At 35.5% G+C, this 288,358-nt stretch overlaps 8 protein-coding genes, 1 long non-coding RNA gene and 1 other non-coding gene across 10 annotated transcripts; 5 read left to right on the forward strand and 5 right to left on the reverse strand.

Annotated features, from left to right (window-relative positions):
- Positions 1 to 7,144: 7,144 nt before the first annotated feature.
- On the forward strand, positions 7,145 to 10,271 carry LOC141667916 (eukaryotic translation initiation factor 6-2). Its single transcript, XM_074474558.1, has 8 exons — positions 7,145 to 7,300; positions 7,440 to 7,488; positions 7,597 to 7,693; positions 7,845 to 7,930; positions 8,024 to 8,068; positions 8,718 to 8,848; positions 9,515 to 9,625; positions 9,736 to 10,271. The coding sequence occupies exons 2-8, from the start codon at positions 7,479 to 7,481 to the stop codon at positions 9,991 to 9,993; spliced, it is 738 nt and encodes a 245-aa protein (XP_074330659.1). The 5' UTR covers positions 7,145 to 7,300; positions 7,440 to 7,478; the 3' UTR covers positions 9,994 to 10,271.
- A 15,879-nt stretch (positions 10,272 to 26,150) lies between these two features.
- Positions 26,151 to 27,404, reverse strand: LOC141664595 (F-box protein At2g23160-like). Its single transcript, XM_074470553.1, has one exon. It carries the CDS (start codon positions 27,402 to 27,404, stop codon positions 26,151 to 26,153), a length of 1,254 nt encoding a protein of 417 aa, XP_074326654.1.
- Positions 27,405 to 29,521: 2,117 nt separating this feature from the next.
- Positions 29,522 to 31,514, forward strand: LOC141664210 (uncharacterized). The gene is made up of 2 exons (XR_012551883.1): positions 29,522 to 29,797; positions 31,089 to 31,514. It is a non-coding gene; the product is annotated as an uncharacterized LOC141664210 (long non-coding RNA).
- Positions 31,515 to 37,721: 6,207 nt separating this feature from the next.
- On the forward strand, positions 37,722 to 38,276 carry LOC141664597 (uncharacterized). Its single transcript, XM_074470554.1, has one exon. It carries the CDS (start codon positions 37,722 to 37,724, stop codon positions 38,274 to 38,276), a length of 555 nt encoding a protein of 184 aa, XP_074326655.1.
- A 12,315-nt stretch (positions 38,277 to 50,591) lies between these two features.
- On the forward strand, positions 50,592 to 53,225 carry LOC141667044 (14-3-3-like protein GF14 iota). Its single transcript, XM_074473364.1, has 7 exons — positions 50,592 to 50,766; positions 51,508 to 51,814; positions 52,081 to 52,168; positions 52,273 to 52,382; positions 52,534 to 52,682; positions 52,798 to 52,862; positions 52,945 to 53,225. The coding sequence occupies exons 1-7, from the start codon at positions 50,694 to 50,696 to the stop codon at positions 52,948 to 52,950; spliced, it is 798 nt and encodes a 265-aa protein (XP_074329465.1). The 5' UTR covers positions 50,592 to 50,693; the 3' UTR covers positions 52,951 to 53,225.
- Positions 53,226 to 70,563: 17,338 nt separating this feature from the next.
- Positions 70,564 to 71,980, forward strand: LOC141664598 (uncharacterized). Its single transcript, XM_074470556.1, has 3 exons — positions 70,564 to 70,752; positions 71,016 to 71,133; positions 71,550 to 71,980. Exons 1-3 carry the CDS (start codon positions 70,564 to 70,566, stop codon positions 71,978 to 71,980), a joined length of 738 nt encoding a protein of 245 aa, XP_074326657.1.
- A 2,971-nt stretch (positions 71,981 to 74,951) lies between these two features.
- Positions 74,952 to 76,656, reverse strand: LOC141664599 (uncharacterized). The gene is made up of 3 exons (XM_074470557.1): positions 76,530 to 76,656; positions 75,737 to 76,144; positions 74,952 to 75,484 (listed from the first exon to the last, which is right to left on the reverse strand). The coding sequence occupies exons 1-3, from the start codon at positions 76,654 to 76,656 to the stop codon at positions 74,952 to 74,954; spliced, it is 1,068 nt and encodes a 355-aa protein (XP_074326658.1).
- Positions 76,657 to 76,746: 90 nt separating this feature from the next.
- LOC141664600 (uncharacterized) lies at positions 76,747 to 77,349 on the reverse strand. Its single transcript, XM_074470558.1, has one exon. The coding sequence runs from the start codon at positions 77,347 to 77,349 to the stop codon at positions 76,747 to 76,749; it is 603 nt and encodes a 200-aa protein (XP_074326659.1).
- A 13,606-nt stretch (positions 77,350 to 90,955) lies between these two features.
- LOC141664601 (uncharacterized) lies at positions 90,956 to 212,531 on the reverse strand. Its single transcript, XM_074470559.1, has 7 exons — positions 212,471 to 212,531; positions 212,300 to 212,381; positions 212,051 to 212,189; positions 211,747 to 211,907; positions 211,424 to 211,544; positions 91,104 to 91,158; positions 90,956 to 91,011 (listed from the first exon to the last, which is right to left on the reverse strand). The coding sequence occupies exons 1-7, from the start codon at positions 212,529 to 212,531 to the stop codon at positions 90,956 to 90,958; spliced, it is 675 nt and encodes a 224-aa protein (XP_074326660.1).
- Positions 101,936 to 102,042, reverse strand: LOC141670148 (small nucleolar RNA R71). Its single transcript, XR_012554391.1, has one exon. It is a non-coding gene; the product is annotated as a small nucleolar RNA R71 (small nucleolar RNA).
- Positions 212,532 to 288,358: the final 75,827 nt, after the last annotated feature.

A 288,358-nucleotide genomic window follows, 5' to 3' on the forward strand; every position in this document is an offset into this window, starting at 1 on the left:
GCCCAAGTTTTATATTGGTGGATTTGTATATTACTTTGATTATTATAGTTCTGATGAGATTAGTTTACTAGAGATTTTTTACATATTGAAGGAACTTGATATTTATGGTGGTTATGCGTAACTCTGGTATAAACTACCTAATGCTATAATGGGTGGGGTTTATTTGAACTAGATAGTGATGAAGAAGTTATGTTGATGTGCTCACTTATGCCTTCCGATAGCTATTTGTGTACAATGAACCACCCATATGTAGCTCACAAGATCCACCTAGACAGCCAACACCTTCACCTAGACAACTAACATATCCACCTAGATAGCCAATTCAAGATGAGTTTGAATTTGAGTTTAGTGATACTCAGTTCCCATGTAACACCCAAGATGAAGAGCAAGTAGATCAAGAAATAAGGGATTTAGAAGGTCTATCAAAGATTTTTCTAATCCTAATGATGAGGACTTTGAGTTTATAGATGAAAAGAGTAGTGAGGAAAGTTGACATTCAGATGAAAGCAACAAGGACAGTGATGATGATGATATGATCTTTGAGAGTCATGTTGATGAGATGGTAAATGAAGACATGGATGGTTCCTCTTGCTCAGATTTCACAGTTTATGTTGATTTAGATGAAGAGAGAATGGTTCCTAACTCAACCGATGATGAGCAAGAGATTAGTTATCCTATTTTCATTGAGAAAATAGACATGATTAGACCTCTGTTTCAACTATGGCTATGCTTTAAGAATTTCAAGCTATTTAGAGATGCGGTTAAAAAGTATGCCATCATTGAAAGAAGGCCAATAACATTGTTTAGGAATTTTGGTAAGAAAGTGCAATATATCTGTCTCAAACCTTGCCCCTGGAAAATATATGCATCTCCTAGGCACAAAGGCGGCAACCAATATCAGATTAAGACTTTAATCAACAAGCATACATGCATGCCTACATTCATGGAGAAGTAGATAAACATCAAGTGGATTGCTAATTATTATGAGAATGAGCTAAGAATGAATCTCACTTGGCCTGTCAAAACATTTCATAAAAAAATTGTTAATGGATTTAAATGTGATGTCAGTAAGCATGCAGCGTACACTGTACATGGCAAAAAAAGAGCATTTATGAGGATCAGTGGCACAAATGAGGAGCAGTACCCAATGGTGTGAAAGTATGCACATGAACTGAAGAAGGTGCATCCACGGAGTATGGTGAAGATTTTGACGGAAAATCCTGATGCCAACACCAATAGAGGTAGGTTTATGAGGTTTTATGTCTGTTTGAGACCAATGAAGAAATCTTTTGTAGAGAATCATAGAAAAATAGTTAGTTTAGATTGCTGCCACCTCAAAGGTCCATATGTTGGACAATTATTAGCAGCTGTGCGTGTGGATGCCAATGATGGCATGTATCCAGTTGTCTGGGTCATTGTGGAGACTGAGAATACATATGCTTGAATTTGGTTTTTGGAGCTGTTCAGTCAAGATGTCAAAATAAGCAATGATAAGGACCAGACTTTTATATCAGCAGACATAATGTATATCTGTAAGCACACATTTGTTACATGTTATTATTGTAACAGCTCGCACTTCCGGACTATTAATTCTAAATCAAAACAAATACAAAACAAATTATTAAACCAAAATTCTATTACAAAGGTGTCTATTACGAAAGCACAGCTAACGAAAGTCCAAAAGTCAATATACTCAAAAACTTAGGTCCTCGAACTCCAATGCTATCCAACTATAAACTTACACCGAACCTGAAAATTGTAAGTAATGAGTTATACATCCCAGTAAGAAAATAATCGATCCAACTAGTAGGCCAAGTAACATGAACACATATAACAAAATACGATAATCTATACGATATGATATACAAAACAAACACTTTCGATACATATTCTTATTCTTATTCGATACACAGAATACTCATAACACATAAACAACAATAATTCAAAACCCATAATTCATGCCACGACCACTACAACCCGGTGATAACGGTCCTAAATTTTCATAAAACTGTCACTACAATCCGGTGACTGCGGTCCTAAGTTCTTATTCGATATTTTCACAAACCATGACACAAATCAGAGATCCAAAATTATCGTCTAGACACCACAGAGATACAATAATACGTATACTTGTAACATATAATACTTTCAAATATATCATCACTTAGCCAATGTTTTGATAATCAAATATATACACATAACACACAATTTCGGAAACACTAGCAAGATCGATCGAAATATTACCATAAAAAGTGGCTAGATCTGAATTAACTCTTTTTGACCATCTAAACGATGTTTTCTTGAAAAACATAAACCATGAAAGTTGTAGAGAACGAAAAGAACTTTCCGAAAAGTCCGGGATCACTGAATTCTGACTTAAGATGAATTTTCTACGAATTTTACAAGACTGCTGATTTATGAGAGAAAAAGGCCTACAAATTTTGATAATAAAAACGAGGAAGATGAATATGATATATTTATAACGATACAAAACCTTATTTCTTAACCTACAAGTTATCCTTATTAGAATCTGATCCAAATTTTAGGCCCATTAATCTAATTCAATTTTAAATCCTAGTCCTTGTCTAATATTAATTCTTTTAGTTCTATTATTCAATTATTAATCTAATTTCTAAAAATTACGGGATATTACAATTATAAATATTGTTAAATCTATACTTATGTATATCCGTCTTTCAGAAATTAATAAATGCACTAGAATTTGTGGTTCCTAATGCTGAACACAAATTATGTGTAATGCATTTTTTTTATAATATGATGAAGGAGTTCAAGGGGAATACACAAAAAGATTTGCTTTTAAGAGCTGCCATGGCAAGCAGTATTTGGGAATTCAAGTTGCATATGGACAAAATGAATGAGGTGCTCAACTACTTTCTTGTATTTATGTTACAACTATTTTAACAATAATGCAATTGAATTTATGATTTTGTGTGATGCATATTTAGGTTTATAGTAAGTGTTATGATTGACTCATGCAAAAACCTGGAGGACAATGGTCTAGGTCTGCCTTTGAAACAACACCTTGCACTGATATGTTTGTAAACAATCAATATCCTTTGTTCCTATGTTCCTTAACAGACCGATAATCACACCTTTGCTTCGAGAATCTAACCCCGGCTCAACCCATTTGAAGAAGTTGCAGCTTTGGGTGACACATGTTAGGAATCGACACCCCGGATTATACTCAGTCCATGACGTTTTCTCCACTGCCCAATTCTTGCAAAAACACTGATGGTTCATTTTTGGGTTTGATTTGATCTGGATTTTGAATTTTTCTGATATGAGTGTGTTCAAGATAGGTTGTCCACACATATATAAACATAATATAGATGTTGCAATATGAACTTACCAATTTTCCCTTCCCTACCGTTAATAGTTCTAACGGCGGTCATGCGGAGCCATTTTCCTGCTTTAAAAAGATTTATTCGGCCATTCAAATGCCGAGTGAAACATTTTGACAACCAGAGTGCAAATTTAAAATAGTGCAAGCCACCAAAGTGCAATTTACTGTACAATTAATATATATTTTAAAGTTCTTATTTTTTATTTAATATTTTAACTTTAATAATTATTTTAATATACATTACATATTTATACAAATATTAATAAATCTAATATTAAATATAACCGAATCTACTATAAATATATATTTTATAATAGATTTATAAGTAATGCTTATTTATTCAGTTTGGTCACATATAAATATATTATTATATTTTAAGTTTATATATACTAGTATATAACTCGTGCAATGCACAGTTGTTTTTATCATTATATATTGTAAAATATAATTTTAATATATTGTTGTTGGTATTCGAACCTTATATCCCTAGTATAATAATTTTACAATGCACCGCGGTTATTTTTATTATTATATATTGTAAATTATAATTTTAATATACTGCTAGTAGGATTCGAACCTTATAATTCTTGTATAATAATTTTTTAAGATTATATCTAATGGTTCTCATTAGTTTGATCTGACACAAATTATTTTTAATATTACATATTTTTTTTGAATTTAATTTGAAGTAAAGATTTTAAGTTATGAAATTTATTTATTTGAAATTTTAATAATATGATTTGATAATATTTATTAATATACACATAGGTTTATAAGTTAGTGATACTACAATTTTAAAAAAATAATGTAATGATTGAAATTTATATTTTTATTGATATTTATAAGTGTTAATAATTAAAAAGTAAATTTTAGATAAGATCAATAGTATACGAATCGTCATTAGTCTGTTAATCGACCAAATCCAACTAATTATATTCATATTTATGTTAGTTTAATATGTTTAAACCCGAATCAATGGTAAAATTTTATGTGTCAATGGCAAAAAAAATTATGTTAGCTTGAGTCCCGTTATATCAATCAAATCCAGCTAATTATACTAACTATTTTGTTTAATTTTATTTTAGGCAAGGGTGATTATTATTTTAATTTAGACCGAATGGATAATATGTATTATTTTGTTTTAGTTTGATGACATAATATCGACTCCACGAATTTCCTTTCAAATTTATATTTTGTTATAATCCGGTCCAATAATATAATATTTTTATCGGGATCGATAATATTTATTATTTTATTTTAGCCTAATTCTTCAAATCCAACTAACCATATATAGTTTTTTTTCTTTTTTATTTAAAATTGGATCAATAGGATAATTTTGTTTAGACCGGTCGGGTGGATTTTATATATTATTATGTTTTAACAAAAACTATTAGACATATTATAATTATGTTATGAATATTTATCTATCTACGAGAGTGTCATATTTTAAATATTATTATTTACGGTGATCAGACCGACTACCCACCAAACTTTCAATGTTTTGTCTTTAATATAATAGTATAAATAGATAGATAGATTAAGTAACTATATTATTAAATATATATTTTATTTTGACTTTTATTTAATTAAATATAAACTAAATTTATTTTAACAGTTAATCTTTCATATATTAATATAAGAATTTGAAAATAATAATAATGAATAACTAACCATTATAGTTAATATTGCTGGAGCACAATCTTTTATAAATTCAATAAAATTTTAAATTAGCATCATTTAGCTAAATATATTTTACTATTATTTTTGAAGATGCTCTTAGTGACTTCTAAGCCCGTAAGTATTTATTGACGAGTTTTACCAATCCAACTTATAAGTCGAATTAAAATTTATAAGTTGATAAGTCGAATGTTAGCAATAACGTCCCTTTTTCTCGACTTATTTTGATTTTTTAGTTTTTTATTAACTTTAGTATTAAAATTTATGTTTTTAAATATTTTTTAATTTAAAATCCACGAATTAAGATAATTGTATTTAAAAATTATTTATTTTACTTCATTTATGTAAAAAAAAAATTGACTTATAAGCAAAATTATCCAAACACTTATTTAACTTATAAGTATATATTTATTTATCACTTTTAAATCATTAGTTTATTTTAAATTATAAGTTATTTATTTTAAAATTTTCCAAACGGGCACGATAAAAACAGATAAATCACTAAGAGTATCTCCAAACCATTAATGTTGTAAAAAAATAAATTATTTGGTGTAACTTTTACACCAAATTTGTGTAAAATTTATACCATCTCCAAACCATCTACACCAAAATTTAAACAAAAAAATCATTCTCATTATTGAAGCATATTCTTTTTCTTTGTAATATACTTGTACTAATTATCTACTAGCAAATAAGTAATCAACTTACAATATTTACAAAGACATATAAAAAACATTTATCATTAATACAAACTCAAATTACACCAGTGATTAATCATTTGAATTTCCATATTCCTGTTATTGCAAGTGAAAGGGGCTTGGCAAAACTTCTTCTCAACGTCCTATTGGTGTAAAGAAAGCAAAATTAAAAGGGAAAACTAATGAAGAAAATTAAGAACTCATTTACACTGTGTTCCAAAAACTTATTTTAGAGAGAAAAAAAAAAGAAATGTAAAAACTAAATTTCTTCAACTTGTTCTTGAACAACTTTTATGAAAGAAAGGAAAAAAAACTGCAGGGAAGAAGTTTTCTTTATTTTTATCTCCAAAATCTTCTTCTCACTTTTGGAAAGATTAGGAGAGAAAAGAAAATTAGTTCTTTTCTATTTTTTTTCTTTTCTATCCTAGATTCGGGAACACAGCGTTAGAGCATTAGAGAAGAAAATCGCGAACTTTTTGAAATTTTCAAGTAAGGTTTCGCTGATAGACAAAAGATATATAAAATTAGATATGAAGGATTTTGGAAAAGAAAATAAACATATGGTTAAAAATTTGAGCTCAATAACAGATCCAATAGAACTGAGTAATAATATGGGAGAAGAAAAATAAAAAAGATAATCAAGATGTTTATGTACCGTTTGAGTCTGGACAATATTTTAATATTAATGTTGTAGATGCAAGTGATTTGGCAGACTACTAGGTTGTTTGATTTTTAATATTTACTCGAGCATTTATTCAGTGATACATGTATAAATGAAACTATAATTTCAATTAATGTATAAAATTTTAATTTTATTATATTTTATCTCATTTCTATATATTCAGGAATTTGTTATTTAAAAGCATGTAGATATGTATGTATGTATGTATGTATCTAAATCATATAATTTTTATCATTCAATAAATATAATAAAATTATAAATGTCAAACAAAGTTCAAATTTTATTAAACTAATAAGTTATTATGCAAAAAAAATTAAATAAAAGAAAAATAACAAAAGAGTATAGAATTATTTGGATACAACATGAATGATTTGCTTTTGTGAAAAATAGAAGGAAAGTATTAAAATTTTGAAAAATTCTAGAATTTTTGGTGTTACACCAAATTTAGTGTCACATTATTTTGGTGTGATTTTTGAAATTGGGTTAGAGAAACTATTTACATTGAAATAATATAAAAATGTATTTTTAGAATTAAGTTGAAAATAGTCTACATAATTTTGTAAAATTTCAACTCAAATATATTTAGAAACAGCTCGATCAGCTTTCATTATTTTCGACCCCACGAAAACATGGTCCCCTGATTTTTGCTTGATCGGCACGTACAAAAAAGTCTTAATCTTAACCCATCGATTTGTGTATATTTAAATAGTCTCGACGTATTGGCACATAAACATACGCCTCTATTTCAAGTACTACCCTTTCCCAAACACGCCCTTATTTTATAAAAGCCCTCCCCTCCTCTCCTTGTTTCTAAAACCCTAATTTTAATCTCTCTCACATCTCTCTCTCTCTCTCGTCCATCTCTTTCTCGCAGCGCAGGTATTTCTCTCGCCCTCTCTTGCTTATATAATTTTGTAATTACGGGTTTCAATTCAACACATGATACATCGCTAATTATTATTGTTAAAATATAAACTCGTGTAATTTGTGTTTTTATTAAGTTTTTTTTATATTACAGGTCTTCGTATCCATTTAATCTCTGATTTATCATATTAAAATGGCGACCAGTAAGTTTCTCGGATTTATTCATGATATTGTGTTTATATTTTAATGGATTTTGAGTATATGAAATGGTTTTAATTATTTTATGATGATGAATGGGTTTGTATTTATAGGACTTCAATTTGAGAATTCATGTGAGATTGGGGTTTTTTCCAAGTTGACCAATGCTTACTGTTTGGTTGCTATTGGAGGTTCCGAAAACTTCTACAGGTTTAATATTTTTGTTTTATTTGACGTATTAGCGTGTTCTGTTTATTAATTAATCGAGTTTCGAGTCTCCATTGTTTTTACAACCTCAAACTGAAGCAGATTTCTTTTGTTTATTTACGATACATGAATGTGTGAATGTTTCATTATGTAGTGTGTTTGAGTCTGAGTTAGCTGGTGTGATTCCGGTTGTTAAAACGTCAATTGGTGGGACTCGAATCATTGGAAGGCTTTGTGCTGGTAAGGGATATGAATGTTATTTTTCGTCTTATATTTAAATATTTCGTCTAGTTTATCTTTTGTGTTTAATTTGCTTGCTTTGTCTTTTTGTAGGTAACAAAAATGGGCTCCTCTTGCCTCACACTACAACTGACCAAGGTAAGGATGTGGCTGTAGACCGGGAGATTTCTTTGTTTTGTCCTGTGCTTGAGGAGTGTGTTTACTATTTAACTTGTTTTGTCCTGTGCTTGAGGAGTGTGTTTAATATTTAATTTTAATTGAGTCACATTCTTATATGCAAAAGAGTTGATCAAGGTAGTTGTTAGAATTTGGTACTTATTAGTTTTAAATAAGTGGATGAAGAGACCAGTGGGCACTGCTAAGACAACTGGTCTTATAATTATTATTAGCTGAATATATTACAGTTGGTAGATTTTAAGAATGAAATATGGAGGTTTTAGGTACAACATTGGTAGTCCTTGCCTAATTTCACATGTGTGATTGGTGGTTCCCTGCTATAAAATGTGAGCGGAAATATTGCGTCATATTTGAATTTACATTTCCTGCCAAAATATTAGAGACCTGTTTTTCAGTAAAATTATTAAAATAATCTTTTCTTGCTTTTGATTTAAAGTAAAAGAACTCTGTAGTGGTATTTTGTAAAATACATTCATCATTTTTTCAGTTGATTTAGTGGCTGACTATGAAATTAATCTTGTTTTTCTAAAATTTTTGTAGGGTTTTGGAATGAAATGATTGCATTTTTATATATTTGTCATGTTACTGATATTTTCCCCCCTTTTTAAAGAACTTCAACATTTGAGGAACAGTCTTCCGGATCAGGTAGTGGTTCAGCGTGTTGATGAGAGGTTGTCAGCCCTAGGAAATTGCATAGCATGCAATGATCATGTTGCACTTACCCACACTGATCTTGACAGGGTAAGCTCGAATGATTTTTTGTTAGATGTGTGATTCTCCTGACATAAATATTAGCATAATTAATAGTAGTTGTAGCTTGATTTGTGCATAAAAATATTCCATGTTATTCTTATGGTTTGGCCGAAACACATTTCTACATCTATATATATATTATACTATATATATATATGTTGGACTTATCTACATGTCTAAGAAGGACACAAGTATGCAGAATGCTGTAGGCGCTCTCCTAGCTGTAGGCTATCTGAAGAAAAACTAGAATTACTTTTAAAAAAATCTCTATTATTTTTCCTTTTAAAAAAAAGATAGGTTCTTGATTGCTTGTGGTCACGTGAGACTCCAGATTTGAATTTATCTTTTGTTGTCTTAGTTCTTGTTGAGGGCCTGAAGGGAAGTTTAAGTATGTTTTAGATCATTAGGTTTGTTTGATAAAGGTAAAAGATAATCCAGCTTGTTTGTAACTGAGGCAGCAAAAGTTGATATCTGATATGGATTCGGTCCATATAGATTTCTGTGTTGTGTTATATATATATATATATATATCCTGTTGGACACTTGGACTGATTGGACGTGATGCAAGATGGACAATAATAATGCTTATAAAACATGGTTTATTTGTAATGAAGAAAATGCTTAGTGTTGTGTGTGTTCTTTTGCATAAACTAGGAAACAGAGGAGTTGATTGCTGATGTCCTTGGCGTAGAAGTTTTCAGGCAGACAATTGCTGGTAACATTCTTGTTGGTAGCTACTGTACCTTCTCAAATAGAGGTGGCCTGGTAAGTAATTTTCTTGGAAAATATGTGCCGAATTTTCTTAACAGTTTTCGGAATTGTAGCTTTTTTTTATCGTACTTATCTGTATTAATCAAGTACTGATCTTGGAACAGGTCCATCCTCATACATCCATTGAAGATCTGGATGAACTTTCTACTCTGCTCCAGGTTCCTTTGGTCGCAGGAACAGTAAACCGCGGTAGTGAAGTGGTAGCAGCTGGTTTGACTGTCAATGACTGGACAGCTTTCTGTGGCTCAGACACCACAGCCACAGAATTGTCAGTAATCGAGAGTGTCTTTAAGCTGCGAGAATCACAGCCTAGCAGCATTGTGGACGAGATGAGGAAGTCTTTGATTGATACCTATGTTTAGACCTTTTGAAGGTGTGCCTCGGTGGTGAATGTACTAATTTACTTGTGTCTTTCGTGATACTTATATTTCTGCATCTGGATCTATTATCTTTGAAATTCGGTAATGAATATGTTTGTGTTGTATAACGTATCATATCAAAATCCAAATGGCCAAGTTTTTTTGTTTTTGTGGCATGCTCCATGGTGTTTGACCCTGTTTAAGATGGATCAAAATTCGGACAGACAGCTATCTTTACATATTTACAAGTGAAATTAATATTCAAGCACCGATTCATTCCATTATTTGTCTTATGTAATGTTATTCACCAGTAGTTTTTGGTTGTGGCAATTGTTACTGCTTAGTTTGTTGTAAAAGCAGGAAATATAACTTTTAACAGCCATATATAAAAGCCAATCATCAGATGGCAATCATATTTGCTTGTTGAAGTGCACACTTCCAGTTTTCGAAGCAAATTGCATTTTGGTAATGGTTTTACTTGCAAGTCCGGCAAACTACCACCAGATCCATTCTTAGATGGTGAAGTATCCAGACTGGGCCGTGAAAGGTTATATATTACGTGATTTACAACTTCCTGAGAACTTTGAAATGTAAGCTTCATTTTTGCAGTCTTGCAGATATGCTCAAGATGTGCCTATAGACCCATACTGTGATGCATTTTGCGTCACTGTTTGAACCTGGACAAGAATTCAAGAATTCTAGAACTAAGATATATATATATATATATATATATATATATCCACAACTATAGTTGGATAGGTACCTCCTACGACCAACAAATCAGGACCGTTGAAGTAAAAAACGGAAGACTGGGATCCGCCACTGCCGCTATGTTTCATTGTAGCAGTCGCAATGAAACATTACGGCAGCGGCCCATAAACTCCATTTCCCTTTTTGCCTTTTTTCTATATTAACTCATTTATCAATACTTTTTTATCTACATAAATATTAATTTAATAAGATATTATTTTAATATTTCTGATTAAAGATTGTATATTAAAAAATACTATAAAATATTTTTATAATATTATTAAATATTATATTTAATATTTAATATTCAATATTTTAAAAGTATTGAAACATTAAAATGAAATTAATATATTCAAATATTTAAATATTAAAATAATAAAGGAAAATATTTTGATATTTAAATATTTTAATTATTCATTATTTTTAATAATAAATGAAAATATTTGAATATTTGAAAATATTAATAATATTAAATATTATATCGAATATCAAATAAACATGAACCTACTACCGCAATACTTCATGACACACGCGGAAACTACCATTATACCCGACCCAACCCAGGAACAAACACAAAACACAGGCGATCGAAAGCGATTTCAGCGAAATCAAACAGCTCGTGATATCTTCTTTAATCAAGCAGCTTTGTTCTCTCTCTCATACATTCTTATATCTCTCTCACCTCTCTCTCTCATACATTCTTGTATCTCTCTCTCTCTCTCTCATACATTCTTGTATATCTCTCACCCCCCTCTCTTCATCAATCATTTGGAAGAAGATTAGAAATAAGCCACTTAGAAATAACCCATTAAGAGGCTTCTAATCTGTACTTGTGGTGATTATCTTCCCATTATTATTTATAATTGTTCTTGTTAATTGTTTTGAGAGTAAACTGAATTGAATTATTAATGGGGTTTGTTAATTTATTCCTATTTGTTATAATTCTTGAAATTTGAATCTGGAAATTGTGATTCTTTTTGGTGTTTTCAATTATAAAATGATGACTTTGAAGGTGGGTTGTCTGTTATTATTTTGATTTAGGTTCAAAATTTTATTTTTTTATGCGGCAATTGTGTAATTGTGTGTATTCAATATATCCAAGATTGATTTTGAACCCTTTTATTGAGCTAATTAATTGTTTTTTTTCTAAGCATATTGAATTTGATGAGAATGTGGATTAAAAGGGGATTTTATAATGTTGAATTATATAAAGCTATCTGTCTTTCGGGTTTGGGTTCTATTGGTTGTTGGGTCCCTTGTGTTCTTGTTGATTACAGATAATTTCCCAATATTTCTTGAAGGTGATATAATTCAGTTTTATTAAATTATGATTTATGGGATTTAGAGTAAAAAGAGCATAACTTGGTAGTGTTAATGGAGGTCTGAGTCGATCTTTCCAGACTCATTTTATGTGTTGTGCGGATATAATTATAGGTTTTGTCTTCATGTGATGGTAGACAATATCTATAATGGTAGAGATTCTCTGAGTACAATTTGTTCAATCCTTCAATACGTTATGCGGTGTTTATTTTGTATGTACCTGGAAGTAAGCTTGGTCAGGTAATTTACTTGGTTGTTCAGTTCAATTAGTTCTAACTTATTAACAGACATATTATATAATATGAGTCCAATCTTGCTAAATGTGTGTGACTGTCTTTTGTGTAATAAGCTCCTTTAACCCTTATAATTTTGATATGTCATCTTAGTTTGTTTAGTAATGATTTGCAAGTGTTGCGGAAATGTTTCATCAATTTATTAATTTTTATATGAAAGCATTAATAACAGTTAATAAAATATGATTGTTAAGGAAAAGATTTATGATCTGAGTCCTTTGATGCAAATATTATTTTTTTAAGATTGCCAGGTGGTTGTTTACTAGGAAAATTCTCTTTTAAGTGCAAACGAAAGTACTATTACTTTGGAGGATGTTTATATGATTCTGGGATTACCGGTTACTGGCCGTCCTCTCACCCACAGCGAGCTTGAGCGCCCGAAGGAGTGGTTCATGAAGAACTGGGAGAATCCGTCTATGTCAGAGCATGAGCGCAGGGAGTTCTATAAGGATGGGCTGCATTTTAACCAGTTGAGGAACCGGTACGGGGCGAGAGCTGATACCAGAGATATGAGTATACAAAGTAGATAGTTTCTCGGGAAACTTGCTACTAATATGCCACGTACAATATGTATGGTTGGTATTAGGCATAACCTTGGAAATGGCATTACTTAAAGCGATGTCTTGATCCGTAATAATGGTAATAGGTGGCTTGTTATCGACCGCTTCCAACCAAGTCCTCAAAACCCATCTATAAGAAGTCTCTTTCTCGTCCCTTACAAGTGCAAATCCAAACAAAATATTTTGGTAGTGGTGATTCACTCCCGTAATTGGAATAAAATGCATGTCATACCTATTAGTCCGATATGTCGAGTCGAAAGTTACCACATCTCCAAAATTCTTGTACGCGTTAAGCGAACGAGGATCAACCCACACCAAACCCTTAACCCGATTCTCCTCATCCACATCCATTCGGTAGAAAAAATTTCCATCACTTTGTTTTTACAAGTCTCGTAACAAAACCAATCCACACTCCGCATCACCGGAATCAAAATCCCGTCTTCGAATGTCACGTATTACATTTCGTACGTCTTGAGCGAAAAAACCAACTTTTTCAATACCACCACACGTCTCACTAAGTAAATTCATTACTTTCGGGGTCTCGATACCCGATTTGTTGAATAACACAATCAAAGATCGGGTAAACATATCTATGTTGCGTGATCTTTGCATGATTGTGCCTTATCCGATGTAACCATAGCATGATTGTGCTCTAGGTTAACCTTGGTTACTTCCCATTTGTTTGAGCTTACTTTGTGAGCAACACACATACGAGCACGACAACAAGTTCGAGAAATGACATCTCGAGGTCGTTTTCCTTTCACCCTATCCAAAACTTCCAAGGGGCTTTGGGCCCAATCTTCCACCCTTTCGACATATATACAAACGTGACGATATACCACCATTTCTTGAATGCCTATGACTACTTCGAATAATTATCTCGAACCCTATACTTCGACCATAACCTCCATAAAAACTTTCCGCTTCATCCAACGAATCAAATATCATACCAACACAAGGAACTACATCATTCATATTTCCAATAAAATTTTCATCATTAATTTTATCATCATCATCGCCATTAAAAGAATTATTACTATCATCTGAATCAGAATCACCGTGAACATCGTGATTCTTCCAACCGAAACCAACATCATCATCACTATTTATTAAAACATGTGTTTTTCCCTTCCCCGGCTCATTAACTTTATCTTCAATACTATCAACATCTGTTACTTCATCATCATTAAAACTTTTACGATAAACCCTCTTTTTTGTGGGGTGGGGGGGTAACATAATTAAAATCGTTATGATCACTAGATGAACTTGAATAATCAAATAAATAAGAAGCCATAAATTTTGAATACTAACCTTGATTTTCAGAAAAAACAAATTTTAGCAGAATGTTAAGCAGTAGTAAAAACAGCAGTATAAGATAAAAAATGCAGACAAATTAAGGTAGGTGTGTGCATTTACTACACAACAACAATGTTTCATTGTGGCCCCCGCAATGAAACATTGCGGCAGTGTATACACACCCCCAAGCCAACAGCTGTAAGTATTTAAAGTTTTAAAAAAATGTACAACACACCCCCGCAATGTTTCATTGCGGTGGATACTTCACCCCACAATGACTCATTGCGTTGGGGTCTTTTTTTTGTTTTTTTCTTTAAAATTAGAAAATTAATTAAAAAAAATATTAAAAAATAGTTTCTAGACTTATTATATTTCATTTAATATGTTAAATTTTAATTTCAAAATATAAATGTTTATAAGAGTAACTTAATTATAATATGCAACTATTTTACATAGTTTTCTGAATATTTGGCACAATAGTTGTGTTAGATGATATTTATTGACATATAAGTTATAAAATATTAATTTCAAATATCCAATTATACGGATGTTAAAATATAATTATTCTAATCATATCAAAAAATTACAATATTTTTTAAATTTCATCCTTTATATTAATAATGGAAAATGTATTTGTTTTTTCTTTAAAATTAGAAAATTTATCCCAAAAAATATTAAAAAATAGTTTCAAGACTTTTTATATTTCATTTAATATGTGAGATTTTAATTTCAAAATTTAAATGTTCACAAGAGTAACTTAATTAAAAAATGTAACTATTTTACTTAATCTTGTGAATATTTGGCACAATAGTTGAGTCATATGATATTTCTTGACATGTAAGTTATAAAATATAAATTTTGACGATCCAACTATACAGATGTTAAAATATAATGATCATAATCATATCAAAAAATTATGATAATAATACATATTAAAGACACCGCTCTTTCACACAACATTAAAATATATAAATAATATTAAAATTTTATTAATATATGTTAGTATTAAATTATTAATATTAATAACTATTTAATAATTTAAATTATTTTTTTCATTTTTTTCAGTAGTTTTCAAATATTTAATATTAATAATAAAATTAAATATAAATATCTTAAGGTGTTAATATTAAATAGTAATTTAAAATTAATTCATACCGACCATATAATAATTCAATATAATACTATAAAATATGAATATTTTAAAATATTAATATTAAATTCTAGTTTGGGATGATATCATATTTTATATCATTATATTGAATTATTATATGATGAGTATGTTTTATTATTAAATTAGTATTTAATATTAAAATCTTAAGATATTCATATTTAATATTATTAAAAATATTTATTATTTAAAAACTATAGGAAAAATAAAATAAAGTAAATGAGCTATATTACAATATTTTAAAATATTACTTTTACTTATATTTTAATGTTAACATATTTTAAAAAATTAATTACTGTTGAATATTAATATTATTTTTATACTTTTAATAAATAATATTAATATTTCTTATTAAAAAATATTAATATTATTTTTGAATAAAGTAATTAAGCTATATATTAATATTGAATATTAATAATTATTACATATTATTAAAAAAATTAAGCGAAATATTAATATTAGCTATTTAAAGCTAAAAGGGGCATTAAAAGCTAAAAAGAGGGACAGTTGAGGCATTAAAATCTGTGGGCCGGCTCAACAATTAAACATTGCGGAGGTCGCAATGTTCCCTGTGCATGGCCACCTGCCGCAATGTTTTATTGCGGTGGTCGAGGCCCGTATTGGAACATTGTGTCCTGCCGCAATGAAACATTGCGGTGGGTTGGCTGCCACTCCCGTCCAACCCACGTTGGCTTTTGATTGGACCTCTCTCTCTCTCTCTCTCTATATATATATATATATATATAGGTGCCCTTCCACAGCCACAGGTGGTTCTAATAACCACCTTCCGCATTGTTATATTGCGGGAATATAGCAGTTTTGCTTCAATGCGGGCTACGCAATGTTACATTGTGGGAGTACTACAACTTTGACTCAATGCGCCTTATACAATGCTTCATTGCTGCAAATAATTTAGTTTTATTTTTAAATAATTGTAAAATAATTGATAATAAATATATAAATAATTTTAATTGATGTATAAATTCCTAATATATTTATTATTTGGTTATTATATTTTTATTTTGTATATATATATTTCTATTAATAAATTCTTTATTGTAATAAACTATTACTTAAAATTCACAAAATTACAGAACAGCCCCCGCTTCCGCAATGACCCATTGCTATTTACGTAATGAGTCATTGCGGCAGACGAGACCCGGGTTTAACCCGTTTCTTCCTGAAATCCCTAATTTCATAATAACAAAAACCTAATTCAGCGGCAGCCGGCGATTTCAGGCGATTTCGAACGATTTCAACATCTACTCAGGCGATTCAGCTACTCAGGTATGATTCTCATCATCTACACACGTATACATACACACAGTTACATACTACCGCAATGACCCATTGCTGCTTCCGCAATGAGCCCTATTGTGTCTGTTTTGGTGTTGATTACTCGATGTTCTTGGCGGAACCGGACGCCTCATGTCCCTTTTCTCCCGATATGTGTGTTGTGCGTGTCTGTGTATTTGTTTGAATTATTTGTTATGATAATTATATATAATTCAGATAATTTTCTGTGATTATAACGAATTGTACAAATTGTTTAAATTATTTGTTGTTGTCTGTATATAATTCGAATTATTTGGATTGCGTTGTTGTGAATTTGGTTGCTAAAATATGATAGGAGCAGAAAAGCCTTATATAGATTAATCTCCCGCCTTGTATATTCTTTGTTTTGGTTTTTAAAAGTTTTAATGGTTAGTAGTAATTTGACTCGTTTGTGCTAATTAATGGTTCGAAATGTACTGGTAATAGTTTGATATAGTAAGTTGAGATATGTTGTTGTGATTAGACAGTGGATGGAATGCTTGTTGATTGATTGATTGGTTGTGGCTAGCTTATAAACGAATGAGTCATGTCAAATTTTCGGTAGGATTTAAAATAGAAAATAACGGTTCGATAAATGTTTCGTATTTAAGTTGGGTATAAGTAACTTCCCGATTATATAGTATTTTTTATTGTGCACTTTGCAGTTACCATGGAGAATGAGTGCGGGACTATTGTTAGATCACTCCTGATGATGCGGGATGATCATATTAGTACTTCCATATGGGCGGGAGGTTTGCGTGATAAGCTGGATGTACGGTAGTACACAGCTAATCATCAGCAGTGGATACTTTCTGATCCTCAGCGTGAGTTGCTGAGGTAATGGGGTTTCTCGGCTTTCATGAACAATCGTTCAGTTCCTCAGAACGATATTCATTTGATAACGGCCTTAGTGTAAAGGTACTAATTTTTAATCAGTTTTCTCATTTATTTGAATCGTCATTGGCAATGTTTGTGATGTTTGTGTATGAATGCAATTGCAGGTGGAGGCCAGAGACTAACACCTTTCACTTTCTATTTGGTGAATTGACCATCACCCTCGAGGATGTATACATGATTATGGGCCTCCCAATTTAAGGGTCGTCCAGTTACTTATAGGGAGCTTGACGCTTCGAAGGCGTATTGGATGAGGGAATGGCAGGATACAAGATTGGATGAGGTGGGGCGTAAAGATATGTATAGGGACGGGGTCAAGTTTTACAAATTAAGGGAACGATATGCGGAGCTACCAGAGGTGGGGCTAGAACAGGATCTAAAGCCTTTTGGGAGTTCTCAATGAATTCCTTCAAACCGGTAGATGATTGCACATATTCATCAAAAAAAGAATTTGTAGACTCGCTTCTTGAAGTTGTAGTCATGCCAGCAGAAAAATGTTGCTTCGTGTAAGCACCAATCCATTGAGTTCTAATAGCATACATGTCATTTAACCAAGCATGATCCTCAAGATCGTACTTCTCGACTAATTGCTCCCATCTACCTTCAAATTCTGTAGGTGTCAACGACTTGTACACACATGCATTAAACTCTATCTTGAACTCCGGATAATTTGTGTACAAATAAGATAACTTCTCGTGAAACTTACTACTTATATGCCATGTACAATATGTATGCTTTGTTTGTGCCATAGGCATGACCTCGGCAATGGCATTTCTCAATGCAATGTCTTGATCAGTAATAATTGTTCGAGGCGGTTTATTGTCGACGGCTTCCAACCATGTCCTCAAAACCCACTTATACGATGCCCCAGTCTCATCCCTTACAAGTGCAAATCCAAATAGTATATTTTGATAATGGTGGTTTACGCCCGTAATAGGTATGAAAGGCATACAATACCTATTCGTCCGGTAAATTGAATCGAACGTAACCACATCACCAAAATTCTTGTACGCGTTCATGGACCGAGGATCAAGCCACACCAAAATTCTCATCATCTATATCCACCCGATAAAAGAAATTACCAAAATTCTATTCTTGTAGTTCTCGTAACAAAAGTAATCCGCACTCCGCATCACCCGAATCAAACACTCAGCGCCGAATATCATGTATGACATTACGTACGTCTTGATTAGAAAAACCAAGATTTTGAACACCCCCTTTGTCTCGCTAAGAAACTTCATTACTTTGCTCGTCTCAATTCCCGATTTGTTAAACAACTCAATCAATGATCGCGTCATAGGATCTATGTTGAGTGATCTTTGAAAAAATTGAACTTTTTCCGGCGACAACAATTTATGATTGTGTTCTAAATCCACCGAACTAATTTGCCATTTTTCCATCTTCACTTTGTGAACGACACACATTCGAGCACCACAATTCGTTCGTGGAATTACCTCCCTAACTCGTTTTCCTTTACCAAAATCCAACGGCGTCGCTCCTACCCTTCCACCTTTTCGACAAATAAATAAACAGTATGATGGTTCATTTGTGTTTGTTCGCTTATGAGTATTCCTAATTATTATCTCGAATCCCTCTTTTCGACCATAATTCCTATAAAACGCTTCCCATCATCCAATGTATCGAAAATCTTGCCGACATAAGGCACAACATCGTTACTATTCTTAAATCCATGATTTTTGTGGCGCCCTCCAAACCCGGGTCAGAAGTTTGGGGTCCACACACACACCTTAATTATAACCTGCTTATAACAATAATAAATATAATAATAATATATGCAATGACCCTACTTACCAACCACCACGGACCGCAACAGGTTAAAGTATGCACACAAGGCAAACACACTAATATATTACAAACCGTTCAAATCCCAACTATTTCAAATTCAAACTGAGTATTAAACATTATTACAAACTTTTACAAACTTAAATTATTCCAAAAGAAGCCTACTAGCTCAGCTTTCTCAACCTGAACCCCTAGCTCTCGCGCTGGACTGAGGATCCTCTTTACCAACTGGTTCCTTTTTAACTGGAAAGAATATAAACAACATCGCACAAATGAGCTAACTAGCTCAGCAAGTCACAATGACAAAACTGAGAATAATGATCATCAGGTGAATATGATTATGATATCAAGTGAACAATGGATTATGATTTAGAATTGGATATTATACTTTTAATTTAAAACCAAGGTTAGGCTGCTGATCAGTCACGCACTAACCCCGAGCAAGGCACACAGCATTGCTCTAACTACTGGATCCAAGGCACACGTTGGCCTAACTTGACCATTATATGGTATGACCACGAATCTGGTCCACAATTTTATAAAAACAATCAAATTCTAACATAATAACAGAGTATGCAATAATAAACAATAACTGAAATCATTAACAACAATAAATGTTTAACAATGAAAGGGTTTCAATCCTTGTAAGGATCAATAAGGCAATTTAAAAGCTTGGATGCTGGGTAATGAAAGAATTGGATAACAAAGGAATCAACGTTTCAAGGTTTCAAGGATTCGATCTTTCAAAGTATAAGATACCATGGGTTGAGTATATAATGGTTCATTTCAGTGTTTGGTATTTAGTTTGTATGTATTTGTAGAGTAGTATCGTAGATTTGTGATTCTTGTTTGGGTATACAATAATCAATGGATTAGAAAGAATATGATTCATGGCTCAAGGACAATAACTGAAATCAGGATTTAGGTTTCTGTGCTTCAAAGCACTTGCAATATCACAGGATTATCAAGTACTACAATATCTCGAGAAAGTTCAGAACACTTGCCTGATATTAGCTTACTACACTGCACTCGTTTCCAATCACAACCGTCTTACTCTTCAACTATCTGTTTCCCTTTCTTACGTCTTACCTCTTCTGCTCACATATCATAAGCATCTATCAATAATTTACTCATGGAATTCTATTCAACACATACTTCTATCTACCCTTCGTTTTACCCAAATCCGATTAACGGATTGAAAGTTATGCAATAATCAAGTAAACACCGAATATATAGATCGATAGTCAATTAACAAGTCACATATAGCACATAATACATCACATAATCAATGATATATTATTTATAAAGAAGTCTCGGGTCATAAATAGGCTTTCTGGTATTTAAAATGATTTTTAAAACATTTTTCTGAATTAAAACGGGTCGTTAGATCAATTTCGGGTTAATAAACAGGGTTCGGTTGGCCCATTCTGGCTCCGAAATAATTTTAGAATAATTATCGAGCCTTGGAAATAATTTAGAATAATATTTTAAAGCTCGAAACTATTTTTCAGAATTTTTAAATCATTTTTAAATAATTAAATCTAATTAAATAACTAATTAAAATCAATTACTAATTAATTAAATCAATTAATCAATTAATTTTCGAATTAATTGACCAATTAATCAATTATAAATTAACTGAAATTAATTAACTAATTAATTTAGATTTATTTGTGAATTAAAAATAATTTTCAGAATTAAAATAATAATTTTTAGAATTTTCAGAATTTAAAAATGAATTTTTATAATAAAAATAAATAGGAAATATGATTTTTACATATTTTATAAACAAGAATCCTAAATTTGCAAAGTCTGGAAATTTCAGGGACCTAACTGCATCGTTTTCAAAAGTTGGGGTACTAAACTGTAATTTTACACCCCGCCGCCGGAAAATAGTCGGGTTCGCCGGAGAACACGATTCCGACCTCCTCACCTTACCACAAGCTCCAGATCACATCTACACAACATCAGGAACACAACCATGCAATCAATTCATCCTAACAATCCCTGAGTTGGCCGGAATTTGGCCGTGAAGTTTTCCAGTTTCCGGCGAACATCGGAAAATTTCAAAACACAACTCCCTTCTCTACAGACCTCGTTGGTTCATGAAACTTATACGACTAGATTGCAAATTTCACAGAGAACACAACCCACTATAACACAACATCAATCTATCACAGAATAAGAAATCCCCAAATTTCAATTAAGAACATTCATACGGGTTATAAACCCTAATTTTGAAATTCGAAAATTAAACCCACTTTTGAGCATGTTATTGAACTCCAAATCAGACGTATGACATATGAAAATCATCAGGAAAACAAGCTCTACAACATGCAATCATCAAATCATACAAACAATCATCCGAACAAAAATTCATATTTTTAATAAAATAAATTCAAAAATAAATAAATTTTTAGAAAAATAACCTTGATTTCTGCAGTGAAACAAAGCTCATAATCTGATAGAACACCTCAAATCCTTCGTTTTGGTTACTCAAGCTTTGAAAACAGAGATCGGTAACGCCTTCGTTTTGCTGTTTGATTCTTAGAACAGTTTATGTAATTAGGGTTTTTCTCTGAAAATTATATAATTAACTATCTGCAAATGATTTTGATACGAAATAAAATACGGAAAAAGGCTATTTATAATTACGGAAAATTAGTATCCCGTTGGATCATTCCCGATATAAAACGGTACGTTTATTTGTAAAAACTGATCCAAACGGTATCGGTTTTCGGGATAATTATCCAAATCAGTACAATTTGTACTGCGGTCTTGGTCTCAGCGCCTGGTTACACGTATTACGAAGTGATAATTGGGATAGTTTAATAAAAAGCTCCCGTTTATCGAAAATACGGGTTTTATTGATTTACCGAAACGAATATTGTATCGAAAATGTTGCGCCGGGACCCGCGCAGGACAAACCGTACGCCGGATCGAAAAAGTCGAAACATGGAATATGCTCGGAATATTACAATTAGGTTAGGAAGGAGTTCTCGAAAGAGTTTCGGGTTCCAAAAACGTAACAACGGTTGACGTCAGTTGGTTCCCGTTTTTATAAAATAGACTTTAATTACCCGGAAAAAGATTTTAGAAATTTCATATGATACTTATAAATCCATAAACCAACATAAAAATAATTAGGAAGATATGACAATTATCTATATTTTATTTTGGACATATAAAAATTTAAATACTCAATTAATATTATTTTTGAATATTCAAGTACAGATAACACTTAACAATTAGCTCACAGAATAGATACTGAACACACATAATAATTATATAATAGCAAAAATAATTACACGATATATCCCGGATATTACAATTTTTTTCTCAACATTTTTCTCATCTTTTACGTCATCAACATTTTCACCGTCAAAATTATCACCACCAACGTTATCATCAACATTATGACCGCCAACATTATCACCACCAACGTTATCATCAACATTATGACCGCCAACATTATCACCACCAACTTTATCAAAATTAACATTATCACCACCAACATTATCAACAGTATGACCACTAACATTATCAACACCAATATTATCACCACCAACATTATTCATATTATCATCACTATCAAGATTTACAATATCTTCATCAACAGATAACTTACGACGAGCTACGGGGTTTCTTCTAAAGGGGGTATAATAATCGTAATTATCATTTTCACTAGAAGAACTACAAGCTTTAAATAAAAAAAAGCCATCAACAATCGAAAACTAACCTTTTGAGATCACCTTTGATGAATCAATAACCAACAAATTTGAAATTGTTGAAAGTAAATTGTAAATTATAAAATGAGTAAGAAGAAAGTAAATGTTGAATCAAACAAACTGTCTCCAACAACAAACTGTCTCCAGCAATGAAACATTCCAGCAATGAAACATTCCAGCAATGAAACATTGCCGGAGTGACCCATTATATATAAACACCAACCAGCTTTTGGAGCCATTAAGGCAGAGTTCCTCCCGCAATCACGCATTGCGGAATCACACTGCAGCAATGAGTCAATGCGGGAGGACTCTGATTAAAAATGAATTTGTAAACGAGTCGAGTTTGGGCAGAGGTTTAGACTCGATTAGTTAACGAGCCGGCTCGGCTCGACTCGATTAAACTCGGCTCGAATTAAGTTCAGAAAAAGTACGTTGGTACTAACAATCAACTTATCAGCTTATAAATTATAAATTCGACTTATAAGTTGGGTCGACAACTATAAGTAAATACGGGCTTAAATGAGATAAGTTACTTATAAGTACTCGACCTAAGAGGCCCTTTAAAATAGCAAAAATGTCATCCAACCTGGCCGTGAATTTGGTTGGATGAAATGGAAGAGGCGCGTACGAGTGCCTATCAGTTTAAGCGATTGCTTTGATTATCAAGCCAAAGAAGAGAAGTGATATAATCGAAATCAAGGCATGTTTAAAGTTACTCTTCTTTTTAGTTTTAAAAATTATTTTAGACTTTATTGTTGTTGGATTCCGGGTTAGTTAGGAGATCAATCAAAAAGTTGTTTTAATTTTTGAGAACGAATTGTCGGATTATGAGTTTTGATTTTGGAGAACCAATTTTCGGATTGTGAATATTTTTTGATGTTATCTTGTATTCAGTGTGTTGGAGTTCCCAGTGGAGCAATTATGAAAAGAATCGATCAAAGATAAAAGTGAAGTTTTCATATTCGGTCTTTCTACTAACTCCCATGAGTTTGGTGCATTTTGATCATGGGAGTTAGTGCTTATTGTGTGTCATTGGACACACATTAGAAAACCGTTTCATATTTAATCTTATTTTGTCTTTACCAATTAAATTACTGTACATTTTGGGAGACAAACCAGTTTTATATCATTCACTTAAGTCTTGCAAAATACAAGTACCAACTTCGGTAGAAATAGAGGTCTTATCAATTTATAAGAAGTCGTATTAGTAGACCGTTTTAATAAAATACAATTGACAATTATTTTATTAATTGACAATTAATAAAATACCAGTTTTCTTGGAAAATATTTGACGAATCTTCTGAACAGTTTTCGTAATTGTAGCCTGTTTTGTTGCAAGTATATGTATAAATTAAATACTGATGTTGGAACAGGTCCATCCTCATACATCTATTGAAGATCCGGATAAACTTTCTACTCTGCTCCAGGTTCATTTGGTTGCAGGAACAGTAAACCGTGGTAGTGTGGTGGTAGCAGCTGGTATGATTGTCAATGACTGGACAGCTTTCTGTGGCTCGGATGTTGTAAATTTCACTAACAAATATAGCAACATAAAGGCAAGTATATATAAAATTTAGCAAGTCCAAGCCAAGACCAGTTAACAAAATAAAGCATGCATGTAAACAAAATTAGTAACTGAAATAACGAAGAGAAAAACGAAGATATACCCGAAACCATAACTTTCAAACGTGTCTGAAAATAATGGTGCACAGATACAAAACACCAAGAAAATACGATCACAGCTAAGTCACCAGGCCTTGCTCGAAGCCCTGGCTGTTCTTGAAGAGAATATTGCCCCTACCTGTTGTGTTTGGGATGCGTGCAATATCTCCACCAGGATAAAACAGCTCGGAGTTTGTGTTAACAACAACAACACAACCTCCACCTCGACTTGCACCTCAGTCGCCGGAAAACTAAACTAACAGCACCTCGAACTTGTGTTTTTGGGAGAGAAATGCAGAGAGGAAGAAGAGAAGAGAATGTTGTGTGGTGTGTCAAATACATTCACTTTAGCCTCTATTTATATCTATTTATAGGAGAGGAAAAGAAACTACTCCATTAATAAAAAAATCAAAACTGATCAGATTTTAAATTTAAATTATTTGTAACAGCTTTTCACTTAACACCCACATTATTATCAGATTTAAATTTTAATTCAATATAATCAGATTATATATTCATGTCCAGGTTTAATGAATTAGACTAAACCTAATTTAATATCGAACCCAGCCCAACAATAATAATAATAATAATAATAATCATCTGGTCACTGATAAATAAATTTGAATTAAAATTAATTCTCAAATAAATAAAATCCTCGCCCAGGTTGCCTCGCGTACACGAGACGCCAAGACATTCGCCCATTGACCCGACCCGGTCGGACCTGGTCCGAGACACACCTTAGTAGTTGTATTCTACACATGTATGTGATACCATATAAATCACACAACCCCCTTTATTTATTTCAATGTGGGACAAACATTATCAAAAAAAAATTCTAAACTTTTCCAAACTACTTTCAACTCTCATTTCATATGAATTTCATTAAGAAAATTCTTAAAACCATACATGAAAATTTAAGTTTAAATATCATTGAAACATTTTCAATCATTAAATTTTAGGATTAACATCAAGGACATAATTAAATTAAGTTTTAAAATCCTAATTTTCTAACATCGGACACCACAGCCCCAGAATTGTCAGTAATCGAGGATGTCTTTAAGCTGCGAGAATCACAGCCTAGCAGCATTGTGGACGAAATGAGGAAGTCTTTGATTGATATCTTTGTTTAAACCTGTCGAGGGTTCGTCGGTGTTGAATGCACTAATCACTTATGTCTTTCGTGATACTTATATTTATGCTTCTGGATCTATTATCTTTGACATTTGGTAATGATTATGTTTGTGTTGTATAACATATCATATCAATATCCAAAAGGCCAAGTTTTTTGTTTGCTTGTGACTGGCATGTGCTCTTGTTTGCCCCCGTTTATGATGAATAAAAATTCAAAATATTACAAATTTTAACATCAAAATTAAGAACACATAATTTTTTCCATGAATTTTACTACTAATTTCTTGAATACACCCGGTTTTGGAGTTGCAGGTACTCCAGCATGCCATCCCTTGTCTCCATCCCTGCCCGGACAATCCAACCGGGAAACTTTCGTAGCACCAGGAATGGAAATCAGGCTCCTTTGAAGACTAAAAGCCCGTCCCACTGGTACATCACACTCTTTTATGCTACATGTCCTCATACTGTAACTCCAATAGTTCTCACTATCTACACCCCAATGATCTTGTTTAAAAAACAGGAAAATTATTTCGTCGTGTTTCCAAAGACCTACGACTCGAGTACTATCAACATAAATGTCGCCAACAATAGTAATGTCAATAGTAAACTCCTTGTTCCATGATTTTTTCTCATAATCCATGACCCATATGTCGAATTTTGTACGAGGAGAGAGATCAAGCATACCCAAATTTCCTTCAATATCTAATATCCTGAAGTACGTGTCAGAGTGTTCGTTGAAACGAAGTTCGGGATGAGGAACTACTTTAAAGGTCTCCTTGCTAACATCAAACGCCAGTATCCGAGCTCGCTCATTCTTTATCTCTGAGTCTGAAGGATCAATCATCCAATGCAAAAACCCATGAACAAATACTGAGTTACAATCAAGAACCTGATCACAATAATAAGCAGGAACACTTGGTACCTCCCTCCAGGATGTCGTCCCTAAAGTATGGACTAGTGTAAATTGACTAGATTCTTGTTTTTTATTGGTACAAACCATTTTGAAAGTCTTGGTTGAACTATCGAAACCTAATCCGATTGCAGTCCAGTATGAAAACCAACAATAGTCCATCTGAACGGGTACTGGAGGCAGAATCGTAAACTGACTTCTTACAGGATTTGAGACCACAATTCTACCTGTGTAGTGTTCTGCAAAGTACAGCAACCCCTTGCAATAACCATAACCACCATTATCACCAAAATTTTGAAACTTTACCATAGGAACTGTTGTTGCATGTATCATCATGGACTCTTCATTGTCATATCCTGCTGCTGCTGCATACAATGAAATTGTTTTTACTGGACTTGAGAAGTCTGAGATTTCCTGCGAAAGTGCGATTTGCTCAACCTCACCACAATCATACTTAATGTGTGCGAAAAACGGATCATCGATAATTTTGCACCATGATTTTGAAACACACCTCGCTTGCAAGAGTGATTTTATAGGTATCATGATGAAAATTTTGTGTACTAAATCCACAGGAATTTCGTCCATTATTGATTTCTTTGGTCTCCTCCTTTATCTACAGTCTCAGATGATAAAAATAATAGTTTCACCGAGGGGCGGCTGTGAGAAAACAAAACAATCATTCTAATCCCCATTTATTCTGATCAATGGTTGTGACGTGTTCAGATTTTTAAAATCAAATTTTATGTGTAATTTGATAATGCTATGTCCAAATATGATTATAAAATCGATTTTGACGGAATCATGTTAAATATTTATCAAATTTTACAATAAAATTAATATTATTACAAGCATGTCTAAAAACTTTATAATATATTATACAACTACATTCATGTATGTATTATATGCACTTATATATAACACACGTGTCATTATTTTTATCATTATATATTATAAATCATAATATTAAAATAAAATTAACATTATTACAAGCATGTCTAAAAACTTAATAATATATTATACAACTACCTTCATTTATATATTGTATGCATATATCTATATGAGTAAAGTTCTATATAAGTTCTATATGTATATATTGCATGCATATATCTATATAAGTTCCTGTCATTGTTTTTATCATTATATATTGTAAATAATAATTTCAAAATTTTGCTGGTGGAATTCGAATCTTACACCTCCTTATAATAATAATTTATATAATTATCTCTAACAGATTTCATTAATTTGATTTGAAATATTTACGGTCACTACAAGAATTCCCAGTTTTACCAACAAAAATTACCAACGAAAAATTATATGTTGGCAATTACTAACGAATTACTAACATATATCAAAATATTAAAAAGCTGACAATATTATAACAGATAGGTAACGGTTCGCCAACAAATGTTTTGCCAACGAAAATATCGGTTGAGATTAATAAGCGTCAAATCACCCGCCCAAATTTACCGACGAAAATACCCACGGATTTGTAATAGATTAGTACTAACTGAGTAGTAAAGAAATAACAACGGTTTACCAAGAAATTACTAACGCTCTACCAACAACACTACTCATTGGTAATTTTGTTGGTAGTTCGTTGTAATTTTAGATCGGTCATACTGATTCTGTTACTAAAATATTACTATTTTAGATCGGTTGAAATCATTTTTGTTACTAATTCATTGGTAAAGTAAAAATATTATTTTTTTAGTTTTCTCCTCCAAAATAATGAAGTGTGGCTTTTTTTCTAATCAAACTAAAATTATATTTAACACAACTAATTTGTTATTAGGAATTTTTTGTAAGCACCCGTGTAAGATTAAATAAGTTTTATAATCCCATTTTTAATATAATTGATTAGTTATTGTTTCTAATTAGTGTTACCTCCTTTTATGATATTTCATTTTTTTAACATATTTTTCATAAATCTAAAAGTATCGATATCAAGATCTGGATATGTTAATAATGACCCAAAATATTCAATATTATTTTTATTCGGTTGGCATTTTAACATTCAACTACTTATTTTGAATATTAATCGAATATTTTTCCTCTAAAATCGAATATTAATATTAATTAAAATAAATAAATAAATAAAAATATAAGTTTTTAGGTAAAAAATTTATGAAATATATTAAAAAAATATATTTAAATCACATTTTATATACATATTATAAAATTAAGTAATTATTTTAAAAATGAATATGCATAAATCTATTATAAATTGGAAATATCACTAATATATATATATATAAGTTTTCACATCCATGCGGTTGGATCGTCGAGATTTTTTTTTTGAAAATTCTAAACAACAATCAAGGATGAAACACGGGTGAGAGGTACCGATCAAATGACTTGTTGATTGTTAAAATGTCAAATCAAATAAATAATTTTTTCTAAGAAACTAGAAATATCTCAATTCAAAAAAATTATTTTTTTTAAAAACAATTAATTTTAAAATATTTATCCAAACACTTTTGACATACAATAAAAAATGAATTATAAAATTAATAACAAAATTTTTTTAGGCGGTTTACCATCCCGCTCATCCCAAAAGCGGAAAGGGTGAAGGACAAATTTAGCCTATTTCTACACAAAATTGACAAAAATAACCAATTTCTGAAAAGTTGGCCAATTTTGGCCGATGGGATACCCAACTGTCAGTGGAGTATTCACTTTATATAAGATACCCAACTGGCAGTGGAGTATCCCATATATGAAATACCCAACTACCAGTGGAGTATCTTATACAAATTGGGATACCCAACTGACAGTGGAGTATTCAATCGGCCAAAATTGGCCACTTTTTTCAGAATGGCTATTTTTGTTAAATTTTTTCAAAAATCGGCTATTTTTGTCATTTTTTCAAGCGGAAATAAGAAAAGTAAAACATAAGGTGATTCTCCCGCTCTCTGTTGTTCCCCCTCTTCTAACCTTTCCCCTCTCTCAAATGAAGGTGATGTTGTTTTCTGACATGGGTAATGTTCTTTCTTTTAAGTTCATTTTTTGGCTTACTCTGTTGTTTAATTTGAAGTTCTTTGATGATTCATGATTTTATTATGGGACTTCATTTGTGATTTAGGTCTTCGATTTTGGTGTTATACTCTTAGAGTCGTTATTCTCTAAAGCTTGAAAGCTCAATTGGTAAGTGAATAAATTCAATTTGATAAGTAGTGAGCTCGATTGTTAAGTGAGCAAATAGTGAGTTCGATTTAATTTTAAATTGGGGGTAGGTTTTGAACCCTAATGCCTAATTTTTTTAATACATCTTATACTTGAATTTTAAAGTGGGTAAGTTTCGTAATAGGATTTTGTGAAGAGGTACTTTTCATCTACACCTTTATCATGTGTATATGATTGTAAACCAACTCAATTGGGATGTAGTGGGATTGAAGGGATGCAAGCTGTAATAGCTAGTGATTCTACACATCTCTTCATTTTGTCTTTGTTGTACTTCTGGACAATGTATGTTTCTTTGTAATTTATTAGCAACGTTGCAACTTGAATGACAGTGTGTGTCCAACTTTGCAAGTACTTGTCAACATATCTGATTTGATATATTGTTTGAAGCTATTACATAATGTCATTGTACTTGAGTGTCACAAATGGCCTTGATTACTAGTCAGTGCGTGCATCTAATTGTTCCAATTATCGAGTAATCTTCGAAACCTCTGGAGATTTTACCCTTAGGCAAAATATGATATGATGCGTGGGTAGACATAATTTATGTATTCTTTATTTTTTTATTGTCATCCAATTATCAACTCAATTTATATAGCACTAGTTTAGAGTTATTAGTAAATAGAGTTTTCGGGGCTTAATCTTGTATTTCTTTAAGTGGACTAGTATCTTTTACTACTGAAATATATTTAGAAATATACAATTCTTGTACTACTGAAAACTAGAAAATAACTAGGCAAACCAGACTATCATGTGTACTTCCCCTTATAGCAGGTTGCGAAAATTTAGTATATAAAGACAATGGCATTAGTTTATAGTTACTAGAAATTATCGTCATTTCTCTCTTCTTCTTTTTCCTAGTAATAGAGGCGTGTTTACCGAGTAGTGGCATTTCTCTCAATAGTCTTAGTTTAACATTGTGATGATTGTTGCTTCTTCCTCTTAATTGTCACGTTGGTTTAGAATTTTCATAATTAGGTAATGGCTAACATCCTTGTTCTTGTTTTTTCGTCTGATAGTTGATATTATTTTTGTATTTTTTTGTATTACTTGTGTTGTTAATAATTTTAAAATTACGTTTTGTTCCAGGGTTTAGTGGTGGTTTTTCTGATGCAACTATCAGACTGTTTAGGAAATTCACTTACACAAACCTCAACAATAATGGAGGTTGACACATAGTTGGAGGGCCTGATATGAAGAATAGGATAAATGGAATTTCTTCATCACAAAGTATCTTCTATTAGTTTAGCCTTACCCTCATTTGTCATTGATTCAGCAAATCTTGTTATGGTTTTATACTAGTTCCAAACTGTTAGGTTTGCTTATTTTGGTTTTGGATATGATACTCATCCTAGTATCTTGAAATATTTTAGTTGGTGGTAGGTTAGGTTTTGCATTCATGTCGAATGAGACTTTGGTGAATATTAAGTTGTTGAATTCTTCTGCTCACCTTCTGCCCATCTTGTATGATGATGGTTTCTTGTTAATGAAAATGCTCTCCATTTTGAATTTGTATTTTCTATTAACAAGCTGCTAATGTTTGGGTATTTTTGGTTAAATAAGTAAATATATATAAAATCATAGATTTACATGCTTATATTCTGTTATTAATATTGATTGTTGGAGTGTTATCAAGAGTGAATTACTAACAAATATTTGGTAGTGTTGCTGATAAGAGCTAATCTGTTGGTAAAGTGTTGCGAGCAATAATTCGTTGACAATTTGTTACTAAATTTAACAATGAAAAATCTGTTAGCATATGGTTGCTAAAATTACCATTGAAATATTCGTTTACCAAGTCGGTTGTATCTTTGTTATTTCAAAAATAAGAACTCTGTTATTAGTCGGATGCTATTCCGTTGTTAAGTTTACAACAGAAAATAATTCGGTTAGGCAGCTACTTCCCAACGACGTTTCCTCCGACGGACCGTTTCAGTGGGCATTCTGTTGGCATGCTGTTATACTAAAGGATTTTCTTTGTATGCCAACGAAAATTTCTGTTGTGAAAACAGGATTTTCTTGTAGTGGGTTGTGGACTGAGTGAACAAACTATTGACTGAGCACACTACCAACGAAATTTTTAATGTTTTGTTAATGTAATTTTAACCATTTTTGATTAGCAAGTATCTGTAATAATTAAGTACTGATATTGGAACAGGTCCATCCTCATACATCCACTGAAGATTTGGATGAACTTTCCACTCTGCTCCAGGTTCCTTTGGTTGCAGGAACAGTACACCGTGGTAGTGAAGTGTAGCAGCTGATTAGACTGTCAATGACTGGACATTGAACAGCTTTCTGTGGCTCGGACACTACAGCAACATAATTCTAAATTGTTATCGTAAGTGTCTTTAAGCTGCGAGAATCCCAGCCTAGCAGCATTGTTGACGAGATGAGGAAGTCTTTAATCGATACCTATGTTTTAACCTTTTGTGTGTGCCTAATAATGCAGGCACGGTGTTGAACGTCTTTCTTTAATCTTGATTTTCTGCCTCTGGAACCGTCATCTTTGAAATTTAGCAATTAATATATTTCTGTTGTATAACATATTATGTCAATATCCAAATGGCCAAGTTTGTTTTTGTGGCATGTTTTTCTGGTGTTTGACTCTGTTTAAGACGGATCAAAGATCTGGACACCTTTTTTACTTCACTTTAAGAGAAATTATTCTTCAAGCACTGATATGGCATCTATTATTTGTCTCAGGTAGTGATATTTACAGGCTAGTTTTTTTTTTTCCAGATAGGGAGGCAATTGTTACTTCTCTAGCTTTGTTATTCAAGCAGGATATTTAACTGTTAACAGCTAAATATAAAATCCAAGTATCAGAGATGTCAATTGATAGTACATAAGACTCCTAGTAGAACTGGGTCCGGGCTCCTGGCACCGTCCACTCCCGCTAACCCTTAGTCCGGCCCAACCCAACACCTAGCAGTCCCACTCCCCCTTAGTCCAGACTAGCTGCTCCCTAGATCCGAATCCTTCAAAGCCCCGACACGTGAGGTGATAGCCTATAATAATTCAGGCCCAATAACAAAGGCCCAGGGCCCAATTACAAGAGCCCAGGGAGCACTCAGCATTGACCTTGAGGAGCCTAGGACACGTGGCAACATCACCACCGTCCAGGTACCCGGGATCCAGAACGTTCCTACGGTCCGGATCAGATAGTACCCTGACGCATTCAGCTTTGACCTTGAGGAGACTAGGACACGTGGCAACATCACCACCGTCCAGGTACCCGGGATCGAGAATACTCCTACGGTCCGGATCTGACAGTACTCTGACGCATCCCAGGCGTCCAGATGCCCTACAGTCCAAAAGGCCAACCCACGGTCCAGATTAAAGGAGATAAACCCCTAAACCCTAGTAGGAGGCCTCTAAAAGGTAGAACAGAAGGAATGTTACAGGGGATAATCTTACATACTCTCTCTCTCACCTATACTTACATGCACACACGTACACCCCATAAATATATTCGCATAATCCCCACTTTGCCCTTCTTCTCCTTAAAAACCCTTTCTCATTCTCACGCCGGAGGTGCCGCGGGGACACCACCCCCCTCCGGTTCTGTTTTGTAGGTTCCCACCCTACAGCTACACCGCACGCCGCCGCCATCCAAAAGGAGTTTGAGTCCGGGTCCGGCTAGGAGATGGCCCCGGGGTGATTTGGGATTATCATTGGCGCTAGAAGGAGGGGGCGAACCTCCGACCTTGTGGTGTTCATATCCGCAGCTCCTCCACCCCCCAGAAGCTTGAAACACCATCTCCCAGTAAGAACGCCACCACCAATCTCTTAGATCTGTTTTTACGAATTTTATCACTTTGAGTTTGTAGCACCATTAAATAACCATGACTACGAGAAAGAGCAAAGCAGCAGTTTCTTCCTCCTTCCTTCCGCCTCCTCCCCAACCCAGGGATGGAGACATGGAAGATCTGGACGAAGGGCTCCCCATAACCCAGACTCCCTCTCAAAATCTCCAACCAGGAGACTAGAGAATAGTTATTGAAATAGCTGCCCACAAACACACAGGGGCCCCCACCAACTCATGGGGAAGCATGACCTCGGAACAGATACAGGCGGCAATGGACTTGTGGAAGGAAAAATAGGACGCCGAACCTGAGACCCGCCCGGGGGATCAGCGAGAGCGGTCCGACGAACGGTCCGAAGAATCTCGGGGATCCGTCTTCGACCGGATTGCGAAAAATTTAAAGAAGCCACCAGAGGATGCCAGAGATGAAATAAAAAGAGCTGCCCTCCGTGAGAGAATCCGGAAAGAAGAGGAGGCTAAAGCCCAGGAATCTATAGAAAGGAGAGTCCGGGAAGAAGAGGCCAAGCTAAAGAGAAAGGCATACCGGATTCATGTTTCTTCAGACTCGGAGCCGGAGAAGGAATCCAAGCAAAAACAAATGGCCCGTGTGCTTCGGGACCTTAAAAGAAAAGTGGAAGGCGACATGGAAGTAGGAGCGGCAACAACCCCGTTCACAAAAAAGCTGGAATCCACCCCCAGGGAATCAGGACTAAAGCACTTCAATTTTGACTCTTTTGATGGACTGGCCGACCCTGAGGAGCATCTGAACTATTTCGAGCAAATATCTAATATTTATGATTATAGCGACCTGAATAGATGCCGATTCTTTGCATCAACGTTGAAGGGGGGCGCTCAGAAATGGTTCAGCCGCATCCCATCCCGGAGTGTGGACTCCTGGAAAGACTTCCGCGAGATATTTTTGAAAAGATTCAGGGCCAACTGGATGAACGAGCTGCAGATGTGTCATCTAGAAATAATCCAGCAAAGAAGCAAGGAGCCCCTCCCGGAATTCATCAAAAGATTCCAGGAAGCAGTCAACCAACTCTCCAACTTGGAGGAAAAGGAGGCAGTGAACATTTTTCGAAGAAACTTGCACCCGATATCTTGTGAAGGCTATGTTAAAGACTTGATTCATAGGGAGCCCCAGAGCCTAGCGTCGGCATACGCATTGGCGTCAAAGTTTATAAAGGAAAATGATTTCCTTAAATCAATAAAGATAAACAGGAGGATACACGATGATGATGAGTCCCCGGAGCGACGCTCGTCGTCTCGAAGAGACAAAAGATACAAGCTTGACAGGCAAGCCAACTACATTCAGCAGTCTCGGGGAACCCCACCCCGGGATGCATACCCCGAATCAAGAAAGAATAAAAGGAAACCCAAGACAAAGAAGGAACCCAAGCCAGAACCGGAGTGGACACCCCTCAACAGGCCCCAGGCCGACATTTTGCGCGAAGTCAAGGGGCAAGCCGTTTTATTATCCGCCAAAACCCTTGCTGGCGCCTCCCGAAAACAGGGCCCAGGACAAGCATTGTGGCTATCACGAGGATCACGGTCATACCACTGAAAACTGTTTCTCCATCAAGATGTTCATAGAAGAGCAAATCAAGAAAGGGAACATGAACCAGTATCTTCAAAGAGGGTCAAATGACAAAGACAGAGCCCCGGGAAGAGGCAAAAACGTGGTAAATGTTGTTTTCGGAGGCACAGCCTCTCCACCCCGGAGCCCGAACCAGGAAAATGACGTGATGATGATCCAAAATCTGGATGACGAGCCGATCTACTTCTCCTACTCTGATTATGAGGGGCTCGATCCGGACCACAACCTGGCATTGGTGGTGACCCTTGATGTCGCAAACAACGAGGTAAAAAGAATTTTAGTTGACAATGGTTCCTCTGCTAATATTGTATTCGAGCACACACTTAACAGGATGGAGCTCGGCCACCTCCGAATGGACCCCTGCCTCGAAGATCCCTTGTACGGATTTGGGAACACAATGATTCCAATCCGGGGCATCATTTACCTCCCCATCATCTTTGGGACCGCACCCCGGCAGGTCTCTCATATGATGAAATTCTATGTGATAAATGCAACCTCCTCATACAACATGATCCTTGGAAGGCCCACTATCACCAAGCTCAGGGCAATCCCCTCAACTAATCACTTAAAACTCAAATTCCCCACCCCGGGAGGCGTTGGAGAATTGAAAGAAGACAGGGAGATGGCAGGGAGATGCTATGGTCAAGCACTTGTCATGGCAGAAACGGAACCGGAAAACCTGAAGAAAATAATGTCCCTACCCAAGGGACAAAGCAGAAAGAAGCATCGAGAGCACCTTAGTAAAAGGGCCCGTTTGGATGTGAATATGGTTGAGGACTCCGGGTATGGCGTAACCAATGCTGATGCCCGGATTCAGAAATTTGTAGAAAGCAAGGAGAAGACAAAGGTAGAACCTGCCCAACAGACAATCGAGGTAGATTTGGAACCCGGGAACCCCACCCGAAAAATCAAAATTGGCAAAGGCCTGGAAACCACATTCCAGAAGGAGCTCATCGACCTACTAAAGGAATACGCGGACGTGTTCGCTTGGTCCCCGGAAGACATGCCGGGGATTGATGAATCTGTGGCCATGCACAACCTGGACGTAGATCCAAAGCAAAAACCAATCAAGCAAAAACGAAGGAACTTTGCCCCGGAGAGACAACAGGCAATCGACCAAGAAGTCGAAAAGTTGTTAAAAGCAGACATAATATGTGAAATTAAGTATCCGGATTGGCTGGAAAACGTTGTGCTGGTCAAGAAACCCAATGGAAAATGGCGAATGTGCGTGGATTATACAAGCCTCAATTCGGCGTGTCCTAAAGACTCTTACCCCCTGCCCAACATTGACCATCTGATAGACGCGACCTCGGGCCATGTAATGCTAAGTTTCATGGACGCCTTCTCGGGATATAACCAGGTCAAGATGAACCCGGCGGACATCGCGAAGACGGTATTCATCACACACCGGGCTGTCTACGCTTTTGTTATGATGCCGTTTGGGTTAATCAACGCCGGGGCTACATACCAAAAAATGATGAATACCATCTTCAAAGATCAGCTGGGCAGGAACATGGAATCTTATGTTGATAATATAATCTCTAAGTCGGTCACAATCCCAGAGCACATCCAGGACCTTAGGGAGTGTTTCGACAACTTGAGGAAGTACAACATGAAGCTGAACCCAGAGAAATGCGCGTTCGGGGTTCCTTCTAGGAAGTTTCTTGGTTTTCTGGTCAGTGAAAGAGGAATAGAAGCCAACCCGGAGAAGATCAAAGCTATAATGGAAATGACAGTCCCCCGGACTCAAAAGGACATCCAAAAGCTTGCAGGATGCCTAGCAGCACTTCAGAGATTAATCCCAAAGTTGGCAGAAAAATGCCTGCCTTTCTTCGAGCTATTAAAAGGAGCCCAGAACAAAAAGCTAATCGACTGGACCCCGGACTGCCAAACAACGTTTGAGGAAGTAAAACAACATCTGATGAACCCGCCTATTTTATCAAAAGCAAAGCCCGGGGAGCCCCTTTATCTCTATATCGCAGCCGGGGAAAGAGCGGTATCGTCCGCACTCATCCGGGAGGAAAATGGGACGCAGGCCCCGGTATACTATGCAAGCCAAGTCCTGAAAGATGCTGAAACCCGGTACCCAAACTTGGAAAAATTCGCACTGGCCCTTGTGCACTCGAGCAGAAAGCTAAGACAATACTTCTAAGGCCGGGAAATCAGGGTAATCACTAATCAACCACTTCACAAAATCATCCACAAGCCAGACGCCTCCTGGAGGTTAGTCAATTGGGCAATCGAGTTGAGCCAGTTCAATATCAAATTTATCCCGAGGACAACCATAAAAGCCCAGGCGTTGGCCGAATTCGTCATGGAATGCACCTTCCCGGAAGCCCCAGAGACGCCTAAAACCCGATCCGAAGGGGAAAAAGAGTCTAACAACCGGGATTCTTGGACATTACATGTTGATGGCTCGGCTACAGCCGAAAGGTCCAGAGCCGGCCTGATCCTCTCCAGCCCGGATGGATTCGCAATCCAACAGGCCATTACCTTCGCCTTCAAAGCAACAAACAACCAGGCTGAATATGAAGCTCTACTCTCCGGACTCAGGTTAGCCAAATCCCTTGGAGTAAGGAATTTAACAATTTATAGTGATTCTCAGATTGTGGTAAGACAAACCAATGGTGAATATGTCACAAAAGATCCAAAATTGGCCCGGTATCAGGAAATGGTTAGAACAATCCTGGAAACCATCCCGAACTCAACCATCTTGCAGATAAACAGAGAAGAAAATGCGAAAGCAGACGAGCTGTCCAAGCTCGTCCAGAATACTTCATATTTAAGCAGCTCGGTTTACTTCGAGGAGCTCGGAGCCCCCAGCACCGATCGGCCCGAAGTATTATGTGTTAGTAGCCCGAAGAACTAGATGACTCCTTACATAGCCTATCTCAAGGATGGCACCCTTCTGAAAGATCAGAACAAAGCCCGGTACCTCAAGTATAAGGCTGCACACTTCTTTTTAGAAAACAATCAGTTATACCAGAGAACTTTCTCTGCACCAACGCTAAAGTGCGTTGATCCGGATGAAGCGGATTATTGTCTCCGGGAGGTTCACGAGGGGATCTGCGGGGATCACCTAGCCGCTAAAGCTCTAGCCTACAAAGTCATCAGGCAAGGCTATTATTGGCCAACAATCCACGCTGATTCAGTCGACTATGTCAACAAATGCAGCAAGTGCCAGAAGTTCAGCAACGTACCAAAACAAGGTTCAAGCCTCCCTGGGTCCGTTCTCTCCCCGATCCCATTTGCTGTCTGGGGAATTGACATCATGGGCCCTTTCCCTCAGGCAAAATGGGACCTTCGTTACGTTCTGGTAGCAATAGATTATATGACTAAGTGGGAGGATGCCAAGGCTATGAGAACCATTAACCAGCAAGACTGCATCAAGTTTGTGGACATGATTGTAATGAGGTTCGGGATCCCGATGGTTTTAATCTCGGACAACGGGCCACAGTTCGTGGGTTCGGATTTTGAAGCCTATCTCAAAGAGCTCGGGATAAGACACAAAAAAGCATTTGTTGCCCATCCACAAGGAAATTGACAGGTTGAGGTCACAAACAGAACCATACTCTGAGGTCTGGAAAAGAGACTGGAAGACTCTAAAAAGAACTGGCCAGATGAACTCCCGAAGGTTTTATGGTCATACAGAACTACCTCCCGGATAGGAACCGGGGAGACTCCATTCAAGCTTGCCTACGGTACCGAAGCCCGGTTACCGGTAGAGACCGGATCCCCTTCACATAGAGTGACCAACTTTGACGAGGTCTCCAACATAGAAGGCCTCAGAACCAACCTCGAACTCCTGGATGAAGTAAGAGATCGGGCCGTAGAAAAAATGGAAAGCTACAAGGAAAAAATAAAGCTTTACTTTGCGAAGAAGGCCAGGATAAGGGAATATGTGGCGGGAGATCTAGTGCTCCGGGACACTGAAGCCTCGGATCCAACTAACCAGGGAAAACTGCAGCCGAACTGGGAATGCCCTTATATAGTCAAGGAAGTGATCCGTCCGGGAACTTACAAGATGAACTACCTCAGCGGAACCGAGGTCCCCAATACCTGGCATGGAACCCGTCTAAGGAAATTCTACCAGTAAGGAAAAGGTGAACACTCTGGGAACACCTCTACATTCATACTATGATATTTTGATGTAAGCATTATCTCCATTCACCACAGAATATAATTTTTGCTTTCAATATGAATGAAAAAACTCTACTTTAAGCGTTACATAGCTTAAATCAATTTCATTACGTTGCTCCTTTATTTGCCATCAAATTTAAATAAACACAGCCCATGTGTACTCAAATTTTTTTTTCTCTATAAAAACTCAGCCTATGAGTATCCATAAAATTTTTATGTTAGAAATTTTACCCCACCCCGGGGTCCGCAAAACCACAGCCCATGTGTACTTTGAAAATTTCTATCAAATGGAAAATTACCCCTACTCGGGGTCCTATAAAAACTCAGCCTATGAGTATCCATAAAATTTTTATAAGTTAGAAATTTTACCCCACCCCAGGGTCCGCAAAAACACAGCCCATGTGTACTTTGAAAATTTCTATCAAATGGAAAATTACCCCTACCCGGGGTCCTATAAAAACTCAGCCTATAAGTATTCATAAAATTTTTATAAGTTAAAAAACTTTACCCCATCAAGGGGTCTGCAAAAACACAGCCCATGTGTGCTTGGGAAAATTCCTAACTATTCCTGAATTCCTAAGTCAGAAGTCCTAATATGCAAATCAATATGAAGGAAACGAAGCACAATCACATTAAACTACCCCGGGGAAACACACCCCGGGGGGCAAATCGAAAGCATTCAGATTACAAAAAAGTTAAAAATAAAGCCAAAAGGCTCAGTTCGGAATGGCTTGATCTTAAAACAAGAAAATAGAAATTACACGCCAAAACATGGCAAAGTCTTCAAGCTTCGACGACAGGATCGGCGGGAGGAGAAGGAGGCTGCTCCAGATCACCCTCTGGTACGGGAGGCTGTTCAGCAAGTGGCGATCCGGGGAAGGAATGAACATTGCTAGAGGTTCCGGCACCAGACTCCCTTGCCTGGATGGCTTCTTTCTCCTGCTCTAGCCGAGTCTCCTCCTCAATGTACTTCTCCAAGAAAACATCGATTGTACCCTGAAGCTCTTCAACAAGGTACTTGGAAGCGACATTCCAGCAGATCTGGATCTTCTCCAGGGCTTTGTCGTTCAGTTCTTCAAAGTATGCAGGAGTGCCCCGGAACCCGGCCAGAACCTCCTCGGGAGTGGGCCGGGCGGCAAGATCATCCTTCAGCTTCTGATTTTCAGCCCTCATCTCCCGGACAGAAGCCTCAGCCCGATCTGCCTCTCCCGGATCTCGTCCAAAAGCTTCTTATGAGCAGCAGCCTCCCTTGCACTCGCCTCCTTCAACTCCTGTATCTCCCGGGATAGCCGCTCGGATTCAGTCTTGTAGACCTCGGCAGCATCAGCCTTCGCCTGAAGGCTCCGGGTTATACAAACCAGTCCAGCAACCCGGGAGTTAGCCTGAAAACATTATAAATCACGATTAGGTAACACAAATACAAAAACACAAGAAGAAGGCAAGAAAAAGGCTTACAGCAGTGATATCCTCCTGAAGCCCGACCAGGAAGTCATCGAGAGGCTACTTCCTGTACTTCTTCCTCTCCTCCGTGCTAGCATAGTTCTCAAACAGCTCCCTCCGGCGAGTCTCCGAGGTGAAACTAGCAAGCAGGGCTTTCAAAGTTTCCGGAGTATCCGGGGCCAGGTTAACAGCAGCCTTCTTCGAAACTGGGCCCTCGGATACATCATCACCCTTGTCCCCGGAACCCGCGGGAGCACTCTTCCTCTTTCGGGGTGCCGGAACCCTTATCACATCCCCTTGCTACACGTCCTCAGCCCGGGGCTCGTTGATCACGATCGTTGTCCTCCCCCGACGAGACGGCGTCGCCTTCCAGGCCGCATCATCACCCTCACCAACCTTCTTCTTCCCGGCGTCCAAGCTCGTCATCCCCCCAATCCTTCGCAGTTTGGCTGAGAGATCCTTAAGTTGGGCAGACATATTCGGGGGATAAGGAATTAGCTTCGGAATACCTGAAAAGGAAACAACAAAATATCAGTCCCGGATACAAACAATCAATAAAAGCTAAAGCAACAAAATAATACCAAGGCAAATGACTTACATCCGGCATCATGCATGTTTTCATTGCTAGTAAAATAATCCCGGGTCCACTGCGTCCCAAGTGCCCCACAGAAGGCATAAACCATCGCGAGAGCTGCTTGCCCGAGCCGCTGGACCGGAAACCTATCTGTTTTAATTTCAAGTTTATGGAGCGGCATGAACTCCAAATCCCCACCCCGGACAAAAATGAACTCCCTGTGTCATCCCTTAAGCGACGTCAACATGCTAACCGGGAGAACCATCTTATCAGAAGGATACCCACAATCCTTTATCCTAAACATGAACTCATAAATCCGCGGAGCGGTGGATCGCTTAATTTTGAAAATATGATGGAAAAGTTTGAAGGTGGGGAGGTAATTTTTGGCATGACAGCAAGCTAAAAACCAGCTTATCCATTTCACCGAATTCGGGGCTAGCTGTGTGAAAGGAATCCCGTAAACATCCCGGCATAGGGATTTGGTGAACTGATGCAATCCGAGGCGCATGCCCCGGAGATGCTCTAATGGAATACCGACCCATCCCCCCTCCGGTCTGTGATATACCCTTTCATGCTCCTCGGGCCATCTCCACTGGTATGTATCATCAAGGTTAAAGGCGATTCTAAGGGCGCCATCTACCTCAGCGTCCGTATATTTCTCCTGGACCTCTTTATGAACCGCCCCACACTCATACATGGTCCCCGGGGCGGTGAAGAACTTCCTATTCATGTCATCTTCATCATAAGGCTCCCTGCCTCCCAAACCATCCGGGCCCCCATATGCCTCGGATAAATCTCTGTAATAAAAGCCCAGGGGCTTAGGGTTCACTCTGCACTGGACGAAGTATTCATCTACGTCCTCCCATGATCCATCCGGATTCGATAAGGTACCCCCGGGACCTAACACTAGGGTCTGAGCTAAGACTTGTTGGGGGGGGGTCAATCCGGGGAGGCATCTCTGTAGAGCTACTAGAAGAAGAAGATGAAGGGTAGAAGGAGTTGAGCTCGCCTAAAACTCTAGGCCTTTCGGGATATCGACTCCTAAGGGTAGCAGTACGTTTAAAATGGGTACCCGGCATAAACTACATGTATTTATATAAACGAACCCCGGGGTCAATGCCAAACCCGAACCCAACAACAACAAAAACAAAACAAAAACAGAAGAGTTTAGAAACAGATCATGTGCAAACCCAAACCCAAAAACAAAATCTGCAACATATAAATACACATACAACCAAAAATATACACCAAGAATACACCCCAGGCCCCTCCAACTTTTTACACTACAAAAAACCCACTTATTCGCATACACAACTACTAAAATCCATGTTATTTACACAAATCAAACACAAAACCATTGAAGGAGACATGCAAATCTACACGATTACAAAGATTCAAGGCCCAAACAATAAGGCAGGCGTGGAACTCGAACAAGAAATACAAAGTAGCGAAGCAAAAACTCGCACAAAAAGATTACATGCATTGCAAAAACACAAGGAAACAAATGAAAGAAGGAAACAAAAGAATCGAGACACTTACAAAATGGGCAGGAGAAAGAAATGGGGCTTTAACAGCAAATGCTCCAAAAAAATCTCTGTAAATGCTCTCTTGTCTCTCTCTGCAGAAGTATTTGCGTAAAGGAAAATAAAATGGGTGAGAGTGGTATTTATAGAAGGTAAAAGAGGCAGGTGAAAGGTTTTGAAGTAAAAATTAACCCCCAGGACACGTGGCGGAACCCAATTGGTCCCAAAAAATAACTGCACAGCAGTTATTACATGAACTGTCACGTAATCATTACGTGGGCGCGTCTTTTTAGGCGAAAAAGGGGGAAAATAAATAACTGGCAAACTCAAAAAGATACGAATAAAACGTATCTATCTTTGACCCCGGCTGGAATCCCAACAGTCGTCTGACACCCCGGATTTGCATCGTCGACTTTCCAGAGTCCGGTCAAATCAAATGTCAGGAGTGTACTTGCCCACCAAATTGTGCCCAAAATTCAAATTCAAAATCAAATGACTAATCAAGTCAACCCCGGAGTCTCATCCCCATTTGATCCCGGGGTTAGAGGGCAACAAATCAAAAAAAAACCCCAAAACTTTTTGTAAGTGCTTCAAGGAATCCCACCTTGAACTGAAGTCAAATGACTAGCCAAGTCAACCCCGGAGTCACATCCCCATTTAACCCCGGGGTTAGGAGGCAACAAATCAAATAACCCCCAAAATTTTTCAAAGGCGTCGCGACACAATGGTAATTACTCTACTCCCCCATCCGGGTAAACCCGCATAAGGGAGTGGGGGGCAAATGATAGCCTATAATAATTCAGGCCCAATAACATAGGCCCAGGACCCAATTACAAGATCCCAGGGAGTACTCAGCATTGACCTTGGGGAGCCAGGACACGTGGAAACATCACCACCGTCCAGGTACCCGGGATCCAGAACGTTTCTACGGTCCGGATCAGATAGTACCCTGACACATTCAACTTTGACCTTGAGGAGACTAGGACACGTGGCAACATCACCACCGTCCAGGTACTCGGGATCCAGAATACTCCTACGGTCCGGATCTGACAGTACTCTGACGCATCCCAGACGTTCAGATGCCCTACAGTCCAAAAGGCAAACCCACGGTCCAGATTAAAGGAGATAAACCCCTAAACCCTAGTAGGAGGCCTATAAAAGGTAGAACAGAAGGAAGGTTACAAGGGACAATCTTACATACTCTCTCTCTCACCTATACTTACATGCACACACGTACACCCCATAAATATATTCGCATAATCCCCACTTTGCCCTTCTTCTCCTTAAAAACCCTTTCTCATTCTCACGCCGGAGGTGCCGCGGGGACACCACCCCCCTCCGGTTCTGTTTTGTAGGTTCCCACCCTACAGCTACACCGCACGCCGCCGCCGTCTCCGTCCAAAAGGAGTTTGAGTCCGGGTCCGGTCAGGAGAAGGCCCCGGGGTGATTTGGGATTATCATGAGGCACATGACCAAACGCGAAATAGGGACAGCTGCCGTTAATCAATCATGGGAATAATCATGACACGTGTCAGAGGATCCTTAGAACATTCCTCAACCATTCCCATCTAGACACGTGTAAGACATCCACCCCGCCAGGTGTCCTCCACTCCCAAAACCAACGGCTGCGATTCAAAGGCACCAACCCATAACCCTACCCTTGGGTTATAAATAGCCCAAGAGGAAGAGATTTTGGGGTTAATCACTCTTATACACTCATATACACATACATCCACTTAGCATTCCTATCTATCTTTATCTTCCCAAAAGCGAGTTCTTACTCTCACACCGGACGCGCTGCGGGACGCAAACCCCCTCCCGGTGTTGTTTTGCAGAAACCCCACAACAGCTACACCACAACCACTACGAGAATCCAGGCACGGCGTCGAAGGAGCAGCCCCGCACACCGGAGTTATCATCAATCATATTTGCTTGTTGGACTATATATATCCTGGTTGTGCTTTTTCTGTTTTCATAGATTTCCTATCTCTAACCTATCTTGCAACTTGTGGCTTCGATAAACTGGTTGTAATGATGTTTAAAACGATGTTCATGTTGAAATTGAACTTGGAGCTGTGCTTTTTGGATGTCTTAGTGACTTCTAGACAGCTCAAGGTAATACAAAAACTCTGGTCGTTGCAATTTGGGGTCTTGGTACTTAGAGTTCCACAATTGAACTTGGAGTTGTCTTTTTGGATGTCTTTGTGGAATTTTGAACAAGGTGTGCCACAATGTCTGCAATGCTCATGTTTGTCACCACATATTCTCCATGATCCCACATTACCACGGACTTGAAGCAACAGAGGCCATCAAACCTGTATTGGGTGATTATTATCACTTATCAGTATGATGGAACTCCAGTTCTGAAGGCAACGTACTGAGAGATGAAGGAATGCTTTTACGTCGAGAAAGATGAAGGTGAGACCAAAGGAGTCTGCTGGTTTAGAGAGGATATTCAGTTTAGTTTGATGTGTAAGAAACTACCAACAATTTAATTCTTTCACTTGTTAGTGCATTGCCTTTCTTTTTTTCCTTTTTTTACTTGCTAATAACTTTAGATTGTTAAAAAGTGATGTTGTACAGTAAGATAAAGAGTTCAAATCAATTTCTGAATGCTACATAGATCTTTCAGAGATTTAATAACCTAAGTAATTTTTTTAAGATATGAAAGAAAATATTTTTTTGATCATTCTCTATTGTACTAGAGTAGAAGAGGAAGTATAAGTGACTGTAAAATAGTTTCTATATCATTTTGTTTCCATTTATAAGTCAGAAATTCAGATCTCTCAGACTGTTACAGCTTACTTCTGTAGCAAAAGGAGAGAAGTTCATTATATGAATCTTGTATGCTACAATGACCCATAATTAGCTCGGTTACAAACGCAAGCAGGAAATATAATTGCTAGAGCATCTCCAACCACATAAATTATAGCATTATGCTATTTTAGCACAAGATATAACAATTGGAATGATAAATTTTAATTTTTGTTCTATAATATAGGTATAGAACAAGATATAACACACCATTAGACTTTGCCCTAACCTATCTTAAAACATGTGACTTCTATAAACCGGATATAATGATGTTGATGACGATGTCAGCGTTAAAATTGAACTTGAAGTTGTGTGTTTTTTGGCTGTCTTAGTGACTTCTAGACTGATCAAGGTTAATATAAAAAGCTTTGGTCGTTGCAATTTGGGGTCTTGGTACTGAGAGTACAGATGGATTTCAGCTAACAAAAGGAACAATGTACTGAGCACATTTATCTAAGCAGATGTGTTTCAAAGGTCGGTATAAAGCCTTTAAGATACCACATGTCAAGAGAATGGCTCTTTCTGCTGTTCTATATTCAATTATCTTTAGGGACAAGGATGTTCTTAGGAGAAGCAATTGAAACACATAGTCAGACTTAAAATCTAGATAAACAGTGTTCATTCCATACTTTCAGGCTTCAGCGACAAAGAGTATGAGTTGGGGAAAAAGGAAATCAATAAAAAATCAACCAACACAAGATTTTGATTTTAAGGTATAATCTACCTATACAATCCGACTAAGAAGCTCCCATAGCGCCAGGGATGGAAATCAGGCTCCCCTTGAGGCTAAAAACTTTTGCATTATAACTCTGGTCTTTACACTCTTTTATTTTACCTGTTCTCCTACTGTAACTCCAATGCTTCACAAAATTTGGATCATAAGCTTGATCATAAAATTTAAACAATATTTCGTCATGTTTCCAAAGGCCTATAACTCCAGTAATATCAACATGAATCTTGCCGACAACAGTAATGTCAATAGTATACTCTTTACTCCATGATTTTTTCTCATAATCCATAACCCATAAATCAAATTTTGTTTTAGAAGAGAGATCAAGCATACCCAAATTTGCTTTAATATCTAATAACCTAAAGTACCTGTCAGAGTGTTTCTTGAAATTAAGTTCGGGATGAGGAACTACTTTAAATGTCTCATTGCCAACATCAAACGCCAGTATCCACCCTCGACCATTTTTTGTCTTAGAAGGATCCATCATCCAATGCAAAAACCCATGAACAAAGACAGACTTATAATCAAGATTTGTACTACAATAAAATGCAGGAACACTAGGTACTTCTCTCCAGGATGTAGTCCCTAAGGTATGGACTAGTGTAAATTGACTACATTTTGGGATTTTATTGGTACAAACCATTTTGAAAGTCTTGGTTGAACTATCGAAACCTAATCCGATTGCAGTCCAGAATGACAACCAACAATAGTACATCTGAACGGGTACGGGAGGCAGAATCGTAAACTGACTTCTAAGAGGATTTGAGACCATAATTCTACCTGTTTGGTCTTCTGCAAAAAACAGCAACCCGTTACAAGAACCATAAATACTACCAGCTACAAACTTCACCATTGGAACAACTGCTACACGTATCATCCTATCTTCTTCATCTTCGAATGCAGATTCTGTTAAATACAATGAGTATGTGGTCGGCCATGCATTGTCTGAAGTTCTCATAAGCAGTGTTTTTTTCTCAACCTCACCACAATCATACTGCATGTGAGCGAAAAACGGATCATCGATGATATTGCACCATGATTTCGAAACACACCTCGCTCTCAGAAGTGATTTTATAGGTATCCTGATGAAGATTTTGTAGATTAAATCCAAAGGAATTTCATCCATCATTATTATTTTATTTTTTTGTTCTCCTCTGCTCATAAGTGCTCAGATGAGATGAGAAGAAAACAAAATACGTCAGGAGGGGGCGGCTCTGAGAAAAGAACAGGGGTTTTAGTAAATTATATGCTCAAATAGTACTGGTTAGGGCTGCAATGGCTACCAAAGGGACCAACCCAACCCTTTTTTAACCCCACAAATCCGACCCAACGTAAATGATAACTAGAATTGGGAAAATTACCTAAAATATTTATTTTTTTAAACTTATTTTTAAAAATACATATTCAAAGTTATTTTCAATTTTTTTTAAAGTTTCATATTCAAAAATACTGTTTCAATTTGTGCAACTTATTATACAATTTCATACTGTTTGCAACTTCTGAAACATCTGTTAAGTAACTTTATTTCAAATTTTGAAACAGTTGATTTTAAGGTTACATTTGTTGCGTTTCAAATTTGCAACAAAATCAAGTTTAAAATCAATTTTAAAAAAAATAAAATAAAAGTTACATAACAGGTTGCAGATATTGCAAATCGTATTTTTAAAAATGAAACTTAAAAAATTGTATTTTTTAAAATAAGTTTAAAAATTATAGTATTTTCGAAATACTTTGTAAAAAATACCGTATTTTTTAAAATATCTTGGAGAATTACCTAAAATACCTATGTTTTTAAATTTATTTTCAAAATATTGTCATTTTCAAAGTTACTTTAAAAAATATAATTTTTTAATTATTCTTTTTAAAAATACGGTTTGCAATCTCTGCAACCTGTTATGCAATTTAATTTCAAATTTTGCAAATACTGATTTTAAGTTTGTATTAGTTGCGTTTCAAATTTGCAACTGAATCAACCTTAAATCAATTTTGAAAAAAAATAAAATAAAAGTGGCATAACATGTTGCAGAATATGCATACCTTATTTTTGAAAATTAAACTAAAATAATTGTATTTTTGAAAATAAGTTTTAAAATGACGGTATTTTTGAAATATTTTAAAAAAAATATTGTATTTAAAAAACATTTTAGAATATTCTATATTTTGTGATTTAAATTAAAAATAAATATGTATCCTTGCTTAAATAGAATAATAATAATTTTTTCATGATTTAAATCAAAAATAAGTAGTTACTTTGAATAGAATACTAAATGTAAAATTTGTATTTATCTTTTCTGTTCGACATCTATATAATTTTAGTTATATAACACTTTTTAAATCATCATTGAATTAATAATTATTTTTTGAATTTCGCATGACATGCAAAATTGTCAAAATATTATTTATAAAACTTAATAGGCGAAACAAAAAATATGAACTACTTATTATTTTTATGTAAGATTTATCTATTATAATTAAAAACATCGTTATATTATTAAGATTAATATATTTTTAAATAATAAAAAATATCATGAGAGATAAGTATAAAAAATAAAAAATAAAAATCGGAGCATTATACTAAGCTAGTAGCTAAGAAAACGAACAATCTAGTCCCACTATATCAAATTAATGGATATGATTTTATGTTCAACTCGATCTATATATTAAAATATAACTAAAATTTTGAAGATTTTTCTCCGCAAATATGCATAAAAAGTCGAGTGGGCTTCTGATATTAAAATATCAAGTGTATTTAAAATCAGACTGGGTCAAATCAGATTTTTGTTCGGATTTTGGTATTTATATATTAATACTAGTTTATATGTTGTGAGTTGACTCTTACAGTTTAGACACCCAAATAAATTATATCTTCGGTTGTAAATGAGTAGTTTAGATAACAAAAAATTTTCCCTTATAATATATTCTTATTTACTAACCTTAAAAATATAATATTAGTCCAGACATTTTAAAAAATTGGTTCCGTGCTTTTATTTGGGTCAAACTAAACTTTTATCTTAAACTTTTTAAATAAGCGTTTTATTCAATTATTCAGATTTGAGATTGACCGAATTTTTAAGAAAAAAAAGGAGTCTATTAAAAGTCCGCGGGTCAAATCAGGTCGGCTTTTTATCTAGATTGAATTTTTTTCCGAATTTGATCGGTTCGGATTTGGAATTTCAAAATTTTTGAACATTTTGGGTAATATATATATTTCGTTTTGTTACTTAAACAGTTTGTAATATAGCTGAGTTTAAACGAAGTCTTATCATGGACAAAATAGTGTCGGGATTTTAAGTGTGTGTTTGAGACGAATGCGAAAAGTGTGGTTATCCTAGATAAAGCAGTGACGAGATTTTTTAAGTGTGTGTTTGAGACGGATGCAAAAAGCTTGGTGAATACGTTAAATGATAGTGGTGGTTGTTCTTATTTTCATTTGATTGTGGAAGATTGTGAAGGGTTGGTGAAACACTTTAAGGAAGTGTTAGTTATATATGTGCCAAGATCTGCTAATACTGTTGCTCATTTGTTTGCAAAGGCCACATATTCTATGTGGGCTGTCAGGAATGGTGTTCTACTGCTCTTGAGTTTATTGCTTGTAATATTAATTTTGAAAGCTTTTAAGTAATGCAAGTACAATTATTTCAAAAATAAATAAATTAAAAAGAGGTCCATCATCCATGGCCTGGTTTGGACCTATTAAATTGTGCCTCATGACACTTGAAATATAATACGAGAATCAATATAGTTTACTAACTTTTGGATGTTCTTGCATGAAGTTTTAATAATAAGTGAACAGAGATCACGATTTGCACGGTAATACTGGCGAAAGAAAGCATGGAGATCCAACCGTACAGATCGGGTCATCCTTAAGTTGCTCAATTCAAGCTAGTATAATTATACTAATATAGTATATCATTCTAATGGCATTAATCAAATCTTCCATCCATTTCTCACGCATTTTCTTCTTATTCCATCATTCATTTTTTCCTTCTTATTCTTCTTCTTGATTTTATCTACATTGTTTTTTTACTTTTTCAATTTTTCCCAGTTCCATAATCATTTCGAAAAATGTCGTCTGACAAAGATAGAGATACTCAGGTTTACATGGCTAAGCTTTCTGAACAAGCTGAACGGTATGAAGGTAATTTGTTCTTCTCCCCTCTGCATGTGTGTGTGAATCAATGTCGTATTTATGCAGGGGCCTACGGAGACACGTGATAGTGATTTTGATGTATACAGTGGCCCCATATAAAACAACTCTAAATCCGCTATTATGTGAATGTGTGCATAAATTTATGTCCTCTTTGTTGTTTAACATCCTCCTGTGCGAGGTGTGTGCCTGAAGACTGTGATAATATTCTTAAGCAACTTAGCCGGAAATTTAATCTTAAGCATCATTCCTTAAGATTGTTTATTATCTGTTGATTTTATTTTGTTCTTTATTGGAAATGCTTGATTCACTTTGATCTGGTTGTTGAAGTGCATTCTCAGACTGTTCCTCCCTAACAACAATTTGGTCGTATCAAATCTGTCATTGATAATTAAGTTTCATTTTCTGCTTGTTCCCGTTAGTATGGGTATTAGATGTAGATATTTATGATTAATCTTATTCATTGGATTAGGCATTGATTGGTTAATGGTTGAATACAGTATTTTAGATGATTAAAAACTTGACACGCTTAAAAGCTTTTACTTTGATAATTAATATGAGAAGCAGATTTTGCTTAGTGCTCCTTAAAGAGCTTTACTCTTAAAATTAGCCTGTAGGTAAATTACTATAAACTTGTAGATAAGTAGTGCCCTTTCTGGCTGTAAGTGTAGTTTGGTGATGTTACTAAAGTAGATTTTCATTACAAATATAAGAAAATCTTGTTCTTTATAGAAATGGTGGAGTGTATGAAGAAAGTTGCAAAGCTTGATGTTGAGCTCACTGTTGAGGAGAGAAACTTGCTTTCAGTTGGGTACAAAAATGTAATTGGTGCCCGAAGAGCTTCTTGGCGCATAATGTCATCCATTGAGCAGAAGGAAGAGTCCAAGGGAAACGAGCAAAATGTTAAACTGATTAAGGGATACCGCCAGAAGGTAGAGGATGAACTCTCCAACATTTGCAACGACATTCTTTCTATCATTGACAAGAATCTGATTCCCTCTTCTGCCTCTGGAGAAGCTACTGTGTTTTACTACAAGATGTAAGTCATGTTATGGTTAAGGTATAAATACTTAACAGTCGTTTGAGTGCTAGTTTGTGGAAGTCTTGCTGCTTGTCATGTTAAGTTAAGTTTTTGTTTAGATGACACTATGGTTTACTGTCACTCAAAAATATACTGCCTCCATTAAAGGTTGCCAAATCAAGTCCAAGACCAACTGTCTTTGTCTATAAGAAAGGACAAATTATTATTGTTTCATGTCTTCTGTACACTACCGATATCTTGCTTCTTGGGTGATATCAATACAGGAAAGGCGACTACTACCGATATCTTGCTGAGTTCAAGACTGACCAGGAAAAGAAAGAATGCTCTGAAAATTCGATGAAAGGCTATGAGGCATGTTTATTTTTATTGATCCAAGACATGGTTTAATGATTAATTAACATACCTATGCATCACTCTTTACAATGTTTTGATATTTTCTTATGTCATTTGATTAGGCTGCTTCCGAAACTGCCAATAAAGAACTCCCTTCAACCCACCCAATCCGTCTAGGGCTTGCTTTAAATTTTTCTGTCTTCTACTACGAGATAATGAATTCCCCTGAAAGGTTTTATTTTCATTTAAAATCTCTCTCTCTCTCTCTCTCTCTCTCTCTCTCTCTCTCTCTCCCCCCCCTCCCTCCCTCTCTCTCTCCCAGCTCCCTCTCTCCCTCTCTCTCTCCCTCTAATAAATTTAGTTTTACTGTTTGCTGATGTTAGGGCTTGCCATCTAGCTAAACAAGCTTTTGATGAGGCAATTGCAGAGCTCGACACCTTGAGTGAAGAATCCTACAAGGACAGCACTTTAATTATGCAACTTTTAAGAGACAATCTCACTTTGTGGACCTCTGATTTGCCAGAGGATGGAGGTAATATATTTCGCAAAATCTCTGTCTGTGTGTGTGACTTATAGATATGTTTTCTTACATGCACGACATCCGTTTTTACAAGGGAAGCTAATGTTGCAACATATACTAAATGCAGGTGATGACAGCAATGTCAAAGGAGAAGAATCTAAATCCGAATCTAAACCTGCAGAAACTACAGAGGTAAACATCTCACTATTTTCCCCGATCATGAGCATAACAAGCCCTGCCATTTGTTTCAATTGCTAACACTTTTTATCTGCAGACTTGATGCAAGAACCTCCACAGCCGCACTCCAACCATATAGTACTTGGGAAAGTGTCCGTCTCAAAGGGAATGAATGATATTCTATTGGCATCTTGCAATGAAATCAATATTCCGGGTCACATATCAGTTCAGATTTAGATTATTCAGTTTCTCTCAATTTGCTTATGCTGTTGATTCTGCTTTATAATTATATATCACTGCTTCATAGCCCACTTCATGTTCTACCAGTCATTTGAGATATTATTATGTCTCAGCTCTATTTGTAATGACATTTCTCTTGTATTTGTTGGGAAAGTATCAACAATAGTATATAACTACTATACTAACACAATGAGACAGTTATATAATCAATAACAAGAACAAGACAATAGTACCAATAATGAAAACAAAACACGAAGGTCGTAAATAAAATATAATCAGCAACTGTAAAAGAAAATTAAGAAGGGAAAGAAAGCTTAGCGTAATGAAGCTTTCAATCACAGCTGAGTCACCAATCCCTCGAGAGGAAGAGGCTGTTCTTGAAGAGTTTATTGCCCTCACTTACTGTGTTCAGAGACTGCAATAACCCTCCCAGGATAAAACAGCAACAGCACACCGGTTCACAGCAACTCGATGTACAAACCTATGCTCATCTGTATAAGTTTGGAGGAGAGAAAAAGAGGAAGAAGATGATAGCTAGGGTTTTTACGTATGTATATTTCAACGTCAATCAACCTCTCTATTCCACAATGTTTTGTTCAGTATATATATTACATCCCAAAACATAACTGAATATATTACATTAATTAAAATAAATATTCTGACTTAAATTCCATTTAATGAATATTTCCAGAAACGTAACAGTCGGCATGAGGATTTAGCCCATCAGGATTTAGCCCATCAGGATTTACACTTAGCATCAATGGATAATGCACTCAGCAATTCCATCAATGGATAATCCATTTTGTGCATCAATGGATAATCCACATTGTACATCAACGGATAATCCACATTGTGCATCAACGGATAATCCACATTGTGCATCAACGGATAATCCACATTGTGCATCAACAGATAATCCAAATTGTACTTCAACGGATAATCAAAATTGAACTTCAACGGATAATCCACATTGAGCATCAACGGATAATTCAAATTGAACTTCAACGGATAATCCACACTGTTCATCAACGGATACAATATTCACATTAAAACAATATAATAAGTCAGTAAATATTTTAATTAAACATTTCAAGCTACTAACTTAAACTCAATTTCTTTATGGATTACACTAAGAAAATGACTTAGATCCAAACATGAAAGTTTAAGTCCTCATAACAAGGAACTACTTCCAACAATTAGTTTTAGGAAATTACATCAAGAACATGTCTAAAACATGCCTCAAACTTTCCATTTTCTAACAATCCCCCACAAATCCATACAGAATTGCATATCAGATTTTATCATGACTTGCTTTTCAGAGTCGGTACCCTCCCGGGTTTGAACCCTCCTAAGTCCTCTAATTCGATGGCTACCGGATATAGATGGAATCTTTCACCTTGAATCTTTATCCGTGAAGTGTAACCACACTCCAAAGACGACGACAAGTCAAAGACTATGGTCAGATCTACGGCTTAGAGACATTATGGTCTTGTCTCGATCCTGTTAGTCGAATGCTTCAAGGAATAACCCTTTCCTCTAATTGCGACCACACTATTGCATTCGCTTAGCTGGGCATCTCCAAAGATGTACTACTAACATCTCGTCTTTCGACTTGACCCCATTCAGAGTTTACAAATTCTGACACAGTATTTGGTCCATCAGAATTTATTAAATCCTGATCCAAAACTGTTACAATCAGAGTTTGTTTAAAACTCTTGATAACTAGCAGTCTAAGTACCTCTAAAGGTTTACAGGGGATAGACTTAGATACATAAGTATCTAAATGTATATGGTAGAGATACTACCAATTCATCCTTACAGCTTGTTATTACCACATTGAATACACTTCGAGGGATCTCCTCTCAGGTGTATTGGGTTCCCGCTGTTGATGAATTATGATGGGTTATCAGTCCCATCCCCAACCTAGACTTAAGGACTATAGCATGCTCAAGCCCTTTAGTCAGCGGATCAGCTATATTATTCTGAGTTCCTATGAACTCTATAGCAATAATCCTATCAGACACAAGACCCCTTATAGACTTAAGCCTAACTTGGATGTGTCTCTTTGTTTTAGCATTATACTTAACACTTCTGACTTTGTCGATAGTTGTACGGCTATCACAATGAACAGAAATGGCAGGAAGCGGCTTGCTTACTACAGGTAACATGCTCATGAGTCCATGTAACCATTCAGCCTCCGTCCCCGTGGCATCAAGTGCACACAACTCAGCCTCAAAAGTAGACCGAGTAATCAAAGTCTGTCTAGAAGACTTCCAGGACACTGCTCCACCCGCAAAGGTAAACACATATCCAGTCACTCCATTGGACCCAGATTTCTTAGCTATCCAACTTGCATCACTGTACCCCTCGAGTACCCCCGGAAATCTCCGGTAATGCAAACCAAGAGTAATTGTTCCCTTGAGATATCTAAGAACTCTATCCAGTGCCTCCCAATGAGTCTTGTTTGGACAGCTTGTATATCTAGCTAACTTAGATACAGTTGAAGAAATATCTGGTCTAGTCACATTAGCAAGATATTGCAAACTCCCAATAATCTGAGAATACCTTAACTGAGACACAGGAATACCTGAACTATTCTTGATAAGGCCAACTTTAGGATCGAATGGAGTACAAGCGATTCTACAATTTGAATAACCATACTTCCCAAGTATAGATTTCTCTATATAATGAGATTGTGTCAAGGTTATTCCATCGGTTGATCGAGTCAACTTGATCCCAAGAATCACACTAGCTTCACCCATATCCTTCATCTCAAAATGCCTTTTTAAGAAACTCTTTGTCTCGTTAATAATCTCAATATTGGTTCCAAACAACAAAATATCATCCACATATAGGCACACAATCACACATTCATTTCCTCTAACCTTATAGTAGACGCACTTGTCACTTTCATTAACTAAAAACTCAAAGCTCAAAACAGTTTCATCAAACTTCTTGTGCCAGTCTATAGGAGCTTGTTTTAGGCCATAAATGGATTTGACTAACTTACATACTTTCCTCTCGTTACCAGAAGCAACAAATCCCTCAGGCTGATCCATATAAATCTCTTCTTCAAGGTCACCATGAAGAAAAGCTGTCTTTACATCCATCTGATGGATGATAAGACCATGTACGGAAGCCAATGCAATAAGCAATCTGATTGTTGTCATTCTAGCAACAGGAGAGTATGTATCAAAATAGTCAATTCCTTCTCTTTGCCTAAAACCCTTAGCAACTAGCCTAGCCTTGTACTTATCTATTGAACCATCAGGGTTTAACTTCCTCTTGAAAATCCACTTACATCCTATAGTAGAACACCCAGGAGGGAGATCGACTAACTCCCATGTTCCATTAGAAACAATAGAGTCCATCTCACTTTTCACAGCGCCTTTCCAGTGCCTTGACTCCGAAGAATCCATGGCCTGACGGAAAGTTAAAGATTCGTCCTCGACATTGTAAGTGATGTAATCACTTCCAAAGTCCTTGACTAGCCTTGCACGCTTACTCCTTCTAGGTTCCTCTACTTCGTTAGGAGTAGAGCTACTACTAGGTACCGCCTCCACATTCGTCATCTTTTCCACATGATCGGGAATGGAACTCGATGTGCGAGTGGGATCATCATCAGAAGTATCTTGTGGTATACCAGTCTTCATAGGGAACACATCCTCAAAGAATGTTGCATCACGAAACTCAACGATCGTATTCGCCACAATACCATCTATGTCAGATTTTAAAACCAAAAATCTCATAGCAATTGTGGTTTCAAGATAGCCCAGAAAGACACAATCAACAGTTTTCGGTCCTAGTTTCTTTCTCTTGTGTTCAGGGACAAGCACCTTGGCAAGGCACCCCCACACACGAAGATAACTCAAACTAGTTTTACGCTTTCTCCATAATTTATAAGGAGTCTTATCCATGTGTTTCAGAGGGACTCTGTTCAGAATATGGCTAGCCGTATTCAGAGCCTCTCCCCACATGTACTTAGGCAACCCCGAATTAATCAGCATACTGTTAATCATATCTTTAAAAGTTTCGTTCTTTCGCTCTGCCACCCCATTAGACTCAGGTGTGTATGGAGGAGTCACCTCATGAACTATACCATTGCTTGCGCAAAATTCATTAAATGAGGTACTCGTATACTCACCACCTCTATCTGACCTCAACCTTTTAAGTACTTTGCCAGTTTGTGTTTCAGCTTCATTTTTAAACATAATGAATTTATCTAGTGCTTCATCTTTATGTTTAAGCAAATAAACATAACAATATCTACTACAATCATCTATAAAGGTAATGAAATATCTACAATGATCCTTAGTCAACACACCACCAAATTCACATATGTCTGTGTGTACTAAATTTAACAAGTCAGAATCCCTAACAATATTATGAAATGGTTTCCTTGTTAATTTAGCAGTCACACATACTTGACATTTAGTTTTCTTATCAATGGCATGCTTTGGAATCAACTCTAAATTCATCATATTCTTTAGAGCACCAAAATTTAAATGACCAAGTCGTAAGTGCCACAAATCAGATGATTCTACACAATTAACAGAAGGTGCAACACTATCATTAATAAAACTGCCCAAAACAGGCTCCAAATTTATTAAAAATAAACCGTCAGACAAGTAACCCTTGCCATAAAAAGAACCAGTATGTGTAATAACTACTTTATTACATTTGAGAGAAAGTTCAAAGCCATTTTTAACTAAAATGCTTTCACTAATAATATTTCTACGAATAGAGGGAACATGATGCACTCTAGTGAGAGATAGAATCCTCCCAGAAGCAAACTTCAGGTCCACGTTTCCTATTCCAAGCACTTGAGCAGCACTAGCATTCCCCATCGTCACTGTCACTCCATGAGTCTGTTGATAAGATACAAATAGAGTAATATCAGCACAAATATGCACATTAGCTCCAGTATCAATCAACCATTCATTAGAAAGATAAGTGGAAAGTAGTTCAGGGTTGTAGTTAACATACCCGTCGTTGGCTTCAGAGGCAACAACCTCACCAACAACCATGTTAGCCACAGGCCCACTAGTAGTTGCAAGTCCAAGCACAGTGTTTGCTTGAGCTACCACTCCAGCTTTCTTTGCTTTCTTCACAGGACAGTCTTTACTCCAATGACCAGCCTGTCCACAAGACCAACAAGGTTTGTTTGTCTTTGGTTTCTTAGCCTTGTTCTTGTCATTTTTCGTTTTAGTGTTATCCTTCTTACCGACAGATTTCCTTTTCTGCCCAACAGTCACTACGTTCGCCTTCGAACTACTCCCATGTTCAACAGGCATCACATGTCCTTGTTTGGACTTGTGTTGTTCCTGCACAGAGATGTCAAGCATAAGGTTTGTCCATGTGATCTCTCCTTTCTGTCTTTTCAGGGAGAGAGCAAACTCCTCCCAAGACTTAGGGAGTTTTTCAATCACAGCCATCACCTTAAACTTCTCAGGTAAGTCCATTCCAGACTCACCCAAAGCATGCACCAACATCTCAAACTCATGTACTTGCTCAGTCATGGACCTGGTATCCACCAGCTTGAACTCAAGAAACCTCGCCACAGAATACTTCTCAAGACCTTGAGAATCAGTATTATGGATTTGGTCCAGCTTTTCCCACAACTGCTTAGCACTATAAGCATCCGATGAATAAACATCAAACAGAGTGTTCGCTAAAGCAGCCAGAATGGCAGCCCTAGCCACCCCATCCTTCTCAGCCCATAGCGCATAAACAGTCATAGATTCAGGCTTTTCTTGATCCACAACAGGAGGATCATACTGTACCACCGGCCATAGACCCTTAACAGTTAACCAGAGCTTCATCTTTTTCTGCCAGCGAGAAAAAGAAGCCTCCCCACTGAATTTATCCGGCATGCCCGATAAATCAATAGGTTGTGGAAATCTGTACTTGGTCCAATCTATGGTGGACGCAGTAACTCCAGAACCAGAACCAACAATAACAGGAGTCTGACCAACAGGAGTATCGGTTTCGTTAACCATCTCGTTAAATAGCTATATAACAAATAAACTCTTCAAGATTGTTGGGAAAGTATCAACAATAGTATATAACTACTATACTAACACAATGAGACAGTTATATAATCAATAACAAGAACAAGGCAATAGTACCAATAATGAAAACAAAACACGAAGGTCGTAAATAAAATATAATCAGCAACTGTAAAAGAAAATTAAGAAGGGAAAGAAAGCTTAGCGTAATGAAGCTTTCAATCACAGCTGAGTCACCAATCCCTCGAGAGGAAGAGGCTGTTCTTGAAGAGTTTATTGCCCTCACTTACTGTGTTCAGAGACTGCAATAACCCTCCCAGGATAAAACAGCAACAGCACACCGGTTCACAGCAACTCGATGTACAAACAGCGACCAGACCTCAGTTGCCAAAAAACCTATGCTCATCTGTATAAGTTTGGAGGAGAGAAAAAGAGGAAGAAGATGATAGCTAGGGTTTTTACGTATGTATATTTCAACGTCAATCAACCTCTCTATTCCACAATGTTTTGTTCAGTATATATATTACATCCCAAAACATAACTGAATATATTACATTAATTAAAATAAATATTCTGACTTAAATTCCATTTAATGAATATTTCCAGAAACGTAACAGTCGGCATCAGGATTTAGCCCATCAGGATTTACACTTAGCATCAATGGATAATGCACTCAGCAATTCCATCAATGGATAATCCATTTTGTGCATCAATGGATAATCCACATTGTACATCAACGGATAATCCACATTGTGCATCAACGGATAATCCACATTGTGCATCAACGGATAATCCACATTGTGCATCAACGGATAATCCAAATTGTACTTCAACGGATAATCAAAATTGAACTTCAACGGATAATCCACATTGAGCATCAACGGATAATCCAAATTGAACTTCAACGGATAATCTACACTGTTCATCAACGGATACAATATTCACATTAAAACAATATAATAAGTCAGTAAATATTTTAATTAAACAATTCAAGCTACTAACTTAAACTCAATTTCTTTATGGATTACACTAAGAAAATGACTTAGATCCAAACATGAAAGTTTAAGTCCTCATAACAAGGAACTACTTCCAACAATTAGTTTTAGGAAATTACATCAAGAACATGTCTAAAACATGCCTCAAACTTTTCATTTTCTAACAGTATTTACATTTGGCATGTGGTTTAAAATGATCATGACCTTCTACTCTGTTGAATTGGAGCTGCTACGTTTCCTTATGGAGATGGTATAGTTGTATCTTATGTTATGTTATGTACGGTTACTTTTAAAAGAGTCGAATCAGAGGAGGAAGTTAAGCACTTGCTGCAAAACAGAGCTCTGTAATAAACTACAACTGCGAAATTCCATTGACTTAATTCAAAACATACACAAACATAAGAAAATAAATATATACATGGAATGCCTTCTCACTGTCTATTTTACTCTATATCCAGAAACTATAGTAGCAAAGATGAATTGCCTGAGAAAATGTGAGATACTGCAATAACGGTTGCAAAAGTTAAATTAAACTAGGTTTTGACATGACCGCGATGTATGCAAAGATAAATAAGACATCATGTTTCTTCTCTGCTTTGCTTCTATATCGCGAACCTTGATAGAAGTCAAGGTTCTTCCTTAACAAAGAAACTATGTGGAAGGCAGAAATCTGTGTCTTGGTTCAGCATTTCAATCTCCTCATCGTCCGGCTGCTGCAATCAGATAAAGAATGAGATTAATATTTTTTGCCTTCAATCAATATTCAGAGGTAAAACTATCAGATGCACATTTTTCCTTAGTGCCGATTAGCTAACAATCAGCATTCTAAACACTTAAATGCTGTTTGTCACAGAGACCTCAATACTTAAAAACATCTTAGACATCTGTCACATGAAACAAACTGCATTATCAGGATGAGAATGGGGAGTGGAAAAATACAGAAGATGAAGTTCAGGGAATTATCAGTCGCTACTTTGATGATATCTTCAGTACTAGAACAACAGGTGAGAGCATGTCAGATAGAATTAAATTTGCTCGGATCTCGGAGGAACAAGGTAATGAACTCGTACTGCCTGTAACCGAAGAGGAGGTAAAGGAGGCTGTTTTTGCTATGCATCCAGATAAATCACCTGAATAGATGGATTCAATCCGACATTTTTTCAAACATACTGGAATATTGTGGGAGCAGATGTAATTAGCTTTTGTCAACGGTTCTTTATCACAGGAGACTTACCAGAAGATGTAAACCGTACGCTAGTCTGTCTTATTCCGAAGGTGAAACAACCAAAGCGAATGGCTGAGCTGAGACCAATTTCTCTCTGCAATGTGATGATGCGTATCATATCAAAAATTATGGCGAATAGGTTAAAACCTTGTCTGCATTCGATTGTATCTGAGAAGCAAAGCGCGTTTATTGAAGGGAGACTGCTCACGGATAATGCCCTGATTGCTTTTGAAATTAACAGTAATGTTAAGAGGAAAACGCAAGGTCGGGATGGCGTAGCTGGACTTAAGGTTGATGTCTCTAAAGCGTATGGCAGAATAGAGTGGAATTACCTTGAACATATGCTTCACAGATTTGGATTTCCTTAATTATGGATTGATAGAGTTATGTCATGTGTTAGGACTGTGGCATATAGTTTTGTTCGTGATGGCAATGTGTTTGGTAACGTGAAACCACAGAGAGGGCTCCGGCAGGGAGACCCTATTTCGCCATATCTATATATTTTATGTGCTGAGGGTTTAAGCGGGATTATTCGGAAATATGAAGAAACTGGACTGCTACATGGTTGTAAGATAGCAAGGGGGGCACCGAGTATATCCCACTTACTTTTTGTCGATGATTGCTACTTATTTTTCAAAGCAACGCAATCTGAAGCTAACTAACATTATGAAGTGCATCCTGCAAAAATATGAGAAGTTATCAGGGCAAGTGATAAATTACGACAAGTCGGAGGTGATTTTTAGTCCAAATACTCGCACCGAGGATAGAGTGTTGATATGTGAATGCTTGGGAGTTAAACAGACAGTGAAGCCAGGGAAATACCTGGGGATGCCCATGTGTGTGGGGAGAAACAAGACAGAGGTGTTCGGTTTTTTGAAAGATAGAGTCCAAGCTAAATTGCAGGGATGGGGAAATAAGGATTTGTCAAAACAAGGAAAAGTAACGCTGCTCAAAACGGCAACACGAGTTATCCCTAGTTTTTGGATGAACTTATTTTTAATTCCAGTAAACATGTGCGAGGAATTGGAACAAAAGATGAATGCATTTCTTTGGAGGCGTGGTTCGACAGGTAAAGGAGTGAAATGGGTGGCGTGGAAAAAATTGTGTAGACCTAAAGAGTGTGGAGGCCTGGGAGTTCGAGATTTAAGGAACTTTAATTTAGCTATGCTCGCTAAACAAGGATGGAGGTTTCTTAATGAAACTAATCCATTGGTATCTGCATTTATGAAGGCGAAATACTACCCTCAGACAGATTTGTTAAATGCAGAAGCGGGTGCAAATGCAAGTTATATTTGGCGTAGTATTATGGCCTCTTTAAGGGCTGTTAAAGCAGGGACAAGAAGGAAGATAGGTAACGGGATAGACACGAACGTATGGGAGATGCCCTGGATACCACGGTTAGAGGATGAGTACTTAACATCAGCAATGCAAAATTACCTAGGTCATATCACTGTGAATAATTTGATGGTTACCGGAGAAAAGAGATGGGACCTTGCAGTGATAAAGGATATAATTGACAGCCGTGATGTTGAAGAAATTAAGCATATTCCCCTCCTTTTATCAGATATAAGAGGTTCATGGTTTTGGGTTTTGGACGAAAAAGGGGACTTCACTGTAAAGAGCTGCTATAGATGGTTACAAGGTGAGATTGTGGATGAGGATAAGTCGTTCTGGAAACGTTTATGGTCGTTGAAGATCCTGGGAAAATTAAGCAATTTTATTTGGCGTGTGTGTAAGGGGTGCTTACCTACGGCCTATGCATTGACACAAAAACAAGTAAATATAGATATTCGATGTCCTTGGTGCCATAGTGGTGTTAAAACTGATACCCATGTGCTTTTCTTATGTGATTTTGCAAAGACAGTATGGATGACTACAGGTCTGCAAACTTATGTTCAGGCCTCAGAGTAGGATACAACAATTAGAGCGATTGGAACCACTATCCAGATACCAAAGATTCTTTCTGTTTCCCTGCACACATCAGAATCAAATCAAGTTGATTTTGGTACCCAAGTTTCCTTGGGTCCTGCCTTGTTAGCTTTCTTCTTTGGTTTCTTAGGTTTGATCTCATCTGACTTGGGAATTTCTGATTCATCATTAGTCATCTGAGTTGAACCTTTGAAACCGGTCATTAAAACAGAATTATCATGCACATTTTGATTAACAGGAAAAGGCATGCTATTTGCAAACATGTTATTCCAGTAAGTCATGCTACATGGCATTTGAGGCATACTAAATGCAACATAATAAGGATTAGGTGCAAATGACATATTAGCAAATAGTGTATTCATATTCTGAGTAGACATATGATTCAATGACATGGTAGGCATAGCAGTCATGTTGGGAAAAGAGGGAGGTGCAGACATGGGAGTAGGCATGACAAGTTTGCAATTAACAGATAAGTGATTAGCACTACCACACTTGACACGGATTTTTCTTGGTGCATATTTATCAGGTGTGTAGTTGTTATGTTTGTTGATTCCTACTTTCCCATTTATATTGTTTTTCTTTTTAGCTTCTGTTTTAACCTCAATCTTTTCTAATCTGTCATTCAATTGCTTGATAGAAAGATGACCAACATTAACTTTCTTTTCCTTCCTGACTTGACTTGATTCTCCTGGAATAAAGTTCTTAGAAACTGAGCCATATTTTTCATTTAACTTGGCTAGCTTAGCTTTGCTAACTGGTTTACTCACAGCCGACGGATGTGGCTCCTTGTCACTCGACGAATAATCCTACTGATTATCCGATGGATGATTTTCATCATCCGTCGAGTCCACATCTGTCAGCAATCCTTCAACCAAATTGGACTCAAGCTTCTCTTTACTCTTCTTCCAGGCTGCATCACAAAAAGACTCAATACCTTGAACTTGAGTGATTTGAGCATGGACATCTCTGGAAGATTTCCATGCTTTAATCACTTCCTGTTCTCGTTCAAGCTGCTTCTTTAAAATCTCTTCTTTCTTCAAGGATTCAGTTAATTCATCCTTAGTAATCTTACACTCAATTCTCATTTTTTCAAATTCAATAAACTGAGACTCTAGCACATTATTCCTCTCACTTAAAAATAAATTATTTTCTTTAATTTTAGCATTTTCCTTAGTGAGGGACTTAAATGTAACACGCAAGTGATATAATTCTGTGGACATGTCATTTATGGCATCATTACACTCAGCTTTAGATAAATGTGCTAGGTTAGTGGTGATTACCCGATTACTTAAAGAACTTGTTTCTGTTTCATCAGACTTGGCCATCAGGGCTAGATTGACATAGTTTGTTTCTTCATTTTCATCCAAGCCATCTGCAGCCCAGTCATTCTCCTGTGTGATGAAAGCCTTTTCCTTTTGTTTGAGCAACTCAAAGTATTTCTGTTTATAATCAACAGGCTCAAACTTCTTCTTGTTAGAATCAGACTTTCTACATTCACTTACAGAATGCCCTGCCAAGCCACATTTGAAATATTTGAATTTGGATTTATCCACCATGTTTCTACTTGGCTTGGATGCTCCAAAATTCTTTTTGAATTTGAGCTTGGGAAATCTTCTAGATAGGAATACTAGATGTTCATCAATATCATCCATGTCATCTTGGCTCAAGTGATCTTCATTTTCAGCTACCAGCCTTTTACCCTTGCTTTCACAGACCTTTGATGTAGACTCAACAGCTTCTACCTTCATCTATTTCTCCTTCTCTAACTCAGCAACCAGTGCTATGGACCCTCCTTTCTTCCTTCCTTTCTCCATCCTCTCATCTTACTCTATTTCAAGCTCATAAGTTTTTAGGATGCCATACAGTCTCTCCAAGGTGAACTCCTTGTAATCCTGAGAATTTCTCAATGAGACTGTCATTGGCTTCCACTATTTAGGAAGAGATCTAAGGAACTTGAAGTTAGAGTCTTTTGTTTGATAGACTCTTCCATGCAACTTCAGAGCATTTAGTAGCTTTTGAAATCTACTAAAAATATCAGTGAGAGACCCACTTTCTTCACAGTGGAAATGCTCATATTACTGAATCAGTAGCTGCATCTTGTTCTCCCTTACTTGCTCAGTACCATCACAAATAATCTGGATTGTGTCCCAAACTTCTTTGGCTATTTTGCAGTTAATGATGTTATCGAACATATCACCATCAACTCTATTGAACAATATATTCATGACCTTCTTATCTTTCCTGACTTGCTCAATATCAGGGTCTGACCATTCATGCCTTGGTTTTGGAACAGATGGCTCATTGCTAGTTGCAGCTCTTATTGGTACATGAGGACCTCTCTCTATGCAATCCACTTAGGCCTCATCTTGGGAAAGAAGATGTAGGTGCATCTTCATCTTCCAGTGGTGATAATTATCTTTGTCCAGAAATGGAATTTTAACTCCAACATCCTTCTTGTTCATCTTGCTATTTGTTGTGATCTTTAAACTCTTTGTACTTCAAGAGCTTGCTCTGATACTAATTGTTATTCCCTAACAATACAACAAGAATTACAGAAGGGGGGGTTGAATGTAATTCGGGCTACTTTTTCAAGATTTTAAAAACTGTTCTAACTGAATATATATAAGTGTTTGATTTGCAAAGTGCGGAATGAAAGAATTATATAAATCAAAACATAAAGTAATAAAAACACAAGCTTTTAAAACTTTCTGGTCGATTTGAATGTATCCACCAGATATATATATATATATATATATATATATATATATATATATATATATCGGTTTGAGAACTCTGTGTAGCTCAAATTGGCTCACAACTTCTTTACAAGTAGAACAAATAAACTACAGAGAAATTATTTACAAGTACAACTTTCTCTCTCTCTCTCTCTCTCTCTCTCTCTCTCTCTCTCTCTCTGTCTCTGTCTCTCTCTCTCTCTCTCTCTCTCTCTCTCTCTCTCTCTCTCTCTCTCTTTCTTTCAAAATGTGTTTGCTTAGTTGTTGAATGTTCTACTAGCTACACTTGGTTTATATATCACCAAGTTTATATGGCAATAAGACAAGATAATAAAACAAACATATCTAGTCTAACTTCATGCTACTTCACTACTCTATTCCAGCATCTTTGAATATCTTCACAATTTGCATGGAAATGGTAATGCTTCTTTGTTCTCAAATTCCTGCTTAACAGGTTGCCACATTCCTTTTACAAACACACAACGCATGTGACTGTGTTGTCACTGTCAACAGATATTTGAATTTGATCATCCGTCGGGTACATGTTTGTCATCCGTCGGGTAGCTTTGTTAATCATCCGTCGGGTAACTTTGTTGTTCATCCGTCGGGTAGCTATTTGTCATTTGACTCCATTTCACTTATACAGAATTAAAAAGACATCTCATATTTACAATTAATCAACCTATTCTGCATATCCACTAGTAGTCAACATGACTCAAATACTCCTACAGAATCTACAAAAAATTGCTTGCAGAAATGTGCTACAATACTTATTATTACATAAGCTACTCACCCGGTGGATGTCAATTTGTCATCCGTCGGGACTATATTAACTCATCCGTCAAGACTATAATTGAACATCCGTCGAGTGCTACAAAGTTCACTAAGTTAAATCTACTAAGGTGTTTTGTTTAATTTATTATCAAGTTCACAACATATTCCTAACAAGGCCCATTGGGCCGGATTTTGACCGGGCCTTAAAAAGCCCGGGCTTTGACCGGGTCGGACTTTTCGGGCTTTGAATTTGATTGGGCCGGGCTTTTCGAAAATGTCAGAGCCCGTTTGGGCCCTCGAGACGGGCCTAACCGGGCTTTTTTCTGGCCGGATCGGGTCGGGATTTTTTCTAATTTAAATCGGATCGAGTTTTATTAGAGATTCCAAAGACTACATGTGTTAGCAACTATATCATCGTAAAAATGTATAAGTTTGTATGGAATATTTTATAAAAAACATTACTTCGTTGAAAATATTTAAGTTCGGCAAAAAATGAACATGTTTATAAAATAATATGTTTTATCAATGTTATCCAAATATATTTAATGTACTTACTATGTATTCTTTCATTATTTCACCAAAAAATTATATAAATAATATTATTAATCATGAATATGTAATATATATATGTGTGTTTAAAGTATTATTTATATTTATAGTAAATGCAAATTCATAAATATATAAGAAAATATATTAGAATAATCGTATTTTAACCATCCTTTTTCAGGCTTTTAATCGGGTCAGGCCGGGCCAAGTCCGGGCTTTTAACCGGGCCGGGCCGGGCTTTGCCTAAAAATATAGGGCCCGTTGAGGCCCTAAGCCCGGATCGGGCCGGGCTTAACCGGGCTTTGACCGGATGGTGCCGGGCTAGATTTTCGGGCCCGGACGTTTTGTGCATCTCTACCCTCCTCTTCATCTATCCTGTATTCTTTATTAACCCCCTTCATTTTTTGAAGAAGCTTCGTCATTTATGTTTTCGTGGAAATAGTCAAAATGGTCCATTTTTGGCAGTTAAGTGTAGGGCTGCACAGAATTCCGGTCTGGACCTGTAACCCGGACCGGACCGGGTCTACCGGTCCAAGACCCAGATCGGACCGAACATACCCGGTCCGGTCCCCGGTCCTTATAATTGAAAAAATCCGGTCTTCGGTCCGGTCCGGTCCAAGACCTGAAAAAATCCGGTTCAAACCTGAATGGACCTAAATTCATATATATAATTATTTATCTTTACTTTATGGCTTATAAGATCATATATAAATATTAAACATTCACCCATATCATATTTTAATGATCCAAATTAATAGATAATAAATTAATATAATGAAATAAATCGATACTACAGTTTAAATTAATACTTTCGTACTTCATGTGATAAAACATTGATATTCATAAACTTAAAAATTAATATTTACTTTTAAAATAATAAGATATGCACTTATTTTTTAAAATTTTATTGACGTACCAAGTAACAAACTTTTTAATCTTTATAAATTTGAAAGAAAAATTAAAATAAAATTACATAAATAAATTTCTTTTATATAAATATTAATTAAATCGGTCCAAATCGGTCCGGTTCCGGTCCAAACCGGGATTTTTCGGTCCGGTCCGGTCCGGTCCAAAGACCGTATAAAGCCGTTCCGGTCCTCGGTCCTTAATTTTAAAAAATTTCGGTCTTCGGTTCGGTCCGGTCCGGTTTTTAACCTTTATGCAGCCCTCGTTAAGTGAAGTTGCACTAGGCTATATCCTGTAGTTTTTGATACAGAGTTCAATAAGGTTGTGTTTCTGGGCCGGGAAAAACCAATTACAAACATGAGTTTAAGACTTGAGCATTAAAAATTGGGTTTTTTTTTGTAATATGTCCCATTTTAGAAAATGTTTTACAAATATGTCCTACTTTTAATGGTAATTATAAATATATTCTAAAATTTATTTTTTTCAATTTAAATGTAATCATAGTTAATTTTAATCCTACACATCTTTAATGGACTTTATTATCCCTACCTTTTAAATAAAAATATCAAAAACTAAAACACAAAAATATATTATACTGGTCAAACATGTAGTAGCACCGAGAATTAGAAATAATCTGCTTTATCATGTATAGTGTTGTGTTAGCAAAAGGTGCAATAGACATGGAAACCTTTGTTGCTACAAGAGAATTTCCGATACTCCAATCCCTTAGCTAAAAATTTATGTGCCATATCATAATTATAATTATAAAAATTATTTAAAAATAATGTGTCCTTCAATGATGCAAATTTATTAGCTGAAATTTTAGATAATGCAGTAATATGCCACATGAAGTTTTAATATTTTAATAATATGCCCTCCAATGGTGTAAATTTTAATATTTGTTGAATCTCTGAAGACCTGTAATAATATGACAAATTATTTGATTATCATATTAAAATAAAATATTTTATTTATAACAAACAAAAATAATAATTATATACTATTTTTAAAATATAGTCAATCATTATAGTACAATATTTTTAAAGTTCAGTAAAATTTTAATTTTAAATAATCAATATTTTAATTATTTAAAACTATTGAAAATGCTCTATCACGGAATAAACAAATTTGACACGCGCAGTGTACATGCCACTATCTCATAAAAGCATGTGCAGCGCAAGCTCAACTGGATGACTTGGCGGTGAGAGAGAGTAAGTCAGGCTTTCTATATGCATTGGAGTAAAGCAATAAAGTTGGTCAAGCCTAGCAAGTTGGGCTTGGCCAACTCTGATCAGCTGAGTTATTTTTTTATTTTTTAATTATATTTTATCTCTCCTCCCTTTACCTGTGTTGCATGTGATGCTTGTATATAACGTTAATATTAACGTTATGAACCTGAAAAAGTAGTAAACCGTTGTAAATTTCATTAACGGTTATAATTTTGCCACTATAAATATGTAAATTTCATGTGTATTTTTTTTACACTTATAATCTATATCAAAAAAATTCTAACCTGAAAAAATGAATCCCCATCAAAATTCACCTTCAAATCTTTAAAATACAAATCCGAATTCTCAATCCTCGAATACCCAATTTCTGTATCCATTTCCGAATTCTTATTTTCCGTTTGCCCAAAATACAAATATCAATAATTCTCAATTTTCTAGTTCACAAAATTCGTATTATAATCCACAAGCGCCAAATTTTCAATTTCCATTTCCTAACCCTTTTTTCTTCTATACTCAAAAATTCACAATTTGCGTATGGTTCAAATTTTCAAACAACACCTCCACATTTCGGAAACCAACAAACACCTACCACTAACCAAAATTCTCCGCACTCACACAGTTCTTTTATTGATGCTACAAATGTTATTGATCTAAATGATGATGTTAATGAATTCGACGACACGCGAAAAAATATAACTCAGTGGAGTGGGAATGAAGATCAACTATTAATTAGCGCATGGTTGAATGTGTCAACTGATCCTGTGATCGGGGCATATCAAAAAGGAAAAAGGAGAAGTATGTTGGGATCGAATTCAAAAGTATTGTGAAGAGAGTAATCCCGGGCTTATCAAAAGAGGGGTTGTGGCTATAAAAAAATGGCAACGAATAAATGAAGGAGCTCAAATATTTGGAGCATATTGTGATCAAGCTGTCCGAAAAATGGGAAGTGGTACAAATCTTGAGAACATAATTTCGGAAGCTCATGCGTTCCATAAAACTAAGTACAAAAAGAAGTCCAATTTTGAACTACATTATAATGAGCTAAACAGACAACCCAAGTGGAGAACTTCTTCAACAAATAGTGGAAGTGCAAAGAGAATTAAGTGATTCTGGAAATTATTAATCATCGATGAATGAAACACCGATAGATGAGAATGTTGTTGAATCTCCGGTTCGTCCCAAAGATACAAAAGCTGCGAAGAGAAAGGGAAAAGGAAAGGCAAAATCAAGTGCTGCTGAAGAGTATGAAAAGATAAAAGTGGATACATGCATGAGATTGGATTTAATGGTGTATTTTAATGATCTAAAGCAAAAGGAGGTAAAAACAAAATAGAAAGAGATAGATATGCAGCTTCTTATGCTTGATACTAGTATAATGAATGAGGCTCAACGAGAGATTCATGCCAAAATGATCGAGGAAGTCAAATTGAGACGAATGTAGGTCATGAACGTTTAGAGAGAGATTATTTTGCTCAAAATCCAGCTTACCCTTTGGAGACATTCTGAAGAAGATTTCGAATGGGAAGACACGTGTTCCTTCGAATTGTGGATGCTCTTTCAAATTTTGATCCATATTTTCAGCAGATGAGTGATGCGTTGGGAAGAAAGGGTCTATCACCTTTACAAAAATGCACGGCAGCCATACGTATGCTAGCATATGAAATTGGAGTAGATGTAGTTGATGATTATGTGCGTATTGGTACGTCCAGTGCAATTGAATGTTAAAAAAATTTTGTTACCAATGTTATTTTAATTTTTGAGGCTGAATATTTTCGAAAACCAAACTCAAGAGATGTACAACATCTCCTAAAGGATATGATGGGTAGTATTGACTGCATGCATTGGCAATGGAAAAATTGTCCCAAGGCATGGAATGGGATGTTCATGAGTGGTCATAAAAGAGTTCCAACAATATTACTTGAAGTTGTTGCCTCATCAGACCTATAGATATGGCATGCATTTTTCGATGTTGCTGGATCTAATAACGACATAAATGTGTTATATTGGTCACCGATATTTGATGATGTACTAGAAGGTCGTGCTCTGAGGTAAATTACAATTTGAATGGTAACAATTATAACATGGGGTACTATCTAGCAGATTGAATCTATCCAGAATGGCCTACATTCGTGAAAACAATTCCACGCCCGCAAGGTGAGAAGAGAAAATTGTTCTCCAAATATCAAGAAAGCCGACGAAAAGATGTAGAAAGAGCATTCGGCGTGTTGCAGTCTCGATTTGCAATATTATGTGGTCCAGCAAGATTTTGGGATAGAGCAGATCTCGCTAAAATAATGAGAGCATGTATTATATTACATAATATGATTGTTGAAGATGAACGAGACACATATGCCACTCCCTTTGGTCCTTTACCATCTTACGATGATGCTACAAATGGCTTACCACCTCCAAATTTAGGCGAAGAAAAGTTAGCTTCTTATGAAACATATATTCAGAGAAATATCCAAATTCTTGACAGACAGAAACATCATCAACTACAATCCGACATGGTCGAGCATATCTCAAGTATTCATAATAGTGGCTAATTTATTTAAAATGTAATGTTTTAAGTTAAATTGTATTTGTAATGTTTTTCTTTTTTTTTTTTACAAAAAAACATTCTTGCATTATATTAAATCAAAGGTTACTACATCCGATAAGAAGCTGGGAACATACTCCCACTCCTGCAAGCCTGACATAGAATGAGATGCCCTTGCCAACACGTGAGCAACTTCATTCGCACACCTATGCACAAAATGCACTAGCATACTATCAAAATGCTTTAATAAATCAACACATTCACTCACAATAGAATGAAAATAAGACCTCCCTGACGATCCATTACACGCCTCCGCTAATAGCTTTGAATCCGTCTAAAAAATGCACCGTGTAAACCCCTGAGTTTTGACCTAAGATAATACTTCCTTTAATCCCAGTGCTTATGCTTCTCTGGGTGACCAAGATCCTAAAATATGTTTGCACATAGCTCGTAGGAAACCACCTATATCATCCCTGATTACTCCTCCAATACCAATAACCTCTAAACTACCAAATATAGCTACATCGATATTGACTTTCACCCAGCCTCCTTGTGGTTTCTGCCATTTTCTTACACTCCCATTTACCGCTGCTATACCTCTGGATTCCTCCTGTGTTGCCTTCCATTCTGCTAACAGCCTTAATGTTGCACTCTTTAGCCCAAAAACTGTCACTGCAATCTTATTCCACACCCATTTATTTCATCGATTCCATATGCCCCAGCATGTTATTGCTAATAATACACATTGTTCATGTGTGCCACTTCCAAAAAGACGTTTAAACATGTGAAAGATTGATTCTCCTGGTATCACTTGAACAAAGTGCATCATCTGAATTGCTTCCCAAACCTGTCGAGCAAAACTACAACAAAAAAGAACATGGATTGTGTCTTCATCACCCTCATGATACCAACTGCATTTACAATCTATATTCACTCTATTTTCCCTCAAGGCTATAGCAGTTGGTAAGCATGATCTACATATCTTCCATAACAAAACTTTAACTTTCCCAGGGACCATTAAGCTCCATACCTTCTTCCAAAATGATGCATCTGAAGTATCACATTCCTCCACTAAACGGCGATAATAGCTCTTCACAGTAAACATACCCTTCCCATCAAACAACCACATCCATGAATCTTGTTTATCCGAATTTGACAGATGGAGTTTATTAATCATCCTGATATCTCTATCATTAAAGATATCTGCTAGAATTTCCTCGTCCCATCTTCTATCATTCATTGTCATCAGTCTTGCCACCCTTATATTTTCAAGTTCTTGGAATATAGTTGTTGTCACATAACCATTTTCCACATTTAGAAGCCATGGATCCTTCCACACAAACGTATCCTCTCCTGTACCAATATTTCTTCGACAACCTTGTCTTAACACCTCCTGTCTAACAATAATACTTCACCACATATAACTTGGGTTGTCACCAATCCGTGCCCTCAAAAAATCCGTATTCGGGTAATACCGAGCCTTCACAATCTTTGTAACCAAAGGATTCATCTCATTCATTAACCGCCAACCTTGCTTGCCTAGCATCGCAATATTAAACTTTTGAAGGTCCTTAAAACCCAAACCTCCCCCTTCTTTCACCATACAAAGCCTGTCCCATGCCATCCAACATACTCCCGTTCTATTACTTCCACTCTCCCACCAAAACCCGTTCATATGACGTTGGATTTTAGTACATACCTCTGCTGGTATAAGCAACAAATTCATCCAGAAATTGGGTATTGGTTACGCCCCTGATTTCAACAGCACACACTTGCCTGCTTTCGATAATGTTTTACTCCCCCACCCTCTCAACTTCATACAAATTCTATCATTTAAAAAATTAAACACTTCATTCTTTCTTCTTCCCACTCCCATTGGTAAACCCAAATATTATCCTGGACTACTTATTTCATCAATCTCCAACATACCACAAATAAGTTCTCGAGTCTGTGTAGGTGTATTCGGACTAAATGTAATGGCAGATTTATTAAAGTTGACAACCTGACCAGATAACACCTTATACCTCTTTATAATGTTCTTCATAATCTATCATTTAAAAAATTAAACACTTCATTCTTTCTTCTTCCCACTCCCATTGGTAAACCCAAATATTATCCTGGACTACTTATTTCATCAATCTCCAATATACCACAAATAAGTTCTCGAGTCTGTGTAGGTGTATTCGGACTAAATGTAATGGCAGATTTATTAAAGTTGACAACCTGACCAGATAACACCTTATACCTCTTTATAATGTTCTTCATAATCCTTGCTTCTGCCTCACTCGCCCTGAAGAAAAGGTAACAATCATCGGCAAAAAGTAGGTGCGAGATGGGTAGTGCCCCCTAGCAACACTACAACCATGAATCAACCCTACCTTTTCATTTCGTTTAATAATTGCACTTAAGGCCTCAGCACACAGAATATATAAATAGGGAGAAATAGGGCCTCCTTACCGTATCCCCCTTTGAGGCCTCACATTACCAAAAATCTGCCCTTGCTGAGTAAAGCTATACATCACAGATTTAACACATTTCATAATTCTGCTAATCCAGGTGTCGTTAAATCCATATTTTATCATCATCCCTTCAATGAAATCCCATTCCAGCCTGTCATATGCCTTTGATACATCAATTTTCAATCTGGCTACACCATTGCTTCCCTGAGTTCTACGTTTAATATAGTGGTTCACTTCAAATACAATAAGAGCATTGTATGTTAATAATCTCCCCTCAATGAATGCGCTCTGATTTGGCGATATTAACATTGGAAGACAATTCTTCAATCTATTAGCTAGAACCTTTGACAAGATTCTAACCAACACATTACAGAGAGATATTGGTCGTAACTCTGTCATGCATTGAGGCTGTCTCACCTTCGGGATTAAGCAGACCACTGTACAGTTAATATCATCCTCCAAAAAACCAGTTTCAAAAAAATTCCTGCAAAACTCTACCACATCATGTTGTACTATGCTTCAGTAGGCCTGGTAAAATGTTGGGTTCAACCCGTCGTAGCCCGGTGCCTTATCTGCGTGCATCGAAAACACAGTTGTTTTAACTTCTTCACTGGAAATAGGCTGCATCAACTTCTCGTTTTGCTCATCCGTAACACGCTGCAACTCCTCTCTGTCTAATAACTGACCTGAAACTCTTGTCGAGGCAAAAAACTCCGAGAAATACTCCACAATAACACTCTGTATCCCTTGTACACTTTCAACCCATTCACCGTTTTTATCTCGCAATTTAGATATATGATTATTCCTTTTTCTACCCGAGGCATAATTATGGAGAAACCGAGTATTATGATCTCCCTCCCGTAGCCAAAACTGCTTAGACCTTTGTTTCCAGTAAATCTCTTGACGTTCTAGTAATTTCAAAAACTCATCTCTGGCTTCATTATATTTCTGCACCCCATATTCATCCCTCCTTGATCGCAACTTTCTCATCATCCAGCTACAGTTTTTAATCTTATTCTTCAACTCCTTAACCTTTCCTCCTCTCCATTCATCTAATTTCAAATAGCAGTATTCAATTTTATTTAATATACCTTCAACACCCCTCACATTTCAGCTGTCCTTAATTATATTTAGGCACTCAGTATCCTTAATCCACATATTTTCAAATCTAAACCTCCTAGCTTTAGGTAAGTAAATCTGAGACATCAAATTAAGGACTAAGGGATAGTGATATGAAGTAGATACCTCTAACACGTGAATTTATGTATTTGGAAATAGTTGACGCCAGCTTTGATTCGCAAAACCCCTGTCCAGCCTTTCTTGAATCCATCCCGGAGTCCCTTGAGATTTCTCCCACGTAAAAGAACCCCCAGTAAAACCAAGATCTTCCAAGCCACACTCTGCAATCACTTCACCAAAACCTATCAAGAAATTATTTGGATGTGGACGACCTCCTTCTTTTTCGAAACTAAACAACATGTCATTGAAATCTCCTACAATACACCATGGTAGCTGTGACTTTGATGCCAACTCCCGTAATATGTTCCACGATTTTTGTCGTGTAGTTCTCTCCGGACAACCATAAAAGCCGGTGTAGCGCCATCGACCGATCTGCTCACATTCAACTTCAAAATTAATATAATTAGAACAGCTGCCTTTGATTTCAACAACTCCCTCATTTCTCCACATTAGAGCTAAACCTCCCCCATAACCTCGAGGTTCCACAACAAACGAACCAGCAAAGTGAATAGTCCTACACAGGTTCTCTATTTTTTTTCTTTTTTATTGAAATTTCTGATAAAAAACTAAACTGGGCTTATGTTTTTGGATGATTTCTCTTAGAAATCGGACTGCTCGTGGATTGCCCATTCCACGACAGTTCCACCCTAACATACTCATGGCGCTCAGCGGGCCTGGTGTCCAGAGCCTGCAATTTTCCCGTTTTTTGGATCCACCACTTCATTATTTTATTTTCTTATTCCCAGCCCATCTGTATGCTTTCTTATTCCAAGCCCATCTGTTTGCATATGTACTAGCCCATTATCCTCTATTAACATTTTCTTATCTGTATGCCGCCTTTTTGGGTCAATAACAAACTTCCCCCCAAATCTTTATTGTTGTTCAAATTTTCCCCGCCCATATCCTTTAGCTCCTGATTTTTTGCTGTGACTGTAATCATATCACTATCACCAAGATTTTTGAAAACTGATTCCTTCTCTCTCATTACCGTCTTCCCCACCCCATTTCCGGCCACCGTAGATGTTGAATTCTCCTCTGTTGTTTCCCAACTACTTCTCTTATTACCATTCCTTAGTCATCTTGATCCAATAGCGGTCTTACTGTTTTTTCCCGGTGCTCGCAACCATGTACCATATGCCCGTACTAGTTCCTTCCCTGGGTTTGCATATACGATATCACAATCTCTCTTTGAATGTCCTAGCTTTCCACAGACAAAACAAAATGTGCACAACCTTTCATATTTAAAATTTACCCAAATCCATTCACCTCCTTCCCGTTTAATTTTCATGCGCCGTTTCAAAGATTTACTCACGTCTATTCTTACTCTGATGCGATAAAACTGTTTCCACAACCCATTAATATTTATCGGATCAGATTTAAGATATTTACCAATATAATTCCCAATACTATGAAGGATGGATTCTGATACAAACCCCTTAGGGAGATCATACACCTGCACCCATATGTCTGCTTCATTGAGTAGTATTTCTTGCAGATTATCCCCATCTTTTACTTGTATGCATATCAGCATCCCCTGCTCAAACGACCACGGTCCACCTTCAAGTACTTTCTGCACATCCAATGAATGGTAAAACACAAAAGAATAGTGCATACCTCCTATATCATGAATCTCTACTCCTTCTTTTGGCCTCCATATTGATGCTAACACATTTTGCATTGCATTGAAGTTAATATTTTTCTCCGTAAAAAATCTCCCAACCAAAACAAATGATTATTTGTTTTGTTCGATTGTATCATTTCCAACAATTACTCCGATTTCTTCCTCATCCTCGATTGTCAGATTTGCATATAGTTTATCTAATGATTGATTGATGTGCTCCATAATAACTGATAACAAAACTAAGGTTTTTGATCCAATAATGAAAACTTGTTATAAAAACAAGAGAGATACTCTCATCTAGGGAGAGAAAGAAAAACTCTCATTAGGGAGAATGAAACTAACTACTTATGCATAACCATACCTAATAATACTATTATCTCTTGTCATCTCAGGTTCTAGTTCAGGTTCTAGTTCAGTAGATGTTACAACACATACATACAAACAAACTAACTAATCATGAATAAGATAGATCTTAAGTACTTAGATAGTAGTGAAAGCTTGATTATGTTTTTCTTTAAAAATATGTTTTATAATGTTTTAAATTCACTTGTTCTTGTAATGTTTTTTCTTTTAAAATATGTAATGTATTTTTAATTATTAATCCTGTTTTATTTTTAATTTCAATTATATTTAAAATTTTAAGTTCTTAATTATTTAAACCATTTATTAAAAATAAAGAGACAAATATTTATCATATTAATAATTAAATATAACATTTAATATGCTTAATAAATAAAAGGAAATCTAATGTAACATCAAATATAATTAGAATGTGACATGGCTCCTGTTTTAGTTTTTTTTTTTTAAAATGTAAGCATGGCCTAAACAAAACTAAAGTTGGGCTTTGCATTGAAGCATCACGGCCAACTTATTTGTTGAGCCGACTGGTGCTTAGGTGGCACAAAATAATCAGAGTTTTGCAGAAGACTTGGGTCGATCCATTGTACATGCTCTTAGAGCAGCTTCAACGCTGCCCAACTAGTGTCTTGGGACTCACAAAATGGCAAATGGGCTGACAGAAGTGGGAAAATTGCATTGGATGAATATTAAAAAAACCGGGCATGGCCACCCAAGTGACCATGACCACTTCTGTCAATTCCTTTACTTTTTAGTATTTTAATGTATAACTTTATCAATCCATCTCTGCAAATGTAAGCCCTGTCATGTGAACGTTAATATTTGAACGTTAGATACAAAAAGGTAACGTATATCTCCCCCTCCTCCAAATTCTCAAAATCCAAACACTCAATTTCCATATCCATATCCAAATTCTTATTTTTCAAATCCATAAAATTTTAATTTTACTGCTCAGAACCCGCATCCATTTTCACATCCTCAAGCTTCTCAATTTCCATTTCCGTATCCTCAAAATTCTCCTTATCCATTTCCATTTCCTCCATTTTTAAATTCACAATTTGAAACCCAACAATCACCTATCAATATCCAAAATTCTCCAGATTCGCAAGTGCCGGCCTTTGGTACAAACTTTGTTGATCTAAATGATGATTACGAGGAAACGGAATATATACATGAAAATACTGGTCACTGGACGTGGGTTGAAGATAAGCTCTTAATAAGTGCATGGTTAAATGTGTCAATTGATCCACTAGTCGGTACTGATCAAAAAGCCGAAACCTTTTGGGACAGAATTAAGCAATATTGTGAAGAGGACAATCCTGGCGTCATCAAAAGAGGAGTTGTGGCTTTGAGAAAAAGGTGGCAACGAATAAATGAAGGTGCTCAGAAATTTTTGTCATGTTATGATGAGGCTCAGCGAATGATTGGGAGTGGTTCAAACTTGGATAACATAATTGAGAAAGCTAATGAACTCCATTTGACCCAATACAAGAAAAAGACGAATTTTGATAATCATTAGCGCGAGATTCGTAGACATCCCAAGTGGAGAATTCCTGCAAAGTTATACATTAAAATACTAAAAAGTAAAGGAATTGAGAGAAGTGGTCATGGTCACTTGGGTGGCTATGCCCGGTTTTTTTAATATTCATCCAATGCAATTTTCCTACTTTTATCAGTCCATTTGCTATTTTGTGAGTCCCAAGATACTAGTTGGGCAGCGTTGAAGCTGCTCTAAGGCCCTTCTTCGCACCGAGAGTTATATTAAATTTTCTGTTATTAAGGTTGTATTAGGTTGGGATTTGAAAGCACCCCAATCAGTGTGTGTTATCACTTATCACCCTCCCCTTCATTGAATAGGCACGGACATGGTCATTTTTGGCCTTTTTATAATAGTTACTCGATTTTATGTGGCTGTATAATGTGGTTTTACTCTTGCTACTTCTAATTTGTTTTTGCTCACCATGTGTCTTTTCTTAGTTGAACAAAAACAGAACTTCAGTTAATATCAGTTGAGAAGCGGTGATGGACTTTTGGACTACTAGAAATACATATTCAATAATCAGATTTATGAGGTAAAAATTGAAGTTTTGAGAGGTAGTATGATTAAACAAAAATCTGCATGTGGTAACTTATAATGTTGGTATAAATAAAATAGTTCTTGAATAGTGATTTCAGAAAAGAAAAACAAATTAGTGTTTATGAAATTATAAATGACAACACCAGAAAGAGAAAAAGCATTTGTTAATTTGTAAATAACAATATTATATTATCTTCATGATTTGTACACTTTTATAAATCTAGAAAGTTTCAATGTTATAAAACTTCACTTTTCATTCTTCAAAATGTGTAAAATTATGCATTTTTCGACATTCTTGAAATAATCTTTCTTTGACGTTCCACTTTTACTATAAGTAGATATAAGGCCCGGGGAGAAGAAATCAATCTTTGTGCTGCACTGCTTATACTTTTTATGCCTAACACGAGTGTACAGCTTTGTTACAAATTACAGATGCGACTTGTGCTACCATATGCCGTGTCTAATGCTAATCTCTTTACTTATGTATCATGTATCAATTGATATGGATATTCTAGTAATATTTAATTATATCCTATATATAATTGGAGTATGGTTTGGTCGTCACGGTGAATTACACGTGCTAAAGTGTAGGTTTAATAGGTCTAATAATTTATTAGGTGGTAAAGTTTAGATATAATATATTTATATTTTATTTATTCTCTTATACTATTATAATAGCTAATAATTTGTATAACAAACACAATAAAGAAATTGAACCATAAATACATATTTTTAAATAATATAAAATAATAATAATAAAAGTATTATATTATATTATATATATAATATAAGTAACAATTATTTTAATAAAGATAAATATAAGTAACAATCAAGTTAAAGTAAAATCATTTTTTACAAAAAATTGAAATGTGTTAGTTTGATTTAAAATATTTCTCAATAAATAATTTCATTTTTATCTTATAAAATAAAATACATATTTAGATGATATTTAGGTATACATATTACATGTGTTTTATTTATTTTAAAAAATTTAGATTACATCAATCCTATAAAACATAAAAGTAAGGAAGAAATATAATAATAATAATAATAATAATAATAATAATAATAATAATAATTGCTAAATTGTAGGTCTAATAGGTCTAATAATTTATTAGGTGCTAAAATGTAGATATAATATATTTATATTTCATTTATTCTTTATACTATTATAATAGTTAATAATTTGTATAACAAACACAATAGATAACTAATTAAGAAATTGAACCATAAATACATATTTTTAAATGATATAAAATAATAATAATAAAAGTATTATATATATAATATAAGTAATAATTATCTTAATAAAGATAAATATAAGTAATAAACATAAATCATTTGTTAATCCCGTTAAAGTAAAATCATTTTGTTACAAAATATTGAAATATGTTATTTTGATTTAAAATATTTTTGATTAGATAATTTCTTTTTTATCTTATAAAATAAAATACATATTTAAATGATATTTAGGTATAAATATTACATGTGTTTTATTTATTTTAAAAAATTTAGAGTACATCAATCCTATAAAACATACAAGTAAGGAAGAAATATAATAATAATAATAATAATAATAATAATAATAATAATAATTTTAATAATAAATTTATTAATAATTTTAATAAAAAATTTAATAAAAATAAATTTAAGTACGAATTAAAAAAATATTTGTTAATTGGTTTAAAATCAATCATTTTTTTAAAAATAATTGGAATCGGTAAGTTTGTTTAAAAAAATTTGTAAAGAGATAATTTTAATTTTTCTTATTTAAAATAATAAACACATTTAGATTATATTTACCCATAGATATTACAGGCGGTTTGTTTCATTTTACGGATTTTCTTTTAAAAAATTGAGAGTACGTGAATTTTATAAAATATAAAAAATAGGAAGAAATATAATAATAATAATCATAAAAAACTATTATATTTCAAAATTGGAAAACAAACTAATTAAATAAATTTAAAAGTACTGTCACAAAAAAATGTAAAATATTTTTTTTCAAAGTCATTATTAGAACCGAACAATTATGAAATATTATCACAAACACGGGATGCAAACTCCAATCGATTGTCTATTAAAAAATTTAGAATACATCAATCCTATAAAACATAAAAACGAGGAAGAAATATAATAATAATAATAATAATAATAATAACAATAATAATAAAAATATTACAATTTAAAATTGGAATACAAATCTAATAAAATATATTATAAACTATATGTATTTCATCTATTCTATTATTCCATTATAATACTTAATAATTTGTATAATATACACAATAGTTAATTAATTAAGAAATTAAACTATAATTACACATTCTTAATTTATATAAAGTAATACTAAAAATATTTTATATATAATACAAGTAACAACAATATAATAAAAATAAATTTAAATAAAAATTAATAAATTATTTATTAATTGGGTTAAAGTAGATAATTTTTTTTAAAAAAATGAAATGTAAAGGTTTCATTAAAATATTTTATAAAAAGATAATTTTAATTTTTATCATATAAAATAAGAAACAATTATATTTAGGTATAAATATTACACGCGTTTTGTTCAATTTGTAAAAAAGAAAGTTACGGATTGTCTTTTTAAAAAATTTATAGTACATGAATTTTATAAAACATCAAAATTAGGAAGAATTATTATAATAATCATAAAACTACTATAATTCAAATTGAAAAACAAACTAATAAAATTAATTTAAAAGTACTATCACAAAGATAAAGAAATGTAAAGATTTTTTCAAAATCATTACTAGAACAGAATAATTTTGAAATATTGATAAGATGCAAACACCAACGTTGCAATTTTTGATCAAACTCCATTAAGAAAAGACAATATATAAATAAAAGAAAAATAACTACGTAAACATATTATGTCAACTATAATTATATATTCTTAACTATATAAACCAATATCAAAAGTATTATATATATATATATAATTCAAGAAACAATATGATTTAAAATATTTGATAATAGAAAATTTTTATTTTTATTTTAGAAAATAAAGAACAAAATTAATTTATATTTAAGTATAAGTATTATATGTGTTTTGTTTTGTAACTGTCTTTTAAAAAATTTAGAGCACATGAATCTTATAAAAATCAAGAAAAATTACAGTTTATCTTTTAAAAAGTTTACAGCACATTAATCTTATAAAACATAAAAATTAGGAAGAAATGTAGTAATAATAATAATAAATTATTATAATTCAAAATTGAAATACCAATCTAATAAAATATATTTAAAAGTACGATGACAATTAGGCGTAAAGTATTTTTTTTCAAAATCAATTGGTAGAACCGAAAAATTATAAAAAAAATTTACGAATACCGCAAGATGCAAATCCAAAAAATTTTATGATTCTTGATCAAACTCCACAATATTAAGATATATATATATATATATATATGATTACGTAAAAATATTATATGATATGATTAAAATATACTATTTATAAATTTATAATGTGAAAAAAATCAAATAATGAAGGAAATAAAATAAATTATAATATATATATTATATTTAGGTTACCAATGTCAAATATAAAAATATAATATTTAGCAAAAATAATAATAATATAATAAATAAATATATAAGTACAAAAAGTACATATTTTTGGAAAATACATTATTCATGAAGAAAATAAAATTTATTTAGGAAATAAAATTATCTTATTAAAAATTAGGTAAATAAAGAAATATTAAAAAAAATATCTAAAAAAATAATAATCATCAGATGCACGGGTACAAAACTAGTAAGTATATAATGAGTTGAGTTCTATGGAGTCCACCTTTTTATCGGAGTCCTCGGAGTTGTAAAACGTGTTATTTTGCAAAACATGTTACACAAATAGCATAACTTCAACAATATCATGCAAATCTCATATATTTACGGTACAATATGTATGTTCTGCAATATGTTCTGCAACATGAACATTTATGTTCTGCAAACTAAACATGTTTTGTAGAATATATATTTTTGCAATGTTCTGCTTGTAAAATGTATGCAATCTACAAGATTTTTGATAGAATAGTGATGTTTGTCGAAAAATAATATGTTTTGCAATATTTTAAGCTATATTTTACTTGCAGAACATATATGGACTCCGAGGACTCCAATTAAAGGTGGACTCCATAGAACTTTACTCAGTATATAATATATATATTGGGCTGGGATTAAATGGTAACTCTTATGTTATGTAACTTAACTGTAGTTTTGACATGTGTCACCAAACCTCAAACTTGTTTCACGTATCACTTAAAGCAGTTTTAATCCAAAAATTGTGTGTTTTCTTTATTTTTTTATTCATTGTTTATCTTTTTTCTTTTTATCTATTCTTTCATTTATCCATTAATATTACATTTATAAATTAGAAATTGAATTTGCATAATATTTTTTACACATATTATATTAAAACATTACAAAATTAGGAAATATGCAAAAAAAAACTAGAGAACATATAAAATTTAAATTTGAGAACACATAAAATATAAATTAGGGAATATAAAAAATATAGAACACACAAAATATAAATTTACAGAACACATAAAAAATAAAACATATTATGTGTACTTTTTATGTGTTCTGTAAATATTCAAATTAGTGTACATAAAATATAAATATGAAATATAAAACACAAAGTACCTAATTTTATAAAGAAAACAGGAACAAAATATTGTGAAATATAAAATTTCGAAACACAAAAATTAAAATTAGTGAACACAACATATGTAACATAAGATTAAAATATACAAAACACTATATAAAATATACTGTATCAAAAAATTATAAAAAATAACAAAATAAAAAATTATTTTTCAAATGTATTGAACTGTACACTAGGGAAATAATTAGAATAGTTATACAACACCTAACATTGTCAAATATAATCATAATGTGTTATCTTAAATTTTTATTTTGTTGTGAATTTATTTCTTAACTATTTTCTATCAATATTTTTCTAGAAAATATGATTAGAAAAATTAGATTTAACGTAAAATAAATATATAAAACTCTAGAAAAAATATATATATATAACATGCAAATAAAATCGATTAAAGACCCCGAAATTATTATAGAACATAATATTATTTAAAAAATACAGAACTCTAAAAAAGTTACATTACACAAATTAAAAATATTGAACTTTAAACAAAAAGTTACATTACACAAGATAGTTACAAAATATAGAAAATTTTGGAGCAGAAATTTTTTTTAGTACAACAAAATAATAGACCATTAATAAAAGTATAAAAAAGAAAAGAATATTACATGAAAAACAAAAGAACACTAAAAAGTTAACGTAGGTAAAAAAACACTATAAAAAATATAAAAAAGAAAAGAATATTATATGAAAAATAAAAGAACACTCAAAAGTTAACGTGTAACTAAAAGTATGGAACTATGCATGAAAAGAAAAATACTAATGTATAAACGTAGTTACACGTGACAAACTTGTGTTTATACACGTAACCTATTATAAATAATTACTTAGTTACTGTACTAATTTAGTTACCCAATGTGACCCTATATATATATATTTATATATTAGCCTAAAATTGTTCTATATACGGATTGTCTTAAATATTATATAATTTTTGAATTTAATTTTAAGTGAATATGTTAAGCTCTGAAATTTATTTATTTGAAATTTCAATAATATGATTTGATAATAATTTAAAATATACATGTGTATAATTTAGTGATATTTTAATTTAAAAAAATTACACTAATTAAAATATATAGTTTTATTGATATTTATTGGTGTGTTTATGAAATATAATTATATTTTAATTAAAAGGTAAATTTAGCTCAAATCAATAATATACGAATTATCTTATACTCACCACATCCAATTGATTATATTCAGATTTATTTTAGTTTTAATTTATTTAATTTTAGCGTAGATCAATAATATATATTATTTTGTTTTAGCCTCAAGACCGTTATATCAACCAACTAATTATATTTAGTTTATATAAATTTTATTTTAACTCTGGGTTAATATTATTTGGTTTTAAACCGAATAAATAATATACTTTGTTTTAGCGCGATGACATTGTTTCGATCAACTTATTACGTTTAAAGTTTTAGTTTTATTTTAGGCCGGTTTAGTAAAAAAAAAATTAGTCTGATCAATAGTATTTATAAATTTATTTTAACATGAGGTATAAATCTTGGTTTTAGCCTCATGCCCGTTATATCAACCAAATTCAGCTAATTATATTTAGTTTTTTGTTTAATTTTATTTTAGCTCGGGGTACTTATTATTTTGTGTTAGATCGTGGATAATATATTTAATTTTGTTTTAGTCTGAAGACATTAAATGAGTTAAACGAATTTTATTTCAAATTTTTATTTTGTTTTAACTCGTTAATTATTTTGTTTTAGCCTATTGGCATTATATCCATCAAACGAATTTTCTTTCAAATTTTTATTAGTCTATATTATTTTGTTTTAATCCGAGACTTCAAATCCAATTAAATGTATGTACTTTATTTTTATTTTTTTAATTCAGATTTGAACAATTGTATAATTTTGTTTAGTCCGGCCAGGGTGAATATTATATATTATTTTGTTTGAACCAAGTCATTATGCATATTATAATTTTATTTGTATTTATATAATTCTACTGTAAATATTAATCTATTTATTATTGTTTTATTTTAAATATTAGTATATTTGTGGTGACTACCGACTATCAACCAAACTTTTATTATTTCGCCTTGCCAGGTGAATATTATATACACTAGTACAAAAATGACATTTAGCCACGGTCAAAATAGGTCTTTAGCGTCGGGTTTTCAGCGTGGTATATGCAAGGGACGCTAAAGGTATATTCTTTTTGCGTCGGGTAATTAGGCGACACTAAAAGTTTTTAGCGTCGGTTAGATGACCGACTCAAAATTGCCATTAACTGACGCTCTTGCTTGGACAATTGCGTCGGTCCAATAAAGTGCCGACGCTGGAAGTTGTAATTAAATGCGTCAGTTTATCAAAAAACCGACGCTGAAAGTTAATATTAAAGGCGTCGGTTGTTAAAATTGCCGACGCTATGTGTTTATGTTAAAGGCGTCGGTCGTTGAAAAAGCCGACGCTATATGTTTATGTTATAGGCGTCGGTTGTTCAATAAAACCGACGCCTAAAGTTTTGTAAAAAAATAAATATTCTTTTCGTTTTTATTGATATCCTGAACCTGCTTTTTATAAATACCAGGATTCCCACAAATATAACTGAATAATCAAATTAACTAGGAATCAAATTGAAATTAAAGTAGGATTCAAGCTATCTTTTCATACATACATTGAACAAAAAGTACGATACATTGAATTTTAAATACAATCAAAATATTTTTGATAAAGTAATAAATGACAATGTGTTCCCAAAAAATATTAATGTTCGTTTAGCATCATCGAATTAGCAATATCGACGTTGAAAAATCCAGCATATCATCATTTAACTTGGGAGGTCCAACACTCAAGAATCTCAGTAAAGTCCAGCACCTACATAATATAGTCACACATATAAAATATTAGTTAGTAATATTTTGGTACATAATTAGCAACATATATAAGATTGTATGTCTCATTTTTCTAGATTTGTCTAAAGTTATTATCGTACCTGATTATAGACATTCGATAATAAATTTTTTTGCCCAAAGCTCTCGAATCTCATTGATTTCCTTCTTAGTATATCTTCTTGAACCAAGACCCTTTCAAATGGAAATGATAAAATATTTAGACAAATCTTGAGTTTAGATGTTTGTAAAACAATATCAAATATTTTTTGTCTTACCACTTTCCAGTTCGTGTTAAGATCTTTTTGACAAAGCATGACTATGTCATGCATGTACTTCATAACAAAAAAACCACACTCTGTGCCTCCTTCTTGTTGAGGACACTATACATAAAACACTAAATTTGATTATATATAAATAAATATAACAACAACAAAATTAAAATATGAATTAAACAAGTTATAAACTTGTTATTAAAATTACCTTTACTAGAACTCATACTTGACGATCAATCCATAACCCTTCATCATGATCATTACGAACATAATTTGTATCTACATTATCTTCTCTAACTGCGGTAGGTAGACCAATTGAGAAAGGGGGATTCTCATCAAATTGATCATACTCGTCCTCGTCTTCCACATTATCAATTCCAAGAATGTGTCGCTTACTTTCAAGAATAATTGACCATCTAGAATCAGCGGGGTCTTTAATGTAGAACACTTGTTTAACTTGTGTAGCGAATATAAACGGGTCATCTTCATGTCCAAATCGATTAAAATCTACCAAAGAGAAGCCCGACTCATCTACCCGAACGCCACGCTTGATATCGAACCATTTACATCGAAAGAGAGCAACTTTAAAATCCTTATAGTCAAGCTCCCAAATTTCTTCAATCACGCCATAGTATGACTTCTTTATATCTCGTGATGTGATAGAATTTCCCCTATCAAATTCAGTCGAAGAAGCTTCTACAGACACTCCACTATTCTGCATAATACTCTTGTTGTCTTGACACTGTGTATAGAAAGTGTACCCATTAACATCAAATCCTTGGTAAGATCTCACTGGCATGTCAGGCCCATACGCTAACCATTTTAGCGTACTAGAAACGGTGGTATGACTTTCTGAATATTGAGATATTACTCGATCTTTAAACCATTTAACAAAAGATCGATTGTGTTCATTTGTAACCCACTTGCCACTCTTAGAAGGATGCATTTGTCGAATCTTAACTATGTGTTGTTGTAAGAAAGGGTGGACTTCTGTCATGTGTTGCAATACAAAAAGATGGGCTCTATCAAGCATTTCACCACTCGGACATATCATTTTATGTCCCAATGTACCCTGACCTTCAAGTCTTCCTTCATGCCGAGATCTTGGAATTCCGACTGGATCGGTAGATGTTAAATAATCAGTACAAAATTTAATAGTCTCTTCAACTGAATACCCCTCAACTATGCTACCTTCAGGAAGATGTCGATTTATCACGTATGCTTTTAAGATACACAAGAATCTCTCGAAAGGATACATTTGCCGCAAATATAACGGACCACAAATTTTAATCTCTCTCACAAGATGAACCACTAAATGCACCATTATGTCAAAAAAAGAGTGTAGAAAAGACATTTCAAACTCACAAAGTGTAACAATTATATCAGCTTGCAAAGTATCCAATGTCATGGGATCAATCACCTTACTACATATAGCATTGAAGAAGAAACACAGTTTCGTGATAACCAATCGCACATGCTTCGGTAATATGCCTCGAATTGCAACCAGTAATAGATGTTGCATTAACACGTGACAATCATGTGACTTCATTCCTACCAACTTCAAATCTTTCATTCAGACAATGTTTTTTGGGTTTGAGGAATATCCTGATGGAACTTTCACACTAGATAAACACTCATAAAAGCTGATTTTTTTTCTAGACAGAGTATAACAAGCCGGAGGTAGATATGCACGCTTTCTTGATTGTTGTGGTGCTAATTTTACTCATATACCCATCTCTTGCATGTCTAATCTGGCTTTTATTCCATCATTTGACTTACCGGGTATATTCAACAATGTCCCGACAAGGCTTTCACAGACATTTTTTTCAATATGCATGAAATCCAGACAGTGTCTAACTTGCAAGTGTTCCCAGTATGAAAGATCCCAAAATATAGATTTCTTCTTCCAAATACTATTTGGAGTTGGCTTTTTATACAACTTTCTAAGTACAACACCAATATCTTTAACACGTTCCAAAACCTCACTCCCCGTTAATGGTAAACGAGCCACTCGAGTCTCGACAGTCCCGTCAAAAGACTTTTTCCTCTTACGATACGGGTGATTAAGGGGAAGAAATGTACGATGACCCATATAAACATTCTTTTTACAATTGTTTAAATGAAGTTCAATTGTAGCATCTTCACAAATCGGACACGCTTTAGCTCCTTTGATAGTGTATCCTGAAAGGTTTCCATAACCTGAAAAATCACTTATGGTGCAAAAAATCATGGCACATAAAGTGAAATCTGTTTGGCTGAATGCATCATATACCCTCTCACCTTCATCCCACAATAACTTCAGATCTTCAATAAGTGGCTGAAGATAAATATCGATATTATTTCCGGGTTCTTTAGGACCGGGGATTAGCAATGTCAACATGATGTACTTGCGCTTCATACATAACCAAGGAGACAAGTTATAAATTGTCAGGAGAACCGGCCAAGTGCTATGTTGAGAGCTTAAAGTGCGATACGGATTCATGCCATCTGCACAAAGCCCAAGTCGTAAATTTCTAACTTCTCTGCCAAATTCCGGGAACTTTCCATCAATGGTTCTCCACTGTGGAGAGTCACCAGGGTGTCTGAGCATCCCATCTGATTTTCTTCCTTCCTTATGCCACCTCATAAGCTTTGGGTCAGTGACATTTGTAAAAAGGTGTTTGAATCGCTCCACTACGGGTAAATATCGCAGCACCTTCGCAGGAGGCCTTTTTTTTATCAACACTCGAAGAATAATTTCCCTCCCACTTGTACCTAGATGCTCCGCACTTTGGACAAGTTTGTAGATGTTCATACTCATGGCGAAATAACACACAATCATTTGGACAAGCATGAATCTTCTTTACATTCATACCCATGGGACACAATATCTTCTTCGCCTCATAGGTGGAAATGGGAAGCTCGTTATTCGGAGGGAGTATGTCAGCGAGAAGTTTTAGCATTTCTGTGAAACTCTTGTCACTGCACCCATTATTCACTTTAATCTTGCACAATTTCAAGGTTGTTGATAACCTAGTAAACTGATCATTGCACCCTGGATACAAGAGTTTTTTGGAACCATCAACCAAGCTCTCAAGAATTTTTGGTTGGTGCTTTAGAAAATCTTCAAGATCTTCGATCATCTCCTCGACCCTATCATTTTCCACGTCATCTTCTTTATTTTCAGGCTTACCATCTCCAAAACTTTCATCATTCCTTGTATATGTCTCCTTTGTTCTAGAGTGTATTCCCTCTCCATGCCAAATCCACCTAGTATAATCATCCATGAAACCCCGTCGGAATAAATGGTCACGCACTGTGTCAACAAAGGAAACTTTTTTAAATTATAACAATCGTAACAATGACACATGATCATGTCCCCTTTTGCATGTTTCTCCGCACATTCATTGAAGTGTTTGACGCCACTAATATACTCATGGGTCGCCCGTAATATTTTGTACATCCATGTACGACGATCCATTTTTTAATTCTATACAATAAATGATAGACAAGTCAGTAAATACAAATTACAAAAATAAGGAACTAAAAACTACAAATCAAAGAAATAAACATATATATTACCAAAGACATATTGTAACTCAAAAAATATATTTGGTATATTTTTAGTAATATTAACCTAAAAATAAACATTAAATTTAACTAACAATAAGTAGTTTACTAATATTTATCTCAAATTCCACCTAAAATGAACAATGCCAATCCATTTATCTACATATTTGTTAAGAATACACTTTACTTTTTTTTCTTGTTTTCCTATTTACACATGAACTAGGACTAAATAATATATTAATCATCATCTAACTATTTACGCATTAATTTTTATCCACTCTACACTATTTTTCAACTTGCAGAATATTAATTCTCTACTTAAATAAATATGCAAAACAGAGGAGGTAGAAATCCATGCTGCCAGGTTGCGTCAAACTTATAGTACATCTTCAAAAAAAGAACAAAATTATATAACTACATAATGTAAGGGCGCTAAGTTCAGGTGATTAATAAAAGGGGAAGTAACATTATAACTAACATAGTAATCACTGCTTATTTTATTTGTTAATAATAATAATATGTTCTGTTCTTCCAATGAATTTGATTTTGAAATTTTAAGAAATTTTAAAGTTTGTTAAAGTTTGAGGTTATAAGAAATTTCCTTGATCGGAATTCCAGTTGGAATAGTGCTTGGTTATGTTCTCGCTCAAACAATTGTACTAATGATAATTTTTTACAAGACCGACTGGGAGAAACAGGTAATGTGATTGTCCTTTATTATCCTATAATGTTTCCAGGTGTTGACTGTTAAGTATGCACTAACAACTTTGATATATCGGCAGGTATCGCTTGCTAAACAACGGATAAGCAAGTGGTCTGTAGAATCTGACCAGCAAGCTGAATATGAGCAAACTGCATAAAACTCCAGCTTATAATTATGCATGTACTTTGTCACGCTCAACAGCCTATAAAAACTTGACATTCCTTTAACTTTACTTACTATTCACTTCATTTTTCTAGGCTCTTATGGTTGCCCTGGTGGCCTCTGTGGCCATTGCAGTATAAATATAACCACTTTCATATTGTGAAAATTGTTGCATGAAAATTATACCGGGAAGCATATAGTTAGTCAAAGTTTGGGTAAAATTGAAAATTTTATACCGGGAAGCATATAGTTAGTCAAAGTTTGGGTAAAATTTAAAATTTTAAAACATTACTCGCTGCACATTGTAGAGTCCCGGGAAGCAAATAGTTTGTTAAAGTTTGAGGTTATAAGAAATTTTAAAATGTAAATTTGCCTGGAGTTTGCAGCTACAATGGAGCCTGCTGCTACAATAAACAATATTTATTTGCTGCACGCTGGCTTCTTAGTTGTAAAAGTTAATAAGTATATAATAAATAATATATCAAGTTGCAGTTTAAAACAAGGATTCCAAATGAAATGCATTTGAAACCAGGATTCCAAATGACCCAGGCTAAAGAAGTTCAAAAATAAAAAGGTGGCTTTTTGTTATGCATCAACATCACTCTTAGCTACAAGTTTCAATATCCCAAAGCTGATTGAAGATAAAAATTATAAAGTTTGTCTTGTTCTTAGTATTCATACTTAACTACTGAGATGAAGAAGAATTTAAAATTTTATATATATTTCCGGTTAAGAGAGCAACTGATTCTAAATAACAGAGCAACTCATTTTACTACCAGAAATAAAGCAGTATTAATCATGATCAACACAAAAAGTCACAAGTAATGTTAACACATATCACAAAAAGTAAAAGGAAGATATAATCAATTTAGGCCACACTTGCACTTTAAATTTTATAAACCAACAAATTTATGTATTAAATTAATATCCTTGGTGAACCAAGATTAGCAAACACAGTAAATTTAATCTAATTATGTTATACAAATGCATGGCAATATATTTAGAGAAAATAAGCTGAACTAAAATAATAACAAATCTCAAAATTTATATTGTTAATGAAAATAAATAAATTAAAAAATGAAAATAAAAAATGAGAGGGAGAGAAGAAGGAGAGACAGACCGGGAGAGAGGGAGGAGACTACCGATTACAGTGAAGCAGGGCTAACACAGGAGAAGATACGAATCCAATTAGGTAAATAGGCTGTGAAAATGAACAAAAAAGTAATATGAGCGTGTATATACGTATATATAGGGGAGTGCCAGAGAGGGAGAGTGCGAGAGAGAGGGAGAGTGCGGGAGAGAGAGACCTGAGAAGGAGTGCGGAAGTTTCAAGCTCTTCAATCGGGAACTATCACAGAGAACTGGGGCACGTAAAGATGGGTATCTATCGGAGTAGTGAATACCTGAGTAGAGAACTGGGGCACGTAAAGATGGGTATCTATAGTGGAGCGGAGTGGAGTACTTCTCTTAGTTTGAAATTGAACAGACACAGGACATCCTCACTATTTCACCCTCTTTTTTCCATTTTCATAATTTTTAAAACTTATTTTACTCTTCTTTTAATTATGTTTTTTGTTTGATTATTTTGAGATTAATCATTATTTTTTTCTTCATAAAATTTTTCTAAGTTTGAGTTACATAAAATTCCGTAAATTAAGAAAGTCAATGTTTATATAAAAGTAATACTTGTATCAATTTTAATTGTATTAAATACCCAATCAAAAAAAATTGTATTAAAAAAATATATTTTGTGAAACAAAGTTGATATTAAAAATATAAATATTATAAATTGAAGATGTGTGACATGGAATAGATTTTGAAAAATAAAACTAGAGATTAGTGTTTGAAAATTAATTGAAAAGTTGAAGTAGCCAACTAATTTGAAACAATTTTTTTTTCATAAAAGTGGACATTTATTTTTGAAACGGAGTAAAAAAAATTCAATATTGTGTGAATATCAACAACATAGAAATATTATTACTTTTATTTTATTTAACATTTTGATATAAAAAAACAAAAAAAATATTATTTTTGGAAGTCTTTTAACTTTAGCAAATATATTATCACTCAAATTAAAAAAGATTGTGAGATACATATGATAAATAGATAAATATGTGATTAAAAAATAATTATACAAAAATAAAAAATTTAAAAGAACACCTTCAGTGTCGTGACAGCCCTGGTCCAATTAATTTTTTACTCTAATACTTTTAGCGTCGGTTAAATTAAAGCCCGTAGCATAAAGCAGAAATTTATAGCGTCGACCAACTAGAAGCCCGTAGCACAAATCATACTTTTTAGCATCGGTTGTAAACGGCGACGCCATAAATACTTTTAAGCGACGGTTACTTACAGAACCGACGCTATTAACACTTTTAGCGTCGGTTAAATTAATAACCGACACCAAATGTCGTGCACATATACCTATTTGCGTCGGTCAATCTTGCAACCGACGCAGGAAATATCTTTAGTAGGCGTCGGTTCTTTAAAGAACCGACGCTAAAACTACGTTGCAGAAAGTACTTTTTGTACTAGTGATAGTATTTTGTTTGAACCAAGTTCATTAGATATATTATAATTCTATTTATATTTATATAACTCTACTGTAAATATTAATCTATTAATTATTATTTCATTTTAAATATTACTATAATTACGGTGACCAGACCGACTAACAACCAAACTTTTATTATTTCGTCTTTAATATAATAGTGTGTGTGTGTGTGTGTGTGTGTGTGTATAGGGAGATGGTCAAATAGAAACCAACCTTATTCTAAAAACTAGAAACCAATGACAACCACTAATTTTATAGCTTGAATTAAATCTCCACCACACAAGTTTTATCCAACCTCTTCTCTCTCCTCCCTCCAATTCCAACCGTAACTCCCTCTGTACATCTATACGTAAATACTTTTATATCTGTTTTTAATTTAATATTTTACATTAATTGACAATCTTTTTTTAAAATCCGACTTCACTATATTTTTCTGCATCTCCCGACGATCAATTTACATACCATACTTGTTATATCCTGACGATAAATCACTATTTATACTTAACAGAATCACTAAACCGAAATTACTATAATTTCAAAATTTTCTTAATTTTAGTGATTCTCGTAAGCATAATTAGTGATTTATCGCATTTCTCCTGTACCACACCTTCCTCCCGGTGTCCCATCTTTCTCCCCCGTCATACACCATTAATCTTCTACTATACGTTTTTATCTTTTACACACAAACTACCAGTTTAGAGAATAACATGTGTAATATAGTAATTTTTTATCTTTTCCACTGTCCTCCTTTTTCACTTGTTCATTTTTTGTTTCTTGTTTGGTTCTTACTCTTGAAATTGATCTTGACTTTCTTGTATTTCAATTTCTTCAAATTCCATTTTCTCTTCAACATTCTTGAATAGTGTGTTTTGTCTGTTTACAAAATTTAATAATTAAAGATCTAGAAATTAATATCTAAAATATTGGAACTTAATCTAATAGATGTTAATTTTTTAGGGTTCACTAATTCCTTACATAGGTTTTAAAAATATTTAGCTCTTTCTAATAATAAGAAATTAGTTGATAAACATTTCATCTATTAATTGATAAGCATTCCATCTATTAGTTGATAATTAGTTGATAAACATTCCATCTATTAGTTGATAAACATTCCATCTATTATGTGCTTCATTTGTTACTAACTTTTCTATATTTTCCTTAGAGATTATTCCTTGATCACGATCATCTTCACTATCATCACAAAGCATCTCAACATTGTCAAATTTGAGGCTTTGATGGAAACCTTCATCTTGAAGTCCTTCAATCTTCTTATCATCAAACACAACATGTACAGATTCCATAACAATGTTGGTTCTGAGATTATAGACTCTGTATGCTTTTCCAACTGCATACCCAACGAAAATACCTTCATCTGTTTTGTCATCAAACTTTCCATATTGCTCAGTTTGATTCTTTAGTATATAGCATTTGTAGCCAAAGACATGAAGAAATTAGTTGATAAACATTCAACGCTTGAAGGTGTGCAGTATAGGTCTGTGTATTCGTTTGCATTATGGTCTGTTTTTTTCTACGATTTCTGGGGCGTTTTATTGGTTTCCAGATTTGTGTTGGAGACGCATCATATGTGCAGAAAGGTGGTTCAGGTTTTTAGTTCTCGGGAATTATTTTTTTACTCTGTTTTTTGCTAGTTCTCTTTTGGGAATTTGCAGCTAGCTGGATCTGGTTTTGACTCTTGGATTTAGTCGAGTTCTCATGGAGCTTCTTCAGGTGCTTTTGTTTTAGAAATCTCAAGCTAGTGTGAAAGTCTGGTTGGCTGAATTTTTTTTGGAAGTGATGAAGTTTTTTCTCTTGACAAAGGTAGTGAAGTTGCTGGATGCTTTGGAGTTCTGATGGGTTGGGATTTTTTTGGGTCTTTTGGCTGTTGCTGCATTTTGTTAAAATTGCAGACTAGTGCTTTGGATCTTATTTCTGTTTGGGCCGTTGTTTTTGTATTTGGGCTGGTCTTTCCGCTTTTTGGTCTCTTCGAAACTGGCTGGTGGTGTGAGAATTCTTTCAGTTGGGCTGTTTTCCTAAGCCTGTAGTTTGGTTTGGTTGTTTTTTTGTTTGGACCTCCAAGCGTACTTAATTTGGGATTGTTGGTCGTGAGTTTTGGTTGTTTTTTTCCTTTTCTTTTATTTTGATCCTTTTCTTTTTTCTTTTGGAGATTTGTTCCTTAGAAATTTTAGAAATTAGAGAAGGATCCCCCTTTTTTTGTACATTCTCATCTTTTTAGTTTAATATACGAGGTTTGACCTCATTTATCCAAAAAAAAAGATACATCGACACGATCTTGACAAAAATAAAAGTTTTGGGACACGATATCGATAAATGAATAATTGAAAATAATATAAAAAATATTAATGTTGATACAAATTTTGACATTAAGACATAATACTGTTGTACATGTCGTAGTTGGAGGTAGTAGTGACTGTATAGTTTGTGATGTTTTTATTATTTGTTTATCTGTTAAAAAAATGTTACTATTTTAATATGGGATTATTTAATATGTGATATTTTATTTGTGTTATTTTGCAGGTTTTGACAATGCGAAAAAGTCAAAGAAAATAGATGTATTATTATGGGTGAAGGCGAAAAATACCCATTTTTTTGGTAAAATTCATCAAAATACCCATTTTTAAACACATGGCTGAAAATACCGTTTCACTTACGTATTTCTTAACTGGGTAATGATAATACACAATTCTAAATTGGATATGTTAGAAACTTAAAAAAGATACGTATTTCGGTTTGGGTATTCCTTTTGAGACACCCAAATATCAAATGTGTATCATAAAAAAATATTTTTTAATTTTTTTATACCCATTTGACAAATGCGTATTGAGTATAAAATATGATATCCAGTTGACAAATGCGCACCCTAGTTAGTAAAATCAACCAACCCCCGCCAGAATTGGTATTTTACTTAATTTTCACCAAAAAATTGTTATTTTTAACATTTTTTTCTATTGTTATAACTGTAAAAAAAAGAATTGGCAAACATAACGGTAATTTTAAAGAAAGTTAATGATATGAAAAAATGTAACAAATATGTGCATAAGAAACTTATGCATAAACCTACTAAGAAGATCTGCAATATTTGTGGAACGATGTTCTCTACAACTGTTGATTGTGCTGCTCACAAGGCTGCTAAACATGGCTGCTAGTAAAAGAGAACAGAATGCATGCATGAGTTATGTATAATACTCACAGATACTACTAGTATTATTAACATTCTCTGGTTGTGATTTTATATTAGATATTGAGATGCTGATGATCTCAATATTAACTACACTGTTATCAAGTTTTTGTAATATTGGCCCATTTTCGATTTTATATTATTGCGTGTGTGCTTAGGTTTTATTCCTTCGATTTGCATGTGTACTTTAGACCTTTTATTTTGAGCTTATTTTTTGAGTTCCTTTCATTTTTTAATCATTTTTTATCCTGCTTATACAACTTTTTTCTTATATATACGGCTTCTTTTTTGGAGTTGTACAAATTTTAAATCTCAACTAATTTTTACACTCATTTTACAATCTCGTGCACATTTATTTACAGTATAGGAATAAACGTATATGTTAATTAATGATTAAATAGTCTATTGATATAAAATAGTGTGAAAAAGAAAAGAATAGCTCAATGAGGAAGAAAAGTCTCTTTCAGATAACAATATTCAACCTGACCCTAATGAGGTCTCAGTACAGCCTTTTATGATAAGGCAATGATAAGCCACATAACAAAACAGAATGACAGCTCAGCTGCTACACATAATACTAGAATGATACTAACAGTCCCCTCACACATAGTGACACTCACAGTAAAAAGATTTTATTACTCTACACAGTAACAACTAAATAGAATAAATATTATTAGAAAGGCATATAAAAATATAAGTAAAATCCAAGGCTTTTGAATATCCTTGTTCACCCCCCCTAAGCTGGTGAGACTGAGTAGAATGGTTGGAAGGAAAGGATCTCATCCCAGTTTGTGACAGTGTTGACTAGGAAGCTTCACAGGTAAAATCTTAGTAAGAACATCGGCCACTTGCTCAATTGAGGGAGTGAAAACAGGGATGATTGTGCCAGCTTGAACACGTTCTCTAACATAATGACAATCAAGTTCTACATGTTTAGTTTTTCATTTAAAACTAGGTCTACAGCAATGGCAAGAGCAGCCTTATTGTCACATCTGAGAACAGTGGAAGGTAGATTATGAATACCCAAATCCTTCAAAAAAAGCTGTAACCAAGTTATTTCACAAGTAGTAAGAGCCATGGCCCTATATTTAGCCTCTGTTTAGGACTTAGAGACCACAAGTTGATTTTTTGATTTCCAAGAAATAGAAGAAGATCTGAGAAATATTCAAAAACCTGTTGTAGACCTGCGAGTTATAGGGGAAGAGGCCCAGTCACTATCACCGTATGCTGTCAGTTGTGCAGCAGAATTGGAAGCAAGTAAAATCCCTTTAGATGTAGTGCCAAGGATATATCTAAGTAATCTTTTAGCAGGCTAGGAATGAACAACAGTTGGTGTTTGCATAAACTGTGACAACAGTTGAACTGTAAAGGCTATATCAGGCCTTGTGATGGTCAAATAAATAAGTTTTCCAATTAACCTTTTATACACATTAGGATCAGACAAAATTTCACCTACATCAGTACTGAGTTTGACATGTAAATCCATGGGAATAAGAACTGGTTTTGGTGCAGACAGTCCATATTCTTCGATAATGTCATTTATGTATTTCTTTTGACACGTAAAGATACCAGAAGCATCTCTGTGAACTTCCAGTCCAGTGAAATATGTTAAGGGAACCAAATCTTTCATATGGAAAGAATCAAAGAGAAACTGTTTGTGGGAAGAGATGGAATCAGGGCAATTACCAGAGATCAATAAATCATCAACATAATCCAGAACTAAGGTAATGAAAGAAGTGGTTTGATGTATAAATAAATTCTAGTCAGTTTTGGATTGAATATAGTTCATTTTGATAAGAGTAGAGGACAACTTTCAAACCAATTTCTTGAGGCATGTTTGAGGCCATATAAAGATTTTTTTTTAGTTTACCAACTAAAAGAGGTGTAGAAGAAGAACTTACAACAGAGGTTGTAGCGGTGATTCTACAACCTAAGTGTGTGTATCATGCCGGTAACTTCATTTTAACATCCTCAAAAAGGTCCTCATGCAAAAACTCATTGGACACATCCATCGGGCAAGCGATCCAATTCTCTATGGCAGCAACTGCTAAGAGTGTCCTGACAGTTGTCAACTTAGCAACAGGGGAAAAGGTTTATGAGAAGTCAATGCCATATTTTTTATGACAACCAAGAATGATTAATCATGCTTTGTGTTTATCAACAGATCCATCTAATAAGAAAGAACTTGGTTTGATATATCCATTTTGACCCAATGGCATGACATCAAGGTGACAAAGTTGTAACCTCCCATATATCGTGTTGTGCAAGATATGCCTGTATTATAACAAGACTAAGTCAAATTGACAGCCCTAAGAATTAGTTGTATGATAATCTAAATTTGTATTTTGTATTGTATTACTTGAGTCTGTTGTTGAGTGGCATTTATGACACTTTATTACGCTCTATAAAACTTTGAATTGGTGTATTTGTACTCAAGTTATTGGTGTTTTAATGTATTTTCTAGTATTTTTGCATTTTCAGGCATTCTCCAGGTAATCAGGTGAATTAACATTGTTTTGGTGCTAATTTGGTGTTAGGAAGGTGTTGGAATAAAAGCTCGCGAAGACCAGCTCATTGCAGCAAGAAAAAGAAGAAAGATGATTTTTAGAAGAAGCCCAGTGCGCCTGCGCGCTTGATTTTTGGAAGAAGCCCAGCGCGCCCGCGCTAATCAAGCGCGCGGACGCGCTCTAACTACAGAGAGCCAACGCGCCCGCGCTGATCAAGCGCGCGGCCGCGCCAGGTCGGGTTTCAAGAATCCTGTTTTGAATAGAAGATTGATTTTTGGACTTCTCTGCTGATCAGGGTTGCTATATAATCATAACTCTAAGTCGTTTTTCAGAACTTATCAGAAGGAGACATAACAAAGCTTAAGGAGAAGACGGCAAGAAACCTATAGCACAATTCAACAAAGGCGAAGACGATCTAGTTTATTCTTGTGAATCTTTGTTTTGAGTTGTAATCTTGGATGCTCGTTTCTTGTTTTGTTGAACCTATACTCTTGCGTTAACTTTGTTTTATTTATTCAGTATTAAGACTACGTTTATTATACCATGCTTTCATCGGAACCCACGTTGATGATGAGTCCGATTATGGGCTAATCGTTATCGAGGGGTTCTAACGGATTTATTTATGAATTTCTTTAGTTGATTTGTTTCGATGCCTTAGTGTGTGGTGATTGTATGATAACCTAGTATTGGTTGTGCGTATACATCTTATGAGCGTCGCGAACTTATAAGATAGTGTGTTAATTCTTAATGAAGCGAAAGTGAATTTAAGGATTTAGAACTTGCCATGCTAGCATAGGTTCATGTATTTGTTATGCACGATTCGTGAGTAATTTTAACCATCTTACTTGCCCTATGTAATCAAGATAGATAACTTATGCTTAAACTGTTATGTTGTCAAATTCTATAGACATATAGGGTCTCAATATAATTGGTGCCTATTCAGCTTCTATCTCTTTTGTGGATGTCTGGTAGTATATTATTCGTGCAACAAAAGTTGGCGTTTATCAGTTTCGTGTTATCTGATTAGTGTCATCACCATTACATGCTAAGGTTAAGAACGAAAAGGCTATTGAATGAAGTACTAAATGAAGTTAGAATCCCATGTTTATCATATATATATATATTAATTCAATCATTCTTATTCTCTTAGTTATAATTTTTAGTTTAATTCTTAGTTATAAACAACCTCAAATTGTTATTCATCTTAGCATTGAATAATAACCATATATTGTTGCTTAAGTGCATAAATTATAAAGTTAACCTAAATCAGTCTCTGTGGGAATGAATCTGATTTATATCTTATACTACTTGTGAACACGTATACTTGCGTGTAATTTAGCGCGTGTTTAGCGATTAACAAGTTTTTGGCGCTGCTGCCGGGGACTTGGTGTTAATTTTTAGTTAATGTGTTTTCCATCAGTGGTCGTTAAAGTTCATTGACTCGGAAAGTTAACCTAAACCAGTCTCTGTGGGAATGAATCTGATTTATATCTTATATTACTTGCGAACGCGTATACTTGCGTGTAATTTACTTGCGAGATCTGTGACACTTTCAAGTTCAATAGTGTGACTGAAGATGCTATCAAGTTGCGACTTTTCCCATTCTCTTTGAGGGATAAAGCTAAGTGCTGGTTACATTCTCTACCACCAGGGTCTATCACTACTTGGGAAGATCTTGCTCAAAAGTTTCTCACTAAATTCTTCCCTATGGCGAAGAGTGCTGCAATCAGGAATGCTCTTACTCAGTTTGCTCAGAAAACTGGAGAATCTCTGTGTGAGGCTTGAGATCGATATAAGGAGATGCTAAGGAAGTGCCCACATCATGGCATGCCTGATTGGATGATTATAAATTATTTCTACAATGGATTGGGTGCTACTTCTAGACCCATAATCGATGCAACATCAGGAGGAGCCTTGTGGGCTAAAAGCTACAATGAAGCTTATGAATTGATTGAACTGATGGCTGCTAATGAATACTAAAATCCTTCCCAGAGACTGACTCAGGGAAAAGTAGCAGGAATTCTGGAGTTGGATGCAGCAACTGCTATAGCTGCCCAACTTAAGGCTTTGACGATGAAGGTGGACTCTTTGGCTAATTATGGAGTTAATCAAATCACTAGTGTCTGTGAGCTTTGTGCTGGTGCCCATGAGACTGATCAGTGTGCTATTTCTAGTGAATCAGCTCAGTTCGTGAGTAACTTTCAGCGATTACAACACCCTGTGCCCGCCATCTATCATCCCAACAACCGCAATCATCCTAATTTCAGCTGGAGCAATGCCCAGAATGTGGTTCAACAGCCTTATCAGCAGTACCCAGCAAATCAGTACAACCCCCCTGGTTTTCAGCAACCGCAATATGCACCAAGACAACAACTTCAGCTGCAACAAGCTAATGAAAAAACTGAATTAGAGGAGTTGAAGCTTATGTGCAAAAGCCAAGTTGTTTCTATCAAAACCTTGGAAAATCAAATTGGACAAATTGCCAATGCCTTGCTAAATCGTCAACCTGGTACATTACCTAGTGAAACTGAAGTGCCAGGAAGGAAGGAAGCTAAGGAGCAGGTAAAGGCAATCACTTTGAGGTCTGAAAAGGTTGCGAATCCCGAACAAACTCAAATGTCGACTGAAGAAGCTGGGGCTGAGAAAGAAGTAGAGCAGCAGGAAGTAAAAGTGGAATCAAGGAAGACTACTGTTGAGCACACTCCTCCTGAGGGTAATACAGGGGAGAAACAGATCTATCCTCCACCGCCTTTTCCTAAGCGGCTGCAGAAGAAAAAGCTGGATAAACAATTTGAGAAGTTTCTAGAGGTGTTCAAGAAACTTCATATCAACATACCTTTCGCTGAGGCTCTTGAGCAGATGCCTAGTTACGCAAAGTTTATAAAAGGTAAACTCTCTCGGAAAGTGAAGCTAGATGATTTAGAGATTGTCGCTCTCACGGAGGAATGTAGTGTTGTGCTACAACAGAAGTTGCCTCCGAAGCTTAAAGATCCAGGAAGCTTCACTATTCCGTGTACTATTGGAAAAGTGTCTTTCGACAGATGCTTATGGGACTTCGGAGCTAGCATCAATCTAATGCCTTTGTCAATTTTCAAGCAGTTGGACTTACCTGATCCAAAACCGACTTATATGACTTTGCAGTTGGCCGACCGTTCTATTACATATCCGCGAGGAATTGTGGAGGATGTCTTGGTCAAGGTTGATAAACTCATATTTCCTGCTGATTTCGTAATTCTTGATTTCGAGGATAAGAGGATTCCCGTAATTTTGGGAAGACCTTTCTTGGCAACTGGCCGTACCTTGATAGATGTGCAGAAGGGTGAGCTTACAATGCAAGTGCTGGATCAGGATGTAACTTTTAATGTGTTCAATGTCATGAAGTTCCATACGGAAAATAAGGAGTGCTTAAAGGTAGAATTGGTTGATTATGTGGTTACTTCAGAACTTGATCAATTGCTAAGGTCTGATGCCTAAGGCCTTATTGGGGAATTCAGATAGTGAAGATAATGAAGGGGAAGAGCAATTGCAATATCTGAATGCTTCTCCTTGGAAGAGGAAGATTGATATGCCTTTTGAATCTCTTGGAATAGAAGAATTGAACATGTAAGTCATATGTCATAGGCCTATTTGTATATTCGAGGATTCAACTCAACTCAAATAAGAATATAATAAGTAAATAGTGGATCGACCGTCAGAGAGATCTCGCAAAGTAATATCTGTCAAAGGATTCAGAAACAAGGTTCATCTACAGACTTGAGGAGTTAATTCACTGGAAGAAGTTCAAGAATTTGATCATGCCTCAGTGATATAAATCAAGATCGTGGATTTAATCAAGTGACAGAGATCTCGTCAGGGTATCATTTATTACAAGGATTCAATCAGAATATCAAAGTCAAGACATGAAGAAACGTCACGGAAGTTAGTCACTCATGAACCAGACAGTACATCGAGTGTCAGCATTGAAGTGGCGGAATTGATTCATAAGTCTCAGTGACTTTCAGAAGATTGTCAGAAGAATGGATGTTGCTGGGGGTTAGTATTAATTCTCTATTAATTAATTAAGTCATATAATTTAATTAAGAAAATAAATTATATCTGCAAAGATTAATTTATTGATTAATTGAATTAAATTGATTAATTAATTTAGAATTAATATTAAGGATTTACAAGATTTTAATTGGTTTAAAATCTGCTTAAATTCAACAAGACAATTTATTTGAACTAGTATGACAATCGGTATGACAATTGATAATCATACCGAAAGTCATGCCAATTCATTTAATTGTCTTATTAGAATTTCTGTTTAGATTAAAATCTGTTATTAATTCAGCAAGACAATTTATTTGAACTAATATGACAATCGGTATGACAATCAATAGTCATACCGAAAGTCTTGCTAGCTCATTTTAATTGTCTTGCTAGTTGTAAATTTTGTCATACCGAAAGTCTTGCTGGCCAAAGAGATTGTCATGCCAGTACATGTTTACATTCGGCTGTTTGATAAAAAGAAGCAGAAGTCTATTATTTCACTAGCAATCAAACAGAACACAAACTCAAGAACAAAAGAAAAAGGAGCAGAAAAATATTTCATCTCATCTGCAACTTCAAGATCAATTTCTAGATTGTAAAGTTAAATCCAATCAACTAGAAATACTTATCTTGTTCTTGTGTATCAATCTAGCGGATTAAAATCCCTAGAACTTAATCTCAAATCGCATTTAGCATTTGATCTTTTAATTACAAAAATAGAAAAAGTTCATGTCGAATTTATTCTAGATTTGTAATAATTGATTTGAGATTAATCCCTTGTAACCGATACCGTAGTTGTAACACCTTTCAAGTTTAATAAAAGTTTTATTTAACTTGAATTTTGTTTCACAATTTTATTCCGCATTTTATTCGATTAAACGGTATTGTTTGCATTCAACCCCCCCTTCTACAAACAAATTGGGACCTAACAATTGGTATCAGAGCCTTCTGATTAATGAACAAATCAAGATCCTAGACTTTTGTGATTTTTCAACTCCTTGAATTTTTATTTATTCAAAAATTCATAATGACTTCACATAAAGTTGGAACCGTTAAAATTCCACAATTTGATAAAGAGAATTATATCATGTGGAAGAAGAAGAAGATGCTATTATTTTTACAAGTTGCAAATCCCAAATATTCAAACTTGTTAAATAAGGGTATAAAAACTCCGATGGTTATTGAACCGGAGGTAATAATAGATGGTGTGGTGACTACTGAAGCTAGAACCTATCCAAAAGAGCCTGAAGATTTTACTCCTGCTGAGAAGGAAGAAGCCTCCTTGGATGCCAGCCTTCAATTAATATTAATTGATTCCCTTGATCCCTTGATGAACAGACATGTGATGAACTGTAAAAATTCCAAACACATGTGGGAAACTATTGAGGTGATTAATGAAGGCACAGAGGAAGTTAGGGAGAACAAATTGGAAATCCTAACCTCTGAATATGAACATTTCAAATCAAATCCAGGAGAAGGAATTACTGAAGTGTTTGAGAGGTACAATGCATTGATCAACAACCTGAACATCAATGGAAAGTATTATTCAATCAGGGAGGTCAACAAAAAGTTCCTTTTAACACTGCCAGCTCATCTTGAACATAGAATCACTGCCATTAGAGAAGCTAGAGATCTGAGTGAGATTTCTTTGGACAGGCTCTATGGAGTGTTAAAAACCTATGAGTTGGAGCAGATTCAACAGAAGGAAGTCTACGGGAAGGATAGAATGGTCAGCACATCTACTGCACTTGTAGCTGAAGGTCAACAACAACAACAATCTCAACAGTTAGAAAGAATGGTACAGTTTTCCAAGGGTGAGGAAAATGAGTTAGTAGCAGAATATGATCCTCCTACTACAAATCAATCAAGTGATGATTTTTATTCCTTGGAAGAGCTGGAGCAATTGGAAGATGAATCAATGGCCCAAATTGTCAAGAGATTCTCCCATGTCAGATTCAGGAGGAATCCCAAGCTTAAGTACAAGTCCAACTACAACAAATTCCAGAAAGGTGGATCTTCATCCTCTAACACCAGCAGTGGTGGGTACAAAACAGGGATGGTTGATCGAAGCACCATTAGATGCTATAACTGCAATGAGTTGGGACACTTTGCCACAGAATGTAGGAAGCCAAAGCAAGTAAGAAAGAACTCTGAAAGGGCTTATCTGGCAAAGGGAAGAAGCTGGGATGATACTGACAGTGAAGATGAAGATGAAGGAAATCTTGCTCTTATGGCTATTGATGGAAAAGCTTCATCATCAAGAATAGAGGTAAAACTTTCTGATGCTGAAATGGTTTATCATCTAAGAGGTAACTTAGATTGTGCACGTCGTGATAATGAACTGTTAAGTTTAAAGATCACAGACCTTGAGAAAGAGGTCAATGAATTAAGACTTGTGCATATTAATCAAGACAAATTAAAAGAACAGGTATCTTTTCTAGAGAATAGAGTTGACTCTTATAGAAAACTCGAAACTATTCTCAAAGACAAGATCACCGGTCTTGAGACTAAGGTTAGAGCCCACTTCAATTCTTGTTCGAAGGCTAAAGAGTTCTACAGTAAGCAAGCTGTTAATCAAACATCTGGAATAGGATATGATTACAATGCTGCTATTGGAGAATTAGGCATAAACTCCCCTCCTCATGTCTGTGCTAAAGGGAGGGAAGTACCACATGTGCTTAAGGGTGTTGATGAACCCCTCTATAAAGCATCAATTGCTGAACCATTTGATGCGACCTCTTCTGTTATTCAAGAAGAAATACGTGCTGAGGATCATGCTTATGAGAAGATTGTTTCCAAGTCAAGTGAGTCGAAAGTTTCAGTCAAAGTTGTGAAAGCAACTGAGACTAACTCAGACACACATGAGTTGGATAACAATAATGCCATGTCTACCATGCATAAATTACCTGCTGTTAATCACTCTCATAAAGCATGTGGTGTTGCTAATTGTATGTCTTGTGCTTTTAATATGATGTATGCTTATTTTAATGGTAAGCATGTGTCTAATGATAAGACTACTCCTCGTCAGCATGTGAATAACAAGAAGCATGATAGGTCTAAGACTGCCAGTCCTTCTAAGGCTAGAAAGGAGACATTTGTGCCTAAGCTTAAACAGAAATTTGTTAAGGCTGTTTACAAGGTCAAATGTTCAGTCATTGAGAAAGTTGAGACAATTAAAATTAAAAATGTTGTTTTGCCTGACAAAGGACAGTTCTACAAGTATGTCGGGCCCAACCAAGTTTGGATTCCGAAGAAGGTCTAATCCATTTGTAGTGCAGGGCATTAAACAGGTGTAACCGGTAGTGTGGATTCTTGACAGTGGATCATCAAGACATATGACCGGAGATAGAGCCCTGCTATCAAATGTGGATTGAGAAAGCTGGCCCCTGGTTACCTTTGGAGATAACAGCAAAGGTTTATCTGAGGGATATGGTTGTTTGCAAGCTGGGAATGTTATCATTGTAATTTTGTATATTGTGCTAGGTTATTATCAGGAAGCAGTATCTAACATATAGCACCAGTGACGAGACTTGAGAATATTACGACATATCAGACACCTGCTGCACATTACACTTGGAATTGTACTCTAGTAAGATGTGTACAAGTGTACTCCTGATTGGTGAGTCAAAAGAGGAAGTCAGTGCACCACAGTTCATGGACTTTGCAGTTGCAGATCTATTGGACTATGCAATCTCTTCTTCACAATCTCACTTCAGGTTGGTATGAACTAGTATACTGCTCAAGCAATCGTCAAGGACATGGTATGGCACTCTAACTGCAGTTACAATTTTATATGAATAAGTAGAGTCGTCATATTTATAACTATCTTATCACTAAGCACAATCATATTGTTTTATATGTGCAGTGGTATATTGATTATGCAACATAATAATTAGTATCTAAAGTACTTGACAAGTATCGGTCAATGACATCTTGTTAACATTATGTTGCAGATATTTGTAAGCTTTTGACATGAATGAGAATTACTTAGACTTTACCCTAAGTGATCAATGTTTTATCAAAAACTCATTCATATTGAAAAACAAAATCAAACTTCTTTCTACATTAGTGATTTCTTATTTCATGTAAAATCTTTTGAAATCACTATTGTAAATCATTTTCTCTCTATTACCATATGTTATGTGTTACAGGTTCAGTCTCCAATGACTTTCTTTCATTGACAGTCATGAGGTTGAAAACCCACAACATCTATCCCAGACTGTAAAGACAAACACAAAAACAGAACCAACCAACACTCTCTTACCACTAAATGAAATATGAATGAGCGTGAGGGAGATAGTGCCTTAGTGCACCACATAAGGAAGGTTCTGTAGTCAACCCAGTAGCTCTGTCTCCTAAATAGATGAGTAGTATTTAAACCGAGACAACTGCTAACCCCCATACATCTTCTCAAAAAGATGTAATGGTTGAAAAGGCACAAAAACAGTTACTAGATTCATTCTCTCAACAGGGTGCGTCTATTGAAATTTGCCTGTCGGCCAAGGTATCCTATGTAGTGTCACCACTTCAAACATAAACAATTCTTGATGCACAAGGAGAGGTTACACACACAAAGGATGAGTTGACAGAAACAAGAGTTTCGACCATTTTAAGGTCAGATTCGATTGTTCAAGGTTCGTTAATGGACCAATTGCCTTTATAGGTGTTAGGAGAGGATACTGATCCAAAAGCCATATGTCAGTGGTCAGTGTCTACCTCCCCAGGCTTAAATCCCCTGGATGCATCTGCGGATAGTGGATCTGACATAGGTGCAGATCGGAAACTTGTTGACAATGATTCAGATATTACCTGATGAGTCACAAGGAAATGTCTTCACAGGCATTAGAAGGGAACTGTGATCTTTATACTAAATTCTTTGGATCATTGTTTACCTTCCCAGAATTTAAATCTGGAACCCTAAAAGGGAAACTAGCAACTTGTAAATTATGACTCAGATTCATCTGACGAGTTTAACAAGGATGGGGATTTGTGAACTCCCATTGCACCACCTGTGACCTCCTTAAGGATGGCTAAGGTGATTTTCCTTGCAGGTACAGCTGGATTATGGAGCTATGAGAGAAGAGTGATACACTTGTGAGAATGAGTGTAAACACGAGTGGAGAGAAGAGTGAAACACATGTGAGGTACACTAAAACAGGATCACACACTCACAGTGAGGAAGAAAGAGAAACTACTTGTTATTTCTTTTCCAACCAAGTGAAATATGAGAACTCCTTCAGACGACGGCATACATTCCTTCTTTAAGGGGGAGATAAAAGCTTAAGTAATAGTTTGGAGGATTCCTCAACTAAGGGGGAGAAATAGAAGGGAGGAAGAAAAAGATCATATGTACACTACACCACACCATTGTTGTTTGTAACTACGGATCCTATTGTACGGGAGAGGTGGTAAACACAAGGTGATTTTCTAGTAAGGGAAGAAGCTGTTTTCAAAAGAGGAGTACCATTGGTTTTTATCTGCGGATCCTATTGTACGGGAGAGGTGGTAAACGAAGGTGATCTTCTTTAATCAGTTGATTCTCATAGGGGGAGAAGCAAGAGAGATATGGGCTTCTCAACAGGAAATGTGGTTGTACAAATGAAGATGGAACTACTTGAAGATATGTTCAGTCTAGAAGAACATCTACTTGGAATCTGGAAAATGTTAAATCTAGTCCAGAACTTTTCTACTATTTACTTTGCATTTCTGTTTATATCTTTTTCTTATTTGTTAGTTGAGTTATCCTCTAGGTATTTGTGTGTTATTGTCTAACAAACAAATAGGGGGAGATTATAAGTCATATGTCATAGGCCTATTTGTATATTCGAGGATTCAACTCAACTCAAATAAGAATATAATAAGTAAATAGTGGATCGACCGTCAGAGAGATCTCGCAAAGTAATATCTGTCAAAGGATTCAGAAACAAGGTTCATCTACAGACTTGAGGAGTTAATTCACTGGAAGAAGTTCAAGAATTTGATCATGCCTCAGTGATATAAATCAAGATCGTGGATTTAATCAAGTGACAGAGATCTCGTCAGGGTATCATTTATTACAAGGATTCAATCAGAATATCAAAGTCAAGACATGAAGAAACGTCACGGAAGTTAGTCACTCATGAACCAGACAGTACATCGAGTGTCAGCATTGAAGTGGCGGAATTGATTCATAAGTCTCAGTGACTTTCAGAAGATTGTCAGAAGAATGGATGCTGCTGGGGGTTAGTATTAATTCTCTATTAATTAATTAAGTCATATAATTTAATTAAGAAAATAAATTATATCTGCAAAGATTAATTTATTGATTAATTGAATTAAATTGATTAATTAATTTAGAATTAATATTAAGGATTTACAAGATTTTAATTGGTTTAAAATCTGCTTAAATTCAACAAGACAATTTATTTGAACTAGTATGACAATCGGTATGACAATTGATAATCATACCGAAAGTCATGCCAATTCATTTAATTGTCTTATTAGAATTTCTGTTTAGATTAAAATCTGTTATTAATTCAGCAAGACAATTTATTTGAACTAATATGACAATCGGTATGACAATCAATAGTCATACCGAAAGTCTTGCTAGCTCATTTTAATTGTCTTGCTAGTTGTAAATTTTGTCATACCGAAAGTCTTGCTGGCCAAAGAGATTGTCATGCCAGTACATGTTTACATTCGGCTGTTTGATAAAAAGAAGCAGAAGTCTATTATTTCACTAGCAATCAAACAGAACACAAACTCAAGAACAAAAGAAAAAGGAGCAGAAAAATATTTCATCTCATCTGCAACTTCAAGATCAATTTCTAGATTGTAAAGTTAAATCCAATCAACTAGAAATACTTATCTTGTTCTTGTGTATCAATCTAGCGGATTAAAATCCCTAGAACTTAATCTCAAATCGCATTTAGCATTTGATCTTTTAATTACAAAAATAGAAAAAGTTCATGTCGAATTTATTCTAGATTTGTAATAATTGATTTGAGATTAATCCCTTGTAACCGATACCGTAGTTGTAACACCTTTCAAGTTTAATAAAAGTTTTATTTAACTTGAATTTTGTTTCACAATTTTATTCCGTATTTTATTCGATTAAACGGTATTGTTTGCATTCAACCCCCCCTTCTACAAACAAATTGGGACCTAACAGAACAAATCTCCAGAACGCCTCAAGCCATCTATTGAGGAAGCTCCTACTCTTGAGCTTAAGCCTTTACCTGAACATTTGAGGTATGCGTTTTTAGGTGATGCATCCACTTTGCCATTTATTATTGCATCTGACCTTTCAGGTAGTGACGAGGAGAAGCTTCTGAGGATTCTGAGAGAGTTCAAATCATAAATTGGTTGGACTATAGCAGATATCAAGGGAATCAACCCTTATTATTGTATCCATAAAATTCTTCTAGAGGAAGGTAACAAGCCTATGGTCGAGCAGCAAAGAAGACTTAATCCGATCATGAAGGAAGTAGTGAAGAAGGAAATTCTTAAGTGGCTAGATGCAGGGATCATCTATCCTATTTCTGACAGTTCATGGGTGAGCCCAGTTCAATGTGCCAAAGAAAGGTGGAATTACTGTGGTAGCAAATGAGAAGAATGAGCTTATTCCTACACGAACAGTCACGGGATGGAGAGTTTGTATGGACTACAGAAAGCTGAACAAGGCCACTAGGAAGGATCACTTCCCTTTGCTCTTCATTGACCAGATGTTTGACAGATTGGCTGGTCATGAGTACTACTGTCTTCTGGATGGCTATTCGGGTTACAATCAGATTTGTATCACTCCAGAAGATCAGGAGAAGACTACCTTCACTTGTCCATTTGGTACTTTCGCCTTCAGACGAGTTTCTTTTGGTCTGTGTGGTGCACCAGCCATATTTCAGAGATGTATGATGGCCATCTTTTCTGATATGATTGGCCAGAATGTGGAGCTGTTCTTGGACGACTTCTCTGTATTTGGTGATTCTTTTAATGAATGCTTGCAGAATCTTGGACACGTTTTTAAGAGGTGTGTTGAGACCAATCTGGTTCTCAATTGGGAGAAATGTCACTTTATGGTGCGACAGGGTATTATTCTTGGGCATAAGGTTTCTAGTAAGGGTCTTGAGGTGGACAAAGCCAAGGTGGGGGTCATTGAGAATCTTCCTCCACCTATTTCTATTAAGGGAATTCGCAGTTTTCTTGGGCATGCGAGTTTTTATAGGCGTTTCATCAAGGACTTTTCTAAGATTTCAAAGCCATTGTGCAGTTTGCTAGAGAAAGATATCCCTTTCAAGTTTGATGACAAGTGCCTTGCATCTTTTGAGACATTGAAGAAGAGTTTAATCACGGCACCTGTCATAACTACACCTGATTGGAATGAACCTTTTGAGATGATGTGCGATGCAAGTGACTATGCAGTTGGAGTAGTTCTTGGGCAGAGAAAGAACAATATATTTCATGTGGTCTGCTACGCTAGTAAGACCCTGAATGGTGCTCAACTGAATTATACTACTACGGAGAAAGAACTTTTGGCTATTATCTATGGTTTTGAGAAATTTCGATCTTATCTGCTTGGGACTAAAGTGACAGTTTTCACTGATCACACAGCAATTTGTTATCTCGTCTCAAAGAAGGACTCAAAGCCTAGATTGATTAGATGGGTTCTTTTGCTTCAAGAATTTGAACTAGAGATCAAGGACAGAAAGGGGACTGAAAATCAAGTCGCTGATCATCTCTCGCGTTTAGAGAACCCTAATGCTACTTCATTGGATAAGACATTGATAAATGAGTCTTTTCCCAATGAGCAGCTGTTTGGAGTGCAAGAAGAAGAACCGTGGTTTGCAGACATTATGAACTACCTTGTGAGTAATATCATGCCTCCCGACTTATCATATGCTCAATGGAAGAAGTTTCTACATGAAGTGAAGTGGTATATGTGGGATGAGCCGTTTCTTTTTCAACAAGGAGCTGACCAAATCATCAGGAAATGTATTCCTTACAGCGAAACGGGGGGGGGGGGATCTTGCGAGATTGCCACTCAACGGCTTATGGAGGACATTATGGTGGAGAAAAGACAGCAGTTCGTATTCTTCAAGCAGGTTTCTTTTGGCCGACCATGTTTAAAGATGCTCACCAGTTCGTTTTGAAATGTGATCGATGTCAGCGTGTGGGTAATATGTCTAAGAGGGATGAGATGCCTCTTAATGTGCTTTTCGAGGTTGAGGTCTTCGATGTTTGGGGAATTGACTTCATGGGGCCATTTGTCTCATCTCGTAACAATCAGTACATCCTATTGGCGGTTGATTATGTGTCAAAATGGGTTGAAGTTAAGGCATTTCCAGCGAACGATGCGAAAGTGGTTCTTAATTTTCTTCACAAGCAGATATTCACAAGGTTTGGAACTCCAAGAGTCATAATCAGTGATGAGGGGCCGCATTTTTACAATAGCAAGTTCACTGCTATGATGCAAAGGTATAATGTGAATCATCACATTGCTACGGCTTATCATCCTCAGACGAATGGTCAAGCTGAGGTGTCTAATAGAGAGACCAAGCGCATTTTAGAGAAAGTTGTGTGTCCATTGAATAAAGATTGGTCTTTGAAGCTTGATGAAGCTGTGTGGGCGTATAGAACAGCATATAAGACTCAATTGGGAATGTCGCCATTTCGGTTGGTTTATGGTAAGGGGTGTCATTTGTCAGTGGAACTCAAACATAAGGCGTATTGGGCTTTGAAGAAATTGAATCTTGACTTGGATGCGGCTGGAAAGAAGAGAATGCTTCAATTGAATGAACTCGACGAGTTTCGACTTCAAGCTTATGAGAACAACAAAATGTACAAGGAGAAAGTCAAGAGGTGGCACGATAGGGGTCTAGTGCTCAAATCATTTGTGCCGGGGCAACAAGTTCTTCTGTTCAACTCTCGTCTCCATCTTTTTCCTGGAAAGTTGAAGTCAAGGTGGTCAGGGCCCTTCATAATTAAAACTGTGTTTCCACATGGAGCGGTGGAAATTTTTGAAAGTGACCCGGGCCAAGAATTCAAGGTCAATGGTCAGAGGTTGAAGCATTACTATGGTGACACGACAAACCGCAAGGTGGTTGGTGTCATTTTATTGTCCATTTGAGCTCAAGGTTCTACGTCGAGCTAGTGACGTAAAAGAAGCGCTTCTTGGGAGGCAACCCAAGTTTTTTGTACATTAGTAGGTAGCGGAAGCAAGAAGAAAGAAAAAAAATTAGAAAAAGAAAAAAAATCAGGGTCAACTTCAGTAGCCAAGCACGCCCGCGCTGTTTTTCCAGAAGGTAAGCGCGCCCGCGCTGATCAAGCAAGCGGCCGCGCCAGTTTTCCAGAAGGTGAGCGTGCCCGTGCTGGTCTAGCGCACGGCCGCGCCGGGGTCCCGATTTAAAAAAAAATATAAAACAACAGTTTTTAAGGGAATTTCGGGATTTAAACTATAAAATCAATTTCAAACCGAATTTTACTCTTCCACATCCCAAATTTCCCTCTCCGAATCAAACTCATTATTCCCACTACTATTCCATATCTAATTCTCATCTTCCCACCTATAAATACACACACTTATACACAAACTTCACCACCACTTCACAAATTCTCAAACACAAATCTCTCTCAAACACTTAGTTTTTATTCTCTCTTATTCAATCTCAATGGCATCGAAGAGACAAAGAACGCAAGTAGGCAGCAGCACCACTGATTCTTCATCTTTGGGTGGTGTGAGGCCAAGATTTTCTATTCCTGAGGTGAAGAGGAGTACACGAGGCTTCTCTCGAAGCCTATTGCTAAGGAGCGAGGTTTTCTGCCATCAGTGAAGGATGGTAAGCTGTGGAGATGATTCTTGAGATGGGCTGGGTTCCTTTTTGTGAGGCTCCCGCTGCTGTGCCCATGAGTGTTGTGTGGGAGTTCTATGCCAACGCTATGTAATATCCGGGAAAATTATGTGAAAATTATATGTTAAATAAATAAATATTATATGTTTTATAAATTTAAAGTGATTATTGTCATGATATTAGATGTTATAGCTGTAATGTGTGTTTCTGTGCAGGCCAGAAAATTTTTCGATTGATTCATATATGTTTAAACTGCAATTATATGAATCGATATGCAATTCGGACTTGCATTTATTCGCGTCTCTATTGAGATATTCATTTTATTTTATTTTATGCGTGTTTGAATGTATTTTATGTGTATTCGGATTTTTCTATTAATTTCAGTATCATTTTGTTTTTCAAAAATCAGCGGACCGGGGACCCCAACAGGACGTCAAACCCCACAAAATCCGTGTTTTTATTTTTATAAAATTATTCGTATTTCAAATACCCTTTATTTTTATATTTTCGAATTATTCGCAATTTTTGGGGAATTTTGATATTAATTTTGTATTTTATCGTTTTTAAAATTATTCCCCGTAATTATTATTTTGGGGCTTAATTATTGTAATTTAGGGATAAAAATACCCTTAATTTATTTTAGGATATAATTTCTGTAAAAAAATAAATACCAGCCATTTAGTTATTTATTCATTATTTTTATAAATTTTTCAGAAAAATCATAAAACCAAGAACAGTTTTTGGGGGTGAAAATTTCTGCAGCAACTTCAATCACGATTTTTGATCGATTTAGGGAACCAAATCAGACGTTCTAGTAGTCAAAATCATCCCCTCGACAAGAGCTTTCCATTGATATCAATATTTTGATCTGAGGTATAGTAATTCGAAAAGTCGATTTTTATGTTTTATTCTTGAAAATCGTTTTTGTTTTTGGATGATTCTGGGTTGATTTTGATGTTATCCATAGCTTTAGAATGATATTTAGGATCGATTCATATAGTTGGTTGTGTTGTTTTAGTCTCGAATTGCTATACCCGAGTTCTGGGTTCACCAGATTTTTCATTTGATTTTCCGGTTTATGTTTGTTATTTTTGATTGTTTTGAAGGCTGTAGAAGATTATAGATATCCAGAACTTTAATTTGGTATGTAAAACTCGATTTTTGGTTGAGAAATGGATGAGTTCGAGTTTTCGCCGGAATTACTCGCCGGCTTTAATGGAGCTTGATCGGAACGTTGTGCTGTGTTGTTGGGTTGTGTTTGTTAGTACGGAGTTGTTGCCAGGATATTGTTGAGCGAATTGGACTGAAAAACCGGGTTTAATCCCATTGTTTTGGACCCCAAAACGGTCTCTCCGGAATCGGCAAGAATCGCCGGATTCTGGGCTAAACCCAGTTTCCGGCCGGCGTTCTTGACGACCCGGCTGGGATCCGTTAACCCGGTCAAATTACTCGGTTTCGATCTTTAATTCCCCAAAGTCCTGTTCCTAAACTTGTTTCTGCTTAATTCTTTTCTTTTCAAATCAAAATTCAATTCTATTTTCTAAAAACTATTTCTTTTAATTTTAAGAATCATTTATTTTACTTTCAAAAATCATTTATTTATTATCTTAAATTCTAAAAATTATTTCTTAATTATTTTAAATTTCTAAAATCATTTTCTTTTATTATTTTCAAAAATATAATTTGATTTAATTATTTATAATTTATGTTAGTTAATTATTTATGAGTTTAATTAATTGATTAATCTATTTAATCAATTAATTTTATTTATAAATAGTTAAATAAATATAAATTATTTATAATTAATTCAAATAATTCCTAAAAAAATTATTTTAGGATTTTAAAAATTATATTTTGGTATTTAAAAGTCAATTAATATTATTATTAATTGATTTAATTCTATTTAATTCTTATTTTATTCGTAACAATTAAACCGTTCGTCCGTTTAATACGAAACGAACGCGTACAGACTCGGAAAAATATTACGCTTTCAATAAAAATACTTTTAAGTCCTAATTTCTTTTGTATTGCAAGGACATTTGATTTATGTATCAGTTTGAGTCGGTATTTGATCGGTAAATGTTAATATTGACCTGATTTTAATTCTGAATGCACTGACACATATCTTTTAATGATCTGACTTATGTGTTACATGAAATATGTGATTACGTGTTATACAAATGCCATGATTACGTGCTATGTGATATGCATGCTATCTGTTTACAGTTTTAAAATGTCATGCTTAGTTATAAACGATCGGGTAGATGTCAAGACGTATAGTTACGTCGATTGAGTTGTGTTCTGTCAATTAAGATAGTCCTTTTGTTTATAGAATCGAGTAGCAAGGAGTGCGGTCAAGTGTTAGACGGAGATAGTAGCCAGCAGCTATAAGCAGAGTTATAGTAAGAGGTTATCGAGCATACCAGGCAAGTACCCCTAACTTCACTTATCGTTCAAGTGACGTTTATTTCGAATCATATTATGCAAATACTTATATCTTCACTTATCATTCAAGTGATATTGACTCTGAACTTTATTCTTTTAATTTCCATACTATTCTAAGTTCAGAATAGTTAAATGTTTTATATTTCGCTATAAATTACTCTATACAGTGGAACGTTGAATTGAGATTAGCGAATAACTAATTGTTCTAGTTATTTTGCCATTGATTGTTGAGATAGCTCTGAACCATGAGAAATGGGGAGTTATACAGTTAAGGATGTCCTTTGATTCGGCTCCTTTGATCAAAATATTTTATGGATTGGATGAATGCGTAAGTGACCGGGATGGACGGTCCAGCGGAGGGCTATTTTTATGTGTTATATGAAATATTATGACACAATTTGTGCCACAGGCAGATATATTGCCTTTTTATTTGAGTACTCGTGTTTTGGGGACATGTTTCTACGAATCATGAACCAGTGCTATCACACGGGCTGATCAACATGTGATAGTACGTCCGTCGGAGTTAGATTCCAATCTCAAAATTTATCGTTTATTGTTGATAGCTTGTGAAGCTTTTATTATTGATCAAATATTACTGATTTTATCCTGTTGTTCAGTTATTATAAAAATGTGGTTTATCATTTCAAGCACATTTTATACTGCTTGCTGAGCATTTCTTTCGCTCATACTTGTTTATCAATCTAATCTTTCAGCTAAGCCAGAGCAGGCTTGAGTTCCAGGTTTGAACAGAAGTCGAGTGCTTGTAGATAGTTGGGTGTGTTTTCCAGGTAGACTGTTTTGGGACGCTTGAATAAGTCTAGAGGTTTGTAATAAAATTTGAATAATCTGTAAAACTAATTAGACTTACGGTTTGTAATAACAGTTGGTTTGTATTAGTGCCTGTTTCATGCTATAACATGTGATCGATCCAGTGCATGCAAGGGCTCATATTTATTATATTATTCCGCTGTGATTATTTTATTATAGTTTATTGGCTAGTGACCCCCAAATCTAGACCCCGGGTTTGGAGGGTGTAACAGGTTGGCATCAGAGCTACAGGTTATGGTCACTGAAACAGGCTTAGGATTGTCGTAGGTGAGTCATAGGAAGATCACATAAGATAAGCGCGTGTAGTTTAGCTCTTATAGGGTAAAATTTAGGTTATTGGGTTGGTTTATAGCTAAGTTGTTCAGGTTTCCTATTTTGTGTTTAGCTCTTGGCTTTTGTGCCATTGCAGTGCTATTTTGGTTGGTTTCTGAGAATAGTAAGAAGCATTGAAAGAAGTTGGAAGGTTGTATTGCAACCCTATCCACTGTTTGTTGGTTTACAAGATTTGGATAATTTTTCGTTAATTTTCTTTATGTTAATTTTTCGTTATATATATATATCATATCAACATGCTCCAATATATTGCAAGATTTTATAATAACAATTATGCACTTATCACAAGATAATGCATATACATATATACATCACAACAACAGTTATACGGGTAGAAAACTTGCCTGAGTGTTCCGGGGTAGACTTAAGCTTAGAATGGGTCTGGTAACCAATGAACAACAACATAAGCCGGAATTAAACCACGGTCTCTTAAGAAACTAGACTTTATCCACTTAGACCCTAACGTTCGCTTTTGCGCTTAACGATTTACATAAGTCGCTCGAGTACCCTCGGCTCCACCATTTTTATAAAATAAACCATTAAATGTTTTAAGGCGACTCTTTCGAGAGTACTTTACCAAATGCCTAATCCACCTTACATAATTATTTCGTATTTTGATTAATCATTTAAGGGTCTCAATTATGGTCTCAAAGTTACTCGAGGTTTCGGGGTTCGCTCACGAAACGCCGTTACTTAAAACGGTCGTTTCTCATCGCTCGTAAGTCGGATTTAGGCGAACGACATATCAAAAAGAAGCTCGTAACACGAACTATCTAAACATGGCAAAGTTCAGAATCTTACAGTGAGTTCACGGGTCCTAAAGTTAAGCACAGAAACAGTTAAGGAAATTTGGGCATTATGACGGCTAGAACTTAGCGATTTCCAATATTTTTACCACTCCAAATCAATCCCTTCCAACTACAATCCATCCACAACTTCAAGATTCAAACCTAGGCTACTGATCTTAGCCAAAACAAGCTCAAGATCCTCAATCCAATTCAATATTATACCATCTCCATAATCAACTAATCTACGTAACAATCAAAGTTCAATTCTAGCTTAATCATTCAAACAACTACTCATCCATCCAAACCATCCCAAAATTCAAGCAAACGAACTTAGTACTTAAAGGTCTAGAAGTTTTACACCTTTATTTGTGAGGGGAAAGTTGATAGGAAGCCTTAAAACCTTGATCAGTCCTTATACAAGCTTGGATCTCACAAATAATCAAGAAAACACAAAGTTAGATTTTGAAGTTTCTAAAAGTCCGATTGAAAGAACTGCACAAATAAGGGTCTTACCTTACTTATTTGGAAGAGACTTGTGAATAAGAGTTGTAGAACATCTCAATACCTTTCCAAAGAGCTACAGAACAGAATATTTGAGTAAGTATTGAAGGAGATATGGCAGTTTGAAGTTTCTGCTCTGGTTTTGGCCGCGAGCAAGCTTTCGAGGGGGAGAAAGAGTGAAATGCTTCTTGTTTTGTCCTTTGACTAATTGTGTAGTCAATTACTTGGTTACTTCTCTTTTACTTTAATTAACCATATTTAGAATTTACCATGGTTAAAAACACTTGGCTAATATTCCACCAATTCAAAATATCTACTAGGTCATGCTTAGGTCATCTTGATTATGTCATCCTTTTAACACATGTCTCCTCCTTGTGGTGTGATGACATCACCATCCACTAACCTCTTTGATTAAATCTTAATTACTTGGCTAATGACCGCTTATCTGTTATACGGTTCGCTTAACTCTCGTCCTTGTTCGTCGTTTGAGCGATCATATCCGGGATCTTATTACTTGGATTCCCCTAAACCTTCCTCAATATTTTATATTCCTTTAATGATCCTCTCTTATAATCCTTGAATTTAAATCCTTTTAATCATGTTACCTTATACTCAATTGTTTCGGTATCTGGTGGATTTTCGAGAAAAATCAAAGTGTCCGGATTCGAATTCCAACGACCTTTACATACACTCATTTACTTTATGGAATACTAATACGATCTTAGAATTTCCATAACAGTACTTCTATATAGTGTGGTCTGATAATTTTCCTTAATCAGCATAGTCAGCAAAAGTTACTATTCATCAGGATTTCAAAAATTTCCAAAAATTGGGGTTATTACAGTCTCCCCTCCTTAAAAGGATTCCGTCCCAGAATCAGATAGAAAACAGTTGGGGATACTTTCTTAGCATTGCACTTTCTAACTCTCAAGTCAATTTTCCCGCATTGTGGTTCTACCACCAAACTCTAACTAGTTTGATAACCATGTTCCTAAGCACTTGTTCCTTTTTGATTCATAACCCTCACTGGTTGCTCCACATAGGTTAAGTCTGGTCGCAGGTTTACGTGTTCATATTCCCCTATGTGTCTCGCCTCTGGATCATACTTCCTTAACATTGATACTTGGAACTCATTGTGAACTTATTGCAGGTTCGGGGGTAGGGCTAATTCATTTGATAACCTCCCAATACGTCTTAATATATCCAAGGGTCCAACAAATCGTGGACTTAGCTTTCCTTTCTTTCCGAACCTCATCAATCCTTTCCAAGGGAATACCCTTAACAATACTAGGTTCCCTACTTCATAGTGTTTGTCCTATCGGGCCAAACCGGCATACTTCTATTGTCGATCTTGGGCTACTACCAGCTGTCCTCTGATTAGATCTACTATGTCCTTGGTTATTTGGACCACTTTGGACCTGAGCATCTTGCGCTCTCCAACTTCATCCCAATATGAGGGAGATCGACATCTTTTTTTCTGTACAGGGCCTCGTAAGGCGAAATTCTGAAACTGTCATATCATCTAGCTCTACAGCTTTCGCTTCTCAATACTAATTCTTTTCCATTTTACAATCATTACTATCTTCCGTACAGAATACTATTTGGTCTATACTCTTACTCGCTGGAGTTTTATAGCCTTTTAATAATTGTGCCAACCTTAGTATCATGAACGCATTTCCATTTTGAATACCACCATACTTATACTACTCCTTTTCTAGCTGCTTTTATCTTCCGAAGTTTGATCAATCATATAGAAGTAAAAGAATTTATTGAGAGATCACTATGATCATGAACACTTGTTCTATTGCATAGTTAGTACAGAAGGTGGCCAGCCTTTAGTACTTGACAAGCAATTAAACAACATGTGGTATCCTACTAGGCTTCTATCACACAGATAGATAGCCATTCGGCAATACCTCCCCTTCTGGAAGGGTTGTTCTTCTCAGTTTACACGAAAATGAAAAGAAAAGAAAAGAAAGAATTTAAGAGAATTATATAAAAATATTGCCACAAAACATCTGGCTTGGAGTCTATCTCTGAACTATAGAGGTTTATCACAGGAGAACAAAACATATATATGTATATATCTCAACATCAAGTATTATAGCATCGCAATTCATGTTCCCGAATATTTTACTATTCCGTCCATCGTTCTATGAACCCATGCTCTTGCTCGATCTTATAAACAATCACCGTTGAAACTCCCTCGATAGCGAAGATTGAATCTGGGATTTCATTCTAGACATCATCGTTACTAGAATTCTACACTTGCACTGCAACCTTCCTCATATAATAATATGACTCTCTATTGATAAGAAGGAATAAATATTTAATATGTAGATAATCGACTTAATTAGTCTATCAATGATAACTTATACATCACCACGACCCGATTAGTGGTACTCAATCTTAACATCCATTACAATACAACTCTCACGTTTGTTATCGTCTCGTTATTCAAAGAATCGTTGATGAATTACTATAGTCCACACGGACCTACGGTAGTCATTTGTTTTTCTTGGAATCTTAATAGCTAATCATATGAAGTCCATACCTGTCATATCAAATTCTTCCAAGGAGGTAACATAATCACCATTCATAATTCATGAAGAACACTCCAGATCCTAACGTACATACATGACATGAAGCAGATAAAATTGCAGAAGAGTTTCAATCAAAGCAACGATAGCAGGTTAATACCATTCTTAATCATATGCCTTCAATAGAAGACTTAACTCAAGGGTTTGTTTAGTCCTTTTTGAAACATGGTCCTGGCTTATCTCAAGATAGGACCCTCTAAGATAGATAGCCCGCTCACGGCGATTACATGAATTAAATCTTTACCAAACTACTATTACGGTTGAGGATCGCACAATCATCAGAAGGAATGTCAATCGTTCACACTATAATACAACCTTCACGGCTTTAACCATCATCACCGTATTCCTCTGGCACGAGCGCCTATAATTGCTCTCTTACACTTAGAGTGTTGGCCACCTCATTGGCTTTTCCTGATAGTAATAGTTTCTTATAATCAATGTCTTTTGAACGATTTCCAACTAAATTTTTTTACCTCATTTCCAATCACTGCTGGTGTGAAAATACTCTTCCTTAAGCTTTGGTGAGAAAAAAATATCACCATGTTTCCATAATTTATTGCCTCGGTCTTTAGAGGCTAACATTGCCACGACTGACTCTCTATCATACTTAGGACGTCTCTTATCTTGGGTCCTTCTTGTTTTCACCAATCTCGACCTTCATTGGGTCGATCTATACTTTCTTATGGTTCAACACGTACCCACCTGGCATTATTATAATTACGTCATATTTCCTTTATCAAAATTTCTATTCTTCAGAACTTTGAATATTGCCTTTCTCCTTGTAAAACCTCTAAGGTTATCCTTGAATCGTTCCTCCTGTATTCCCTAGATACAGGGCATATCAAAATACCATTTACTAATACTAGAACCATTGTCTATGTACTTCTGAAAAATTTCTCCACTGATCCTTAAAGGTTGTTGTTACCTTAATCCTTTTCAATTCATATTGTCAAAACTCATATTGTCCCTATTAAGGGTGAAATGCAAACCTTTATGCATTCCCCTAGGGTTCATCTCAAGTTATCGAGGTTTTATCCTTAATTACACCTTTAAAAAGGTACTTGCATCCTTACATGGATAAATCAAGTCATATATCCCTAATAAAGGTATCTTATTCAATCATTCCCACCTCGATAATCTATACCTAATTTCACAATATCATCCTTATTCAAACTGAGGTCAGTCCATATGGCCTCCAAAAGATAACAACGGTTATCCGCTTTTCTTGCATGATTTAGTAATGATAACAGGGATGTTCTGGAAGATATTGGGCGTGTTCAATGTGAACTTCTTATTAATAAATCCTCATTCACAACTATTATTTATCTCAACAGTTTTCTCAATATTGGGATATCTCTTATACCTGGCGTTTCACTTTTGGGTATCACGTCACAGGTGTTACATACACTTCACATTCTTGAAGGTCACTTCCTTCATCCAATTTCATAATTTCTTACTTTTTTTGTCTCCTCAGTCTATCCGCGTCTTATTATTTATCCTTCGAACTATCTCAAGGTTTCCTCAAATCCTCCCAACTTAAAGGGGATAATATATATGTATCACTTATGCTTTCAAACTTCGACTTTACCTCATGGTCAATCACCGTCACCCTGATGATTACCCACTTCTCTTATCTTTATTGCTAGGGTTCCTTAGGATTTCCGCATTCCTAACTCCCTTATCGTTCCTCAACTTTATTTCCTTTATATCCCTTTCCTTTTCAGTCTTCTTATTTTCATTACTATTACAATCCTTTCATAGACCAACGTAGCGTAATTCTTGATTTCAAACATCTTGTCACTCTGGATTCGTGTCCTTTAAACGAACCTTGACAAATTTCACAACCTAGATTCATAATTCATTATACTCTTCCGCCTTTGGTCTGGCTCTAACTTTTATATGCTATCTCTCTATCTTTCTTAGCCTTCCACTAGCGGGTGGCCTCTCTCTTAGGAAGGTAAGTGGCAAAAACAGTCTTTTGCGCTTCATCGATCAAATAAAATCTTAAATGATTCCTCTATTTCCTTTAGCCAAGCTCTTGTCTCGACTGGGTTAGCTTGTTCCTTGGAACTCTGAGAGCTTAGCGACTTAAAGTCCTGAAAGAATTTCCCACCGCATTGTTTCCTCAGGGTGGTGGTTGGGGATAAAAGTATAAGTTTTTTTTAGGTAGGTCCATGAATTTCCCCATAGGAGTACCATCCTGGTTCTCCCTATCTTTCTCGACTTCTGTTTTTTCAGTATGAAATGTTTCATCCTTCTCCCATAATTGGGGTTATCTTATACGTTAAAATCCTTGTTTTCCACTTCATTATATTATGGGTTCCTTCTTTCTTGATGGCGACCTCCCTGACTATCACATTCAGGGTTTGCCCTAAATCTTATTCCTTGAACTATGGATTTCATCTAAGATCCAGTCCTTAAGCTCTTAAACGTTTGGAACCCAAATTCTGTAGGAATACCTCATTATTCCCTTATCATGTTTCTCGGTATTAATCTCTTCTCCATTCATTGACTCTCTGCATTCATTCATCACTTTTTCTTGGCATAATATGATATTTTCCCATAATTCGGGCTGCATTACAATCTCAAACAGCCATTCAGTACCAGCTCCGGTTACCTTCAATTCTATTTCCATTTTCTCGAAATCTTTTATCTACTCTTCCGAAGACATTATCATCTTGAGTCTCTCCTTTCTACCAAGGGCGTCAGCCACCATATTGGCTTTACCTGGATGATAAATAATCTCATAATCATAATCCTTGATTAGCTCAAACCACCTCCTCTGGCACATGTTGAACTCTTTCTGCGTAAAAATATACTTAAGCTCTTGGGGTTTGCGTAAACCTCGTACTTCTCTCCATACAAGTAGTGCCTCCAATCTTTAGGGTAAAACTATTTCCGTGAGCTCAAGATTATGGAGGGGGAATATCGAATTTTATATTCCCTAAATTGTCTTGACGCGTACATGATTACCTTACCGTGTTGCATAAGCACGCACCCTAATTCCTTGTGCGAAACATCATTATAAATCACAAAATCTCCTTTTTCCCTCCGGCAACGCCAACGCAGGGGCCGTCACCGTTCTTTTCTTCAGTTCTTGGAAGATGTTCTCGCATTTCTCTATCCATTCAAACTTCTCACTCTTACGAGTAAGCCGCGTTAAACGGGTTGTGATCTTTGCAAAATTTTGAACGAACCTACGGTAGTAACCGACAATTCCTATCTCTTGTAGTATCCCTGACTACGATCATCAATTGCTCAGCGATCAAATTTTTACTCTTGTCAGGATCCTCCTCGGGATCCTCCTCAGCAACAATCTCTTTTGGGACAACCTCCTCAACGGCTACATCCTCAACATGAGCATTATCCGGTCCCTCGTTAGGACGCTCTATCGGATCCACAATCTGATCTCTAATAAGTAATAAAACATCATCGCGTTGTTGCTCCTCAATCTTAGGGTTCGGAGTCCCGCTACCATGTTAGGTCAAACAACACTGTAGAAGGGGGTTGAATACAGTGTTTATACAATCAAATCGATTTGAACACAAGTATGTAACAAAGATCAAGTATATTCAATAAACTTTGTTATAATATGAACTGTTGTTCTCTCTCAGTGATGAACAAATATCATTAAGAGCTGCTAGGTTACAATGTATAATCTTCTCGATAATGATAACACATATAGTGTAAACCCTAAGTTGTGTTTATATAGTACACAGTTACAAGATATCTTCTAATTAATATGAAATACAATTTTGTCTCCTAAAATATATCAATCAGATATCTTCTACAAGTCTTCTAGTCCTCTAACTCTTTCCATGCATATCTTCTATTATTTTAGTCCAGATCTTATCTCCTGTAAATCAGCCGCATTCCTTATCTGAAGTCTTCCCGCACTTAAGTTCTGATATGTATCTTCTAACACCTTAAGTTCTGATATTAAGTTATGACTTCAGTAAGTCCTGATAAGTCCTGTTGTTAAGTTCTGAAAACTAAACACAAATCATATTAGACATGACATCTCAAATATATCTAACAATCTCCCCCAACTTGTAAATTATGAAAAATATACAAGTTAATAGATTTGATGATGTCAAAAACATTTACGTACAAATGCAATAAGAGTTTAACTAGACAACTAACTACAACTTACAGTCCTTGTAGCTTTTACCAAATCTACTCAGTCAATTTAAATCCAAAGTGATTCTTGACAAAGCTTGATATCAGCTTTTCTTCTTTATTCCTCAGGACTTGAGATAGTGTAGTCTTGACTTGCTTCATCTCTTCATTCCGACTTCCAATCTGGTAGATTACAGTCCTTAAAGCAGAGATATGGTTTCTTTCTAAACCATCACCCAGTCTTATTACCTTTGGATGAGAAGAATCTTCATTGTAGCATAGACATTTCTCTTTCAGTATCACTTCAAGCTTAACAGAATCCTTCTTCATTGGAATATCACTTCCATCATCTTCAACAATGTTAGGAATGAATTCTGTAACCCTTGAACCAAAAATTCTAGCTTTATCTCTTATGGTCTTCATTATGAAATTTGACCATCTCCTGGTAATATCAGACTTTACCTCTAAAAGGTAATGAAAGAATTGAAGTTCTTTCAGTGATTTGTTTAGCACATCTGATTCTAACATTTGATATGTCCTTCCATCTTCAAGAAATAGAATCAGATTTTCTTTGATATTATGCTTGTCATGATCATCCAATACCACTTGAACAAAGATAACCTTATCAAGGTATTTCCGTGTAACATCTTCAAGAGGTTTGTCAGTCAACAAAAATGGATCTCTAGTAGCAACTTCAACTCTTGTCTTGATCTTAGTTTCATCAGAACATAGTCCAGCTCTGTCCTTTGCTTCTCTGGCTTTGAATCCAACAGTCATGAAATCAGATAACAATTGCATTTTCTTTGGATCTGATGGTTTGACATTTTTCCACAGAAGTTTCTTTTTATCAGCTACTTTCATCTTGTCTAAGTCAACTTGAGCTCTGTCAGAGGTTGTCTTGATGACTTTATCAGAACTTGTTGTTTCTTTTGTAGCTTGTTGTTCTTCACTCTGAACAACTTGAGATTTGTCAGAGGTTGTCTTTGATTCTTCAGAAATCTTCCTTCTTTTCAGAGTTTGAACATCTTCATCTTCAGCAAGAGTATTATCAGTAACTTGAACCAGTTTGCACACAGGTTTCATCAGGATTTGAGGAATTTTCATCTCCTGTGGCTTTATTGGTTCATCAACTTTTCCTTTCCCTTTATCTTTGGGATCAATCTGTGATCTTGTCATGGGCTTTGAAGCCTCAACATTTGAATTCTCTTTGATCACAATGCCTTTCTCCTTAGGCCTTGGAGGTTTCTAAGCAACAGAAGCTTTAGACTTTAGATTTGTCTTTTCAGCTTTAAATCTAGCTTCTTCCTCCTTGAGATTTTCCAAATCCATTCCAGGATTATGCTTTAGAAATAGTCTTCTAGCAATTTCCTCATCAAGTGTCTGAATTTTAGGATCTTTGTAGTAGACAGTAATCTACTTTCCCTTTAGCTTCAGAGTTTGCAAGAACTTCTGAGAGTCTTGACTTTCAGCTTGGATCAGAACATCAGAACTTGATATCAGATTTTGATTGTCAGAACTTGCTTTCAGAACTTAAGTTTTAGCAGCTTCAGAACTTGTCTTCTGTGTAGAAGACTTATTAGAGTCAGAAATTTGTTTCTTTGAAGAAACTTTGCTGCTTTGCCATTTACCTTGAACTTGACCTCTACCCATGCTAGGGTTTCCCTGGTCACCAGCTTCATCATCTTTCTTCTTCAATACTTGATTATTAGAGCATTTGGACTTACTAACTTCTCCCCCTTTTTGGCATCATCTGATAGTAGGAGAGAGAGAAGAAGTTCTACTAAAGATTGCATTTCAGTCAATTGAGTTTGCTGAGTAGCCTGATTTTGTAGGACCTCAGTCAATTGGGCCTGTTGCTTCTCCTGAATCTTCTCAATTGCTTTAACTTTTTCAGAAATAGGTCTGATAAGTCTTGACTTGTCTAATTTGAGAGTCATATCTAGCTTTTCAGCTGACTAAAGAAGTTTATCAACTTTGGCATGAGTTTGAGAGTGTAGACCTTGAAGATTTTTAGTAGATAGAGCTGTGACTTTGAGTTGTGTCTTGAAATCATAATTTGTGAACAACTCATCAGCTTTTTCAATATGGTATGTCAGTACTTTGGAGCTTGGAATGAAATCAGTTTCATTCCAATTCTTGGTCCACTCCACACCTCTGTGAGTATCTTCCCAAGGAATAGGAGCAGCTTGCTCAACAAATTTCTCAATAAGTGCCTCCTTGCCAAGAGTAGGAGCTGGAGTATCTACTGAAACACTGTCTCCAGAACTTGAAGAAGACTCATTATCCTCTGATAACACAAGAGTGTGTGAGGCTATAGGAGATTCTGGAACAGCTTCATCTAAATTCTGATCTTGAGGTTCCTGATCAAGAATTGATGTAGATGGTATCTCAGCCTGTAAGATTGGAGAATTAACATGAGATAGCTGAGCTGCTGTTGGAGCTTCCAGATAAAGAACAGTAGGAATAATCAGCTTGTGGATGTCAATTTCAGGACTTAATCCTGAATCTTCAACTGTTACATTTTCATGAATTGGAGAGACAGGAGGTGTGATCACTATCCTGAACAGTGTCTGCAGCCTGAGTAGGAGGTGGCAAAGATTCAATCACAATTGGCTTTGAGATCAGAGATTCCTGATCCCCTTCCTCAGCTTCAGTAGTATCCTCAGATGGAGGCTTAGCCATATGCCTTCCTGCCCTCATTTTCTTTAATTTCCTTGATAGAGAAGGAGTTTCCTTTACAGCATCAGAACTTACAGTTCTCTTTCTCTTCAAATTATTAGAACCCTCAGCTTCAACATTTATCTGATGGGTTGACCCTTCAGCTTCTACTTCTTTCTAAAAAATCACATTTTCAGCTTCCAACTCTGTCTGAAAAGTTTCCTTTTCAGCTTCCATAGTCACAGGTTCTGATGTATGAACCTGTGCTTCTTCATCATCTGACTCATCCCTTAGAATCATCTTCCTTTTCTTTGGTGGAGGTTGAGGAACAGACTTTGCCCTCTTAGGCCTGGAAGATGAAGGTCTGATGGTAGGTGCTGATGGTTGTTGTTGTGAGGATTGAGCTGGTTGAAAGTATGTTCTGATGGTAGGTTGAGTTGGTTGAGGTTGAGAGGTGGTTGGTTGTGTAGTGGTTGGAGGTGCTGATGGAGGTTGGGTTGGTTGGACATCAGGATATTTATTAGTGTATGTGGTTGGGTCAGAGTTTACTAAAAACTGTTTGACTGATTGTGGAATTTGGAGTGGTCTTAGAACAGTTTTCTTATTATCAGTAGATAATAAGTCAGTAAATGCTCTCTTAGAAAGTTTAAATGGTGAAATCAACTTACTTAGTAGTTGGGGTGCATCAGAGTTACAAAAGCTGTAAATAAGTTGACAGAATCTAGCAAAATATACAGTATTTCTATCTTCTGTCATCCTATCCCCTATGAATCCTAGTACAGCAGTAGCATAATCAAAATGAGATTGAGTAATCAGAGCATACCCAATTTCCTAACTTAGAATAGGAATTGCATCAAAGTTTGAACACTTGTTTGCAAAGGTTCTTGTGATGCAGTCAAAAAAGAAACTCCACTCCCTCCTGATGTGGGGTCTCTTTAGTTGTCCAAGCTTTGCCAAAGTCTTTTCATAGCCCAGATTGGCCAATAGCTGTTGAAGAGCTGGCTCCTCAACTGTTGAATAAGTGCAGTTTTCTGGCAAATGTAAAGCCTGTCTAACTGTAGCCAAAGTCACCACATGATCATTCTCCCATGTTATGAAGATAATACTAGGGGACCCATTTGCTCCACCATCATCATACACACCAGTCCTCCAAAATTCCAGCACTTAAGTTCCTGAGAGTGTGTCTGGTTGGGTCAAAGCATAACCTATTTCACTTCGAGACAAAAAGTCTTGGATGAAGTGAAGTTCTGATGGAGCTTCATCCTTGCTAAGAATAGCTGAGTAATTGTTAGGAGCAAACTTAGCTCCATTGAAAATAATGTCTTTTGGTGCCAATTCTGTGAAAAATCAAGTGAGAATAGTGTGTACACAAAGTGTTTGACAAAATGCCTGTGAGAAAATAGAGCTTCAGAGAATATTAGTGGGTGAGAGAAAATAAGAGAGATAAGAGAATAAGAAAAGTAGGTAAAAGATTAGAAAATCTTTTAACTCTCTTATTTATACAACCCACATGATAACAGCTAAATTTGTGAAGCATGGCAGACAATTTACACCTGGCAACATGTGAACAGTCAGTAAATAGTTAAAGTAGTAGTTAGTGGGCACAAGAAATAAGCAGTAATTATTGTGCACATGCAGTTTTTCAAGACACACACGTTTTCCACTAAACAAATGATTATGACTGTTCTTATCTCACTTAAATATATTCTGATAAAATATGACCGTTCAATATTTACCACAAATAAGTCAAGTAAATAAATAATACCACATAAGCATCGGAGTTTCCATTAGGATTTAATATCAGAACTTGATTATTATCATATTTTAACGGTCATCAGAACATGGCTTTTGTACTCCAAAAGTTAATGTCTGTTTCTGTAATTCTCCACACAAATACTGACTTGTTTTCTTCATAGTTTAATCATCAGAACTTGCATCAGAACTTGTCCTCAGAATTTGTGCAAATAATACTAAACTGTTTGTCAAAAATAACTTAATCACCACAGTAATTTTCATCATTCATATGGAGTGAGAGTGTGTGCATTTAGCAAAATATCAGATAAAGATTAAAGTCTGATAAACTTCAGTACATCTAAGAAATAAGGCATAACTAAGAAAAGTGCTTAAAATCTGTCATTAATAATAAAGTCTACTATAGAATAAATTTATGCAAGAATCCACCTCAACTGTTTGTGCTCATTTTATGCATCTTTTGACATTCTTTTTACAGTGGCTTCTCAGTGTAAGTGAGTCACAACTACTATCAGAATTTATGCTATTATCAGAGTATTTCTCCAGTAATCATAGAATGTGAAAAGTCACCAAGAAAAATTTATTTGTTTTTCTAATGCATATTACTTAATACCAGCAATGCACTTGGGTCTTCCCTTTCACATATATTACTCTAGATCTCAAAGGAGTACATGACTTCAATCAATTTTTTTCCTTTATTTTCTTTTCTTCAGATAAGTGAGGCTTATCAGCATGTGGTTCATCCTTAAGATTTACTGACATCAAAATTTGACAGATAAGAAGCAAGAATCTAGTTTGTAACTTAGTAATAAGATACACAAAGTAAATTTGACTAAGCTCAAAATCAGAACTTGCTTGTGTTAATGAATTTCCACATAAATAACTAATTCAAACATGGGATAGCAGTTTGTTAAAGACTACTAAGTCAGCATCTAGCACAGTAATCCTCATTGGATTGAATAGTCACAGAACATTCAAAACACTATTAGAGTATATAGACCCACATCAGATAACAATTAGTATTTAATGTATTACAATTTAAGCACAAATTACATAGAGATAAGACAATCTGTAAACACTGATCATAAAGTCTGATGCATGAGAACAAAAAATAAGCAGATTTTGAGAAAGAACCTGAAACCATTCCAAGTTCATTTACCAGTCTTGTAAAGGTAGCTTCACATAATGGTTTTGTGAAGATATCTGCTAGTTGTTGATCTGTTGGAACAAAATGCATTTCCACTGTACCTTCCATTACATGTTCCCTTATGAAATGGTACCTAATGTTGATGTGCTTTGTCATTGAGTGTTGAACTGGATTATCTGTCATATCAATAGCACTTTGATTATCACAGTAAATGGGTATTTTAGAAAATTCTAACCCATAGTCCAGTAGCTGATTCTTCATCCAAAGAATCTGTGCACAACAGCTTCCTGCAGCAATATATTCTGCTTCTGCAATTGATGTGGAAATTGACTTATGTTTCTTGCTAAACCAAAAAACCAATCTGCCTCCAAGAAATTGGCAGCTTTCACTAGTGCTTTTCCTGTCTATTTTGTATCCTGCAAAATCTGCATCTGAGTAACCTATTAGCTTAAAATCTGATTCCCTAGGATACCACAATCCTAGATCAGTTGTACCCTTGAGGTACTTGAAATTTCTTTTCACAGCTATTAGATGAGGTTCTCTTGGATCAGCCTGAAATCTTGCACAAAGACAGGTAGCATACATGATATCAGGTCTACTTGCAGTTAAATAGAGTAAAGAGCCAATCATACCTCTGTAGTTAGTAATATCTACTGATGATCCAGTGTCTTTATCTAACTTGGTTGCAGCGGCCATGGGAGTGGATGCAGTTGAACAATCTTGCATTCCAAATTTCTTGAGTAAATTTCTGGTGTACTTGGATTGATTTATGAAAGTAACTTCTTCAGTTTGCTTGACTCGAAGTCCTAGAAAATAGCTAAGTTATCCCATCATACTCATTTGATATCTTGACTGCATTAGCTTTGCAAACCTTTCATAGAGTTTGGCATTAGTAGAACCAAATATGATATCATCAACATATATCTGTACCAAAAGTAAGTCCTTTCCATGGTTGAGGTAGAACAATGTTTTATCAATTATGCCTCTGTTAAATCCACTTTCCAAAAGAAATTGAGCTAAAGTCTCATACCATGCTCTTGGAGCTTGCTTAAGGCCATAAAGTGCTTTATCAAGTCTGTAGACATGATTAGGAAATTTTGGATCCACAAATCCTGGAGGTTGTTCAACATATAGTTCTTCCTCCAATTCTCCATTGAGAAAAGCACTTTTCACATCCATTTGAAAGACTTTAAACTTTTTGTGAGCAGCATAAGCCAAAAAGATTCTTATGGCTTCCAATCTAGAAATTGGTGCAAATATTTCATCATAATCAATACCCTCCTGTTGAGAGTAGCCTTTAGCAACCATTATTGCCTTGTTTCTTGTAATTATGCCATCACTGCCAGTTTTGATTCTGAACACCCATTTTGTGCCAACAATTGATCTGTTCTTTGGTCTTTGCACTAGGGTCCAGATTTTATTTCTTTCAAATTCATTTAATAGAGACATTCATTTGATGTTGCAGTTCTATTTCTGACACCTGCTTCAGGATCTCCAATTATCAAGTCAGGTGTATGTGCTTTAGTCCACTTCCTTGCAGATGGAAGTTGATCTCTAGAACTGGATTCTCCCCCATGATCCATGTTGTCTCCATCAGCATTTTCTGATGCTCCCCTGTAGTTATGCTCTCTGAGACTTCAGAATTTGAGTTGGATCCTTCAGGAACTGAAGAATCGGAGTTTCCAGAGTTATCAGAATTTGGCTCATCAGAACTTGATGAATCAGAACTTGAAGAGCCAGTGACCGGTTCTGATGCTTCTTAAGAGTCTTGAGATATGGTAGAATCATTAGCTTGTTCCCCCTGAACAGGTGCATTTTCCCTTGGAGCAGTTACCACGGTTTCAATGACATCAGAATTTAGCCTGTCAGTACTTACAGGATCAGGATTTAGGTCATCAGAATTTGCAGAATCAGAATTTAAATCTTTATTTTCAAATCTCAACTGATCATGATCATTGAAATCTTCAAGTCCAGTAATCTTATTATCATCAAAAGACACATTGATAGATTCCATGATAACCCTTTTTCTTATATTATAGACTCTGAAAGCTTTTGTGGAAAGTGGATATCCAACAAAAATTCCTTCATCAGCTTTTAGATCAAATTTTGACAACTGTTCAGGATGAGTCTTAAGAACAAAACACTTGCATCCAAATACATGAAAATATTTCAGATTTGGCTTCTTTTTCTTCACCATCTCATATGGTGTTTTTCCATGCTTGTTGATCAGTGTAGCATTCTGTGTAAAACAAGCAGTCTGCACAGCTTCAGCCCAAAAGTAGGTTGGTAGTTGTGCTTCATCAAGCATAGTTCTTGCAGCTTCAATGAGAGTCCTGTTCTTCCTTTCTATAACTCCATTTTGCTGTGGAGTTCCAGGGGCAGAAAATTCCTGCTTTATTCCATGCTCTTTGCAGAACTCTTCCATGATTGAATTCTTGAACTCAGTGCCATTATCACTTCTTATGATTTTAACAGAATCTTTGACCAATTTATCCAGCTGTTTGACATGATCAGTTAGAGTAGATGCAATTTCAGTCTTCTTGTGCAAGAAATACACCCAAGTGTATCTTGTGAACTCATCCATTATAACCATAGCATATTTCTTCTTTGCAATGGATATGACATCAGTAAGTGATAAGGCTCAAGAATTGAGGATTCAGTTTTGCTCTTGAATGAAGATTTTCTTTGTTTTACCTTTTGACATGAATCACAAAGGCCATCAGGAGCAAATACTGATTTTGGCAGTCCTCTCACAAGATCTTTCTTTATAAGCTCATTTATGTTGTTGAAGTTTAAATGAGAGAGTTTCTTGTGCCAATTCCAGCTTTCTTTAATTGATGCTCTACTCAACAGACAGAATTTGTTGAAAGTCTGGCTTCATAAATGTTACCATGCCTGTAACCTTTCAGAACCACTTTGCTTGTAGAATTACTTACAACTTCACAGTGTTCTTCAAAGAAATCCACATGATAACCTCTGTCACAGATTTGACTCACACTTAGCAGATTGTGTTTAAGTCCTGAGACAAGAGCTACTGTTTTAATGATGACATTCCCAAGATTGATATTGTCATATCCCAGAGTTTTTCCCATGTTGCCATCTCCATAAGAAACTCCTGGGCCAGCCTTCTTCACAAAGTCTGATAGCAGGGCTTTATTTCCAGTCATATTTCCTGAACATCAACTATCCAGAACTAGGTTATTTTTCCTGTTGCCCTGCAATTACAAAGACCACTATTGATTAGTTTTAAGGACCCAGACTTGCTTGGATCCTTTGGCCTTATTAAGTTTGTTAGCATTTGCAGCGGATTTAATTTCAGAGTTTATGCTAACATGCTGTTTATCAGACTTTATATCAGACTTTGCATCAGAACTTACACTAGAAGGAATAATGTTAACTTTCTTTAAAGAAGGTTTTATTTGATAATAATCATAGTACAAACTATGATATTCCTTACAAGTATAAATGGAATGTCATACACTACCACAATGAAAACAAGGATTTTGTGGTTTAAACCTAACAGACTGACTCTTAACTCCTGATTTAGGAGGTAAAGAGTTTATATCCTTATTTTTCCTGCAAAAAGAAGCAAGATGGTTAGAGTTTCCACAGTTATAACATTTCTTTCTAGGAGCATTAGGAACAGGCATATAATTATTGCTTTTATTCACACCTTCCTTTCCATTCCTATTTTTCCTAACTTCCTTTACCCTGTTCACATTCTTAATCTCTTTCAGCTTATGCTTAAGTTGCTTCCTTGTCATTAAGCCTATGTTAAATTCAGCTGGTTTATCCTATTTTAATTTGTCAGAAGTAGACTTTTCTTTGACTTCTGTTTTAGAATCTATCATCTTTTCAGAATCAGACTTAACAGTTTTTGGTACAAACTTAACAGGATTTACCTTTGGCTTAACAGTCTGTTTAACAACAATTGGCTCAATTTGCACAGTTTCTTTCTCACTTTTATCATCTCCATAACCTAAGCCCTCTTTCCAGTTTCCACTACTTAGTAAATTCTGAGTTGTTCTGCCAGAGTTAGTCCAAGTTCTGATGATCTCTCTTTCCTTTTCTAACTCAGTTTTTAGAGATTCATTCAATTTTAGCACTTCATCTCTAACATAAAAAGCATCATCTCTTTCTTTCTGAGTTTGATGGAACATAACTAACTCTTTTTCTAAATAGTCATTTCTCTTTTTAAAAGCAAGATTTTCAGATGTTAACTTTTCACTTGTTGGAAAACTTCTTGCCCTTTCTGAATTTCCTGTAGGTTATCTTTGTGATACCCTTCACCATAAGAGCACACAGTTGCATCATCTCTGCATCAGCATCCATTTCAGGTAAACTTTCAGTTTCTGAATCATCATCATCAGAATATGATGACTCTGAATCAGACTTTATGATGAAAGCCTTTCATTTCCCCCTTTTTTAGGCAGCCACTTTAGGAGATTCTTCCTCAGCTTTAAGAGCAATTGTCCTTGACTTTCTTCCATGCCTCTTTCTTCTTTGATCCATCTCAAGTTCATAAGTCTTGAGCATACCATAAATTTCATCAAGAGTAGTTTCACTAAGGTCATAGTTGTCTCTTATGGTAGTAGACTTCAAATCCCAATTTTCAGGAAGAGCTAAAAGGAATTTTAGATTTGAATCTTCAAGATCATATTCCTTGTCCACCAGTGACAGATCATTCAATAGTTTGACAAACCTGTCATATAAGTCAGTTAATGACTCATCAGCTTTTGAGTCAAAATGCTCATACTCTTGAGTGAGTATAGTCCTCCTGTTCTTTTTGATTGCATCAGTTCCCTGGCATCTTGTCTCCAAAGCATCCCATATCTCCTTTGCAGTCTTGCAATTAATTACCCTGTTTAACATGACATTATCAATGGCACTATGCAGCAAATGCCTTACCCTTGCATCCTTGGCAATAGATGAGATATCTTCAGCTATGTTCTCACTATTCTCCTTTGGTATGGTCTTTGCTAGTTGATCAGCAACTACAACAGAGAGCTTGGTAGGCTTATGTGGTCCTTCATTAATTCTGTCAAGGTATTCTGGATCTGTAGCTTCCAGAAACATAGCCATCTTCACTTTCCATATGGGATAATCAAATGGTCTTAGTATGGGAACCCTAATTATCTCATATCAACTGTGGGTTTGAGTATTCTGAGTTTCTTGAGTTTTGGTGGGCTTAGTTGGGGTTTGTGTTTCTTCAGACATGATTGTTATTTGGATCTTTACTGTATGTGTGTTAACGGATACGCTCTGATACCACTTGTTAGGTCACACAACACTGTAGAAGGGGGTTGAATACAGTGTTTATATAATCAAATCGATTTGAACACAAGTATGTAACAAAGATCAAGTATATTCAATAAACTTTGTTACAATATGAACTGTTGTTCTCTCTCAGTGATCAACAAATATCACTAAGAGCTGCTAGGTCACAATGTATAATCTTCTCGATAATGATAACACATATAGTGTAAACCCTAAGCTGTGTTTATATAGTACACAGTTACAATATCTTCTAATTGATATGGAATACAATTATGTCTCCTAAAATATATCAATCAGATATCTTCTACAAGTGTTCTAATCCTCTAACTCTTTCCATGCATATCTTCTATTGTTTTAGTCCAGATCTTCTCTCCTGTAAATCAGCCGCATTCCTTATCTGAAGTCTTCCCGCACTTAAGTTCTGATATGTATATTCTGACACCTTAAGTTCTGACTTCAGTAAGTCCTGATTTCAGTAAGTCCTGATAAGTCCTGTTGTTAAGTTCTGAAAACTAAACACAAATCATATTAGACATGACATCTCAAATATATCTAACATACCATATACGATAACGAACTACGCTTCTAACACGATATTCATAAGGTTTCCCGTAAGGGTTTTTAACTGTCAGTACTATGTTAGGTAGTCCGACTATAAACTTGGCAAGAGTTCTTATTATCTTAGTGAACTTATTATTTTAACGTCACATCATCTCTGAGGTTTATAACGCTTAGCTCTAATACCATTTCTGTAACACCCCCAAATCCGGGGTCGGGGATCCGGGTTGTCACGAGTTCCATTTCCCTTAATAACACTTAATCTTAATAAACAACCAACTACTGTGTACTGTGACCCCACAATATACACACACACCACAAGTTATAGTCTCAAAGATGAATATCAAAACTAACACAAGTCATTTTATTCCACAATTATAAACCATTACACCTTAAAAGGGTTTCTGAATAAATTTACATTTTCTTTGTCATTATTACAGTTCATAAATATACATAAGTCTGGTACATCAACAGTTGAAAACCTAGCATATTGGTAGTTCCTACCTCAGCTACAGCGGCATCAACGCCTATAGGAAACTGCGGAATATTTCCTATCCGCTCGCGAATTGGGAGCTTGGTCATGTTCATCTTGTCTAGCTGTTGTTGTGTGATGAAAGAATAAAGCAAGGGTGAGCAACAAGCCCACCGAAATAACATGTATAATAATTAACAATATATGAGCATTTTCATAGTACTCATGGAAGTCTTGGTCAGAAGAAATGAACCAAGTTTGATATCTTAGCGCGACCAAGTCGTAAAATATTCAGTATATATGTATATATACTTTTCAAAATCTTGGAAGTCCTCTTCCAGCATAATGTACACAGAGTTCCAGTTTATAACTGTATAAAAATATCGTTGTAAGGTGATCTCATATATCTAACCTTGTCTTAACATTTTTCTGAAAATCTTTGACATGCATAAGATAATCATTTACTAGATATAATTTGAAAAGATGAAGTTACAAGATACTCCAATATACTTATATCTTTTACGAATACTACTTGAACTACCACCGTTCAAGGTATAATCTGTTTCAAAAGTTCACCACATAGATGAGACTACAAGATAAGACTTGAATAGAATCAATCTTTAAAATATCATTCAAAAGAAATGAAGTTACGAGATACTTCATTAAGTCCCGATATATATATATACACCTATATATATATATCTCATACTTTCCTTGAAAACCTCTATTATGAACAGTATAAACAGAGTTGTAATACCCAATGAATTTGGAAAGAAGAAACTTGGCATAAACCCGATATCTTGCTGATCAGGCAAAGATACCCATTAAGTAACCTTTTCTACTAGTAGATGGATGAATTCCTCGCCGGTCATCACCCTGGCCGCATTAGGACCTCGCGCTAGACCGTTACCCGGCCACTCACGTGTTGATGGACTGTCACCCAGCCTCTTACACCTTGATAGACCGTACCCCGGCATGTCGCTTATGCCGACTCAATTAGATGGACTTACTTCCCGAACGTTGGGCAAGTAATCAAATTGTTTTCTCAAAACAGCAACCTTGTTGCGAATATAAAATACACCACAGAGCCGGATCCCTCAGATTTTTGAGCGAGTATTCAAGTCCCCTTCGAAAGGAAGATCTTAAATTTGAAAATGAGTTTTGGGATCCGCTCTAGCCTTTCAAATCATTTTGAAGACTCGAAAATATTTTTGAAAGCATTTGGAATAAGGATGATTTGATAGAATAAATCAATTCCAAGATAATCAAAGAATATTTAAATATTATGCTATAAATAATATTCAAATAACGAATAGCTTTTATCAAAGCAAATGAAGTAAAATTTTTGAAAATAAATTTATGAAAATATTTAAGGTAAGAATGATTGACGATATCAATCATTTCTCGAATACTTGGCGAATAACGAAACATTATTCTTTAAGAAAATAATGAATATTATTTAATAAAATAAACAGAGTCATAAGTCCTCGAATGAATATTTAAACTGATATTCACTTATAATTTAAAACTATCGAATAAATATTATTCGATTAATAGTTTTTGAAAACTATATATATATATAGTATACTCAGGAACATCGCCTCCTGGTTTAGAAAATTGTTAATCTTTGGGTCGCCTATACTAAGGGTATACGCAAATAATGCATATCTCTAGCATAGGTATTATGCAGTTTATAAACAATTGAATCGATAACAAGATATCAAGATTACGAAACAGGCATGCATATATATAATTATATATATATATATATATCATATCAACATGCTCCAATATATCGCAAGATTTGCTAATAAAAATTATGCACTTATCAAAAGATAATGCATATACATATATACATCACAACAACAGTTATACAGGTAGAAAACTTGTCTGAGTGTTCCGGGGTAGACTTAAGCTTAGAGTGGGTCCGGTAACCTATGAACAACAACATAAGCCGGAATTAAACCACGGTCTCTTAAGAAACTAGACTTTATCCACTTAGACCCTAACGTTCGCTGTTGCACTTAACGATTTACGTAAGTCGCTCGAGTACCCTCGACTCCACCATTTTTATAAAATTAACCATTAAATGTTTTAAGACGACTCTTTCGCGAGTACTTTACCAACTGCCTAATTCACCTTACATAATTGTTTCATGTTTCAATTAATCATTTAAGGGTCTCAATTATGGTCTCAAAGTTACTCGAGGTTTCGGGGTTCGCTCGCGAAACGCCATTACTTAAAACGGTCATTTCTCATCGCTCGTAAGTCGGATTTAGGCGAACGACATATCAAAACGAAGCTCGTAACACGAACTATCTAAACATGGCAAAGTTCAGAATCTTACAGTGAGTTCACGGGTCCTAAAGTTAAGCACAGAAACAGTTAAGGAAATTCGGAAAATATGACGGCTAGAACTTAGCGATTTCCAATATTTTTACCACTCCAAATCAATCCCTTCCAACTACAATCCATCCAAAACTTCAAGATTCAAACCTAGGCTACTGATCTTAGCCAAAACAAGCTCAAGATCCTCAATCCAATTCAATATTATACCATCTCCATAATCAATTAATCTACTTAATAATCAAAGTTCAATTCAAGCTTAATCATTCAAACAACAACTCATCCATCCAAACTGTTAGGTCCCAATTTGTTTGTAGAAGGGGGGGTTGAATGCAAACAATACCGTTTCGTCGAATAAAATGCGGAATAAAATTGTGAAACAAAATTCAAGTTAAATAAAACTTTTATTAAACTTGAAAGGTGTTACAACTACGGTATCGGTTACAAGGGATTAATCTCAAATCAATTATTACAAATTTAGAATAAATTCGACATGAACTTTTTCTATTTTTGTAATTAAAAGATCAAATGCTAAAAGCGATTTGAGATTAAGTTCTAGGGATTTTAATCCGCTAGATAGATACACAAGAACAAGATAAGTATTTCTAGTTGATTGGATTTAACTTTACAATCTAGAAAATTGATCTTGAAGTTGCAGAATAGATGTAATATTTTTCTGCTTCTTTTTCTCTTTTGTTCTTCTGTATGTTGTGTTCTGTTTGATTGATTGATTATTTGAATTGCTGCTTCTGCTTCTATTTAACAATCCAACCGAGAGAAAAAGAACTGGAATGACAATCCTTTTTAGCTTGAAAGACTTTCGGTGAGACAATCTATTAGAGCTAGCAAGACAATTAAAATGAACTAGCAAGACTTTCGGTATGACTATTGATTGTCATACCGATTGTCATATTAGTTCAAATGAAATTGTTTTACTGAATTAATAATTGATTTTAATCTAAATAATAATTCTATCAATACAATCAACTGAATTAGCATGACATTCGGTATGACTATCAATTGTCATACCGATTGTCATACTAGTACAATCAGTTGTCTTTTTTTAGAATTATCACAGATTTTAATCAATTAACATTCTGAAAATCCTCATTTATTAATTCTAAATTAATTAATCAATTTAATTCAATTAATCAATAAATTAATCCTTGCAGATATAATTTATTCTCTTAATTAAATTATATGACTTAATTAATTAATAGAGAATTAATACTATCCCTGAGCAGCATCCATTCTTCTGACAATCTTCTGAAAGTATCTGAGACTTATGAATCAATTCCGTCACTTTAATGCTGACACTCGATGTACTGTCTGGTTCATGAGTGACTAACTTTCGTGACGTTTCTTCATGTCTTGACTTTGTTGTTATGATTGAATCCTTGTAATAAATGATACCTTGACGAGATCTCTGTCACTTGATTAAATCCACGATCTTGATTTATATCACTGAGGCATGATCAAATTCTTGAACTTCTTCCAGTGAATCTTCAAGTCTGCAGATGAACAATGTTCCTTTATTCTTTGACAGATGTTACTTTGTGAGATCTCTCTGATGCTTGATCCACTATTTACTTATTACATTCTTATTTGAGTTGAGTTAAATACTCGAATAAACGAGTAGGCTATGACATATGTCTTGCAATCTCCCCCTATTTGCTTGTTAGACAATAACAGCAAATACCTAGAGGATAACTCAACTAACAAATAAGAAAAAGATATAAACAGTAATGTAAAGTAAATAGCAGAAAAGTTCTGGATTATATTTAACATTTTCCAGATTCCAAATGAAATTTACAAGTGAATACAAGATAGATGTTCCTCTAGCCTGAACATATAACTACATTAGTCTATCTTGATTCATAACGCTCTAATCATATTACATTGAGTTTTGAGCTAATTGACTTTAGTTGTCTTCTCTTCTGACTTCACCTTCTTCTAAATCTTGAAGCAATTCCTTGTCAAAGATACGATCTTTTTCTGAAGTGAAGCTTGCAGGTCTGACTGGTTGAACTCCAACTGTCTTCAACTTATTCTTGAGTTGATTGTACCTTTTAACATTCTTCTCACAATAAGCTTGAATCAAGTCAGCAGCTTGAGTCTTCAACATGGATGAATATCCAGCAGTTCTCAAATGATGTTCCATCCAGACCAGATGCTTAGCTGAGTAGTCTTTAAGAGATTGTACATCTAGCTGACAGATTTGAAGACAATCAGACTTAAAGAATCTCACTTGATGAGGATTGTTGACCACTTGAGGACTAGCCCTGCTGGCAAACTCTTTAAGCCTTTCCCGAAGAACTTCATTCAACTCTGAGCTTCTTTTCACTTTGTTTAAAAGAACCCAAATCTCTGACAACGAACGATTCTCAAATAGATGAAGTGACACCTTGAATGATCCTTCACTCTGACAATATACAAAAATGCTCATCTCATTTAGGGATCTATCAAAAGCAGCTGTGATCCTTGAGACTTCAGTCTTGATAGCATTCATGTACATGTCATTGTTAGGATTTGAGATTTCCAGCTTGTCAAGAAGATGTAAGAACTGCCTATCATTGTTAGTGCATAGCTGAGGCATATCGAGTACTCTCCTAGCTTCATCCCACTTTCCACCAATCTTTAGTCTGACATCTCTTCTCCTTTCTTGAGCTTTAATGTCATGAAGACGTTGCTTTTGAAGAGTTTCTGTTCTTTGTATGTCTTTTCTCCTATCAATGATCTGTGAGACCTTCTTGAGTTCAGCTTCTTTTCTTTGCATCTCTGACTGCTCTTTCTGAAATTCTTTCTCAAACCTAGGATCCACTGTATCTTCTTCTTCCCAATCTTCAAAATCACTTTCTTCTTCAGCTTCAAATAACCCATCTTTATCTTCCTGAACTGGTTCAGTGGGAATGTCAAAAATATCGAAGTCATCCTGTTCTCCACTGTAGTAGGCATCATCAGCCTTTCCTTTATCTCCAGCAGAAGTATCTTTTTCTTTCCCTTTGGAACTACTCCCTTTCTTCTCCCCCTTAGTTGAGGGATCCTCTGCTGACTTTCCTTTGAAACCTCCACCACTTCCAGAGCCTGATCCTCCACCAGACGGTCCTTCAAAATAAGCTCTTTGTTCTTCATTAGGGCAATGAGAATTCTTGATCATGTAATATAAGTGCTTCATGCCTTCATTTAGATGTTCCATGCCCGTCTCTATCTTTAGAAATCTTGAGTTGTCCAGTGAATGATTCATCTCAACGAGGTCTTCAAGAGAAGTCATTCTTGTATGTAGGGAGCAGAAGTTGGATATGTCATCAGCTGATAAATTTGGAGTGTCCTGAATAGAATTGAGCTTTGGTATTACAGTAGTCTTTAAATCTGAGATGTCATTCCTTATGATTGCAAGCTGATTGTCGACAGAGGTGGAAGAAGAAGACCGTTCAACCACTTGTGCTTTGAATGCTTGAGCTTCAGCTTGACTTTTAGCAAGTTCTTCTTTCAGGGCAGCAATCTGAGCTAACAGGTTGACAGTATCAGTGTCTGTGTGTGCTCTCACCTGAAGTTCACTCGTGTTTGGTTCACTCATCTCACGTGCATGTGTTTCTCTCAATATGATTGCTCGTGAGGAGTCTTCCAATTGCTGTTCTTGTGTACCTGCATTAAAAATCACCCTAGCCTCTTCAAGAGAGGTCAGTGGTGGTGCAATGGGAATTCGCGAGTCCCGATCCTCAGTCAATGCTATCAAATCTTTTGGAATAGATGTCTGAATTGCTTCAGGGATAGATTGACCGAGTTGCCCTCCACTTTCTCCAGATAAATCTGCGAGTGGAGAATCCCATAAGGGAGCCAGAGTTGTTGGATCTGGGAGGGGAGAAAATGACTCTATTAAAGATGGCGGAGAGTCAGATTTTCCCTCTGAAGCATGTGACTGCTCTTCTGCCGTAACTATGGCAGGCACTGTAACCGACTCTACGTGCACTCCTCGCTGTGTGTCCTGAGTATTATCTGGGGAAGTGTATGGTTCCATTGTGAGTAATGGAATTGTGCTTGACTCAGTACAAGATGCCATGACCCTATGGCGAATTTCAATAGATGCATCCTGTTGAGAGAATGCCTCTAGTAACTGTTCATTGGCCATTTCAAAGTCCATGTCCTGTTGGGAGGACAAGGATGGGCTTTCAGATGCCTCAGAATAGGTTTTTCTTTTCTTAGGAGGAGGCAGAGCTGAGGGTTCACTCGTATTTGACATTGTACTACTTCCTAGTAATCTTCTGGGTAACATTTTAGACAGTGGGGGAAAGGTTGAGATAGAATGAGACTCTGTGTTTGGCTCTATGACCTGGGATTGAAGCTGTGGTTCTACAACTTCATGGTCAGCCCTATCAACCACTGAGGGTCTGTTAACAGAAGTAGGAAGAGAGTGAGAGTGAGGAGTTACTACCTGTAATGGAAGAGCCTGGGTGGCTTGAACCACTGGAGGTTGAGGTTGCTGTTCATGGCCGGGTAGATTAAAAATAGGTAAGGGAATATAATTGGCCATGAAAGCAGATACAAGTACTGGTACTTGCATAAATTTGAAGGTTGTGTCTTGACGAGTGTAAATCTTTTTGCTAACTGGTGGGGGTTCGGTTACAGCAGAGTTAGCAAAAAGTGCTTTGTGTTCAGGGGTGAGTAGATGATCTGCTATAAGCATAAGAAAACGAGCATAGTAACATGATACCCTACGATTTGTAGAATGATCACGTAAAGCAGAAGTTAGACGTCTCAAGAGAATGGGAAAAAGTAGTTTGCCAAAATTGATCCTTTGATTGAAAACAACCGCAAGACCAATATACTGCAGGGTGGAAGTAATGTTATGCAAATTAGATTTTGTGCAGTTGGCAAACACTTTGGAAAGTGTATCGAAGAATATATCCCATTCAGACACCAAATTTGATTTAGAAAGTTTGGTTAAATTGATCACCCCCTGATAGTGAATGGCATTGAAAAAATTTGTGATATCATTTTCAGAGGGTAAATTACAGAAATTGTCTAGTGGAAAATTTAACGCACGATTGACGACTGTTTCATCAACTACATACTGTGTGTTTGCGATGGTGAATGAAAAAGATTTTGAATCATCGGCCACAGTAGAAGTTGTGCAAATCAGTCTAAGTAGATCGACGTTTAAAATCACATTTGATTTAATAGCAGAGCTAACAATCGAATGATCATTTAAAAATCTAATCCAAGGCTTAAATTTTTCAACATCACATTTTTCCGGATTAAAATAACCAACCTGATTATGCGCGACAATTTGGAAATTGAGAGCCATTTTTTTTTAAAAGAATAATAATAAGACACAAGCTTTTCAGAATTTTAAGAATAATGTTAAGAAAATTCGAATTAATTAAATTAATTTAATAATTCGAATTAAATTAATTATAATCGAAAAATTTAGACAGAAATGTATCTCGTTAAAATTCTTAAATCACTAACACAGTTTTGACAAACCAAAAGACACAAGTAAGAAATTAAAATTAAAATTAAAAGTTCAAATTCAATAACACAAATGGAATTTGAAGGGGCAAACTGATTTTAATTTGTTTTTGCGTTTTTTTTTTTTTTTATAATAATTTTTATTTAAGAAAAATTCAACAGCACTTCTTTATGTATATACTTGTATGTATATATCACAAAGTGATGATTTTGTGTGCTGAGTAAAAACTCGAGCAAGGAAGGAGACAGATTAATGGTTTTTGTTCGAGGAGAGAGAAGAGAGAAAAATTAGGAGTGAAAAACTGTTCAATCAAATTTATTTTTTTTTGAAATGAACTGTTAAGTTGAATTGGTGTAAAACAACACAGCAAAAAGCTTTATATAACAGCTGGTATGACAATCCGGGATTGTCATACCGATTGTCATACCAGGCAAAAAGAAGGAAATGAAATACACGAATAAGTATTAAAATTATAACTGGTATGACAATCTGATAGTCATACCGATTGTCATACCAGGAAAAATAAAATAAAATAGATATATATATAATGTTTATAACTGGTAAGACAATCAATAGTCATACCGATTGTCTTGCCAGTATAAAACTAAACTGAAATAACAATTATATTCGCAAATGACTTTCAGCAAGACAATTTTAATTGTCTTGCCGATTGTCATTCTGGAAATAAAAGGTTTTCACACAGAATTAATATGAAAATAAGTATATATATATATATATAAGTACTGAAATGATTTTCAGCAAGACAATTCAATTGTCTTGCCGATTGTCATTGCAGTAGAAAAAACACTCAAATATGTACAGACTTCTATTTATGTACTGAAACTATATTTCAAAATAGTACAACTGAAATAAACACTTAAAATTTTCACAGAGACAAAGACAATATTTCAGAATTAATTATTTTTATTCCAAAAATAGATTTCTGTTGAATTTTAGCAAATAAAATTCATAGAAAAATATCTTTAGAGGAAATAAAATATTCTGAGATATTTTAAATTAACAAGTAGAGTAAATAACATAGATAAGATAATATATATTACATAGAAATAAGCAAGAAATATGATAAAATGATAAAATAAATTTGCAAATGAATTTTTCATTTATGAAAAATTCATTTGTAAATTCATTCAAGAACAGATTCCAGATATTAATTAAATTAATCACTAAAACTATTAACATGCCCAATTTACCAACTAATCTGGTAAATGTGGATTCGTCAAGTGGTTTAGTGAAAATATCTGCTATTTGTTCTTCTGTTGGAACAAAAAATAGTTCAACAGTACCATTCATGACGTGCTCTCTAATAAAATGATACCTGATGTCAATGTGCTTTGTCCTCGAGTGCTGCACAGGGTTGTTGGTGATGGCTATTGCACTTGTATTGTCACATAAAATAGGAATCTTGTTCAATACAGAGCCATAGTCTCGTAGTTGGTTCCTAATCCACAAGATCTGAGCACAGCAGCTTCCAGCAGCAATATATTCAGCCTCGGCCGTTGAGTTGGAAACTGTTTGCTGTTTCTTGCTGTACCATGAGACTAGCCTGCTTCCTAGAATTGACAACTTCCTGAGGTGCTTTTCCTATCAACAACACTTCCTGCATAATCTGAATCTGTATATCCGACAAGGTTAAAACCAGATTCTTTAGGGTACCAAATACCTAGATTTGGTGTTCCCTTAAGATATCTTAAGATTCGTTTAACAGCAACGAGATGAATATCTCTAGGATCCGCTTGGAACCTTGCACATAAACATGTAGCATACATAATATCTGGTCTACTTGCAGTAAGATAGAGTAACGAGCCAATCATACCTCTGTAGCTTGTGACATCTACCTTAATGGAGTTTTCACATGGTCCAAGCTTGACAGCTGTAGTTGATGGAGTCCTTGCTGATGCAGAATCCTCTAGATTGTATTTTTTGAGGAGTTCCTTGAGATACTTGGATTGACAAATAAATGTTCCATCTAACCTTTGATTTACTTGTAATCCAAGAAAGAACTTCAGCTCTCCCATCATGCTCATTTCAAACTTGCTGTGCATTAACTTAGCAAATCTCTTACAGAGATTATCATTAGTAGACCCAAATATTATATCATCCACATAGACTTGGACTAATATAGTATCATTCTTATGTTTTTTAGAAAAGAGAGTTTTGTCTATGACACCTCTAATAAAGCTATTTTCAATAAGAAATTCAGAGAGAGTGTCATACCATTTTCTTGGTGACTGTTTTAGCCCATAGATAGCCTTGAAAAGAAAGAAGACAAAATCCATATGATCTGGATCTTCAAAACCAGGAGGTTGCTCTACATATACCTCTTCATCCAGCTTTCCATTCAGAAAGGCGCTCTTGACATCCATTTGATAAACTTTAAAGTTTGAAAATGCTGCGAATGCCAGAAATATCCTGATGGCCTCAAGTCTAGCCACTGGAGCATAGGTTTCATCATAATCAATACCTTCAGCTTGAGAATACCCTTTAGCTACCAGTCTTGCCTTGTTTCTTGTAACCACACCATCTTCATCTAGTTTATTCCTGAATACCCACCTTGTACCAACAGCTTTCTTGTGTACAGGCCTAGGTACCAGTTTCCAGACTTGTTGACTTTCAAACTGATTGAGTTCATCTTGCATAGCAATCACCCAATCTGGATCAAGCAGTGCTTCTTCAATTTTCTTAGGTTCCATCTCAGAAAGAAATCCTGAGAACAGACACTCATTTTGAGTAGCACGTCTAGTTCTGACTCCAACATCTGGATCACCAATAATCAACTCAAAAGGGTGAGCTTTATTCCAGACAGTCTGTCTTGGAAGATTTGATCTTGATGATTCGCCTTGAAATTCATTGTGATGTTGTGTCCTACTAGATGATCCTTCAGCATCTCCCCCTGAGTTGTTGCCATGTTGACTTGAAGATTCTCCGTCAGTAGCAGTGGTATCTCCATTGTTTCCAGAGTTTCCATCACTATTACCTTGAGTATTATCAGGATTAACAGGTTCTTCAACAGCAACAACCTCAGGTTCTTGACCATGTTCTGACTCTGAATCTGACGTATCATCAAACTTCAGTTTCTCAGAAGGATCTTCAGTTTGGATACTAGGGAGTTTAGTGTCATCAAATGTAACATTGACACTTTCAGTTACTTTGTGTTGATCAATGATATACACTCTATATGATCTTCTTCCATATCCAACAAAAATACCCTCATATGCCTTTGCCTCGAACTTACCACGACGATCATCTCCATCCTTGAGCACGAAGCATCTGGCACCAAATACATGAAAGTATTTGATAGAAGGTTTCTGTTCATTCAAAATCTCATAAGGAGTTTTCATGAAGTCTTTGTAGATTAGAGTTCGATTCTGAGTATAACATGCAGTATTGACAGCTTCAGCCCAAAAGTACATTGGAAGACCTGATTCATTTAACATCGTTCTTGCAGCTTCAATCAATGTACGATTCTTCCTTTCTACCACTCCATTTTGCTGAGGGGTTCTAGGAGCTGAAAATTGTCTGGTAATCCCTTTGTCTGTACAGAATCCATTTAGAAGTGCATTCTTGAATTCTGTTCCATTATCTGACCTTATTGCTCTAACAGGGACGTTAGAGTCTAACTCAATCATCTTGATATGATCAATCACAACTTGTGGTGTTTCATCCTTAGAGTGAAGAAATAAAACCCACGTATACTTGGAATAGTCATCAACTATCACAAGACAGTAACACTTCTTTGACATAGAAAGGATATTAACTGGACCAAATAAATCCATGTGCAATAATTGCAGAACACCAGTTATGGAAGATGTGTCAGTGCCTTTGTGACTTGCTTTCTTTGACTTTCCTTTCTGGCAAGCCTCACATAGTCCTTCTGGAGAGAATTCCAGCTGAGGCAGACCTCTTACCAATTCTCTTTTGACAAGAGAATTCATTGTCTTGAAATTGAGATGGGAAAGTCTCTTGTGCCATAGCCAACTCTCATTTGACGATGCTTTTGCATAGAAACAATTGACTTCAAGATTGCTTCCAGAGTTCATGTCAGCTACGAACAGATTTACTTTCCGTATTCCCATTAAGGAGGGTTTTTCACTTTTCTTGTGCAGAATCTGACACTTCAGCTTGTCGAATAAAACATTGTAGCCGTTGTCACAGAACTGACTAATGCTAAGCAGATTGTGTTCAAGTCCTTGCACAAGATATACATTTTCAATGATAACATTTCCAGCTTGCAAACAGCCATATCCCTCCGTTAAACCTTTGCTGTTATCTCCAAAGGTAACCACTGGGCCAGCTTTCTCAACCATATTTGATAGCAGGGCTCTATCTCCGGTCATATGTCTTGACGATCCACTGTCAAGAATCCACACTACCGGTTGTACCTGTTTAATGCCCTGCAATACAAATGGATTAGAACTTCTTCGGAACCCAAGCTTGGCTGGGTCCGGCATACTTGTAAAATTGGCCTTTATCAGGCAAAACAACATTCTTAATTTCACTATTCTCAACATTCTCAATGACTGAACATTTGACCTTTAAAACAGCCTTATCAGATTTATGTTTAGGCTTAGGCACAAATGTCTCCTTTCTAGCTTTAGGAGGACTAGCAGTCTTAGACCTATCATGCTTTCTATTATTCACATGCTGATGAGGAGTAGTCTTATCATTAGAAGCATGCTTACCATTAAAATAAGCAAACAACAGATTAAAAGCACAAGACATACAATCAGGAACACCACATGCTTTATGAGAAGGATTAACAATAGGCAACTTATGCATGATAGACATGGCATTTGTGTTATCCAACTCATGTGTGTCTGAGTTAGTCTCAGTTGCTTTCACAACCTTGACTGGAACTTTTGACACACTTGACTTGGAGACAGCTTTCCCATTAGCATTATCTTCAGCACGAATTTCTTCTTGAATAATAAAAGAGGTCTCATCAAATGGTTCAGCAATTGATTCCTTATAGAGGGGTTCATCAACACCCTTAAGCACATGTGGTACTTCCCTGCCTTTAGCACATACATGAGGAGGGAGTTTATGCCTAATTTTCCAATAGCAGCATTGTAATCATAACCTATTCCATGTGTTTGATTAACAGCTTGCTTATTGTAAAACTCTTTGGACTTCGAACAAGAATTAAAGTAAGCTTTAACCTTAGCCTCAAGACCGGTGATCTTGTCTTTGAGAATAGTTTCGAGTTGTCTATAACAGTCAACTCTATTCTCTAGAAAAGATACTTGGTCTTTAAGTTTATCTTGATTAATGTGCACAAGTCTTAATTCATTGACCTCTTTCTCAAGGTCTTTGATTTGTTGATTTAACAATTCATTATCACGACGAGCACAATCTAAGTTACCTCTTAGATGATAAACCATTTCAGCATCAGAAAGTTTTACCTCTTTTCTTGACGATGAGGTGCTTGCATCACTAGCCATGAGAGCAAGATTCCCAACTTCTTCATCTTCACTGTCAGTATCATCCCAGCTTCTTCCCTTTGCCAGGTACGCCCTTTCAGATTTACTCTTCTGATTAGAATCGTAAGAGTTCTTCCTTGCTTGTTTTGGCTTCCTGTATTCTGTGGCAAAGTGTCCCAACTCATTACAGTTGAAGCATCGAATGGTGCTTCGATCAACCATCCCTGTTTTATACCCACCACTGCTGGTGTTAGAGGATGAAGATCCACCTTTCTGGAATCTGTTGTAGTTGGACTTGTACTTGAACTTGGGATTCCTTTTGAATCTGACATTTGAGAATCTCTTGACAATCAGGGCCATTGACTCATCCTCCAATTGCTCCAGTTCTTCCAAGGAATAATAATCATCTCCTGATTGATTTGTAGTAGGAGAATCAAATTCTGCTACTATCACATTATCTTCAACCTTGGAAGACTGTACCATTCTATCTGACTGTTGAGATTGTTGTTGATATAGTGGTTGTTGTTGTTGTTCATCAGCTACCAGAGCAGTAGACGTGCTGACCACTCTTCCTTTCCCGTAAACTTCCTTCTGCTGAATCTGCTCCAACTCATAAGTCTTTAACACACCATATAGCCTTTCCAAAGAAATCTCACTCAGATCTCTTGCTTCTCTTATGGCAGTGATTCTATGTTCGAGATGAGTTGGCAGTGTTAAAAGGAACTTTTTATTGACCTCCCTGATGGAATAGTATTTACCATTAATGTTCAGGTTGTTGATCAATGCATTGTACCTCTCAAACACTTCAGTGATTCCTTCTCCTGGATTGGATTTAAAGTATTCATACTCAGAGGTTAGGATTTCTAGTTTGTTCTCCCTAACTTCCTCTGTGCCTTCATTAATAATCTCAATAGTTTCCCAGATATGTTTAGAATCTTTACAATTCATCACATGTCTGTTCATTAGGGGATTAAGGGAATCTACTAAGATTAATTGAAGGCTAGCATCCAGGGAAGCTTCTTCTATTTCAGCAGGAGAGAAGTCCTCAGGATCCTTCACATAAGTTCTCGCTTTGGTGATCACCACATCATTCTCTATTACCTCTGGTTCAATAACCATAGGAATTTTTGGACCCTTCTTCAACACTTGCAAATATTTGGGATTAGCAACCTGTAAAAACAGTAGCATCTTCTTCTTCCACATCACATAATTTTCTTTATCAAAAAGTGGAATTTTAACGGTTCCAACTTTTTGTGTAGTCATTATGAATTTTTGAGTGAATAAAAATTCAAGAAGTGAAAGAAACACAAAAGTCTAGGATCTTGATTTGTACGTTAATCAGAAGGCTCTGATACCAATTGTTAGGTCCCAATTTGTTTGTAGAAGGGGGGGTTGAATGCAAACAATACCGTTTCGTCGAATAAAATGCGGAATAAAATTGTGAAACAAAATTCAAGTTAAATAAAACTTTTATTAAACTTGAAAGGTGTTACAACTACGGTATCGGTTACAAGGGATTAATCTCAAATCAATTATTACAAATTTAGAATAAATTCGACATGAACTTTTTCTATTTTTGTAATTAAAAGATCAAATGCTAAAAGTGATTTGAGATTAAGTTCTAGGGATTTTAATCCGCTAGATAGATACACAAGAACAAGATAAGTATTTCTAGTTGATTGGATTTAACTTTACAATCTAGAAAATTGATCTTGAAGTTGCAGAATAGATGTAATATTTTTCTACTTCTTTTTTTCTCTTTTGTTCTTCTGTATGTTGTGTTTTGTTTGATTGATTGATATTTTGAATTGCTGCTTCTGCTTCTATTTAACAATCCAACCGAGAGAAAAAGAACTGGAATGACAATCCTTTTTAGCTTGAAAGACTTTCGGTGAGACAATCTATTAGAGCTAGCAAGACAATTAAAATGAACTAGCAAGACTTTCGGTATGACTATTGATTGTCATACCGATTGTCATATTAGTTCAAATGAAATTGTTTTACTGAATTAATAATTGATTTTAATCTAAATAATAATTCTATCAATACAATCAACTGAATTAGCATGACATTCGGTATGACTATCAATTGTCATACCGATTGTCATACTAGTACAATCAGTTGTCTTTTTTAGAATTATCACAGATTTTAATCAATTAACATTCTGAAAATCCTCATTTATTAATTCTAAATTAATTAATCAATTTAATTCAATTAATCAATAAATTAATCCTTGCAGATAGAATTTATTCTCTTAATTAAATTATATGACTTAATTAATTAATAGAGAATTAATACTATCCCTGAGCAGCATCCATTCTTCTGACAATCTTCTGAAAGTCTCTGAGACTTATGAATCAATTCCGTCACTTCAATGCTGACACTCGATGTACTGTCTGGTTCATGAGTGACTAACTTTCGTGACGTTTCTTCATGTCTTGACTTTGTTGTTCTGATTGAATCCTTGTAATAAATGATACCTTGACGAGATCTCTGTCACTTGATTAAATCCACGATCTTGATTTATATCACTGAGGCATGATCAAATTCTTGAACTTCTTCCAGTGAATCTTCAAGTCTGCAGATGAACAATGTTTCTTTATTCTTTGACAGATGTTACTTTGTGAGATCTCTCTGATGATTGATCCACTATTTACTTATTACATTCTTATTTGAGTTGAGTTAAATACTCGAATAAACGAGTAGGCTATGACATATGCCTTTCAGTTAGTAATCCTACGACCAGGAACTATTTAAGTTTAGAGTTATCATCTTTTAGGTCTCACTATTATGATCTCATCATAATCCATAAAAAGCTTTACTCTAAACTATGGTATATCTTATTTAAACACTTAAATAGATAGAGCTCGTAATAAAAACAAAACAAGTCTTTTATTAAAATCAATGAAATCGAAACAGATTACATAAAGAGTTATTCCTAAATCCTAATACATGATTGGACTTAGGATATATTCCTTTCAATCTCCCACATGTACTAAAGCCAATCACTCTGGTATCTAATACCCATCTTGTCTTTATGACGATCAAAGTGACTTCCATAAAGTAGCTTTGTGAGTGGGTCTACTATGTTGTTATGTGTGTCAACTCTAATTCAATACAATATAAGAAATGTTACCGCGCTCCCACTAACCCTTTTGTAGACGCATGGTTCATCTACGTTTTTGATAAAATCAAACTCTTTGATTGTCTCATCAAAACGGATATTCCATCTACGAGAAGCTTGCTTTAAACCACATATGGTTCGCAGTAGCTTACACACTAGGCTTTCATTTCCCTTGGAAAGAAAACCATCTGGCTATATGCCAGATCACATAGTCGTAGTAAGCATCAATCGCAAGCAAAATCTGAACTGATTTTAACAGGGCTACAGGTAAAAGGTTTTATCAAAGTCAATCCATTGCCTTTGTTTGAATCCTTTTCCCACAAGCCTGGCCTTATAGGTCTCCACCTGGCCATCTGCTATAATCTATCTTTTGTATACCGTATACATAGATTCCATTCTGGATTTCATGGCACTATGCCATTTCTCTGAGTCAACACTACTCTTAGCCTCATTATAGGTCACAGGGTCGTCATCATCAATGATCGACAACTCATTGTCATTCTCAATGACAAGGCCATATTACCTCTCAGGTTGGCGAGACACTCTCCCTGATCTATGAATGGGCTGTTCCACAAAAGGTTGTTCAGTCAGAACAGGTGTTTCCACTTGATCCGTAGTAGTTTGTGCTTCTTGAATTTCATCAAGTTCAATTTTGCTCCCACTATTTCCTTCAAGGATAAACTCCTTTTCCAAGAAGGTAGCATGTCTGGAGACAAACACCCGATGATCGGTGTAAAAGTAATACCCTAAAGTCTCTTTAGGATATCCCACAAAACTACATTTTACGGATCGATATTCCAGCTTATCTGTGTCAACTTTCTTGACATAAGCTGGATATCTCCAAATCTTAACGTGTTTAAGACTCGGATTCCTTTCTTTCCATATATCATACAGAGTTTGAGGAACAGATTTGGAAGGCACCTTATTCAGTAAATATGCTGAGGTTTCCAATGCATAACCCCATAGGAATACTGGAAGATTTGCATAGCTCATCATGGACCGAACTATGTCTAACAAAGTTCGATTTCTCCTTTCAGATACTAATCTGGAGGAGTCCACTGGGAGACTATACCATTTACTTTTAGATAATCTAGAAACACTCCATTAAAGTATTCACCACCTCGATCTGATCGAAGAGTTATAATACTATGTTTGGTTGTTTCTCCACTTCATACTTATATTCTTTGAACTTTTCAAAGGCCTCAGACTTGTGTTTCATCAAACACATATCCGAATCTAGATCTATCATCTATGAAAGTAATGAAGTATGATAATCCACCCATGGCTTGCTTAGACATTGGTCCACATACATCTGTGTGTACCATTCCTAGCAAATTTGCAGTGCTCTTTCCATGTCTACTAAATGGAGACTGCAGTGCCACAATGAAGTGAGATTTTCATCATCCCTTTTCTTTTATTAGTTTGTTCAATCTGAAGTAAATTATGTCACATTTATACAGACCATTATTTAAAGTACCACGTCCATAAAGAATATTATCTCTAAGAATAAAACATTCATTATTCTCAATAATAAATGATAATCCAGCCAAGTCTAACATGGGAATAATATTCCTCAGAATCGAGGGAACAAAATAACAATTATTTAAAATAATAGTCTTGCCCGTAGGCATATGTAAATGAAATGATTCTACATCTTCAGCAGCAACTCTTGCTCCATTTCCCATCAGTAGAATCACCTCCTCTTCCTCAAGAGTCCTACTTTTCTTTGGTCCCTGCAACAAATTGCAGATTTGAGAACCACAGGCGGTATCTAATACCCAAGTAGAAATTTGATTTAATGACATATTCACTTCTATCATGAACATACCTGAATCAGAAGCGGTAGTCTCACTACCCTTCTTCTTCAATTCTGCAAGGTAAACCTTGCAGTTCCTCTTCCAGTGCCCCACCTTGTTACAGTGAAAGCAAATAACTTTGCTCTTGGGGTCTTCAGCTTTTGGTGGAACCGGCATTTTCTCACCTACTTTCTTCTTCTTGGAAGAGTTCCTCTTCCTTTTCTTAGGATTGGAACCTTCACCAATTAGAAGAACAGAACTCTTCTTAGGGGGAAAATTCGATTCCGTAGTCTTCAACATGTTGTGGAGTTCAGGCAGGCTGACATCCAACTTATTCATGTGAAATTTCACAACAAACTGCGAGAACGAACTCGGAAGCGATTGCAAGACCAAGTCTTGGCTCAGCTCCCCATCCATGGCAAAACCAAGTTGTCCAAGGCGTTTAATCAAATTGATCATCTTAAGTACATGGTCATTCACAGATGATCCCTCAGACATCCTACAACCGAACAGCTCCTTCGATATCTCATATCGAGCTGTCCTCCCTGCCACATCATACAACTCTTGTAGATGCACGAGGATAGTGTGAGCATCCATATGCTCATGTTGCTTCTGTAGCTCAATGTTCATGGAAGCTAGCATGATGCATTGAGCAACATTTGCATCATCTATCCACTTACGATACACAACATGTTCATCATTATGTGCATCACTAGCAGGTTCAGTAGGCTTAGGTGAGTCAATCATGTATTCCAGCTTCTCAATCCTGAGAACAATTCTCAAGTTTCGAAGCCAGTCAGCATAATTAGGACCAGTCAATTTGTGAGCATCCAGTATGCTCCTGAGTGATAGTGCAGAAGACATAATGTATATTGTAAATCTGTAAATGATAAACACATAACAACACTTAGCAAATATTCAATTTCATTTCAAAACACTATATGAATCGGGTCTTTATTCATAAGTGGCTCCCACTAGTTTATCTAATTTATTCAACCCCCTACGTGAAAAATTAAGCATTCATAATGCTAGTGGGAATAGGGATCCTACATTCCATTACACAACCCTGGCTGTGGCACGAAATGCCATGTAATGTTCAATAGGCAGACAACTCTTGTCAATTACATCTAATGTTATTCCCTAATCAAACTTTAGCCTCTTGAATAATTGAGTCACGGCTGTGGCACGACAAACTCAATATTCTAAGTCAAGTCTAACCCAACATTCCGTACAATTGAATCAGTCCCCAAAAGCCCATGGTTGTGGCACATAACGACCTTTAGATTCTTATTCAATGTACACATCTCTGTGTAATAGACAAGTATTTCTTACTTCGAAATCAAAGCCCTCGGCTGTGGCACGAAATGACAATGATTCAAAAATAAGAACTACTTTTCTATCATGTTGGAAGGCTATGACCGACACAAGCCCGTTGTGTCATTGGCCAATTACTACTTGATATTATTTAAATTTAGAGGGATTATATTATGTTACAATCATAATCATATTATAAAGAATTTCTTCCTTTTAAATTAAATATTTCAAATCAATAATCAATAATCAGATGATTCCCAGATGGGGTGGAGCATTGTCAAGAGGCGTCACTTAATAACCCTTTCTTACAAATAGAAATCTGTTGTTGACAGAATCATCCTTTCTCTCATATCAAAAATTCATATTCAATTACGTGTTTCATAAACACAAGAATCTCATGATTGTATTCATAATATTTTTATTAAGGTTATGAAACAATTTCACTATACTAGGTTGTCTAACAAACGCCTTATGTTCATTTAAGTTCACCTAAATCTATCATCGCATGATAAACTAAGCATATATCACATATATAAACATGAATAAATATCAAGGTAGGCATGTTACATCATCTAGCACATTGGTCTAAGCATTATACATCTCTATGTATCACATGAAGCATTTAAAAGCAATTAAAAACAGTTAAAAACAGCTTTAAAACACTTTCAGAAATATAAAAAGTTCAAAACTTTTATATAAACTAAAATTGATCACTCCATTAGATCCGTCTCGGAAAAACGAATCCAACGGTATATTGCACGCCTAAAACGGAGTTACGAAACTCCCAGAAAATCAATTTTAAAATCAACAGACGGGCTGTAACGCATTACAGGAACGCGTTACAAGACCTGTAACGAATTCCGGTGATGGCGTTACACCCCTTTTAAGCCATTAAAGGGTGTAACGCATTCCGTGAATGCGCCACAGGGTGTAACGCATTCCTGGAATGCGCGACACCCTTATATTTTTTTTTTATTTCTGCAGCCGCCGCCGTTGCCTCGAACTCCGCGCCTGACAGCCTTTCTGCCATGTCTGTCTTCTTGCTATGCTTTTCCGTGCAGCAACAAACAATAGACAAACTTTGCAGATGTACAGATTATAATATATATATACAACATATTATATATATATCTATATTTTATTATGAATTTAATTACAAGAACTACAAAAATTCATAATAAAAAATCTATACATCCTACAATTATGAAAAAAATACCCAGATGATCTACAACACTTGTAGAACCCAGATCAACATTCAAAATTATTCTGAGAAACGATTTCTCATCAGACAAAATTAATCCATAATATAACTTGTAAAAATCATAATTAATTCATACAAGCACATAAAATTCTAAAATTTTTACCACAAATCTATATGCATACAACCTATGCTCTGATACCATTGTTGGATTTTTAACGCAGCGGGGGCAAGGCAAAACACTTTTACACATATAAAATCCAAATAAAAGCATATAAATCGTGAATAAAAATTTGAGGGATCGAATCTAACCTTTTAAAATAATTCGGAGACAACGATCAGAGATCCTTAGCAGTTGCTCCTCAAGTGTGAAGCACTCCACCGGTATCCACCAAGAAAACGATGTTAAGGAGGAGGAAGGAGGTGGAGAGAATTGGGTTTTCCAAACTTTTTGGGTTTTTGGGGTTCTCATGTTAGAATGAAAATAGGGTCTATAATAGTGTATTTATAGGCAAAATTTTCAGCTGAAATTTTCCCATAAATATTATTATTATTATCCCATTTATTATTCTCATTAATAATTAAAACACCTTTTAATTATTAATCCTTTTTCTAAACACTTTAGAAATAATTCTCTCTCTTGATTTAATTTCCAAAAATTAAATCCTTTAATTAATAATATTAAGAACTTTTCTTAATTAATTTATAATCAATTAAATCTCATTTAATCAATTATTAAATTTGCCAATTAATTATTTATTTCACAAATAAATAATTATTAGCCATTATTAATTAATTCCTCCACCATTAAATCATTCTCTTTTTATGGTGTGACCCTGTAGGTTCAATATTAAGCCGGTAGTAGAAATAAATAATAATAAAACTATTTTATCATTATTTATATAAATTCTCTAATTAAATATGATTAATTAATTAATCATATTTATTCTACATCGTGAGGGATACTTCTCAGCATATCGCGACTATCCGGATAATATGAATTCACTGCTTAGAATACCAAGAACCTATTCAGTGAATAGTTACCGTACAATAAACTCCTTCTACCCTACAATGTCCCGATTAAATACAAGGCATGGATCTGGTGTCAAGCCAATCTAATTCAATCACTTGCTTACCATTTACTATTCGTAGTTCTATGCAAATTAGAAACTCCTTTCTAATTTCATTTACTCTGGCCAGAGATTCCTGAACTAGCATAAGTGGATCAGCCTTGAACATTCGCTTCCTTCACTGGAAGGGGTAGATCCTTTATTGATCATACACTATCTTCGTGTACAAATTCCTATACCCAGTAGAGCCCTAATAATTATCCCTGGAGACTAAGAACTAAACCAAAGCATAGTTCAGTGTACACAAGATGACTATGATGACCTCAAGTCTAAGGATACTTGTACAACTATCACTATGTGAACAACTGCTGACACGTGAGTGAACTCCATCAGTTGTTCAGCTGTGCGAGTCATGTTCAGTGAACTTATTTTATAATAAGCACCTACATACTAGCTATAGTGTCACCACACAAATGTCTATGAGAACAGACATCCTTCATAATGAAGCAAGCATAGTATGTACCGATCTTTGCGGATTATTAATTACCAGTTAGTAATCCTACGACCAGGAACTATTTAAGTTTAGAGTTATCATCTTTTAGGTCTCACTATTATGATCTCATCATAATCCATAAAAAGCTTTACTCTAAACTATGGTATATCTTATTTAAACACTTAAATAGATAAAGCCCGTAATAAAAACAAAACAAGTCTTTTATTAAAATCAATGAAATCAAAACAGATTACATAAAGAGTTATTCCTAAATCCTAATACATGATTGGACTTAGGACATATTCCTTTCAGGGTTCAATTGGTTAAAGTCTAGTTTCTTAAGCGACCGGGGTTTAATTCCGACTTATGTTGTTGTTCATAGGTTATCGGACTCACACTAAGCTTAAGTCTATCCGGGAACACACATGCAAGTTTTCTACCCGTTATACTGTTGTTGTGATGTATATATGTATATGCATTTTCTTGTGATAAGTGTATGATTATTATTAGCAAAGTCTTGCAATATATAGGAGCATGTGATATGATATTTATATGCATGCCTGTTTCGTAATCTTGATATCTAATTGTTGATTCAATGCTTATAAGTTGCATAATACCTATGTTAGAGATAAGCAGTAGTTGCGTATACCCTTAGTATAGGGGACCCAAAGGTGAACATTTTCTAAACCGGGAGTCGATGTTCCCGAGTCTAATATATATATATATATATATATATATATAGATATAGTTTTCAAAACTATTAATCGAATAAGGTTTATTCGATAACTTTATTTTAAATAATGAATATTATTAGTTGAATATTCATTCGGGGACGTATGACTCCGCTTATTTATTAAATAATATTCTTTATTTTATTAAAGAGCAATGTTTCGATAATCAAACTTATTTTCGATTATTCAAATAAAGATCGTACTTTCGTATAAGTATATCTTTGGTTATTTATTATTCATTTCAAGTATGAGTTTTAAAACTTCTACTTCAATTATTTTTTTATACAGGTTATCCTTATGGGAATATTAATTAGATAATAATATTCAGATATTTTATAATATATCGGGACTGATTTATTTCATTAAATAAGCATTACTCCAAACATTCTTAAAAATGTTTTCGAGTCTTCAAAATGATTTTAAAAGTTAGGGCGGATCCCAAAACTCATTTTTATATTTAAGATCTTCCTTTCGAAGGGGATTTAAATACTCGCTCAAAACCTGAGGTATTCGGCTCTGTGGTGTATTTTATATTCGTAACAAGGTTGTTGTTTTGATAAAAGAGTTTTTGATTACTTACCCAACACTCGGGAAGTAAAATTCTTGGAACAAGTTAATCCATTAACAGGCACCGCCTGGGAAATATTGGTGAATTTTCCTTTCCAACTAGATACGACTTCTTGGTGGAGCCGTATCAACAAGTTTCTACTTGGGGAAAGGGGGGACGAGCTTTACGTTTCAGAGTCATAGATTTCATCTGAACTAGGAGTGGCGTAAGTGGTCGAGTGGTGCCAGCCCAGCCTTATTTTATTGGCCCAAATGACCTGGAAGTTCCGCTAAGACTGTCCATTCCTTAGGAGTCCAGGGTTCGGTTGACAAGTAAATCCGACTGTTCTCCTCTACATGTAGAAAATGGTGGGGTTGCACTACTGCGACTAATCATCGTAAGTGGTCTTCCTGGCGCGGCAAACTCTCGTAATGAGTTCATCATCCAGTTGGATATTTCTGCAACACTACCCGGAGCATTTCGATCGAAAGGCTACGGATGGGTGATTGCCGAAGCATTGACAGGGTCAAACAGTTATAATGGTGTTTCCATCAAATGAAGTATCTCGTAACTTCATTTCATTCAATTATATTTCAAAGATTGAATCTATTCAAGTCTTATCTTGTAGTCTCATCTATGTGATGAACTTTTGAAATGGATTATACCTTGAACGGTGGTAGTTCAAGTAGTATTTGGAAAAGATATAAGTATATTGGAGTATCTCATAACTTCACCTTTTCAACGTATATCTGGTTAATGATTATCTAATATATGACAAAGATTTTCAGAAAAACGTTGAGACAAGGTTAGATATAGGAGATCACCTTGCAATGATATTTTTATACAGTTATAAAATGGAACTCTGTGTATATTATACATGGCAGAGGATTTCAAAGATTTTGAAAAGTATATATACATATATACTAAATATTTTACGACTTGGTCGCATTAAGAGGCCAAACTTGGTTCAATTCTTCTTGACCAAGACTTTCATGAATGCTATGAGAATGCTCATATATTGTTAATCATTATACATATTATTTTGGTGGGCTTGTTGCTCACCCTTGTTTTCTTCTTTCATCACACAACAACAGATAGACAAGATGAACAGGACCAAGCTCCCAATTCGCGAGCGGATAGGAAACGTTCCCCAGTTTCCTGTCGGCATTGATGCCGTTGTAGGTGAGGTAGTATCTACAAATAGGCTAGGCTTTCTACTTTTGATGTACCAGGCTTATGTATATTTATGAATCGTAATAATGGCAAAGAATATGTAAATTATTCAGAAACCCTTTTTATGGCGAAATGGTTTATAATTGTGGAATAAAATGACTTGTGTTATTTTTGGTATTCATCTCTGAGACTATAACTTATGGTGTGTGTGTGTGTATTGTGGGGTCACAGTACGCAGTAGTTGGTTGACTGTTAAGATTAAGTATTGATAAGGGAAATGGAACTCGTGACAACCCAAATCCCCGACCCCGGATTTGGGGGTGTTACAAAGGTGATTTTCCTTGCAGGTACAGCTGAATTTTGGTGCTATAAGAGGAGTGATACACTTGTGAGAATGAGTGTAAAAACGAGTGGAGAGAAGAGTGAAACACATGTAAGGTACACTAAACAGAATCACACACTCACAGTGAGGAAGAAAGAGAAACTACTTGTTATTTCTCTTCCAACCAAGTGAAATATGAGAACTCCTTCAGACAACGACATACATTCCTTCTCTAAGGGGGGGATAAAAGCTTAAGTAATAGTTTGGAGGATTCCTCAACTAAGGGGAGAAATAGCAGGGAGGAAGAAAAAGGTAAAGCACATGTACACTATACCACACCATTGTTGTTTGTAACTATGGATTCTATTGTTCGAGAGAGGTGGTAAACACAAGGTGATTTCCTAGTGATCAGAAGAAGTGGTTTGGTTCATCACTATTCTTCATAAGGGAAGAAGCTGTTTTCCAAAAGGGGAGTACCATTGGTTTTTATCCGCGGATCCTATTGTACGGGAGATGTGGTAAACGAAGGTGATCTCATTTAAGAAGTTGATTCCCATAGGGGGAGAAGCAAGAGAGATATGTGCTTCTCAACAGGAAATGTGGTTGTACAAAAGAAGCTGCTGATAATTACTTCAAGACTGAGAAGTATTATCTGGCAGAGATTTGAAGAACCAAGGAAATAAAGATGAAACTACTTGAAGATAGGTTCAGTCTAGAGGAACATCTATTTGGAATCTGGAAAATGTTAATTATAATCCAGAACTTTTCTGCTATTTACTTTACATTTCTGTTTACATCTTTTTCTTATTTCTTAGTTGAGTTATCCTCTAGGTATTTGTTGTTATTGTCTAACAAACAAATAGGGGGAGATTGAAAGGCATATGTCATAGCCTATTTGTTTATTCGAGGATTTCACTCAACTCAAATAAGAATGTAACAAGTAAATAGTGGATCTACCGTCAAAGAGATCTCTCAAAGTAACATCTGTCAAAGGATTCAGAAACAAGGTTCATCTACAGACTTGCGGAATTACTTCACTGGAAGAAGTTCAAGAAATTGATCAAGCCTCAGTGATATAAATCAAGATTGTGGATTTAATCAAGTGACAGAGATCTTGTCAGGGTATCTGATAAGTACAGGGATTTAATCTGAAGAAAATCAAGTTATCAAAGTCAAGACATGAAGAAATGTCACGGAAGTTAGTCACTCATGAACCAGACACTATATCGAGTGTCAACATTGAAGTGGTGGAATTGATTCATAATTTTCAGTGATTTTCAGAAGATTTTCAGAAGAGTGGTTGCTGTTGAAGAGTAGTATTAATTCTCTATTAATTAATTAAGTCATATAATTTAATTAAGAAAATAAATTGTATCTGCAAAGATTAATTTATTTATTAAGTGAATTAATTAATTAATTCTGAATTAATATTATGAATTTTCATAATTGATTTTGAATTTATATTCAATATTAATTCAGCATGACAATCAATTGAACTGGTATGACAATCAGATTGTCATACTGATTGTCATGCTAGTTCAGGAGATTGTCATACCGATTGTCATGATTGCTAAAGTGATTGTCATACCGATTGTCATGCTAGTTCAACAGATTGTCATGTCGATTGTCATGCTAGTTCAACAGATTGTCATGCCAGTTCAAGCAATTGTCATACCGATTATCTTGCCAGTTCAGGTGGATTTTGTTGATTGAATTATTAAAGACGAGAGCAGCAGACATTCAATATATAACATTGAATACACTCAACTACTCAAGAACAAAAAAGAACAGAGCCGCACAAAACAGTTCATCTTCAACTGCTGAATTCAAGATCATTAATTTCTAGCTATTAAAGTTAAATCCAAACCACTAGAAATCATTCTCTTGTTCTTGTGTAACTATCTAGCGGATCAAAATCCCTAGAATTTAATCTTAAATTGTTTTTAGCATTTGATCTTTTTATTGCAAAAATTGAAAAAAGTTCATATCGAATTTATTCTAGATTCGTGATAATTTATTTGAGATTAATCCCTTGTAAACGATATCGTTGTTGTAACACCTTTCAAGTTTAATAATAGTTTTATTTAACTTGAATTTTGTTTCACTTTTTTTATTCCGCATTAAATTCGATTAAACGGTATAGTTTGTATTCAACCCCCCCTTCTACAAACATATTGGGACCTAACAATATTCCATATCAATTAGAAGTTATCTTGTAACTGTGTACTATATAAACACAGACATAGGTTTACACTATATGTGTTATCATTATCGAGAAGATCATACATTGTAACCTAGCAGCTCTCGTGATATTTGTTCGTCACTGAGAGAGAACAGTTCCATTGTAACAGAGTTTATTATATTGAATATATCTGTTTACTGTTACTCGTGTTCGAAATCAATTTGATTGTATTAAACACTTTATTCAACCCCCTTCTATAGTGTTGTGTGACCTAACAAAATATATGTTTAAAGTTCCGAAATATACTTCAAAACAGTCCTAAAGGAACACGAACATTATGACGGCTATATGCGTAATGATTTCCGGTTTAACTACGTTAAATAACAACAACCCAGTCCTCAAATCCATAATATTTCTTATAATTCAGTTTATAAACTCTATGTAACTTCATGAATAAAACATAAACTTAAACATAACTAAAATTCAATTTTATAACTCAAGTAAATTGAAGGGTTGATGGTTTTTACCTTTCTTGAATCGTTGAACATAATAACAAGAGTTTGGAATCCTTAAGGGAGCCTTGATCTACGATTATTATCCTTAATCTTGCAAAAGAAATAAAAAACAAATTAGTAAATTTTCGGAGTTACTATTCACCCTTAACTTCAAACATTTTTCTAAATTTAGAAATTCCATGTATGATCTTGAAATTTGGAAAGTAATTTATTCATAATATAAAGGATATGTGATAAAAATATGGTGATTTATGAATGAGTAGAATTTGAGTTTTGAATATGTCTTTCCTTGGTGTTCCTGAATGGCTAAATGGAAGAAAATGGAAAGGGAGAAACTTTTCTTTCTTGTAAATCATTTGTGTGATAAAGTGGATGTGTATAAGTGTTTGTATATAGATATATGATCATATTCTTGGCTTATTTGTAAGTCTTGCTTGTGTGTTTTTTATAAGTTACCCTTTGCACTATTCAAGTACTATACATGTCCTATTCCCCTAACTAGTGTAGTTTGGTTTTGTAATTCCCATTTGGCTTTCTTATTGCCTTGGTTAGCTTCTAATGTTCTAGTTGCATGGTGTGCATGGATGTACTACTGTCCAACCTTTCCAACATACTCTTAATATAATTCTCATGGTCATTATATAATTCTTATAATTCTCATGGTCGTTATATAATTCTCGTATCCCTTGATATCTCGTAGAAAATGGCCTGTTAAAATATCAGTTTTCTACGAAAACTAATGACTTTTACATGCACTCATTTATAACGTAAAAATGTAATATTAACTCCAAATTTTAATTTAAATACTCGTATATATTGTGGTCATATAATTTTTTATTAAACCGCTATATTACTATTCATGAAGGTCTTTTATCGATGTCAAAAATTCGGGTTTTTACCGTCTTCCCCCTTAAAATAACTTTTTCCCGGAATCAGTTTAGAAATAGAAGATGATACTTTTCTCGCATGACAGCCTCAAATCCTCACATTGACTCTTCAGTGTTTGATCTCTTCCCAAATTTTCTCTCGTTCGACAACTATGCTTTAGAGCACTTATTCCTTTAGATCCATGATTTCTGCACATTGCTCCATACACGTTAAGTTCAGTTACAATTTCATCTGCTTATATTAAATCATATGTATGGAGTCGATATTGTAATTCCTTAACATAGACACGTGGTACACATTATAAACTTGTTGGTAGTTCGAGGGTTGTGCTAACTCATAAACCAGTTTTCCTATTCTTTTCCAGATCTTAACTGATCCAATGGCTTTTGGCTCAACTTTTCTTTCTTTCAAAATCTCATCAGTCCCTTTCAGGGTTGTTAGCAATACTAGGTCTCCTACTTCGTACTCTTTGTTCTTATGAATTTGGTCCGCATATTTCTTTTATCTGTCCTGGGATGCCACTAGACCGGTCCATAAAAGGTCTAAGGTTTCTTTGGTCAGTTGACTCAACTCGGGTCCGAGTATCCTTCGCTTACCAACTTCTTTTCACTAGAAAGAACATCACCTTCTTTCGTACAAAGCTTTTTAAGTAGGAATTCCAATATTCGCGTGATAACTATTATTGTCGGTTAATGTCAACCGGCCACTTCATCTTTTGTCGAAATCTATAGCATAGACTATTTGTATATCTTCTATAGTTTGAAGGGTTCATTCACCTTTTAGTTTCCCTTACATGCTCTTACTCGTGTTAAAGATTTAATTCACAATGTTTGTTGAGATGGGTTTATCATCTATTTCGATTGCTATATGTAATAAAAGTCTGGTCGTATTTCTACACGCCCGTCTCTTATCACATGCTTAATGTCAGATTTAACATTTCTCCCTGTAGTCATGTAAGACACATTGTGGTCCCGTTGCCATCTCGAAAGAAGCATCATTCCGTATGCAATTGATCGATATATTTTATAATTTCAAAATTTTCAGCTTCTACTATTTGTCGAACTTCATTAATCCCTTCCAGGATGATATTTATAGTACTATAATACCTTCAAAGTCTTATTAATTATTCTCCCTAGCGCCTTAGACATATTCGCGTTTATTGGGAGCTACTGCTAATGACCTTTATAGGCTGTGTATGATCTTCCTTGCCTTTTATCAGCTCTAGCAATGACATCCTTCATCTTTCCACTTTGTTCTTCGTAAGGGACATCAACTTCTATTTCCCGTATGCTCGCATGGTAAGTGTAACTACGCGAAATTTCTATCGATGATAAGCGATTCTCCCAGTTGTCTTAATCAATGGCATGGTGCTTGACGTATCTTCAACTACTTCGATAGTCCTCTCATTCTACTTGTCGATCTGTAAACTCTAGTAGTACATATGCTCAATCTTTTTTACAAAATACTTTGGGAAATAAACCACTTATGGAATTAAATCTTGGGTTCTTATCTGGCACAATTGTTACGGGTTTCCCTTCCTAGTTCATAACATTTTTGTCGAGTTGAGATCTCTCATTTATATAATACAATTATAAGTGAACTTATATAAGCCATCTACCATAATACAAATAGCACTATGACTCAACTAGGTCCATGGCAATAAATTTTTTAATTCTTAGTTGAAAAACTCTTACGCCCATCCGGGCTCGCTACAGGCTGTTACGACCGGCATTTTGCGTAATATTATTTGTGAACTTTGTATAATATTAGAGCCGAATATAAATATACTTAATGATTGTACATTATGTGAATAAAAAATTCTGCATTATAAATTGCTTTATGTAGAATATGATTTTTCAAAGCAAAAGTTTATTTATTTCCCTTATATTTGATTTTTAAGGAATATTCTAAACCTTGGAAAAATTTTCTTTTAAAAGTTATTTCATTCACTAATTTCAAAAGTGATCTTATAAAGTTTCTAAAAATCCAAGTTATTTTATGGTATAAATTTTATAATTTTTGAACTTGTATTTTATTTTATAAAAATAAATCTTTAAAAATTTATTTGTTATAATTAGCAAATTACATGGAAACCCTTGCATGCAAATCACTCTTCCATTCTATTAAAGGGCAAAGGAGACCTTTCCAACCACACTAACTCACTTGTTGTTAACCAAATTACCACATTAACCTTGCATGCAAAATGGCCTAACTTTAGCTAGAGGGTATTCTTGTACATTCTCATTTCCACTCATTTCTTTTATTCAATTAAAGGTATAAAACCAAAAACAAAATATGAGAAATCATTTCACTCACTCCACACTCCAACTCACCTCTCTTTTTATCTCCTCCCCCTCCCTCTCCTTGCTCTCGGCCGAGAACCCCCTCCCCCACTCCCTTCCATTTTTCCATCTCATTTCTCATCTTCCCTAGTGTAATTCTTCCACCTACATTTATTTTATATACTTCCCAAGAGTTTTGTGATTTGGGAGATGAAGTTTCATGGTTGCATGTGTAGCTTTTGTGTGATCTCCAAAGAAAAACTCTTGATTCTTATGAATTCAAGAGCTCTCTATGAGATACATTTTATATATGTTTTAACTAAGTGTTTTATGGAGAAACCATGCTTTAAAAACCTTTGCATGCTACTGAAATTTCACTATATAATCATGTTTAGCCATGCATGCTAGTTTTAAGATGTTAATATGATGATCAACCATGTTGTGTATGCTACTCTTCTCGAAATCATGTTTTCATGTTTAAAAATCTATAAATTCGAATTATTTGTGCTTGAAATAGATTGTTTCCATGATATATTTCTTAATAAAAGTTAAGAGAAGATTTATTTCATGATTATTAAGGTTGAGTAATAGGTACAAGTCGAATTTATAAGAATTTAAACTCTATGTTTTAGCCGAAATCTTGTTAAGTGTTTTCCATGAGTTTGCATGTTATATTTTTATTTGCATGTTGGTGTTCTAGGGCATGGATGATCTCCACTCCTGTTGAGGCACTATTTTAGGATGTTGATGCACAAGGTTTGCTTTGGTAAAGGTTGGATGTTTGGTTAATAAGTGGGAGTCAAGGTGGAAAGGGATTAGTTAGTGTTTGCATTTTTCCAGATTTGATGCACTAGTTTATGGGGAAGTTTTGAATGAGCATTTGTTGTGCACTTTGAGGCCCAATCCACCAGAAGCTAGCACTAGGATTATATAATAGGTTTTAGGTGTTTTTTGGAGGTTTGTAAGACGTTTGGTTAGGTGCACGAGTGGAATCACAAAATCTGTCCAGCAGGGGACAGTTTTGTTGTAACTTAGAAATAGAAAGTTTTGACCATGTCATAGGTAGGCCCTCATTAGGCCCTGTTGGGCCTTAGTTAGAGGGAGTGTCAGAGGAGTTTTTCCAGCCATAGTTCATAGTATTTGAGTTAGAATAATGTGTCACAAGTTAGTTCAAGTCAGGACCTTTTCTGCCCAGAAAAACAGGGGAACCATGGACTTTAAACTTAGGCCTAGGGAGGCCCAAGCTAGGCCCTTGAGCCACATCAAGTTTGGGAGTTGCCTTATGATCAGAAGAGTCTAGTGTAGAAGTTTTGGAGGTAAAATTGTAGTGTAAGAGTGTCTAATGCACTCAAGAAACCATAGATGTCATTCTGAAATTTACCTTAGTAAGCACCTTCACTTATCACATAGTTTTAGAGCATTTATGAGTGAGGCCTAGGTTGACCACTATAGTTGCAAGATATCATAAAGCCGGTAGAGTGAAAGGCTCAAGTGAGAGTCTATAGGTTTTGGATACTTTAGTAAAGGCATATCGAGTTAGGAGGCCAAAATTTGGAGACTTTGTCTAGTTTAGCGATCAAGTGACTTAAGTTGTGGAACGAGATCATCCAAGCCTAGTGTTGCAATATGGTGTGTGTGTGATATTATTTGGTATTTAAAATATGGTATGTGAGTATATGTGGCTATGTGTACTATTATGTTTATAAGGTGATTATAAATTGCGTGCATATAGGCCTAAGTGCCATTTGTGTTTAATTTCGGGTTGTAAATAGGATGCGTTGGTGAGAATATATTATAATGAGGTTATTATTAATTGTGTAGGATCATGAGACGAGGGTAAACTTGCCATAAAGGTCGAGTAAAGCTTCCTGTTGCTCCTACTTTCCAGTCCAGTCCAGTCCAGCCTTCTCAAGGCAAGTGATTCCACCTACTTTTTAGTTTACACTGCGAATGTGTGATACCTAGTTCTTATATATATGATGCGAGTATCCTGATTTATCTTGTTATACCCGGACCAAGTGATTCTCAAATCTATCTTCGTATTATATAGAAATGCCATGGACCCTCAAGTACTTATTCCAAGTAGATCAAAAATCATACCATGCTAGTATACCAAAGTAATTGGGATGCCATGATAAAATAGAGAATTGTTATAATGCTTGATTGATCCTTTTGATTAACATGCTATTGACTACTGAGAAATCTTGATTTTGCACCCTGATGCTTGATTTAACTCTTGTAAGAACCCCGATAGAAACTTTATCTTGATACCTAAAAGCCAGATATTCTTTAAAGTCGTTCACGATAGTTTGATAACCCTATCCTTACCCTAAAGCTTGACATCCTGATATACCTTGAGCTAATGATCACTTTCTTTATATTTTGACACCTCTATCATACTTGTAACCAGTAATGCTTATCTTCTTGATGTTCTAATACCTATACCTTATCTAAAACCATTGCTTTAAGCCTAGTTTGGAATTACTCTTTCATATTATCTAATAACCCTACTAAATCTCCTTGTCAAAATTCTTGTAAATGGAAACCTTTCAATTACCCTGATAGAGTAAAGTCTAGTGGATCATGGCCCTAAGATTTAGTGAACATAATTCCAGTGTTTCAAGTCAATCTACAATCCCTTGATAAAGATATTTACTGTTTAAGAAATTTTATTATCAATCGGCATCAGTTTTTGAAATGATTAAAATTTGGATTTTCAGTCCTAAAGGGGGATAAATGTTTTCTTTAAATAGTGGATCTGGAATGAGACGCAAGTCCTTTCCACACTGATATTGTAGTCTTAAAAGTTTCCTAGGGATCCCATTAATGTTTTAGAACCCAACGAGGTTCGGGATTACTTCGCGACTGATCACCGGCTGTAATCCGTAGCGTCATAAAATGGTTTTTGATTAAGATATGATTTTGAAAATATTTTAATTCAAGCAAATGATGCCATCACCCAAAAGTTCATCTTTTGTTATTATTAGTTTTATCTTCACATTGTCATTCTTTAATATATATCCCGATTTATGTTTTGTATCGTATTGTTTAGCACTTGTTGAGCATTTGGCTCACTACTTGCTTTAACCCTGATATTACAGCTAGCAGCTATGGTTAGATTCAAGCAGACAGCACGTAAGACTTGTGATGCCGATGTGTATGTCCGAGCTCAGGTAGAATAAGAGATAGTTTTGTGTGAGGACTCGATATTAAAACCAGTTGTAATAGTTAAGTAGTGTTGGGCTGTTCCAAACCCTAAACTCTAAGATCTTGGATTTAGTTATATTTACTTTCTTTTAAATATTGTAATAGTTATATATTATGTATTGTTAAGTTGGGGGTGTGACACAGGCTATATGCGCCCATTTAATTTTCATTGTTCCACTTTCATTTTTGGACATATAGAGTACTTACTCAACCAGTGACATCCTTCTTCATATACGGTCATTAATAATATCCCCATATGTTTCTAAACATCTTCATTTCTTCCTGTTAAAGGTTTTCTTCCTCTCATTATTCTTTCTCAACACAACCTTAGCTTTTCAGTCAATTTTGGTTGAGTCCCATTTCTAATTAGTTCCTTTAGTCATCTTCACATTATCTTATCTTTAACTTTATCCGTTCAATCCTCCTCTTTAGTTGTCCTGAATTTATCATCCTCATTCTATCATTTCATACTTAAATTGTCCGCCACCACATTGGCCTTTCCTTAATAATAACAAATTTTTCAATCATAGTCCTTGATCAATTTTTACTATAGCTTCTACCTCGTGTTTGGTGTAAGTATATGCTTTGGAATAAAAATTTTACAATTTTCCTCATAAGTTAAAGTCTTCATTCCTTTCATTGTGAACCTTTCTGCGGTCATTATAAGTCATGATTAGGACACCTTATGTCACGGTCTTTAAGTCGCTTAGACATATCGTTATAACTTACACAAAGTCCCTTTTTAATCATCACGTATTGCTAATGTCGGGTTGTTACTAATCTTACATTCACTTTACCTGAACCCTATTCCTCAAATTCGTATATGCTTGGTCGTTCCCAAATCTATCAAATACATATCCCAAAATAATTTTATAGAAATGTACCTTCACTAATTACATCATTATATCTCTTATTGTCCTTCTATAATCATTTTAAAGATCCTTTAATTATGTTCTTTACTAATCACGATGCTTCTATTACATAATCATAGTACTAAGTTTTCAATTTCACATTCGAGCGATCATTTCTCAACTATACCTCTCGCCGTTCATAAGACAAGCAGCCTTGAAAGAATGATTTTCAAGATATCAATGTCATTTAAGCAATCTCAATAAGATTTTTGAATCGAATTTTCAAGAAATAATGGGCTCTGAGTATAATAAGCCTCAATACGCAAATGGTATATTAATTGACAGAGCAATGATATAATAAGGATTATTCTCCCATGTCCTTAGAATTTTTTTTATTATTATGATATTATAGATTATATCCCTTGAAGCAATGACTTATAGATAATAATATCACACGAATGATATTTGTAAGATTTTCACTATGGAAGAACACTTTTTATTTTGAATAATGAAAGAAAATCTCGAATTACTTTATCAATAAAAGGTTAACCATTAAGGTCTCAAAATAATGTTGATCCGAAAAAAAGAGTTATATCCCATGATAAATAAATAAGGAAGTATATTGTTGTTCAATTACTTTATGATTTCCAATAAATATTTGTTACATAAATGAACGAAAGAATAGAACATTAAAACAACTGAATATTTCATGCCACTGAATTTGAATTCTCGTTTGAGTGGGCGACCTAGTTAGGTCTCAATTAAATCATTCTTTGAAAATTTCATCATCATATATTCTTGCATGTATAATGCATTATGAAAAAAAGAAAAAAAAATATTAAATTTGAAGTGGAACTAGCGAAACAATAACTAGTCCATCTTAAGAAATATTAAAAACTGACCAAGAAAATGGTCAACTCAGTTGGCTTGGCATATAATAACTGCTAGGACGATTAGCTATATTTTTATCATATCAATTAAAATTCCAACTAGTCAAGACAATTAACTAGTCATTCGTGAGAACATATTCAACTAAGCAGATTTAGTTTGTTCGTATAAGATCTCAACATTGTAGCCACGGTGAAAATTTGTGGCCTCCTGGATAACGAGTTTGAAATAAGGAGTTTAGCCTTAAAAGAGCAAATTTAAACTCCGAATAGAATGTTCTTGGCATCGGAATAACCAATAGGCTCACATCAAATATTTCTTATCAATGAAATAGTACCCCCAAGGGTGTCTCCGTACACATAGTTTATCAGATTCTCAAATAAAATTGAATTTGGAATATCTATATCAATTTGATACCCTTACTATGATTTCAAAGTTCGATATACAACCTCATCTTGAATATAAGAAAAGTGTTCACAGGAAATCTCGGGATATTAGATCATACATGTTCTTAACAATTTGTAAAACAATTTATGAGTTCGACAAATGAGTGAAAGTATGAAAGAAGAATCAAATGGTAATATTTATTAGGAATATTTGTCTATTATCTTAAGAAAAATTTAGTCAGCATTCATTGGATAGTTGTAATAAAGTATAAATAAGTCTAAACCGAACAAGAAGATCATAATCTATGAATGGAAGTTCATGGATCAAACAAAAGACTTTGAATAAGTTCTTATTTAAAAAAAACACCGATTTGTTATTCAACAAGTTCGAAGTAGAAAATTAGAGGGGTTTCCTCACATAAACTAATCAAGGCAATACGAATAATGAACAATTTGGAGGGAGTAGATACCAAAATAAGTCACTGATTATCCTAACTCTCATCATTACCCATCTGAGGATGATCCCATCTCCTCGTCTTCATAATTCCATGTTCCAACTTGCGTGTCTCTCAACATTATTTCAAAGTCATTTGTTAATCCAATTTCACAATTATATATGTTATTCCAGTGCTTCATCTCGAAGATCTTGTTGCACATTATTCCGAAAGTATACGTTAAGCCGATAGGGTCCTATTACACGCATTAGTCACGAATTACAAGTGGCCCGTTCCCCTTGGGAATAGATCAAAGAGATCTCTCAGGGATCTCAATGCAGTCCATAAGTTAAGTGGCATGTATGTGTAAGTGAACATATGTCATCGAATATATAGAGGTCTACAGTATATATATGTAGTCTCTAACAACTTTTCTACCGAGATATTTCATTCTAGAATCACCGGTCTCCTTTTTTAATAGATTCCAAGATCGAACCATCGCTCGTTACACATGCAGTTTAATTGCAGAGATTCCATCAATTATGAATGTCCTCAATTTATAGGTTGACCCATCATGGCCTAACGTATAAAGCACTCTTTATAACAGTACGTAGTATGCTCATGTTACTATAACATTCTTATATTATGTTCAAATCTTTATTAAGGAAAATAAAATTCTCAATGGTACATTTGACATTATCTTTAGTGAATTCGCGGTTCATAGGGTATTCGAATCCTCATGGCAAACCAATGCCTCCAACTATTCCAAGTAACTCATTAACCTCAAATTTGTATTTATAATTAGATTCATGGTTCTCATATATGACACCCTCTAATGGGAAACTTATATATAACTACGAGTAACAAGGTTCGTGTTATCCAAATCAACCTATGGCGATGGTAATACCATTTTTACCTCAAATGCACTGGAGACTCAACTCCGAGTTCAATATCACATCTTTCCCAAATCATATTCAATTCCAAAATACATCCTCCTAATTCTGATGATCTCTAGTGATTCCATCGGCCTTCATATAATACCTTAAGTAAACATCTCAACCCAACTTACTCATAGGTACTACATCCGGTAGTCCAATAACGAACTCTATATGAGCTCTTACGCAAATCTCACATCTAGAAAAAACTCTTAACACTCTCGTCTCTGAGTACTATAACTTAATGCTCTGATACCATTCCTGTAATGCCCCCAGATCCGAGATCAGGAATCTGGGTCATCACGCAATCATCCAATCATCTGAAACCTATATTAACTCAATAATCCAATAAACCACATAATATACCCCAACTCTCACACACACAAGTTATAGCCTTATAAATGATATATAATATGTAATATATGTTATTAAAAATAAAATATACATTCCAGGACCTTACACAACTACTCACAACCTCTACATGAAGTTGTAGTAATTTCTAACAATAACTGAAACCTATCTAAATGCTCTGGCCCACCTGAGACAAAGTTGCAAGTATTTTACAGAAAGCCTGTGTGTTTTCCACGTGTTGTAGTCTGTTAACTTCCTTACCAGGATATTGGTCATCTGTTGTGTTGTGACAATTAAAAGAAAGCATGAGTGAGCAATAACGCTCAGCAATAATATAAAACAATTGAAAGTGACTGTTAAAGTAAAATAATACTTCCATACTTTATCGTATAATAAGAAGATTAAAATCTCGGTTGTATACACCTTTTTCACTTTAAATCAATTCATATAATTATGTATATCAAAATATCTTGCCAAAATTCTCGATAGTATTATATACTCAGGAGAATAGCTTTCTTGATGATATACACCTTCTCATTTTAATTCACATTAGAATTTATATACATCAAAATATATTGCTAATACTCTCGGTATCTAAGCACTTTGCCTGCAGTTACAATATTGCATAAATATTCCAATTGGAGAATTAGGACATTCACTAGAGCCACCGGTATACGATGATCAGTCGTATATCTGAAAATTTGTAACATTTTCTAATAGTAGAAGGACGACATCTTCGTATCCCGCTTATTACCCTGGCCGCATTCGGCTATGTGTCCCATTTTAGGTATACATACACTTCACAAGTTCTTGAGTACACGTAGTACCTTCGCCTGCGGTACTATTGGTAGTCTCCCTAGTACCCGTAGTGCTAGAGTCTACCCCTCCCAATCCTTTTAAAGAATAATATCATATACATGGAACTCGAACTATATCGGAGTTCCCCAAGCGTTTTGCTTGTTAATAGGCACAACTTATCTTATATATGTGTGTGTGTACTTCCGAGAACTTTTTTGGAAGTACTATAAGAAATGTGAGTTGATCATTGTCAATAGATATATATTTTAGGGGGATTTTCTTTTGACACTATAGTCAAAATAATTGGAAATAAGTCAAAATAATACATTCTGAATATTTGAAAGTACTTGAATGATTTTCTCTAAATCAGAAAATATTTTATAACAGGATTTATGATTTTTAAATCATATAAAACCTTTAATAAATATCTAATAATTAATTATAATTATTAAATAATAAATTCTGGAATAAACCATGTTAATGAATATTCAGAATAATATACATTGTTTAGACAATATTTAATAATAAATAAAGTTTACCAAAAATAATATTTTTGGAAAATGTTCAATAAAATAACTTAGTATATTTATCCTCTCATAAGGGATATCAAGTTTGTACTATAATTTAGAATAAGTATATACGAAAGATAATCGCCTCCGAAATACTTCCGGGTTTTTAATAATCAATCGACTCCCGGTCTAAAATATATCATCTGATGCTACTTGCTAGCGTTATCATTATATATCGGTATAATACCTATACTGAATTATTAACTATTGAGTAAGTAATTTATCTGATCTCATAGATATATTAGTATTATTATTTAAAATAAATATATCCAACATATAATCATCTCCGGAATACTTTCGGATTTTCAATAACTTTTACCAACCATCTGTCGATTTAAAGTATATCATAACACGATATTATCTTAGCGTTATTATTTTAAATTAGGTATAATACATATACAAAAAAAATTCAATAATTGTGTAAGACAGTATATCTCAACTTCGTAAAACATTTTAAAGCAATCTCATGCATATATCTCAGTCTTGTAAAAAATTCACAATACAACATTTCTTAAAAAGTTGGGTTTGTAAACTTGTCCGGAGTCCAAGATACATTCTCTGACTTCTTCTCGTTCCGGGGTTTCTAATTAACAAATATCATAATCTTAATCAGTATTCATAATCCCATCAACGACTTATATTTCTAATAAGTAAAATACTTTACAATTTTCGATATTCGACCGAATCGAATTAACTATCAACCCTTGATCATAATGGACGGTCAAAGTGGTCTCTTGAAGTTGACTTTACCGAATGTTACTATTACGCGACTCGCACTTTAACATTTTTTGTGAATCGAAAAATTAATATTTCAATGAGAAACCACCTCAATGATATTCTTAAGTACTTGTAATATTTATCATAAAAGTTTCATTTTGAAAATATGAATTTAAATAGGTGAAATTTTTTTAAAGTTCAGTCAACGACGTAGTTTTACTATTCATACCACTTTCACTAAAACATTGATTTCTCTCAAACCGTTAACTCAATCGACGCACTATTTTCGCATGCACGATGTGGAAAATATTTAGAACAGATTACTTGAAAATGGTTTTTTGGGAAGAGGGGTATGTTGTGGTCATATTTGGTGTTCTCACTTTGCGCGACCTTCGCTCTGACATTTTTATAAACCGAAATTTTAACCTTTTATGCTCAAATTTTACGGAGACCTTCCTTACTGTATATTTCATCTCTTGTCCAAGTTTGATAATTTTTAACAATTGTTAAAGGCCTCGTTTATACCCTCAAAGTCAGTATTTCGATGCAGTTTGGTTTTCTCGACTACGTTCACTAAATCGAACTTTTATGTTGTAAAGTTCTGAAATATGCTTCAAAACAATCTTAAAGGAACACGTACATTATAACGGCTATACGCGTAACGAGTTCTGATTTATCTACGTTAAATAAGAACAACCCAATCCTCAAATCCATAACATTTCTTACAAGTTCAGTTTATAAACTCTATGTAAACTTTACCAACATCAATGCACAACAACTAACTACCAATGAATTATCATTTATAATCCAAACTCCATGAATCAACATAAACTTACACATAACTCAAATTCAATCTTATAACTCATGTAAATCAAAGGGTTGATGGTTTTTATACCTTTCTCGAATCCTTAAACATACTAACAAGAGCTTTTGATCTATGCTTTTTATCCTTAATCTTGCAAAAGAAATCAGGAAACAAATTAGTAAATTTTCAGAGATACCATTCACCCTCAGCTTCAAACATTCTAAAATTGAAATTTTCATGATTGATCTAGAAATTTGGAACGTACCTTATCCATGATATGAAGGAGACGTGGTAAAATTTTGATGATTTATGAATGAGTAGAATATGAGTTTTGAATTTTTATTCCCTTGCTGTTCTTGAATGGCTAAATGGAAGAAAATGAAAAGGGAGAAACTTTTCTTTCTTGTAAATTATTTGTGTGATAAAGTGGATGTGTACATGTGTTTGTATATAGATATAGGATCAGATTTTTGGCTGATTTGTGAGCCTTTCTTATGTGTTTTTTACAATTACCCTTTCCACTATTCAAGTACTATAAATGTATTATTCCCCTAACTAGTGTAGTTTGGTTTTGTACATCCTATTTGGATTTTTAATTTCCTTGGTTAGCTTATAATGTTCTAGTTGCATGGTTTGCATGGATGTACTACTTTCCAACTTGCCAATATATGCTTAATACTTAATTTTATTTCGCAAGTTCGATTGTTTCTCGAACACATTTCACGTCATAAATCCTTTTATAGTCAATTCCTTACTATTTCTTGTACTTGTACTTGGTTGCATTTATGAAATTCTAATTCTTATAATTCTCATGGTCGTTATATAATTCTCGTATCCCTCGAATTCTCGTAGAAAAATGGCCTTTTGAAATATCTATTTTCTATGAAAACTAACGACTTTTACATATACTCATTGGTAACGTGAAAACATAATATCAACTCCAAATCTTAATTTAAATACTCATATATAGTGTGGTCATGGAAGTTTTTATTAAACCATAATATTAATATTCATGAAAGTCTTTTATCGATGTCAAAAATTTAATTTTTTCACGGATCTCGGACAAGATGTTACAATTACCTCATCATTTGATGGGCTACTCCTCCAATTGCTATCCCTTGGGTTGGTTAGCAGTCGGAGGTTACATTATGTTTTAACATAATTATGCAAGTGTAGTTTTATTTATCATCAGAATTTAGGCTTAATTCCTAACAATTGTTAGAATGTGAAAGAAGAAAAGTACATGGTTAATATGTACTTTAGTGTTTGATACTTGTGAAAGCTTGAATAACTTTTACATGATCAATTTTTTATGGTAGGTGCTTAAATTGAAAGTGAGCACTATGTTCTATTGGTTTATCAAGTTTAACCACTTGTTAGCCTATTTCTTTGATTCCCTACCCTTTATCTAAGCTTCGTTACAACCTTTGACAAAGACCTTTTGATTCATGTATGCATCTATACGAAGTAGTTGATATTTGGTGGACAATCAAATATATGGTATCACATGTAAATTGATTGAATTTGAGTGAAACACTTATACCTATATACTTGTGTGAGTTGAGATTCATGTGAGATTTATATCTATAGTGTGCTTGTTGAATGCGACTTTGATGTCTGTTTCATTAAATTTTTGTCTACCAAGACATTGTGTGTATACTTGGATTATTATGTGTTAATTATACTTAAAGTGAGAGTACTGGTACTTTCAGTCACTTTCAAGTTGTTATGTTAATGAGGTTTATTGTGTGTGGAGTACTATGATATGTTTCATGCTTGAGAGACTTGTGATTGAAAATATTTGATTTTGTGGGTATATCTTTTATAAAACCTCACGAGACAAAACTGATCTTACTAGGGCTGCTTCGGGGTTTAACGGCTTGTTGCATATGCTCAATGCAATCGTGTTATCTACAAAAGTGGAGTTAGTTAATAATAGTTTTTTATTTATTTATTTTCCCGAGGACGTACAAAGTACTAAGCATGGGCATGTTTGATATAGTAAATATTTATATATTTTATATAATTTTATTCTTCATATTTGTTATATTTTGCATTGATTTGGATTTTTTTAATTATATTTTAATATTTTCTTTTAGAAAATAAGGAAATCCTAAACTTGGATGGATCGGAGAATAAAAGTTGAATTTGGAGATGTATTACAAGGAAATTCGGATTTGTTAGACTCAATGTGCGCAATTCACTGTTTGGGTCATATCTTGAGTTTTAGAAGTCAGGATTTGACAATTTAACAGCCCACGTGAAGATAACAGAATTATATTTCATATTAAAGTGGTACAAATATCAAGTTAAAGTTGGAGCAGCCCAGAATAACTGTATAAAATTTATGACAGTAATATGCTGTGCACTTGATGATAACTTAAACAAAACACTAAATAGATTTTAGTCAAGTGATTTTGTAGCTTTCAACAGATGATCATTTTAACATCCGTTGAAAGAGTAGCTTATGTAACAATAAGACTAGTAGTACATTTCTGCATACTTAAATGGCTTAGTCAACTAGATGTTTTAGAATGTTTAAGTCATGTTGACTACTAGATTGATATGCAAGATAGGATGGTTAATTATAATTATTAGATGCCTTATAATCTTGTATAAATGAAATAGAGTTAACTTCCAAAGAGAAAGTCTCAACATATGATTCACAAAGCTTCAACGGATGATCAGCATAAGTCTCGACGGATGATCAAACAGAGTTTCAACGGATGATCAATCTGAATTTAACCGGATGATCAGTCTGAGTTTTAACGGATGATCAATCTGAGTTTCAGCGGATGATCAAATTCAAAAGAGCAGTTGATAGTGACTTGACAGTCACATGCGTTGATTGTATGCAAATAGAATGTGGCAGCCTAATTCAGGTTTTAGAGAACAAAGAAGCATTTCCATTTCCATGCTAAGCGGAAGATATTCAAAGATGCTGGAAAGAGAAGTGTAGCAATATGAAATTAGACTAGATACAGTTTGTCTTATTATCTTGTCTTTTTATCATGTAACTTTGTGATATATAAACCAAGGGTAGCAAGTTGAATTGTATCTAAGTTAGTAAGCAATTACAAGAGAAATAGATAAGGCAAAATCTGTAAAGAATTTCTCAGTTCTTGTAGTTCAACTTGTAAGCAGCTGCGTACATTTTGTAACACAGAGTTCTCTACTTAATATAAATATCTCTGGTGGAAAAGTTAAATCCACCAGAAAGTTTTTAAATACTTGTATTTAAATGCTTTGTGATTTGATTTGTATTTTACTTTCATTCCACACTATTGCAAAAGCAAACACAGTTATTTATTTATAGTAGAACTGTTCTTGAAATCTGGAAAGAAGCCAGAATTCCATTCAACCCCCCCTTCTGTAATTCTTGTCTATATTGTTTAGGAATAACAATTAGAATCAGAGCAAGCTCTTGAAGAACAAAGAGTTTAAAATTCACAACAACTGACAAGATGAGCAGAAAAGATGTTGGAGTAAAGATTCCATTAGTGGACAAAGACAACTATCACCATTGAAAGGTGAAGATGCACATGGATCTCCTATCTCAAGATGAAGCATGTGTGGACTGCATTGAGAAAGGTCCACATGTCCCTATAAGAGCTGCTACAGGAAATGAAGCATTTGTCCCAAAGCCTAGAGCAAAATGGTCTGATCCTGATATTGAATAAGTTCATAAGGATAAAAAGGCCATGAATATTTTGTTTAATGGTGTTGATGGTGACATGTTTGACAATATCATAAACTGCAAAACTGCCAAGGATGTCTGGGACACAATTCAAGTTATATGTGATGGAACTGAGCAGGTAAGGGAGAATAAAATGCAACTCTTGATTCAGCAATATGAGCATTTCCATAGTGAAGAAAGTGAGTCACTCACTGACATTTTCAATAGATTTCAAAACTACCGAATGCTCTAAAACTGCATGGAAGGGTCTATCAAACAAAAGACTCAAACTTCAAATTCCTTAGATCTCTGCCAAAGGAATGGAAGCCTATGACAGTCTCACTGAGAAATTCTCAAGATTACAAGGACTTTACCTTGGATAGACTATATGGGATTCTAAAAATCTATGAGCTTGAAATAGAGCAAGATGAGAAGCTGGAGAAAGGAAGAAATAAGGGAGGATCCATTGTATTGGTTGCTGAGCAAGAAAAGGAGAAGGAGACAAAGGTTGATGTTGTTGAATCTGCACCAAACCATAGAGTTTGTGAAGGCAAGGGAAAAGGGCTAGTAGCTGAACATGAAGAGAATCTTAGTCAAGATGACATGGATGACATAGATGAGCATCTTGTTTTTTTATCCAGGAGATTTGCCAAGCTCAAATTCAAGAAGAATTTTGGAGCAGCCAAGTCAAACAGAAACATGGTTGATAAATCTAAATTCAAATGTTTCAAGTGTGGCTTGGCAGGTCATTTTGCTAGTGAATGTAGAAAGTCTGATTCTGGTAAAAAGAAGTTTGAGTCTATTGATTACAAACAGAAATACTTTGAGTTGCTCAAAAAAAAGGAAAGGGCTTTCATCACACAAGAAAATGACTGGGCTGCAGATGGATTAGATGAGGATGAAGATACAAGCTATATCAATCTAGCACCTATGGCCAAATCAGATAAAATATAGGTCAGTTTATCAAGTAATCAGGTAATCACCACAAACCTGTCATATTTATCTAAAGCTAAGTGTAATGATGCCATAAATGACATGTCTACTGAATTATATTGTGTGCAGGGAAACATAAAGAATCTTTGGTATTTGGATAGTGGGTGCTCAAGGCATATGACTGGAGATTCTACCCTGCTCACTGAGTTCAAGAAGAGAGCTGGCCCAGGTATTACTTTTGGAGATGACAGCAAGGGTTATACTGTGGGATATGGCTTGATTTTAAAAGACAATGTCATCATTGAGGAAGTTGCCCTGGTGGATGGACTCAAGCACAATTTGTTGAGTATCGGCCAACTTTATGATAAAGGCAACTCTATAACTTTCAATTCTGAAGCCTGTGTTGTGACCAACAAGAGAAGCAACAAAGTGGTTCTCACTGGAGTGAGAAAAGGAAATGTGTACTTAGCTGATTTCAACTCATCAAATACAGACTCTATCACTTGTCTATTTAGCAAGGCAAGTCAAGATGAAAGTTGGCTATGGCACAAGAAGTTGTCCCACCTTAACTTCAAAATTATGAATGAGCTGGTCAGGAAAGACTTGGTGAGAGGTATTTCTCAAGTGGAATTCTCAAAGGATGGACTGTGTGATGCCTGTCAAAAAGGAAAGCAGATCAAGGCATCATTCACAAAGAAGCTTGATTCAATAATTGAGAACCTCTACAATTACTGCACATTGACTTATTTGGGCCAGTCAACATATTGTCAATTTCAAAGAAAAGATATTGTCTAGTAATTGTGGATGATTTCTCAAAGTTCTCTTGGACATATTTTCTCAAATCCAAAGATGAAGCTAGTAAAATCATCATCAATCATATAAGACAAGTCAACAATCATCCTGATTTCAAAGTAAGAAGAATGAGGAGTGACAATGGAACTGAGTTTAAGAATTCTGTGATGAGATTATTTTGTGAAGAGAATGGGATCGTGCATGAGTTTTCTACAGCAAGGACTCCACAACAAAATGGAGTGGTGGAAAGAAAGAATAGATCTCTTATTAAAGCTGCAAGAACAATTCTTGAAGAGTCAAAGTTACCAACATACTTTTGGGAAGAGGCTGTAAATACTACATGCTATACTCAGAATATTTCTTTGGTTAATCAAGCAAAATGCATGGCACCCTACCAATTGTTCAAGAATAGAAAACCAACATTAAACTTTCTTCATGTCTTTGGCTACAAATACTATATCTTAAGGAATCAAACTGATCAGCATGGAAAGTTTGATGCCAAAGCTAATGAAGGCATTTTTGTTGGATATGCAGTTGGAAAAGCATATAGATTCTACAATCTCATAACCAACATTGTTATGGAATCTGTACATGTTGTGTTTGATGATAAAAAGATTGAAGGACTGCAAGATGAAGATTTCCATGAAAGCCTCACATTTGACAATGTGGAGATAATTAGTGAAGACAGTGATGATGAAAGTGATCAAGAACAAATATCTAAGGACAATGCAGAAAAATCTACAACCAATGAAGCACATAATTCAACATCCGTCAAAAGACCAAGTGCATCATCCGTCGAAAGACAATCTGCATCATCCGTCGAAAGGCAAAGAGCAATATCAGTTGATCCATCAATAGGAGCTGAAAGCTAAGTTAGATCACAATCGGAAAGAACTCTAATTTCAAGTCAAAGGTCTATAAACTCAGGGGGAGTTTCTGATCATCAAAACTCTATCAATCATCAAGATGACAATGAGGCCTCTTCATCTAGAGCTAATATACATCAACAAATAAAATGGACTAGAGATCACCCATTTGAACTAATCATTGGTGATGCGTCCTCAAGAGTGCAAACAAGAAAAGCAACTCAAGAGGAATATCTATATAGCAGCTTTCTATCTCAGGAAGAACCTAAAAAGGTAGAAGAAGCTATGTTGGATCTTGATTGGATTTTAGCTATGCAGGAGGAGCTAAACCAATTTGAAAGGAATAAAGTTTGGAAGCTGGTACCCAAGCCTAAAGGAAAGAATCCTATTGACACCAAGTGGGTATTCAGAAACAAGATGGATGAAAATGGCATAGTTATTAGGAACAAAGCTAGATTGGATGCTAAGCGCTATTGTCAATAAGAAGGAATAGATTTTGATGAAACTTTTGCTCATGTTGCAAGACTTGAAGCCATCAGAATTTTCCTAGCCTACGCAGCTCATGCCAATTTCAAAGTCTATCAAATGGATGTCAAAAGTGCCTTTCTGAATGGAGATTTGGAGGAAGAAGTCTATGTATGTCAGCCTCCTGGTTTTGAAGACCCAAATTTTCCAGAATATGTATACTATCTTTTGAAAGCACTTTATGGATTGAAGCAAGCACCTAGAGCCTGGTATGATACTTTGTCAAAGTTTCTCTTAGAAAATCACTTCACTAGAGGTATTGTTGACAAAACCTTATTCTATAGAAATGTTAATGGCTCTAGTATACTTGTTCAAATTTATGTAGATGATATTATATTTGGCTCTACAGATGAAAAAGTTTGCAAAAAGTTTGCCAAATGATGCAAAGTAATTATGAAATGAGCATGATGGGAGAACTAACTTACTTTCTTGGTTTACAAGTTAAGCAAGTTAACAGAAATCAATCATCCCCTTTCCTTTATACTTTAATTCGAACCAAACATAGCAAATCAAGCAAAATCTTACATACAATCCTTAACTAATCTTCATGATCATTTCAAGTACTTAAATTAGAATTTGACCTTTTTAACTACTATAAACCATTCGGCCATTCTATAAACATCACCCAAAATCAAGTAAATTTTCATACCAAATCCATATAACATATAATCAATCAAACATTCACTTAATCCAACTTAATATTCTCATAAAAATAACCATATCATTCGGATTTTCAAGAACAACCAACATGCATTCAATTTTTGATCTCATACATAGCATGCAAGCATCTTTCCATGGTTTAATCCTAAATTCTAATGAATCCAAGCAAGAACAACACACCAATTTAATTCTTCTTCCTTTATCAATAAAAATTCAAACCAAGGCAACCTATAATCTCATATTTATATTCGAATTTCTCATCCCTAATTCCATTAAACACTCTATTTAACTTATCATTTTCAAACAACCATCAAACAGTCATTTTTATCAACTATAATCAATCCCTTTTTGATAAACCAAAGCCCTCTGCGGCTTTTACATCAAATAAACACATGCATGGTCTAATTTAGCTTTAAATTCATCTAATCATTCAAATCAAATCATAATTCATAGACTTAAACTTCAACAACTCATTCCTATTAAGCAATTATCAACTTAACTTTTAGAAATCAAAACCCTTTTTGAAATTCAAAAAAACCAAGCATGCAAACACCAAAAATTAAGTTTTTTTGTGGAATTAGAGTTCAGTTTTACCATCATATCTCACCACCGGTTCACCGGAGTTCATCACCGGTGGTGGTGGTTTCTCGGTGGTGCCCCATTTGGGGTTTCCAACCTTGAAACCTTTGATTTATGCACACACAAGGCACATGCAAGACTCATTTAGCTTTGAAAATCATTTTTCAATCATAAAATCACCTCCTTAAGCACATATTGGATCATATATACATACGTACACACGCATCAAGCATGAACACACACACACACATTGAGCTTGCATGCAAGTGGAATACACACATGCACACTCTAATACCTAATTATATGTGTTTATCAAGAGATTTTGAGAAGAATTGGTGAGATTTATCAAAGGAACAAGTAGTATACCAAGAGAGAAAAGAGAGCCGAGAGAGAGAGAGAGTAGCCGAGAGAGAGAGAGAAAGAAAGAGAAAAGAGAGAATGGTGTGCACGGGGGAAAAAAGAAAAGGAAGGGGGGAGGATGAGTTTATAAATAATAAGGACAAAGGAAATTTAGTACTTCTCTAATTCCCTTTTTAAATTGATTTTCCGTTCTCTTTTTACTCCCATAAAATATTGGTGGAATAATAAATATATCTCTCTCAGAAAGTTGAAAATTACAGCGATTGATAATTTTATAACGTAGATCTCGAAATTATTTTTCCAACCATTACTCATAATAATATTTTGAGCGTACGGTTGATTTTATATGATTTTCATAAGTTCGCTTTAATAATAACATTTTATCACATAAAAATCAATTTAAAATGCAATGACTTCCAAATAAATCCGTTCATCATTTTTAAAAAGTCTCTAGGACTATTATGAAGATAACAGAACAAATTCCATACTTTTATCTTACTCAGATAATTTTATAAAAATGCGCGAAGGTAAATAAACCTTTATTTAAATCAAATAATTCCCTTAAATCCATAAAAATGTCAACAGATCACGTAATCATGCATACAGACAAGTAAGCACACATAAGAACACATCTCTACTCATGTCTGATCATAGAAATTTATCCTTCTTTAATATTATTCCTTTTTATGCGTTCCGGGTCACGTTCTACCTGACGGCCCGACGCTCAGCGTTTCAATTACGCTTCTCATTATCGTTATCGACCGACACGTCACTAGAACGAAATACTTTACTTAAACATTTCATTTCACATAAAAACACATACTTCACATTTTAAATATCTTAACCCCTTTTTAGGACGGGTTCCGTTCTACCTGACAGCCCGACAACACAGCTTAACTCCTAAGCTGACTCTTTAAATTGGAACGCTTTTATTTACGCTCCTAGACTCTAATATATAGAAAAGATAATTAATCAACACTTAATCACACAATTATAATCACTTCACATAAATCACACTTTATTGACTTAATTACGTCGCAAAATTCTCAATCGTCACAATCTACCCTCCTTAAAAGGATTCTGTCCCCATAATCTAGTCTAAGCAAATAGATGGAGATACTTTTCTTTCATTTCACTCTCTAATTCCCAAGTCGATTCTTCTACTAGTGGATTTCTCCACAACACTCTTACTAGAGGTACAACTTTATTTCTAAGTGTCCTCTCCTTTCGGTCCAAAATTCGAACTGGCTGTTCCACATAAGACAAATCTGGTCGGATTTCCGCTGGTTCCAATTCGATCACATGGCTCGCATCCGCATTATACTTCTTCAGAAGAGATACATGAAATACATTGTGCAGATGTTGCATTTGCGGAGGTAGCGCCAATTCATATGCCACCTTCCCCACTCGTCGCAGTACTTCAAATGGTCCAATATACCTAGGACTCAACTTCCCTTTCTTTCCGAATCGGGTTAAACCCTTCCAAGGAGATATCTTTAACAAGACTTTATCTCCAGATTCCAATTGCACATCTTTTCGTTCTTGATTTTCGTACTTTGCTTGTCGATCTTGAGCTGCAATTAATCTTTTCCGAATCATTTCTACTTTTTCCTTCGTCTGTTAAACCAGCTCTGGGCTAATTAATTTGCGCTCACCAACCTCGTGCCAATATGTTGGGGACCTACATTTTCTTCCATACAACGCTTCATAAGGCGGCATGCCAATACTCGCGTGATAACTGTTGTTGTAGGAAAACTCAATTAACGGCAAATGATCGTCCCAATTTCCTTTGAAATCTATTGCACAGGTTCGCAACATATCTTCAATTTTTTCAATTGTCCTTTCACTTTGTCCGTCTGTCTGCGGATGATATGTCGTACTCATTTTCAGCTTAGTTCCCAAATGATTATGGAATTGTCTCCAAAATCTCGAGTTGAACCTTGGATCTCTATCAGACACGATAGATACAGGAACTCCGTGACGCATCACAATCTTATCCAAATACAATTTGACCAACTTTTACAATGAAAACCTTTCATTTATCGGCAAGAAATGTGTTGACTTTGTCAACCGATCGATTACCACCCAAATCGCATCAAGATTAGACTTGGTTTTAGGTAATCCCACCACGAAATCCATCACAATATGTTCCCATTTCCATTCTGGTATATCCAGGGGCTGAAGCAATCGGTTTGGCCTCTGATGTTCCTCACGTATAACACTTACTTATCCATTCCGCAATTTTCTTTTTCATGTTTGGCCACCAATAACTCTCTTTTAAATCCTGGTACATTTTCGTACTTTCAGGGTGAATTGAAAATCTCGAGTTATGTGCTTCTTGCAAAATCTCATACTTTAGCTCCACAACATTAGGTATCCAAATACGTGAGTTAACACGGTATATTCCTTTTCCATCCTTTTGAGCTTTAATTTCTTCTCCTGTCCACTTATCCTTTTCGCGATTCATCACTTGCTCTTGACAACATCGAATCTTTTCCAATATTTCAGGCTGGAATGACATCGCATATATAGCTTCACCTCCAAATTTTGGAGTCTGCACTTCTATTTTCATCTTTTCAAAATCCTTGATCAATTTTTCCGATGACGTTAGCATATTCAACCTTTCCTTGCGACTTAGAGCGTCTGCTATCACGTTTGCCTTTCCAGGATGATAGTTTATCGCACAATCATAATCTTTGATCAATTTTAACCACCTTCTTTGTCTCATATTCAATTCCTTTTGGGTGAAGATATATTTTAAACTCTTATTATCTGTATAAATCTTGCACTTTTCCCCGTATAAATAATGCCTCCAAATCTTAAGGGCAAACACAATTTCTGCCAATTCCAAATCATGCGTTGGATACTTTTGCTCGTGCGGCTTGAGTTGCCTTGACGCATATGCTATTACCTTCCCGTGCTACATTAACACACATCCAAGTCCTATATATGAAGCATCACTGAATATCACAAATTCCCCTTTTTCATCTGGTAATACCAATACTGGGGCCGTTACCAGCCTCTTCTTTAACTCTTGGAAACTTTCCTCGCACTTTTTCGTCCATACAAACTTCTCGTTCTTTCTTGTCAACTTCGTTAATGGGACAACAATCTTAGAGACATCTTGCACAAACCTCCTGTAGTATCCGGCTAATCCCAGAAAACTTCTGACTTCTGTAGGAGTCTTGGGTCTTTCCCAATTCATTACAGCTTTTATCTTGGCTGGGTCCACTTTGATTCCTTCTTTATTAACTACATGACCAAGAAATTGCACTTCCTTTAGCCAAAATTCACACTTCGAAAACTTAGCGTACAGCTTCTCTTTCCTCAGAGTTTCCAAAGAAATCCTCAAATGCTCCTTATGATCTTCTTCCGTCTTTGAGTAAATCAGTATATCGTTAATAAACACAATAACGAACTTATCCAAATATTGCTTGAACACTCTGTTCATAAGATCCATAAACGCGGCTGGCGCATTCGTCAAACCAAATGCCATTACTAAAAACACATAGTGTCCATATCTCATTCAAAACGCTGTCTTGGGTATGTCTTCCGCTTTAATCTTTAGTTGATGATACCCAGATCTTAAATCAATCTTGGAGAAACATGAAGCTCCTTTTAACTGATCAAACAAGTCATCGATTCACGGTAGAGGGTACTTATTCTTAATCGTCAACTTATTTAATTCGCGATAATCAATGCACAACCTCATACTTCTATCCTTTTTCTTTACAAACAACACCGGTGCGCCCCACGGGGATACACTCGGCCGAATTACTCCTTTATCCAACAATTATTGCAACTGAGCGGCTAATTCTTTCATCTCGACTGGCACCATACGATAGGGAGCTTTCGATACTGGTTCCGTTCCAGGAGCCAAATCAATCGTAAACTCGATCTCTCTATCTGGAGGTAGTCCAGGCAATTCATCAGGAAACACATCCGGAAAATCTCTTACTATTGGAATATCCTCGATCCTTACGGACTCTTGCTCTACATCCATAACATGAGCCAAATAAACTTTTCATCCTTGACGTATTAATCTCCTCGTCTCGATAGCCGTTAAGAATTTCTTTTCTTGCCTCTTTCCTTTGAATATCACTTCCTCACCATCCTTTGTTCTTAACTTCACCTTCTTACTTTTACATTCTATTTGTGCCTCATGGTTTGACAACCAATCCATTCCTAGTATAACTTCAAATTCTCCTAACTTAAAGGAAATTAAGTCAGCAGAAAAGTGCCGACCTTCTATGGCCACATCACAATCGGGACAGACTTTGCTAACAATAACTTTCTCTTGATTTGCTACCTCTATAATCAAATTAGGTTCTAGAGGGTATGCAACACAATTCAACTTATCAAGAATACTTTCAGAGATAAAAGATCTAGTTGCTCCAGAATCCATCAATATTTTTACTTCTACTGAGTTAATAACAAGCATACCTGCTACCACGTCCGCATCTTGCACCGCATCTTTCATTGTCATATTAAAGGTTCTAGCTCTGGATTGAGCTGATGGTGCTGGGAGAGACGACGGTCCAGCAATCCTAAGAACATTGGCCTTCTGAACAGGCTCTTTGCAATTCTTGGCCATATGGCCCACCTTTCCGCACTTGACACAAGCCAAGTCAGGCTTCCTTGCTCCACTTGGGAATTCTGAAGAATAATGCCCTTTCTGGTTGCACTTGAAACATGTCACATCCAACTTATTACACCTTTTCGGGTGTCTCTTTCCACAATTCTTGCATTCTTGAATTTGAGGTCTGTTATCCTTCCCCGGCTGTCCTGCTTTCTGGAAACGGTTCTTCTAAGCTCCATTACCGGGTTTAAACTTCTGAAACTTTTAGTTCTGACCTCCACCATTCTTTCCAAACTTTCCTCTAACTTTGAACTCCCTTTCTCTTGCTCCGAGCTTTCAAATTTCCTTTTTCTTCCTTCATTTTCTCTCCTCGCAGCTTCACGCTCACCTTCCACTATCATTGCCTTCTATACCAAGGCAGCATAATTCTTGATCTCCAACAACGCTACTTGACTCCTAATCCATGGATTAAGTCCTTGTTGGAACCTTTTTGCCTTCTTTTCCTCCGTATTCACATACTCAGGTACGAATCTAGATAACTCCGAGAACTTCACTTCATCCTCCGCTACCGACATATCCTCTTGCCTAAGGTCCAAAAATTTCATCTCCAACTGATCTTGCATATAGCTTGGCAAATACTTCTCCAGAAACATCTCAGTGAACTTCTCCTATGATAAGTCCTTTCCTTCCTACAACGCTTTCGAAGACTCCCACCAGAAACTTGCTTCATCTTTAAGGTAATAACTCGCATACTGAGCTTTCTTGTCGTCCTTAACTTCTGCTAACTCAAAAGCTTTTTTCCATTTCTCTTAACCATGACTGAGCTTTAATCGGGTCTGGCAAACCTAAGAATTTTAGGGGATGAACAGATTAAAAGTGTTTGAAGTTTCCAACTTTAGGGGCCACATGTTGTTGCAAAAGATGAGCAAGTCTGCTCATCATGGTGGTTTCTGGGTTTACTTCTGGGTCTTGGGTTGGAATTTCTTCTTCTTGGTGATCTGGTGAGTTAGCCATTTCCTACAAACCTGATTGAGCAATTATTTAGCAATACGATAGCATGGCATATATAACAACATTTTACTATAAAATCTCTTTTGCGGGTTTTAAGCTTTACCCAATTTTGCACATGCAATCCTATTACTACATAACTATCATATCAGTGTTGTTTTATCATGGCACATGATAGGGTATTACGAATGGTTGTACGGAAACATAATATTTAGAACAGTTTATGAGATGTTTAGGGTGCACAATGGAAAACAAGATAATAGATTTGTTTAAACAAAGGTTACATAAAGAAAAGTCTGGCTATCACAAATTCTGAAATAAGGTACAATAATATAGCAGGGTTAAACAAAGGAAAAACTGGAAAACATCCCCCTATCTACCCCTAACTTCTACCAACCACTACTACAATGATCCGAAATACAACATAACAATTGAAAAAGGGATCCCGGCATCTGACCAAGTATCCCAAAGCCTACTGGCGCTGAAAAACAACAACTACGGGCTCAACCAACAGTCCCGTCTAATCATCCAGAATCTCTCTCAACACAACCAACATCCAGCGAATAATCTTATGCAGCCTCTGGGCCTCAGCATCAGCATCACTAGTGGATGGTCCCTCATCCAATCTCCTCCTGACAACCTGCTCCACCAACTGAATCCTGGCTCTCCACTCCTCCATCACTACTGAAGTCCTCTTCCTAGAGTCTCGAATCAACCTATCCACCAAAAGCTCCCAACTCAAGAATACAGGAGTAAACAAAGTCTCGATCCTGGGCTAACTTGCCACCAACACTGACAGGTACAGTCTTAGGCATCTCAGACTCTGGCTCAGGGGCAGGGGTCTCTGAATCTGGCCTCAAGGGTGAAATCTGCATAGGTATCTTACTACTCTCAAAAGGGTCCTCCTCTGGGTCTGAACTAACATACACAGGCTCTTCTGGAGAGGGTGGAATGGGGTCCACTGGGGTACCGGTCAAACTAATCTCTGAATCTGAGTCACTGCCACTACTGGGATCCTGAGAGAAAACACAAAACAACAACCAAGAAACAATGTTAGGGTTAAATAAAGCCTTCCGGCTAACTCACACCCTAACTCTAGTTTCCACTTCACTATTACACACTTTCCTTAGACTATACCTAATAGTCTAACTCAACTCTATATGAGTCGAACTCTCTCGCGATATACATATATACCCAAAATACCCCTTTTTATTCCTAACTTGTCTCAGGGACTAGATCCTGTAGCTCTGATACCAACTTGTGACGCCCTCAATCTCGAGGTTAGGAAATGAGGACCCACATACCTTTAATCTAATAATTAAATAAGCATAAACCCCGATTAACTACTAACAGGATCAAACATGATAAAATATGAAATAAGATTACAACTACCAATCATAAAATATAACTTACAACCCCAAATTAATATTAAATAAACATAATCGATTCCGACATGGAACCGATAGATAACCCATTGTATCTTTACAATTCTCTAGCTAAGCGCTTGCTTACTCAGAAATACCACTACCTGCTCTGACAACCGGAAGCCCTCAACACGATAGGGACCACCAGGTACGCTTTTATGAGCAGTGCGCCTAAGCCTGGCCATCTTCTTGCTTAAATGCCATGGTTAGATTGAAACAAAACATATGAGTATAAAACTCAGCAAGTAACTATAAAGCAATTCTACGATATGAAATCCACAATACACTTTACCAATCTCAGGGCATTCTACTTTATTTGTTCTAGGTGGCAGATTTCCATCTTTTGGGTTAAGAAATGGTTATGAAGGAAAAATGTGGGGCTTTCAAGGAACAAGGCTCAAAGTAGGGTGAAAGCCGACATTCATCACAAATCATTAAAGGATCAGAACAGATCTTTCAGAAAGGAAAGCAACAATATTTCACTATATGAACCAATTGTATGATCAACAGATTAAGATCAGGGTTCACGAGCTTTAAGCTTCACAATATCACAATCAACTCTTTTCAAAGTGATATAAACCATTTTCATTTTCAAGAATCAATTACTGAACATGATGTTTCAGTTCCATTTTAAATAATCAATATAGAACCCTTGATTGGATCACTTTATCTTTCTATTTCATTATAATACGGGTGATCAGCCCGTACCGACCTCCATCCGGTCTTTAAGGTACCAATCGGCATAATTTCAGCCTTAAATTGGACTAGCCACGGTAGCCTCTTACCATGACTGGACTAGTCCCACTAGCCTCTTACGTCCTAATCCAATCCATCAGGAATTCGTTTGGAAAACCTTGAGTTGGAAAAAGTAGGTTTTTCTAAATTCATTTTATCATTACCAAGAATATGAAATCATTCAGACTCTTTCGAGTCGAAACTCATTCTTAAGTCAAATTTCAAGAAAACAAAGTTAAGGAAGTGATTCAAAGACAAGCAAGGAACAACTCTAAGGATTCTGAATCAGGGATAACAAGGTACTTAAATCAAAAGGATCAATATCTATTAAAAGGATCAATAAGGTGATCAAGAAATAAGGTTTCATTAAAAAGGGTTCGTAAAGGTAATTATAGGGTTCAATACAATTCATGGCTTAACAAATAACTTGAACAGAAAGGACAGGTTACCAAAGGCTTGAATCATTAAGATTATCAATAACAGGTTATCAAGATCAAAAACAGGGTATCTCAAATCATTAACAGTTCCATACTCTACATGGTATGAACAATAACCTCTCTATAACTATTCTCACAAGTAATGAGAGTTACTTGCCTGAATTCGCTTTCCTGAAGGTTGAACTACTGCCACCTAGTATATCCTTTCCTTTCCTAGCCTGAATGCCCTCACGCTCCGAATCTACAATAAAACAAAAATCTTAATCAGTTTCTCAACTCTCGTTCCCGGAACGATTACTCAATACGATAGCTCGATTATACCTTTGACTCGAATATATGAGTATAGCTTATACACATAAGCACATAGCACATCACATGTCATATACTTTACTCTTAACCTTTACACCTTTATATACTCGACAATCGACTTATAAACATCCTTATCTCAACTCGAAGTCAAATCATACTTTATATTAGTACACATAGCTCTTTATACTTGAAATTCTTATACGAATAAACAAACGACAAAACTTACAATAACAACCCTAAAGTCATCTTTAAACCAACACGACAACCATAGTTAACACAAATCAATCATCCCCTTTCCTTTATACTTTAATTCGAACCAAACATAGCAAATCAAGCAAAATATTACATACAATCCTTAACTAATCTTCATGATCATTTCAAGTACTTAAATTAGAATTTGATCTTTCTAACTACTATAAACCATTCGGCCATTCTACAAACATCACCCAAAATCAAGTAAATTTTCATACCAAATCCATATAACATATAATCAATCAAATATTCACTTAATCCAACTTAATATTCTCATAAAAATAACCATATCATTCGGATTTTCAAGAACAACCAACATGCATTCAATTTTTGATCTCATACATAGCATGCAAGCATCTTTCCATGGTTTAATCCTAAATTCTAATGAATCCAAGCAAGAATAACACACCAATTTAATTCTTCTTCCTTTATCAATAAAAATTCGAACCAAGGCAACCTATAATCTCATATTTATATTCGAATTTCTCATCCCTAATTCCATTAAACACTCTATTTAACTTATCATTTTCAAACGACCATCAAACAATCATTTTTATCAACTATAATCAATCCCTTTTTGATAAACCAAAGCCCTATACGGCTTTTACATCAAATAAATACATGCATGCTCTAATTTAGCTTTAAATTCATCTAATCATTCAAATCAAATCATAATTCATAGACTTAAACTTCAACAACTCATTCCTATTAAGAAATTATCAACTTAACTTTTAGAAATCAAAACCCTTTTTGAAATTCAAACAAACCAAGCATTCAAACACCAAAAATCAAGTTTTTGTGGAATTAGAGTTCAGTTTTACCACCATAACTCACCACCGGTTCACCGGAGCTCATCACCGGTGGCGGTGATTTCTCGGTGGTGCCCCATTTCGGGGTTTCCAACCTTAAAACCTCTGATTTATGCACACACAAGGCACATACAAGACTCATTTAGCTTTGAAAATCATTTTTCAATCATAAAATCACCTCCTTAAGCACATATTGGATCATATATACATACGTACACACGCATCAAGTATGAACACACACACACATCGAGCTTGCATGCAAGTGGATATACACACATGCACACTCTAATACCTAATTATATGTGTTTATCAACAGATTTTGAGAAGAATTGGTGAGATTTATCAAAGGAACAAGTAGTATACCAAGAGAGAAAAGAGAGCCGAGAGAGAGAGTGAGAAAGAAAGAGAGAATGGTGTGCACGGGGGAAAAAAGAAAAGGAAGGGGGAGGATGAGTTTATAAATAATAAGGACAAGGGCAATTTAGTACTTCTCTAATTCCCTTTTTAAATTGATTTTCCATTCTCTTTTTACTCCCATAGAATATTGGTGGAATAATAAATATATCTCTCTCAGAAAGTTGAAAAATTATAGCGATTGACAATTTTAAAACTTAGATCTCGAAATTAGCTTTCCAACCATTACTCATAATAAGATTTTGAACGTCCGTTGATTTTATATGATTTTCGCAAGTTCGCTTTAATAATAACAATTTATCACATAAAAATCAATTTAAAATGCAATGACCACCAAATAAATTTGTTCATTATTTTTAAAAAGTCTATAGGACTATTATGAAGATAACAGAACAAATCCCATGCTTTTATCTTACTTAGATAATTTTATAAAAATGCGCGAAGGTTAAATAAACTTTTATTTAAATCAAATAATTCCCTTAAATCCATAAAAATGTCAACAGATCACGTAATCATGCATACAGACAAGTAAGCACACATAAGAACACATCTCTACTCATGTCTGATCGTAGAAATTTATCCTTCTTTAATATTATTTGTGGCGCCCTCCAAACCTGGGTCAGAAGTTTGGGGTCCACACACACACCTTAATTATAACCTGCTTATAACAATAATAAAGATAATAATAATATATGCAATGACCCTACTTACTAACCACCACGGACCGCAACAGGTTAAAGTATGCACACAAGCCAAACACACTAATATATTACAAACCGTTCAAATCCCAACTATTTCAAATTCAACTAAGTATTAAACATTATTACAAACTTTTACAAACTTAAATTATTCCAAAAGAAGCCTACTAGCTCAGCTTTCTAAACCTGAACCCCTAGCTCTCGCCCTGGACTGGGGATCCTCTTTACCAACTGGTTCCTTTTTAACTGGAAAGAATATAAACAACATCGCATAAATGAACTAACTAGCTCAGCAAGTCACAATGACAAAACTGAGAATAATGATCATCAGGTGAATATGGTTATGATATCAAGTGAACAATGGATTATGATTTAGAATTGGATATTATACTTTTAATTTAAAACCAAGGTTAGGCTGCTGATCAGTCACGCACTAACCCCGAGCAAGGCACACAGCATTGCTCTAACTACTGGATCCAAGGCACACATTGGCCTAACTTGACCATTATATAGTCTGACCACGAATCTGGTCCACAATTTTATAAAAACAATCCAATTCTAACATAATAACAGAATATGCAATAATAAACAATAACCGAAATCATTAACAACAATAAATGTTTAACAATGAAAGGGTTTCAATCCTTGTAAGGATCAACAAGGTACTTTCAAAGCTTGAATGCTGGGTAATGAAAGAATTGGATAACAAAGGAAACAATGTTTCAGGGTTTCAAGGATTTGGTCTTTCAAAGCATAAGATATCATGGATTGAGTATATAGTAATCCAGTTCAGTGTCTGGTATTTAGTTTGTATGTATTTGTGGAGTAGTATCGTAGATTTGTGGTTCGTGTTTGGGTTTACAATAATCAATGGCTTAGAAAGAATATGGTTCATAGCTCAAGAATAATAACCGAAATCAGGATTTAGGTTTCCGTGCTTCAAAGCACTTGCAATGTCAACAAAACTATCAAGAATTACAATATCTCGAGAAAGTTCAGAACACTTGCCTGATATTAGCTTACTATCCTGCACTTGCTTTCAATCACAATCGTCTTACTCCTCAACTACCTGTTTCCCTTTCCTACGCCTTGCCTCTTCTGCTCACATATCATAAGCATCTATCAATCATCAACTCACAGGATTCTATTCAACACATACTTCTATCTACCCTTCGTTTTACCCAAATCTGATTAACGGATTGAAATCTATGCAATAACCAAGTAAACACCGAATATATAGACCGATAGTCAAACAACAGGTCACGTATAACACATAATACATCACGTAATCAATGACATATCATCTATAAAAAGTCTCGGGTCATAAATATGCTTTCGGGTATTTAAAATGATTTTGAAATCATTTTTCGGAATTAAAACGGGTCGTTGGATCAATTTCGGGTTAATAAACAGGGTTCGGTTGGCCCATTCTGGCTCCGAAATAATTTTAGAATAATTATCGAGCCTTGGAAATAATTTAGAATAATATTTTAAAGCTCGAAACTATTTTTCAGAATTTTTAAATCATTTTTAAATAATTAAATCTAATTAAATAACTAATTAAAATCAATTAATAATTAATTAAATCAATTAATCAATTAATTTTCGAATTAATTGACTAATTAATCAATTAAAAATTAACTGAAATTAATTAACTAATTAATTCAGATTTATTTGTGAATTAAAAATAATTTTTGGAATTAAAATAATAATTTTTAGAATTTTCAGAAATTAAAAATGAATTTTTATAATAAAAATAAATAGGAAATATGATTTTTAAACATTTTTAAAACAGAAATCCAATTTTTGCAAAGTCTGGAAACTACAGGGACCAAACTGCATCGTTTTCAAAAGTCCAGGGACCAAACTGTAAATTTTACATCCCGTCGCCGGAAAACACAGGGGTGGCCGGAGAACACGATTCCGGCCTCCTCCTTGTCACAAGCTCCAGATCACATCTACAGGTTACCAGGAACACAACCATGCAATCAAAACAACCTAACAATCCCTGAGTTGGCCGGAATTTGGCCGTGAAGTTTTCCAGTTTCCGGCGAACATCGGAAAACTTCAAAACACAACTCCCTTCTCTACAGACCTCGTTGGTTCATGAAACTTATACGACTAGATTGCAAATTTCACAGAGAACACAACCCACTATAACACAACATCAATCTATCACAGAATAAGAAACCCCCAAATTTCAATTAAGAACATTCATACGGGTTATAAACCCTAATTTTGAAATTCGAAAATTAAACTCAAATTTGAACATGTTATTGAACTCCAAATCAGACGTATGACATATGAAAATCATCAGGAAAACAAGCTCTACAACATGCAATCATCAAATCATACAAACAGTCATCCGAACAAAAATTCATATTTTTAATAAAATAAATTCGAAAATAAATAAATTTTTAGAAAAATACCCTTGATTTCTGCAGTGAAATAAAGCTCAGAATCTGATAGAACACCTCAAATCCTTCGTTTTGGTTACTCAAGCTTTAAAAACAGAGATCGGTAACGCCTTCGTTTTGATGTTTGATTCTTAGAACAGTTTATGTAATTAGGGTTTTTCTCTGAAAATTATATAATTAACTATCTGCAAATGATTTTGATACGAAATAAAATACGGTAAAAGGCTATTTATAAATACAGAAAATTTGTATCCCGTTGGATCATTCCGGATATAAAATAGTACGTTTATCTGTAAAAACTGATCCAAACGGTATCGGTTTTCGGGATAATTATCCAAATCATTACAATTTGTACTGCGGTCTTGGTCTCAGCGCCTGGTTACACGTATTACGAAGTGATAATTAGGATAGTTTAATAAAAAGCTCCCGTTTATCGATAATACGGGTTTTATTGATTTACCGAAACGAATATTGTATCGAAAATGTTACGTCGGGACCCGCGCAGGACAAACCGTAAGCCGGATCGAAAAAGTCGAAACATGAAAAATGCTCGGAATATTACAATTAGGTTAGGAAGGAGTTCTCGGAAGAGTTTCAGGTTCCAAAAACGTAACAACGGTTGACGTCGGTTGGTTCCCGTTTTTATAAAATAGATTTTAATTACCCGGAAAAAGATTTTAGAAATTTCATATGATTCTTATAAATCCATAAATTAACATAAAAATAATTAGGAAGATATGACAATTATCTATATTTTATTTTGGACATATAAAAATTAAAATACTCAATTAATATTATTTTTGAATATTCAAGTACAGATAACACTTAACAATTAACTCACAGAATAGATACTGGGCACACATAATAATATCAAAAATAATTACACGATATATCCCGGATTTTACATCCTTCCCCTCTTAAAAGGATTATGTCCTCAGAATCTCCTAAGAAAACAAATAAGAGTATTTTTCTCTCATATCATTTTCTAACTCCCAGGTTGACTCTTCAACCTTTGGGTTTCTCCATAATACTCTTACTAACTTTACCACTTTATTTCTCAATACTTTCTCTCTTGCCTCTAGAATCTCTATCGGACTCTCTACATATGATAAATCTGCCTGAAGCTCTATTGGCTCATATTCTATTACATGCCTGGAGTCTGGATTATATTTCTTGAGCATCGATACACGAAAAACATTGTGAATGTGCTCCATGTGCGGAGGTAACGCCAATTTGTAAGCTACTTTGCCAACGCGCTTTAGGATCTCAAAAGGTCCGACATATCTTGGGCTTAGCTTCCCTTTCTTTCCAAACCTCGTTAGTCCTTTCCGTGGTGATACTTTCAGTAATACTAAGCTTCCTTCTTCAAATTCCATGTCTTTCCTTGATTGGTCTGCATATTTCCTCTGACGATTTTGAGCGGCTATTAATCTTTTCTGGATAAGTTCAACAACTTCCTTTGTCTGCTGTACCAGTTCAGGTCCAAGTATCTTGCGTTCTCCTACTTCGTCCCAATATATGGGAGATCTACATTTGCGTCCATAAAGGGCTTCATAGGGTGGCATTCCAATGCTGGCATGATAACTGTTGTTGTAAGCAAACTCTACCAGAGGTAAATGTTCGTCCCAACTTCCTTTGAAATCAATAGCACAAACACGTAACATATCCTCGATTATCTGGATCGTTCTTTCACTTTGGCCATCCGTTTGGGGGTGATAAGCTGTTCTCATATTCAGTCTTGTTCCCAAACATTCTTGAAAACTCTTCCAGAATCTTGAATTAAACCTTGGATCTCGATCAGATACGATAGACACTGGAACTCCATGACGAACTATAATTTCTTTTAGGTACATATGGACCAACTTGTCGAGCGAAAATCTTTTATTTATAGGCAGAAAATGAGCTGACTTGGTAAGTCTATCCACTATAACCCAAATGGCATCATGATTAGCCCTTGTCCTTGGTAATCCAACTATGAAATCCATGGTAATATGTTCCCACTTCCACTATGGAATCTCTAATGACTGTAGCAATCCGCTTGGTCTTTGATGCTCTGCTTTAACTCTCTGACAGGTATAACATTTGCTAACCCATTCCGCAATTTCCCTCTTCATATCTGGCCACCAATAATTTTTCTTTAAATCTCTGTACATTTTGGTACTCCCTGGATGGATGGAATATCTTGAACAATGTGCTTCTTGTAAAATTTCATTCTTTAACTCCGTCACTGGTGGAATCCAGATTCTAGATGAAAATCTCAAAATGCCTTGATCATCCTTCTGCGTGCATAATTCTTCACCTACCAAACGATTTATATCTTGATCCATTACATCTTTCTGACATTTCTTTATTTTCTTCAACAACTCTGGCTGGAAAGTCATACTGTACACTTTCGCTTCCTCAGGTTCGCAAACTCTAATTTCCAATTCCAATTTCTGAAATTCCTTATATATATCTTCAGGTACTGATAACTCATTTAACTTTTCCTTCCGACTTAATGCGTCTGCCATCACGTTCGCCTTACCGGGATGATAATTAATCGAGCAATCATAATCCTTGATCAATTATAACCATCTCCTTTGCCTCATATTAAGTTCCTTTTGGGTAAATATATATTTCAAACTTTTGTGATCCGTGAAAATCTCACACTTTTCTCCATACAAATAATGTCTCCAAATCTTCAAAGCAAAAACTATAGCTGCTAGCTCCAAGTCATGAGTAGGATACTTTTGTTCGTGTGGTTTCAATTGCCTTGACGCATACACAATCACCTTGTCGTGCTGCATAAGAACACATCCTAATCCTTTGTAGGAAGCATCACTATAAATTACGAAATTCCCTCGATCGTCTGGAAGTGACAAAACAGGTGTTGTGATTAATCTCTGCTTCAATTCCTGAAAACTTTCTTCGCACTTGTCATTCCATATAAACTTTTCATTCTTTCGTATAATCTTTGTTAATGGTGTGGCAATCCTTGAGAAATTCTGAACGAATCGTCGATAATATCCTGCCAATCCCAAGAAACTTCTTACCTCAGTGGGTGTTCTCGGTCTCTCCCAATTCGTAATTGCTTCGATCTTTGCCGGGTCCACTTTGATCCCTTCGTTACTGACTATGTGTCCTAAGAACTGAACTTCTTGTAGCCAAAACTCACACTTCGACAATTTAGCATATAACTTCTTTTTCCTTAAAATCTCCAAAGTTGTCCTTAAATGTCTCGCATGATCCTCCTCCGTCTTTGAATAGATCAAAATATCGTCTATAAATACTATAACGAACTTGTCCAAATATTCCTTGAAAATTATGTTCATCAGGTCCATAAACGCTGCTGGGGCGTTGGTCAATCCAAAAGACATCACTAAAAACTCGTAATATCCATACCTTGTTCTGAAAGCTGTCTTTGGTATATCTTCTAGTTTGATCTTCAGTTGATGATATCCCGATCTTAAATCGATCTTGGAGAAATACTTGGCTCCCTTCAATTGGTCAAACAAATCATCAATTCTGGGTAACGGATACTTATTCTTGATTGTCAACTTGTTGAGCTCCCTATAGTCAATGCACAGTCTCATGCTTCCATCTTTCTTCTTGACAAATAATACCGGGGCTCCCCACGGGGATACGCTGGGTCTGATTACTCCTTTCTCTAACAATTCCTGCAATTGCTTTGCTAGCTCTTTCATCTCAACAGGCGCCATTCTGTACGGGGCTTTGGATACTGGTTCTGTTCCAGGTGCTAAGTCGATCGCAAATTCAATTTCCCTATCTGGAGGAAGTCCTGGCAATTCGTCGGGAAATACGTCTGGAAATTCATTCACTACTGGGATATCTTCAAGTTTTGCTGGCTCCTGACTTTTGTCAATCACGTATGCTACGAAATGCTCGCATCCTTGCCGTAGTAACTTCTTGGCTTGAATCATCGTTAAGAACTTCTTTACTTGTTTCTAACCTTTGAACGTTACTATTCTTTCGTCTGGCATTTTCACCATTACTTTCTTATTTCGACAATCTATCTGAGCATCATGCTTAGATAACCAATCCATCCCTAATATCACATCAAATTCTCCTAACTTAAATGGTATCAAATCTACACAAAACTTACTACCAGAAATCTCAATCTCACAATTTCCACAAACTTGGTTCACAGTTACACGTTCTTGATTTGCTAATTCCACAGTCATTATTTCATTTAAGCACTCAACTGGACAGTTTAATTTACTAACAAAATCTTGTGAAACAAACGATCGAGTTGCTCCCGAGTCTATTAACACTTTGGCACATAAAGAATTCACATTAAGCATACCTGCCACGACATCCGTACCCTGGATAGCATCCTTCACTGACATGTCGAAAACTCTAGCCCTTAAAGTCTCATTTACTGCTGGGGTAGATCCCATAATTCTCAATGCATTACTAACTGGGGCTGGTGTCTTGCAATCCCTGGCCATATGTCCTGGCTTCCCACATTTAAAGCATGTAAATCCAATGACTGGAACTTTCACTGCTGGATTCCGGATAGGTTGATCTTTATTTGCTGGCTCTCTTGCTGGCTGATTTCGGCACTCCCTCGAGTAGTGCCCTTTCTGGTTGCATTTAAAACATACCGCATTCAACTTGTTACAAACTCCTCCATGCTTCTTTCCACATACTTGACAATCTGGAAAAGTTAATCTCAACTGATTCGGCTGATTCACATTAGCTGGACGATTGCCCTGGCCTCCGTCTCCTGCATTTTGTCTCCTGAAATTAAAATTTCTCCCTGGCTGAAACTTGCCCTTCTTAAAATTTGGAAACTTCCCTGTTTGTGACTGACCCTCACTTCCCTCAACTTTTCTTTTCTTGCTTTCCTTTTCTTTCTGGAACATCTCACTCTCTGTCTCTGCGATCATACCTTTCTGTACAACCCCGGCATAGGTATCCAATTCAAAAATAGCTACCTTCCCCCTGATTCATGGCTTCAAGCCTTGCTGGAATCTCTTAGCTTTCTTTCTATCAGTATCAACATACGACGGCACATACCTTGACAATTCCTCAAACTTCCCCTCATAATCTGTTACCGACATATTCCCTTGCTTTAACTCTAAAAACTTCAGCTCCATTTGATCCTGAACAAACTGAGGAAAATACTTTTCTAAAAACAATTCCTTGAACCTTTCCCAACTAATAACATCTGTGCCTTCCAATGTCTTCACCATTCCCACCAATAGGTGGCCTCATTCTTCAAATAGTAACTTGCAAACTCAACCTTCTGTTCCTCTTTCACTTTCACTAAGGCAAATGCCTTTTCTATTTCCTTTAACCAAACATTTGCTTCAATTGGCTCTAACGAACCCTTGAATTCTGGTGGGTTTATTGCCTGAAAAGTTTTGAAAGTTACTTGGGGATTGGTCTGTCTTTGTTGTTGCTGTGCCAGGTGAACTGTTTGTTGGGCCAAGATTTGAAGAATCTGGGCTATTGCTGGGTCCATGGGTCCTGGGTTCACATTCTGGGTTGTATCATCTTGGTTATTATTGTTGTTGGTTTCTTCACTCTGGGTGTTGGTGCGGGTATTTCTTCTAGGAGGCATTTTCTGTAAAGAATCAATCAACTTAATTAGCTTTTGAATTAATCTTTTACATAAAAGAACAGTTTTGCAAAACAGAAATATTTCTTTTTGAAAACAGTTGTGACTAAATAAATTGCATGCTTCTTTACAGAATATAAACAGTTATGGAAAACAGGGCACATGGTATCACAGGGTATACTGGTGCAATAAATAAGGTAAAGTAAAACAGGTGCGATAAAATAAATGACAGTGTTGGAAAGGAAAAAGGTACTGATATATATAGATAAAAAGTTTTAGGGTAGTACAAGCGTAAAGACGCTTCGAAAGTAAAAGCAAAAAGGGTACAACAACCTACTCACTAGTCAGCATCGCTAGTCTATAAATACAACTCAAAAGTCTTCTAATACACACTACACACTACTGTCCATACTACATAATCATAACAACACTACTCAGCATCTTCATCTCAAAATCTCTAACTCAGCTCCAAGGAAACTCTGGTCCTGCCATCCTCTCAAAGTCCTTCATCACCTCAGTAGCCCAGCCCAGCAGTGCATCAGGGCCTCTGCCAGGTAGTGTAGCTCCATGTAACCTAGCCTCAGGAACCCTCCGTGTCACATGAATTTCCTCTCGAAGCTCCCTCACACCACGATTAACATCTGTAGTCCTGATGATATGCTGTAACTCTCTAATCTGAGCCAACAAGGAATCACGCTCCAATAGAAGAGCCTCATACCGGTAATAAGGAACTGGGGGCAATGTAGACTGGAATGGGGCACTCGCTACTGAATGCCCAGTGGAATCTGAATCAGCTGGTGGGGGTCCTCTGACAGGTGGCCTCATGCCTGGAGGTGGAATAGCCTGCAATGGTACGGGCTGCAACACCGGTGGAGGTAGAATAGCCAATGCTGGTGGAATAACAGGACGTGGATCCGATGCTGGTGCTCCAACTAAAGGCTCTGAGTGATCATCTGGTACGGGAATAAAAGAGTCGGCCATCTCTGCTATCTGAAATCATATCGTAATATAAGAATCTCGTACCATAACGCAATTTACACTAATACCTGATATACCGAAACACTCAACCTCTCAACGTTCTATCATCCTATGTCTTACTTCTAATCCTAACCCTCTACCCATTCCCGTTAACCTAGGCTTGTGTCAGTGACTTATAACCTGTAGCTCTGATACCAAACCTGTGGCGCCCTCCAAACCTGGGTCAGAAGTTTGGGGTCCACACACACACCTTAATTATAACCTGCTTATAACAATAATAAAGATAATAATAATATATGCAATGACCCTACTTACCAACCACCACGGACCGCAACAGGTTAAAGTATGCACACAAGCCAAACACACTAATATATTACAAACCGTTCAAATCCCAACTATTTCAAATTCAACTGAGTATTAAACATTATAACAAACTTTTACAAACTTAAATTATTCCAAAAGAAGGCTACTAGCTCAGCTTTCTCAACCTAAACCCCTAGCTCTCGCGCTGGACTGGGGATCCTCTTTACCAACTGGTTCCTTTTTAACTGGAAAGAATATAAACAACATCGCACAAATGAGCTAACTAGCTCAGCAAGTCACAATGACAAAACTGAGAATAATGATCATCAGGTGAATATGGTTATGATATCAAGTGAACAATGGATTATGATTTAGAATTGGATATTATACTTTTAATTTAAAACCAAGGTTAGGCTGCTGATCAGTCACGCACTAACCCCGAGCAAGGCACACAGCATTGCTCTAACTACTGGATCCAAGGCACACATTGGCCTAACTTGACCATTATATAGTCTGACCACGAATCTGGTCCACAATTTTATAAAAACAATCCAATTCTAACATAATAACAGAATATGCAATAATAAACAATAACCGAAATCATTAACAACAATAAATGTTTAACAATGAAAGGGTTTCAATCCTTGTAAGGATCAACAAGGTACTTTCAAAGCTTGAATGCTGGGTAATGAAAGAATTAGATAATAAAGGAAACAATGTTTCAGGGTTTCAAGGATTTGGTCTTTCAAAGCATAAGATATCATGGATTGAGTATATAGTAATCCAGTTCAGTGTCTGGTATTTAGTTTGTATGTATTTGTGGAGTAGTATCGTAGATTTGTGGTTCGTGTTTGGGTATACAATAATCAATGGCTTAGAAAGAATATGGTTCATAGCTCAAGAATAATAACCGAAATCAGGATTTAGGTTTCCGTGCTTCAAAGCACTTGCAATGTCAACAAAACTATCAAGAATTACAATATCTCGAGAAAGTTCAGAACACTTGCCTGATATTAGCTTACTATCCTGCACTTGCTTTCAATCACAATCGTCTTACTCCTCAACTACCTGTTTCCCTTTCCTACGCCTTGCCTCTTCTGCTCACATATCATAAGCATCTATCAATCATCAACTCACAGGATTATATTCAACACATACTTCTATCTACCCTTCATTTTACCCAAATCTGATTAACGGATTGAAATCTATACAATAACCAAGTAAACACCGAATATATAGACCGATAGTCAAACAATAGGTCACGTATAACACATAATACATCACGTAATCAATGAAATATCATCTATAAAGAAGTCTCGGGTCATAAATATGCTTTCGGTTATTTAAAATGATTTTTAAAACATTTTTCGGAATTAAAACGGGTCGTTGGATCAATTTCGGGTTAATAAACAGGGTTCGGTTGGCCCATTCTGGCTCCGAAATAATTTTAGAATAATTATCGAGCCTTGGAAATAATTTAGAATAATATTTTAAAGCTCGAAACTATTTTTCAGAATTTTTAAATCATTTTTAAATAATTAAATCTAATTAAATAACTAATTAAAATCAATTAATAATTAATTAAATCAATTAATCAATTAATTTTCGAATTAATTGACTAATTAATCAATTAAAAATTAACTAAAATTAATTAACTAATTAATTCAGATTTATTTGTGAATTAAAAATAATTTTCGGAATTAAAATAATAATTTTTAGAATTTTCAGAAATTAAAAACGAATTTTTATAATAAAAATAAATAGGAAATATGATTTTTAAACATTTTTAAAACAGAAATCCAATTTTTGCAAAGTCTGGAAACTACAGGGACCAAACTGCATCGTTTTCAAAAGTCCAGGGACCAAACTGTAAATTTTACATCCCGTCGCCGGAAAACACAGGGGTGGCCGGAGAACACGATTCCGGCCTCCTCACCTTGCCACAAGCTCCAGATCACATCTACAGGTTACCAGGAACACAACCATGCAATCAAAACAACCTAACAATCCCTGAGTTGGCCGGAATTTGGCCGTGAAGTTTTCCAGTTTCCGGCGAACATCGGAAAACTTCAAAACACAACTCCCTTCTCTACAGACCTCGTTGGTTCATGAAACTTATACGACTAGATTGCAAATTTCACAGAGAACACAACCCACTATAACACAACATCAATCTATCACAGAATAAGAAACCCCCAAATTTCAATTAAGAACATTCATACGGGTTATAAACCCTAATTTTGAAATTCGAAAATTAAACTCAAATTTGAACATGTTATTGAACTCCAAATCAGACGTATGCCATATGAAAATCATCAGGAAAACAAGCTCTACAACATGCAATCATCAAATCATACAAACAATCATCCGAACAAAAAATCATATTTTTAATAAAATAAATTCGAAAATAAATAAATTTTTAGAAAAATACCCTTGATTTCTGCAGTGAAATAAAGCTCAGAATCTGATAGAACACCTCAAATCCTTCGTTTTGGTTACTCAAGCTTTAAAAACAGAGATCGGTAACGCCTTCGTTTTGCTGTTTGATTCTTAGAACAATTTATGTAATTAGGGTTTTTCTCTGAAAATTATATAATTAACTATCTGCAAATGATTTTGATACGAAATAAAATACGGTAAAAGGCTATTTATAATTACGGAAAATTTGTATCCCGTTGGATCATTCCGGATATAAAATAGTACGTTTATCTGTAAAAACTGATCCAAACGGTATCGGTTTTCGGGATAATTATCCAAATCAGTACAATTTGTACTGCGGTCTTGGTCTCAGCGCCTGGTGACACGTATTACGAAGTGATAATTGGGATAGTTTAATAAAAAGCTCCCGTTTATCGATAATACGGGTTTTATTGATTTACCGAAACGAATATTGTATCGAAAATGTTGCGCCGGGACCCGCGCAGGACAAACCGTAAGCCGGATCGAAAAAGTCGAAACAAGAAAAATGCTCGGAATATTACAATTTGGTTAGGAAGGAGTTCTCGGAAGAGTTTCGGGTTCCAAAAACGTAACAACGGTTGACGTCGGTTGGTTCCCGTTTTTATAAAATAGATTATAATTACCCGGAAAAAGATTTTAGAAATTTCATATGATTCTTATAAATCCATAAATCAACATAAAAATAATTAGGAAGATATGACAATTATCTATATTTTATTTTGGACATATAAAAATTAAAATACTCAATTAATATTATTTTTGAATATTCAAGTACAGATAACACTTAACAATTAACTCACAGAATAGATACTGGGAACACATAATAATATCAAAAATAATTACACGATATATCCCGGATATTACATTATTCCTTTTTACGCGTTCCGGGTCACGTTCTACATGACGGCCCGACACTCAGTGTTTCAATTACGCTTCTCATTATCATTATCGACCGACAAGTCACTAGGACGAAATCCTTTACTTAAACATTTTATTTCACATAAAAACACATACTTCACATTTTAAATATCTTAACCCCTTTTTAGGACGGGTTCCGTTCTACCTGACGGCCCGACAACACAACTTAACTCCTAAGCTGACTCTTTAAATTGGAACGCTTTTATTTACGCTCCTAGACTCCAATATATAGAAAAGACAATTAATCAACACTTAATCACACAATTATAATCACTTCACATAAATCACACTTTATTGACTTAATTACGTCGTAACATTCTCAGTCGTCACAACTAAAAGGATTAAAGTACTTTACCTTGTATCCTTCCTCCATCAACTTAGTTACTGTTTTGCCCAACAGTCGTTTCACGGAACGATCATATAACATAAAATTAAAAACTCCTGTAGCATCTTCAGCGAGAATAACGATCTTGAACCTGCAAATGGAATATATAAATTCTTGGTGATTATTCAATTTTACAGGTATTATTATATATATATATATGGTAGCTGCAACAAGAATGATTATCACGAAGAAGTTATGAAATTCGAAGGAAAGTATCGATGTGCCAGATACTAGAAGAATTATCCAGTACCACAAAAGAGGTCATCGAGATACAAATTCATTCTCTTGATGACCTCTTTTGTGGTACTGGATAATTCTTCTGGCATCTGGCACATCGATACTTTCCGTCGAATTTCATAACTTCTTCGTGATAATCATTATTGTTGCAGCTACCATACCACCAATTGTCACTCTCTTTAACGAATTTAATCCTGACTTTGCACATGAAACTCGTCTACATATTGCATTGACATGTTTTAATGTATTACATTAACAAAAAAATCAACTTCGTATTATGCGGTATTAATACTCTATAGAATGTAGTATAGTCGAACTTACACATTGATTTGAAATTGGAAGCATATAAATAAATAATACCTTCAGAAAATCAGTAGAAGTTTTCTCACTTAACTCCTTTAGTGTCACTGTTTGATTGACAGGCACCGCCTCTGTAACATATGTTGTAGTTGGAGAAGAAATTGTCTTTTCAGGAGGTACATAACCTTCTTCGCGAAGCCTGATCCAAATATGGACAAATAATTTTAAATTCTTCTAAAAATATTTAACTAATAATTTAATATATAGATGATATATCACAAAAAATGTAGTTGATGAGAATGAGTGCACCTCTGCCTCATAGCAAGAACAAAATCATTATCCAAATTGATGTATATCTTAGAAGCGGGTAGTGTGCTAATTTGAACCGAACCTGTATATACATATAAAACGAAATAATGTTGAGTACACGTTAATCACCTCACAATTTACTACATTAATATTGAATTTTATAAGACTTACTCTTCCAAATCTTAAGCTTTGTACTTGACACTATAACAATTGTAGGCTCCTCCTCCCACATTTAAATCATGCATTAACCTCTTTAATACGTGCATCAGTAGTCATGGCATGATTACCCCCATACAGTGACCTTATGAGAATCTTTGTATATGTACGTTTAAGATTATGAAATGATATAATTCGAACAATAAAAACAAAGTTTCATCCACCGTAATATTAGTCAATGAGAAGTCCAGCATAAACCTTCTGTCGGTAATCCTAAACTTGGAAATATCCTTTAGACCGTACATAGTTTTAATTTTCCATACATGCTCAAAATCCACTAAAACCCCAATCATATCTAAACGTACAAATGACAATATTATATATTGGATTATTAAGTGTATGAAATGAAATAATTTGCGAAAATAATATAAAAAACATAATTTGTTCGACTTATTGATATTATAGTACTTGAAAAACACTCTAATCTGTTGAATACTCAGGAGAATCAGGATTTTTATATGCATTTGCAACACCAAACAAATCGCTCAATTCAGCAAATTCAAACTTGTCCCTGGCTATCATGAAGTCATCTTCAACTCTTTCAACATTAGTTGAGGCTGAGAAATTGATGTGAAATCTAGAGGTCACGGGTCTGAGAGAGCCCAAAGCTTCTTTTGTGTAAAAATTAGAAAAAACAAAGACTCCACCTTCGACTATTTTGTCAACATGTTATTTCCAGTCATCATAAACAAAAACATGAACATGACAATCCTGATCATATAAAAAATGCATAATTTTTTTTGTTTAAATCAGTTAATATGAGTCTAATTTATCATACAATGATACAAAAGAATTTAAAACTTTAGAAGCTTACATCGTCATCCAGTAAAACTAAATTGTATCCTTTCATTGTTTCAGTCCCATTAGTTGCGATCGAAACAAAAGGCCGCAGTCTGGTAACTCTCGCATTTATCTCCAATGGGATTCTAGAAGCGTCAATAGAAGAGAGCTGATCAAATATTCTGGATAGTTATCTGTATAATAAAACACAAACATTAAGTACAATAGCAAGATAGAACAAAAGGACGATAGTGATGTGGTTGATTACCTGTAAGCACTCAATTTGTATGCAGTAGAAACCAATTATGTTCTGCAAATAATAAGCGATAGGCTTTATTGAAAGTGATGGACGAAAAATAAGGAGTAACTATCTCTAAGCATAAAATTTGGAGGGATAATCAGGCCATTATGTTTATAATAAATCATAAGATATGACAAAAAAATATGATTTTTTGTAAAGTTATTGTAATGATATACATGATAGACTTATATCAATCTATAGACGTAAAATTAGGAGGACCACTAACCATATGATCTTTGTATAAAATAAAACGATATAACGTGCTTTACAAAATGAAAAGCAACAATGTTTATATAGTGCAACACTCACTTACTAAAGTACCATTTAAATATGCAACTCATGCATACATGATTGATTGGATCAATAATGCACCGTTCAATTTATAAAAAACCTAATTAAATATGGTAGTTGTATCGATATCATGTATTTATATTATAAAATTTTAAAGTTATATTAGACAATTATGATTGGTGGTTTATTTAAATATATTATAAAATATCATTTTAAATGGAATTTTTCGTATATTGTTAATTTAAAGTAGTATTATGTAATTGACAAGCGAGAAAAACATAATGATCTATTCAATAGTATTATAATATTTATCATTAATAATCATTATATTATAATATCGCATAGCCTAATACGTTTTCGTTAAAATAACTTTAATATTATAAAAAGAGTTATGACATTATATAAATATAAATATAAACATAAATACATATATATATATATTATAACATTATTTCGTTAAAATAATAATGTCGCGTATGTAGTTGGTCTAAGAGGTTGTTAAATTAATATATATATATATATTATATATATATTATATTGATATGGATATTTGATGTTTTAAAATTCATTCGTCAATAGAAAAAAATTTTGAGCATGAATAAATAGTTTGCTACAATTTAATTTGGTTTTGTAATGAATGATTATGTTTTTTCTAAGTTTCATTTTATAAATTATCTATTAAGTGACCGCTTTAAAATTTCAACATATTGATTACTATGCAGTTAAGCATATGTTTTTGACAAGCATAAATAGTAAGGAAAAATTTTATATGAAACAAAAAAACACATATTGTCAATACGTGTAAACAATCGTGTTTAAAGTTCATTAAGACTAATTTATTATGTGTAAACAAATATAATCAATATGTAACTAAATCAATCGAAGGAGATACATTTATTCATTACTTAAAAATAAACTCCATAAATCCTGATTCGGAGAGTGATCATACTTGATAAATGAAGGAAAAAAAATTTATTCAGAGACTATGATTCGGAAAGTGAGTCTTTAGATCATTGCGCCAGCAATATATCCATTATTAACCAACCTACAATCATAAAAAAAAATAATTACACAGTTTCTTTGGTAAAATTAAAAGCAATTTGAAAATTTAAATATTATGTAATATACCTTTCTCTGAGTTTAATAACTTCAACATGTTCAAGGTTGATAAATAATTTGGTTGATTGCAAATTACTTATATTAATTTTTCTTGATAAGAATATGTAAAATTAGCACACATAGAGTTTCAGAACTATAAACAACTGAATTTTCTTTTAAGAAGTGACTAATATTAAGTACCCTTATAGACAGAAATCCGTGTCAAAGCTAGTATAACAATTTTTGTGTCAGGATCTTCATACAAATAATTTAAATATTTAGGTGTGAAATCCTAAAGATGCACACAATAAATTGAATACATATTGAAAATTATTATAGTTAAAATCCAAAATAAGTATAAACAACAACAACTATTTAACTACAATGACAGTTTCCGAAAAATTTGGTAAAACATGTGCAAGATTAGGTAAAACAATATTTTTTACCTCCCATCGAAAAGTGTAAAGCACAAAATATATTTTTCGCCCTGGATAGTTTGGATTGGTTATGGTAGCTGCATATTTTCTACGACACCAATAACATCTGCATACAAAATTTTATGTGGATGATGTCCGTTTTTTTATAATTTAATCCAGAAAATGGTGTCACAACCCGGAAAGAAAACTAAAAGATAACAACTGAGAAATATAAGTTATTACAAATGGCTGATTACAACAAAATCCAAGATCGCAAATGTTCAGTATTTGAACAGTCAAACACTAACATCTATTATATCTTTTACATAAGCACTGATCCTCACACAATCGCCGGCTATATTACCTGAGCTCTCACATAAGCCTCATCATCTCCAGAGGACTTACGAGCAGTCTGCTTGAATCTAACCATACTTGCTAGCTGAAATAACATGAATAAATAGCAAGAAGTGAGCCAAATGCTCAACAAGATATATAATAAGACAAAATTTAACAATATAGCAATTCATATTTCGAAGTTGGGGTGGATGGCATCATTATTCAAGTCAAAAATCATTTTCAAATTAATGCTCAAAAATCATTTTATGACGCTACAGATTACAGCCGGTGATCAGCGGTGAAGTAATCCTGTGTTAGATATATTTGAGATGTCCTGTCTAATATGATTCATGTTTAGTTTTCAGATCTTAACAAACATAACATATCAGGAGTTACTGAAATCAGGACTTACTGGAAGTCATAACTTAATATCAAAACTTAAGGTCATATCAAAACTTATGTGCGGGAAGACTTTCATATAAGGAAGGAAGCTGATTTACAGTAGAAGATCGAGACTAAAATAAAAGAAGATATGTATGGAAAGAGTTAGAAGACTGGAAGACTTGTTGAAGATATCTGATTGATATATTTTAGGAGACATAATTATATTCCATATCAATTAGAAGTTATCTTGTAATTGTGTAATATATAAACACAGACTTAGGGTTTACACTATATGTGTTATCATTATCGAGAAGATTATACGTTGTAACCTAGCAGCTCTTAGTGATATTTGTTCATCACTGTGAGAGAATAACAGTTTTTATTGAAACGGAGTTTATTCAATATACTTGATCTTTGTTACATACTTGTGTTAAATCGATTTGATTATATAAACATTGTATTCAACCCCCTTCTACAGTGTTGTGTGACCTAACAATTGGTATCAGAGCTTTTCTGTTAACACACATACAGTAAAAATCCAATCATGTCTAAAGAAACACAAACTCCAACCAAGCCCACGAAAACTCAAGAAACTCAAAATACTCAAACCCACAGTCGATATGAGACTATTAGGCTTCCCATACTGAGACCTTCTGAGTATCCCATATGGAAAGTGAAGATGGGTATGTTTCTGGAAGCTACAGATCCAGAATACCTTGACAGAATTAATAAAGGATCACATAAGCCTACCAAGCTCTCTGTTGTAGTTGCTGATCAACCAGCAAAGACCATACCAAAGGAGAAAGGTGAGTACACAGCTGAAGACATCTCATCTATTGCCAAGGATGCAAGGGTAATGCATTTGCTGCATAGTGCCATTGATAATGTCATGTCAAACAAGGTAATTCATTTCAAGACTGCAAAAGGGATATGGGATGCTTTGGAGACAAGATGTCAGGGAACTCATGCAATCAAGAAGAACAGGAGAACTATACTCACTCAAGAGTATGAGCACTTTGACTCAAAAGCTGATGAGTCATTAACCAATTTATATGACAGGTTTTCCAAACTCTTGAATGATCTGTCACTGGTGGACAAGGAATATGATCTTAAAGATTCAAATCTAAAATTCCTTTTAGCTCTTCCTGAAAGTTGGGATTTGAAGTCTACTACCATAAGAGACAACTATGACCTTACTGAAACTACTCTTGATGAAATTTATGGTATGCTCAAGACTCATGAACTTGAGATGGATCAAAGGAGCAAGAGGCATGGAAGAAAGTCAAGAACAGTTGCTCTTAAAGTTGAGGAGGAATCAACTAAAGTTGTTACCTCAAAGAGGGGCAAAGGATAGGCTCTCATCATAAAGTCTGATTCAAAGTCATCATATTCTGATGATGATGATTCAGAAACTGAAAGTTTACCTGAAATGGATGTTGATGAAGAGATGATGAAATTGTGTGCTCTTATGGTGAAGGGTATTACAAAGATAGCCTACAGGAAATTCAGAAAAGGCAAGAAGTTTTCCAGGAAAAGTGGAAGTTCTGATAAGAAAGGGTTCAAAAAGTCTGAAGGTAAAGGAAAGTCTGACAGAGGAGACAACTCAAATGTCAAATGCTACAATTGTGGTGAAATAGGCCACATATCTCCTGACTGCAAGAAAGGAAAAAGTGACAAAGGAAAGGCTCTTATCACAAAGAAGGAAAGCTGGACAGATACTTCAGATTCTGAACATGAGGTGAACTATGCCTTGATGGCAAATGCTGATGGCAGTCCTGAAACTGCTGAATTAAAGGTACCTCAAACAACTTATGCTTTTCATACTGATGATATTACTGGGTTGAGATTATATTTTAAAACCATGTTCATTAGTTATAGAGATCAGACTTTAACATGTGAAAGATTAACATCTGAAAATCTTGCCTTTAAAAAGAAGAATGACTATTTAGAAAAAGAGTTAGTTATGTTTCATCAAACTCAGAAAGAAAGAGATGATGCTTTTTATGTTAGAGACGAAGTGCTAAAATTGAATGAATCTCTAAAAACTGAGTTAGAAAAGGAAAGAGAAATTATCAGAACTTGGACTAACTCTGGCAGAACAACTCAGAATTTATTAAGTAGTGGAAACTAGAAAGAGGGCTTAGGTTATGGAGATGATAAAAGTGAGAAAGGAACTGAACAAATTAAGCCAATTGTTCTTAAACAGACTGCTAAGCCAAAGGTAAATCCTGTTAAGTTTGTAGCAAAAACTTTAAAGGCTGATTCTGAAAAGATGAAAGAGTCTAGGACATAAGTCAAAGAAAAGTCAACTTCTGACAAATTAAAACAGGATAAACCAGCTAAAGTTAATATTGGCTTAATGATAAAGAAGCAACTTAAGCATAAGCTGAAAGAGATTAGGAATGTCAACAAGGTAAATGGAGCTAGGAAAAATAGGAATGGAAATGAAGGTGTGAATAAAAGCAATAATTATATGCCTATTCCTAATGCTTCTAGAAAGAAATATTATAAATGTGGAAACTCTAACCATCTTGCTTCTTTTTGTAGGAAAAATAAAGATATAAACTCTTTACCTCCTAAATCAGAAGTTAAGAGTCAGTCTGTTAGGTTTAAGCCACAAAATCATTGTTTTCATTGTGGTAGTTTATGGCATTCCATTTATACTTGTAAGGAATATCATAGTTTGTACTATGATTATTATCAAATAAAACCTTCTTTGAAGAAAGTTAGAATTGTTCCTTCTAGTGTAAAGTCTGATGCAAGTCTGATATAAATTCTGATAAACAATATGTTAGCATAAACTCTGAAACTAAATCCATTGCAAATGCTAACAAACTTAAAAAGGCCAAATGATCCAAGCAAGTCTGGGTCCTTTAAACTAACCAATAGTGGTCTTTGTGATTGCAGGGCAACAGGAAAAATATCCTAGTGCTGGACAGTGGATTTTTAGGATATATGACTGGAAATAAAGCCCTGCTATCAGAATTTGTGGAGAAAGATGGCCCAGGAGTTTCTTATGGAGATGGAAACATGGGAAACAATCTGGGATATGGCAATATCAATCTTGGGAATGTCATCATTAAAACAGTAGCTCTTGTCTCAGGACTTAAACACAATCTGCTAAGTGTGAGTCAGATCTGTCACAGAGGTTATCATGTGGATTTCTTTTAAGAACACTGTGAAATCGTAAACAATTCTACAGGAAAAGTGGTTCTGAAAGGTTACAGGCATGGTAACATTTATGAAGCCAGACTTTTAACAAGTACTGATGGTTCTACAATCTGTCTGTTAAGTAGAGCATCAATTGAAGAAAGCTGGAATTGGCACAAAAGACTCTCTCATTTAAATTTCAATAACATAATTGAGTTAGTAAAGAAAGATCTTGTGAGAGGACTGCCAAAATCAGTATTTGCTCCTAATGTCCTTTGTAATTCATGTCAAAAGGCAAAACAAAGAAAATCTTCTTTCAAGAGCAAAACTGAATCCTCAATTCTTGAGCCTTATCACCTACTGCATGTTGATCTATTTGGTCCAGTCAATGTCATGTCTATTGCAAAGAATAAATATGCTATGGTTATAGTGGATGAGTTCATAAGATACACTTGGGTGTATTTCTTGCACAAGAAGAATGAAACTTCATCTACTCTAACTGATCATGTCAAATAGCTGCATAAGTTGGTCGAAGATTCTGTTAAAATTATAAGAAGTGATAATGGCACTGAGTTCAAGAATTCAATTATGGAAGAGTTCTGTAAAGAGCATGGAATAAAACAGGAATTTTCTGCACCTGGAACTCCACAACAAAATAGAGTTGTAGAAAGAAAGAACAGGACTCTCATTGAAGCTGCACGAACTATGCTTGATGAAGCAAAGTTACCAACCTACTTTTGGGCTGAAGCTGTGCAGATTGCTTGTTTTACACAAAATGCTACACTCATAAACAAGCATGGAAAAACACCATATGAGATGGTGAAGAAAAAGAAGCCAAATCTGAAATACTTTCATGTATTTGGATGTAAGTGTTTTGTTCTTAAGACTCATCCTGAACAACTGTCAAAATTTGATCTAAAAGCTGGTGAAGGAATTTTCGTTGGATATCCACTTTCCATAAAAGCCTTCAGAGTCTACAATTTAAGAACTAGGGTTATCATGGAATCTATCAATGTATATTTTGATGATAAGAAGATTACTGGACTTGAAGATTTCAATGATCATGATCAACTGAGATTTGAAAATGAAGATTTAAATTCTGATTCTGTAAATTCTGATGACTTAAACACTGATCCTGTAAGTTCTGACGAGTTAAGTTCTGATGTCATTAAAACTGTGGTAACAACTCCAAAGGAAAATGCACCTATCCAGGGGGAGCAAGCTGAAGATCCTACCATAACTCAAGACTCTCGAGAAGCATCAGAACCTGTCACTGGCTCTTCAAGTTCTGATGAGCCAAATTCTGATAATTCTGGAAACTCTGATTCTTCAAATCCTGAAGGATCCAACTCAAATTATGAAGTTTCAGAGAACATAACTACAGGGGGTGCAGCAGAAAATGCTGATAGAGACAACATGGATCATGGGGGAGGATCAAGTTCTAGAGAACAACTTCCATCTACAAGGAAGTGGACCAAATCACATACACCTGACTTAATAATTGGAGATCCTGAAGCAGGTGTTGGAACTAAAACCGTAACATCAAATGAATGTCTCTATCATTCTTTTCTATCTCAGACTGAACCAAAGAAAGTGGAAGTAGCTCTTCAAGATGCTGATTGAGTGCAAGCAATGCAGGACGAGTTAAATGAATTTGAAAGAAATAAAGTCTGGACCCTAGTGCCAAGACCAAAGAACTGATCAGTTGTTGGAAAAAAATGGGTGTTCAGAAACAAAACTAACAGTGATGGCATAATTACAAGGAACAAAGCAAGGCTGGTTGCTAAAGGCTACTCTGAACATGAGGTTATTGATTATGATAAAACATTTGCACCGGTTGCTAGATTGGAAGCCATAAGAATCTTTTTGGCTTATACTGCTCACAAAAAGTTTAAAATCTCTCAAAAGTGCTTTTCTCAATGGAGAATTGGAAGAAGAGGTTTATGTGGAACAACCTCCAGGCTTTATAGATTCAAAATTTCCAAATCATGTCTACAGGCTTGACAAAGCACTTTATGGCCTTAAGCAAGCTCCTAGAGCATGTAATAAGACTTTAGCTCAATTCCTTCTGAAAAGTAGATTTCACAGAGGCACAATTGATAAAACAATGTTCTACCTCAACCATGTAAAGGACTTACTTTTGGTACAGATATATGTTGATGATATCATATTTGGTTCTACAAATGTCAAACTCTGTGAAAGGTTTGCAAAGCTAATGCAGTCAAGATATCAAACGAGTATGATGAGAGAACTTAGTTATTTTATGGGACTTCAAGTCAAGAAAAATGAAGAAGGCACTTTTATCTGTCAATCTAAGTACACCAGAAACTTACTCAAGAAATTTAGAATGCAAGATTGTTCAACTGCATCCACTCTCATGGCCACTGCAACCAAGTTAGATAAAGATAGAGGTTCATCAGTAGATATTACTAACTACAGAGATATGATTGGCTCTTTACTCTATTTAACTGCAAGTAGACCTGATATCATGTATGCTACCTGTCTTTGTGCAAGATTTCAGGCTGATCCAAGAGAACCTCATCTAATAGCTGTGAAAAGAATTTTCAAGTACCTCAAGGATACAGCTGATCTAGGATTGTGGTATCCTAGAGAATCAGATTTTAAGCTAATAGGTTACTCAGATGCAGATTTTACAGGATGCAAAATAGACACGAAAAGAACAAGTGGAAGCTGCCAATTTCTTGGAGGCTGATTGGTTTCTTGGTTTATCAAGAAACAAAAATCAATTTCCACATCAACTGCAGAAGCAGAATATATTGTTGCAGGAAGCTGTTGTGGACAGATTCTTTAGATGAAGAATCAGTTACTGGATTATGGGTTAGAATTCTCTAAAATACCTATTTACTGTGATAATCAAAGTGTTATTGCTATGACAAGTAATCCAGTTCAACACTCATTGACAAAGCACATCAGCATTAGGTACCATTTCATAAGGGAACATGTGATGGAAGGTACAGTAGAATTACATTTTGTTCCAATAGATCAACAACTAGTATATATTTTCATAAACCACTATGTGAAGTTACTTTTGCAAGACTGGTAAATCAACTTGGAATGGTTTCATGTTCTTTCTCTAAATCTGCTTATTTTTTGTTCTCATGCATCAGACTTTATGATCAGTGTTTACAGATTATCTTATCTTCATGTAATCTGTGCTTAAATTGTAATACATTAAATATTGATTGTTATCCAATGTGGATCTATATACTCTGATAGTAATTTGAATGTTCTGTGACTATTCAACCCAATGAGGATAAATGTGCTAAATGCTGACCTAGTAGTCTTTAACATACTAGTAATTTCATGTTTGAATTAGTTGTTTATGTGGAAATTCATTAACACAAGCAAATTATGATTTTGAGCTTAGTCAAATCTACTTTGTGTATCTTATTAATAAGTCACAAACTAGAGTCTTGCTTCTTATCTGTCAAATTCTGATGTCAGTAAATCTTAAGGATGAACCACATGCTTGATAAGCCTCACTTATCTGAATTAAAGAAAAGAATAGAAAATTGAAGTCTGGTACTCCTTTGAGATCTAGAGTAAACATGTGGAAAGGAAGACCCAAGTGCATTGTTGGTATTAAGTAATATGCATTAGAAAAACAAATAATTTTTTCTTGGTGACTTTTCACATTCTCTGATTACTGGAGAAATACTCTGATAATTGCATAAATTCTGATAGTAGTTGTGACTCACTTACACTGAGAAGCCATTGTGAAAAAGGATGTTAAAAGATGCATAAAATGAGCACAAACAGTTGTGGTGGATTCTTGCATAAATTTATTCTATAGTAGACTACTTTATTAATGACAGATTTTAACCACTTTTCTTAGTTATGCCTTAGTTTTAAGATGTACTGAAGTTTATCAGAGTTTAATCTTTATCTGATATTTTGCTAAATGCACACACTCTCACTCCATATGAATAATAAAAATTACTGTGGTGATTAAGTTGTTTTTGACAAACAGTTAAGTGTTATTTGTATAAATTCTGAAGACAAGTTCTGATGGAAGTTCTGATGATTAAACTCTGAAGAAACAAGTCAGTATTTGTATGAAGAATCACATATACAAAAATTCACTTCTTGAGTAAAGAAGCCATGTTCTGATGACTGTTAAAATCTGATAAAAGTCAAGTTCTGATATTAAATCCTGATGGAAACTCTGATGCTTACGTGGCATTATTTATTTACTTGACTTATTTATGGAAAATATTGAAACGGTCATATTTAATCAGAATATAATTAGGTGAGATAAAAATAGTCATAATCATTTGGGTTAGTAGTAATCGTGTTTGTTTTGAAAAATTGCATGTGCATAGTAAATATTACTTATTTCCCGTGCCCACTAACTCCTGCTTTAACTATTGACTGTTCACATATTGCCAGGTGTAAACTGTCTGCCATACTTCACATGGGTTGTATAAATAAGAAATTTAAATGATTTTACAATCTTTTACCTACCTCTCTCATTCTCTTATCTCTCTTATTTTCTCTCACCCGCTAATATTCTCTGACATTCTTTTTCATACAGGCATTTTATCAAACACCTTACAAACACTCTTTTTCTCACTTGATTTTTAACAGAAATGGCACCAAAAGATATTATTTTCAATGGAGCTAAGTTTGTTCCTAACAATTACTTAGCTATTCTCAGCAAGGATGAAGCCCCAACAGATCTTCATTTCATCCAGGATTTCCTTGCTAACAGTGAGATTGGGTTTACTTTGACCAAACCTCAATCTATCTCAGGAACTCAAGTGTTGGAGTTCTGGAGAAGTGGTATGTATGATAATAGTGCAGAAAATGGGTCCCCTAGTCTTATTTTCATAGCTGGGGAGGATGACCATGCGGTGACTGTGGCTACAGTTTGCCAAGCACTAAATTTGCCTGAGAACTGCACTTATTCAACTGTTGAGGAGCCAGTTCCTCTATAGCTAATGGCCAATCTGGGCTATGAGAAAAGTTTGGTAAAGCTGGTCAATTATAGAGACCTCACATAATGAGGGAATGTAGTTTCTTCTTTGACTACATCACAAAGGCCTTTTCCAACAAATGTTCTAATTTTGATGCAATACCAATTCTCAGTCAACAAATCGGGTATGCTCTTATTAACCAAACTCATTTTGATTATGCAAGTGCTATTTTAGGCTTTATTGGGGATAGGATGACAGAAGATAGAAATACAGTTTACTTTGCCAGATTCTGTCAGCTTATTTATAGTTTTTGTTGCTCTGACGCACCCCAACTAGCAAGTGAGTTAATTGAACCATTTAAACTTGCTAAGAGAGCCTTTACTGACTTATTATCTACTGATAATAAGTTTTGAGACCCCTCCAAATTCCTACTTCTGTCAAACAGTTTTTGGTAAATTCTGATCCAACCACATATTCTACCATATATCCTGATGTCCAACCAACTCAACCTCCATCAGCACCTCCAACAACTACACAACCAACAACCTCTCAACCTCAACCAACTCAACCTACCATCAGAACTTACTTCCAACCATCAACTCGATCCTCACAACAATAACCATCAGTACATACCATCAGACCTTCATCTTCCAAGCCTAAGAGGACAAAGTCTGTTCCTCAACCTCCACAAAAGAGAAGAAAGATGATTCTCAGGGATGAATCAGACAGTGAAGAGGAACAAGTACAGGTTCATGCATCAGAACCTGTGACTGTTAAAGCTAAAACTCTGGTTTTTCAGAAAGAAACAGATGCTGCAGGGTCAACCCCACAGATAAATGCTGAAGCTCACAGTTCTGATGCTTTGAAAAGAAAGAGAACTGCTAGTTCTGATGCTCAAGCAACTCCTTCCCTAGCAAGGAGATTGAACAAAATCAGGACTAAGAGGCATTTGGCTAAGCCTCCATTAGAAGATATTGAAGAAGCCGAGGAAGGGGATCAGGAATATCTGATCTTTAAAGAGCCAATTGTCATTGAAGCTCTTCCAGAACCAAAAGACACTGTTCAGGATACAGTGGTTACACCTCCTGTCTCTCCTCTTCATGAAGATGTTACAGTTGAAGATTCAGGCTTAAGTCCTGAAATTGACATCAATAGGTTGCATATTCCTACTATTTTTTATTTGGAAGCTCCTACAGCAGCTCAGCCATCTACTGATAATTCTCTAATCTTAAATGCTGATATTGCGATACCATCTACACCAATTCCGGATCAAGAACCTGAAGATCAGAATTTAGATGAAGTTGAATCAGAAACTCCTATAGCCTCACACACTATTGTGTTATCATAGGATAATGAGTCTTCTTCAAGCTCTGGAGATAGTGTTTCAGTACATACTCCAGCTCCTGTACTTGGAAAGGAAGCATTGGTCAAGAAATTTGTTGAACAGGATGCTCCTGTACCTTGGGATGAAACTCATAGAGGAGTAGAGTGGACCAAGAAATGGAATGATTCTGATTTCATTCCAAGCTCTAAAGTTCTGACAGAGGACATTATTAAGGCTGATGAGCTGATGACTAGTACTGATTTCAAGACTCAACTTAAAATCACAGCTCTAACTACCAAAAGCCTTCAAGGTCTACAATCTGAAACTCAAGCAAAGGTTGGTAAACTACAAGAATTAAATAATAAGCTAGATATGCAGATCAAGATTGACAAGACAAGGATTATCATACCTACACTTGAGAAAGTAGAAGCAATTGAGAAAGCTCAAGAGAAGCAACTGGCCCAAATCTCCGTGGTCCTGGCTAATCAAGCTTCTCAACAGGCTCAATTGAATGATATTCAATCTTCAGTGGAACTTCTTCTCTCACTCCTACTATCAGATGATGCCAAAAAGGGGGAGAAGATAGTTAAGTCCAAATGCTCTAATGATCAAATACTGAAGAAGAAAGATGATGAAGCTGATGACCAGGGAAACCCTAGCAAGGGTAGAGGTCAAGTTCAAAGTAAAGGGCAGGGCAGCAAGGTTTCTTCAAAGAAACTAATTACTGATGCAAGTAGATCTTCTATTCAACGAGCTCTTCGAAACGGATACCTATCTCTCGACCAAAAGTATTAATCGGTAGATTCTTATGAAGAAGGTCCCAAGGGTTCGGTTGTTCGCCGAAAAGAAGACAAGTTCTGAAGCTGCTCAAACTCAAAATCTGATAGCAAGTGCTGATACTCAAATTCTGATATCAAGTTCTGATGAGCAAAGTCTGATGACAAAGCCTGATGTTCTGATACAAGGTGGAAGTCAAGACTCTCAAAAGCTTATGCAAACTCTGAAGCTAAAGGGGAAGCAGACTACAGTCTACTACAAAGATCCCAAGATTCAGACACTTGATGAGGAAATTTCTAGAAGATTGTTTCTGAAGCATAATCCAGGAATGGACTTAGAAACTCTCAAGGAGGAAGAAGCTAGATTTAAAGCTGAAAAGACAAATCTAAAGACAAAAGCTTCTGTTGCAAAGAAACCTCCAAGGCCTAAGGTAAAACGCATTGTGATCGAGGAGAAGTCACATACTGAGGCATCAAAGCCCAAAACAAGATCACAATCTGAGATTGATCCCAAAGACAAAAGGAAGGGAAAAGTTGATAAACCAATCAAGCCACTAGAGATGAAAATTCCTCAAATTCTGATGAAACCAATATGCAAAATGGTTCAAGTTACTGATGATACTCTTGCTGAAGATGAAGGTGTTAAAACTCTACAAAGAAAGAAGATTACTTAAGAATTCAAGACAACCTCTGACAAGGCTCAAGTTGTTCATAGTGAAGAACTGCAAGCTACAACAGAAACAACAAGTTTTGATAAAGTCATCAAGCCATCAATCTCTGACAATGCTCAAGTTGATTTAGAGAAGATGGAAGTAGCCGATAAAAAGAAACTTCTGTGGAAAAATGTCAAACCATCAGATCCAAAGAAAAGCCAATTGCTGTCTACTTTCATGACTATTGGGTTAAATGCTAGAGAACCAAGAGACAGGGCTGGACTAGGTTCTGATGAAGCAAAGATCAAGACAGGAGTTGAAGTTGCTACTAGAGATCCATTTCTATTGACTAACAGACCTCTTGAAGATGTTACACATAAATACCTTGATAAGGTTATCTCTGTTCAAGTGGCACTGGATGCTCATGACAAGCACAATGTCAAGGAAAATCTGATTCTATTTCTTGAAGATGAAAGGACATATCAGATGTCAGAATCATATGTGCTAACCAAATCACTGAAAGAACTTCAATTCTTTCATTACCTTTTAGAGGTAAAGTCTGATATTACCAGAAGATGGTTAAATTTCATATTGAAGACCATCAGAGATAAAATAAGAATTTCTGGTTCAAGGGTTATAGAATTCATTCATAATATTGTTGAAGATGATGAAAGTGAGATTCCATTGAAGAAGGATTCTGCTAAGCTTGAAGTGTTACTGAATGAGAAATGTCTGTGCTACAATGAAGATTCTTCTCATCCTAGGGTAATAAGACTAAATGATGGTTTAGAAAGACACCATATCTCTACTTTAAGGACTGCAATCTATTAGATTGGGAGTCAAGATGAAGAGATGAAGCAAGTTAAAGCTACAATGTTTTAAGTCCTGAGGAGTAAAGAAGAAAAGCTGATATTAAGCTTTGTCAAGAATCATTATGGGTTCAGATTGACTCAGTGAGATTGGTAAAAGCTACAAGGACTGTAAGTTATAGTTAGTTATCTAGTTAAAATCTTATTTGCATTTATATTTAAATGTTTTTGACATCATCAAATCTATTAACTTGTATATTCTGCATAATTTATAAGTTGGGGGAGATTGTTAGATATATTTGAGATGTCATGTCTAATATGATTCATGTTTAGTTTTCAGATCTTAACAAACATGACATATCAGGACTTACTGAAATCAGGACTTACTGGAATCCAGAACTTAATATCATAACTTAAGGTCATATCAGAACTTAAGTGCGGGAAGACGTTCATATAAGGAAGGAAGCTGATTTATAGTAGAAGATCGAGACTAAAATAAAAGAAGATATGTATGAAAAGAGTTAGAAGACTGGAAGACTTGTAGAAGATATCTGATTGATATATTTTAGGAGACAGAATTATATTCCATATCAATTATAAGTTATCTTGTAATTGTGTAATATATAAACACAGACTTAGGGTTTACTATATGTGTTATCATTATCGAGAAGATTATACATTGTAACCTAGCAGCTCTTAGTGATATATGTTCATCACTGAGAGAGAACTGCTGGGAATATGTTGTGAACTTGACAATTTTATTAACAAAACACCTTAGTAGATTTAACTTAGTGAAAAATGTAGCACTCGACGGATGATCAAATATAGTCCCGACGGATGACTCAATATAGTCCCGACAGATGATGATTTGATATTCATCGAGTGAGTAGCTTATGTAACAATAAGTCATGTAGCACATTTCTGCAAACAACTTTGTGTAGATTCTGTAGTAGCTTATGAATCATGTAGACTGCTAGTAGATGTGCAGAATAGGTTGATTAAATGTAAATAGATAATGTCTTGTAATTCTGCACAAATGAAATGGAGTCAAGTGATTAACAAAGCTACCCGACGGATGATCAACAAAGCTACTTGACGGATGATAATCATGTACCCGACAGATGATCAATTCAAACATCCATTGACAGTGACAACACAGTCACATGTATCGAGTGTATGAAAAAGGAATGTGGTATCCTATTTAACTGGGTTTTTGAGAACGAAGAAGCATTGCCATTTCCATGCTATTATGAAGATATTCAAAGATGCTGGAATAGAGTGATGAAGCAGCATAGTATTAGGCTTGATAGGTTTTGTTTTATTATCTTGTCTTATTACTGTGTAATCTTGGTGATATATAAACCAAGAGTAGCAAGTAGAACAACAACAAGACTAAGCAAGTATTTTCTTAGAGAAACAATTGTAAGCCGTATCATGTAGCATTTCTCTGTAAGTTTAGTTGTTTATACTTGTAAGCAGCTGTGAGTTATTCAAGCTTCACAGGGTTCTCTCGATATATATATCTGGTGGATACATTCAAATCCAGCAGAAAGTTTTAAAGACTTGTGTTTTTATTACTTTGTGTTTTGATTCATTTTAAATTATCATTCCGCACTTTGCAAATCAAACACTCACTTATATATTTTGAGTTAGAACATTTTATAATTCAGAAAAAGTTTCAAGAATTCCATTCAACCCCCCCTTCTGTAATTCTTGTTGCATTGTTAGGGAATAACAATTGGTATCAGAGCAAGCTCTTGAAGAACAAAGAGTTTAAAGATCACAACAAACAGCAAGATGAACAAGAAGGATGTTGGAGTCAAGATTCCTTTTCTGGACAAAGATAATTACCATCACGGGAAGGTAAAGATGCATCTTTATTTACATTTCAAGATGAGGCCTATGTGGATTGCATAGAGAGAGGCCCTCATGTACCAATGAGAGCTGCAACTGGAAATGAGCCATCAGTTCCCAAGCCAAGGCATGAATGGTCAGATCTCGATATTGAACAAGTCAGGAAAGACAAGAAGGCCATGAATATTCTGTTCAATGGAGTTGATGGTGACATGTTTGACAACATCATCAATTGCAAAACTGCCAAGGAAGTTTGGGATACAATTCAGATTATCTGTAATGGCACTAAACAAGTTAGAGAAAACAAGATGCACTTACTAATTCAGCAATATGAGCATTTCCACTTTGAAGAAGGTCAAACTCTCACTGATATCTTTAGTAGATTTCAAAAGCTACTAAATGCTCTAAAGCTGCATGGAAGAGTCTACCAAACCAAAGATTCTAACCTCAAATTTCTGAGATCCCTACCAAAAGAATGGAAACCATTGACAGTCTCCTTGAGAAATTCACAAGAATATAAGGAATTTACACTAGAGAGACTGTATGGAGAAAGGGAGAAATAAAGTAGGGTCCATAGCACTGGTTGCTGAGTTAGAGAAAGAGAAGGAGATGAAGATAGAAGCTGTTGAGTCTACTTCAAAGGTCTGTGAAAATAAGGGCAAGGGGCTGGTAGCAGAAAATGAAGATTCTTTGAGCCAAGATGATATGGATGACATTGATGAACATCTAGCATTTCTTTCCAGAAGATTTTCCCAGCTCAAGTTTAAAAAGAACTTTGGAGCAGCTAAGCCAAATAGAAACTGTTAGATATATTTGATAATGTCATGGCTAATATGTTTTATGTTTAGCTTTCAGATCTTACTTGAACAGGATAAATCAGTACTTAACTGTTGATCAGTACTTATACTGGAAGTCAGGACTTAAGGATATCAGTACTTATGTTATCAGGAGATAATCATCAGAAGATAGATATCAGAACTTAAGTGCTGAAGGACGATCAGATAAGGACAGTAGCTGATTAAAGGAAAGAAGATCAAGATAAACATAAGAAGAGATATGCATGAAGAAGGAATTCCGTAAAGAATGGAATACTTGGAAGAAAAGATATCTGATTGATATATTTTAGGAAGCAGAATTATATTCCATATCAATTAGCGATTATCTTGTAACTGTTTAGTATATAAACACAAACATAGGGTTTACACTATAAGTGTTATCATTATTCGAGAAGATTATTCATTGTAACCCTAGCAGCTCTCGTGATATTTGTTCATCACTGAGAGGTAACAGTTTCATACTGTAACAGAGTTTATTGTTTCAATAAAGTTTGTTTTCTGTTACTTAAGTTCTTAAAGTTCGATTTGAGTGTACTATACACTGTATTCACCCCCTCTACAGTGTGTGTGTGACCTAACAAGTGGTATCAGAGCCTATCTGTTAATACACATACAGTTAAAGATCCAAACACAATCATGTCGGACACAGAAACTCCAACTAAGCCTACCAAAACTGAGGAACCACCAAAGACACAAATTCAGAGTCGATATGAGACCATCAGAGTTCCCATACTGAGACCATATGAATATCCCATATGGAAGGTAAGGATGACCATATTCCTGGAAGCAACAGATCCAGAATACCTTGATAGAATCAAGGAAGGCCCTCACAAACCAACCAAGCTCGCTGTTGCAGTTGCAGGTGAAGCAGCAAAGACCGTACCAAAGGAGAAGAGTGATTATACTGCTGAAGATATAGCATCAATTGCTAATGATGCCAAGGTACGACACTTACTGCATAGTGCCATTGATAATGTAATGTCAAACAGGGTAATCAACTGGAAGACTGCTAAGGAGATATGGGATGCTCTGGAAACAAGGTGTCAGGGAACGGAGACAATTAAGAAGAACAGGAAGACAATACTCACTCAAGAGTATGAACACTTTGACTCAAAGATTAATGAGTCATTGAATGATTTATATGATAGATTTGTCAAACTTTTGAATGATTTGTCATTGGTTGATAAAGAGTATGATCTTGAAGATTCAAACCTTAAGTTCCTGTTAGCTCTTCCTGAATGCTGGAATTTGAATGCAACGACAATAAGAGACAACTACAATCTTGATGAAACAACTCTTGACGAAATCTATGGAATGCTCAAGACTCATGAGCTTGAGATGGAACAAAGAAGCAAGAGGAAAGGAGGAAAGTCAAGGACAGTTGCTCTTAAGGCTGAAGAGGAATCCCCCAAAGCAGCTTCCTCAAAGAAAGACAAGGGTAAAGCTCTTTTCATAAAGTCTGATACTGAGTCATCAAGTTCTGAGAGTGATGATGACTCAAATTCTGAAAGCTTGCCTGAGACTGATGCTGATGAGGAGATGATGAAGCTGTGTGCTCTTATGGTGAAAGGAATCACAAAGATTGCATACAGGAAGTTCAGGAAGGGAAAGAAGTTTTCCGGGAAAGGCATAAGTTTTGATAAGAAGAATTTCAGAAGATCTGAAGGCAGAGGAGGAAAGTCTGACAGAGGAGATTACACCAATGTTAAATGCTATAACTGTGGTGAGAAAGGCCACATATCTCCTGATTGCAAGAAGGTAAAGGGTGACAAAGGCAAGGCTCTTGTCACAAAGCAGAAAAGATGGACAGACACCTCAGACTCTGAAAGTGAGGAAAACTATGCATTGATGGCAAATGCTGATAAAGAAAGTGCTGAGAGCAGTTATGAAGCTGCTGAAACAAAGGTACCTCAGACTACTTATGCTTTTCATACTGATGATATTAATGAGTTGAGAAGATATCTTAAAACCATGTTTGTTAGTTATAGAGATCAAACTTTAACATGTGAAAGATTAACTTCTGAAAATCTTGCATTTAAGAAAAGAAATGATTTCTTAGAAAAAGAGTTAGTCATGTTCCATCAAACTCAGAAGGATAAAGATGATGCTTTTTATGTTAGGGATGAAGTGCTAAAAATGAATGAATCTCTAAAAACTGAGTTAGAAAAGGAAAGAGAGATTATCAGGACTTGGACTAACTCTGGCAAAATAACTCAAAATTTGCTAAGTAGTGGAAACTGGAAAGAGGGCTTAGGTTATGGAGAAGATAAGAATGATAAAGGAACTGAAGAAATTAAGCCTGTTGATAAGCGAAAGCCAAACTTAAAACCTGTTAAGTTTGTAAATGTAAAGTCTGAAAATGAGAAATCAGAAGTTACAAAGGATTTAACTTCTGACAAACTAAAACAGGAAAAGACAGCTGAAGTGAACATAGGCTTAATGACAAAGAAGCAGCTTAAGCATAAGCTGAAAAATGTTAAGAATGCAAACAAGGTAAAATCACCTAGGAAAAGTAGGAATGGAAAGGAAGGTGTGAATAAAAGCAATAATTATAAACCTGTTCCTGATGCTCCTAGGAAAAGATGTCATAACTGTGGAAGTTCTAACCATCTGGCTTCTTTTTGCAGGAAGAATAAGAATATTAACTCCTTACCTTCAAAATCAGGAGTTAAGAGTCAGTCTGTTAGATATAAACCACAAAATCCTTGTTTTCATTGTGGTAGTTTATGGCATTCTATTTATACTTGTAAGGAATATCATAGCTTGTACTATGATTATTATCAAATAAAACCTTCTTTGAAGAAAGTTTCCATTGTTCCTTCTAGTGTAAATTCTGATTCAAAGTCTGATAGTGTAAGTTCTGATAAGAAAAATGTTAACATAAACTCTGATGCTAAATCCGCTGCAAATGTTAACAAACTTAATAAGGCCAAAGGATCCAAGCAAGTCTGGTTCCTTAAAACTAATAATTAGTGGTCTTTGTGATTGCAGGGCAACAGGAAAAATGTTCTAGTTCTGGACAGTGGATGTTCAGGACATATGACTGGAAATAAGGCCCTGCTATCAGACTTTGTGGAGAAAGCTGGCCCAAGTGTTTCTTATGGAGATGGCAACATTGGAAAAACATTGGGATATGGCAATATCAATCTTGGAAATGTCATAATTAAAAAAGTAGCTCTGGTCTCAGGACTTAAACACAACCTACTGAGTATAAGTCAAATCTGTGACAGAGGTTATCATGTTGATTTCTTTGAAGAACACTGTGAAATTGTGAGTAAATCTAAAGGCAAAGTTGTTCTGAAAGGATACAGGCGTGGTAACATTTATGAAGCTAAGCTTTTAACAAGTACTGATGGTTCTGCAATCTGTCTAATGAGTAGAGCATCAATTGAAGAAAGCTGGAATTGGCACAAGAAACTCTCTCATTTAAATTTTAACAATATAAATGAACTGGTCAAGAAAGATCTTGTGAGAGGATTGCCAAAAACAGTATTTGCTCCTGATGGTCTTTGTGATTCCTGTCAAAAAGCCAAACAAAGAAAATCTTCATTCAAGAGCAAGACTGAATCATCAATTCTTGAGCCTTATCATCTACTACATGTTGATCTATTTGGTCCAGTAAATGTCATGTCTATTGCAAAGAAGAAGTATGCGTTGGTCATAGTGGATGAGTTCACCAGATACACATGGGTGTATTTCTTGCACACAAAAAGTGAAACTGCATCTATCTTGATTGATCATGTCAAACAGCTGGATAAAATGGTCAAAGATTCTGTGAAAATTTTAAGGAGTGATAATGGCACTGAGTTCAAGAATTTGATAATGGAAGAGTTCTGCAAAAACCATGGAATAAAGCAGGAATTTTCTGCTCCTGGAACTCCACAGTAGAATGGAGTTGTTGAAATAAAAGAATAGGACTCTCATTGAAGCTGCACGTACAATGCTTGAAGAAGTGAAGCTTCCAACCTATTTCTGGGCTGAAGCTGTGCAGACTGCTTGTTTTACTCAAAATGCAACACTCATTAACAAGCATGGAAAAACACCATATGAGATGGTGAAGAAAAAGAAGCCAAATCTGAAATACTTTCATGTATTTGGATGCAAGTGTTTTGTTCTCAAGACTCATCCTGAACAGCTATCAAAGTTTAATCTAAAAGCTGATGAAGGAATCTTTGTTGAATATCCACTTTCCACAAAAGCCTTTAGAGTCTATAATTTGAGAACAAAAGTGGTCATGGAATCTATCAATGTCTCTTTTGATGACAAGAAGATTACTGGTCTTGAAGATTTCATTGACCATGATCAGTTGAGATTTGAAAATGAAGACTCAAATTCTGATACTGAAAATCCTGACAGTCTAAGTCCTGATACTGTAAACTCTGATGGATTAAACTCTGATGTTATTGAAACTGTGGTAACTACGTCAAAGGAAGATGCACCTATGCAGAGGGAGCATACTCAAGATCCTACCACATCTCAAGAAACATCAGAACATGCATCTGGCTCTTCAAGTTTTGATTCGTCAAGTTCTGATAAGCCAAGTTCTGATAATGCTGAAAATCTAAATACTGAAGAATCTAACTCAGAGAGCATAGTTTCAGGGGGAGCATCAGAAAATGAAAATGAAGATAGCATGGATCATGGGGGAGCATCCAGTTCTGGAGACAACCTTCCATCTGCAAGGAAGTGGACAAAATCACATACACCTGATTTGATAATTGGAAATCCTGATGCAGGTGTCAGAACTAGAACAGGTACTTCTAATGAATGTCTCTACAATTCTTTTCTCTCTCAGACTGAGCCAAAGAAAGTTGAAGAAGCTCTTCAAGATGCTGATTGGGTGCAAGCAATGCAGGAAGAGTTAAATGAATTTGAAAGAAACAAAGTCTGGACCCTAGTGCCAAGACCAAAGAATAGATCTGTTGTTGGAACAAAATGGGTATTCAGAAACAAAACTGACAGTGATGGCATAATTACAAGGAATAAGGCAAGACTGGTTGCAAAAGGATATTCTCAACAGGAAGGAATTGATTATGATGAAACATTTGCACCAGTTGCTAGGTTAGAAGCCATAAGGATATTTTTGGCTTATGCTGCTCACAAAAAGTTTACTGTCTTTCAAATGGATGTGAAAAGTGCTTTTCTCAATGGAGAATTGGAGGAGGAGGTATATGTTGAACAACCTCCAGGCTTTGTAGATACCAAACATCCAGATTATGTCTACAGGCTTGATAAAGCACTTTATGGACTTAAGCAAGCTCCTAGAGCATGGTATGAGACTTTAGCTCAGTTTCTTCTGGAAAGTGGATTCAACAGAGGAACAATAGACAAAACACTATTCTACCTCAACCATGGAAAGGACTTACTTCTGGTTCAGATTTATGTTGATGATATCATTTTTGGGTCTATAAATGACAAACTTTGCAAGAAGTTTGCCAAACTGATGCAGTCAAGATATCAGATGAGTATGATGGGGGAACTTAGCTACTTTCTGGGCCTTCAAGTCAAGCAGAATGAAGAAGGCACTTTCATTTGTCAATCTAAGTACACCAGAAACTTGTTGAAGAAATTTGGAATGCAAGATTGTTCAAGTGCATCCACTCCCATGGCCACTGCAACAAAACTGGATAAGGATACTGGTAAATCAGTAGATATTACTGACTACAGAGGTATGATTGGCTCTCTACTCTATCTAACTGCTAGTAGACCTGATATCATGTATGCTACCTGTCTTTGTGCAAGATTTCAAGCAGATCCAAGAGAACCTCACTTAACAGCTGTGAAAAGAATCTTTAAGTATCTTAAAGGAACAGCTGCTCTGGGATTATGGTATCCTAGAGAATCAGATTTTAAACTAATAGGTTACTCAGATGCAGATTTTGCAGGTTGCAAAATTGACAGGAAAAGCACAAGTAGAAGCTTCCAATTTCTTGGAGGTAGATTGGTTTCTTGCTACAGCAAGAAACAAAAGTCAATTTCCACATCAACTGCAGAAGCAGAGTATATTGCTGCAGGAAGCTGTTGTGCACAGATTCTTTGGATGAAAAATCAGTTACTGGATTATGGGTTAACATATTTCAAAATCCCTATTTACTGTGATAATCAAAGTGCTATTGCTATGACAGGTAATCTAGTTCAACACTCTATGACAAAGCACATCAGCATCAGGTACCACTTCATAAGGGAACATGTGGATGAAGGTACAGTGGAATTGCACTTTGTTCCAACAGATCAATAACTAGCAGATATCTTCACAAAACCACTATGTGAAGCCACTTTTACAAGATTGGTAAATGAACTTGGAATGGTCTCAGGTTCTTTTTCTAAATCTGTCTAGTTTTGTTCTGATGCATCAGACTTTATGATCAGTATTAACAGAATGTAATCTCTTTGTTTATTCTGTGCTTAATTTAAATACACGTTTAAGTACTGATTGCTGTCTGATATATGTTTCTAAACTCTGATAAGTGATATGTCAGTTCAAGTAACTATTCAATCCTATGAGGATAACTGTGCTAGATACTGACCTAGTAGTCTTCAATAAACAAATGATTCCATGTGAGAAGTAATTATTTCAGTGGAAATCTTATGACACTAGCAAATTCTGATAATTGAGCTTAGTTAAGTTTACTTTGTATATCTTATTACTAAGTCACAAACTAGAATAATGCTACTCATCTGTTAAGTTCTGATACTAGTAAAACTGCTGAATGTACTAAATGCTGATAAACCTCACTTATCAAAAGAAAAAGCAAAAAGATCAAAGAATAAAATCAGGTACTCCTTTGAGATCTAGAGTAAAAATGTGGAAGGGACGACCTAAGTGCATTGCTGGTATTAAGTAAATATGCATTAGAAAAGCAAAATATTTTCTTGGTGACTTTTCACACTCTATGATTACTGGAGAAATACTCTGATAATAGCATAAATTCTGATAAGCAGTCGTGACTCACTTACACTGAGAAGCCACTGTAAAATAGAATTTCAAAAGATGCATAAAAATTAGCACAAAACAGTTGAGGTGGACTCAAGCATGAACTCATTCATCAGTAGGTTTCAGGACAATGACAGCTCTTTAGCAAAATTTTAGTTATGCCTTATTTCTAAGATGTACTGAAGTGAATCAGACTTTACTCTTTGTCTGTTATTTAGCTTAATGCAGACACTAATCACTCCATCTGAATGATGAAAATTACTGTAGAGGTCTCTGTTATTCTAGATAAACAGTCATTGTGTCACATTGCATAAATTCTGAGGACATGCTCTGGTTTCATATTCTGATGATTAAGTTCTGAAGTCTATAACTCAGAACTTGTATGAGGATTTACTAAGATGGGCATTCCTTTTTCGAGTTAAGAAATTATGTTCTGATGACTGTTAAGTTCTGGTATAGGTCTAAGTTCTGATTGCTCAGTCTAATCCTTTACTTGGCTTATCTGTGAATAAAATTTGGTAACAGTCTGAGTTCGAACTAGAATATGTTGAAGTGGAAAATTAATAGTCACTATGATTTGGATTAATGGTATTCGTACTTGAACAGTCCACTGTTACTTGTTTCGTGTGCGTTTTAAACCATGTTTCCTCTTTCCAATGAATGTTATTCTTTTTCAAAGTCTAGGGAGACGAGGTAGAATTAATTCTACCTGTCAGCATTCAATTTCTTTGCGTCTCCTGGCATTCTCTTGCCTATATAAGCAACCACTTCACATCAGCCTTCCCATCACACTTTTATCACAAACTCACTCTCGTTTTTCATTTACCATCACAAATGGCTGCATTTGGCTGGTTCTACAATTATGGTGATGAGACTGTGCATGTCTTTTTGAATGGAATTCCAACTCCATACCCTATCACCAACATCCCTCACAATCTCTGGATTCAATTTCCAGAGGTTATCAAACGTGATCTGGTGGCCGTTCGAAGAGAACTTCATCTTCATCGTCTCCGCCAGCAAGAGCGAATCATCCGACTCGCCATTCTGTTTGTCGAGAGTAGGAAGAAGAAAAAATGATTTAATCTTGTCTTCTTCCTATTTTTCTTCATCATCAGCTTTGTCAGGCTTCTTAGTTAGGTCTAAAGCTGTTGATGTTAGGTCTAGAAGCTTAGGGAAAATCTTGTATAAGTATTGATGTAATTTCCATTTCATGAATGTATTGTCTTGATATATTAATGAAAGTTGTTTTTACTTCAAGATTTTGTCTCTGAGTTATTTTATCTTGTGTTGATAAATCCTGATTGATATTCTGATGACCATATAAATTTTGTTTAATATTAAGTTCTGATTCGTTTTCAGCACTTACTTATCTAATTTATCTTGGTCATTTTCATGTGATTTATTTTTAGAATATTAATGATGCAATGAAAAATAATTCAATCAGTGATAACGGTTTAAATTTTGAATTAAAACTGTTTCTATTGATAAATGGAACGGTTTTTCCTTGAAACTAGGCAAATGGGTAAGTAATGATTCATGTTTTCTCGAACCCAGTAACTGTCCGTTATTACTGCATGTCTGACAGGTGTCCAACGGTAACATTTTTGTTCAGAGTATAAGTACAACAGAGAGAGGATTTCTTTAATCTTTTATTTCCTTCATATTTTTTCTCTCTACTTACTTTTACTCTCTTTCTTCTCACGTTGGTTTTTCATACAGACATTTTATCAAACACCTAACAGGCACTTTTGAATCTCAATTTTTCACATGGCACCTAAGGATTTAATCATTGATGGAGCTAAGTTTGTTCCAAACAACTATGCTGCAATTCTTGATCATGCTGAAGCTCCATCTGAATTATATTTTGTGCAAGATCTTCTTGCACACAGTGAGATTGGGTACGCATTAACACAGCCTGAAGTCTTTTCGAGTCAACAAGTTCTGACGTTTTGGCGGACTGGGCACTTTGATGATGGTGGTAAACATGGCACTCCCAGTATTGTTTTTGAAGTGGGTGATTCATCTTATGTAGTCACTCCTGGTACAATACGCAAAGCTCTACATCTCCCAGAAAATTGTACTTTTTCAACTCCAGAGGAATCAGCACTTCAGGAGTTAATGGCTGATTTGGGATATGAAAAGATTTTGGCAAAGCTTGGGCAGTTAAAAAGGGCTAATATCAGAAGAGAATGGAGTTTCTTCTTTGACTGCATCACCAAAGCTTTTGGGAATAAATGTTCGAATTTTGATGTTATCCCAATTCTGAGTCAGCACATAGGGTATGCTATTATTCATCAAACTCATTTTGATTTTGTAACTGGAATAATTGGTTTTATTGGGGATAGGATGACAGAGGATAGAAATATTGTCTATTTTGCTAGATTCTGTCAACTTCTATATACTTTTTGTACTGATGAACCTCAATTAGTCAGTTCCTCAACCCCACCTTTTAGAGTTGCAAAACGATACTTTAATGATCTGGTAAATGCTGATACTAAGAAAACAGTGGTTAGACCATTACAGATTCCTCAGTCTGTAAAACAGATCCTAGTAAATGCTGATCCTGATACTTATAGATCTGTTTACTCTGATGTCTAACCAACCACAAACACCCAACAACCATCATCCTCAGCACCTACCACTCATTCTACTCAACCTACCCTCAGGACATATCTCAAATCCTATCTCTCTACTTCACAGACTGTTCAACCCTCATCCTCCAAGCCAAAGAGAACAAAACTATTCCTCAAACACCTCAAAAGAGGAGGAGGACTGTACTGAGAGATGAATCTGATACTGAGGAACAGGTTCCTTCTTCAGAACCTGTTGTAGGTGAAGCTGAGAAAGTGACTTCTCAGAAGGATTCTAGAATTGGGGGATCTAGGCTTCTCAAATGGCTTAGAAGAATGACAGTTCCTGAAACTCCCAAGGAATCCAAATCAACAACGAGATACAAGAAACAGAGGGCAAAAAGGCCAGTTTCAGATGATGAAGAGGAAGCAGCTAAGGAAGGGGATCAGGAATCTATGATCTCACAAGACAAGGAATTTGCTCCAGTCACTTCTTCTCCATCAACTCCATCTCAGGAAGCTGTTTCTGAAAAGGCTAACACACCCTATGTGTCTTCTGTTGATCCAGGCACAAGTGCTGATATTGATGTTCAAAACTTGGTTGTGCCTGCAGTAATTCTCTTAGAAGCTCCAACAGCAAATAATCCTTCCACAACACCTGTTACTGATGCTGTTCAAACTCCAGAGTTATCAACAACACCTTCCCTGCATCTAGATACTGATGATCAGACTTTCGGTGAGCATCAGGATATGGCTGTTGATCAGAACTTAGTATCAGATCAGCAATTAGAGGATGCTGAAGCCTCCATTGCTACTCACACTGTTGTTTTATCAGAGGATACTGATTCTGTAAGTTCTGATGCTGCACATGCTGAAGATACTGGTGATGCTGCTCCAACTGCTCATGTTGTAGATACTGATGCAGCAGGTCCTTCCGGACATACTCCTCAACAGACTCTTTCTAAGTCTGAATTGGTTAAGCAGTTTATTACCAGGGAAGCACCAGTACCTTGGAGTGAAACTCATGCAGGTCAGGAGTGGACTAAGGAATGGAACTCAGTTTCATGTGTTCCAACTGAAAAACATCTTGCTGAGCACTTGACTAAAGCTGATGCAATGTTAAATTCTGATGATTTTAAAACCCAGCTTAGGGTCACTGCATTGAGTACTAAACATCTACAAGGTCTTCATTCAACTACTCATGCAGAGCTACACAAGATTCAGGAGAACTTTATCAAACAAGAACAAGTTTGGAAAATTGATAAGAAAAAGTTCTTCCAACCTACCATTGACAGGATTGCTTATATTGAGAAAACTCAAGAGAAACAACAAGCTCAGATTGATGAAATTCTGACAAATCAAGCTTCTCAGCAATCGCAACTTACTGAAATCCAATCCTCAGTGGAATTACTTATCTCTCTTTTACTACCTACTGATGCCAAAAAGGGGGAGAAGGTAATTAAGTCCAAATGCAAAACTAACAAGACACTGCAAGGAAAGGATGATGGAAATGATGACCAAGGATACTCTGGAATGGGTAGCGGTCATAGTCAAGGTAGAAGGTTTACATCAAGACAAGCTAGTCGCAGGACAAGTTCTGATACTGGAAAAAGAATAAGTTCTGCTGCTGGTAAAATGTTAAGTTCTGATGAACTTTTAGATCTTGATGAGGAAATGTCAAGACGGTTATTTCTTCAAGTAAAAAGTTAAGTTCTGATGAACTTTTAGATCTTGATGAGGAAATATCAAGACGGTTATTTCTTCAAGAAAATCCAGGAATGGACTTGGAAAGTTTAAAGGAAGAAGAAGCCAGGCTTAAATCAGAGAAAGTAATATCTAAATCTGAAGCTTCTGGTAAAAAGCCACTTCCAAAACTCAAAGATATTGTGATCAAAGAAAGGACACATACTGAAGCAACACTGGCTAGATCACAACCACAGATAGATCCAAGATCCAAGGGTAAAGAAAAGGTTGGTGAACCTATCAAGGTTTATGTACCTCCTGAGGAAGAAAAAATTACTGACGAAAAGGATAATCTTGCTCTGACTTCAAGAAAAGTTTTCAAAACAACCTCTGACATGGCTCAAGTTGTTCAGAGTCAAGAAATTGTAAGTTCTGATATTCAAAAGAAGCAAGTAACCTCTGACAAAGCTCAAGTTAACTTGATATCAGAAGATAGACCAAAGACACTCCTACCAGGATTCACTAAAGCAAAACAGACTCAATCTTTGAAGACTACTGCAAGTGGTTTTGAAGCAAGTGTAGTTACTGGAAAGGAAGCAAGAGATAAAACTGGATTGGGAAGTGCTGATGAAAGAAGAGTACACAACACTACCAATGATCCAACTTCCTTGAGTGAATCGGGTATTGGAGCAACTCCTGAGAGATTGAATCAACTGGAATCTGTACAAATGGTTTACCATACCTACTTTAAAGAATACATCATGTTGTATTTCATGACAGATGGTAGGGTTTATCATATAAGACAAAATGCCATTCCATTGAAGTATTTTGAAGAATTGGAGCATGTACTTTTCTTACTTCAAGTGGATGACAGAATAACAAGGACTGCTGCAAACTACTTAAAAGAACAGATTCAGAGACAGAAAAGGCTTTATTCTATTAAGTCTGACATCACATATGTTCCAAAGTACAGAGATCACAATGGTGATATTGTTGATATGAAGCCTAATACTGCACAGATCAGAACATATATTGGTATTAAGGGACTTGAATTCAATCTGGAGTCTGACAAAGCTTATGTCATAAGACTAGATCAGGAGTTGAGAAAAGCAAAGATCAATGATCTCAGAGCTACAATCTTTCAAGCCGGTGAAGATACTGCAGAGCTTAAAGATGTCAAAAGGAGAATGATTGATGAACTCAGATATGCTGAGAAATGTTTGTTGAAGAACTATCTCAGAACAACTCCTGACATCAGAGAGATCAGAAAATGATGAAGCCAAGTCGAAGATCTACAACTGCTTAAATTCTGATATTTATACAGACTGAAGTTGTTATCAGAAGTTGAAATTGGTAAAAGATTTAAGGACTGTAAGTTGTAGTTATCTAGTCTAATTCTCATGCATTTGTACTTAATGTTTTTGACATCATCAAATATCTGTTAAACTTGTATATTATGCTAATTTACAAGTTGGGGGAGATTGTTAGATATATTTGATAATGTCATGGCTAATATGTTTTATGTTTAGCTTTCAGATCTTACTTGAACAGGATAAATCAGTACTTAACTGTTGATCAGTACTTATACTGGAAGTCAGGACTTAAGGATATCAGTACTTATGTTATCAGGAGATAATCATCAGAAGATAGATATCAGAACTTAAGTGCTGAAGGACAGTCAGATAAGGACAGTAGCTGATTAAAGGAAAGAAGATTAAGATAAACATAAGAAGAGATATGCATGAAGAAGAAATTTCGTAAAGAATGGAATACTTGGAAGAAAAGATATCTGATTGATATATTTTAGGAAGCAGAATTATATTCCATATCAATTAGTGATTATCTTGTAACTGTGTAGTATATAAACACAAACATAGGGTTTACACTATAAGTGTTATCATTATTCGAGAAGATTATTCATTGTAACCCTAGCAGCTCTCGTGATATTTGTTCATCAATGAGAGGTAACAGTTTCATACTGTAATAGAGTTTATTATTTCAATAAAGTTTGTTTTTTGTTACTTAAGTTCTTAAAGTTCGATTTGAGTGTACTATACACTGTATTCACCCCCTTTACAGTGTGTGTGTGACCTAACAGAAACATGGTGGATAAATCAAAATTCAAATCTTTCAAATGTGGCTTGGCAGGGCACTTTGCCAGTGAGTGTAGAAAGTCAGGTTCCAGCAAGAAGAAGTTTTAGCCTGTGGATTATAAACAGAAGTATTTTGAGTTGCTCAAACAAAAGGAAAGGGCTTTCATTACACAAGAAAATGACTGGGCAGCAGATGGTCTGGATGAGGATGTGGATGTCAGCTATGTCAATCTAGCCCTAATGGTCAAGTCTGATGAAACAGAGACAAGTTCTTCAAGTAATCAGGTAATCACCACTAACCTAGCACATTTATCTAAAGTTGAGTGTAATGATGCTATCAATGACATGTCTACAAAATTATATCATTTGTGTGTTACACTTAAGTCTCTCACTAAGGAAAATTCTAAAATTAAAGAAAATAATTTGTTTTTAAGTGAGATGAATAATGTGCTAGAGTCTCAGTTTATTGAATTTGAAAAATTGAGAATTGAGTGTAAGATTGCTAAGGATGAATAAACTGAGACCTTGAAGAAAGAAGAGATTTTGAAGAAGCAGCTTGAACGAGAACATGAGGTGATTAAGGCATGGAAAACATCTAGAAATGTTCATGCTCAAATCACCAAACTTCAAGGTATTGAGTCCTTTTGTGATGCAGCCTGGAAGAAGAATAAGGAGAAGCTGGAATCCAATTTGGTTGAAGGATTGCTAACAAATGTAGACTCGACGGATGATGAGAGTCATCCGTCGGATAAACAAAAGGATTATCCGTCGAGTGACATAAATCCTCATCCGTCGACTGTGAGCAAACCTGTGAGTAAAGCCAAACTTGCCAAGTTAAATGAAAAATATGGATCAGTTTCCAAGAACATCATTTCAGGAGAATCTAGTCAAGTAAAGAAGGAGAAGAAAGTGAATGTTGGTCGTCTGTCTGTCAAGCAATTGAATGACAGACTAGAAAAGATTGAGGTTAAAAAAGAGGCTAAAAGGAAAAATAATAGAAATGGGAAAGTAGGGATTAACAAACATAGCAACTACACACCTGATAAATATGCTCCTAGAAAAATATGTGTTAAGTGTGGTAGTGCTAATCATTTGTTTCTTAATTGCCAACTTGCCATGCCTACTCCTATGTATGTACCCTCCCCTTTTCCCAACATGAATTCCATGTCTTCTATGCCTATAAATGCTATGTCTACACAGAATATGAATGCACAATTTGCTAATATGCCATCTGCACGTAATCCTTATTATGCTGCATTTAGTATGCCTCAAATGCCATTTAGCATGCCCTACTGGAATAACATGTTTGCTAATAGCATGCCATTTCCTGTTAATCAAAATGTGCATGATAATTCTGTTTTAATGAATGGTTTCAAAGGTCCAACTCAGATGACTAAGGATGAATCTGATATCCCCAAGTTAAATGAGATCAAACCTAAGAAACATAATAAGAAAGCTAACAAGGAAGGACCCAAGGAAACTTGGGTACCAAAATTAACTTGATTTGATTTTAATGTGTGCAGGGAAATAGAAAGATTCTGGGTACTTGGATAGTGGTTGTTCAAGACACATGACTGGTGATTCTACCCTACTCACAGAGTTCAAGGAGAGAGCTGGCCCAAGTATTACTTTTGGAGATGACAGCAAGGGTTATACTGTGGAATATAGCTTGATTTCAAAAGAATATGTCATCATTGAGGAGGTTGCCTTAGTGGATGGTCTCAAGCACAATTTGTTGAGTATCAGCCAGCTTTGTGATAAAGGCAATTCAGCAACCTTCAACTCAGAAACCTGTGTTGTGACAAACAAGAGGACCAATAAAGTGGTTCTCACTGGAGTGAGAAAAGGAAATATGTACCTAACTGACTTTAACTCATCAAATGCAGAATCTGTTACTTGTCTTCTCAGTAAAGCAAGTCAATATGAAAGTTGGCTATGGCACAAGAAGCTATCCCATCTAAACTTCAAGACCATGAATGAGCTTGTAAAGAAAGAACTGGTTAGAGGTATTCCTCAAGTGGAGTTTTATAAGGATGGACTGTGTGATGCTTTCCAAAAGGGTAAACAAATCAAAGCATCATTCAGAAAGAAGCTTGATTCAACAATTGAAGAACCTTTGCAACTGCTGCACATGGATTTGTTTGGACAAGTCAATATGTTATCCATATCTAGAAAAAGATTTTGCCTAGTAATTGTAGATGATTTCTCAAAGTTCTCTTGGAAATATTTCCTTAAGTCTAAAGACGAGGCTAGTGAAATCATCATCAATCATATAAGGCAAGTCAACAATCATCCTGATTTCAAAGTTAGAAGAATCATGAGTGACAATGGAACCGAGTTCAAGAATGGGATTTTGCACGATTTTTCAGCAATAAGAACTCCACAACAAAATGGAGTAGTAGAAAGAAAGAACATATCACTTATTGAAGCTGCAAGGACAATGCTTGAAAAATCTAAGTTACCAACATATTTCTAGGCTAAAGCTGTAAATACTGCATGCCACACTTAGAATATTTCTCTGGTTAATCAACAAAAATGCATGACTTCCTACCAATTGTTTAAGAACAAGAAGCCAACTCAAAATTTTCTTCATGTCTTTGGCTGCAAATGTTATATCTTGAGAAATCAAACTGATCAGAATGGGAAGTTTGATGCTAAAACAGATGAAGAAATTTTTGTTGGATATGTTGCTGGTAAAACATACAGAGTCTACAATCTGAGAACCAACATTGTTGTGGAAACAATACATGTTGTGTTTGATGATAAATTGATTAAAGGACTACAAGATGGAGATTACCATGAGAGCCTCAAATTTGACAATTTGGAGATGGTTAGTGATGACATTGATGATGAAAGTGATCAAGAAACAGTATCAAAGGATAATGTAGAAAAATCTACTACCAATGAAGCACAAAATTCAACATTTGTCGAGTTGCAAAATGCTTCATCCGTCGGGAGACAATCAGCTTTATCCGTCGTTAGACAATCAGCTTCAGCCGTTGGTACTCAAAATTCACCATCCGTCGGGTCATCAAAAGAAGCTGAAAGTCAGAATAGATCACTTACAGAAAGTTCCCCTTTCTCAAATCAAAGATCCATAAACTCAGGGGGGTTTCTAATAATCAAAACTCAATCACACACCAAGACAACGATGAGGCCTCTTCATCTATAGCTCATCTACCTCAATAAAGGAAATGGACAAAGGATCACCCCTTTGAGCTCATCATTGGTGATGTATCTTCTAGAGTTCAAACAAGGAGATCAACTCAAGAAGAATATCTATATGGCAGTTTCATATCTAAGGAAGAACCAAAGAAGGTAGAAGAAGCTTTGTTGGATCCTGATTGGATTTTAACTATGCCGGAAGAGCTAACCAATTTGAAAGGAACAAAGTTTGGAAGCTGGTATCTAAGCCTAAAGGAAAGAATCCAATAGACACCAAATGGGTATTCAGAAACAAGATGGATGAAAATGGCATAGTAGTCTGGAATAAAGCTAGATTGGTTGCTAAGGGCTATTTTCAACAAGAAGGAATAGATTTTGATGAAACCTTTGCTCCTGTTGCAAGACTTGAAGCCATCAGAATCTTCTTAGCCTATGCAGCCCATGCCAATTTCAAGGTCTATCAAATGGATGTCAAAAGTGCCTTTCTGAATGGAGATTTGGAAGAGGAAGTCTATGTTAGTCAGCCTCTTTTTTTTGAAGATCCAAATTTCCCAGAATATGTCTACTATCTTTTGAAAGCACTTTATGGACTGAAGCAAGCACCTAGAGCCTGGTATGACACTTTGTCAAAGTTTCTTTTAGAGAATCACTTCACTAGAGGTAATGTTGACAAAACTTTATTATTTAGAAATGTTAATGGCTCTAGCATACTTGTTCAAATTTATGTAGATGAAATTATTTTTGGCTCTACAGATAAAAAATTTGCAAAAAGTTTGCTAAATTGATGCAAAGTAAGTATGAAATGAGCATGATGGGAGAACTAACTTACTTTCTTGGTTTGCAAGTTAAGCAAGTTAGTGATGGAATATTCATTAGTCAAACTAAATACATTTATGATCTTTTAAAGAAGTTTGATCTAATGGATTGCACATCTGCAAAAACTCCCATGGCCACTGCAACTAAGCTTGAATTAAACACTACTGAAAAGCCCGTGGATACTCAAGTTATAGGGGCATGGTTGGCTCACTTCTGTACTTAACAGCTAGTAGGCCAGATATAATGTTTTCTACATGTCTTTGTGCTAGATTTCAGGCTGATCCTAGAGAATCTCACTTAGTAGCTATTAAGAAAATTTTCAGATATCTCAAGGGAACACCAAAACTTGGCATTTGGTACCCTAGAGATTCTGGCTTTGATCTAACTGGTTATTCAGATGCAGATTATGCAGGTTGTAGAATTGATAGAAAAAGTACAACAAAAACCTGTCAATTTCTAGGAAACAAGCTTGTGTCCTGGTTCGGTAAAAAGCAAAATTCAGTTTCTACTTCTACAGCTGAAGCTGAATATATTGTTGCTGGCAGTTGCTGTGCACATATTTTGTGGATGAAAAACCAATTGCTAGACTATGGTCTGCAAGTGGAAAGAATTCCTATTTTATGTAATAACACAAGTGCAATTGCCATCACTAAAAATCCAGTTCAGCATTCAAGAATAAAGCACATAGACATCAAGTACCACTTCATAAGGGAACATGTAATGAATGGTACTGTGGAACTACATTTTTTTCCAAGTGAAAAACAGCTTGCAGATATATTTACCAAGCCACTGGATGAATCTACCTTTTCAAGGTTGGTAAGTGAGTTAGGTATGCTTAATTACTCTTGAATCTTTTCAGATAATTTGCAAGTTGTAATGTAGCCAGAAATTTAATTAATTTTTCAGTGGTGGATGAAATTTTGGCTAAGTCAAAATTTACATCCCGACGGATGATCATTATCCATCGAGTTTGATCATCCGCCGGAATACAATTTATTAATAAAGTCAATTATTTTTCTGGAATATTTTGTCACGACGGATAACTGATTTATCCTCATCCGTCGAATTGTCTTATTTTTAGCCGTTGATTCTCTGAACATTATCCATCGAGTATACTTACAATTTGTAAGCATAACACGACGGATAAGTGATGGAATTTTTACAGTTTATTTTTTAAACGGCTATTTTGGGCAATTTTTATTGGTCACTTTATTTTACTTTATTATTTTTGACAGTTATTTTTGAGACAGTATAAAACCATAATTCTTTTTCATTTCTTTTCTTTTATCATTCTCAATTCATCTGCTCTAACTTCTTTCTTTCTCAAAAGAATTATCATCTCTCTTTATGCAATTTTCACTCTCTAACAATGGCACCAGTCGTCAAAATCATGTCACAAACTGGATTTATATATGAGAAGAACAACTTCACGGCTCTTGTGAACAAGGGGATTCAGCAGTCTGGCGACTATCAAAAAATGATGGATTTTGTGAAGAACTGCAAACTCAACTATGCCATGCTGGAATCACCCACCATCTACTATGAGGTTGTTGAAGAAATATGGACGACTGCAGTGTACAACTCAACTGATAAGACTATCACTTTTACTATTGAAGGTAAGGAATTCTGTGTTAATAGTGATATTGTTAAAGCATGCTTCAAGTTTCCTGATAATACTGTCACTACTCTACACACATACACTCATATTGTTAATATGCTTAATTCCATGGGCTTTGCACTCTCTACTTCTAAATTAAGTGAAATTATGAGATTGGGTCTTAGGAAGGAATGGAGTTATCTGTGTGATATAGTCACTAAAGTATTTTCTGGTAAAATTAGAAATTTTGATTCAGTTAATATCTCTATGCTCAACATGCTTTACATGCTAGTAACTGATAAATTTTTCAACTTTAGTGATCTAGTCATATTTGAGTTGGGGTTTATGTTTGGGGAGATGAATAAGAGGGGTAAAAATATTTACAATGCTAGATTTTTAATGATGCTTGCTAACCACCTCTCTGAGGATATTGTGCTTGAGAACCCAACAATCTAACGGGTTCAAGAAAGGAGAATCATTGTAGATTTGAATAGGACAAACCATCACAAAGAGGTGTCACTCTTCTACTTCCCAGTAATGGAAGCACCTCAGGTAAGTGAGGTAATTTCCACTGTCTCTACTCTTCCAACTTCACAAACTTCTTTGCACTCTAGTGTAGCTATGAAAACTGTGTCATTGACTCAACAGTTGCCTACCCAAGCTACCAAATCCAAAATTTCAAAAACAAAGACAAAGAAAGCCCCCTCTGGTGTCTCTCAAAAGATGCCAGTTGTAAAATTCACCAAACCTAAAGAGGGGAGTGTGAAGGTGGGTAAGAAAGGTGAGGGACAGGGTGAACATCAAAGAAACCCTAAGGATAAGATTGGAGAGATGAGTGTTTCCCAGCCTAGCCACACTGCAGTTTCCCAACAAACTGTAGTGCTTAATAAGGACATTAGCTCATTACTGGTTTCATCCTCCCAAAAGGATGTTACCATTAAAACAAGCTCTCAGCCAAGAGCACAGGCCAAAAGGGTAAGGGACACAAACCCACCCCAAACTTACACTAGAAAGAAGAAATCAAAAACCCTTAGGGATGCACAGGGTTCACACACTGTGCAAACTGGTGTTAAAGACACAGTCACTGCACCTTTTCAAAGTCAAGTTGATGTGGCTCCAATAAATGTGGAGTCACAGCCAAAATCTCTAATAATTGAAGCATGAAATACCAAATTCTATCACACGCTCTTTGGATGTTGACATGATAAACACATCACTTCCAAATTCTCCATCTTTAACTCTCTTAGAGAAGCCAAAAATCCAAGCAAGTGAGCATCATCTTCTAGATGATTTGTTGGCTCACTTGCCATTTCTTTCGGAGACTGTTGAGACATCTGTGCCAAAAATTTTATCAATCTGCACAGAGTCCATAATAGTCTCCACTCCAAACTCAACTATTTATTCTATCCCGATGGATATCTTTCATCCGTCGAGTAGTGATTGTATCCCGAAGGATAAACTTAACAGCAGTTATCCGTCGGATAGTCAAACTGATAACATGACGGATATTCCTTATCTGTCGAGTGTCTCTACACAGCTTCAAATTTCATCAATTATTACAAGTGCAGAAGACTTAGTAGTAGTGTAATCACTCCTAGGACTGAGGGAAGGGAGTGAAATGAGTGAGAGTCTGGGTTGTTCCCAGGAAAAAGGAGAGAAAAAGAGTGAACCTATGCAATCCATTTCTTCAGGACTGGAAAAAGTGAGTTTGAGGAGTCCCATCTTAGATGGTGAAGGTGAGGGTGTGAGGGTGGGGAGCCAAGGTGAGACCTTGATGCAACAAAAGAGAGATCATTAGAGAAATTCAGGTACAGGAGTGATAAGGATGGAAACCATTGCAAGTGAGTCAATGAATGTCAATGATGCAGAAAGGAAAAGGCTATTTCAGCAAGAATATCAAGCTGTTATAGATTCTATTTCCCTAGATTGTCACACCCCCAACTTAAATAGCGAAATAAATATAGCTATTACATTATTTTAATGAAGGATACACAACCAATCCAAGATCTTACAGTTTAGGGTTTGGAACAGCCCATCACTACCAGCTATTACATCTGATTATAAATACCGAATCCTCACAGCTATTACTACTTATTCTACCTGAGCTCGAACATAAGCATCAGCATCACAGGTCTTACGGGCAGTCTGCTTGAATCTAACCATAGCTGCTAGCTGTAATATCAGGGTAAAGCAAGAAGTGAGCCAAAAGCTCAACAAGTGCTAACAGTACAACGCAAAACATAAATCGAGATATACCTTTAGGAATGACAATGGAAAGACATAATCAATGATAACGAGAGATAAAACTTATGTGAGTTGGCATCATTTTGCTTGCATCAAAACAATTTTAAAATCATTCTTAATCAAAATCATTTTATGACGCTACGGATTACAGCCGGTGATCAGCCGCGAAGTAATCCCGAACCTCGCTGGGTTCTAAAACATTATTGGGAATCCCTAGGCAACTTTTAAGCCTAATATAAGTGTGGAAAGGACTCGCGTCTCAGTCCAGATCCACCATTCAAAGAAAACATTTATCCCCCTTTGGGACTGAAAAATCCACATTTTAATCATTTTAAAAACTGATGCCGATTTATGACAAAATCACTTTCGACTGTAATCATTTTTATCAAGGGATTATAGATCAACTTGAAACACTGGAAATATGACACTAAATCTCAGGGCCATGATCCACTAGACTTTACTATATTAGGGTAATTGAGAGGTTTCCATAAACAAGAACTTTGACAAGGAAATTGAGCAAGGCTATTGGATAATATGAAAGAGTAATGCCAAACTAGGCTTAAAGCAATGGTTGTAGACAAGGTATAGGTATTAGAACATCGAGAAGATAAGCATCACTGGTTCCAATAGGATAGAGGTGTTAAAATATAAAGAAAGTGATCATCAGCTCAAGATATAACAGGGTATCAAGCTTTAGGGTAAGGATAGGGTTATCAAACAATCATGAATGAATTTAAGAAATGATTGGCTTTTAGGTATCAAGATAAAGTTTCTATCGAGGTTATTTCAAGAGTTGAATCAAAGCATCAGGGTGCAATATCAAGATTTCTCAGGGATCAATAGCATGATAATCAAAAGGATCAATAAAGTATTATAACAAATCTCTATTTTATCATGGCATTAAACTATCATGAAAGACTTTTGAACTACTTGCAATACGTACTCGAGGGTTCATGGCATCTCTATGTAACTCAAAGATAAATAAAAGATACGCTTGATTTAAATATATCAAAATGACTCAGGATAATTGCATCGATATATATATGAACTGTTTACAGTAAATACGAAGGTCAAGTTGAATCACTTGCCTTGAGATAGACTGGTCTGGTCTGACTGGTAGGAGCAACAACTGGAGCTTCACTCGACTTTTATGGCAAGTTTTCCCTCGTCTCGAGATCCTACATAAATAATAATAATCCTCATTATAATATATTCTTACTATCTTAATCTATTTACAACCCGAAATTAAACATGGATGGCACTTAGGCCTATACGCACTTAATTCATATCCACCATTATATTTTCAAATGTACACACGTAGCCACATAATCACATATCGTATATTAATACCAAATAACATCATATACACCATAATGCCACACTAGGCTTGGATGATCTCGACTCACCACTTAAGTCACTTGGTCGCTAACTAAACAAAGTCTTCAAATTTGGGCTTCCTAACTCAATGTGCCTTTCCTAAATTATCCAAAACCTATTGACCCTCACTTGTGCCTTTTGCTCTACTGACCTTATACTATCTTACAACTATGGTGGTCGACCTAATACTCACTTCTAAGTGTTCTAAAGCTATGTGATAAGTGAAAGTGCTCACTGGTGCAAATTTCAGAATGGTAACTAAGGTTTCTTGAGTGCATTAGACACTCTTAAACTATAAGTTTTTCTTCAAAATTTTTACACAAGACTCTCCTGACCTAATGGCATCTCACAAGCTTGATGTGGCTCAAAGGCCTGGCTTGGGCCTTCTTGGGCCTAAGCTAAAAGTCCAAGGTTCCCCTGTTTTTCTGGGCAGAAAATGCCCTGACTTGAATTATCTTGTGACACTTGGTTCTAGCTCATATCCTATGAACTATGGTTGGAAAAACTTCTCTGACATACCCTCTAACTAAGGCCCAATTGGGCCTAATGAGGGCCTACCCATGACATGGCCAAATCTCCCTATTTCTAAGTTGCAACAAAACTGTCCCCTGCTGGACAGATTTTGTTATTCTACTTGTGCACCTAACCAAATGACATGCAAACCTCCAACCAACTCCTAAAACCTATTATATACTCCCCATACTAACTTCTGGTAGCTTGGGCCTCAAAGTGCACATCAATGACATGGTCAAAACTCACTCTAAACCTCAGGGTACTAAACTGATTTTTCTGCAGAAACTATAACTCTCATTTTTCCAAGGCTTTGACTTGACAAACCTATCTAACAACAACTCAAAACTTAAACAAAGACTTATACATGGTATTCTACTGAACTAACTCCCTTTTTCTAAAAATAACCTTGGTGAGATCATCCTTACCTAAGGTGCAACTATGGCAAAACAAAAGAGACTACTCTTTACAAATCACAAACCTTTATGCTCTTGAAGCAACAAGATATATATATATTTTTTATAATAGATAACCATGAATTATTACCATGCAATAAGAAGTATAAATCAATATTAATACATTATTCCTACTGAAATTAAGGCTCACTAACAACATGAATCTAAATGATCAAAACTTCTAAAAAAAATCAAAAGTGATTTACATGCATGCATGCTTTCGGATCTTTCAAGCCAAAGCAACATGATTTCCAAATAAATTTTTATCATAATTCAACATGCAAGCCTAACATGGATTACAACTAAATGATCAACTAGCATGCAAAAGGGTTTTATCAAGCTTTTACTATAAAATTCACATTATCATCACAAAATACACAAAAATGTAACAAAGCAACAAAACACCATCCATTCGGCTCCTATCAAGTCATGGCCGAATGGATTAGGGTAAGAACAACATTTCATAAGTGTAACACTCTTATGTCTAGCCATTCTTGACCCTATGATACTATATCTCATGGTGAAAGCCTTAGATTCACAAGAATCAAGGAGGTTCACTTTGAGTTTAACAAAAACATCACCATGCAAGGTCAAAACATAGGTTTTTCACTCTAAACTTTTGAAATATATATAAGAATAACATATAGGGAGAAAAATTACTTGGATATAAATTGATTATTTGAGTGAGAGTTGAAGAAAGAAGGGGATGGGGCTCGGTTTTGGTGGTTGCCGAGAGGGGAGGGGAAAAACCGAGAGGTGAGGGAGGAGGGAGGGAGAAGAGAGTGAAGTGGTGGGGTGAAGTGAGGTGATGATCACTTCTTGGACTTATTTTTATGCATTGATTTGACTATAATGTGAGTGGGTTTGAGATTTTACAAGAGTAACCCTCCAATATAGTTAGGTAGATTTGCATGCAAGGGTAAAGGGGTAAATTGGTTAGCAAAATGTGAGTTAGTGGGGTTGAGAATGTCTTCTTTGCCCTTTGATTAAATAGAAGAGAGTTTGCATGCAAGGTTATTCATGTAATTTGATAAATATGACAACTAAAATTTATAATGATTTATTTTTATAAAATAAAATACAAGTTCAAAAATTATAAAATTTATACCATAAATTAACTTGTATTTTTAGAGACTTTATAAAATCATTTTCAAAATTTATGAACAAAATGCCTTTTAAAAGAAGATTTTTCCAAAGCTTAGAATATTCCTTATAAATCAAAAATAAAGAAATTAAATAAACTCTTGCTTTGAAAAATCATATACTACCCAAAGCAAATTTATAATGCAGAAATTTTCACTCACACAAACGTACAATCATTGAATATATTTTCATTTGACTTAATATTATACCAAATTCACAAATAATATTACATAAAATGCCGGTCGTAACATCCTCTCCCCCTTAAGGGATTCTGTCCCCAGAATCTAAGAGAACAGATGAGGATACCGGGAACGCATATCAGACTCCAACTCCCAAGTCGACTCTTCGACCTTAGGGTTCCTCCAAAGTACTTTTACTAACTTTACTGACTTATTTCTAAAACTCTTTACTTGCCAGTCGAGTATTTTAACCGGTTGCTCCACAAATGACAGGTCTGCCTGAATTTCTACGGGTTCATATTCTATCACATGGCTAGTGTCAGGATTATATTTCTTAAGTAACGATACATGGAACACATTATGCACATGCCGATACTGAGGTGGTAAGGCCAACTCGTAGGCCACCTTTCCTACTTGACTCAAAATCTCAAAAGGACCTATGTATCTAGGTGCTAACTTTCCTTTCTTGCCATATCTCATCAACCCTTTCCTAGGTGACACCTTTAGCAACACAGCTTCGCCAATTTGGAATTGAACATCCTTACGTGCTGGATCCGCATACTTCCTCTGTCTATCTTGAGCAGCAAGCAACCTTTTCTGAATTAACTTGACTGAGTCATGCAACTGTTGTACCAATTCTGAGCCGAGAATTCTTCCTTCTCCTACTTCATCCCAACTTGTTGGTGATCTACATTTTCGCCCGTACAAAGCTTCATATGGTGGCATGCCGATACTGGAATGATAGCTGTTGTTATATGAGAATTCAATCAATGGCAGGTGGTCGTCCCAACTTCCTGCAAAATCGATTGCACAACTGCGCAACATGTCTTCGATTGTTTGAATCGTCCTTTCGCTCTGACCATCAGTCTGCGGGTGATACGCCGTGCTCATATTCAACTTCGTGCCAAGACATTCCTGGAATTGCTTCCAGAATCTCGAGTTAAATCGGGGATCTCTGTCTGAAACTATTGATACGGGTACTCCATGCCTTAATATGATTTCGTGCACATACAGATGAACCAACTTGTCCAGTGACGACTTCTCATTTATTGGAAGGAAATGCGCCGACTTCGTAAGATGATCAATTATAACCCATATTGCGTCATGTCCGGATTTTGTTCGCGGTAGTCCTACTATAAAGTCCATAGCGATATTTTCCCATTTCCATTCTGGAATCTTCAGGGGCTGAATTAATCCGCTTGGTCGTTGATGTTCTGCCTTTACTTTCTGACAAGTATAGCACTTCGCAACCCATTCTGCCACGTCTCGCTTCATATTTGGCCACCAAAAGTTCTTCTTTAAGTCTTGATACATCTTGGTGCTTCCCGGGTGGATTGAAAATTTCGAATGGTGGGCTTCACGGAGGATCTTATTCTTTAATTCAGGTACATGAGGAATCCATATTCTGGATGAAAACCTTAGTATTCCTTGCTCATCCCTTTTAGTATTAATCTCTTCTCCAGATAACTGATTTTTCTCTTTTTCCATTACTTCCTCTTGACACTTCTTTATCTTTTCCATTAGTGTTGGCTGAAAGGTCATTGCACGACAAACTTCTTTGACTTTCCCATAAGCATAAAGTTCCAATTCCAATTTTCCAATTTCTTCAGATAACTCTTTTGATGTTATCATCATATTCAATCTCTCCTTCCGACTCAGCGCATCGGCCACTACGTTCGCCTTTCCAGGATGGTAATTTATTGAACAGTCATAGTCCTTGATCAATTCCAGCCATCTCCTCTGCCTCATATTGAGCTCTTTCTGAGTAAAAATGTACTTTAAACTCTTGTGATCCGTGTAGATTTCACACTTCTCTCCATAGAGATAGTGTCTCCAAATCTTGAGTGCGAACACTATGGCGGCTAGTTCCAAGTCATGCGTCGGATACTTTAACTCGTGCGGCTTCAACTGTCTTGACGCATATGTTATTACCTTACTGTGTTGCATCAACACACAACCCAAACCCTTATGTGAAGCGTCGCTGAATATTACAAAATTCCCTTGATCATCTGGAAGTACCAACACCGGAGCTGTTACCAACTTCTGTTTTAACTCTTGAAAGCTATTTTCACATTCTGCACTCCATTCAAACTTTTGATTCTTTCTGGTTAACTTGGTCAATGGCGTGGCGATCTTCGAGAAATCCTTGACGAATCTTCTATAGTATCCGGCCAATCCTAGAAAACTTCGCACTTCCGTAGGAGTCTTTAGCCTCTCCCAACTCATAACTGCCTCAATCTTCGCCGGATCCACTTTAACTCCCTCATTTCCAATAACATGCCCCAAAAATTGAACTTCCTTTAACCAAAACTCACATTTGGTAAACTTGGCATACAACTTCTCTTGTCGGAGTATCTCCAATGCTATCCAGAGGTGCTGCTTATGTTCTTCTTCCGACTTAGAATAAATAAGGATGTCATCAATAAATACCACGACAAATTTATCCAAATACTTCTTAAATACTCGATTCATCAGATCCATAAATGCGGCCGGAGCGTTGGTCAATCCAAACGGCATTACTAGGAATTCATAATGCCCATATCTGGTCCTAAATGCGGTCTTGGGAATATCTTCTTCCTTGATCTTTAATTGATGGTATCCCGATCTCAAATCAATCTTCGAAAAGCATTTTGCTCCCTTTAACTGATCAAAAAGGTCATCTATCCTTGGTAGCGGGTAGCGGTTCTTGATCGTTACTTTATTCAACTCCCGGTAATCTATGCATAGACGCATACTCCCATCTTTCTTCTTCACAAAGAGAACAGGTGCTCCCCATGGCGACGTACTTGGTCGTATCACTCCCTTATCCAATAATTCTTGTAGCTGGCTCGCCAACTCTTTCATTTCTGCTGGTGCCATCCTATACGGATCCTTTGAAACTGGTTCCGTGCCTGGAGCAAGGTTGATCTCGAACTCAATTTGTCGATCTGGGGGTAAGCCTGGTAGTTCGTCGGGAAACACATCGGGGAACTCATTAACTATAGGAATATCTTCCATACTGGGGCTGCCTCTCTCTGAATCCACTACATATGCTAGGAACAACTCACAACCTTTTCTAAGTAACTTTTTAGCCTGAATAATTGTAAGAAATAGTTGCTCTTGCCTCTGCCCCTTAAATACTACCTTCTCTCCACTCTTCGTCTTTAAATACACTCTCTTGGTCTTACAATTTATCTGAGCGCTATTCTCTCCTAACCAATCCATTCCTAAAATTATATCAAACTCTCCCAGCTTGAAGAGTATCAAGTCGGCTGAGAACTTATATCCCGAAATATCAATCTCACATTTTGGACAAAATTGATTCACATGAATCTTCTCTTGGTTCGCAATTACCACATTTACTACCTCACTCATAACCGTTTTATCACATTGGAGCTTATCAACAAAAGATTCTGATATGAAAGATCTTGTTGCTCCCGAATCAATCAATACTTTAGCTTTGACATTATTGAATAAAAGTGTACCTGCTATCACCTCAGAATTCTGAACAGCATCTTTCATCTTTAGATCAAATGTCCTTGCTGTTGCTTGCGGGGTTGGTGCGGGTGGTGGAGGTAATGCCAATACCTCAGCTGGCACGCTTGCACTGGTACTTGCCACGTTCATCAGAGCTCTGACTGGTCCTGTTGCCTTACACTCCCTAGCCATGTGTCCAGTCTTCCCACACTTGTAACACGTAACTCCTGGCTTCGGCATCTTGCACTCGTTTGCCAAATGTCCCTTCTGATTGCACCTATAACAGGTCATACTCAGCTTATTGCATACTCCAGGGTGCCTTCTTCCACAGTGCTTGCATTCTGGCCTCTGGAACCTGTTTTCTCCAACTTGCCCTTGGCTTGCCTGATTGTTCCCTTTTGATTCTTGCCTTTTGCCCAAATTTCCCTTCCTTTGAAAATTTCCGCCCTTCTGAAAACCAATCCTCTTTACATTCCGATCTTGCGAACTTCCAGCTTCAGACTTTTCTCCATAAAATGGAACCTTCCTCTTCTTGTTATCCCTCTCTTTCCTTGACTGCATCCCATTATTCTCAATCAGAGCAGCTTTCTGTACTACTCCCGCATAAGTTTCAAGCTCAAACATAGCCACCCTATCTCTAATCCAAGGCTCCAATCCTTGCTGAAATTTCTTTGCTTTTTCTTCCTCAGTGCTAGTATACTTTGTCACAAACCTTGACAACTCAGTGAACTTCTTCTCATATTCCAGTACAGTCATGTTCCCTTGCTTTAACTCAAGAAATTTTAGCTCCATCTGATTCTGCATGTACTTAGGGTAATACTTGTCCAGAAATAACTTCTTAAATCTCTTCCAAGAAACCTGCTGAGTGACTTCCATAGCTTTTACTGATTCCCACCAATAGATGACTTCTCCCTTCAAGAAGTAAGTGGCATACGGCGTCTTCTGATCGTCTCCTAACTGTACCAACTCAAAAGCCCTTTCCATCTCCTTTATCCATGTGTTTGCTATCACTGGATCAGTGGTATCATGAAATACAGGTGGATTCACATTCTGAAAAGCTTTGAAAGTGACAATTTGTCTAGGTGGTACTGGTGGTTCAGGTGGTTGGTGTGGCTCACGGTTATCTTGGTTTTCAATTCGTTGTTGAAGAGTTAGTTGTTGTTGAGCTATAGCATTGGTTTGCTGTTGCAAGGTTTCCAGTAGTCGAAGAATGTTTGGGTCTGTGGTGAAGGTGGTTGTTGGGTTCTTCTTTTTGGGAGGCATGATCCTGAAATAAGAGTTGTGTCATAACAGATATGAATGATAAAATGATTCGAGGGTATCGCATGGCATTCTCATTTACATATGGGGTCAAGTTTCCAAATTAAGCAGATATGATGATAAAAACATAAAATAACAGTTGAGAGCAAATGGAACAATAGCACATAATTATTGAAATTTTTAAAGGTCACAGTACATAGGATTGGGACATAGTCTGATTCTAGGAATAACAGGCTTATTTAAAGGAAAGACGGAAATAACTGGGGATTCCATAGAGTCTGATAGTACAACAACATGAAAGGTAAATGGAAAGAACTAAGGCTCCACTCCATCTGAACGGGGCTTGGTAGTCTTTTCCTCTCAAAGCGTCTTCATAATGCTCTGGAGCTCATCCGCCACCATCTGAATGACATACTGGCTGGTACGGTCCCGGTGTGCTGGCATCTCCTCAAGCTTAGTGTTGACGTACTGAACCAAGGTCTCAAGTCTCGCAATCATCTGCTCATTGGGCTTCCCTTCATAGTTTCGGCTGTCCGGATACACGTTCTTCAGTCGGTCTATCAGTCGGTCGTACTTGCCCTGAAGCATGTCGAACTCGCGCCTCAACTCAGCATACACGGAGAAAGCAATAGTGTCGTCCGACCCAGAGGATGACGAGGAATGCGCCCTTTGCTGACAACCAATAAGAGGAGTATTAATAATAATTTACTTAACCTACTCTCTCGCATAATATCTATAACCTACACACAAATCCTATAACCTATTTGGGCTGTCCAGGGACTCTAAACCGTAGCTCTGATACCAAAACCTGTCACACTCCCAACTTAAATAGCGAAATAAATATAGCTATTACATCATTTTACTGAAGGATACACAACCAATCCAAGATCTTACAGTTTAGGGTTTGGAACAGCCCATCACTACCAGCTATTACATCTGATTACAAATACTGAATCCTCACAGCTATTATTACTTATTCAACCTGAGCTCGAACATAAGCATCAGCATCACAGGTCTTACGGGCAGTCTGCTTGAATCTAACCATAGCTGCTAGCTGTAATATCAGGGTAAAGCAAGAAGTGAGCCAAAACCTCAACAAGTGCTAACAGTACAACGCAAAACATAAATCGAGATATACCTTTAGGAATGATAATGGAAAGATATAATCAATGATAACGAGAGATAAAACTTATGTGAGTTGGCATCATTTTGCTTGCATCAAAACAATTTTAAAATCATTCTTAATCAAAATCATATTATGATGCTACGGATTACAGCCGGTGATCAGCCGCGAAGTAATCCCGAACCTCGCTGGGTTCTAAAACATTATTGGGAATCCCTAGGCAACTTTTAAGCCTAATATAAGTGTGGAAAGGACTCGCGTCTCAGTCCAGATCCACCATTCAAAGAAAACAATTATCCCCCTTTGGGACTGAAAAATCCACATTTTAATCATTTTAAAAACTGATGCCGATTTATGATAAAATCTCTTTCGACTGTAATCATTTTTATCAAGGGATTATAGATCAACTTGAAACACTGGAAATATGACACTAAATCTCAGGGCCATGATCCACTAGACTTTACTATATTAGGGTAATTGAGAGGTTTCCATAAACAAGAACTTTGACAAGGAAATTGAGCAAGGCTATTGGATAATATGAAAGAGTAATGCCAAACTAGGCTTAAAGCAATGGTTGTAGACAAGGTATAGGTATTAGAACATCGAGAAGATAAGCATCACTAGTTCCAATAGGATAGAGGTGTTAAAATATAAAGAAAGTGATCATCAGCTCAAGATATAACAGGGTATCAAGCTTTAGGGTAAGGATAGGGTTATCAAACAATCATGAATGAATTTAAGAAATGATTGGCTTTTAGGTATCAAGATAAAGTTTCTATCGAGGTTATTTCAAGAGTTGAATCAAAGCATCAGGGTGCAATATCAAGATTTCTCAGGGATCAATAGCATGATAATCAAAAGGATCAATAAAGTATTATAACAAATCTCTATTTTATCATGGCATTAAACTATCATGAAAGACTTTTGAACTACTTGCAATACGTACTCGAGGGTTCATGGCATCTCTATGTAACTCAAAGATAAACAAAAGATACGCTTGATTTAAATATATCAAAATGACTCAGGATAATTGCATCGATATATATATGAACTGTTTACAATAAATACGAAGGTCAAGTTGAATCACTTGCCTTGAGATAGACTGGTCTGGTCTGACTGGTAGGAGCAACAACTGGAGCTTCACTCGACTTTTATGGCAAGTTTTTCCTCGTCTCGAGATCCTACATAAATAATAATAATCCTCATTATAATATATTCTTACCATCTTAACCTATTTATAACCCGAAATTAAATATGGATGGCACTTAGGCCTATACGCACTTAATTCATATCCACCATTATATTTTCAAATGTACACACGTAGCCACATAATCACATATCGTATATTAATACCAAATAACATCATATACACCATAATGCCACACTAGGCTTGGATGATCTCGACTCACCACTTAAGTCACTTGGTCGCTAACTAAACAAAGTCTTCAAATTTGGGCTTCCTAACTCAATGTGCCTTTCCTAAATTATCCAAAACCTATTGACCCTCACTTGTGCCTTTTGCTCTACTGACCTTATACTATCTTACAACTATGGTGGTCAACCTAATACTCACTTCTAAGTGTTCTAAAGCTATGTGATAAGTGAAAGTGCTCACTGGTGCAAATTTCAGAATGGTAACTAAGGTTTCTTGAGTGCATTAGACACTCTTAAACTACAATTTTTTCTTCAAAATTTTTACACAAGACTCTCCTGACCTAAGGGAATCTCACAAGCTTGATGTGGCTCAAAGGCCTGGCTTGGGCCTTCTTGGGCCTAAGCTAAAAGTCCAAGGTTCCCCTGTTTTTCTGGGCAGAAAATGCCCTGACTTGAATTATCTTGTGACACATGGTTCTAGCTCATATCCTATGAACTATGGTTGGAAAAACTTCTCTGACATACCCTCTAACTAAGGCCCAATTGGGCCTAATGAGGGCCTACCCATGACATGGCCAAATCTCCCTATTTCTAAGTTGCAACAAAACTGTCCCCTGCTGGACAGATTTTGTTATTCTACTTGTGCACCTAACCCAATGACATGCAAACCTCCAACCAACTCCTAAAACCTATTATATACTCCCCATACTAACTTCTGGTAGCTTGGGCCTCAAAGTGCACATCAATGACATGGTCAAAACTCACTCTAAACCTCAGGGTACTAAACTGATTTTTCTGCAAAAACTATAACTCTCATTTTTCCAAGGCTTTGACTTGACAAACCTATCTAACAACAACTCAAAACTTAAACAAAGACTTATACATGGTATTCTACTGAACTAACTCCCTTTTTCTCAAAATAACCTTGGTGAGATCATCCTTACCTAAGGTGCAACTATGGCAAAACAAAAGAGACTACTCTTTACAAATCACAAACCTTTATGCTCTTGAAGCAACAAGATATATATTTTTTTTTATAATAGATAACCACGAATTATTACCATGCAATAAGAAGTATAAATCAATATTAATACATTATTCCTACTGAAATTAAGGCTCACTAACAACATGAATCTAAATGATCAAAACTTCCAAAAAAAATCAAAAGTGATTTACATGCATGCATGCTTTCAGATCTTTCAAGCCAAAGCAACAAAATTTCCAAATAAATTTTTATCATAATTCAACATGCAAGCCTAACATGGATTACAACTAAATGATCAACTAGCATGCAAAAGGGTTTTATCAAGCTTTTACTATAAAATTCACGTTATCATCACAAAATACACAAAAATGTAACAAGGCAACAAAACACCATCCATTCGGCTCCTATCAAGTCATGGCCGAATGGATTAGGGTAAGAACAACATTTCATAAGTGTAACACTCTTATGTCTAGCCATTCTTGACCCTATGGTACTATATCTCATGGTGAAAGCCTTAGATTCACAAGAATCAAGGAGGTTCACTTTGAGTTTAACAAAAACATCACCATGCAAGGTCAAAACATAGGTTTTTCACTCTAAACTTTTGAAATATATATAAGAATAACATATAGGGAGTAAAATTACTTGGATATAAGATGATTGTTTGAGTGAGAGTTGAAGAAAGAAGGGGATGGGGCTCGGTTTTGGTGGTTGCCGAGAGGGGAGGGGAAAAACCGAGAGGTGAGGGAGGAGGGAGGGAGAAGAGAGTGAAGTGGTGGGGTGAAGTGAGGTGATGATCACTTCTTGGACTTCTTTTTATGCATTGATTTGACTATAATGTGAGTGGGTTTGAGATTTTACAAGAGTAACCCTCCAATATAGTTAGGTAGATTTGCATGCAAGGGTAAAGGGGTAAATTGGTTAGCAAAATGTGAGTTAGTGGGGTTGAGAATGTCTTCTTTGCCCTTTGATTAAATAGAAGAGAGTTTGCATGCAAGGTTATTCATGTAATTTGATAAATATGACAACTAAAATTTATAATGATTTATTTTTATAAAATAAAATACAAGTTCAAAAATTATAAAATTTATACCATAAATTAACTTGTATTTTTAGAGACTTTATAAAATCATTTTCAAAATTTATGAACAAAATGCCTTTTAAAAGAAGATTTTTCCAAAGCTTAGAATATTCCTTATAAATCAAAAATAAAGAAATTAAATAAACTCTTGCTTTGAAAAATCATATACTACCCAAAGCAAATTTATAATGCAGAAATTTTCACTCACACAAACGTACAATCATTGAATATATTTTCATTTGACTTAATATTATACCAAATTCACAAATAATATTACATAAAATGCCGGTCGTAACATAGATGCTGAGACATTTACTCACCCTGTTATAGATTACCAAACTCTAGCTGTACAGGGCAATGAGGAGGCTGAAAGATTACTGAACTTGGTGCATACTACATAATCTTTACAAAGAGCAAAGGATGCATCACTGTTATGCCTTCTAACATTGGCAGTGCTATGCTGGTGGGGATGATGAGGAAGATAGCATGAGCATAGGTGGAGATGCAGATGTTCCTGCCTGGATGCTAACAAAAGAATGTTCCTACTCACATCTCCAACCAATACTATTCAAGCTAATTCATGACACTCAAATAGCCATTTAGACATCTTCCAATGCCAGCACAAAGAAGCTACTCACAACACATCTTGAAGCACTCCAGCTGCATAAAATTCAAGCCCTCCAACACAGTCAGAGTGTGAATGTAATCAAGCAAGAAATTTCTGAAGTAAAGCATGATGTCATAGAAAGGTTGGATGTTAGACTTCCTGCAACCACCATGACTGAAATTGTTCAAAAGCTAAAGAAGGAGGCTGATCTCAATAGGAAAGTTTAGGCCATGGACTCAAGATTATCTGCGGTAGAGAAGTCAATGGCCAAGATACTTAACAATCAAAAAACTCAGACTGCACTACTCCAACAGTTGGTGGCTGCTCAACTCCCTCCCACACAACTTGATGATAACAAAAAGGGGGAGAAAGGCTCAAGTGAGGGGGAGAAACAACTCAACATTTAAGTTAGCAAAGTAATTGTGCCTACAATTGCTTTCACTAAGCCACCAACTAAAGACAACATTAATCTAATTAATGAAGCAACAGCCACATTGAGAGCAGCTGAAAAGAAGCAGTTGAGTTCAATCAACTGGGAGAAGATTGATGAGGATATTCAAAAGAGGTTTGGTCTAATAAAGAAGCCAGAAAAATCAGCCATTCATCACTCTCAAGTTAGGAAAATCTCTGTGGATGATATGAGCATGAATAATCTGGAAAGAAGCCAGCCATCTTGCATCAAATCTCCAAAGGCTGAACTAATTTTGAAGCCAAAGGTGAACTATCCAAAATATTCACTAAAGAACCCTTTGGACACAATGTATGAGACATCAAAGCCTGATAAGAAGAAGCTGTTGGCCAGGTCTATAGCATTCTACAAGGATCCTGCAGATTCAGTTCTAAAAAGGAGAATTTCCAAGATTTTCAGAAATGGTAAGGAAATTTGTGTGGTGGCTGGACACCCTCATTTTGCTGAAGCAAAAAGGGAAGAAAAGGCAAGATTGAAGCAAGAAAAGAAGCAAGCTGCTCTAGATGCTAAAAAGCTCAAATAAAAGAAGGAGCAAGCTACTATCTTGGCCAAGTTACAAGCTGTGAAACCCACACAACAAATTTCTACACAACCATCTGCAATTCCTGAATCTCAAGATCAAGTAATGCAAAATGAACCTCCACAGACAAAGAAGCCAAGGTACAAGCAAAGAATTAAGAGAAAATTGGATTTCAGTGATGAGGAGATGGAAGGATACTTTCCCAAAGAGTCTACTTCTACAACAACTCAAACATCCATGCTCTCTGTGGCACATGAAGAATTCAAGATAGATCCATCCAAGAATTTTCATGGTTAACCTATCATTCCAAAGGATGAGCCAATAGACTGGGATAGTCTACCAACTCCTGAACTCAATCTACCTCATTTCATGAAGCCAAAGAAGACAAAGAAAAGAGCAGTCAAGACAGTGAAGCCCTCTACTCTCATACCCAAGTCCCTAATTAAAGCTCAAACCAAAGTCAACAAGGGAGATATTATGTACATCTATGACATCAAGGAATTCTCTGATCTAAACCTCTATCTAGATGAACTGGAAGAAGTTAGAGAAATTGATGCTTACAGGAATCTACCTGAAAGGTTGGTATTCAACTACAAGGGAGGAAAAGAGATACAATGGCCACTTCATAGGATCCTTCAAGAGAGCCAATCTATGCTAATAAAGGTTTATTCATCCTTCAAGAAGAACTTTGGATTCAATGTGACATCTAGAAGACTAGTTCTAAAGAAGATTGAAGAACTGAGGAGTATTAGAGCCAAGGATGCACTCCTAAAGACTTTAACTATTCCTTACATTGGAATTAGAGTGTATCTAAGGCCCTACTGGCTGATGGAATTCATGGATGATAAGAGAGTAGAAGATTCTTCAGATTAGAGGACCAGTTGAGCATCTCTAGCAATGAGACTCTTCTGGAAATGCAAGGAATGCTAAATCTCTCAGAATCTGATGAACTTGAGTTCCACAGACAGCTCCAAAATTAGATAGAAGAAAACAACAGGAAGCTTGGGAAGAGATCCAGATCATCAAGGAAATAAATCAATCTGCTCAGACTAAAGGAGCACCTTAAAAAAGACTGTGAGCAAATCTTTGTACACTTTGCCTTGTAATTTTTTCAAGTGATTATTGCAGCACTTTACAGTTTTATCTACTACCATTTAAATTTGTATTTTTAAGGTATTTTGTTATCATCACGTTTTTCTTAATTTATGGCTACAATTCTAGTAGACATAAATTGGGGGAGATTGTTGGGAATATGTTGTGAACTTGATGATTTCATTAACAAAACACCTTAGTAGATTTAACTTAGTGAAAAATGTTGCACTCGACGGATGATCAAATATAGTCCCGACAGATGACTCAATATAGTCCCGACGGATGATGATTTGACATCCATCGAGTGAGTAGCTTATTTAACAATAAGTCATGTAGCACATTTCTGCAAACAACTTTGTATAGATTCTGTAGTAGCTTATGAATCATGTAGGCTGCTAGTAGATATGCAGAATAGGTTGATTAAATGTAAATATGTGATGCCTTGTAATTCTGCAGAAATGAAATGGAGTCAAGTGATTAACAAAGCTACCCGATGGATGATCAACAAAGATACTCGACGGATGATAATCATGTACCCGACGGATGATCAATTCAAACATCCGTTGACAGTGACAACACAGTCACATGCGTCGAGTGTATGCAAAAGGATTGTGGCAGCCTATTTAACTGGGTTTTTGAGAACAAAGAAGCATTGCCATTTCCATGCTATTATGAAGATATTTAAAGATGCTGGAATAGAGTGATGAAGCAGCATAGTATTAGACTTGATAGGTTTTGTTTTATTATCTTGTCTTATTACTGTGTAATCTTGGTGATATATAAACCAAGAGTAGCAAGTAGAACAACAACAAGACTAAGCAAGTATTTTCTCAGAGAAAAAATTGTAAGCTGTATCATGTAGCATTTTTCTGTAAGTTTAGTTGTTCATACTTGTAAGCAGCTGTGAGCTATTCAAGCTTCACAGGGTTCTCTCGATATATATATATATATATATATATATATATATATATATATATATATCTGGTGGATACATTCAAATCCACCAGAAAGTTTTAAAGACTTGTATTTTTATTACTTTATTTTTTGATTCATTTTAACTTATCATTCCGCACTTTGCAAATCAAAACACTCACATATATATTTTGTGTCACACCCCCAACTTAACCAACAAAATTAAATATAATTATTTCAATATTCAGAAGAAAGTAAACATAACCAAATCCCAGATCTTACAGTTTAGGGTTTGGAACAGCCCAACACAATAATCTATTACAACTGATTTTAATTTCGAGTCCTCACACAAAACTATCTCTTATTCTACCTGAGCTCGAACATACGCATCAGCGTCACAGGTCTTACGTGATGTCTGCTTGAATCTAACCATAGCTACTAGCTGTAATATCAGGGTAAAGTAAGGAGTGATCCAAATGCTCAACAAGCGCTAAACAATACGATGCGAAACATAAATCGAGATATATAGTAAAGAATGACAATGTGAAGACATAACCAATAATAACAAGAGATAAAACTTTGGGTGATGGCATCATTTGCTTGTATCAAAACATTTTCAAAATCATATCTTAATCAAAATCATTTTATGACGCTACGGATTACAGCCGGTGATCAGCCGCGAAGTAATCCCGAACCTCGCTGGGTTCTAAAACATTAATGGGATCCCTAGGCAACTTTTAAGCCTACATTATAAGTGTGGAAACGACTCGCATCTCAGTCCAGATCCACTATTCAAAGAAAATATTTATCCCCCTTTGGGACTGAAAATCCACATTTTATTCATTTCAAAAACTGATGCCGATTTATGACAACATCTCTTTTAACAGTAAACATTTTTATCAAGGGATTATAGATCAACTCGAAACACTAGAAATATGGTACTAAATCTCAGGGCCATGATCCACTAGACTTTACTCTATTAGGGTAACTGAAAGGATTCCATATACAAAACTTGGGCAAGAAAATTTAGCGAGGCTATTGGATATTATAAAGGGGTAATGCCAAGCTAGGCTTAAAGCAATGATTTTTCGACAAGGTACAAGTGCTAGAACATCAAGAAGGTAAGCTTCATGAATAATAAGGGTGTTAAGGTATCAAGAAATGACCTTTAGCTCAGGGTATATCAGGATTGTTAAACTTTAGGGTAATAAAGAGAGGTATCGATCAATTATGGATAACTTTGATGAATATCTGGCTTTTAGGTATCAAGGTAAAGTTCTATAGGGATTCAAGCATCAGGGTGAGATATTAATACTCTAGGAATCATTAGCATGATAATCAAGAGGATCAATCAAGTGTTATAACAATTCTTTATTTTATCATGACATTCAAATTACTTTAATATACTATCATGATAAGACTTTTGAACTACTTGCAATACGTACTTGAGGGTTCATGGCATTTCTATATAATTCAAAGATAACTTAAGATACGCTTGGTTCAAGTATATCAAAATGACTCAGGATAATCGCATCAATATATATGAACTAATTGTTACACATTTGCAGTGAATACGAAAGACAGATTGAATCACTTGCCTTGAGAAATGCTAGTCTGGTCTGGCTGGTAGGAGCAACTGGAAGCTTCACTCGACCTTTATGGCAAGTTTACACTCGTCTCGAGTTCCTACATAAATAATAATCCTCATTATAATATATTCTCACCCACTTAACCTATTTACAACCCGAAATTAAATACGAATGGCACTTAGGCCTATATGCACTTAATTTATATTCACCTTATAAATATAATTATACACATAACCACATATATTCACATATCATATTTTAATACCAAATAATACCACATACACCATAATGCAATACTAGGCTTGGATGATCTCGATCCCCAACTTAAGTCACTTGGTCACTATACTTAGACAAAGTCTCCAAATTTTTGCTTCCTAACCCGATGTGCCTTTACTAAACTATCCAAAACCTATTGACCCTCACTTGGGCCTTTTGGTCTGCTGACTTTATACTATCTTACAACCATGGTGGTCAACCTAGATCTCACTCCTAAGTGTTCTAAAACTATGTGATAAGTGAAAGTGCTCACTGGAGTAAATTTCAGAATGACATCTATGGATTCTTGAGTGTATTAGACACCCTTAAACAACAATTTTTCCTCCAAAACTCTTACACTAGACTCTTCTGACCATAAGGCATCTCCCAAACTTGATGTGGCTCAAGGGCCTAGCTTGGGCCTCCTTGGGCCTAAGCTTAAAGTCCATGATTCCCCTGTTTTTCTGGGCCGAAAACGGCCTGACTTGAACTAACTTGTGACACATGGTTCTAACTCCTATTTTATGAACTATGGCTGGAACAACTTCTCTAACACTCCCTCTAACTAAGGCCTAACAGGGCATAATGAGGGCCTACCCATGACATGGTCAAAACTTCCTATTCCTAAGTTGCAACAAAACTGTCCCCTGCTGGACAGATTTTGTGATTTCACTTGTGCACCTAACCAAACGACTTATAAACCTCCAACCAACACCTAAAACCATTTATATACTCCTAATAATAGCTTCTGGTGGATTGGGCCTCAAAGTGCACATCAATGACATGGTCAAAACTCACTCTAAACCTCAGGGTACTAAATTGATTTTCTGCAGAAATAAGACTCTCCTTTCTCCAAGGTTTTTACTTGACAAACTCAACCACCAACAACTCAAATACCCAAACCATGACTTAACTATGGTGATCTACTGAACTAACTCCCTTACACTCAAAATAATCTTGGTGGAGATCATCCTTACCTAGGGTGCAACATGGCAAAACAAAGGAAATCACATTACACAATTTACAAGTCATCAAGTTTTTGAAAATAATAAGTTATATATTCTTATAAAATGTATACATGAATTATTACCATGCATCAAGGAGCACTAATTAAGATTAATACCTTATCCCTACTGAAATTAAAGCTTACTAACAAAATCTTTCCAAATGATCAAAATCTTCCAACATTCCAAAAGAAATCTACATGCATGCATGACTTCGAGTTTTACAAACCAAAACAACATATTTTCTAAATATATTCTATCATGAAATCGACATGCAAGCCCAGCAATAGCTATATCTAGATGATCACTTAGCATGCAAAGGGTTTTATCAAGTTTTTGATACAAAATTTATGTTATCACTACCAAAAACACATAGAAATGAATCAAGGCAACAAGAATGATCTCAAGGACCATTCATTCGGCTCCCTTATGGTCATGGCCGAATGAAATGGAAGGGAAATGGCCATTCAACATTAAGAGTCTCTTTCTCAAGACTTGGCATTTCACCATTCCTTGTAGTCCTCTCAAAAACAACCTTAAATCCATAAGAATCAAGATTGTACTTTGAGTTCCAACTAAAACCTTGACATGCAAACTTAAAACTTAAATTTTTTTACTCAAAACTCTTTGAATTATATATGATCATGATATGAGAAGTAATATTTACTTATATGGAAGGTGGGAGCTTGAATGATGAATGAAGAAAAGCGGAGGGGGTAGGTTTTCGGCTAAAACCCAAGAGGAGAGGGGGAGGGCCGAGAGGAGAGAGAGAAGGGAGGGAGGAGAGAGTGAGGTGAGGGTGGAGTGTGAAATGATCATGACAACTTGTACTTGTTTTTATGGTTTTAATTTGAACAAATGTGAGTGGAATTGGTAATTGACAAAAGTAGCCCTCTAACAAGGTTAGGTCATTTCGCATGCAAGGACAAAAAAGTAATTTGGCTAGTAAGATGAGAGTTAGTGGGGTTGGAATTGTCTTTTTTAGCCCTTTAAGTTGAATAGAAAAGGATTTGCATGCAAGGGCAACCATGTAATTTGATAATTAATAAGCAACCTATTTTCAAAGATTTATTTTTATATAATAAAATAAAAGTTCAAAAGTTATAAAATTTATACCATAAAATAATTTGGACTTTTAGAAATTTTATAAAATCACTTTCAAAATTTGTGAACAAAATATCTTTTAAAAGAAAATTTCTGCAAGGCTTAGAATATTCCTTATAAATCAAGAATAAAGGAAATAAATAAACTTTTACTTTGAAAAATCATGTACTACACTTAAAAATTTTATAATGCAGAAATTCTCACTAACTCAAACGCGCAATCATTGAACATATTTATTTTCAACTTTAATATTATACCAAAACCACAAATAATATTACACGAAAATGCTGGTCGTAACATCCTCTCCCCCTTAAGGGATTCTGTCCCCAGAATCTAAGAGAACAGATGAGGATACCAGGAATGCATATCAGACTCTAACTCCCAAGTCGATTCTTCGACCTTAGGGTTGCACCAAAGTACTTTTACTAACTTTACTGACTTATTTCTAAGACTCTTCTCTTGCCAGTCGAGTATTTTGACAGGTTGCTCCACGAATGACAAGTCTGCCTGAATTTCTACAGGTTCATAGTCTATCACATGGCTGGCGTCAGGATTGTACTTCTTAAGCAACGACACATGGAACACATTATGCACATGCTGATACTGAGGTGGTATGGCTAACTTGTAGGCTACCTTCCCCACTTGACTCAAAATTTCAAAAGGACCTATATATCTAGGTGTTAACTTCCCTTTCTTGCCAAATCTAGACAACCCTTTTCTAGGCGACACCTTCAACAAAACAGCTTCGCCAACTTGGAATCGAACATCCTTACGCGCTGGATCTGCATACTTCCTCTGTCTATCTTGACCAGCAAGTAGCCTTCTCTGAATTAACTTGACTGTGTCATGCAACTGTTGTACCAATTCCAAGCTGAGAATCCTTCCTTCTCCTACTTCATCCCAACTTGTCGGTGATCTACATTTTCGCCCGTATAAAGCTTCGTATGGTGGCATGCCAATACTGGAATGATAGCTATTGTTGTAAGAGAATTCAATCAATGGAAAGTGGTTGTCCCAACTTCCTGCAAAATCGATTGCACAACTGCGCAATATGTCTTCAATCGTTTGAATTATCCTTTCGCTCTGACCATCAGTCTGCGGGTGTTATGTCGTGCTCATATTCAACTTCGTGCCAAGACTTTCTTGAAATTGCTTCCAGAATCTCGAGTTAAATAGGGGATCTCTGTCTGAAACTATCGATACGGGTACTCCATGCCCTAGTACGATTTCTCGCACGTACAGATGAACCAATTTGTCTAATGACGACTTCTCAATAATTGGAAGAAAATGTGCTGACTTTGTAAGACGATCAATTATCACCCATATAGCGTCATGTCCGGATTTCGTTCGCGGTAGTCCCACTATAAAGTCCATAGCAATATTTTCCCATTTCCATACTGGAATCTTTAGGGGCTGAATTAATCCGCTTGGTCGTTGATGTTCTACCTTCACTTTCTGACAAGTATAACACTTTGCAACCCATTCTTCCATGTCTCGCTTCATATTTGGCCACCAAAAGTTCCGTTTTAAGTCCCGATACATCTTGGGGCTTCTCGGGTGGATTGAAAATTTCGAATTGTGGGCTTCTTGTAGGATTTCATTCTTCAATTCAGGTACATGAGGAATCCAAATTCTTGAGGAAAACCTTAGTATACCATGCTCATCCTTTTGAGTGCTAATCTCCTCTCCAGTTAGCTGATTCTTCTCTTTCTCCATCACTTCTTCCTGACATTTCCTTATCCTTTCCACTAGTGTTGGCTGAAAAGTCATCGCATGATAAACTTCTTCAACTTTTCCACAATCACAGAGTTCCAGTCCAAATCTCTTGATCTCTTCAGTCAGTTCCTTTGGTGTTGCCATCATATTCAATCTCTCCTTCATGCTTAGAGCATCGGCCACAACATTCGCCTTTCCAGGATGGTAATTTATCGAGCAATCATAGTCCTTGATCAATTCCAGCCATCTCCTCTGCCTCATATTGAGCTCCTTCTGAGTGAAAATGTACTTTAAACTCTTATGATCTGTGTAGATTTCACACTTTTCTCCGTAGAGGTAATGTCTCCAAATCTTAAGTGCGAACACTATGGCGGCTAGTTCCAAGTCATGTGTCGGGTACTTCAACTCATGCGGTTTTAACTGTCTTGACGCATACGCGATCACCTTACTGTGTTGCATTAACACACAACCCAATCCTTTATGAGAAGCGTCGCTGAATATCACAAAGTTCCCTTGGTCATCTGGTAGTACTAACACGGGAGCGGTTACCAATCTCTGTTTCAACTCTTGAAAGCTATCCTCACATTCTGCACTCCATTTGAACTTCTGATTCTTCCTTGTTAACTTGGTCAATGGCATAGCGATTTTTGAAAAATCCTTGACAAACCTTCTATAGTACCCTGCCAATCCTAGAAAACTTCGCACTTCCGTAGGTGTCTTTGGCCTTTCCCAACTCATAACCGCCTCAATCTTTGCCGTATCCACTTTAACTCCTTCATTTCCAATGACATGCCCCAAAAATTGAACTTCCTTTAACCAAAACTCACATTTGGTAAACTTGGCATACAACTTCTCTTGATAAAGTATCTCCAATTCTATCCAGAGGTGTTGCTTATGTTCTTCTTCCGACTTAGAATAAATAAGGATGTCATCAATGAATACCACTACAAACTTGTCCAAATACTTCTTAAATACCCAATTCATCAGATCCATAAATACGGCTGGGGCGTTGGTCAATCCAAACGGCATTACTAGGAATTCATAATGCCCATATCTGGTCCTGAATGCTGTCTTGAGAATGTCTTCTTCCTTGATCTTTAATTGATGGTATCCCGATCTCAATTCAATCTTTGAAAAGCACTTTGCTCCCTTCAGCTGGTCAAAAAGGTCATCTATTCTTGGTAGCGGGTAGCGGTTCTTAATCGTTACCTTATTCAACTCCCGATAACCTATACATAGCCGCATACTTCCATCTTTCTTCTTTACAAACAGAACAGGTGCTCCCCATGGCGATGTACTTGGCCGTATCACTCCTTTATCCAACAATTCTTGTAGCTGGCTCGCCAACTCTTTCATTTCTGTTGGTGCCATCCTATATGGGGCTAGTTCCGTGCTTGGAGCAAGGTTGATCTCGAACTCGATTTGTCGATCTGGTGGTAAGCCTGGTAGTTCATCTGGAAATACATCGGGGAACTCGTTAACTACGGAGATATCTTCTATGCTGGGACTGCCTTTTTCTGAATCCACTACATAAGCTAGGAATGACTCACAACCTTTTTAAGTAGCTTCTTAGCCTGAACGATTGTAAGAAATAGTTGTTCTTGCCTCTGCCCCTTAAATACTACCTTCTCTCCACTCTTCGTCTTTAAATACACTTTCTTGGTCTTACAATTAATCTGGGCAATATTCTTCCCTAACCAATCCATTCCTAAAATTATATCAAACTCTCCCAACTTGAAGAGTATCAAGTCGGCTGAAAACTTATACCCTGAAATATCAATCTCACACTTTGGACAGAATTGATTCACAGGAATCTTCTCTTGGTTTGCAATTACCATATTTACTACCTCGCTCATAACCATTTTATCACATTGAAGTTTATCAACAAAAGTTTCTGATATGAAAGATCTTGTTGCTCCCGAATCAATCAATACTTTAGCTTTGACATTATTGAGTAAAAGTGTACCTGTTATCACCTCGGAATTCTGAACAACATCCTTCATCTTCAGATTAAATGTCCTTGCTGTTGCTAGCGGGGTTATTGTAGGTGGTAGAGGTAATGCCAATACCTCAGATGGCATGCTTGTACTGGTACTTGCCACATTCATTAAAGCTTTGACTGGTCCGGTCGCCTTGCACTGCCTAGCTATGTGTCCAGTCTTTCCACATTTGTAACATGTAACTCCTGGCTTCGGCATCTTGCACTCATCTGCCAAATGTCCCTTCTGGTTGCACCTATAGCATGTCATGCTCAGCTTATTACATACTCCGGGGTACCTTCTTCCACAGTTCTTGCATTCCGGTCTCTGGAACCTATTTTCTCCCGCTTGCCCTTGGCTTGCCTGGTTGTTCCCTTTCGATTCTTGTCTTTTGCCCAAATTTCCTTTTCTTTTGAACATTTCCACCCTTATGAAACATAATCCTCTTAACACTCCGATCTTGTGAATTTCCGGCTTCAGACTTCTCTCCATAAAACGGAAGCTTTCTTTTCTTGTTATCCCTTTCCTTCCTTGACTGCATCCCATTATTCTCAATCAGAGCAGCTTTTTGTACTACTCCCGCATAGGTTTCAAGCTCAAACATAGCCACTATATCTCTGATCCAAGGCTCCAATCCTTGCTGAAATTTCTTCGCTTTTTCTTCCTCAGTGCTGGTATACTTGGTCACAAACCTTGACAACTCAGTGAACTTCTTCTCATACTCCAGTACCGTCATGTTCCCTTGCTTCAACTCCAGAAATTTAAGCTCCATCTGATTCTGCATGTACTTAGGGTAATACTTTTCCAGAAATAACTTCTTAAATCTCTCCCAAGAAACCTGCTGAGTTGCTTCCATAGCTTTTACTGATTCCCACCAATAGATGACTTCGCCCTTCAAGAAGTAAGTAGCATATGGCGTCTTCTGATCGTCTCCTAACTGTACCAACTCAAAAGCTCTTTCCATTTCCTTAATCCATGTGTTAGCTATTACCGGATCAGTGGTATCATGAAATGCAGGTGGATTCACATTCTGAAAAGCCTTGAAAGTGACAATTTGTCGGGGTGGTACTGGTGGCTCGGGTGGTTGGTGTGGTTCACGGTTATCTTGGTTTTCAATTCGTTGTTGAAGAGTTAGTTGTTGTTGAGCTATAGCATTGGTTTGTTGTTGCAAAGTTTCCAATAGTCGAAGAATATTTGGGTCTGTGGTAGATGTGGTTGTTGGGTACTTCTTTTTGGGAGTATGATCCTGAAATAAGAGTTATGTCAAAACAAATATGAATAATGAAATAATTCGAGGGTATCGCATGGCATTCTTATTTTTATATGAGGTCAAATTTTAAATTAAACAGATATGGTGATGCATATAAAAGCGTAAAATAACAGTTGAGAGCAAATGGAACGATAGTGCATAATTTCTGAAATTTAAGGTCACAATACATCAGGATTAGGACAAAGTCTGATTCTAGGAACAACAGGCTTATTTAAAGGAAACAACTGGGAATTCTACGAAGTCTGATAGTACAACAACATGAAAAGGTAAATGGAAAGAACTAAGGCTCCACTCCATCTGAACGGGGCTTGGTAGTCTTTTCCTTTCGAAGCGTCTTCACAATGCTCTGGAGCTCATATGCCACCATCTGGATGACATACTGGCTGATGCGGTCCCGGTGCGCTGGCATCTCCTCAAGCTTAGTGTTGACGTACTGAACCAAAGTCTCAAGTCTCGCAGTCATCTGCTCCTTGGGTTTCCCTTCATAGTTTCGGCTGTCAGGGTAAACGTTCTTCAGTCGGTCTATCAGTCGGTCGTACTTGCCCTGAAGCATGTCAAACTCGCGCCTCAACTCAGCATACACGGAGAAAGCAATAGTGTCGTCTGACCCAGAGGGTGTCGAGGAATGCGCCCTTTGCTGACAAACCAATAAGAGGAGTATTAATATTAATAAAAAATTTACTCAACCTACTCTCTCGCATATTATCTATAACCTATACTTATATCCTATAACCTATTTGGGCTGTCCAGGGACTCTAAACCGTAGCTCTGATACCAAAACCTGTCACACCCCCAACTTAACCAACAAAATTAAATATAATTATTACAATATTTAGAAGAAAGTAAACATAACCAAATCCAAGATCTTACAGTTTAGGGTTTGGAACAGCCCAACACTACCATCTATTATAACTGATTTTAATTTCGAGTCCTCACACAAAACTATCTCTTATTCTACCTGAGCTCGAACATACGCATCAGCGTCACAGGTCTTACATGCTGTCTGCTTGAATCTGACCATAGCTGCTAGCTGTAATATCAGGGTAAAGCAAGGAGTGAGCCAAATGCTCAACAAGCACTAAACAATACGATGCGAAACATAAATCAAGATATATATTAAAGAATGACAATGTGAAGACATAACCAATAATAACAAGAGATCAAACTTTGGGTGATGGCATCATTTGCTTGTATCAAAACATTTTCAAAATCATATCTTAATCAAAATCATTTTATGACGCTACGGATTACAGCCGGTGATCAGCCGCGAAGTAATCCCGAACCTCGCTGGGTTCTAAAATATTAATGGGATCCCTAGGCAACTTTTAAGCCTGCATTATAAGTGTGGAAAGGACTCGCATCTCAGTCCAGATCCACTATTCAAAGAAAACATTTATCCCCCTTTGGGACTGAAAATCCACATTTTATTCATTTCAAAAACTGATGCCGATTTATGACAACATCTCTTTTAACAGTAAACATTTTTATCAAGGGATTATAGATCAACTCGAAACACTGGAAATATGGTACTAAATCTCAGGGCCATGATCCACTAGACTTTACTCTATTAGGGTAACTGAAAGGATTCCATATACAAAACTTGGGCAAGAAAATTTAGCGAGGCTATTGGATATTATAAAGGGGTAATGCCAAGCTAGGCTTAAAGCAATGGTTTTTCGATAAGGTACAAGTGCTAGAACATCAAGAAGATAAGCTTCATGAATAATAAGGGTGTTAAGGTATGAAGAAATGATCTTTAGCTCAGGGTATATCAGGATTGTTAAACTTTAGGGTAATAAAGAGAGGTATCGATCAATTATGGACAACTTTGATGAATATATGACTTTTAGGTATCAAGGTAAAGTTCTATAGGGATTCAAGCATCAGGGTGAGATATCAATACTCTAGGAATCATTAGCATGATAATCAAGAGGATCAATCAAGTGTTATAACAATTCTTTATTTTATCATGGCATCCAAATTACTTTAATATACTATCATGATAAGACTTTTGAACTACTTGCAATACGTACTTGAGGGTTTATGGCATTTCTATATAATTCAAAGATAACTTAAGATACGCTTGGTTCAAGTATATCAAAATGACTCAGGATAATCACATCAATATATATATGAACTAATTGTTACACATTTGCAGTGAATACGAAAGACAGGTTGAATCACTTGCCTTGAGAAAGGCTAGTCTGGTCTGGCTGGTAGGAGCAACTGGAAGCTTCACTCGACCTTTATGGCAAGTTTACCCTCGTCTCGAGATCCTACATAAATAATAATCCTCAATATAATATATTCTCACCCACTTAACCTATTTACAACCCGAAATTAAACACGAATGGCACTTAGGCCTATATGCACTTAATTTATATTCACCTTATAAATATAATTGTACACATAGCCACATATATTCATATATCATATTTTAATACCAAATAATACCACATACACCATAATGCAACACTAGTCTTGGATGATCTCGATCCCCAACTTAAGTCACTTGGTCACTATACTTCGACAAAGTCTCCAAATTTTTGCTTCCTAACCCGATGTGCCTTTACTAAACTATCCATAACCTATTGACCCTCACTTGGGCCTTTTATTCTACTGATTTTATACTATCTTACAACCATGGTGGTCAACCTAGATCTCACTCCTAAGTGTTCTAAAACTATGCGATAAGTGAAAGTGCTCACTGGAGTAAATTTCAGAATGACATCTATGGTTTCTTGAGTGTATTAGACACCCTTAAACTACAAGTTTTCCTCCAAAACTCTTAAACTAGACTCTTCTGACCATAAGGCATCTCCCAAACTTTATGTGGCTCAAGGACCTAGCTTGGTCCTAAGCTTAAAGTCCATGATTCCCCTGTTTTTCTGGGCAAAAAACACCCTGACTTGAACTAACTTGTGACACATGGTTCTAACTCCTATTTTAACTCCTATTTTATGAAATATGGCTGGAAAAACTTCTCTAACACTCCCTCTAACTAAGGCCCAACAGGGACTAATGAGGGCCTACCCATGACATGGTCAAAACTTCCTATTTCTAAGTTGCAACAAAACTGTCCCCTGCTGGACAGATTTTGTGATTTCACTTGTGCACCTAACCAAACGACTTATAAACCTCCAAACAACACCTAAACCTTTTATATACTCCTAATAATAGCTTCTGGTGGCTTGGGCCTCAAAGTGCACATCAATGACATGGTCAAAACTCACTCTAAACCTCAGGGTACTAAACTGATTTTCTGCAGAAACTAAGACTCTCCTTTCTCCAAGGTTTTTACTTGACAAACTCAACCCCCAACAACTCAAATACCCAAACCATGAGTTAACTATGGTGATCTACTGAAATAAATCCCTTACACTCAAAATAATATTGGTGGAGATCATCCTTACCTAGGGTGCAACATGGCAAAACAAAGGAAATCACATTACACAATTTACAAGTCATCAAGTTTTTGAAAATAACAAGTTATATATTCTTATAAAATATATACACGAATTATTACCATGCATCAAGGATCAATAATCAAGATTAACACCTTACTACTGAAATTAAAGCTTACTAACAAAATCTTTCCAAATGATCAAAATCTTCCAACATTCCAAAAGAAATCTACATGCATGCATGACTTCGAGTTTTACAAACCAAAACAACATATTTTCTAAATATATTCTATCATGAAATCGACATGCAAGACCAGCAATAGCTATATCTAGATTATCACTTAGCATGCAAAGGGTTTTATCAAGTTTTTGATACAAAATTTATGTTATCACTACCAAAAACACATAGAAATGAATCAAGGTAACAAGAATTATCTCAAGGACCATTCATTCAGCTCCCTTAAGGTCATGGCCGAATGAAATGGAAGGGAAATGGCCATTCAACATCAAGAGTCTCTTTCTCAAGACTTGGTATTTCACCATTCCTTGTAGTCCTCTCAAAAACAACCTTAAATCCATAAGAATCAAGATTGTACTTTGAGTTCCAACTAAAACCTTGACATGCAAACTTAAAACTTAAATTTTTTACTCAAAACTCTTTGAATTATATATGATCATGATATGAGAAGTAATATTTACTTGTATGGAAGGTGGGAGCTTGAATGAGGAATGAAGAAAAGGGGAGGGGGTAGGTTTTCGGCTAAAACCTGAGGGGAGAGGGGGAGGGCCGAGAGGAGAGAGAAGAGAGTGAGGTGAGGGTGGAGTGTGAAATGATCATGACAACTTGTGCTTTTTTTTATAGTTTTGATTTGAATAAATGTGAGTGGAATTGGTAATTGACAAAAGTAGCCCTCTAGCAAGGTTAGGTCATTTTGCAAGCAAGGACAAAGAAGTAATTTGGCTAGTAAGATGAGAGTTAGTGGGGTTGGAATTGTCTTTTTAGCCCTTTAAGTTGAATAGAAAAGGATTTGCATGCAAGGGCAACCATGTAATTTGATAATTAATAACCAACTTATTTTCAAAGATTTATTTTTATATAATAAAATAAAAGTTCAAAAATTATAAAATTTATACCATAAAATAATTTGGATTTTTAGAAATTTTATAAAATCACTTTCAAAATTTGTGAACAAAATATCTTTTAAAAGAAAATTTCTCCAAGGCTTAGAATATTCCTTACAAATCAAGAATAAAGGAAATAAATAAACTTTTACTTTGAAAAATCATGTACTACACTTAAAAATTTTATAATGCAGAAATTCTCACTAACTCAAACGCGCAATCATTGAACATATTTATTTTCGACTTTAATATTATACCAAAACCACAAATAATATTACACGAAAATGCCGGTCGTAACATTTTGAGTTTGAACATTTTATAATTCAGAAAAAGTTTCAAGAATTCCATTCAGCCCCCCTTCTGTAATTCTTGTTGCATTGTTAGGGAATAACAAGAACAATAGTTTTTATTGTAACAGAGTTTATTCAATATACTTGATCTTTGTGACATACTTGTGTTAAATCGATTTTATTGTATAAACAATGTATTCAACCCCCTTCGACAGTGTTGTGTGACATAACATTCCGAACCTCACCGGGTTCTAAAAAATTTTAATTGGGATCCCTAGGCAACTTTTAAGCCTAATATCATAAATGTGAAAGAGACTTGCGTTTTATTCCAATTCACTAATCTCACAAAATATTTCTTTTGTCTGAAATCTCTTTTACACAATTGTCTTTTATAAAACTGATGCCAGAGGGAAATTGCAAAGATTCTAAGTAAAGATATCAATTGTTCCAATTTCAAGGGATTTTAAACAATAGAGTTACGCCCATCAATCAAAGGAGTAGGATTTCAAGATTCGAATTATGAAGTTATTATCAGAAATGAATTATCTTCTCACTAGAGGGGTCATCAAGGATGAGTATCAATAGTTCAATAACTAAGGAAGAAAGTATTGAAAAGAACCATAACGATAATCAGTAGGATATGTCACAAAATTTGCATAAGGTATGTTTGAAAAGGGGGTGATACACTTGCATAAAATAAGTTAAAGAGATCATCATTTGAACTAAATAAAGACAGTGATACTTGCATAAATAAGTATAAAAGATAATCACTCGCGATAACCACAAGTTGAAAATAGAGTACTTGCATAATATGAGTTCTAAAGGGATGGGTTACTTGCATAAAAAATGAGTTTGAAAGAGAAGCACTTGCAATATATCTAGAAAGTTCTGGAATACTCGCATAATAGAATTTAAAGAAAACATCACTTGAACGATAAGTGAAGGTAGAGACACTTGCCTCGACTAACGACCTTAGCTACACAATAGCAACCTTGAGCTCCCATACTCGACTTTGATGGCAAGAGTCTTTCCTCCAACTTCTCTTGAACCTACACATATATACAACCTCGTTACTAAAGGTTCTATACACAACTTGAATGACTCTTATACTATTCGACTCTAATGCAACATATATGTCCGAATTCACTTATTACCATGCATCTCTATCACATAACCACTTAGTGCACATAATCACATATCAATATAAGTAGTCATATATCAATATGGCACATAATTCATATAATCATATGAGTATCGAATGATCTGAAGACACTCTACCCTTGACCACTCGATCTTTGCTATTCTTCATTCTTAGACACCAAACCTTGAAATTCCTAGGTACTATAAATCCAATTACTTTGAGTCTTCTTAGAACATTTCCTTACAATGACCTTTAACTATCTTAAAAATAACAATACACACCTAGACCTCATCTAATTGAACTCACAAACACCTCACACAAGCCCAACCTTCCCGAGAGCCCCATTTGGCACCACCTTGTGTGCCTTGGAAAATTCGAACCTTTATACTTAGTGCATTCACTAAAATCTGACTTTTTATAACTCCTTACTCATAAAAATAACTCCCAAACTTGATCTGACACTAAGGCCTCACTTGGGCTCACCTACGGCTTCTTATGAAGTAGACACAATTATGCAGATTACAACTTTGTAAACTGCCCTGTTTTACCCAACTTAAAACCCCTTAATCTTGCTCTAAGGTTGGTTCTAATGGATTAATATGATTCCCTAGACTCCATTACATCTTTACCTATCAAGGCCCGAGGTTACTTACCCAAAACCAATCCTAAATTGGACCCTAAACACACTAACTCCAAAACTGTCTCTATTTTGGGTTACTCTCGGTTTTACACCATTGCGCCCATCCAAACCAAAGCGTTTTCTACACTTAAGGCTTCCGAAATCAATCCTATACTATGCCTCAATATTCTGGAGCTTGGGCCTCCTAAGGCTTCACAAATGCTCACTCAAAACCCTCCAATCTTTTGAACAAATCTTCAACTCGACACTCAAGCTAAACTACCCTTCCTTCCTTACTCCCATTCGGCCCTAAACACTCCACCACAAGGATCAACAAAACTAAATATCACTCCCTCTTATTCAACCTACCATATATTGAAGAGATCATTCCATGCTCTAAAAAATATAATAACAAATGATATATAAAGACAACTATGCATGCATGATAATTAACTTCATATTCAAACGTAACATGCATATATTTGAATTTTTAACTTCAAACCAAGTCATGATACCCACGAATTATGATCTATTAACAACTTATCATACTTTATTATAGCAAGGCAATTCATTAGCTAGTGCATGCAAAGCAATATCAAGACTAAAATCTCACAAATTTGAAAATATAGCCAAGAAATCATTTAAACATGATAGTACTCTACTACCTTTAGATCACAACCTAAAACTTACATGCAAGCATTTGTATCATTATATGTCAAGAAAAATGTGGCATGCATGATTTTATACTAACATGCAAGACTTGAAAACATGGGCATCATTGACATGCATGAACTTAAATCCAGAGATAAGCTTGGAAACATGATTTTTTTATACTAAATGCAAAGAAAACAGCTTAATTTAGCTCCATTCGGCTCCTTTTTAAGACATTTCCGAATGGTGAGGAGGGGAATAATGGGAGTATAACACTTCACACACCATTACCTTCTACAAAAATAATGTATCTCATGGTTTGGACCTTAAGTTCATAAGAACCAAAGTCTTCCACTTGAGTTGTTAAATAACCTAGGCATGCAACACTTAATCACTTAAATTCTTGCACAAAACATATAAATATAACTTGAACAAAGGTAGGAGGGTTAGATTACACTAAGATATTGAAGAATTAAATAAAATTTGAGTGTGTGTTTGTTTGGGTTCGGCCGAGAGAGACGAAGAAGAGAGAGAAGAGAGAGAAAGAAGTAGCTTGGTTGAATGGTTAATCTCTAAAAATGATTTACTTGATGTGGTTTTATATTTATATGTGCTACTTGGATAATGGAGTGGGTAAGTACTAAACTAACCTTTTCCCAAAATAACTAAGTTTTTGCATGCAAGGCTATTATAGTAAATTGGTTAATAGAAAGAAGTAAGTGGGGTTTGAAATGACTTTGGTACCCCTCTCTCAATTTGGATGTTCAAATGCATGCAAAGGCAAATGGGTAATCAACAAATATTTATTCACAATTCTAAATTTCATTTAAAAGAATGAATTTTATAAATAAAAAAATTCCATAAATTACAAGAATTATACTACAAAATAGCTTGGAATTTTAGAAATTTTATAAGATCACTTTTATAATTTTAGATAAAATATATTTTTGAAAAGTAGATTTCATCAACTTATAAAATCTTTAAAATCACACACAAAATTCCAAATAAAACACTTTTCTCATCGATTTATCATAATCTACTATATTTGGTCGCATAAATATTTAATTGACATATATTCATGCAAGCTTAAAATAATTACACACAAATATCCTAATACGACTCAATTACAAGTATTTAAATACCGGTCATAACATGCAAGTTTAAAGAAGAACTCACAACCTGGGCTCTTGAAGCTTTTGGTATCACGGGGAGGATTTGTCGAAAGTCTCCGCCAAAAATAATAGTTATACCGCCAAATTGTAGGCTGGCTCTTTCAGGATCCACTAACGTCATAATATCTCGTAAATTACGGTCAACACTTTCAGCAGCATGTCGGTGCTGCATCAGAATTTCATCCCATATAATTAAACTAATATTCTTCAATAATTCACCAAGTTCATACCATGCTTGATTTCGACAAACGAGTACTCGTCGACCTTTAACGGAATTTGAAACCTTGAATGAGTTGTTCTTCCCCCGGGAAGCAGCGTAGCTGCGATGCCGGAAGAGGCAACATGAAGTACGACCTTTCCAACATTATGTAGTTTACAGCAAAGAGTATTCCACATGAATGTTTTTCCACATCCTCCACTGCCGTATACAAAGAAAACACCACTTTTTCCAATTTTAACACTATCAACAATAGAAGTGTAGGCATGAAGTTGTTCTCTATTAAGATTACGGTGAAGTTTGTCATGTTCCTCTCGTATGTGGTCCTGGTCGTAAGAGAGTTCATCAGACAATAATATGTTATCCAATCCATGCATAAAGCTTTCATCAGGAAAAGGCATCGAGTTGAAATCTTTAAGACTTTTTCCAACATCGTTAGAGAGTTTTTCAATTTCTGCAATGTATTAAAAAATTTCATAATTAACTGCTCAATATCGGTTTAATTTCATGTTAATAAATTTAGTCGGGAATTTACCAACGATAATTTTGTAAAAATGAAATTTGTTCCACTTTAAATAATTTATAAAATACATGCCAAAGAAAATTTTTGAATGTCTGATTGATTACGATGTAGTTCATTATTGTTGGTTAGCCATCTTCTGATCAACATAACGTACTCAGACATGGATTCCCGGTGTTTTTCCCATAGTTTTAAAGGGTCAGCAACTTGATTGTTTGATAAAATATGCGCCAAATATTTGCCTAAGTGTTAGTCGCTAAACATGCGCTAATAATACACGCAAGTATACGCGTTCACAAGTAATATAGAATATTTTCTAATTCATTCCCACAGAGACTGGCTTGGTCAACTAATTAATTTATGCACTTAAGCAACAATGTATGGTTATTATTCAATGTTAAGACGATAACAAATTGAGGTTGTTCATAACTAAGAATTAAACTAACAATTATAACTAAGAGATTTAAGATGATTGAATTAATATATATGACAAATATGGGATTCTAACTTCATTAAATACTTCATTCAATAGCCTTTTTGTTCTTAACCTTAGCATGCAATGGTGATGACACTAAACAGATAACACGTAACTGATAAACGCCAACTTTCGTTGCACGAATACCATACTACCAGACATCCATAAAAGATATAGCAGCTGAATAGACACCAATTATATTGAGACCCTATATGTCTATAGAATTTGACAACATAACGGTTTAAGCACAAGTTATCTATCTTGATTACATAGGGCAAGTAAGATGGTTAAAATTACCTACGAATCATGCATAACAATAACACATGAACCTATGCTATCATGGCAAGTTCTAAATCCTTAAATTCACTGTCGCTTCATTAAAGATTAACTTACTATCTTATAAGTTCATGACGCCCATAATATGAATACGCGCAACCAATACTAGGCTATCATACAATCACTACACACTAAGGCATAGAAAGAAATTAACTAAAAAAATCCATAAATAAATCCGTTAGAACCCCACGATAACGATTAGCCCATAATCGGACTCATCATCAATGTGGGTTCCGATGAAAGCATGGTATAACAAATGTAGTCTTTATAACGAATAAACAAAACCAAGTTAACACAAGAGTATAGGCTCAACAAAAAAAGAAATGAGCATCCAAGATTACAACTCAAAATAAAGATTCACAAGAATAAACTAGATCGTCTTCGCTTTTGTTGAATTGCGCTAAAGGTCTCTTGTCGTCTTCTCCTTTCACTTCGATATGTCTCAGACTTGATTACATATGAAAAGTGACCTAAAGTTGTTTATATAACAGCCCCATGTAATCCAGAAGTCCTCCAATTATAATTATAATAGAATCAGGATTCTCTAATTTCACACCGGCGCGGCTGCGTGCTATCACAGCGCGGGCGCGCTGCCTTTCTGACATCCTGGCTCGGGCGCGCGCTTGACCAGCGCGGGCGCGCTGTACTTCTGGAAAAACTTCAGATTTTCTTCTTTTCCTTGCTGCTTCGAGTCGTCTTTCCACGAGCTTTTATTCTAACACCACCTTGACACCAAATTAGCACCAAAACAATGCTAATTCACCTGATTACCTAGATAATGCCTGAAATGCAAAAACACTAGAAAATACGTCAAAAAACTTAACAACTTGAGTACAAATGCATCAATTCAAAGCTTATTAGAGCATTATAAAGTGTCATAAATGCCACTCAACATACCCCAAACTTGAATCGATGCTTGTCCTCAAGCATAAACAGACTCAAAGAACAAGAACAAAAATGCATGAATGCAACGATCCCAATAGAATAACTAAACCAATCAACGAGCAACATCTCAACAAATGTAGTTACTCGCATAAAGATCAATCAAATCATACAAATTAACTTACAAACTAGAGACATGTGTGCACACAAATGCTTACAGATATACTACGGCATCTAAATCAATAATCATGACTCACTACTCAACAAGGCAATCGCAAGGTTATAAATAAAATAAAAAGCTAGACTCAAAATAACTTATAACACTTCAATTCTTATATTGGAGTTTTATATGGATTCATGCTTTTATTCAAACAAAACAAATATGTTCATATGATCGTTCAATGAGTGAGGTCCACAAAAGACTTATACAATAGTACCCATGTAGCGAGCGTTAGGTTAGCGGATCCCAGACTATAAAAGCCTTAGGTCACTAGGCACAAAGTCCCC

This window comes from Apium graveolens, chromosome 6 (assembly GCF_009905375.1).
Source record: "Apium graveolens cultivar Ventura chromosome 6, ASM990537v1, whole genome shotgun sequence".
NCBI lineage: Eukaryota > Viridiplantae > Streptophyta > Magnoliopsida > Apiales > Apiaceae > Apium > Apium graveolens.

Excerpts from the sequence above, each read along its gene's own strand:
- LOC141667916 (XM_074474558.1), top strand. Across the intron at positions 7,931-8,023 it reads CATTGGAAGGCTTTGTGCTG|GTAACAAAAATGGGCTCCTC; the intron begins GTAAGGGATATG and ends GTCTTTTTGTAG. Across the intron at positions 8,849-9,514 it reads CCCACACTGATCTTGACAGG|GAAACAGAGGAGTTGATTGC; the intron begins GTAAGCTCGAAT and ends TGCATAAACTAG.
- LOC141664595 (XM_074470553.1), bottom strand. The coding sequence starts at position 27,404 with ATGGACGAAATTCCTGTGGATTTAGTACACAAAATTTTCATCATGATA.
- LOC141664597 (XM_074470554.1), top strand. The coding sequence starts at position 37,722 with ATGGAATGCACCTTCCCGGAAGCCCCAGAGACGCCTAAAACCCGATCC.
- LOC141667044 (XM_074473364.1), top strand. The coding sequence starts at position 50,694 with ATGTCGTCTGACAAAGATAGAGATACTCAGGTTTACATGGCTAAGCTT. Across the intron at positions 50,767-51,507 it reads ACAAGCTGAACGGTATGAAG|AAATGGTGGAGTGTATGAAG; the intron begins GTAATTTGTTCT and ends TGTTCTTTATAG. Across the intron at positions 52,383-52,533 it reads ATAATGAATTCCCCTGAAAG|GGCTTGCCATCTAGCTAAAC; the intron begins GTTTTATTTTCA and ends TGCTGATGTTAG.
- LOC141664598 (XM_074470556.1), top strand. The coding sequence starts at position 70,564 with ATGAATGAAACACCGATAGATGAGAATGTTGTTGAATCTCCGGTTCGT. Across the intron at positions 70,753-71,015 it reads ATGATCTAAAGCAAAAGGAG|CAGATGAGTGATGCGTTGGG; the intron begins GTAAAAACAAAA and ends CCATATTTTCAG. Across the intron at positions 71,134-71,549 it reads TGATGATTATGTGCGTATTG|AATGGCCTACATTCGTGAAA; the intron begins GTACGTCCAGTG and ends GAATCTATCCAG.
- LOC141664599 (XM_074470557.1), bottom strand. The coding sequence starts at position 76,656 with ATGAGAGAGAAGGAATCAGTTTTCAAAAATCTTGGTGATAGTGATATG. Across the intron at positions 76,145-76,529 it reads CAATAAAGATTTGGGGGGAA|GTTATGGGGGAGGTTTAGCT; the intron begins GTTTGTTATTGA and ends TGGAACCTCGAG. Across the intron at positions 75,485-75,736 it reads TCAAGAAAGGCTGGACAGGG|ATGAATGGAGAGGAGGAAAG; the intron begins GTTTTGCGAATC and ends ATTTGAAATTAG.
- LOC141664600 (XM_074470558.1), bottom strand. The coding sequence starts at position 77,349 with ATGCAAAATGTGTTAGCATCAATATGGAGGCCAAAAGAAGGAGTAGAG.
- LOC141664601 (XM_074470559.1), bottom strand. The coding sequence starts at position 212,531 with ATGTGGGAGGAGGAGCCTACAATTGTTATAGTGTCAAGTACAAAGCTT. Across the intron at positions 212,190-212,299 it reads GTTCTTGCTATGAGGCAGAG|GCTTCGCGAAGAAGGTTATG; the intron begins GTGCACTCATTC and ends TATTTGGATCAG. Across the intron at positions 211,908-212,050 it reads CTTCTACTGATTTTCTGAAG|ACGAGTTTCATGTGCAAAGT; the intron begins GTATTATTTATT and ends TGCAATATGTAG.